Here is a 288,358-nt window from a genome sequence, read left to right as displayed (position 1 = left end):
GTTGCACCGGTAGTGGGAGAGGCCTTGTTTGGGAGTAGGAGTGAGTGGCCTCTGGGGGTGTCACTTAGCCATTTAAATGGACAAGAGCCTGTACACTCCAAGTCACTAGTGGTACTTTCAAACCTTTATTCCTACAGTCTCATGGGATCGGAGGCCCACCTTGGGTCGCTTTAAGAAAACAGTTTCTGAGAAAGCCAGTTGTTGAGCAATAGGTGTCAGGACTGAAATGTACCCTTCTCTTGCCCTTTCTCCGAGAACTGCATTGGTATCATCCCGAAGGTGTTCCGCAGCAGGGACATTTTGACTGGAGTACTAATTGTGGAATCTGACCTAACACAGAGAGCTGGAGTCCTGGGCCAGTCACGAGCCTCCCCAAAGCCTCTGCTGTGGTGTCAGCAGATGTATGCTTTTCACGCTTTTTGCTCCCCCGCTTGGTTTGCAGGCAGGGGATGGGGTGCAGATGAGAGGACCATCCTTCAGTGATGACTTCTGGAATGGAATATGGTTTGGGGATCTTTGGGGAAACAGGGGTGGTCTATGTTCATATCTATCTGGTGTTTGCTACGTAGGCCTTTCTATGCCACTGAGTTGGCTGTGGCCCAGAGCATCTGCCATGTCATCCAGCTAAGAGCTGTTTGACATTTGACATGATGAAGGCTTCAAAGCATCCTGATGGGTTAGAGCAGGGCTACCATTGCCTTAACTGGTGAGACAGGCCTGCGTTTCAAAGCCCTGTTCCCTGGGGTCCTGCCCTGACTGGTACCATCATATCAGGGTCCCCGCTGTGCGGGGGCAGGGGTGAGGGCAGGGTATAATTTCCTCCATTAGTGTGTCACAGGCAGAAATTCAGTTCCTCACAGCTCTGCTTGTTAAACCCTGCCCTTGAACCATCTGTTCCCAGTGTTTTCCCAGGTTGCAAACTGAATCCAGGGAAGATGGAGAGTTTTGCAAACTCTGCACCTATTAGTTTCCCTGCTGATCACACTTCAGGGTGGTGGGACGTTGTTCTAATGGCAAACTCTCGTTAAGCTTGAGTCACTTAAAATGTATGATATCAGCAATGTTCAGAGGAAACATATGACAGCTGACCCAGCAGAACGGCCTCTGGGAAGCTCTTTGCCTCTGCTATTATCCCATTGTCCGATTCTCCTTTCACAAAGAAAAGAATTTACCCTTCGGGAAGGATGGTCTGGAAATTATCTCTGTCTCTCATCTGTGATTTCACTGGAGCAATTCTTGCCTCCACCACTTGCTGAACGGCAGAGGGACATATTTCACATGCATCTGAGGGTGCCAAGGAGGGTCCTGGATCCTGTGTCTGTATATAAAGAACAGGCCCCCCCCTCCTCATTCTGGGTGGGGACAGCTGTCTTGGGATGCTCTCATCACCGGGTTCATTTGCACGGCTGCCTCCTGCTGTCCTAGGAGAAGGACCTGAAGGCTCTCCGGGGCTGTGTCAGGGACGGAATTTGATCACAAGCTTTCTGGTGACTTGAGATGGAACTCTTTGTATATTCATTGGCCATGTGCACATTATCTTCTGTAGATCGCCTGTTCAGACCTTGCCTATCTTTCTACTGCTTTGTGTCTTTCAGAGAGTGTCTTCTTTTTTTTTTTAAAGATTTTATTTATTTGAGAGAGAGAGAGAGAATGAGAGAGAGCACGAGAGGGAAGAGGGTCAGAGGGAGAAGCAGACTCCCCGCTGAGTGGGGAGCCCGATGCGGGACTCGATCCCGGGACCCCAGGATCATGACCTGAGCCGAAGGCAGTCGCTTAACCAACTGAGCCACCCAGGCGCCCCAGAGAGTGTCTTCTTGAACAAGGGTCAGAAAAATGCAGCCTACTGGCTGGCTGCCTAGTTTTGTGAATAATGTTTAATTGGAACATGCACATGAGCTTATGAGTGAATATCTGTGGCTGCTTTCTATGCCACTAGGGGCAGGGTTAAGTATTGCAATAAAGGATGAATGGCCTAAAGTATTTACTATCCTGCCCTTTAGAGAAAAAGTTTATAGATGCCTGACTCAGTAGTTGGATTCCATCTAGTAACAAAACAATACCTCTTGTAACCACAAGGAGCTAGCACTTCACATACCCCCATCAGACTGTCATAAAGTGAGAAAAGAAGAAACACACATAGTAACAAAGGCACACATACAAGTATGTTCACTGCAGCATTGTTTGTCAGAATTTTAAATTTGGGTAGTTTTTCACCAGGAAAAAGAAGATACAAATTTTGCTATTTGCATACTTTTTTTTGAGATTTAATGTTGTTATAAACCTTCCAAACATAAGGCTGAGCAAAAAACCAAAAACAAAACAAAAGGCAATTCGCAGAATGATATAAATGACAATAGCACATTACTTATATGAAATTTGAAACTATGCAAACTTAATCTGCCATTGTGGATGAAGGATAAGGAACTAGACCAGTTTACAAAGGCTCGGGGTTGGGGGGCTGGCAGGTGGAGAGCTAGGCTGGGATGACCCCCATGGTGGTTTACTCTCAAGATTGTGTGGAGGTGAGAGGGGGTCCTCTCCCCAGGCCCTTGAGGACATGGTCTCCACAGCCCTCACAGAGTGAAGAAATCCCTGGGCCCACTGCCTTGAACACCCTTTTAATCTGGGGGTCAGCGTATGGTCATACAGACATTTCTTGCCCCACCACACTTACAGATGCCCACATTTTATTTATTTGCTGAATCATCAGGTCTCTTCTAGGTTTCAAGGTTCCAGTTCAATGGCCTGACCATGTACAGGATAAATCCATGTAAAACCCATAAATACCAACTTCAGGAAAGTGGTCACCTTTGGGGGGAGTGTGGGGGGAAAGAAGAGAAGGGGGTTCAGAAGACATTCGATGCTAATTAAACTTAGTGTGGTTATCATTTCACAATATATGCAAGTCAAAGCATGCTGGTTTGCAGTGGTGGTATGCAGTGATGTATGCCAATTATTTCCCAATAAAACTGGAAAAAAAGAAGACATCCTAGTAGATGTAATGTGTCTATAATGTTTTATTTCTTTCTGGCACAGAAAACAAGCATGACAAAATGTTATCATTTGATTTGGCTGGAAGAGGGCAATGTGTAAATCTATAGGGTGGAAGGAAGCTGGGGGATAGAGGAGAACCAGAGCCTCTTGGTAGAAAATGAGAAAAATCTATTTTGAGGGAGAAGAAGTTGGTCAGACCTGGCCTCCAATCAAGGCTGAAATGCCTCCTGTTCTACATTCAATGAATATTTTTTGAATGAACAAATCCAACGCATTCTTATTGAGCGGTATGTGCTGGGCACTGTGGGTGGGATCCTTAGTTCCTGCCTTGGAGGCACTTACAATCCAGTGAGCGAGTTTATGCCGACGACTGATGCTCCTACAAAGCAGACTGGAAATGCACAATAGAAGCGGCAGCAGACTGCTGTGGGGGGCACTCGGGGAGGACATCAGTCTGGGGAGAGGAGCGGGGACAGGGAGTTCTTTAAGCAAGAAGTGTGAGCATAAGAGAATTTTGAAGGACCAGCTGAGGGGAGGCCAGGAAGCACAGCTGGAGAGAGAACGCGCGCGTGTGTGCGTGCGTGTGTGCGTGTGTGTGGCCTCATCGAGTAAAAATTAAGTCCAATATAAGGGGTTGGGAAGTCTCTGGCTGCTATTCTAACCTTTCTGTTCTTCCATAGGTATGGGAAGTTACAAAGGTTGGTAAGGGCAGTGTGACCCGATAGACCCTTACAGTTATCTCCCAAAATGGGATAGAGAGAGGCAGGTAGGCCTGGTAGAAGGCTGTTGACACACATCCAGGTGAGAAATGACAGGAGCCTGCCTCAGAGAGTGGCTTTGGGAGTGGAGAGGCGGGGACAAGTGAGGACCATGTGGAGGTGAGGGGAGAAGGGATGTCACAATCTGAAAGTATCACTTCCTGAGATGCCAGCCATCATGGCAGCTGGACTCCCACAACAGCATACCCTTGGGCAGAGGTTGAGGGCCAAGAGTTGGTCCTATGTCTCTGGGTGTTGAGATAGCATTTTCCCCTGTAGTATAACCCTCTCGTTTCCCCCTCCCCAAGTCTGGTATAGAGCTATTTTCTTAGTAAGTACACAGCAACTCAGGCCCAAAGAACAGCAAGAAGACAATGGATCATATCAGAGACACTAAAGATTCTTATTAGCTTTCAGCACCTGAGGTGCAGGGAACACAAGTTTCCAGAACTGTGGGGCCAGCAACCCCCAGTCACAGAGGGGCAGAGCTCCTGCGTCCTGCATGCTGCCTAAGTTACTGAAGACACACAATCAGCCTGTGGCGTCGGAAGAGCCCAGAGAGGGACTAAGGGGACCTGAGCTCTCTGTCTAGCTTCTGCGGTGTGACTTTAGACAAGACTCACTCTGGTCCCCACTTTCTTCATGAAATAAAGAATTGGAATCACATAAATCCTTTGTCAAGATGTTTTGAATTGCAAACAACAAAAATTGGCTTTAGTAAACTTAAGCAAAAAAAAGAAGAGAAGAGAAAGAAAAGCAAAGCAAAGCAAAGCAAAGCAAAGGAAAGGAAAGGAAAGGAAAGGAAAGGAAAGGAAAGGAAAGGAAAGGAAAGGAAAGGAAAGGAAAGGAATGGAAAGGAAAATCTATTATGGGGAGAGCTAATAGTTTATAGAATTGAAGGGAAGACTAGAGAACCAGGTTTGAAAAATGATAGGAACCAGGACAGCTTTGGGGGCTAACTGGCAGGATTTAATCACTGGCCTCGACAGGCAGTGGGTGTGGGGTGCCTCTCAGGTGCCTGAGTTCTGACTGCCTCCTCCAATCCTTATTTCCCTTATTAATATTCACAGTCTAAGTGGCTTCACTCAGTTCACTGCCCAACCCCTCAAAAAGGCTAATAAGGGTATACTGACTGACATTTTTTCCAAACCATATACTGTGGGGGAAACATAGTTCCATAAAGAAAATTGAGGTGTTGTAGCCCCAAGAAGTTAAGATGGATGCCAACTGGCCAAAAGTGATTTCCAAGGAGATCTAAAATTCAATAACCTGTAGCAGGCAGTGGGGCATGGCTCGTGAGCAGAACCTCAGAAATGTGGGGCCATAGACCCTTCTCCTCTCCGATGGGATAAAGGGGTGGTAAATGGTGAGGGTGGGTAGGAGTGGGTAGAGGGGCTACAAGAGGAATGGCCACAGCATGGGAGGTTCTAGGGGCTCTTCTCTGCCTCTCCCGAAGGCACCTTTCTTTAATCAAGGCTGTAGCCTCCCTGGCGGCACTGTGAAATTGCTTGCTGGATCCTTCTTCTTCGGAGATCAGAGGATTAGGGGAAATTCCAAAAAGTTTCCAGGAAGTCCATGCATCTGACAGCCTCGACTCGGACTTTATAGGGAAAGGGGGCCGAGGAGCTCATGTTTTCAGAGGACTCTGGGAGAGATTCCCCTAGAAAATTTTTTTAAAAATCTGGAAAAAAGTATTTTAAAAAATACTGAAGATTGGAGCCTATGACACATCAAGAAATGGTAGCTGAGTTCTTGTGAGGACAACCATGAAATCAGGAATTATTCATTATGAAAGGAAGAGCCTTTGTAAAAGATTTCCAGAGGAGCTTCAAGTCCAGGACTGAAAGGCAGGTTGTGGTGTCAGGTGCAGCTGGGGTCATGGAGAGGGTCATTTTAATCACCACATGTCACTTGACCCAGGGCTACAGGTCCAAGGCCATGAGGCAGCACAGTACCATAACCTGCGTCCTCCCAAACTCTGTTTCTGAGGGGGCTCTGAAGGATGTAGACAGTCCAGGGCTACTTAAAACTAAAAGCAGACTCAAACAAAGGCATAAACTGGGAAATATGGGAGGAGAGGCATCTAGGCGGTGGTGACCAAGTTCGCTAGGAAGAAGAGGGGCAGGATGGGACTGAAGAGTTTTAGTGCACCTACCCTTGACCACCCCTACTCACCAGGAGCAACATGTGGAGCTGCCATGTGAGATTAGCTTGGGTAAAAGACTCCATGTGCAAGTTCTTTTCACCAGGTAAGAGGGAGACCTTCTCTACCCTCAACTGATAATCCTTACCCATCCTTTTATCTGACTTGGTCTACAGACATTTTAATTTGACCTAATGCCCAAGGATGGTCCTAGGATGAAGAGAAAGATTAAAATAGGTGGGGCTTGAAACTTGATTCAGAGGAGGGAAGTGGAAGGAAACTAGAGGTTAGGTTAATGGTGTGGAACAGGGAATACACCCCGAATGTGTAACAGCTTGGCTGAGAGCAAGAGTCCCACATGGTTAATGTTACTAATATCACTCATACATTAATGCTACTAAGTAAGTCTATTGATGTGAAAGCATGTTACAAAGTGGCAGGCTCACTGTAAGCCTCTCTTCTTTCTTTTTTCTCCTACTATTTAGTCATAATTTATTTACATCCTTCCATCAGTATTAGTGTCTGGGCCACTAGATTGTAAGCTTCTTGACATCAAGGATGGTGTCTACTTCATTTTGGCATCCCAGAATTGGCACAATCCTTCATATATCATCAGACCTCAGTCATTGTGGTTGTGTTTAATGGAAAGCAGCATGGACATGGGGGCTACTTACAAAAGATCACAAAAAAGCTACAATGACCACCTGAGGTTAACAACCACCAATTCCTTACCTGATCCCCCATCATACAGGTCATCAGAAATATGGTTGTATCTGAACACAATGACTTGGTTCCATGACCGTCTGGGTGGGTGTCTATCCTTCTGAGGAAGAAGGAAAGGCAGCTGCCCTAACCATAGGCTAGACAGGCAATTCCAGTGTCTGTCTCAATTCTGCCCTAATAATTGCCCATCCTCCTTCTAAGCTACCACACACATTTATCTCTTGTTGACAAGCATCTGGCAGGAGAGAGAGATAGAGAGAGAGAGAGAGAGAGAAAGAAAGGAAGAAAGAAAGAAAAACAAAAGGAAAAAAAAACATTGGGGAAGATATGTGCTACGGTGAGCGCTGTGAATTGTGTAAGACTGTTGAATCACAGATCTGAAACAAATAACGCAACATATTTTAAGAAAAAAGAAAAAGAAGAAGATAGCAGGAGAGGAAGAATGAAGGGGAGTAAATCAGAGGGGGAGATGAACTAGGAGAGATGATGGACTCTGAAAAACAAACTGAGGTTTCTAGAGGGGAGGAGGGTAGGGGGATGGGTTAGCCTGGTGATGGGTATTGAGGAGGGCACGTTCTGCATGGAGCACTGGGTGTTATGCACAAACAATGAATCATGGAACACTACACCAAAACAAATTATGTAATATATGGTGATTAACATAACAATAAAAAGTTAAAAAAAAAGGAAAAAAAAAGGCATAGGAGTTATCAATAGGAATAAAGAAAAGCACTTTCCCATCCAAGTATTTCAAACTCAGTTGCCTTATTCTAATGGCCAAGGTCCTTAGAGAAAACTTTGTGAATAAATCCGGGAGGTCCAGCCTGGGCTCTTCTCCTGGTTAATGATGCTGACAGGGGACTTTTCAGGTGAACTTTTGCTGATTGGCAATACAAATTGGACATTTTAATGGGTCTTACCAATGACCTCTTCTGCTATCTTGGTTTGATAAGGATAAGGTACCAGAAGGAAACTGAGTAAGTGCTCCATTTCCAGAATGAGATGGCAGGTGGAAAGAAACCCTGCCTTAAGTGCAAAATTGTGTTTTTCTAAAGCCTGTATGACTCAGAGTATGAGTTTGGGATGGATTTGTGGTTATCAGAATAAAGATATCTGTGTGGAAACCTCCAGCTAGTCATTTGAACCATGTCTTTAAACATGTCTCAATGCTATTTTGAGCTCTTACATCTGAAGATAAAGTTAAAGCCATTTATGTTTTCAACATGAATTCATCAAGCCTTGGGGTTCCAATGGGGTCACCAACATGGCCTGACATCTTATCGTGGTTCAGTTACCTGCCAGATGAGGGACTGCATTTATTTTTACCTTTGCCTCTATTTGGTTTCCTACCACTTCTCTCTTTTCCAAAGGCTTTCAGAATGTTCTGAGAAAAGAGACAAAAAGTTAAAAAAAAAAAAAGAATCAACTTTCTTTTAGCTTCAGTGTCTCTAGCAGGATCTACGTAGATACTGTTAGTACCTAACAATAGGTATTTTGTGGTATGGCCATGTAATGGGATACTTAAGAGCGGTTATAGATACTAGACCTATATATATTGATGCAGGAAAGGCTAGTAAAAAAACACAGTCAAAAGAATATGTATTGTAGGACTCCATTTTGTAGGAAAAAGCAACGACCCTGAGTCAGTGTGTGTGTGTGTGTGTGTGTGTGTGTCACATATACAAACACAAGCAAACATGCATAAAAACCACCGATGAGGATAAATACCAAACTGTAGCAATGTTGTTATTGGGATTTTCAGGGTGTGGAGAGGAGTGGATCATGGGGGATATTTTACTTATTATTGAATATATTTCTATATTATTTGCATGCTTAATAATAAGAATATGCTTTTCTATAATGAGAAAAAAATAAAGATTATTTAAAAATATTTCCTGTAGCTTTGGACCGTCACTGTTTTTGACAATGGCTAGGATCTAGAAATAGTAACTTGCTCCTTGGCATACCCCTGCCTGATCTCAGACCTATCTATTCTTGTACTTTCCATAGTTTCAAAGAAGTATGAGTAAAAGAGCTTATTATGACATTAAATTAATATTATGTAGTGTATTTTAGTCCATGAAAAGGTGTTTCATTTTTGGGAATGTATGGAAATACGCAATTTTCAAAACTCCATTTTACAGGTAGGGGCATAGGCCCTCCCAAGGCTAATCCTTGGCCAGTGTCAGAGGATGCTTGGGGTCACTGCCCTGCTAACAGCAACTCAGCCTTCCTCAGAAGCTCGTTTGGGCCACTGCAGCGTTGCTTGCCCTGTGTTGCTGCCGTCCGGAGCGGGAGTGGAAACCCGGCCCAGGCTAAGCCAATCAGGTGTCATTTCCCAGGAAACTGAATTTGGGACTGATAGTCACAATTCACACATGGCGGGACCTCCAGTGTGTAAACCCAGAAGCTGTGAGCCAGCCAGCTCCTGCCTGCCTCATGGGCGCGAGCTGGTGAAGCAGGTCCAGAGAGAGAGGCAGTGAGGAAAAGCAGACAGTGACCCTGCTCTTTCTTGTCAGCTTCTGATGCATTTCCTTCCTGAGGCTCAGCTGCTGTCCCACTCTTGGATCCCATGCGACAGCTTGAGCTTGGCTTCACTGACTTGAAATCAAGGAGTCCCTAGACCCTGAGCCAGGAAGCGACAGAACTAGAGATCAGACCCAAATCCCCATCGCATAAGTCACTCGCTCTGCATTCGGCCCTGGCCCCTCTGTGCTATCCCCTCCGCACTGTGTTGACATCTCCATTCACAGATGCTGTCACCCAGCCTCAGGGCCCCTAGCTCCTCCTGGGGTGGGGGGCGTGGACGCAGGAGAGGACTGTGCTGCTACTTGAGTACGGCTGTGGAAGGCTCGGACGACACATGGGCTGCTAGAGTTGGATTTATCTGTCTGTCAGCACTTCCCGAGTTTTGGTGTGGGAAGCACACCTTCATTCATATAAACAGCAACACGAGGCTGCATCACCTCTCCACATCCCGAGGGAATTCCTGAGAGGTGGCTGTTGTTATTTATTAATAATTATCCACCAACATACCCATCACCTTATGCAAGGTTCATGGGTCTGCATGTTGGGGGAACGCAGGTGTGTGGGAGTGAAAGAAAGAAAAGTGCTGCTGTTTTTGTTTTTGTTTTTTTAAGATGTATTTATTCATTTGAGAGAGAGAGCATGAGAGGGAGGGGCAGAGGGAGAGGGAGGGAGAATCTCAAGCAGACTCTGCACTGAGCGTGAGCCCAACATGGGGCTCAATCTCGCGACCCTGGTTTTGGACCTGAGCTGAAACCAAGAGTTGGATGCTTAACCGACGGCACCACCCAGGCACCCCAAGAGAAGTGGCATTTTAAAGACACATCCACCTTCCCTTCTCTTCTTTCTCCAACTTCAGAGTCACTGTTAATAGAAACCTGACAGCTGCAGTGTGGTAGGCTAACTGCTTTCAGAGTCCCCATTTGCCACCCCTCCTGTATCCACATCCTTTGGCAGGTAACTTTGCAGTTCCTCTCCCTCTGATTCTGGGCCAGGTGATGTGGCTTGCTTTAGCTAATGGAATGTTGACAAATGTGAGGTCAGCTGAGGTTTGAACAAGCATTTGTGCCTTTCTGCTTACCCCCTTGCTCCTCTGCAGGTGCTCTGAGAACACGCCAAAAGTAAGCTAGGATGACCCAGGGGCAGCAGAACTGAGCGACCTCAGTCTAAGCCATCCTGGATCAGCCACCAGTCAGCTGAGCCCCAGACGTGTGAGTAAGCTTAGCAGAGACCAGAACTGCCCATCTCAGGGCAGCCTAAAGCAACCACCTCCAGACTCTGAGCTAAATAAATGCTTACTGTTGTATGTCCCCTGGGGTTTCATGATTGGTTGTTAGGCAGTATTACTGTGGCAATAGATAATGGATTCATAGCTGTATCTGCAATAGGTCAGTGTGAGGCATTCTTCGGGCAAGCATCTGGTTGACTTGTAAAACAGTTTAGGTGGCCCACCAAGGAGATCAGATAAAAAAAAGCAATGCCCTGGGCACCTGGGTGGCTCAGTTGGTTAAGCGACTGCCTTCGGCTCAGGTCATGATCCTGAAGTCCCAGGATGGGGTCCCTAATTGGGCTCCCCACTTAGCAGGGAGTCTGCTTCTCCCTCCGACCCTCTCCCCGCTCATGCTCTCTCTAATACATAAATAAAATCTCAAAAAAAAAAAAGCAATTCCCTGATACACCTTATACTCTTATTCACCATCAGTGCTCAAGAAAGGGAAATAGCTGAATCTTCACTTTTCTCTGGATTACGTGCAGCAGAAATGGTCAGCTATGGCTTTGTGGCTGAGGGCTGTCCACTTCCCTAGAGCTCAATTCACCTTTTGCATAAACTGCCATTGTGAAGAATGCCAAATGGCTGCCCTCCTACAAAATAAAGGGAGAGATCGAGTGGCCTTCTGATGAGTGAGTTTACAATTATGTGCTGAAAACTGAATATACATTTTAGGTTGATAAAGGGCTCTCTTGAGGGCATGATCATTGAGAGAGTCCTTCTTGTTTAGCCTCAGAGTGCTCAAGGCCACTCTCCCAGTGGCCCTGCAGTGACCATCTGGAGGGCCAATCCTGCCAGGCCTGGCTGTGTGCAGAGGAGACAGTGTAGCTTCCTGGGGAGGGAAGCTCTCTATGGAGAGCAAGGGGAAGGTGGGGGGAACAGAGGAAGGGGCTGGAAGAACAGCTCTCCCAATATGCACCCTTTGCCAAGTCCCCAGGGTAGGGATTTCTAACCTAGACTAGACATTGTGTCAATCTTGAAGAGGGAGGCCTGGAACATGGAAATTTCCCTTGCCCAGAAGGGATCTCCCTGACTTTTTAATGCTTGGGAGGAGACCCTGAAAGAGTTGGAGAGGACCCAAAAGAAGAGGTTCACATGGAGCGAGCAAAGCAGAGAGAGGAAGGGGCACTGGACAACATCCCACACTCATTGAATTCTGGCTTTGAACTCAATGGACTGAGCTCACAGGCAGTGGGGGCGTGCCCTCCAAGCAAGCTGAGAGGGCATCTGGGTGCTGGCACCCATGGCAGGACTCAATACTGGGCCTGGAGCTTGGGGCCAGTGGGTTCTCGGAACCGTAATTTCCCAAATTAGTAAAATTTTAAGAGGAAGTGAGAGGGTGGGGGACCTACACAGGCTGGTCAGCTTTTAATTTGGCCAAATGACAGATCAGCCAAAACCAAACGCAAAAAACCCTAGCATCTTCTGACACACCTTTTTCATAATAGGACTTTTTCACCCCAATTGAGTGATAAAAGCATAATCTCAGTGTAGTGAATAGTCTTTCCCCCAAAATGAGTTAGTAATCTTACACCATCACATACATATGATTATAATTATATATATGTATATAATTATCCTTGTTTTTCTCATACCACTTTAGACTTGTGAAAACTCGATCACGGATGAGTCACTACTCCCGCCTTCCCTCTTTGCAAGGTGCCTACCCCTGCAGGACTGGTGTTGAAAGGTCTATTATTTCCTGAGCTCCTGGAAAGTCAGAAGACAGAGTACCCCCAGCTCCCAAGGAAGTCTGAAATCTCCATGGACTGGTGGGTGTGGTGGTGAGGGGTGTGGGCAAGAGGGAAAAGCTGTCAACACCACTCACTGTGGTGAAAAATCAGGGTGGTTTGAGAGGCACCCCATCCCAGGCGCTTGCCTGAAACAGTCTGGAACGGCCCACACAGTCCTTTTCTCTCCCACCTACCCCCCGGTTTTCTCTTATCCCTCCCTCCCTTCTTCCTGCTCCTACTAGCACAGTGATTCACGGAGTGGTACTTACACTAAATACGTTAAGTCATTAAAAAATTCCCCACCATCTTGGTCCTTGCTTTTAAAATTCAGATATTAAAGAATGTATTAACCTGTTTGGAGACAAGGATGAGCCCAAATGATTTTCTGTGGTGGCAAAGCCTACAGCTTCTATTCATTATCTTGATTCATCTGTTGTGTCAGTGGAGTGTAGCCATAATCCCGGAATGGTTCCTGCATACACAAAATCATTTACTTTCTGAAGGGATTATCTCAACCCACTCCCTTCTTATTAGCAGATGGGGGAAGCTGAAAATGCTAATGACCAGATAATTGGAGTGGATTGGGTCTCTCAGGTATTTGCAGGTGTTGAAACATGAACAATGTAATCATTTAAATGTAAAGAAACCACTAAATAACTTCTGTCCCCAGTTTGAGTCCAACCCCCCTTCCCCCCCCCCCCCCCCCCCCCGCCATGGATAAACCTGGGGAAAGTTGTTGGAAGGTTGAGCAGGGAAGTCTGTGACTTTAGTGGCTGCAGAAAGCAATGGAACACACCTGGGTTTGGCAGCCGGTTAGGGGCTTGGAGTCCAACGCTGATCAGAAAAAACCCTCCCACTAGAGCATCTCTGAGGGCTCCATTTCATACAACTCTTGGTTGAAATCAGAGGAGGAAAGCATCTCTTTTCTATCTCTCTCTCTCCCCCCACCAACCCCCCCCTTTTTAGGTCAGAATTAACATCAAAGTTTCACTTTGTTTAAAAGTGGAAATAGTTCACGCCTTTTTGCTAACAACCTTGAATTAAGAGATGGTAATTGGCGGTCTTCCCACTCCCACGCAAGCCTAGTTCGTCTTATTTTAAAACCTTCATGTGCTTCTTTGGAGGCCAGGAGGCAGGAAATGCAGTGACTTGGTGCTGTTCCCTGTCAGTCTCCCGAGGTGGTATAGAAGGGGCAGCCCACTACAGCCTCACTTGGAACTGGGGTTGGAACAGACAGAGGGGCCACTGGCCGGGATGCTGCTGGTGGGAAGAGTTGCACGGTGGATGAGGGGCTATTGGAGATGACATTTGGGTTCAGGGTGCGGCAGAAATTCATAAGGAAGGCTAAAACATTCCTAGAAATGGAACAGGACAGAAAAAAATTGTATTTACCAGAACTCTTTACAGGAAGAGAATTGGAAGGAATCATTTGATGAGCCGCTTGAGGATAAGTGTTGAGACTATGGGGCTTGTTCAAGTAAGTCATACAGGGCTTTTCTTTACCTGAGCAGAGCATGCAAGTTGGGGTCAGAGCTGAATTGCTGAGACCAATAGAGAAGAGGCTGAACGCTGCCACCAGGAAGCCTCTATATTAACCCTTCTGCCACCTAAAGCTGCTAATTCAGCCTCTTCTCTAAATAGATATTGAATACACCTTTCACCAGTATGAGGTGATTTCCTACTGTTCCGGACACCACAGGCCTAAGATGGCTGGCCTGGGCTCTGTGTTGGTGGGATGAAAGCAGAGCCTGTTGAATTCCTACAATGGCTGCTAATCCATGGCAGGGTCTGTGGGGAGGGGATGTGACTGTGCCAGGTCAAAATGAGCCACAGAAGATGCTGGTCCAGGGGACAGATGAGTAGATCAAAGTCACATGCCAGTGGCCAGACCACATGGGCCTGAAAACTGCCCTCTTTCTAGAGGGGAGAACCTGTGAATGGGCACTCCAGCAGCTTCTCCAAGATTGTGCTATTTGTGTTTGCTCGAGCAGGTTATGATTGGGTTAGTCAGGGCTCTCCAGAGAAATAGAACCAACAGCAGATTAGACAGGTAGAGACGAGATTTATTATAGGTATTGGCTCATGCAATTATGGAGTCTGAGAAGTCCCATGATCTGCCATCTTCTAGTGGGGGAACCAGGAAAGCCAGAGGTACAATTCAGTCTGAGTCCAAAGGCCTGAGAATCAGGAGCACCAGTGTCCAAGGGCAGGAGGAGATGGATGTCTCACCTCAAGCACAGAGAACAAATTTGCCCTTATCTGCGTTTTTGTTCTATTAAGGCCTTCAGTGAATCGGATGATGCCCACTTGCATTGGTGAGGGTTATCTTCTTTACTCTGTCTACTGATTTAAATGCTAATCTCCAGAAATACCCTTACAGACACCCCAGTGATCTGGGCCTTCCTTCACCCAGTCAAATGCCACCTAAAATTAACCATCACGATGACGATATTGAGCTTAAAGTCTGCTATTCCGGGATGTCTGGGTGGCTCAGTTGGTTAAGCGTCTGCCTTCGGCTCAGGTCATAATCCCAGGGTCCCGGGATGGAGTCCCGCATCGGGGTCTTTGCTCAGCAGGGAATCTGCTTCTCCCTCTGCCTGCTGCTCCCCCTGCTTGTGCGCACTCTCTCTGACAAATAAATGAATAACATCTTTAACAAAACAAAAAACTCTGTTATTCCTCCAATGTGCTGGTTTGGATTCGCAGGGGCTGCTGCTGGGTGAATGGTAGGGCCAGGTAAGGGTAGTCCACATCCCATGAGGTGCTTTCCTCAGATGATGAGACCTAAGAAATAAGGGCTGTGACCCAGTCTGCTTGTCCAACACCAAACTCTGTGTGCCGGGGCCTGGCCAGGTGCTAGGAAGGTAACAATGGAGAAGATGGACTTGGTCCCTGACTGGATCCCCAGCTGGGCAACAGAGCAGCAGAACTAATGACAAGAGAATCCAGGAAGCACAGGGCGGTGCTGGGGGAGGGGAAATACTCTGCCAACAGTCGGGGGCTATGCCACCCTCTCCTTCACCCTCACTAGCCATCAGGGCCAGGGTTTCCAGACCTTTTGAACAATTTTATAGAATAAATGTTCAAAGGAACTAATTTGAATTTAAAAGTAGTTATCATGGCAGGGTGTGGCATGGCTCCATTGGCAGGAACACACGGGAGGGAAGGGAGAGGAGAATTTTTTGGAGAAAGAGGAAAGAGCCAGAGTGTGGCAGGTCTTAAATGTCTGGCTAGAAGATCTAGTCTTTACCCTACGCATGAACCGTTAGTGGTTAACCTTTGAGGACAAAAGCTGTGTCGATTTTGTATCCCCTTTTACCCAGCATAATGTGGGCAAGACTGTCACTTGTCCTCTGACCCCCACTTTCTCCCATTCTACAGGTGTCAGACACCTGTAGAGATGACCTTTTCCAGCCTCCCTGACAGCCACGTGTGGCTATGTGGCTAAGTTCTGGCCAGTTGTAAGATAAAGTGATGTGTGTAACTTCCAGACCACATCCTTGAAAGGGAAACTTTTCTTCCTTTCTATGGCCAGAACACAGATGGCGTGGCCCCGAGTCCGTTTGTTTTCTGTACAACACAAGGAATGGTACAACAGCAAGGAGAAAGGAATCTGGGTCCCTGAGTGGCCTCAAGGAAGAGAGTTACCACCCAAGCCTTGACCACCCCCTGCTGCAGACAGGTATGGGGGAGAGAAATGAATTTCTGTCATACTAAGGTATTGACATTACCACAGTATTTTGGGGTCTGTTACAGCAGGTTAATTTGTACCTAAACTATTACATTAGGGCTCAATATGGTTGTCCAAATGTACTATTATTTTTTGGAAATCCATAAAGGAAAGAATTCATAAATGGCTGCAGAAATAAACAAAGATCAAGCAAATGAAAAAAGCAAAAGGCTATTTATTTAGAGCTTGCTATAGCAGGGGAGTGAGCCCCCCCGTCACTTACATTTTGCCAGAGACTCAACGGCAGACAGAGGAGTGGGAAAGCTTTATGGTGGAGAAAAGGGAAGGCTTGGAGGCTAGAGGCACGGGGAACCTGGGGGCAGGCTAATGCCAAGCATTGCATCCTATGTGATTGGCTTAAGGTGCATATTTCGCTTTCTCTGGTCCTAAGTTGAAAGCAGGGACAAAAGTTAGGGAAGCTGAAGTTACTAATCAAGTCCTGGCCCCTCGGGGCTGACTGTTAGAGAAGCTACTCCTTAGCTTTCTGGATTGTCAGTAGAGATGGCAAGCTGGCTTCCTACGAGCCTGACGTAGAGCAGGCTGGCCTCCTGGGCTGTTTGCAATAGATAAGGGGGTGGTTTCCTAGGCAGGTGCATACTGTGCAGGCAGAGTTCTCTTTTTAGGTCTGGTCTGGCCACTGTCCATTTGCATATTCAGTCCCTGGTGGCTAATGGCAGCAGCCTTATCACAGAGGGGGAATGCGGTGGTGGAGGAGCATTTTAAAACCATCTTACTGGCACAAAGTGGAAGGAAAGAGAAAATCTCCAATGTCCCTGATGGCTAGAGAGGACACTGCTGGGCTGTACCGAGAACTGGCCAAATGACAGCAGCTAAAGCAGAGGCCTCGGGACTGAGGAACAGGAGCTCTTTGACCCAGGCTGACCAGTGTCAGAATTTCAGTGGTGCTCACAGCCAAATGGCATTAGGGCTTGAATTCCTCCGGAGTGTGGAAAAAAAAACGGGTGGGTAGGCTCCATGCTCTCACATCCTCTGGGGCTCAAACTGGGGGACAAGCCTCCTGGCCACCCTTGTTGCCCATCCTAGACCCCCAGAAGCCCCATGAGTCCCAGAGCACACTTTGTGGGATTAGACAGACCGGCAGTCCCAGAAGAAATATGCTTTTCTTAGCACAAAGCCAGTCATGAGCAGGACCAGACTCATGAGGAGGCCTCTGATTGCCTGCAGATGTCTGAATGGCCCTCAGCTGGCAGGCCTGTGCTTGCTTTCAGCTCTGGTTTCCATTCCGGCGGTGTGTGGGATGAGGGGACCCTTCTTCAGGGTTTCATGGGCAGCATGCCGAGAGCGCCATGTGAGCTGTTTTCCTGATGGGGGAACACCTCTCCTTCTGGTCACGGGCCGCAGACATCCAAACTCGTGTGCTTCGTTTCCAAAAACGCGGAGTGTTGATCTTTGCTGGAGACAAGTGATGTTTGATGCTTTGTTCTCTCTGTGGTTACTCACGCCCCAGCACAGAGGGCCTTTTCTTCCCCGGGGCCCCAAGAACTTCAGGCAATCCCAGCAGAGTCTGGGCAAGGACTGCTGCTGGCCGTCCTGAGGCAGGCTCTTGAGTTTCCAAAAGGGAATGGTGCATTTCCTAACGGGAACTCGGTTCTCTCCTAAAATCCTGCTCACTGCCCTCGGTCTCCCTCATTCCTCTAACCAGCCACTCAGTGGATCAAGTCCCAGACCTAAGAGCCATCCTTGACTCTCTTTCCCTTCCGTCACCTCCATGCCAGTCAGTCCCATCATGGCTCCCTTCAAAGTGTATCGGGAAGAGATTTACTTTTCTCCATCTCCACTGTTGCCATTTCTTGCAACAAGCTCTACACCTAGGCCCTCCTACCCACACACTGGTTTCACAGGTACCAGGAATGATTCTCTCCAAGTCTGTACTGCTTGGCAAGAAACATCGAAGGCTCTGCAGGGACTTCCGTGCTGCCCTCCAACTCAGCCCCTGCCCTCCCTCCTTCTGCTCCCTTCCCACTGGTTTTTCTCTCCTCCCTCAACACATCAACCTCTTCCCCCTTTCAGAACCTTTCTGGGCCTGAAGCATCCTACCTTTCTCACACCTAGCTTCTATTCATTTTTTCGGGTCACGTTAAATTTCCTCTTACCAGAGAAGTCTCTAATCATTCTGTCTAACCGAGGCCCCACTGCCCTTCTGTCTCCCTCTTTATTTATTCACAACAGATTTTATGGTTGTTTTTTGTCCGTTGCCTATCTTTCTACTTGACTCGAAGATCTTATTGGATACTTTGTCTCTAGTGCCTAGCACAGATTGGTGCTCTCTAAATGCTGAGTTAATGAATGGATGGATGGATGGATGGATGGACGGACTGGTAGATGAATAGTCTTTCGGGGGCTTCATAAAGGTCACTTGGGTCTAATTCCCAGAGCTCAGCCAAACTGAGCTTCACCTGAGTCTATAAACTCAGGCATGGGTCCATTCAATTCAGTTCAATTCAATTCAATAAATATTTATGACATGCCTATAGTGTGCTAGTCCCTGGAGACATGAACAAGACAGACATAGAACTTATGGGAAAGAGGGGTAGGAAAAAAATCAAATATGCCATTGTAATATAGAATAGTGGAATCTCTAATTATGATATGACAAGTGGAGGGTGCTGTCAGAGCACATAACAGAAGCATCTGAATGTAGTCTGGGGAGTTCAGGGAAAGGAGAGACAGGCCTCCTGAGCACCGTGATGCCCCCTTTTCTAATCTTCTTGAGTGTTTGAGAAGGTGCAATAGTGAAAATCTGATTTTGACAAGACTTGCCTTTTGAGTGCCTCCTATTAACCAATCTTTCTAGGCACCTCTTCCCTACTACAGTCTTGCCAGGTAGGCACAGTCATTGCCGTATTACAGATGTGGAAACTGTAAAAGCAAGCACTATGCCCCTGGCTGTTGTTTTAGGACAGATTCCCCGGGAAGTTGACTGAGATGGAGATTTGCACACAGGGGTGCTGTAAGGGCACAAAGGCAGCAGGGGTAGGCAGGGGGAGAGTGCGACGGCCCAGCAGGTGCAACAATGGCCTCCATTGATCCCACCTGTGCTCTGGAGCTGGGAGGGCCCCTCAGGGCTCTTTTGAACTGAGATAAGGGGGTGGGCTCAAGGAACCCAGGCTGCCCCGGGGTGAGGGCATAACCTTGGTGTGGTAGCCTCCTTCATCTGAGGGCAATTTTTTTTGGGGGGGGCTCGATACTGTCAGCATCTGGGAGAATGAGTGCCTTGGTCCTAACCCTGGCACCCCTGCAGCCACCCAGCTTCTCCAAGGTAGCTTGCACTCTTATTGATTTTATCTTTACAGTTTTTAAAGATTATTTATTGGAGAGAGAGAGAGCACATGCGAGCAGGGGGAGGGGCAGAGTGAGAAAATCTCAAGCAGATTTCCCACTGAGCACGGAGGCTGACACAGGACTCCATGTCACCACCCTGCGATCTTGTCCTGAGCCGAAATCGAGAGTCTGACGCTCAACCGAGCATCCAAGCTTGCACTTTTAATGTCCATGTGTCCCAGGGCTCAGTCTTAGAACCTCTTCTCCTTCTTGTCCATCATCACTCTTTGGTGATACCACCGATGCCCACAATTTTAAATACCATTTATATGATCCCAAATTTATATCCTCAGTTGAGGTCTCTCTCGTGTGCTTCCGACTCCTACGCCACTGTTTGCTCATCATCTTCACTGAACATTTCCGGAGTGATCTCCTGATTCTGCCCCTCACTGCAATCAGTTCCTCCCACATCCTTCCCATCTCAGTTAATGGCACCTCCACTCTTCAAAATCTATCCCACAGCACCTCCCCACTTCATGCAACGTAAGTGCTCACAATGGCCTGATCACTCCTTACGCCTCAGCAACTTCTTGCCTCCACTCCCATCCCACCCTGTTCTCCAGACAGGCCGGCCTCCCTGCTGCTCCTTGAACACTCCACGTGGGCTCTGACCTCAGGGTCTTCCCATGGAACCCCACGCTCTGCACACCTTTATACCTCTCTCCTTCACCCTCTTCAAGTCTTTGCCCAGATGTCATCTGCTCGGGGAAGCTTTCCTGAACACACTAAATTGCACTGTCCACTCTCCATCCCTACTTAATCTGATCATCGGTACCAATCACTTCTACATAAAATGTCACTTAATTATTTATTGCCAGTAACCACCCACCCCCGAAATGTAAAGTTCCAAAAAGCAGAGACTTTTCTGTTTTGTTCACCATTGTCTCCTTGGGGTCTAGAATAGTGCCTGCCACATAGTGGGCACTCAGAAAGTATTTGTTAATTTTTTTTTAAGATTTTATTTATTTATTCATGAGAGAGAGAGAGAGAAGCAGAGGGAGAAGCAGGCTCCCCGCTGAGCAGGGAGCCCGATGCGGGACTCAATCCCAGGACCCCGGGATCACGACCTGAGCCGAAGGCAGACGCTTAACCACCTGAGCCACCCAGGCGCCCTCAGAAAGTATTTGTTGACTGAACAATGAAGCACTGGAGAGAGCATTCAGAAGTGGGTCTATCTTGTTCCAAAAGCACGTTCTTGCCGCCACACCACACTGCACCTTTCCTGCACGATCCACCTCATTTAAGACAGATGTGATGCCACAGGGAGACCAAAAGCAACTTTTGACCTTGCACAAGGCTACACAGAGTAGCCAGCCAGGGTCTATACATCAGAAGTGATTTCAGCTAGTCTTTGTTCACTGAACCAAAAGAATTTCTCAGGACACTTCGTGGGCAAAACTCCGGCCTCCAGCCACCTTGGGACAGGAAGTGATGGTGTCAGGGCTTCTGGACCCCTTTTTGAGGGAGGCAGGTGAGAGATTCTGACTTGCTCAGTGATTTACAAGGCTTTCTGTGGTTGATTAGGCTTATTGCTAAGGTGGAGAAACCTGAGCTGCCCACTTGTACAATAGTCTTCACACCTCCTCATAAAACAGTCCCGGGGGGCGCCTGGGTGGCTCAGTTGGTTAAGCGTCTGCCTTAGGCTCGGGTCAAGATCCCAGGGTCCTGGAATCAAGCCCCACATTGGGCTCCCTGCTTGGCGGGGAGCCTGCTTCTCCCTCTGCTTGCTGCTCCCCCTACTTGTGTTCTCTCTCTGTCAAATAAATAAATAAAATCTTAAAACAAAAAACCAAACCAAACAAACAAACAAAAAAACCAGGCCCAGGCCTGCATGTCTGCTCAGGCCTTGACCAACTTATTAAGGTATCTATATATTCTGATGCTATTCAGAATTTGTTTTTAAAGGAAAGCTGGGGACATGAAATTTGGCCACATTTAATTTAAGGAGAACAACATGTAAGTGGGTCATTCTTCATTCTTGAAGGGGTGTTTTAAAAGCCGGAGCCAGCATGGGGCAGGGGAAGAACCTCCGATATTGGAATTAGAAATCTGAGGCCAGGAGCTCAGTCAGTAGAGCATGTGACTCTTGGTCTCAGGGTCCTGAGTTTAAGCCCCAAGTTGGGCTTGGAGCCTACTTAAAAAAAGAGAGAGAGAAAATCCGCAGCCAGGTTAGTCTTGACTAAGGGGTTATATGGCCTTGAGCAAATTACTGATTCCATCTAAATTTCATTTCCCACTACACAATGGAGAGCACTGGACTCATTAGCTCTGGTAAGCTGGTGTGCTTTGGGTGGAATTCAGTCTATACCTGGTTTGTTTTGGACCTCAGTCACTTTTATTTATTTTATTTATCTTTTATTTTTTGGATCTCAGTAGTTTTTCAAATGGAATCTGAATACATCTAGATGGGGCTTGAGGTCTTCCTTTTACTCCAGCCTGCATCCCGCCCCCCTGGTTGCTTACACCTGGTCAGAGTCATGTATCTGTGTTACCTTCCTGGCCTTCAAGGCAGCTGAGTTCCCCTTCTAGTGACAAAAAAATCTAATGATTCTAAGAAATAGAATTCTTCCCATAAATAATGGTACCCAATGGGTGATGGTGGGAGAAGAGAGCAGTAGTTTTTGAATTTGAAAATGAAGAAACAGGGTTTATATGATCCATAGGATCCATATAAACTCATTGTTATACTTTAAGCTATATTAATCTTGTTGCATTCATTCCTTAAAGATCAGACATGGTTCTCACAAGGTCTCTGAACTCAATAGATACTTTTCCACAATGTAAAGGAGATCCAAGAAACTTCCTGCAATACGGACCTGAGCTGAAGTAGATATGACCCCTCCCACAACATGTGCAAGTGTCATTCCCTTCTTAGATGCCAGAGGTAGAGGTGTGGAGGTATCTCAAGGGAGTTTTTGGACAGACATAGATTTAGAGGTAGGAGACAAGGCTGGGGGTCTGTGCCAAGCAAGCGTGCTAGATGGAGCCTTCTGTTCCATCTTCAAGAGCCTCAAAGAGGAGCCCTTCTGTTTAAATTATTAAGGCAATGCAAGGAGAAATAGAAGACATTAAAAAAAAAAAGAACAGTATGTTTGCAACAGGCATGTTTGAAAAAGAACAGAGCTTTGCTTGCCTTAAACAACCTCCTTTACTACACGCATACTCACACTTCTCTGAGCCAGTACAAGAAGAGAGGAGTCTATTTTTATAGCCACTAAATCACATATTGATCATTCCAATCTTGAGGTTTCAAATCTCCACGTTTATTGACCACGCACTTCATGGTAGGCATGGATAGTCTCTGCCCTCCAGGTCTTTCATGACCACCTGGTCTTGGGAAGTCATGTGGCCAGGCTGGCCCCGCTGTGCCATCCCTAACACAAGCCAGAGGCCCAAAGTGGGGCTCCCAGGACTGAGAATCTCCCTCATCGTGAGAAAGACTGACAACACTTTCCACTTGCAATCCAGTGCACCTGTGGCAAGGTCCGAATGGAAACAGTATCTTATGTAGTGGAAGAATTTTTTTTAAAAAAAGAGGTTCTTAGTATCAAGACTGTTTTATTGGTAACAAGAGGAAGGGATTTCAGGAAGGTATTCTTAGTATAATGATTCTCAATGAGTATACATTAAATTATAACTCAGTGTTTGTGCTACCCTATCTCTGCTGTGTTATACCGAGATATTCTGACATTTGGGATGAAAAGACGTTTGGCAGGAACCAAGGTATTTATAATGGGAAAAACAGAACATTTCTTTTCACGAAGGATAAAACTTCATCACATATTCTCCAAATCAGATTTTCTGACATGTGCCCTTTCATTGGATTCCAGTTCTTTTTTAAGGAAGGGGGAGGTTAAGGATGAGGGTGGATATACCTTTTTGTTCTGTTCTTAGCAAAGATGACGGTCCCCTTGGAATGAATAGCTTTTGTACTTCAAACACATTTAAGACTGTTGTCCCTCACAAGAATAGCACATTTAATAATAAGATCTCGGAAGTTCACCTCTCCGAGGGTTTCTGCTTTTTGAGTGGAGACCTCATAGTCCCAGCAGGCCCCAGGATTCCTCTGTCCTCCTGGGGAAAAGTAAGGGAAAAGGGGTGGTTCCTATAGCCAGGAAAGCTCAGAGTCTTCTGGGAAAGCACTGCACAGGTATCCAGGAATCCTGGAGAAAGCTGTTTTATTCATTTTAACTGCCTCTGTGACCAATGCCACCTGCCCCAGTCCGGTTAGAGGCCTGGAAGGCATGGGTCAGAAGGTTGAAGTCTGTTCCTTTGGCTGGCCCCGCTTTTCTTTTTCAAGCAGGGGACAGAGCGATCTTGATTTTGAGAACCACTAATGGTATGATCATTTTTATTTTTTGATGTGTACAAGTTACGTATATTATTCTGTATGAGTTCCTGAAGTCAATGTTATTTTTCTGACCCAGTTAAGATAACTGCACTTCACATCACTCATTCTAGCATTTAACACGTGGAAAACATATCATTGCTATCTTTTATGAAGCAAATGAACACTAACCTCCATTCCCCAACCCACAACTCTGCCCTCACTTTGTTCTCTCACTCAGCTCAACTTTGTCCCGTCACTGTTTGGAATGGTAGTTAGGCTTGGTGAAAACATTCCTCTCTCCAACTCACAAAGCATTAAAATAGAAGTTTCCTTTGCTCCTTGGGGCCATTCTCAAAGGGAAACTTTTTAAATAGTCCTTCTACAGAAGTCACCAAAAAAACAGAAAACAGGAAATTAAATGAATTACCCAGAAAGTCTACATATGATTCTAATTTTGTTCTTCCAACTAATGAAGTTAATATACCCTGAATATAACACAACACTATAAAACAATAAAGTAACAGCCATGGGTCACATTTCTGTCTGTAATTTAGTATCAGGATTTATACTGTAAATATTCTTTTTTTCCTCTCAACACTTGGGGGAAATGACACTTTTTTTTCTCTTAAAGAAACTAGGAATTTGTATTTTTTTCTATCACTGGAACGACCTTTCAAAAACTTTCTTGTGACCTTGTTGAATAGATTATAAGTGTCTCTGATTCTCAGAATAAAATGTGCAAAATACCAAGAGCAAACAGAAATCTGTTTGACCAAATCATATTTATCCAAATGCTGCTGTTTGATCCAAACCCACTGTGCTTTTCAAAGCTATAGGCACAAGCACACACACTAAAAACAAAATCCCCAAACCCCACACACATCTCAATTGGAAAAATTTTGATTTATGGTAAAAGTAAGCTCCCCCCACAAAATAAGCCATGATTCAAACCAGCATCTCAGGGAAAGGTAACTCAGCAACTCTGAGACCTCTGTTCCCAAGTGCAACTCAGGGACCTTGGAGGACACCGCAGGTTCCACCATGGGATTGGGGCCCTTTATTTTTTTTTCAAAGATTTTATTTATTTTTTTAAGAGAGACAGTGAGAGAGGGAACACAAGCAGGGGGAGTGGGAGAGGGAGAAGCAGGCTTCCTGCTGAGCAGGGAGCCCGATGTGGGACTCGATCCCAGGACCCTGGGATCATGACCTGAGCCAAAGGCAGATGTTTAACCTACTGAGCCACCCAGGCGCCCGATTGGGGCCCTTTAGACACTGTTGTCTCTGTCTGCATTAGGAATCCTTCCTTCAACTGTGGAAGCCCACAACAGTCTTCCCCATGCCTTTTCAAGTAGGCCCACTTATTAGTTTCTGCTTATAGGCTGAGAGAAGCCTAGCATCAGCCTGGAGTCAGCAGACACACCCCTGCCTCCTGGTCATGGGCTATGCATGAACACAGAGCTAGGGGTGCAGAGATAAGCAGGTTTTGCTATTACTTAAGACACACGTTAGGAAGGCTCCCTGAATGCACTGTCTTCCATTCCAAAAGTTCTCCCTGTATGGAGTCAAATCAGTGTTGCCCTAGTATGGCCAGCCAGAATTAAACATGACCAGCTTCATTAAGCAGTTTCTAAAAGAGAAGCTACCTTGGTTTTGCCAACTATGGTCACTAGATCCTTGACTACAATTGTTTGTTGGAGTCTACCCAATCCAGTGTTTTTTCCAATAAGGAGATGTTCTCTTAACTCAGGACTTAATAACTGAAATAATTGAGACTGAGTTTGCCTACCAGTTGGAAGGAGAAATGTTCAGAGTTTTTCTAAACCATTAAAATAGCTCATGTGGTGGAATGCTATGTAGCAATGAAGAATCATATTTTAGAAGAGTTATTTGTTGACCTACAAAGATGTTTATGCTATATTATTGAGTACAATATATAACAGGAATAAAGAATGATCCAGTGTATAAAAAATAAATTACTTACATTCCGTAGCTCAGAACCCTTCTTAGCACCTTCCAGTTTCTAAGCTCTTTGGCTCCCCTGACTCTTCTCTCTCCCAGCCTGGGGAACCTTCGTTTAATCTGGGGTGGGCGGGGGGATAAAGGTCAGGAAAAACAACTTATTATTCATTATTTTAAAGATTTTATTTATTTATTTGACAGAGAGAGAGAGAGAGATCACAAGTAGGCAGGCAGGCAGGCAGGCAGACGGAGAGGGAGAAGCAGGCTTCCCACCGAGCAGGGAGCCCGATGCGGGGCTCGATCCCAGGACCCTGGGATCATGACCTCAACCGAAGGCAGCCGCTTAACCAACTGAGCCACACGGGCACCCCAACTTATTATTCCTGAGCATTAGTCTTCCAGATATTTCATTCATGGTGTGAAAACACAATTCTCAAACTGTAAAACAAACAACAAACAAAAACCAAACAAACACATAGTTCCCATACATATAGAGGGCAAATTCATGCCAAAGTTTTGTTAACTCATTAATGAAGGAACTAGCAGCAAGACAAAAGCTGGCATGAAGAAAATTTGAGAAACAGAGATGACATAGTGAGAAAGGAATACTGGAAAAGGATTATTAAATAGATATTTAAAAAGCTAATGCTCTGATAAATGTTGGGTTTATCTTCTCTATCTTCCAGCTCCCTACCCCCCATTTAAGGATACCATCACACCTTATCATTTTTCTACAAGTTAGTCTTTAACTTATCAGGGTCATACAATGTCTGGGCCACAACCAAAGGAACATTCCCTGAGTGAGTCAAATAACCAGACTTTTTAGAAAGGTCACACAGGCATCATTTTTGTCTTATTTCCAAGTTTTAGTTTTTCCTTCATGATGACATAAACTAGATCCCTTGGCATTTAGACTTTAGAAATGTCAAAACTAAGATTTGATTCTTGTTTTCACCTCTTCTGCTATAATAACCCTTCCTTCCTAGACCTAGGAAAGAATAATCTTAAACTGGTGCTAAAGAGAGCTAAGAACTGGGTGGCTGGGTGGCTCAGTTGGTTAAGCGACTGCCTTCAACTCAGGTCATGATCCTGGAGTCCTGAGATCGAGTCCCACATTGAGCTCCCTGCTTGACAGGGAGTCTGCTTCTCCCTCTGACCCTTCCCCCTCTCATACTCTCTCTCTCTCAAATAAATAAATAGAATCTTAGAGAGAGAGAGAGAGAGAGCTAAGAACCAAACCTAAAGTCTCAGGAACAAGCAGTACTAGCTTCTTCTGGAACTGGGGCTATTAATGGGTTGACAGGCACAGTGAACACCTAAAACAGAGGGATTGAGTGACTGTATAGTTTCTGAATGCTGAATGTAGACACTTCCAGCTCTTCCCTCCCTCAGTCCCACAATGATGACCCTCAGTCCTGTGGACTCTTGAAAGAAGATAGGAAGAAAACTCTGCTTTATCTGCCCAGTCCAAAGGAGGGGGGGAGGGTCTTTCCCAATAAATGGCCTCCTCACATCACCTTATAATAGAGCTTAGTGCTGTCAAGCCCAACCTACATATTCAGAGCTTTCAAACAGCTTTTAGCCTCCAACCCTTAATCATGAACAGTCAAAGAATACCAGACATTTGAGAAAAGTCTGTACTTTGGGAGAGAGATGAACAAAGAAAGAGCAACGTGGAGGAAAGAGGAAGACTACTTATGAAAAAAGAAACCCTCACAAGTACTATGCTGGAGAGCTAAGATACTGTGTCCCTGAAAAAGAATGGAGCGTTATGTGCTTTTTCTTCACTTATAGACAAAGAAATATTCAGTGAACAAAAGGCCTCCTGGAATTAAGACTGTAATAGCAAAGTGAAGAAGGGATGGCAGATACAGTTGAGCTCTGGTCTTAGACAGTAAAGCAAGAATACAAAGGAAAGAGAAAATTAAGAGGATTTGTCTAAAAGACAAGTAACAAAAATTCAAATAACAGAAATTCCAAAAAGCGAAAACAGAGAAAATGGAAAGAGGAAATTGCCAATGAAGTAATTCAAGAAAATTTCCCAGACCAAAGCACAAGATTTTCCAGATTGGAAGGGCCTGCCGTGTGCCAGCACTAGAAGCCAGAAGGTAATAAGCAACACCTTTAAAACTCTGAACCTGGAATTTTCAATCTGTCCACACTATCATCCAATGTGGGTGCAGACTAATGACATTTTTATACCGTCAATGTCTCAAAACATTTACCTTCCATGCATCTTTTTTTCCAGAATCTACTGCAGGACATGCTATACCAAAAGGAAAGGATTAAACTCAGAAAGCGGAAGACTAAAGGAAGATATAAAGATAAAGGAAATCAGAGCTCCAACACAGGAGAGAAATAGCAAGTCTCCAGGATGATGGCAAAGTGAGATCCCAGGAAGAAAATTCTGTGTCACAGGCCGAGTACCACCAGCCCAGAGTGCAGCAGTGGGAGGCTGTGACTGCTGTCCAGGCCATCCCGTCACATCTTCTGAACAAGGGACCACAGTAAGCAGGAAGACAGGAGACTGAGGAAGCAGGCAATAGAATCATGAGGGCAAAAGGAATTCCTAGGATTCTCAGAGGGAAGGTTAAGATGACAGCTGAGCAGGGACCTCAAGAGAAATAGTTGACATTTAAATGGTTTTATTTTCATTAAAAAAATTCAGAAAAAATGTGGAAGGTTGTAAAATAAGAATATTAACAGTGTCTTTCTCTGAGTGGCAAGATAATTGGTAACTAACTTCTTTGCTTCTATATTTTTTCTGGATTTTGGAGAGGGGATATAAGGTGTTTATGCAATAAAAAGACCTTTTTTTTTTTACCCTACAAAACTTTAAAAATTTTTTTAAATATAAAATTCAGCAAGTTTTAGTATATTTACAAGGTTGGACAACTATCATCACTGTCTCATTCTAGAATATTTACAGCTCTCCAGAAAGAAATCTTTACCCCTCCTTGGTAGTCACTTCTGACTCCTGCCCCCAAACTACTAATCCTCTTTTTGTCTCTATAGATTTTTCTATTCTGGATATTTCCTATCAATGAAATGATATAACGTATGGTTTTTTGTGTCTGCCTTCTTTCACTTGGCATAGTATTTTCAAGATTTCATCCATTTTCATCCATTCAGTGAGCACTGGCACTTCCCTTTATTAATGAATAATATCCCATTGCATGGATATACCATATTTTATCAATTCATCAGTTGATGGATATTTGGGCTGTTTCTATGTTTGGCTGTGATGAATAATGCTGCTATAAACATTTGTGTCAAAGTTTTTATATGGACATACGTATTTCAGTTCTCTTGGGTAAATACCTAGCAAATTTGCTAGGTATTTATATATTGCTAGGCCAAATGGACCTCTATGTTGCACTTTTTTTTTTAAGATTTTATTTATTTGAGAGAGAGAGAGTGCATGTGCACAAGTGGGGGGAGGGGACAGAGAGAGGGAGAAATAGACTCCCTGCTGAGCCAGGCTCCATCCCAGGACCCGAAGATCATGACCTGAGCTGAAGGCAGATGCTTAATCAACTGAGCCAACTAAGTGCCCCTCTATGTTGCACTTTTAAAGGAACTGTCAAACTGTTTCCCAAAGTAGCTGCACTATTTCACATTCCCACCATCAATGTTTGGGGGTTCTATTTTCTCCACATTCTTGTCTACACTTGCTATTGTCTGTCTTTTTCATTATAGCCATCCCAATGGATGAGAAGTAGTATTTAATTGGCTTCTGATATGCAATTTCCTAAAAACTAATGATGTTGAGCATCTTCTCATGAGCTTCTTGGCCGTATGTATATATTCTTAGAGAAATGTCTATTCAAATCATATTCCATTTTTAAATTGGATTATTTGTGTTTTTATTATTTGGTTTTAAAAGTACAGTGTGGGGAACTTGGGTGACTCAGTCAGTTAAGGGTCTGCCTTCAGCTCAGGTCATGATTCCAGGATCCTGGGATCGAGTCCCATGTTGGGCTCCCTGCTTAGCGGGGAGCCTGCTTCTCCCTCTGCCTGTCACTCCCCCTATTGTGCTCTCTCGCTCTATCTGATAAATAAATAAATAAAATCTTTAAAAGTACAGTGTGATTTTGAGGTTAAGTTCAATTACCTGTTTTTATGAAGATGTGGTAAAATTCTTATCTACATGGTTAAGGAAATACAAACTATTCTTATTTAGGCTTTTGCTATTCTGTATCATTAACTGATCCTTTTTGTTCTCTTTCTGGTTTGTGTGTGTGTGTGTGTGTGTGTGTGTGTGTGCACATGCGTGCATGTGCATGCACCGTGTTAAATGGGATTGAAATGACAGCTTTTTAAAATATCAGAATCTTTAACATTACGGAGAACAGTCTCTTATCTGTCTAAAATCTCTAAAAGTTTTCATTTTTAAAAACCCCAAAATGAAATTAGCTATTGTTTCTGATTATGAAATAAGTCTGTATTCATGGTTAAAAAAAATTCAAGGACTTCCAATTTTCATTTCTGCATGTTAGAAGATTGGAAGTCACGGCTCTGTCCTAACAACAAGTAAAAATGTGAGCAGACGGAAAAATCAGTAACTCTTCTAGGATCTGGAAGGAAAGAGAGGCACATGGCAAACTGCTGCCCCCGAGATCAGAGAGATAGCAAAAACAGGGAGTTATATCTTACTCCAGCAGAATCTCATAAATAGAAACCACTAGGAAACTGGTCCTAGGATAGGAAAACTTAAACTATTATTGACAAATTGCTGGAAGCTCAGTGTGGACAACTATGAGAGCTAAAAACTCCAGGGAGACCCAGTCATGGGGGGTCTCCACAATTTTGTGAGATTTACCTCTAGGTGCTTGACCAGATTCTCACAGTAAATATTAGAGAAAAATCTCCTTGTGCATCTAGCAGGGGGAGGGGAAAAGGAACTATTTGGAAAAACACCAGAGTCCTCTGTTCTTTTCCTAAGATCTGCCCTTAGGAGAAACTAATCAACCAGTGCCTAAGCTGCTGGGATATAATCAGAGACTAACTGACCTGGGGGAAGGGAAATATCCAACTCCAGCCCACTCTAACCATCCTGTCCCATCCTGTCCCATCTAAGGAGAAAAAACCCAAAGAAACACATGTGAAGTTCCCAGTCCAGAGGCAGACCCACTAAAAGACTGAGACCTAATCCTAGGACCATACAATGCTTCAGTGCTTCCCGCCCCCACACCTTTCCACATTAGGAAAGCCTATTTAGAGTGCTGCCACATAGTACACCATGCCCAGTTATCAAGAAAAAATTACAAGGCATACTAAAAAGCAAAAAGTGTAATTCGAAGAGACAAAACAACTTTCAGAAGCAGACACAGCAGAGAGGTTGGGACTATCAGATCAGGAATTTAAAATACCTACAATTACTATCCTAAGGTCTGCAATGAATAGAGAGCATGCATGAACAGATGGGCAATGTAAACAGAGAGAGAGAGAGAGAAATCCTAAGAAAGAACCATAGAGTTATGCTAGAGATCAAAAACAGTATAAGAGAAATGAATGCTTCTGATGGACTTATTAGAATAGTAAATGGACAAGCCTGAGGAAAGAATTTCTGAACTTAGGGATATCTCAATAGTTTTGGAAAACTCCAAAACTGAAAAGTGAAGAGAACCAAAACTGAACAAAACAGAATAGAATATCCTAGAAGAAAGCATAACATATGCATAATGGGAATACCACAGGGAGAAGAAAGAGAGAAAAGAACAGAAAAAACCTTTGAAACAATAATAATTGAGAATTTTTCCAAATTAACATCAGACACCAAACCATAGATTGTGGAAGCTCAGAAAACACCAAGCAGCACAAATACAATAAACCAAAACCAAACAAAAACAAGGCAAAAAAAACTATACCTAGGAATATCATTTTCAAACTGCAGAAAGTCAAATATAAAGAAAAAAATCATCCAAGAAGCTAGAGGGGGGAAAACCCCATCTTACTTTTAGAGGACTTCATGAAGGCAAGAAGAGAGTGGAGCCAAGTATTTAAAATATTAAGAGAGGGGCACCTGGGTGGCTCAGTTGGTTAAGCACACGACTCTTGATTTCAGCTCAGGTCCTGATCTCGGGGTCATGAGATCAAGCCCTGCAGCAGGCTCCATGCTCAGGGCACAGTCCACTTGAAATTCTCTCCCTTTGCCTCCCTGCTCCACCCATTGGAGCCTTCTCTCTCTCTCTCTCTCTCTCAATCAATCAATCAGTCAATCAACCAATTTAAAATATTGAGAGAAACCCACTCCCCACTAACCTAGAATTTTGTACCTTGCAAAATTATCCTTCAAAAAGGAAGGAGAGGGGCGCCTGGGTGGCTCAGTCGTTAAGCGTCTGCCTTTGGCTCAGGTCATGGTGTCCGGGTCCTAGGATTGAGCCCCGCATTGGGCTCCCTGCTCAGCGGAAAGCCTGCTTCTCCCTCTCACACTCCCCCTGCTTGTGTTCCCTCTCTCGCTGTGTCTCTTTCTGTCAAATAAAATCTTTAAAAAAAAAATGAAGGAGAAATACTTTCTCAGAAAAACAAAAACTGACAGAATCTGTTGCCAGTAAACCTGCCTTGCAAGAAATGTTTTTTAGAGAGAAATGAGGTAAGTCAGAAACTTAGATCTACATAAAGAAAGGAAGAGCACTGAAGGAGGAATATGTGAAGGTAAAACAAAACTTTTACTTTCTTATTCTTAAATGATCTAACAGATAACAGTTTATTAAAAGAAACAACATATTCAATTATGTATGCTTATGTACATGTCTTATGAACATGCGTATATAAGTGAAATGAATGACAGCAATAATACAAGGGATGGGAGGGAGAAATTAGGAATATTTTGCCACTATAAGGTGTTTATACTACCCACAAAGCAGTGAAGTTTTATTTAAAATTGAACTGTTAGCTGTAATGTATATTGCAAACTGTAGAAGAGCCACTTAAAAAAGTAAAAAAAAAAAAAAAGTATAACTGATATGCTAAGGAGAGAAAACTGAATCGCATAAAATGCTCAATTAAAACCACAAAAGGGAGAAAGAGTGGAAGACAAAAACAGTAATAGAGAACATGGACAACAAATGGAGAGCAGTACGGAATATGGTAGATATCAATCCAACTATATCAGTAATCACTTTGAATGTCAGTGGTCCAAATACACCAATTAAAAGACAGAGACTGTCAGAGTGTATTAAAAAACAAGACCCGGGGGCGCCTGGGTGGCTCAGTCAGTTAAGCGTCTGCCTTCGGCTCGGGTCATGATCCCAGGGTCCTGGAATCAAGCCCCGCATCGGGCTCCCTGCTCCGTGGGAAGCCTGCTTCTCCCTCGCCCACTCCCCCTGCTTGTGTTCCCTCTCTCCCTGTGTCTCTCTCTGTCAAATAAAGAAAATCTTAAAAAAAAAAAAAAAGACCCAACTATATGTTGTTTATAAGAAACATTGAATACAACAACACATATAAATTAAAACAAATGGATGGACTATACTAACACTTCAAAATTTCAAAAGAAAGCAGGAGTAGCTATATTAATTTCAGAAAGAGAAGACTTCAAAGCAAGCAAATTATCAGGGATAAAGAAGGGTATCACATAATGATACAGGGGTAAGTTCTTTAAGAACACTTAATAATCTTTAACACGTGTGCATCTAATACCAAAGCATCAAACTACACGAGGCAAAAATTGATAGAACTGTAGAGAGAAACAGATGAATCCACTATCGTAACTGAAGACTTCAACATTCCTGTTGCAGAAAAGGATAGATGAGCAGGCAGAGAATCGGTAAGGACATATTGAAATCAGTAACACCACCAATCAACTGGATATAATTGACATATTTGGACTGCTTCATCCAGCAACAGCAGAACACATATCCTTCTCAAGCTCACATGGAACATCTACCAAAATAAATTACATTTGGGGCCATAAAATACACTTTAACAAATTTAAAGGATGGAAATGATACCATGTCTACTCTCAGACCATGGTGGAATTAAACTAGAAATCAATAACAGAAAGATAACTGGAAAATCCCAGCATTATTAGACTGTAAGCAACACACTTGTTTATGGGTCAAAGAAGAAATTTCAAGGGAAATTTTAAAATATTTTGAGCTAAATGAAAATGAAAACAATTTATCAAATTTTGTGGGATGCCGCAAAAGCAGTGCTTAGAGAGAAATTTTTGGCCCTGAATGTATATATTAAAAACAAGAAAAATGTAAATCAATAACCAAGTTTCCACCTTAGGAAATTAAAAAAGAAGAGCAAATTATATCCAAAATAAGCTGAAAAAAAGAAATAAAAATTAGAGCAGAAATCAATAAAATCAAAAACAGGAAATCAATAGAGAAAATCAACAAAACCAAAGTATTCTTGGGAAAAAAAATCATGAACTTTTTATTTAAATTCTAGTTAGTTAACATAGAGTGTAATATTAGTTTCAGGAGTAGAATTTATGATTCATCACTTACATATAAAACCCAGTGCTCATCAAAAGTGCCCTCTTTAATACCCATCACCCACTTAGCCCAGTCCCTCCCCACCTCCCTCCAGCATCCCTCAGTTTTTTCTCTATAGTTAAAAGTCTCTTATGGTTTGCCTTCCTCTCTCTTTTTTCTCTGCTATGTTCATCTGTTTGTTTCTTTTCATTTTTACGATTTTATTTGAGAGAGAGAGTGATTGAGATAATGAGTGAGAGCAGGGGCAGAGGGAGAAGGAGACTCCCCACAGAGCAGAGAGCCCAATGTGGGACTCAATCCCAGGACCCTGGGGTCATGACCTGACCCAAAGGCAGACACTCAACGGACTGAGCCACTCAGGCATCTATTTGTTTCTTAAATTCCACATATGAGTGAAATCATATGGTATTTGTCTTTCTCTGACTGACTTATTTCGCATAGCATAACACACTCTAGCTCCATCCACATCATTGCAAATGGCGACATTTCATTCTTTTTGATGGCTGAGTAATATTTCATTGTATATGTATACCATATCTTCTTTATCCATTCGTCCATTGATGGACATCTCAGCTCTTTCCATAGTTTGGCTATTGTGGACATTGTTGCTATAAACATTGGGGTGCCCCTTCGAATCACTATGTTTGTCTCCTTTGGATAAATACCTAGTAGTGCAATTGCTGGGTCATAAGGTATTCTATTTTTAACATTTTGAGGAACCTCCATACTGTTTTCCAGGGTGGATGCACCAGTTTGCATTCCCACCAACAGTTTAAGAGGGTTCCCCTTTCTCTGCATCCTCCCCAACATCTGTTGTTTCCTATGTTGTGAATTTTAGCCATTCTGACAGGTGTGAGGTGGTAAGTCATCATGGTTTTGATTTCGATTTCCCTAATGATGAGTGATGTTGAGCAACTTTTCATGTGCCTATTAGCCATCTGGATGTCTTATTTAGAAAAATGTCTATTCATGTCTTCTGTCCATTTCTTAACTGGATTATTTGTTTTTTGGGTGTTGAGTTTGAGAAGTTTTTTATAGACTTTGGATACTAACCCTTTATCAGATGTGTCATTTGCAAATATCTTCTCCCATTCCGTAGGCTGCCTTTTAGTTTTGCTGATTGTTTCCTTTGTTGTGCAGAAAGTTTTTATCTTGATGAAGTCCAAATAGTTCATTTTTGCTTTTGTTTCCCTTGAGTCTGGCAACGTGTCCAGTAGGAAGTTGCTCAGCCAAGGTCAAAGAGGTTGCTGCCTGTGTTCTCTAGGATTTTGATGGTTTCCTGTCTCACATTTAGGTCTTTCATCCATTATGAATTTATTTTTGTGTGTGGTGTAAGGAAGTGGTCCAGTTCCATTCTTTTGCTTCTTGTTGTCCAGTTTTCCCAACACCATTTATTGAAGACAAATTCTTTTCCGCATTGGATATTCTTTCCTGCTTTGACAAAGACTAATTGATCATATCATTGTGGGATTATTTCTGGGTTTTCGATTCTGTTCTACTGATCTATGTGTCTATTTTTGTGTCAGTACCATATTGTTTTGATTACTACAGCTTTGTAATATAACTTGAAGTTTGGAATTGTGATGCCTCCGGGTTTTTCTTTTTCAAGGTTGCTTTGGCTATTCGGGGTCTTTTATGATTACACACAAATTTTAGAATTGTTTTTTCTAGCTCTGTGAAAAATGCTGCTGGTATTTTGATAAGGATTACATTAAATGTGTAGATTTCTTTGGGAAGTATGGACATTTTAACAATGTCTGTCCTTGGGTACCTGGGTGGCTCAGATAGTTAAGCATCTGCCTTTGGCTCAAGTCACGATCCCAGGGTCCTGGGATCGAGTTCCGCATCGGGTTCCCTGCTCCTTGGGGAGGCTGCTTCTCCCACTGCCTCTCTTTCTCTTTCTCTGTCTCTCATGAATAAATAAAATCTTAAAAAAAAAAAAAAGTCTGTTCTTCCAATCCACGAGCATGGGATGTGTTTCTATTTCTTTGTGTCATCTTCAGTTTTTTCCAAAAGTGTGTTATAGTTTTCAGAGTACAAGTCTTTCACATCTTTGGTTAGATTTATTCCTAGGTATCTTATTGTTTTTAGTGCAATTGAAAATGGGATTGTTTTCTTAATTTCTGTCTCTGCTGCTTCATTATTGGTGTATAAAAATGCAACAGATTTCTGTACATTGATTTTGTATCCTGTGACTTTACTGAATTCATCTATCAGTTCTAGCAGTTTTTTTGTGGAGTCTTTAGGGTTTTCTGTATATAATATCATGTCATCTGCAAATAGTGAATGTTTACTTATTTCTTGCCAATTTGGATACCTTTTATTTCTTTTTTGTTGTCTGATGGCTGTGGCTAGGACTTCCAGTACCATGTGGAATAAAAGTGGTGAGAGTGGACATCCCTATCTTGTTCCTGACCAGAGAGGGAAAAGCTCTCAGTTTTTCCCCATTGAGGATAATATTAACTGTGGGTTTTGTTTTTTTGTTTTTTTTTTTTAATTTAAATTCAATTAGCCAACATATAGTACATCATTAGTTTCAGATGTAGAGTTCATCACATCACGTGGGTTTCTCGTAGATGGCCTTTATATGGTGAGGTATGTTCCCTATAAACCTACATTCTTGAGGGTTTTTATCATGAATGGATGTTGAACCTTGTCAAATGCTTTTCCTGCATCTATTGAAAAGATATGGTTCATATCCTTTCTTTTATTAATGTGATGTAGCATACTGATTGATTTGTGAATATTGAACCACTCTTGCAACCCAGGAATAAATCCCACTTCATTGTGGTGAATGATTCTTTTAATGTGCTGTTGGATTTGGCTTGCTAGTATTTTATTGAGAATTTTTGCATCTATGTTCATCAGGGATACTGACCTGTAGTTCTCTTTTTTTAGTGGTATCTTTATTGGGTTTTGATATCAGGGTAATGCTGGCTTCCTAGAATGAATTTGGAAGTTTTCCTTCCTTTTTCATTTTTTTTGGAATAGCTTGAGAAGAATAGGTATTAACTCTTCTTTAAATGTTTGGTAGAATTCACCTGTGAAGTGGTCTGGTCTCGGACTTTTGTTTATTGGGAATTTTTAAAAAAGATTTTATTTATTTATTAGAGAGAGAGAGAGCACAAGTAGGCAGAGTGACAGGCAGAGGGAGAGGGAGAAGCAGGCTCCCCGCTGAGCAGGGAGCCTGATGTGGGGCTCAATCCCAGGACCCTGGGATCATGACCTGAGCCAAAGGCAGCCGCTTAACTGACTGAGCCACCCAGGCACCCCTGTTTACTGGGAATTTTTTAAATTACTGATTCAATTTCATTGTTGGTCATTGGTCTGTTCAAGTTTTCTATTTCTTGCTGTTTCTGTTTTGGTAATTTATACATTTCTAGGAATTTATCCATTTCTTTTAGGTTGTCCAATTTGTTGGCATATAATTTTTCATAATATTCCCTTATAATTGTTTGTATTTCTGTGGTGTTGGTTGTTATTATCCTCTCTCATTTGTCATTTTATTAGTTTGGGTCCCTTCTTTTTGATAAGTCTGGTAGAGATTTATCAATTTTATTAATTTTTTCAAAGAACCAGCTGCTGGCTTCATTTATGTTTTATTGTTTTTCTTAGTTTCTGTATCATTTATTTCTGCTCTAATATTTATTATTTCCTTCTGCTGGCTTTAGGCTTCCTTTGTTGTTATTTTTCTAGCTCCTTTAGGGTTAAGGTTAGGTTGTTTTTTGAGATGTTTCTTGCTTCTTATGGTAGGCGTGTATTGGTATATACTTCCCTCTTGGGATCACTTTTGCAGCATCCCAAATGTTTTGACTATTGTGTTTTCATTTTTATTTGTTTCCATGTATTTTTTTTTTTAATGTAGGCTCCATGCCCAGCGTGGAGCCCAACAGAGGGCTCAAATTCATGACCCTGAGATCAAAACTTAAGCTGAAATCAAGAGTTAGATGTTTAACCCACTGAGCCACCCAGGCACCCCTCCATGTATTTTTTAAATTTCTTCTTTGATTTTCTGATTGACCCATTCATCATTTAGTAGCATGTTGTTTAACCTCTATGTATTTGTGGTCTTGAAAAGATCTGAAAGATTTTTTCTTGTGGTCGACTTCTAATTTCATTATGTTGTGGTCAAAAAAGTGCATGGTATGACTTCAGTCATTTTGTATTTGTTGAGGTCTGTTTTGTGGTCTAATATGTGATCTATTCCAGAGAACATTCCATGTGTACTTGAAAGAATGTGTATTCTGCTGTTTTAGAATGGAATGTTCTGAATATATCTGTTAAATCCATCTGGTCCAGTGTGTCATTCAAAGCCATCATTTTCTTGGTTATTTTCTGTTTAGATGATCTGTCCATTGATGTAAGTATGGTGTTAAAGTTGCCTACTATTATTGTATTATCAGTTAGCTGCTTTATGTTATTGTTTTATATATTTTGGGTGCATAAATATTTATAATTGTTTACCTTCTTGTTGGATTGTCCACCTTATCATTATATAGTGCCTTCTTTATCTCCTGTTACAGTCTTTGTTTTAAAGTCTAATTTGTCTGTGGCACCTGGGTGGCTCAGTCAATTGGGTGGCTGACTCTTGATTTTTCAGGTCATGATCTCAGCGTCCTGGGATCGAGCCCTGTGTTGGACTCATTGCTCAGTGGGGACTCTGCTCAAGAATTCTCTTTTTCCCTCTCCCTCTGCTCCTCTACCCCCTGGCTCTTGCTCTCAAATAAATAAATCCTTTAAAAAATAAAGTCTAGGGGTGCCTGGGTGGCTCAGTCGTTCGAGCATCTGCCTTAGGCTCAGTTCATGATTTCAGGGTCCTGGGATCGAGCCCCACATCAGGCTCCCTGCTCAGCGGGGAGTCTGCTTCTCCCTCTGCCTCTGCTGCTCCCCCTGTTTGTGCTCTCTCTCTCTCTCTAATAGGTGAATAAAATTTTCGAAAAAAATAAAGTCTAGTTTGTCTAATATAAGTATTGTCATTCTGGCTTTCTTTTGCCATCCATTTGCATGATAAATGTTTCTCCAACCCCTCACTTTCAATCTGCAGGTGTCTTTAGATCTAAAATGAGTCTCTTGTAGGCAGCATATAGATTAGTCTTTTTTTATTTACTCTGTCACCCTATCTATTTTGATTGGAGCATTGAGTCCATTTACATTCAAAGTAATTATTGATAGATATGTATTTATCGACTTTTGTTACTTGTTTTGTGGTTGTTTGTGGAGATTTTCTCTTATCCTTTTTTGCCTTTCTCTCTTTCATGTGTTTCTGATTTTCTTTAGTGATATATTTGGATTTCTCTTTATTCTTTGCATGTCTATTAGTGATTTTTGATATATTAGGTTTGTATATAACCTCTTTGGCAAATAGCAGAAGTTGATGGTCATTCAAGTTTGAACTCATTCTTTTCTACTCTCCTCCCCACATTTTAGGTAGTTATTTTATTTTGATATCCTTTTTGTGTGTGTGAGTTCCTTTACTGATTTTTACAGAAATATTCATTTTTATTGCTTTTGTGTTGTTTGCCTTTATCCTGTCATTTTTGGTCTCTTCTTTCCACTCAAAGAGTCCCCTTTAATATGTCTTGCAGGGCTGTTTTTTTGGCCATGAACCCCTTCAGTTTTTGTTTGTCTGGGAACTCTTTATCTCTCCTTCTATTCTGAATGATAGCTTTGCTGGATAGAATATTCTTGGCTGTAGATTTTTCCCATTCAGCACTTTGACTTTATCATGCCCCTCTCTTCTGGCCTGTCAAGTTTCTGTTGAAAAATCTCCAGCTAGCCTCATGGGTTTCCCCTTGTAAGTTAATGACTTCTTTTGTCTTGCTGCTTTTAAGATGTTTTTATCAGTATATTTTGCAAGTTTAATTACCATATGTCTTGGTGTTGGCCTGCTTTCACTGATTTTGATGGAAGTTCTCTGTGCCTCCTGGATCTGGATGTCTGTTTCCTTCCCCAGATTAGGGAAGTTTTCGGCTATTATTTCTTCAAGTAAATTTTCTTCCCTCTTTTCTCACTCTCCTTCTACAGGGACTCTTATGATATAAATGATATTACATTTGATGGAGTCACAGAGTTCTCTAAGTCTATTCTCCTGTTGCATAATTCTTTCTCTCTTTTGTTCAGCTTCATTGCTTTCCACTACTTTGTCTTCTAAGTCATTAATTCATTCTTCTGCTTCTTCCAGCCTGCTATTCATTGCATCGTCTTTCTAATCTCATTTATTGCACTCTTTATCTCTGATTCTTTTTTAACTCTTTTATCTCTGTGGTAAGGGTCTCACTGAAGTCTTCTTTTCTCAAGCACAGTGAGTATTCTTATGATCATTGCTTTAAATTCTCCATCAGGCATGTTACTTATATCTGTTTGCTTTAATCTGTGGCTATGGCCTTATGTTGTTCTTTCATTTGGGATAAATTCCCATACCTTTGCATTTTGCCTAAGTCTCTGCCTTCCGTGTTAGAAAAGCCAGTTACGTTCCTGGTCCTGAAAGTAATGGCTTTATGAAGAAGAGATCGTACAGTGTCCAGGGCCTAGAGCTTCAGTGAGTGTCTCCAGTATGTGCAGTGTATGCTCTGCTGTTGTGTTCTGGCCTTTCCATCCTTCAGGCCAGTCCTCTGCAGAGGTTCTCCTTGCCTGCTGTGGGAAGTGTTTGTTCCCTGGCCTGAATGTGGCAAATTTTAGCTAGGTGTGCTCTGGTCTGCTTGTGAAATGAGACCTGTCACCACCTCCACCAACTGAGGCCCTGCAAGACTCTCTGGTCAGGAGATGTGGAGTGGGCAGGGGTTTGTGCTGGTCTTTTGGGGGAGGGGTCCACTGCACAGGGACTGAGGTAAGTGTGACTGAAAAGGGCAGTTCCAATAGAGTGCCAGGGCTTGGTGTAAGCAAGTTAGGCAGCTAGTGTGGGTGCTTTGCTGCTTCCCATGAGTGGCTTTGTGTTAATGCTGAGAGGTGGGGGAGAGAAATGGTGCAGGCCAGCTCCTTTGTTCCTGGAGAGGTAGTCTCCATGAATGCTGCCTCTCAGGGACATGCTCCAAGAAGAGGGAATAATCTCCCCCATTGGGTACTCCAAGCACTATTTAGATGACTGTTTCCATGCCGTCTGTCCCCAGGCTGTTGCCTGCCTTCTCTTCAGGAGTAGGGCAATGCCCTCAGGGGGTCTATCCCAGCCAAGCCTGCTGACATTTACAACTCCAGGCTTTAAGCCCAGCTGGCTACAAGAACTCAAAAAATTCAGCCCCTCTCTTTTTCCAAGCCAATGGCTTTGGGGAAACATTCTCCTTTGTGCATTCCCATGTGCTCCTCTCTCTCTGTCTCTCTCTCTCTCTCCTCCACAACCATGGCTCCCTCCCCTCTGTAGCAGCCATGATCTATTTCTCTCCTAAACCATGTCTCTGTACTTCCTATACCTTCTTCAGTGTGGCCTCTTCTCCCCCTTCAGTTGTAGAGTTTGTTCTATCAGGCTTCAGGTACATTTCTGGGGTATTTAGGATGATCTGGTAATTATCTAGTTGTGTTTATGAGACAAGGTGAGCCTAGGGTACTCCTACTCTGCTGCCATTTTCCTGCTTCCTCTATTTTACATATCACTAAATTTTGCTTGTCTATATTCCTTGCTTTGCCATTTTTTCCTAAGGGATGTTATTCTTTTCATTAGAATTTTTGCATGTTAGGAATATTGATTCTTTGCCTTACATAATGCAAAATGATCTCATTTAAATATGGTTTTCATGAAGTTGTTCTGTAACTTTAATTTTTCCTCTTCCTAGTAGATTTGTATAATTCTGGACTATTCAGTGCAGGCTCTGGAAAATGCCGGTTGCTTTTTACCCTACACATATTTTCTTTATGTGTATAGTGTTGTGTTCTACATCTATAAGTTTGTTTACATCCTGAGGTGCTTCTCACTGATGAGAAGGAATTTATGGACTTTAACATTTTGGTGAAAAGAGAACCACTTCCACTTTTATAACTGTCTGAAAAAAATTTCTATTCCCCACCTGTGCTCAAAGCCCTACCCTCTAATCAAATGATTAGACTTTCTGGCATAGCCAGCCTCCATCCTCAGTTATCTTGTTAGTACAAATTCAATTATGGTCTGAGGGGCCCACCATGAATAATAAAGACATTTCTATCCTTGGGGAAATTCCAATGATTTAGAGGCTACTTCTTACTAACTAGGGAGAAAGCCCAGACACTTTTTTTTTTTTAATACAACAATGGTGATGATGACAATAACATAGTTTCTAGTATACTCCACTCCTCCCACTTCAGAAACAAAATGCCCTAACTCAGGTTAACACCTATCTTTTATACAAATGCTTAAGAAGTAGATCTCATGGGGAAATCTGAGTGTGAGTCTGTACTTCAAATTGCGTTTTGGTATGGAATAGATCCGTGGCTTTGGCTTCATGTAGGAGGCTTCCTGCTGGTTGATCCTCCCCAGTACACACTATGACATCTTATCAACCCATTAATTTCCTTCCTGTGAACCCCTCTCTTGTTAACTAACCCCTGGGCATTTTCCAATGGAAAATGGAGTTGTTGGCTTTCCCTGGCTCCTGTTTATAGTACAGTGAATTGGAAGATGAATCAAGTAATTACCATATTCCATACTGATAGAATACAGGTGGAGGATCAAAAGCAGGAGAATGTCAAATAGTCCATTCGGGTCCATTGGGACCAGTGGAGGGAAAGAAAGCTGAAAAGGAGAAAGTTACAGAGGCCAAAACAACAGAAGACACAACATTAAATAGGAGCTGTCTTAATGAGAATGTGTCACCTCAGAGCCAACAGGATGTCAGCAGATGGGATGAACCTGTCCCTAGAGAGCCTCACAAAGTAAAATCAAGCACCAGAGTCCAAAATGAAAACAGGAAAACCAAATCAGACTTCTCAGCTATACTTCAGCAAATAAAGTCTTGGCTCCCAAAACAACAGGTGTTGCTCAGATGAGGTGTACCTAACATTCCCTAATACCTCTACATTCTGTGGGAAGAGCCTCAGAAGAATTTAGAACCTCAGAGAATTGAGACTCTGCTTCTTTGGTCATTCTTGAAGTGATCAACTTTTACCACCAACACTCGCTCATTTGTTTAAATTAAGTCAGGTTACTTTGGCAGTAAAGAATATTAGGAAGTTAGAATGGCCTAAGTCTCTGGGGTCTGGTTTGCAAGAGGATAACTTTAACTCAGGTGATGAATTCACTAGGATTTTGGAGAATGAGGAGAGGAAACCTGAGAGAGTCTTTCTCTTGGGTGTTGTTAAAGGCAGAGCTCTTCCTAGAGCTCTTAGTACAAAGCAGTTAGGAGATGGGTTTGCTGGTATTTCATGTCAGCCATGTTAATCTAACTGAATGCCCAGTACAACATTGTGCAAATATTTACTGAGATTTTGCTATCTGGGGAAGGAAGCTAGATGAAGGAAGCTGGTAAAGAAGAGGTTTCAACTTGAGCCTATTGACCTGATCATTCAGAACTCCCCTACCTACCAACTATGTTTGTGTTAATTATACTTGCATCAGGGAAGAGCCTTTTGTTTTTGTTTTTAAAATACTTTATTTATTTATTTGCCAGAGAGAGCACAAGTAGGGGGAGCAGCAGGCAGAGGGAGAGGGAGAAGCAGGCTCCCCACTGAGTAGGGAGTCTGTTGTGGGACTTGATCCCCAGACCCTGAGGTCATGACCTGAGCTGAAGGCAGATGCTTAACTGATTGAGCCACCCAGGTGCCCCATGGGAAGAGCCTTTTGGAGGATTCCATGATATGGGTAATAGCCTCATTCTCAACTCACCTCTTGCAGAATTGCTGCTCCTAGGACTGTGCAGATACAAGGGGAAAGGGTATTACCAGAAATATTCCATTTCTGTTCCTAAAGAAAGACATTCCAGGGACAGGTTTACGCTTTCTGAGTTGCTGCTCCTCAAGACAGAAGCCAACAATGACTTAAGGAGAGAGAAGCTGAAATGTAATAAGCAATGGCCAAAATCAGAGCAGAAGTTGGGGTAGTCTTCCCACCCAGGTTTCCAATTCCTTTCACTCCAACTGGGCTGAGAGCCTTTGGTAATATCTCCTAGCTGCAACAAAAGTTTTTCTTTCCACACCACTCCCCCATGTCCACACTCCCCACCCTGCAAATATATGGCATCTCTTATAAACTCTGGGATCTTGATAGTCCTCTGAGAGGTTTCAAAATTACCGTTGGAAGATGCCTGCTGTTCCTTGGCTTTTCAAGTTGCTAAGTTACAAAGATCAATGCTGTGAAGAAATGAAAAAAAAATATGTGGAGGTGGTAGGCTGGACTTCAGACTATGTTGATAGTCCCAGGGGTTCCCAGGAGCACAGTTAAAAGCAAGTAATGGAAAGGATGAGAGGGACTTTTGGTATACTTAAGAGCACCCTGGGTGGAGGGGCTCAGGCTTCCAAGCCAGATCAACCCCAGGAAAAGATGTGAAGGAAACAGTCTGACCTTTGTGACTCCATGCTTGTTCCTCCTCCTTTTTCCCAAATATTATTCCACTGGGGAAGTGTGTGACTGATGGTGGTTGCTGTACTACCTCTCCAGCAGAACTTGGGAGCAATCCTTTAATTTAAAAAAAGGCATTTCTAGCCTTTGCATTTTCAGTTTTATTAGGTGATGGGGACATGTTTGAAACAGGCTCTGGGGAACAGGGATATTCGACCATGTGTTCATTCAACAGATAAATACCGAGTACCTATTATACTCTGGACTCTGATGGGGACAAGACGGGGTGGGGGGGGGGGGGCTTCGTGCCATTTTGATCTTTTAACATCAATGCTATGGCTGGTTTCTCCTAAATAACTTAAAGGCAATATTTACCACTCCAAATGTAAATTTCTAGATCTCTTTCCTGAGTTCCATACACATTCCTCCACTTGGTTGTTAATAAGCTCTATTCAGATGTCCTACAGGCACCTCAAATTCCACATGTTCAGAGTCAAACTCATTGTCTTCCTTGGAAACTTGCTCCTCCTCCTCCTCCTGTGTTCCATGCAGTACTGAACAGCTTCTCCACCTACTTCCTTGCCCAAGCCAGCAGCCTGAGCATCATTCCAGAAAATTCTTCCTTGCTTAATCTTTCAAACTAATCCCAATCCTGACTATTTTACCACCTACAGAAAAACAAGCTTTATCATATATGTGTTTGGGTCAGAATTGGCAAAGCGTATGCTTTGATTGTAAGCACTTTGCAGGGAGAAAACTAGACTAAGTCAGGTGCGTACATCAAATAGTAGATTAATTAATACAATTACTGAGTTCACTTACAACTTAAGCAGGTAAACTCATTTTCCCATAACAAATATATTTATGACATTTATTTCTTACAGTTTTGGAAAATCCAACATCAAGAAACTGGCAGATCCAGTGTCTGGTGAGGCCCCACTCCCTTGTTCTCAGACAGACATCTTGCTGTGTCCTTACATGGTAGAAGGGATAGGGAGTTCTCTAGGGTCTCTTTTGTAAGGGTACAAATCCCATTCATGAGGGCTCCACCCTCATGATGTAATCACTTCCCAAAGTCACCATCTCCAAATGCATCACCTTGGAGATTAGGTTTCAACATATGAATTTTGGGGGTACACAAATATTCAGTCTATAGCACTTCTCTTTATTGGACTTCTCATAAAAGACCATGCTGACCTCAATTCTTTAATTTTAACTGAGGTTAACCAAAGCTTAAGGCATTATTTTGTAAAATTTCCTAAAATTCTCTTGTATCTAATCTCTTTCTCTCCATCTCCACTGCCATTGCCCGAATTTAGGCCTCATCATAATTTGCCCAGAGGACTGACCAACAAGCCCTAATGGGTAACCCCTGTCCACCCTGCTACCTTCCCAACCACTCCCTGGACTGAATGATGTTTCTCAGGTGTGCAAATATGCTTTTGCAATTCTCCTGTTTAAAATTAGTTATGGGTTTCCTTTTGCTCACAGACGAAACAGAAACTCTTTAGAGTGGCACCAGAAGTCCTGTGAAGACATGAAGTTCAGTGAAGACCTGTGATATTGTACTTTATAATAAGAAATACATAGTTGCTTTGTCCCCATTTCTGGGGACACAATGCTCCTAAAACCCTTGGAATTTCCTAAGTGATAAGAGTAAAAGAGTTGTCCTGATACCCATAACAAACCACAGCTGAGTTTATGTTAATGAAGTGACTTTAGGAAAGCAAAGAGGATGCAGGCTTGCTGCCAGGGGAACTAATCAAGTGATTAGATGGTTGGAACTTTCAGTCCCACCCACCCCCCAAACTCCCAGGAGGGGAGAGGGGCTAAAGGTTAAATCAATCACCAGTTGCCAGTGATTTAACCAATTGTGCCTGTGTAATGAAGACTCTAAAAACCCAAAAGGATGAGGCTGGGAGAGCCTCCAGGTTCAGGAACACATGGAAGTGTTAGGTCAATGAATGGTACCCTTGGAGAAGGCATGGAAGCTCCTGCCTTTTTCCCATACCTTGCCCTATACATCTCTTCCATTTGGCTGTTCCCCTAATATCCACCCCCTTTTTTAAGAGAGGGGGTGAGAGAGAGACAGAGAGGGGTGGGGAGGGGCAGAGGGAGAGGGAGAATCTTAGGCAGGCTCCAAGCACGATCTGAAATCAAGAGTCAGACACTTAAATGACGGAGCCACCCAGGTGCCCCCCTAATATCCTTTTATAATTAACTGGTAAATGTAAATATTTCTCAGTGTTCAGTGAGCCTCTCTAGTAAATTACTCAAACCTGAGGAGGGAGTTGTAGAAATCTCCAATCTATGGCCCATCAGTCAGAAGCCTAGGTTACAGCCTGGACTTGCCATTGGCATCTAAAATTGGGGGACAGTTTTATAGGACTGAGCCCTTTACCTGTAGGATTTAACACTATGTCTGGGTAGATAGTGTCAGAATTGAGTTAATTGCTTGATGGTGTGGGAAAAGACACATGCTGGATCCTCCTCTGAAATATTTTTTTCATATTACTCAGAATTCAAAAAGAAAAAAGGATACCACTGTAGATATTTTAAGCAGAAGGGGATTTAATATAGCAATTAGGGGTTTATTAAGGTTGTAAGGGCTAGAGATGTAGCTCAATCTCCAAGAATGACATCACAGCTGGCCTGCCAGGGAAGATTGTACCTTTGCCAGAATTAGGAAGTTAAGGAATTAGAACACACTATTAAGGCTATAATCTAGGTCTTAGGAAGCTGGTACTACCACCATAACAACTGAAGAACCATGAAGCTAGCAACTAGAGGCGGAATGTTGTTGCAGAAAAGCTCCGCAACTTCAATGGGAATCAGCTAAAAGCATCAGTCTCTGCCTCAGTTTTATCTTCTAAATCTTGAGTGGTATATGTAATTGGTAGAACTTAATTTGCATCCAGACCTCTGGTTGCAAGAGAATGTCGGAAAAGTAGTCTTTAGCCATATAGGAAGACAAATAGAACAGAAGGTACCCAACATACCTTTCTCGTACCTTCTGTTATTGCACAGTATGTGCTTTTCCCTCTAACCTTGTGGTGCCTCATCCTCTACCTGTTCCTTACATGTTTTTGTTACTCAAGACTCACACCTATCTTTTTCTCACTGTATATTCTATTTCAGGGCAATTTCATGCACTCAATATAGAAAAAAATTCCCAAATCATCATCTCCCACTAGGCTTCTTTCACACATGGTACCCATATATCTAATTGCCTACTGGATCTCTGTGTAAATATGTAATAGGCACCTCAAGCTGAACATATCCGAAACCAAACTGGTCATATCCTCTCCTCAAAGCTGCTCTGTCTCCTGACTTCCTATCTTAGTGAATGGTGACATAATCTGTCTTATTTTCTAAGCAAGGAATCTAGGAGTCATTCTGGACTCCTCCTTCTTATTTTCCATGTCTAGTTAATCACCAAGTCTTGACAACAGTATGTATTAAATATCTCTCATATCCATCCATTCCTACTATTATCTCCAACCTGAACTCCTGCAAGAACATCTCAACTGGTTTCCTTGTCTCCCATCTTCTTTTCCTTTAATCTGTCCTCCTTACTGTATTCAGCAAGCTTAGGTGAAAAACATACATCAGATCTCTTAAAGCCCTTGTAGTTTTCCATATCCTTAGGATGGAGTCCAGAGCCATTAATATGGTTCCCAAGGCCCCAAGATCAATATTCAACTTACGTTTACCAAATAGCTAGTTATATTGGTTGTTTAAATATTGAAATGCTTCCATAGTTCAGAAATCTCTTCCCCACCTCTTCCTGTCTATGAACTAAAGTGTTAATGCTGAATCTGGTCTGACCAGTTGATGCTTATGCCAGTCTTCCCAAAATTACTTACTACTGGGTACTGCCACTGGCTTCCACCATGGTTGGCTCATGCCTGTATTGGTGCTCCCGTACCCCCTCAAGCCCAGGTGGGTGCTGCTTGCAGATCATTCTAGTATTCTTTAGCACACCAGCCTGGTATGCTTCCCAAGTTCCAATCCTTGTGCTGATCAAGTCCTCCAACCAGAGTGTTCTCAAGCTCTGGGGCAGGGGGTGATAGGTCCTCTGAGGCTGTGGCCACCTACCACAGGCCAGTGCTCCCTTAGAGTCACATTCACCTGGCTGCATATGGGAACTTCAGTCCCCACTGGACTTAGGTTCCCAGATTATGGGGTGAAAGGTGGGAGAGTAAATGGGTGGATGGTAAAAGGTCCCTATAGGTAGGTTGTGGTCAGGTTCCAGGTAGGGTTTCCCCAAGAATGTTGGTCACTCCTAAGATAGATGGGCTCCCATAGGAATGGTTAGGAGACCAGTGTGAAATTCATCCCTGTTGAATTGCTCCTTCATTTATTGAAGGCCTTGGTTAAAACCCACCTGATGCCCACCTGCCTTGAGCATTTACAATATCAATTTTATTACTAAAAGTGAGTGCTAATGCTAAATGTACGTTAGTTCAGTTGAGGACTATAGATATCATAATCTCCATATTGTGGACAAGAAAACTGAAATATGGAGAGGTTATCTAACATCCAAGTGACTGAGCCAGGATTCTAAATTCACAGCTCAGTATGTAACTGCCAATTAGAGCCTCTCATCCAGCCTGGAGGATTAGGTTAAATTGAAGTATGTTATTCTAGTATACAATTTTCATGAACAGATAAATTTCTGAGACAGTATTATATGGGCTAAGAAATTTTGTTAACCTAATTGCTGTTCAGCAAATGCTGAGACAAAATTCAGCATCTTGAAAATATCACTGAAGTGAATTAATCCTCTTATAGAGTCTCCACTTTACTTAATACCCTGCAACTTAATGGGACGAATCTTTGGAAAAGTTTTATCATGACTCTGGCACATCATTTTTCTAGTGGTAGGTACAGCAAACAAACAAAAAAAGATTACATCTATAAACAATTCGTACTATTATTTTAATCTCTTAGCAAGCAAGAGGTTGAATAATATCTACAATTTAGCCTATTGAGAGAAAGAAATGGAATGCTCCTTGGGTGAATGTCATTACTGAATAACTTCCATTCCTGTCTAGCTGTTAAATACCTTCACCTCACTCGTGCACAATACCTGCACAGCCCCCCACCCCTTCTCTCAAGCCTCAAGCAATGCTGGAAGCTTAAGCTCCTCAGAGTTTTCCTCTCTTCTTGGAACATTCTCCTTACAACCTCAATTCTGAGCAACAGTTTAAGATCACTCCCATTGGGAGATCTTCCCACCTCTTGGTTATTGAGCAAGTCCTCTAATTCATTACATGTTAGCAGAACTCCCTCAACTTGCCCTCAGGAAACCTCACCAGCCATTACTGCTATCACTTATCCTGGCCTGTCCTTCTTGCCAGGCAATAAACTCAAAGAGGGCTGCACAACCTCAGTCCTGCTTCCTGCTCCATCACTCAAGTCCAGCAGATGGCCCTGAACTTAATAGTTGCTTAGTAGCTATCTGTGGAATGGACATCAGTATGTGGTCCCTCAAAGCACTCTGCATTTACCTTTAAGTTATGTAGACGTTTGTTTTTAAATTGACTACTGAAATTTTGCAGAAGTTAAACTCAAATGGTTTATTGAGGAGGTTAAAATTGGGATCAGAACCCCAGGTTCTTGGTAGGAGTCTTGCCAAGAGCCTTTCTCTGGGCCTGAGTGTTTAATTGACGGAGGAGGACCTCTCATTATTCTTAGATTTTCCTTTATTGTCCAGGTTTCCTGCTCTCCTCGCTCTGCCCACACCCCACCATTTTCACAATCTCCATCTTTGAACCTGGGCAGGCCCCTTGTGTTGGTTTGACTGGGGCAGCATTTTGATCACTAGACTTTTGCTTACTGTTTTGTCTTTTTTAAACATGCAAATGTTGTATTTGGTTGATCCTTGAGAGTTAAACACCTCAGCTTCTTAGTGATCTCATAAAGTTTCCACAGACTCTGTGTCATTCATAACCTTAGGATCTGGAAGGAAACCCAACTTTAAAATGCAGTTCCCGGTGATTTCAGCCTGAAAGGTGATATGTCTGTTTTTCTAACCTCTCAAAGTCACTGGAATGTGCATTGGCAATATTTCTAGACCAGATTTCTGGGGAACTGGCTCACTTGTCTAAGAGACACAGGTTAAAGACACTAAAATCTCAACAAGCCTCTTGGCTACTCCACTTCAACTACACAGATGGCTTCTTTGGGGACTAGCATATATATTAGCTGAGAAAAACAGGCATATGTCCTGGAAGAAGAGTACTGTCCAACCGACACTAGAAGCAAAGCTTCTAAGAATGTCATTAAGAATATCACAACCGCTGTAAGTGCTCAAACTACTGATTTATATAGCTCAACATTCATTCATTCATTCATTCATTCATTCAACACATTTCCTGCCTAGGGGCTATGGGCCAGGTTCTGTGCTAAGCCCATAAGAATCAGACACAATCTCTGACCAGTTGGGCAGACAAACCATTACAGTGCTTTGGGGGAGGGGTTCCACTGGTGAAAGGAGTGATAAGCCTTGCCCTGAAGGAATCCTCGAGGGGTGTTTCCTAGAAGAGGGTCCATTTAAACCAGGTCTTGAAGAATTCATGTAGTTTACCAGCCTTAGAGGAGAGTGGCAAGGGACCCTCAAGGCTCCAGTGTGGCAAAGGCATAGCATTAAGAAAGAGCACTCTGCATTCCAGAAACATCTGGGAGCTTAATGTGCCCAGAACCTAAATGCCTCTAGAGGGAAACTTTCTGTGGGCATATGACTTGGTCTTCATAGGTTGACCTTGACAACCATTACATTTAATATCCATGAATTTATCTGGCCTTTTCTTGGACCCATTTTTTATGATTTTCATCTTGAACACCTTAGGGGGTAATGAGTTCCACTTACATGCTACAGGCTGTGTAAAGATGTATTTCCTTTTATTTGTCCTAAAATACCACCTTAAATGATCACCAGCAGGGTCATTTTTTCCTCTTGAGAATTATAGCATTTTGGTACTCCTACCTAATCCCCAGGCATCACACAGATAAAGAATTAATTTGAAAGGCACCATTGAAATCCTGACTGGGGTAACTATGCCCACCTAAAAGCCAAAATCTACCCCCCTTCACCTCCACCTTACACCCACAGGCTGCATGTGGCTTTTTTGTAATTCTTTCCCTCTCTCATGACCTCCCTTGATGTTAATGTTATTCTTTTGTTTTAAAAATAAAACCAGAAAATCAATTTATTAATATTCAAGGGGAACTAGATCTGCTAAGTGACTCATGGTAGCCAGAATAGGACATTCTCCCCATGTAGCCAGGAAGCATCTGCACCTGAGCTGCTAGTTAGAAGGATCTAGATGTTGAATGGTGCCAGTTGCTGATAGACTGTATTGTCCATCTCCACAATAGGGACACACCTGGTCTAGACCTGTCATGTCTGAGGCCTGCCTGGGCTTCCCCTCTAGTGAGGCCTGGGATGGGCCCTGCCAAGATGAGACTCTGGTGTCACCTGCTTCTGATCTTATAAAGATAAAGATGTTACAGGAAGGGAAAAGTCCTTATAGGTGGAGTAAAAAATAGCTTTCAGAAAAATTCCAATCCTGCCCCAGAACACTTCAGGACCCTGTCCTGAAACAGGGTCCTTTCAGCCAGAGTCATTCTGGAATTTTCAAAGCAAGGGACAGAAATCTAGTCGTGAACAATGCCTGGAGTAAATGGTCAGCGCCACACGTTTGACTTTGCCTCCTCCTGCTGAGAGAACAGAGCTTGCATGGCTCTGCTCCAAGCCCTTTCTTCTTTGTTTCTCTTTTCTTCTTGGCTCACCTCACCTCTGCCAGCCCACCTTCCCTGGGCAATGTCACCTACTCCCCCTGGTGGGCAGCAGAATGGAGAGGCTAGACAAAGAGCGCAAAGGCAGGTCTGACCCCCAGTGAAGGAGAGAGGGAAGGAAGGTGGGTGTACGTAGCTTAGACACCCCCCCCGCCCCCAGCAATCTAAGGGCATTTGATAGGGTTGTGGGGGTATCCTTGAGCAGAGTCATGAGTCATCAGTGGAGTCCTGGCCTCCAAGGAACAGGCTGCTACATTCAATCACTTGCCAGGAGTGCCTATGGGAAGCACAGCCTCAACACAGGGAGATGGATTTCAGAGAGCAGCAACTGGGCCTCGGGCAATTAAATTCCCCGAACTTAGAGACCTGCGAGGCCCATGCTTGTGGCTGCCACATCTGGAGTCCTCCTCCCCTCGTCCTTACCTGGCCAGCTTCTACTCATTCTTCAAGTTTGAACGTTACATCCTCAAAGAAGCTGTTCCAAACCTTGGGATTGACCTGGCTTCCCTGCTGTCATAACACATGAGTTCTAGCTCATCATCAGACTCCCTGAATGCACTCTCAACTCCAGAAGGGCTACAGCTGTGCCTAGTGCATCGGCCACCAAGTCCACGGTACGTGGCAGTCCTGGCACCTGGAATACACTCAGTAAGGATGCGCTGAGTGAATGGATGGCTAGTCACTGGTGCAGGTGAGACAGCTCAAATTGTGTGACAGTCTTGGTTTCAGAAAATATGCTTCTTCTGAGATGGATTGTTCTAGATAGAAGCTTTACCTTTATGGAGGATTTTTAATTTTCAGGCTGAGTTTCCAGAACAACTGAAGAAATCCCTTGAGGGAAAAACATTTTGAGTCAGACCAATGTTCCTGAGTCACAGTGGCTATTTCCCTGACTGCACCTTGGAACTGGACAAAGGGGTCCAGTGGAAACATGGGTCCCAGTCCTGCTTTGGTCACTCATGGTCCTACATTTCTTCCCTGACAACCTGTGTTTGTACTGCTTTTCTTTGTTGGGTTAAAAAGAGCCCTAAATTATGTAATAAACATGGGAATGTGTTGGCTAGTTCTCATACCAGCCCCAAACCTGGACTGTAATGTGTTGCTATTGTTTATGGACTACATGCTTCTGGGTGAGGAGCATGTGGGCACGAGCAAAGGGAAGAGAAGATGCTGATTGGGATATTAAGACACCCCAACATGTTTTGAGGGGAGGTTTGCCTTAGAAAATAGCACAGGGGTTCCTAAAAGGAGGTTAGAACTGTCTGATAAGTAAGGAGGGATGTATGAGCCATAGAGGCCCCTTCACATGATTCTGCATCAGGTGTAAAAATAGGACCCCCAGGTTGCCAGAGTCTAAAATGATCACTTATTTCCAACTAATATTCTTCATTGGGAAAAATGGGGGCAGTTCTTTGGTACGAAGCAACACTTTCTGACAGAAGTCTGTCTATCCATTTAAGATGCTCAGAACTGTGTCCCTCAAGATGTCTAAAATGGCTCAGCCAAGTTGGCCACAGTCCCAGGCAACATTACATGCTGCTGAGAGCCATGTGCGTTGGCGGCAGCTGCACCCCTGCTCTGTGCGCAGACCCGTTCAACTTCAGCTCACCAGGGATGACCCTCTGAGGCCCTTCTCTGCCTCCAGAGCACCCCCTGGGAGCACCTCTGGACACGAGCACCTTCCTGGGTCTCTGAAGTTGCGTGGCATGTGAGGAACGAAATGGAGAACGCAGAGAGAACTAGCTTCAAGCCTTGACTTCCCAAGTTGGCCCTGTGACCTCGGGCTATTTCCTTAACAACCGCTTCTTCATCTGCAAGTGGATCTGCAGCCTTCCCAAGGTCTGCTATGAGGATTCCAGATCATGTGTGTCATGTCTCTGGCACACAGCGAAGGTCCAATAAATGAGAACCATTATTATTATTTACCTCAGCAGGGAATGGAAAGCAGACCTGGATTGAGACCCTAGTTTTGCCACTTACTGTCGGAGGCTCATTTTCCTCCTTTGTAAGTTGGGCAAAATACTACTTAACCTTCAGTGCTGTTGTAAGAATTACTTTAGGAAAGGTGCCTAATCAGGTTCCTGGCACACAGTTGTATGCAATCCAAGTTATCTGTTAGGATTATTTGTTGATCAAAAGCAGAATGAAAATTCTTGATGTTGGTTTGTAGAAAGCAAGCATGTGTAAGCATAACAAGCTAACTTGAATTGTTCTCTGAGAAATAAATTGTCTTCTAAAACAGGTGCCCTTACTTCCCCAGGTTAGACCAGCTCTGAACCTGTGGGCAGCAGAGGCTGGGGGTGGGCCCAGGGCCTGGGAGGCCACCCCTCCCTTCACTCCCTTCGCCTACAGGGTCCTCCTTTATCTGTCCCTTTTCCAGGAGACATTTGCTCCTCCAGCCTCAGGTCCCCTGAGGAGAGCTGGAGCAATAGGTCACCATTATTTAAACTGCCACAGAATTTTCAGACCATGAGACTCCTGTCTCTCTCCAGTCTGGGCTGGCCCAGCCCCAAGAGGGAAGGAAGCCAGGAGGTGGAGGAAGTTATAAAACCATTTTTATATCCATCCTGTTTTTAATTGTTTACACAGCAGGGGAGAAAAAAATCAGAATCCTTCCTACATAACCTTTCAATATGGGAGTCCTCCTCTGGTGGGGAACCCCATGTGGATAGAGCTGCAGTGGGGCTCTATGTGCTGTTTTCCTCCCCAGTCTTTGAGCCCTGGCAGTGCCTGTCCTGAAGGCTGCTTCTGTGGGTCCCCCATGCACCCCCTCGGCGCGCTCACTTGAAAGAGGGGTAGCCCTGCCTCTGCTCTGGTCTCCAAATGGGACCAACTTTCCCCCCCTTAGGTGGAAGCCCGTGTGTCAGCTAGGGCCTCTAGTCCTTTAGACTAGTCCCACACCCCATGGGAGCCAAATCCTCCCGGGATTTTTGTGGATTCCTGGGTGGGGTTAGGGGTGGCTAACATTATATAATTACGTTTGGTCTCTCAAGTTTTCTGCATCTTGTTCCAGAAGCATGGCCCCCAAAACAGTGTGTGAAGTACTCTTTGTCAGGATTTGGTGGTTGTAAAGAATGGCTACATAACACTACAGAGAAAACAAAGTCAACAACATGTTGGAGACTTCCATCCTTAGAAGATGGTTCAGCCATCCAGCCATGGATGTGTGTGCGTGAGTGTGTGTCGGGGGGGTACTCTGTATTTATTAAATATTTTAAAATCCAAGCTCTGCCTCTAGGGAGCAGAACTAGGAGACAGGGAGACTGTACAGATTTTTATCTTTTTGAATTTTACACCATTGACATGTGTAACAATTATGTGCCTATATGTGCACAAATGGACATACACATATCACATACACACACACACCGTATCCCTTATGCAATCTCCCTACTCCATGTAAAATGCCCTAGCTCTTTCTTTCTGCAGAGACAATCCTTCAAGGGCTGATTTCAAAAATCTTCTATTCTCAATTAATCAAGCCGTCAGCAGTTCCTTCTACTGGCTCTAAACCCTAACAGAATTTCATGTCACTCTTTTTTTTTTTTATTCTAAAGATTTTATTTATTTATTTGAGAGAGACAGTGAGAGACAGAATGAGCAGAGGGGAGGGGTGGAGGGAGAATGAGAAGCAGGCTCTCCATGGAGCAGAGAGCCAGATGCTGGGCTCGATCCCAGGACCCTGGGATCATGACCCGAGCTGAAGGCAGACGCCTAACCGACCGAGCCACCCAGGTGCCCTCATGTCAGTCTTAACTACAGTTGGGACCTACTCACAAACTGCCTCATAGGGTAACCTCATGGCCTAACTGCTTGTCTCCCGGGAGTAGCCCCTATCTCCCATCAGTTCCTTAAGGGTAGAGACTGGCAATAGATTCATTTCTTTGGATCCCTCCCAGCACATAACTGATTGAAAGAGTTAGAGACAAAGGCACAGCTGGACTAGAATGAAGGAAAAGGGCATGGCTAAGACCAAATGCCTTTTGGAACCTCAATCAAGTACCTGGTTGAAGTTCTTGCAGCTCCCAGAACCAGTGGTAGCAGTGAGAAGCTGCTTGTCAGTGGACCATTACTTGCCTCTCTTCTGGTGAAACAAGATCAGTTGGGTCTTTTTCAGGGGACGCATTTTGGACAAACATCCTGATATAAGAACACGTAACTCTATGGACACTTGTGGCCTGGGTGTCTGAGGGTAAAACTTTGACAACTTTTTTTCCCCTTTAATTTAAAAAAAAACTAAACAGAAAACATCTTAAGAAGTCAATGTCTTAACCAAACCTTTCTTCTAAATAAGGACAAAGACAGCAAGTGGGAGGCAATGGGCAAGGTGGTGAGGAGACTGGTGAGAAGACCCCAAGCACAAAAGCCCTTCATTAAGACGGCGTCTTTCCTGACCTCTTCTGGGGAAACTACTCTTCCTTTTGAATATGGAACCAAAAAAAAGGAGAATGCCCTCCACGTAGAGCTGACCTTTCCAGTAGGTATGAGGAGAGGTGGCGAGCCCTACCTCCCAAAGACCTAGAGCCTCTTAAGGTGCTCCCTCCCCTCACCTGTTCAGCATAAACAGTAATACCCCTCATCTTGTGTTGCTGGCACAGGAAGCTCCAACCCCAAACCTGGGCCTGTGGGCCCTGCCCCAGCTCCAGGCACACAAGGCACACGGCCGCATCCTTCCTGCCCCAGGCCTCCTCAAAATGCATCTTCCAGGGACAGAGATTCCACTGTGCTCCACAACTGAGCATGTGAGAATCGGTCGGCACCTGCTCCCCCAACATCTCCTACAGTCTCTCCATCTTGAAGCCAGAGGTCTGCTTCAGGAGCCCAAAATCAAGTCTCACCTCTTCTCACATTCTAACCTACAACAGCCTGGGATTCACGGAACAAGTTCGGGGTCTGCCTCCTCCATTTCTGGGAGTCCCCAGAGATGCCATCAGGGCAAGTATGTGTCACTTCACCTGCCACGTGAGACCCCACTGCTGCGGCCTGAGCCTCCCGCTTTACCTCCTGCTCCCCACCCCACCCCCCAGAACTCGGCTACCCGGGAGGTTAGCAGTTCGTAGGGACTCGCTCCAAGTGGGAACCCATCACTAATGCCTCCCAAATTAACTCCCCGGTCTAGGACGGATGGATGGCAGTGCTTCCTGAATGTTTGGGGGATAAGAGAAGGAGATTGTTGTGTTCCTGGGGCTCACAGGCCCTAAAGCCTCGACCTCAAGGCCATATTTAGCTCCTATCAGGCTTCCCCATCTCAACAAGGTTATTTAGAATAGATCAGGCCAACACTGAGTAGAGACTCCCTGCCCCCCAACCCCTCTCCCCAGAGAATAGGGAGCATCATCCCTTTCTGCTGCCCTGAGGCCTTCTCATGCCACCCCAACAAAACTGGCCCTGGGAAACTCCATTTCCTTCCAGAGAAACCCCCTCTCAGATTCCCCAGAACTCAGATAAGACAAGGGCACTCCTCAGCCTTGGGCTGCCTGCATTATACTAATTTAATCAGCATGGGGGTGTGGTAGGCAGACTAATGCACCCCCCCGCCTCACCCCCCCCCCCCACCAAGACATACACATCTTAATCCCAGAGCCTGCGAATGCATTAGGTTCCATGGCAAAGAAGAATTCAGGTTTCGGGTGGAATTAAGTTTGCTCATCAGCTGACCTTGAGAAAGGGAGCTTAATCTGGATTATCCACAGTGCTGGCTCTGAAGATGGAGGAAGGGGCCATGCGCCAAGGAATGTGGGTGCCTTAGACGTAGAGAAAAGAGCCTCCAGCCTCCAGAAAGGAACACAGCCCTGCCAACCCCTTGATTTTAGCCCTGTGAGAACGTCTGACTCCTGACCTTGAGATAGGATGGATATGGTAAGATAGTAAATTTGTGTTGTTTCCAGACACTAGGTTTGCGGTGGTGTGTAAGGGCAGCTAATAGGAAACCAATACATGGGGGATACAAATAATTTGGTCTAACTCCTTACTTCAGGACAATTTTTCTCTAATTACTCAGCACTTAGCACCTCACTCTACAACTGCTACACTCATGATGTCTTTACCACTTGTTCCGAGAACAACCTGCTTTACTTTGGTGTGAATAAAGATTTGATCCTGGCGATTTCCTCGAAAACAAGAGAATCTGTTCCAAAACTAATAAAGTGCCTGTCTCCAGAAACCCAAATGGCAGTGCCCTTACTGCAATAACACACACTTTAACTTCCTCTGCTCTGGACACACACAGACAGAAATCGCAGCCCTCTCTCCAAGCCATCTTCCTGCCATCCCACTGCCACCAGTGGGGTTCAGGCCAGCTCAGTCTCTTGTCTGGAAAACTGAGACAGCCTCACTCTGCCCCCACTCCTTTTCCCAACACGATGGTTGGATGAGTCTTTCTAGAGTTTGATCATCCTTCTGCTGATAAACATCCAGTGGCCCCCACTGCTCAAGGGGTAAAGCAATGGGCTCTCACATGGCCTGCCCAGCCCTGCCCATGTGTCTGGCCTCATTTCCAGTACACACAGAACTAGCCCTAGAGCTGTTCTAGCAAATGTGCGGCCAACGAGCCCTGGAGTGTTGGGCTAGAGAATGCGCTATGCAAAGCAGAGCCCCGCACTCATGTGGACTCAAGTTTGCAGGACACAGCTGTGGCTCTTACAAGTTGAACTTGTCCCCCAAAATGTGTATGTTGAAATGCTAACCTCTGGTACCCCAGAACGTGACTTTCTGGAGATAGGGTTGTGGGTTGTGGCGGATGTAATTCGTTAAGATGAGGTCATACTGGAGTAGGGTGGGCCCCAAATCCAATGTGACTGGTATTCTTAAAACAATGGGAAATCTGGACATAGACACGCAAACAGCGAGCAGGCCCTGGCGAGACTGGCATCATGCTGCCACAAGCCTGGGAGCCCCAGAAGCTAGGAGAGAGGCCTGGGACCCACCCTGCCCCAGTGCCTTCAAAGAAGTGTTGCCCTGCTGACACCTCGATTTTGGTTTTCTAAACTCTAACACTCAAAGGCGATGCACTTCTGTTGTTCTAAGCCCCCCAGTTAGTGGCATTTTACCCTGGCAGCCCTGGGCAACTCCTCCAGTGGCCCTCCTAGGTTCTCATCAGCTACAGATCGCTCCAGCACTTGCCACTGGCACGCGTGGCTCCGTGTGTGATGTGTACACTGAAGGAGGGATAGGGGAGTGGAGAGGAACTTGCATTTTCCACAAAAGGTCCGCAAAATTTGTTGAAATGAAAAATGCCCTTTACACTCTCACACTGTTTCTCAACTGCCTGGAAACCAGTTGCTAAGAAGAATTCATTAAAGGAGATGGCTTAGTGGGTTTGCCCTCAGTGAGTTGGTTTTGTTCTCTCCCTCCTTGGAGATAATGAGGAAGACTCAATAACAACTCTGGCTTCTCAAAACACCACATGTTCCAGTGAGAACAAAGGCCGGCTTTCATCTCTCCCCTTTGCTCCTGTTTCTTCCTTCTGCACGGTATGCCCCAATCCTTGTGCTCTCTTAATTAAAACCAAAATTGACTTGACTCTTCAGTCCCAGTTAATAAGAGGTGAAGCCAGCTTGGCATGTCTGCGTTCTGAAAACTGCCCTGAGCAAAATGTTTGTGTGAGGAAAGACTCTGCCAGGAGAATGGCAAACATGAGCCAGCCCTTCCTAGCTGGGATGGCTCTTTCCTGCATGGGATCTGGGAGGCTCACTCCCAGGCTAGTCCCACCATCTCCTAAGAGGTAGAAGAGGAGTTGGACCCAAGACCCTGTTGTTCTGGGTGAGAGAGGCCGGGGCAAGGGGCCAGGGACTCATCAGACTTGACCTGTGGCCGCAGCCCTGAGGATGATCTCTAGGTGGAGAAATGCCTCGTGGTGAGGCTGATGACGTGGAGGTCAGGCTTGGGGAGAAGGAGGCGAGAGAGCTAAGTGGAGTGAGGGAGAGACTGAGGGGGAAGCAATGTTGTACCTGAGAGAGGGAAAGAGCCCTCCACTGTCTGACCCAGTATCCCGTGGAAAGGCTTCAGTAAAGGCCGACCTGTCCCCCAGATGTCTTTCCCCCAAGCCTGACATGTGACTCAACTTATCCATTTGTCCCTATAGATGACATTCTTGTCCTGGAGCAAATGATTAAAGCTAAGGCTTCTTGAATGTTTACATATTCTAGGTGCAGTTCTAAATGTTGTTCATGGGATAACTGGTTTCATCGGTACAATAGCTTTGGGAGGTCAGTGCCATTATCATCATCCTCTCCATAGTTCCAATGAGGAAACCGAGGCACCAGTGATGGAGGAACTCACCCAGTGTCATCAGACTGGTAAGGGGTAGAGCCAGAATCGGAACCCAGCCTGGCTATCTCCAGAGTCCACATTTTTCCTGTTGAGCTACATTAATCCTCAAAATGAAAACCAGTACATCAGGAAATTTACCACCATGGCTTCCAAAGCCATGTGTTGCTCCCTAATTGGGGCTTTTTTAGGATGAGAGGTTGTTTTGAAGATAATTAACGAGAAACATTTGGAACCTTGGCCTCTGAGCACCTCCCCGTAGTCCTCCAACTGGGTTCACTAACAATTACCGTTCACGCTCTTGTGCCTGCCCACACACACACACACCCCTGAGGTGGTACTGAAAGGCAAGAAGGCAGATTCTACAAATCCTAAGACTCAGACTCATTCCTTTGTAACACAGTGCATAAAGGCAGGTTATATGACTGGCAAAGCTGTTACAGCAAGCATCGGTACTTAATTTTTTGGAAGCCAAATTAAAACACTGGATGATAGAAAAACTAGTCTGCTTGTCATTTGAGGTTACTGACATTTTTCTCAGGAAAAATATCTAAGCTACTAAAATCAGTGGAATTACATAATAGCACTATTACCAAAAACAATGATGACCATCACAGTCTTCTTGGGCAACAATTATGTGTTAACTGGACATTACTTGCTTTGTTTCATAGTTGGGGGCACAGAGAAAATAAGGGTTAAAATGACTCACCCGAGGTTATATAATTAGGTCAATGTTCAATCTTAATCATACATTAAATCACACAGGCTTTTTTTTTTTTTTTAAAAGATTTTATTTATTTATTCATGAGAGACACAGAGAGAGAGAGATAGAGAGAGAGAGGCAGAGGGAGAAGCAGGCTCCCAGGGAGCAGGGAGCCTGATGCAGGACTCGACCCCAGGACTCTGGGATCATGACCTGAGCTGAAGGCAGACGCTTAACCATCTGAGCCACCCAGGCGCCCCTAAATCACACAGGCTTCTAAATATGCAGATACTTGGGACCCACTCCAGACCTGCTGAGTCAGAACCTCAGGTGGGTGGCTTCTGAAGGGCAGCTGGGTTGAGAGCCCCTGGCTGGTTAGTTAGTGACAAGTACCAGTAGCCAAGTATCCTGCAAGCCAAGCAGGACTCTCATTCTCTCCCCCACCTCCTGTTGCCTACTTCCCCACTGCTTGGTTGTTATTCCCAGGATGTAAAAGAGAAGAATGGATACATGGTCATCTCTGTTTTGTACTCATCCACAAAACCTTTAAGCAACATTTCCCTGCAAATTCACTGCCCCTACCTCTATTTTGGTACTTCCCATAGTGCACTCAAAGTATCCCCCTGACCCTGAGCCATAGAGTGATGCGTTATAAGGAAGTGACCTCGCTTTATTAAGTTTCATATGCCAAATAATGAGCTCAGTTCCTGGCACAAAATAGATGTTCAATAAACATTTGTATATAAAAGAGTAGAATGGAGGCTGTGGAGGAAGTTGCTGACTGCACAAGTGAATAGGAGCAATTGGAATCCTTTACTTCCAGGGGCCCCAGACACTCTGAGGATAAGTATTTCCTTTCTGTGGCAGGAAAGGACATGTGTCAGAATTACTTAAAGGACCATGAGGAAATCCTGGTCAACAAACAGCACAGATTGAACTGATGTAAAGTTTCTCATTATGCTCCAAGCCCATTTAAATTCTGGATAAAATATAATGACAACAATAGCAACAACACTTGTTGTTGCTGTCATCACTATTACCATCATTCTTTCATAGTTGAACTCAAAACCAAGCAAGGAAAATTCCCAGGACCCAGAAAAGAAGTAGAAACTCAAATGCAAAGAATTGAGCAGGTGCTAAGAGCAAATGATCTACAGGGGTACCAGAAATAGGTGTTGGCATGGAAGATGAGTTTTAAGACCCACAGAAGAGACAATTAGGCCTCAGGCTGGCTGGTGGTTAGAAGCAGAAACTGACCTCTTTGAATAAAGCTAAAAGCCAGATAAGGCTATTCCTTCCGTGAAATAAGGACTAGAAAACTCAGCCCACTGGTCTAAGGATGTAGCAGGAAGCTGACCATCTGCCTAACGTTGTGGGTGGTAAAAAAGTAGACCTCTAGAAATCAAACTTCCAAAATTGTACTATGTGCGGGTGTTAGTCAAAATTTCTCCAAACCGTAACTAAAGGAAGTTACAGTCAAAAAATAAAAGACAGAAAGTATCCAAGAATGAACTCTGCAAAGGAACAATGAACCAAGTTACACAGATGCCTGTATAATACAGGCTTATCAGGCTCTACAGGAAATGCTCCTTACTGAAGATGAGCTCATGGTAGATATGTCTGATTTCATGAAGAAAAGAACTACCTTGAAATACAGTCAACAGATGAAATGGGGAAAATTTTACATCCCATAAACTACAGATAACAGAACAATATGAAAATGGTTTTAAATAAATATGTTGAAAATATTCAAGAATTGAGGAAAAATAGAAGACACAAAGCAATATAAGGACATTATAAAAAAGGAATATACAAATGCAAGAAAGCGGCACTTTCTGATATTAAATACACCTGGAAAATAGAGGCAAATGAATAGGAAGCAATAATGGAACACAGTAAGGTGGCTGGGACAAGATTAATTTAGAGAAATCGGTGGTCTTCCTATATAAAAGCAATACCCACTTAGAACATATAATAACAAAGAGACCTCATTTATAATAGCCACTACAACTAAAAGATGAATACCTAGAAATAAATATAAGAAATATTTAAGATATATATGAAGACAACTTTAAGATGCTACTCAGAGATACCAAAGAAGACTTGAAAAAATGTAAAGAGAAACCCTATTCATGCATAGGAAGATGTGACATCAAAAAAAAAAAAAAGTTACCTGTAAGTTAACCTATTCTTGCTTATTTTTCGTAAATAAAATTTGTAAAAATGGCCAAAATTTTTCCAAACTTGATGAAAACTATATACGCACAGATCCAAGAAGTTCAGCAAAACCCAAGCAAGATAAACACAAACCACACAAAAATACATCATAATAAAATTGCTGGAAATGAGTAACAAAGATAAAAATCTTAGAGGCAGCCTGAACAAAACAAACATACTACACATAGGGGAACAAAGAAAAGAAAATTCTACTGACTTCTCAATAGAGGTAACAGAAGACAAAAGAGAATGAAATAACATTTTCAAAGTGCTGAAAGGGGAAAAAAAAACTATTAATCTAGACTCTATATTCAGTAAAAATATTTTTCAAAAGTAAAGACAAAAATAAAAACATGTTTTATTTCAGGGAAACAAAAACTAGATAAATTCATTGCCAGCAGACCCCCACTAAAAGAAATGAAAGAGGCTATTTTTCAAACTGAAAGAAATAATACCAGATAGAAATCTGGAGCCGTAGAAAAAAAGAGAACTAAAGGTGATAAATATTTAATACAAAGTGGCTAAATATAATATAGTTATTTCTCATTTTTAAACTTCTTTAATAACACATTTGATTATTTAAAAGCAAAATTAATAACAGTGTATTGTGGGATTTATAGCATATGCAGAGGTAAAATGTAGGACAGTGATAATGCAGAGGACAGAAGGGAGAAGTAGAACTATACAGGTGCAAAGTTGTATAATATTTGAAGATAGGTTGTGATAAGTTAAAGATGGATATTGTGAACTTTCGAGCAATGACTAGGAAGTCAATAAAAGAGCTATCGTTAATAAGCCAAGAGAGGAGATACAATGGAATATAAAAAATCCTCAATAAATCCCAAAGAGGGTAGGAAAGGGTGAGATGAAGGAACAGAGATCAATTAGGACAAATAGAAAACAAATAGTAAAATAGTGTATTTAAACCCAACTATATCAATAATTAAATAAAAATGTCAAATACTCAAAATAAAAGGCAAAGATTGCCAAACTACACAAACCCAACAAGTGTTATCTACAAGAAAACCGACTTTTAAAAACATAAATTCAGAAGTTCAAGGCTGAGATAGGAAAAGATAGACTAGGAAAATAATCATGAAAACTGGAATGGCTGTACTTGTAGCAAATGAAATGGATATCAAGGCAATGATTATGGTCAAAGACAAAAGAGATGTTTTATAATAATAAAGTTGTCAGTTCATCAAGAAAACATAATCCTACATGTATATACACAAAACAGAGCTTCAAAAAATATATAAAGCAAAGGCGAACAAAACGTGAAAGAATTACAAAATTTCACATTTTTTTCAGCAATTGACAGAATAGAAAATCAGGAGAGATATAGGATATCTGAACCACACTTGGCCTAACATTTATAAAAGATCACACCCCAACATAGAATAGTATCTTCTTCTCTAATGCACATAAATATTCCATTTACGGACAATGGGCACTGGGCCAAAAAACAAATCTTAATGCATTTAATTGAAATTATACTTAACATGTTCTGTGACATCAGAATTAAATTAGAAATCAGTAACAAAAAAAGATACATGAAGATCCCCTAAATATTTAGAAATTAAACAATGCACTTCTAATTAGCCCATGGGTCAAAGAAAAAATCACCAAGGAAAAAGAGAAAATATTTTGAACTAAAAGATCATCAAGATCAAACATACTAAAATGTGTGGGATACAACCAAAGCAGTGTTTAGAGGGAAATTTATACCTTTAAATGCTTACATTAGAAAAAGCCTTGGGGCACCTCAGTGGCTCAGTGGGTGAAGCATCTGTCTTCAGCTCAGGTCGTGATCCCAGGGCCGAGGGATCGAGTCCCACATCCCCATATCAGGCTCCTTGCTCAACGGGGAGCCTGTTTCTCCCTCTGCCTGCCACTCCCCCTGCTTGTGCTCTCTCTCTCTCTCTCTGACAGATAAATAAATAAAATCTTTGAAAAAAAAGAAAAAGTCTCAAATCAATGATCTAAGCTTTCATCTTAAGAAGCTAGAAAAAAGATGAGAAAATTCAACCAAACACAGGAGAACACAGAGTTGAGCCAAAATGGATTAAGCCCCTCCAAACTATTGCACTGATTATAACTAAAATACTAGACAGATTACAAAGCCCCCAACTACCTGGGGACTCTGAAAAGTAAAGAAAAGCTGGCAGGTAGAGAAGGAGCATCAGAATTTGAGAAAGCAACATACAAGGGTGTGAGTTTCCAGGATTCCCACCCTTTTTTTCTCTCGTGCTTTCCACCCATGGGTAGGCACTAGTAATGGCCCCATGGGGTCTGCAGTCATAAAGGAAAACCAAAAGTTTATTGGCAGCAGACATGCTCTAAAACAAATGCTAGAGGGAGTTCTTCACACTGAAAGGAGAGGCTATCAGAGGAAAAACTTGAAACTTAGGGAATGAAGAAGAGCAGCAGATAGGGTAAATATCTGGCTTAATAAAAACTGCTTCTCCAGGGCGCCTGGGTGGCTCAGTCAGTTAAGTGGCTGGCTCTTGATTTCGGCTCAGGTCATGATCTCAGGGTCCTGGGATCGAGCTCCAAGTCGGGCTCTGCACTCAGTGGGGAGTCTGCATGAGGATTCACTCTCTCTCTCTCTCTCTCCCTCTGCTCCTCCCTACCCCCTGCGTGCGCAAGCACACACGCATGCACTCTCTCTCTCTCTCTCAAATAAATAAATCTTTTAAAAAAAAGTTTTCTTTCCCCTTCAGTTACTTATAGGTATGACTACTGAAAGCAAAAATCCTAAGACTGTATGGCTCACATTTCTATGTATGTAGAGGTGTACTACATTTGACAACTATGACATAAAGTTGGTAAAGTGAAAACCGATATGGTTCTAAGGCTTCTACATTTTACTTCAAGTGATAAAATACTACCTTTAAGTAGACTGTGAAAGTTTAGGTATATATTTTAACGATTAGAGCACTGGCAAAATTATGTGTATGTGTATGTGTGTGTGTATAGCCAAAAAGCCAATAGATAAATTGAAATGGAACACAAATAAGTTAAATATGAATTCGTCAAATACACACTGAAGTGGCTATATTATTAGCAAACAAAGTAGACTTTGGAGTAAGGAATATTTCAGAAATAAGGAGGGACACTTCATAATAATAAAGGGCTCAATTCACCAAGAAGATAGCACAATCTTAAACGTGTATGCACCTAAAAACAGAAGTTCAAAAGACATGAAGCAAAAACAAAGGCGAAATAGACAAATGCACAAATATGGTTGGAGATTTCAACATTGTTTAATCACTCATCAATAGAACATGTGGACAGAAAATCAGCAAGGACGCAGAAGATGTGAACAACACTACTAACAAACCTGACCCAGACAGTATTTATATAGAACAGCAAAATACGTATTCTCTTCACGTGCACAATAAACACTCACAAGACAGACCACACTCTGTGTCACAAACAAGCCTTCGCAAAGGTAAAATAACTGAGGGCGCCTGGGTGGCTCAGTTGGTTAGGCGACTGCCTTCGGCTCAGGTCATGATCCTGGAGTCCCGGGATCGAGTCCCCCATCAGGCTCCCTGCTCAGCACGGAATCTGCTTCTTCCTCTGACCCTCTTCCCTCTCGTGCTCTCTATCTCTCATTCTCTCTCTCTCTCAAATAAATAAATAAAATCTTTAAAAAAAATGTAAAATAACTGAAAGCAAACTCTAGTCTCCAAACAGAATGGAATTAATCTAGAAATCCCTAACAGAAAGACATTTGAAAAATGCTAAGATTTTTTTATTCAGTTGTTGAGTATATGCTTATGTATTACTTTTCTGTTGTGTATATTAAAATAACTTCACAATAAAAATATAAAAGTTTTAACAAGCACAGAATGAAAGCTCAGTGAGAATTAACTTAGTGATAGTCCCTCCTTATTACCAGGTTGTTATCGGAGACTCTGATAAAACTAAGAGGAGGTGTGAGGTAGATTGGGGGGGGAGTGAAGAACCCTCACAAACTCTCAGAAAGGATATTCTGTAACAATTAAGAACACGAGAGAATTGCCTAAGGTAAAGAGAATCTGCAACGTAAATTGGTAAGCTGTGAAATGTACCCACGGTTGATTTGTTCTCTGGCATTTTGTAAAGACAGAAAACAAGGACAAATTTTGAGAACCTCGCTGTCTCTCCAACAGCCTCTTTGCCACTCCCCCCCTTTGTTGCCTTCTTTCTGTCTCACTGCCGTCCGCCTCCAATTTTAGAATTCCTGGCAGACATTGGACAGAGTCACCAGGTCCCTGTTTAATGAGCAATGTCGACTCAGGCCATGGGCAGCATCACCTGTTTCTGGTCTGCCTACTCCTCTCACCTCCCCAGAAAATATTTTGGTCAAGCTCCACCTACACTGAGCAGCCATCACTATTTCGAGGATCTGGCAATGAGAATACATTGAGCCCCAGCTGTGAGAATCTGGGCAAACCACCTGATTCCTTAGCCTTGGTTTTCTTATCTGGGAAATAAAGGTAGTTAACCCACCCCCACAGGAAAGGGGAAAGGTACCTCACCAATGACTCATGGCTAAAGACCCCAGTCTCATGATCTCGCTGCGGTATTCACCTGGGGTAGTGATCAGTTTCCTTCATCCTCCTTGAAAAAGTGTGCATGACCTGAGCCAGTGAACCATGTCATCATACTAGAGGGAGGTCAGAGGTGGCCAGCTGACCACCGAAATCTCTGCTCCCCTTCCCATGGTGTAGAGTTGATGCTGGAAAGTGGCTGATTAGCCAGAGACCACATTTCTTGGCCCCCTGGCACTGTATGGCCATTGGTCTAGCTCTTGCTATTGGAATATGAGCCATGGCTTTTAAGAAATGGCGCTCTTTATTCTTTTCTCTTCTTCTGCCTGCCTCCATGTGTATATGAAAATGACCAGACCCAGTTAATAGGGAGTCTCAAGCCAGAAGAGGTCTGACCCCCTGAATCAGCACATGGAGGAAGAAACGCACCCATTCACAACAAGCATCTGAATGTGACACCATGAGCACAAAATTAATATCACTGATGTGTGAGCAATGATACATTTTGTTGTATATGTGATAAAGCAGTTGACTGCACAATGGTTTCAGGTTTATTACCTTGCTCAGCCCAGGTTTTGTGACCTTGGCTATGGTACCTATACTCTTTATACCTCAGTTACCTCACCAGTGAAGTATGGATGATAATGGTTCTTGCCTCATTGGGTTGTTGTGAAAGTTAATTGCTATAATGCATACAAGCTGCCAATGATGTTCAATCAATGTTGGCCAATATTATTAACAGCATAGAATTACCAACACTTTTTCAAAGTCCATTAATTCATTCCTGGAAAAGTTTCTACCTTGGTAGCTTATTTCTAGGTGACTGTGGCCATTAAATCCCCATCGAAATATTTTCCAAAGAAACTTTTTCAGGGCCACAGCAGTTTTTCCTAGACAGTTTGTGTGGGTTGTTTTTTTTTTTTTTTAAACGTAGCTAATTGGAAAATTTCCGAGTCTAAATTTCCAGGTTCAGCTTTTACCTGAAAAGCCATCTGTGTGGACTTAATGATGTTCGTGACTTGAACTCCAGTTACGCCAAAGCCCCACTCACCTCTCCAAGGGTGCGCTCCCGAAGGATGCTGTTGCATTGAGCTGCAGGTCCGAATCTAACCAGCAGAGGGCAGCGCTGCACACAAACCGCTGCAACTTTGAGGCTTCCCCAGGGCCTTTCCATTATCAATAGTGTTTTTTCCTCCCCATTTTCATTCCTTGCCTTTAGAAGAGTGACCATGATCTTTCAGAAAAAAAATGTGGTTGTCTTCCGTTGTTCTCAGCTTTTATAGGTTTTCTGAGTCTCTTGTGTGGTCACTGGCACTCTGTGGGGTTGGGAGAGACATAGCCGCTGAATGTAAGAATGGGAGCCCCCGCGCTTTCCCAAATCTGCTGGCGCAGCCACCTGCTCTCCTTGTCCTCCTTTCCTGAGTCACTTGACACCCACCCAGTTTTTGCAAACGATTCCATGCCATCTTCTCCCACATCATAGCAAATTCCAGGACTCAGGCCTACGTACCTGGGTGATTCTCAACTGTGTGTGGGGTATGATGCATTTCAGAATCTCCTATATGAAGTGTTCTGAAAACACGCGCGCCCGGGTCTCACGCCAGAGCTCCCGAATCAGCTGCTGGGGTGGCGAGAGTTTGAAGAAGCTCCTGGGGTGATTAGGTGTAACAAGCACTCCCACCCCGCGCACCGCTGGTGTAGTTAGTGAAGACCTAGAGGAGGCAAGCTGCAGGAAGGGAAGAGGTGGGCCCAGGTGGGGGTGGAGTTGGCATGACTCAGGGATTGATTGGTTCTGTTACTCTCCCCATGTTTCCCTCAGGGAACTCGGAAGCCCACTCACTCCCAACAGGTGATCTCACTGCTTTCTGAACTGAGAAAATTAAAGCCCTCCGATTGTTCTGCCCTCCTCGGTGACGCTCTGGGTTCTTATCCATATTCTCCACCGTTCTCCCCGACTCACTGCTCAGCCTGTCGCGCCTCCACTGTGTCTGGAGCCCACCCACCTTTGCTGCCCCTCGGGGGACCGCTCTCCTCCGCACCGTTGGCATCTCCCTCTCCAGGGCTCATATCCTCCTTCCCCAGCTCCCTCACCTGTCCTCAACGCTTGCTCTTTCTCACTCCTCCGGATCCAATAAGCACCCAGTTTTATGAGTTTTCCCTGCTCTTGATGACCCTTTCATTCCGTCCCCTCTTCTGTGCCGCTGTCGTTGTATTGGTCTTTGTCACTCCTTCCCACCACCACCAACCCATCCTCTGAACTGGCCTGTCCATCTCCATGCGGCTCCATCTCCAGACTGACTCCAGACAGATTCTTCAAATGGGTTAATCTGATGTGTGTTGCCCTGACTGAAAACATCTCACTGCCCCCTGCCCAGCACCACTGGATAAAGCCCACACCCCTCCACAGGTCACACCAGCTCTTCTGCGCCTGCCTGCCCCCACTCTGTACTTCTCTCTCCCACTATATGCACCCCCATGAGCCTTGTAGGGAACATTTGCCTTTGCCTGGCACCCCTTTCCCTATTTTGCTTCCTAAAGCAAACTCCCATACATCCCACAAAACCCAGTTCAGGCACCAGCTTCCACAAAAAAACCTTCCCTTATACTCTTGGCTAGATATCATCATTCTCCCTTGTGGGATACCTCTGATCTACTATCAGTCTCCCACGGGTGCACCTTTCCACACTGCAACCTTGGGGACATTATATATTCCTTCCTTGCATATTTTATTTATTGACAATTCTCTCTGCCTTTCCAAGCTTTGAGTTTCTTGAGGACACAGACTAGTAATTACTCATCTCAGCCCTCCTAGTGCCTAGCATCGTGCCTCGCTCACAGGAATCGTGGGAATTGGGTTAGAACTTGTCTCCTTGCTTCCTTCAGAGACTTCTTTAAAATATCAAATCCCTGCCTTTACACTGTTTCTACTCCCACTCACTCCTTCACCCACTAAAATCTGTTTTCCTCCCATGTTTCTGATCTTTTAAAGAAATAAATGACTCACTCTCACGTCTAAAGTGCACTGTGTCCATTCACTCTCCATATTCTTCAACCTCTGGGGCGTTTGACACTGTTGACCATCACCCTCCTCGACATTCTTCCCCTGGTTTCTGGAGTGGATGGTCATGCTTCTGTTTGTCTTATCCATCCCACCTTCTTCTGGGAACAGCCCCTCAGTTTTCCTCTATGGAAACATCCCACCCTTATTCTCAGCCCTTGTGGTTTGGATGCTCTTTCTGATTACCTTAATTTTCATCAAGGTATTAACATTTTCCAGTTTTCCCTAGTCTGAAACCCTGAAGTTATCCTTAATTATTCCTTCTTAGTTCAGGGATCTTGCCCTTACTCATTAGGCCAATGAGAGTTTCTCAAGGCTGGTAGTGAAGAGATGCTCTCTTCTTCCTTGGTTCCTAAGCTCATAGGAGCTTTGAGGCACTGGTGACCATCTTGCCTGCCTGAGAATGAAGCCATGTCTGACAGAAGCAGAGCTGAGGAGAGAGCAGAAGACTCCCTATGGAACCCTACATCCAGCCTTGCCTGAAGTCAGACCTATACCCTGGACATTATAGTTGTATGAGCTACTGACTTTCCTTTTTTGCTGCCACCAAGCTGTCAATTTTCTGTTATAATCAAGGGAGTTGTGATTGATAATGGCTGACTTTGTTGCTTGTCTTAAGGATGCCAGAGGTGTCTGATGATGGAAGACAGCAAATATTTAAGTAAGGTCCTACAACCACCGACTGGTTAAGGATCCCATGAGGGACCCTGGATGAGATGGCCTTTGATGTCCTTTCAGACTCTGAGAACAAGAGTTCATTTTGGGGTTCATTTTTGAATGGGAACAGTTTTGTTGGGAACATGGCCCCTCCTTTACCAAGCTCCTTCTCTTGGTCATGTCTCACGTTCCACCCTTCATCAGAGATGTTGTTGCATTTCCTATCTTCCGTATTAAATCATGATCTCTTTGAGGTGAATGTGAAGATTGTGAGCTTTTATTCTTAGTTCAAATAGTGTTTATGGGAAGGAAGGGAGGAAAGGAGAGAGAGAAAGGAACAAAGGGAAGGGAAAGAAAGGCAAGAAATCTACTCTTCACGGTATATAAAGCATTTAATTGTGAAGCTCCGTCTAGTCTCTTAATCGATCCATAATCCCTCCTTGTTGTGTTTGCTACTTTTGAAAATCCAAAATGCTTTTCTGTGCTTTTAGGTCGATTTTTAAAATAGAACCCACAGATGGTAGTGTGAGGTAGCAAAGGAGGCTGGTATGGAGGGCTCATTCTAAATTCCAGTCCTGCCCTCTCTTGACTTTGTCTTCTACAGGCACTTGATTCATAGTAGTGTATTGGGATAAGCACAGAGGCTCCTTCCAGATGCATTTAGACAAGGGACACTACCGTCTAACTTTTCTAAGGAAAACTTGATAATGAAATAATTGTTTCCAGCAAGTTAAAGAAACAATCTGTTTGAGATAAGGGAAACAGAGATGCCTTATCAGATATTTGACCCCCCAGCCGCCCCCTGAGAAAGAAAGAAAGAAAGAAAGAAAGAAAGAAAGAAAGAAAGAAAGAAAGAAAGAAAGAAAGAAAGAAAGAAAGAAAGAAAGAAAGAAAGAAAGAAAGAAAGAAAGAAAGAAAGAAAGAGGGAAAGGAAGAAAGACAGACTACACTAGCCACCTTCTACTTTTCATTGTCTGGAAGGTTTTTCTGTCTAGACATTTCTTAAGCAGTTAGAATGTTGCTGAGTGTAATTGTGGCAGGTCCAGCTGGCCCAGACTTCCCTAAAAGGGCCTCTGCATTGCAGCATGTTTAAAATAGTAGCCACTGCCTCAAGAGGATGGGGTTTCTCAGGGAATGACGTTTGTCCATGCATCCAAGAATTCATATTTAAGTACTCGGTGTGTACTGCACGCTATTAAACTCAGAAGATGCTAAAACATGGGATGCTGTCCTCACTCTCTAGGGGCTTATAATCTAATCAGAGAGATAGGATACATACACCCACCAACTAATTTCCTTTCAGCTGAGAACCTGAGGTCGGGTTCTCAATGCTGGCCACACATTAACATCACCTGAGGAACATTAGGAGCACTACTGATGCCTGAGCCCCATCCCACCCAAATGAACGAGAAATATCTGGGTTGAGCCTAGACGTTAATAATTTTTAACCCTGCTGTCCCCCTCGTCCTCTCCCTTGCAAGTCTAAGGTGCAATCAAACTTGAGAAACTCTGGCCAAAATGCTACCTCTTCTTACACACAGAGATCGGTTTGCCCTCCCTGATCTCCCCAGCCAGAAGGAATATACATTGATTGATTCCCAATGGTTCCAAGTGTTTCTGTGAAAGAAAGACTCAGGAAACCTCAGACCAAGTCTTGTTTTCCAGAAGACACAAGGAGCAGGAGACCATGACAGGAAAGTCAACACACAGCAGCCTTGGCCCTCATGTGGAAGGTTTCTTTACTCAGATTTGACAAAAGGCAAGGTCCAATCAGCCAGGCCTATGAGATGATAGAGAAGTTAGAAGCCAAGGTCAATGCAAATACAATCCAAGTCTTGGACTAACCATATGTATTTCTTGGCAGACACTTGACTTGCTTGAAAGCACCGACATTCATAAACTTGGGGTCCAGTAGTTTTGTAGACCAATGGGAAGGACATTTCAAGTCACAAAACTGGAATCTTTGAGAAGCAACAAAAGTTGACCTAGATTATTTTCCTCCTCGGCTTCTATCTTTTGACTGTATTCCCGACTGGTGCAGGTGCAGAGTCCCATCTAACAGACGCCGGCCAGGCCTTAGCATCCTGGAACATTCTTAGGCACTGACGATGGCTGACTGGCTGGGAGATGTGGCTTAGTCTTGATTAAAGTAGCCTTTTACTTCCCTTTGTCCAAGGGAGCCCATTCATCCAACACTAATCCATTTGTCCAGTGAGCTCTAACCTAATCACCAGTACTCGTGGCCAAAGCCTCTAACGCCCTGACCTATCTTTGTAATCGCCCTGACCAATATAGCTGCATCTTCCCACTGAAAGTTCAGGCCAGGCCAGGCTCCAGGCTCTACCTCCAAATGTGATTAATCCACAACATCTGAGCACGGGAGATTGGAAACTTTTTATATGCTACAGGCAAAACAGCAAGACTGACTATAAACTTCCACGTAATTATTTCCTAAGGGTATATTCAAGATGCTTTTGTTCAGAAGGTGGCAAGTTTTCCAAGGCTTCAGAGGGGTTCCAAGAACTTACTCAGGACCTATTGCTTTGGAGGAAACAAGAGCTTTCTCACCAAAAGAAAAATCCAGCTCTCAAGCCTACTTGGACGTTCAATTTCAGAGTGGCTCTGGCCTTCCAGAAGGGACTTTGGGATCCTAAAACCCCACTTGATCACAAGCTGCGTTTTCTGGGAAGCAGTGACACCTGGTGCTGTGGTCCCTCAATGGCTTGAGGCTCTGCCCTGAGGGGTGAGAACAGACCATTTCACTGCCTTCTGCCCTCAGCACTCCTGCCACAGAGTCCCCAAGTGTCACGATCCCAAATATCACGTCCAGGACATCTCTAGTCCATTCTCAGCTTCCCTGCCCCCATTCTGAATGAGGTTGAAAGGAGAGTAGAAATTCCCTGGACCTGTGTCCCCCAGAAGGCATCCCCATTTGCCCCTTAGCAATAGGGCAGGGCACCTTGCATTTCTGGGGGACGTGTTTTATCTAGCCCATGGTGTTTCCCCTGCAATACCAGCCATATTCTAATTGGTTTCTCCATCAACCTTCACTCAGTTTCTACTACATGCTGGGTAGGTGCTAAACTGTACACTTCAAAGGCTGTCAAGCTGCAGAAGAAGTAGTCCCTCAGGGAGCTTCTACTCTAACCAAGAATGGGGAGGGTAATGACGTTAAGGATTCCTGGGCTAGGGTATCCAGAGCAAATAACATTGACGCCAGTACTGATGGAAAATGAAGTCTCATCACTGCATTCAGCTCATTTACAAAAGAAGAAAGTCCTCATCGGACTCCATCTCAGAAGGAATTTGAAAGGTGACCTTTTTTTCCCCCTCACAACACTGCCAACTGCCTTCTGGCCTAACCTGTCACCTCCACTGGTGAGGTGACGTGGCTGTTCCTGTACCGCTGCTTTGTCCCCGGTCGGAACGTTCCGCTTCTTTGGAGGAGGGCAGCCTTAGGAGTTGTACATAAGAGCGAGTGTTCTTCCCTCCGGTGAGAAGTCCTCCCACGCTGCTTCTGTGTGAGGCCCAGAACCAAATGAATCGGAGGATTTAGCACCCTTCTCCCAGCCCTCGAAGTGTTGCATTGGAATAAAGGTTAACTAAGGCAAAAGGGGGAAGATGTTCTTACGCTAAACTTTCCAGCGAAGTCCCTGGGTTTTCCCCTCTGTGTTTGCCCCTGAAAGTTCAATCAGAGAGAGCACGTCTTCAGCCGCCACTACCCTCACCGTGCTGCGCTCTGACCTCCTGAGTCATCTCTATCTTTTGTTCTCCGTCTCTCTTCCAGGAGGTTTTGCATGGCCCTCCCCCAACCTCATTTCAGTTATTTTGGTGTATTTTCCTTTCCTAAGTCAGCCTTTGGGGGCAGATCTCTTGAAAGCAGGGTTCTCAGCCTGGGCCACACATTGGACACACCGGGAGGCCCTACGTCCTGATCTGCCGCCCGGGGGCCCAGCCCCAGCAGACCGATTGGTTTGGGGCAAGGCCCAGGCCCCACAGAGTTACAGCTTGCCCAGGTGGTTCTAATGGACTGTGAAGACGCCCCCACTCTGCTTTTCTCTTGCCCTGCTTTCTCCTACTCTTTGTATTCTATGTGCTCGGCCGTCATCATTGCTCATTATTATAAAGACGGAGCTGAAGCAGGGCAATCGCTCAGTTCTGGAAGTTAAACATGACAACAGCAAGGGAAATGATCTCCCTCATTTTCAGCCACAGCTAAGAGAACTCTCATTCCTGACCCAAATTTTATCCTCAACGTCACCAGTTCCCAGAAGAGGTATTGCCCATATTTCTGTGTATCACTGTGAAAACATAAGCACCCTGTTGCGTTCTAAAAAGTGATACTATGGAGCTGTTAGTCCATGGAAGTTGTGGGCATGTGCAGCATGTGAGTGTGTCTTTTTCCACTTTTCTCATCTCTACTTCCCTCTGCCCCTCCGGCTCTCTACCTTAAGAAGATCTTTGAATGTATCATAAAATATAACTAAAATATTTTTTCCATGTTCATTTGAGACTATTTTTGATCCTTGTCCTTGTTTTTTTTAAAGATACATTTCTGTCTGAAAGAAAAGAGATTGCTACTTAGGTGGCCCACCTCCAATTTGTAAAGGCAGAATGAGGCAGCAAGAACACCGTCTAGGGTCAACCAGAAGACCCATGTCCTGCTTCAGTCATTTGCTACTCACGTGCCCTGAGAGGCAAACCACTGACATTCTCCCTCCCTTCTCCCAACCGCAAAATGGAGAATCATGTTTTCATGGCCCATATCCACAGCCCACATTCATGGTTATTATGAGAATCAAATAAGCCAGTATTTGTGAACACATTTTGATTTAAAAAAAAAAAAAAAAGGTTCCTTTTCACGGGTATACAGTGAGTTTGAATCTTTCTGTAGAGAAATTTTCCATGCCCATTCTCTAAACTCTCATTTCATTTTCTTTGGAAACCTTGTTTGCATTTGTGTGATCAGAGCTCTTGCTGGTCTATAGGAGGCTTTTCTTTTTCTGGGAAGGCTGTTCCACAGTCTGTCTGATGCTCTCTGGAAGTTCCATTTCAGAAGGCAGCCCTGGTTAAGTTCCATCCCGACATCTGCAAATCACATCCACAGGGAAAATGTGACTCACTCAAGTTACTGCATTAAGTTTTCATGGATATTGTTCAGGGAGTAGGTGTTGTCTTTGGGCCAAATCACTTGAAATCATCATGACATCAGGCCTGTCACTGAAAAACTGACTCTGCCCCCACAGGAAGCAAGGAGAAGGGTGGGTGCTGGGACACAAGGTTACTATAGGAAAGGCCACTTTCCTAGCCCTCCTGAAGTATTAGCGGGGAAGGGGGAAGGGGGAAGATGTTCTTACGCTAAACTTTCCAGCGAAGTCCCTGGGTTTTCCCCGCTGTGTTTGCCCTTGGAATTTCAATCAGAGAAAACACGTCTTCAGCTGCCACCACCCTCACCGTGCTGCGCTCTGAACACGGAACACCATAGGATGCCTGGCACATAGTGGGAGAGCAGTAAAGGGTGCCCCAAAATTATGGCACGCTTATAAGTAACCCGGTACAAAACTGAACAGCCAAGGTGTCTCGACTCCTGTGCAACGAGATACAAACAAACCATAGTTTACGCTGCATGGATGGTGAGTATATGAAATTCTGGCTCCCCACTCTCTCTTTTGGTTACATCTGACATCACTAATTGGTCATCACGTTGTCTGCAGACGACCCCGGATTGAACCCCAGAATCTGATGCCACTCAGTTGAAACAGCTGCTACAAATCAATCCAAGATGCCAATTGCTATGAAAACGTTGGACATTCCCAGTATAAAAGTTTCAGTAACCAAATCAGTTCATTCATGGCACTTGTCCCAACACTCAGTTCACATCATTACCGTTAGCATCTTCCTCCTCCTCATCTTTATCATCAATGTCATCATTGTCCGTGTCATCATAAAGCTACTTTGAGCTATTTTCATCAAAAGTCACCTTTGTCTGGATGTGGCACCTTACCAAGATGGGGGTTCCTTCTTTCTATCTTTTTATGCTTTAGTCTTGGTGGCCATACCCTTCTCCTTCCCTGTCCCTCCACTTCTAGTCACAGCTGAATATATTTCAAAAAGACAAAGAAGCTATGTGCATTGTCCCCTTTGGCATAGGGTTTTCTCTCCCTTATAGTAGTAAGATGATACCATAAATCCAGATCTGAATATTAATGAATTGTTGAATCCATGAGAACAGACTACTGACATTGGAGTAGACTCCAGGAGAAACGTGGTATGAAGAAGTTCTATAATAAATTGCAAAGGAACTCGGCCAAAGAGAAGAGAAAAATTGAAGCGGGGGGGGCGCCAGGAGGGAGAGCAACATCCTCTACTGAAGGAGGAACATATTCACTGTAGGAGTTCATTATCTCTTGGTTTCTCTTTGGCCCCTTTGCACAGTTGCTTAGAGAGAAACACTTACCCAGGTTCAAAGCATCCTCCTCCCCCTGGTTTGGTGGCTTCAGTCCTCAGAAGCTGGGCCACTCCAGAAGTCAACATCTAACTATATAGAGGAGAAGACTAGGCTCCTGAGTGGCTTTTAGGATTTCTGGGCCTACAAATAAACAGGAGACTCAGCCCCCTCTAGGGCAGGCTCTCCTAAAGTAGCTTAGCAGGCCCTAGATATCGCAGCTGTCAAAGCTGGTAGGACTGAGACATGGCCACCTGCCCTCCTGAAAAAGATTCTTGGGAATCTATCTACCTCCATGGCAGTCGGGTGAAGACTTCCTGCCCTAGGTTCATAGCAAAGCTTCTCCAGTACATAAGTCAGAAGACAATATGTTGTTAAGGTGCAGGTGGGGAGTAGATGTAGGACAAGGTGAAATTTTTAAAAATTACTTTTAAGTGAATGGAATAAAAACCCTGAATTGATTCCAATTACCTCCTGAACTCAGTGCTAGAGAGAAATAACGGACCCAGTCAAATTAAGAGAAATCCAAGAGGCCTTGACCCATCAGTAAATACAGACTCCTATATGAAAATGAGTGAATTCACCACCGAGCACTCCAGCCACTTTCCACTGGACAGTGAAGCTAACACGAAGCTGAACTATCGGGAGTGCCAACCATATGTGCTGTGGGTGTGTGTCCATGTGGTGGGCAGCCCAGTCCAACCCAAACCTGAAGGAATAGTACAAGGCTCTGGTTCAGAGGCATCTGTCATGTCCCAGTCTCAGCAATCACTGTGGCCAGCAAAGATTCCCAGGGCAGCGAATCACTAAAGCCCGAAAAACCAGAGAGATCAGAAGGTATCCAATTTCAAGAGGAGCATGAGAAGACGGACCAAAAGCAGGCCGTGAGTAGACTCCCACCGAATATCTCAGGTCCTTCCCCACTCTCTGAGAGATAAATGTTAAGGAGGCGTTGGAAGCCCTGAGCTTGCTCAAGAGCTGCCCAATGAGAGTGTGGAATTCAGAGTCTGAAATCCTAGGCCAAAAGGCACTATGACCTTCGGCTCCGCTTTCATCAAGCTCTGTGTTCCAGATGTGGCAGAAATCAAGGCTTGAGTTTCCATGAGAAAGGAATGGAAATGATCACCTGTCTTGTCACCGGGCCAAGATCCTGACTTATATTTATGTTCTGGATAAGGAGAAGAGAGAGGTAGGGTACAGAAGGGAGGGGTGAAGCTGATGATAAGGGGGTGGAAATGCAATAACATTCTCACTCCGGAGCCAAGGGAATTTGGCTCTGTAATTAGCTCCACTGCCCTGAGTAAAACCAGTCAACGCATTCCAGCATAGCCTGGGCCTGTGCTTTCCTGGGATAATAGTGCTACACCATATTTGGCACTGTCACCCTCTGATTCCTCAGGAACACTATAGCGCCTGGGTAGCGGACACTCCCAACTTGTAAGGAAATACTTGTCTCAGTCTCCCTGACCAGGCCTGGGTGCATTTGGCCAATCAGACTTTTCTGCTGCTCTTTGCTGTCACATCCTGAAGGAAACTTCCCCTAATTTCACCATATTCTCTCTCTCGCCCTCCAGCTACTCTGCCTCTCCTTGGTACTCTATCATTTCTTGCCTATTGTGTCTCTGTCCCATTAGACTCTGAGATTGCTGAGGGTGGCAGCTTTATCCTGTTCTTGATAAGTCCACATGGTCTAGTTCAGGGCCACGCCCAAACCATGATTCATTATATGTTTCTGGAAGGGAAAAGGAGAATGGAATGACCAACTTGCCCACGTTTGCTGGGACTTGCCTGGTTTTTGCTTGAGAAAGGCCTCAGATTTGGGCAAGCCGAGACAACTGGTCACCCCGCCAGAAGGGAAAGAGGAAGGAAGGCAAGAAAGGAGATAGAACCCTGTGCCCTCTTCTTGGCCACCTGAGGAGCAGCCTGCCTCGCTGCTGAGGTGCTGGCTGCTGAGTGACAGATGAGCTATTGGGACTGCGGGGACGTTCAGCGAGCTCATCCCTACAAAGGCGCAAAGAGATGATGGATCAGACTTGAATCAAGACATAATTGAATTCTGAAACTGGAATTATTATATTCATTCAGGGAGCATCTGTTGAGCACCTATACTTGGTCAGGTTCTGTGCCAGATACTGAGGATACAGAAGTGAAAACGGGCCCTACCCACCAGGAGTGCAGGAAAGCAGGGGACGTGCTGAGGAAATGTCCAGTGCACTTCCTGTTTCATCATGTGGGTACAGCTCTGAACACACCATTGCTGCGCATAAACATAACGAGCTGTTTTGTCTGCCAGGTTGGCATACATGCTGTCTACCTTGGGGACTCTAGAGGACACTGTTACAACCTCTATAATAGGACGTCACCACATCCTCTCTTGTCTGTAAAACCCACAGGGCCAGAGGGCTATTGGTTGGTTGGTTTTTAAGCAGCATGCAGACCTTCTCAGAGGCGGATTGAAAGGATCGGAATTAAGATTAAATCACCAAGACTGTAAATGGTTTCTCTCTCTCTCTCCCCTCTTATCTGTTTATAGAATGTCTCCTCCCTTTTCCACCTCTCTTTCCCCCCCTCGTTTCTGGCCGTGAGCTGGGGGTAGAACAATAAAGCAGGACTTGTTTTTTTTTTTAACCTTCTGAGACTTCACAGGTAGTTGAGTTTATTACTATCATAAGGCAAAGATTGGGAGTTCAGCTTCTTTACAGGGAAGGTCATAGAGGACGCCCTCCCTTCATCACCTGCCCACTGCGACCCATGTTTATAAAGTATTTAAACACAGTGTGCTAAACCAAGAGGGAAATGATGGGGAGGGCCTGAGGGGAGAGCAGGAGTCATCAGAAAGCCTTCACGGAGGAGGTGATACTCAAGTTGAGATTTGAAGAATAAATAGAAGTGTACTATGCAGTTACGATTTAACAAAAATTCTCAGCAATTTGTGACTAAGATTAAACCCAAAACATGAAAAAGCAAGTTTCTATCAGCGATTTAGCGTTCAGGGCAAGCAGAGGGGTTCAGCATCTGTTTCCCCCGGGGCTGGGACCCTTCCCTCCACAAGGCTCTCCACCGTGTTCTTGTTCGCGGTATTCGCGGCCCGAATGACTGCTGCCCTAAGACCCCATGGTCCCCGTCCGGAATGGCCTTAAGGAAGTGAACTGACACTATGTAAAAAGCTTTTCTGAATTAAGGGTTAAGACAAAGGATTTTGGCTCCATTCACAGTTAAATAGAAACTTCCAGTAACCGAAAAACGCCCATGCCCCCAGCAGGCTGGCTCATTGAGGTATTGCGGCATCTGGCTCTTTGTTTTGCTTTCTTCCTTCTGTTTGCTCCGAGCCCCTTGCTTTTACTCTGGATTCTGCGCTCCTGCCTCGGCAGCAGCATTTTCTTCTCGTGCTCGCTCCTCCCTGCCCCCTCAGTTGTCAGCGCCTGACTCAGCCCGAGCCCTGTGCGAACACCGGTGGGGAGCGAAGCAGGGAGTCTGGGCTCTGCAGGAGAGTCATGTCTGGCTCCTCGTGCCTCGACAGGGTACACCTAGTTCCTCCTCAGCTGACCGCTCTCCTTGAAGCTATTTTTGTGGGTGAGGCCATAATCCCGTCCTCCAGACTGAGTATAAAAAGCAGGGCACATGGGGTGGACGGTCAGAGAGCCTGACGTCTCTGAAGGAGGAGACTGGAACTTTGACAAGGCACAGCTGGCTGAGGGAGGGAGCTGGAAGATTCCGCCCTGGGGCGAGGAAGACGAGGAGGAGGGGGCCTTTAAATAGCAGGTGGCTTCACCGCTTCTATAAATGAAAATGGAATGTTTTCACTGAACACTGACTACGAAAATGGTCTTTTATTAGACAGCTGCATCAACCCATAGGAGAGCCCCTGAGGCTCTAGCTGGGGACCTCGCCCCGCCGCTCATCAACGCAGACAACTGCGCGGCGCCCGCACAGACGGCGCCGGAGCGCTTGCCCCGTCTCTCGGCTCAGGCCAGGGACGACGGACCCGGGGAGATGGAAGGACAGTAACAGGCCACGGCTCGATTTCTAACACTGCCAGACTGCATTCTCTCTGCCATTTGTGTATCGGTCTGAGAGTCATTCATTTTTCTCTTGAGGAGCCTGAAAAAGAGACCCACGTGCTCTGCCTTGGGGGACGAGGGCGGGTAGGGAGGGGCATGCCGGCAGGAGGCAAGCCTTTTAAAGCTCTCAGCAAGGCTTCTCTCGGTAAGGCAGAGCTGAAGGTAATCGGTCTTTCCTCTCTTTCATCAACTGAAAAATCCCTTCCAGAATGGCAGAATAAAGTGGGGAGGATCCTGAGGAGTATTTACCCTCTGAGTAAATCACCTGCCTTGCAGCCTCCTTGCTTTTAGGAAGCTCAACGCAGTGTTTCTCGGCAGGTCAGAGTCCGCCCCACTCGCCACCGTCCCCGGGAAAGCAGGGCAGCCCAAGCGGCTGAGACATCGCGGTCAAGGAGGAACCAAAACCTCACTGGCTAGGTCCCCACGCTAAGCCAGGGGATCCACTATCACTTCCCAAGAAAAAGGCGAATAATAATAGCTAATATTGAGTGAGCACCTATTATGTGCCAGGCAGGGTGCTAAATGTGCTATATTCATGAACTCATTTAATTCTAGCAACTCCACGAAGTAAGTGCTGTTTTCACATGAAGCCACCAAGAAGAGAATCAAGAACTTGTTCGCAGAGGCATAGCTGGGAAGTGGCCAAGCCAGAATTCAAACCCAGGCTGGTCAGCAGCCTAATGCTCAGAACTGCCCTGCCATGCCGTCTCCCTCCATACTGCACTGTGAAGGGGTTCAGAACATGCCACCCCAACCATGCCACTCTGCCACATTAATTCTCTTGAGGTAAAGGCACTCCAACAACAGCAAATACAAGAAACAATTCCAACCTTCCTTCGAATTTTCCTCAGAAGCAGGAGAGGGAGATGCGATTCTCACAGCAAGCTGTCTTCCCAGTACCAGAAGGAAAGTAACATTCTTATCATCACAGATAAGCTGGGATGGAGAGAATTCTATGCAAACAGACCTTGTTAAAATAATTCTTACCCTCCTCTAGTCTCCCTCTGTAGTTGCCACAACTGCCTCTCTTGGATTGACCGAATCTGAAAGCAAGTAGGTTTTGCCATTTGTTTGGTTCTTCATTCCTTGTGAAGGCTCTCGGGTCACATAAAACTTGCATTAAATAAATTTGGATATTTTTCTCCTGCTGATCTGTCTGTGTCAGTTGAATTCTCAGGCCCAGCCAGAAGAACCCTAAGAGGGTAAAGGTAAAAGTCTGTCTCCCCACGACTGCTCTCTTCCAAATTTACCCTGCTATCGCACCCATATTTTCTCTCCCCATCTGTCTTCCCAGACTTTCCTACCAACGTGAGACACTGCAGTGCTGCCTCTCACTGCAAATGTCAGACTTCCTTGGTCAGATTTGCTCAGCATGGGACTTTCTGCTAAGATACATCAGGGACATTACTACTTTGAGAAAAATGCAAGCAGAAGTTGTCTATGACCCATCTGCTAGGTAATGAGATGCTCAAAGGCTACCTGGTGCAGATGGACTTCTTTAGAATTGGGGGGGGTGGACAAGGAGGCCATAAAAGGAGTCAAGACCCATCTAATCTGAGCCCCTCCAAGACAGAGCATGTGTCAAGAAGCACGTCATTCAAGAAGTAGGCTACAGAATCCAGCCCTCTCTCAAACGTACGTTTTGTAAAGCCATTTCAGCCAAGTGAGGAAAATTGATTTCTCAACACGAAAAGATAGTTTTGACAGCAGCCCTGGAGAAAACACTGGGTCTTGGACACTCAATCAAATCAATCAACCTGGAGGCTCAGCTGGACTTCCCAAGCAAAGAGCGTGCAGCTTCCAAACCTTCCTTGTTGGCCCTCACAGAGACCGTAGGCGGACAGACCACCGAGTGTTGTGGGAGCAGGGCTTGCAGGCACCCAGCCATGTGTCCGGTCCCCACTGGGAGCAGAGGCAACACATGCACTTCCCAGATGGTGGGTTTTGGAAGACAGGGGCTGGCTGTCCCCCAAGCCCTTTCCTGATCGCCTGGCTTTGGCTCAGGGACTGGGGTGGAGACCGCTGCTCTGAGAAATGCATTTGCCCTTTGGTTGCAAAACATCTCCAAGTGATTGATGAACCAGTCCCAGGGAAGAAGAAATAAGTCACCTGCACCTGAAATATAGCCTCCTCTGGAAAATATCTCACCCTTTCAGGAAGCCCCACGGCACGTGGACATTAATTACAACAGGAATAAAAGAGGATCAGATTCAGTTGCAGTCATAGACACTCGAGGCCGCCTAACAAAGGAGTCATGGTTCCGTGTAACAAGATGAGAAATTTACTCATCATAAACTGTGACCTTTGTTTTCCCCTTTGGCTAAATGTCCTCAGTACCCAATCCAGCCCTCAGCAGGGGCCATAACTCTTTCTCAGCAGATGGTGTCCGCCAGCCTTAGGAAATCAGGAAAGGCTGCAGACCGGGTTGGCCCAGCGCACACGGCTGGCTGGGTGCGGAGCCAAGTTCAGAGTCGGCCTCTTGGGGAAGGTTCTGGCCTTGTTCAGGCCAGAACTCCCAACTTTGTACCCTTATTTGGTGTCCTTATGACCACAAGTTCGCCTCTCTGGGCCTTGGCTTCTTCTTGTATAAAAGGTAGGGATCAGTCTAGCAATGTGTTTTCACACCTTTATTAGCAGTGGAATCCATTTTATAATCTAAATACTGCAAGATGCCCAATAAGACATAACCCAAATGCAAGTGGAGCTTCTTCAAGGTTAGTATAACGTGATGGGAAGGAGTTGTATTATGCAAATTCTAGCTCTGCCACTTACTAGTGGTGTGATCTTGGAACAGCTACTTATTGGCCCAGCCGTAGTTCTCTCATCCATACAACAGGTGTACTAACGCCTGCTTCCTAGAGTGATTTTTAAGGGCTAAGGAGAGAATACACGCACAACTCTTAGGACAGAGGGTTTCATAAACACTTGCTCCTGTTACTCACTATGATCAGACTGTAGCAGGGTGGGAGGCCTCAAGTTTCACAAACTCAGTCCTTGCCCTCCATTCCCACTGCATCCTTCTGTAGCGCTAGAGAAGCGGTGAGAGATCTCCAGGCTCTGCATGGTCCAGCCTGAGAACCACCAGATAGGTGAGTGCTTCCCAGACTTTCTGAGATCAGTCACCTGAGGTGTTTGTCAGATACTTAGGTGACCAAGATTCAGGAGGTGTGGTTCAGGTCCAGGGCTCTGTGCTTAACAAGGACACAGGGTGCTTCTTATCTTCAGGGTCTTTGGGGGGACTCCACAAGAGGATCCCCAAAGTCCCTTCAGCTCTAGCATGCTGGGATTCCATCTCTTTTCTGCCTCAGTCATGGCCAGGACCCACATGCAGATAAGCCCTGTGCGCTTGAGGCTGGTGGGGAAGCAACGTGTGCCTGGTTCTGAGGCTCACCACCCCACCTCCCCAGCCTCCTGCAGTCTGGATCCCGACCTCTTACTCCAGACCTGAGGCCCTTGTCTACCCTCTCAGCCTCAGCTGACTTCCTCGGCCCTCACACGTGCCCGTCCGGAACTAAGGTCTCTCCTTGTTCCATTCCTGCCAGCGTCCTGGTGGGACAATTTCATGGGTGGAATCAGAATGTGTTAGAGTAAGAAATCTAAGGAGATGCTGTTTTCTGCCTAATCTCTTCTCTCCCCATGGGTCAATTTGGCTGTTTCTAGGTTCTTTTATTTTGAAATAAAAGAACCTAGAAACAAATGAGCAAACACCTTATTATTGAGAACCATCTGTGGAAAATCTCACGGAGCAGCTCCAAGGTCAAAGCTTATCTGTTCTGCCTCATACACAAAGCAGCCGGCAGGCAGGCAGGATGGGAAATCATAGAATCATAAGAGATTTGGGTAAAAGCAAGCATCTTCTGTTCAGTCGAATGTAAAAGTAAGAATTCTCTTTGCAACCCAAGTCTTAAAACTAAGAACATTTGTGTATTTTACAGAAACAACAACGATGGTGTTGAGTTGGCTGGGGTGGTCAGGAAAAACCCAACAGCAGCCCTGGGACTCATGCTTGGCTCTTTCTTTCTCTTTGATCCCAGATTTTCATTTTTCAAAAAGTGCCATCTGTTCTTTTTGTAACTTTTATGTGGAAGAAAAATAATTTCAATTCTCGAAATGGTGTATTTCCTCTCCTTTCCCCCAGCCTGAGTCCCTCTTTCTATACAGGTAAAGGGAAGGGAGGGGGTCAGAACAGAGTTTCTGTTACTACTGTGTGTGCCTAATTCCCACCAGCAGAGGATGAGCTCTGGGATGCAGGGCTACTGAGCAGTGTTACGAGTAGAATACACCCTGGGGTCTGCTTTAGGTTACCTATAGATCTGTCTGTGATGATGGAGACGTTCTATATCTGCACTTGCCCACGGGCCACATATGGCTAGTGAGTTGTTGAAACGTGGCCGGTGCAACCAAGGAACTGAATTTTTAAGTACATTTCATTTAAATTAATTTAAATCTAAAGTTAAATATTTCAATATATGACCCAGTTTAGGGGATTGATTGTGTATGTGTCGGGAGAGGGTGCAAGGGAGGTGAGAAGTGCTAGGATCCTACAGCAGCAAGCTTTGACCCCCTCCTTCTTCTCTTGGTCTCCTCTTGGTCCGCGGTCCTCCCACGTTCCATCAACAACTGCCCGAATAGCTCATGAAGCAGTTTCCTTCAACATATGGCCCCTTAGCTTTTTTTCTTTCTTTCTTTTTTTTAAATGATTGTAGCTTCAAGTTACTGTTGTCATTATGTGGGCTATCCTGGTTTAACTATACTCTTGAAGATTTCTAGCATAAAAAATTAAAAATTAAAAAGAAAAAATTTTAAAGCATTCCACGAGAAGGAATGTGAGGTCAGCTTTCAGCTAGAGAAGATGCCACATTCCATTGGAAATGTCTGCCACAATAGAGAAGGTGCCACGTTCCATTGGAAATGTCTGCCGTGGTTGCAGGCACAGGAGAAGTGGCGGTTCTGGTTCTCGGCTCTGCCAGTCTCACAGTTAGTCCCTGTTGTGGCTTTGCTTCGCAAACCAGTGAGCTAATTAACCTGCACATGTCCAGTATATCCCATATAGCTACTATATTTTATGACAAAAGACCCTTGTTTTCTTCTCTTTTGCCCCTAATGCTTGCCTACCTGTTCAACCCACCATCATACTCCCAACTCCAATATCCCTGACATTTTAAAGTCTCTTGGCAAAACACAAGTAAAATATATAAATAATTCATATAAAGTTAATCTGTTATTTAAAAAAGACTAAACAAGGCCAGCCAGATTGAATTAGGGAAAGAAAACCAACCTTTCCCACAAGTCTCCCTCTCTGGGCTTAAAGAAAACAAAGCAATCAACTTCTGGTTTTCTCCAGCTCAGTACTGTTATAGGGCTTTTATAAAGTGCTCAGTCATCAGTGATGTCATCTGATACTCATGACTGACACCAAAAGGGCAGGTCATGTTTTACAGATGAAGGAATGAGGTCCAGGGTGGACAAAGGCCTTGCCAATGGTCATGGGCTACTTTTGTGCTTTGAGCATTTGGAGACTAGGGTGGACCCAGCATTCAGGAGCCTGTCTGATTGAGTGGTGGGAGGGTCTTCTAGGAGCTGACCCGCACGAGGGGCTTTTTTTTTGAGAAGGAAGAGAGTTAGTATTAACTCAGTTAGTACTGTGCTACTATGTTTCATACGACATGGGGCAGTGAGGCTTAGAGGAACCAGGTAACACAGTAATAAGTGGACACATGAAATTAACTTGTGAATGTGACCCAAGTTCTTCCCAGAGGATTCTACCTGCTGCTGCTGGAGCAGTGTGGTCAGGTCTACAGCAACATGTGAGGCAGAAGAAGGTCAGTTAAGGAAGCAAAAGAGCACAGCACTTTGTAAAATGCCTACTCACAGGAATAACAGATTTTTTGAAGAGAAGAAAATACCTGGGTGTCCTAGTAGTGGACCAAGAAAGACCCTGGAAGAGCAAGTATGCTCAAATAGATTTTTTTTTTGGCTATCACACTGATGAAAAGTAGGTCACAGCAATGAAAACTAGCCTGGACTGGGCCCTGGGCCCTTCCGGTGGACAGCAAGACCAGGAAGGCTGTCCTCTTGGCTTCCAGGGAGGCTAACAGCTCTCGAAACACAGGAGACTCAACAAATACTTGTTAGCTGATTACCTAATTTTAAACTCTCATGCAGTTACATTTTTCAAGGAAATTTGGCAAAGGAAACCAAATAACTATTTTTGGCTTCTCTTTAGGTTACACTTTATTCCGCACAATTTTGAGCCAATACAGTACGAATATATAATTACATATGGGGTAGTTTTAGCAACTCTGCAGAAGATAAACTTCCTGCCACTGGTATTTATGTTCTGATGCAGGAGACATCAAAAGGAAGTATTAGTGAACGATTTACAGTTCTAGACATTTTACCCTCACTCTATATTTGATTTTTCTCTTTACCTCTTTTCATGTCCTCTCCTTTTCCTGTGGAAATAGGGGGGTTGGTGGCACAGCAGGATCTAGGGCTGTTTCTTCTGCCCCAGGGCTGCGGTGGCTCTGGAAAATTCCTTTCCTCGGGGCCTCTCATATAGGTACAGTGAACTAAGGAACAAGAAGACATACCACCAGGGTCAGACCAAGCCAGGAGTCTATAGGGGCAGTATCTAGGACAAGAGGTAAGAGGAGCTCTTAACTTTCTGCCCCCTGGCTCTTCACCCTCCCCAAAAAATAAATGGCACCCCTTGAGGTGGAGGCCACTGCCCAGGAGAAGCCGGAGCAGCCCCCAGAACCTGTGTCCACAGGAACTTAATGGCCTGCTCTGTTTCCTCCCCATCTCCTTTGACTTACACCTGACTCCAGACATAAAAACTCTCCATTTTCACATTATCCTACACATTTTTCCCTTTTATTTGATAGTGTTTACAAATCCTATGTCATTGTTAGCTTCATTTACTAACACATTTTTAGCTTCTCACCTCATGGCTTTGGGGTTTTATTTTGATCATGTATAGCTTCGTCTTTTATGTTTTTAATCTCTTCCTGGAGTTCAGCCATTTCTCTGATTTTAAATCTCATCTAGCTGTAGCTTCTCTTTAAAAAAAAAAAAACTTAATATTCTTTTACTTTTCTTTTCTTTTCTTTTCTCCCAACTTCCCAGATACAAAATTTCTTAAATTTTATTTCAAATTTTATTTTTAAACCTAATTTACTTTAGTTATTTTTTCCTCCTTTATTTTTATTGAAATGTCAAACAAAGTTGCTTATTTTTAAACTTATTTTGAAATGCCTTTTCGTGTTTAAGATGTCTGGTTTTTAAGCCCATCTTAATCTTCTCATCTTCCTTTATTATTGAAATTAAATCTTTTTTATTACCTTTCTGTTCTTCTTATGTATTTTTTATCTTCCATGATTCGTTTTTCAAATGGTCAGCAGAAGCTGTAGCCCCAGGAGTGTTCACAGTGGAGAGATTCTGCCCCACCCCACCCCAAACAGGTTGGAGGTCCCCTTCCCTCCTGCTGACCCTATGGGCTCCTCCCTATTCTCTTGGTGAGACACAACCCAGTGAAGCATCGTTTGACAAAGACCCTCTCCTCAGTGGGCTGGACAGATCCAAGAGTTAATCCCCATCCTGTCCCCAGGCAGTAAATCTCATTGCACAGATGGAGCCTCAGGAAAAATGACCCCGTGGGGCTCCATTTTTGCCCTCCCATGCTCCAAGGATCTTTGGGACCTGGCTGAGATCTGTGCATCGAAGCTTCTCCAAGCTTCCCCCTTCTTCTCTGCCCTGCCAGGGGAACAGGATGCATTCGGAGATCAGAGTGCCCAGGACTCCTGGATCAAACCTCAGAGCCCTACTGGCCTGATGAGATGCCAACACTACCCACCTTGCCTCCAAATCTCCTTCAAGTCCCTTTGGAGGAACGCCGATGGGCACGGTCTTCCCCAAGATTGGGGTGTCCCACTATTACATAATCCAGCACTCTGCACTCCCACCTGTTTTTGTCTTCTTACACCTTTCCTGAATGAGAGACTGGCTGTTCAAATTGCTCTTCTGTCTGTCCACACCCGCCGTCCCTGGTAGTGCCCCTTGAAAAGGCTCCTTTGGCTCTGTTATTAGTGAGCTCTACCCTAATGCAGCTTACCTGGCTCAGAAATCCTAGAAGCCCCCTTAATTCTAGAAGCCATTTAAACATAAACTGTTGTAGCTTGGAGGCACTTGGTGCACCAGATCTGGTGAGTCATCTTACCAGGAAAGCCCAACCAAATTCTACCCTAAAAGCTTCACCCAAAGCCCCCAGTTAACGTTGAGTATCAAATAAGAGAATCTGTACCTCAGTGGAGTAACAGCAAAGAATACAGTGTGACTGGGGCATATTTAGGCCCTAGAATTCTCTACTTAACCAGCGTAGACATCATCTCACTGAGGAATGTCCAGAGAATCCACTTTGTTTTGGTAGATTATTCTCGGGGGAACCAAGAACTTTTTTTCCAGTAAACATGCCAGGTTTGCACTTGCCACGGTCCAATCTGCTTCTGTCTGTGGTTCTGAGGAATGAGCACATGCTGTTCCTTTCCAGAAAAGTCTCCTGCCTATACCCAAGGAGCAAGCAGATGGATTGGAGTGGGGTGGAGATCCATGGAACTGGTGCCATAAAAAGCTCTCGACAGAAATAAAACCTTGTCTTTCCTACAGCACTTAATACTGCCTTTCACGCGGCAGATGCTGATTAAAATGTGTTGCATGGCATCGAACCCAAGCCAAAGCCTTCGCTTGCTGCCTCTGGGGTGGCTCCATGGAGACCAAGGTGAAGCATGGCATCCCCATCAGTGACGCTTCCTGGCCTCCAGAGGAAGCTCAATTTCCTTCAATCCTGAGCACTGGGGTAGAGAGAGAAGAGAAGGAGGTGCAGGGAGGAACCTCAACCAGCATGCTCTAGGCATCAGGACAAAGGCTCAGCCAGCCAGCTTCCTGGGCACTGCTCTGCCATCGTGCCATCTTGCCACTGGGAGCTGAGCATGGACAGAGGGGAAAGGAGCTGTAGATGTTCCCTTGCCTGCTGTGGCTCTAGGCCATTTAGGGGTGCCTCTCTTCTCCATCAGGGAGCCTAACCAGTCAGGATACTATGTTGGATTTGGCAGCAAAGGTTTGTGGCAACGTTGAGCTTTGTCCTCTGTGTTATTCTTGCTCTCCCAGGAGAACGGACTGGACTGGAAGGGAGGGTGGGAGGGCTGACAAAGAGTGGCAGGAGAGGCATTAAGGACAGATGATCCTCAAATTCAGAAGGTACCCTACCTTATAATTCAGTGCTAGGCCTGTGCCGAGATGGGCACCCTCAGATGCTATTAGTGGGATGCTCCACTGGATTACTTTTCTGAGGAACAATATGGTCACACGAAACCAACACTTCTTAAAAGGTCCAATTCTTAAGGGGGAAAAATCACATTTGGAGCAAATACTTAGGTACAAGGAAGTTTATCACCACATTATCCATAATGCTAAAAACCCAAACAAACAGAAAAACAGAACTTAAATGCCAAGGGCTAGAGATGAGTTAAATGCAGTCTCATTCACTCAGATGATGGACTACTTTGCAGTCATTGTACATCAGGTTTTCACTATCTATTGATACGGAAAAATGCTCTAGAATAATCCCTATTTTCTGAAACAACTGAAAATTACCACATTTCCTCATTTCTAAGATACTGACAACTGAAAGAGGCACCAGAGGCTTAACAAAAAAATCTTTCAGAAAAAAATAATAATACCACATTAAACACATATCAATTGTAAGATACATCCCAATTTAAGAAACATTAGAAGGTGAGAAATATGTGCCTTAGAATAAAGAATATATATATATAGCGTATCTCTCGGATCACTGACAATTTGCACTTCATTCTTTAGGTGTTTTTCTGTATTTTCCCAGTCTTTAACAGTAACCACAATTGGGTTGGGGGAACACCTGGGCCTGTGTCTGATGTTTCCTGCCACGTGAAGGTGAGTACCACTGCGGTTTCTCCTTGTCCCTCTGTCCAGGGAGGCCGAAGGAGTCATCAGATTGGTGGGTTGAGAAGAGACACTGGACTTACCAGCCCCTGTCATTCGTCTTCCTCCAGGGAGCCCACCTTCCAGTCCAGAGCACAGCTCCTGGGCAGGAGATGGGAGGGCTGTCATTTGTGGGGTTCAGTTCGGTTCTAGGATTCAGCATTAGGAAACCCACTTGTCTGCAGATACAAACGCCATCCTCCAATATCAACTCTATCCATAAACTGGTCCTATTTGATTTGCCAAATGCTTACTTTTTTTTTTTTTTTTTTTGCTTTACTTCTCAGTTCAAAACCCAGGCATGGAAGAGGGGTACTAAATTGGATCCTCTCAAAACAAACCTCCAACAAATAGGTTGAATTTTATAGGCAGAAAAAATAGGTGCACAAAGAAGAAATCTAGCCAAGCAGAGCCAAGCCCCCCGGGGAATGATTCGCCGCTCACAGTGAGCTCTGCATGGGCTCTGGGGAGGGGAGAGGGACCAGGGCACTCAGGACAGGCCCTTCAGGAGACCATAGAACAACCAAGAACCCTAGGTCAGAGCTGTCCTCTTTTCCCCTCTTTTGTGGCAGCATCTCAGTTACAAGATGCTACTGAGAGAAGAATCTGCTTTTCTTCCCCTTGCAGCATCTCTCGGTTGCTAAGCAGATCCCTTGGGTAACTATGTGGGCATAAAACCTTTGCAGAACTGCCAGGAATCTGCTTCACCCAATTGTCAAAGTGAAAAATGAAATCATTCCTCTCACCTGTCACTACTTTGCACAAAGCTTCCATTATTGAATGGTGATGGCCCAGAATGTGATTCTCACCTACTTGCGGGAATATAAATGAGTTTTGCATATTTTACCCCCAAGAGAGTGGGAGGGGAGGAAGGGAGTGTTGGGATCTCTCAAACTGATACTCTTGTGAGTCAGTGATCAGGGAGTAGCAGATGGAACACACCAGCACTGTCTTCTGCCCTTGGAAAAATGGTGCTACAAACAGGTGAAGACTTACCTGATTTAGAGTAAGCTCTCCTTAGGCTCAGAGATGGCCATGAACCCCTCTGATGTTAGACCTACTGAATCAGAATCAGAAACAGAATCTCTAGGGGTGAGGCCAAGAAATTTCTGCCTTTTAAAGACACTCCTTGGAGGGTTCTTATAGGCACTATGTGCTTTTCAAGTTTGAAAACCACTGATTTCTCTTGTGTATAAAAATAGGTGCAAGAAGATGTTCTAGGTGTTACGATCAATGTGTCTAGGGAGGAGTAAAACACTAGTAGAGGGACAGTTAACTGCGAGTGCAAGGGAAGTGTTGCTTTGAGCCTTGAGGGATGATGAGTAGACAGTAGGTAGAGGAGGAAGGAGAGAAGGACATCCTAGGCAGAAGAGATTAGCTAGCAAAGAAACAGCCATCTGAAGCTGGTCTGATGAGTAACACAGGATCTCTAAAGCCTGAGTGTACAGTGTTAGGAGGGGAGAGGGCATATATGAGGGGGAGAGGGCAGGGAGGACCTAGAGGTTAAGGAGTTTAGAATCTAACCTACGGCCATTGAGTTGCTACCAAAAGTACTTATCAAGTAAGTGATACCCTGGGACTTGTATTTTAGGAAAGTCATTCTGAGGGCTGGTGCAGAAGATGGTTTGGAAGGGGGCAAGAGAGGAGGCAGGAAGACCTATGAAAAGCTGTTCTTGCAGCCAAAGCGAGGCCCAGGAAAGGTATGAGGTGGTGGGAATGAAGCCCATTGTCTTCCTTGGCCCCAACCCACTTGGACAGCGGGTATATAGCACTGAACTCTATGGCAACCCTGTTCCAATGGCATACCTATTTATTAGAAGAATCAAAATGTATAGAACTATTCATTAAGCACCAAATATGATGATGATAATTCTTTCCAAATACTTAAAAGCAAAATTTAAAATAATCCCATGGCATACACTAGGCAAGGCAGTTAATCTGGTGTTTCTCAAAAGGGCTATGATGATGCTAAGCATGACGAAAAGCCATGAGAGAAAAAGAGTGTATCTCCTGAGAGCACATGATTCCTTTGATATTGGAAGACATTATTTTTTATTAGTTCAAATGCAAACATCTCATATTGTGGTGGACCAATTTAGTCTGACAGCTCATTCTTCTCAACTATTGGCCCATCTGTAAAATGCAAGGGTTGGTTTCCATGACCTCTAAGGTCTTTTCATACTCCAATATGTGATGATTTTCTTCTCCCACCTAGTTAACATCCTCATCTTTTTCCTCCAGATTTCAGAGAGAGGTCATTTTTTCTATTTCTATAAGGGCACCTTCCTTAATTCATATTCTGGCTGCTGGCAGCTTTTCACCCCCTTCTCAGATCCTTTTAAGCACAAAGTGGGGCCCCTCCCCTTCCGCCCCTGCAGTTCCTGCTCAGCCAGCAGTTTCCTCTGCTCTCCCTCCACCTATGTTCTCTAGAGTTTGTCACCTTCCTCATCCCAAACTTAAAAAAGGAAAAGTGGAGGAGGCAACAAAGACAGAGTAGCCCTTTCTTGTGAGAAAGGAGACTTCCATCCTCCATTTGACTTTTCTCTCAATTACTGCTGGTTTGACATTTTTGTTCCCCTCATTGTGAGAAGTCCCTCCTGAACTCTCTTCTCATGTGAAGTTTGAATTATTTTGCATTCAATGACTTTTCAGCTTTTGATTTAACATTTAACAACTTTGCCTGTCATCCTCCCTTCCTTTTCCTCCAGAATGCTGTAGGAGAGCTGAAAGGAGTTTCCCCTACTTAAAGTCATATCATCACTTAGAGCGGAATTTGCTGAAACTTGAACAGAAATCTGACTGGTTTCATCAAGCAAGAGAAGCAGGAATGTAAGCCTGATGTTTCTGCGTTTATAATCTGCATTTTCTCAAACTTTTGACATAATCACACACACACACACACACACACACACACACACACACCACTCTTAAAAACTGTATTTTTAGGGGTTGGGTTGGGATTGGAAGATTTTGTCATGAATAGGACACTGGCATAAGACAGAAAACAAAAGATAGCCATAAGAAAATTCACCTCTCAGTGGAGAAGAAACCACAGTGGGCTTTCTAGGTAGGGATCATTGTAAGACAACTCTTATTTAAAATTTTAACAATTAAATGTAGCCTAAGAAATACTCATGAAACCTCCAGTTCTCAGAAGGCTTTTCAGCTATTAAATGATAATCTGATCTGGGCACACCACATAACAATCTCGCAAAGATCGGTGAAAGGGCAAGATCCTGAAAAAAGAATTGGTGTAAAAAAGTACTCAGTTCTATATTTAGGGAGAGAGAATTTAAGTTATACTTATAAATTAATAATATCTGCATTTTCTCTTACGTTCCAGAAAGTGTACAACATCATTAATCATAGGAAAATGCAAATTGTAACTACAATGAGATACCTCAGTACATCCACTAGACTAGCCAATAGGGAACCTAGGAGTCACGTAGGTTTATTAAAGAAATTAACCTGGTTCAATTGTTGGGCTCAAAACTAGAGTGAGTGGTTTTGCATCTGTAGGAAGGATGTTGGAAACCAAAGTAAGCGTGTGCGTGCGGTAATGATGACAACAATAGCAGCAATACTAGGATTAACAGTAGGGGGAGGGGCAGCTACTTGTTATGGTACCTACTCATGTGCCATGGGGTGGAGGGATGTGGTGGAAAGGAAGCACATTAGGAATGGAAGCAATGGGATAAAGAAAACGCACCCAAATAATTGTTTTTGTGTTTCTGGATAGAGGAAAATCAAGACTTCTCAGTTTAGAGAGACATAGGCTATATGGGGATTTGACTAAAGTTTGTATAACCAAAAGATTTTGGTGGGCTTTATGTCAAAAAAAATAATTAGAGAAACTAATTATTAAAACATTATAAAGTAACTAAGTAAGATAGAAATACATATAAAGTAAAAGTAATTATGATGGTGTGGTATTGGCATAAAGGCAGACATTGATCAGTGGAACAGAATAGAGAATTCACACATATATGATCCACTGATTTTTAACAAAGAGGCCAAGGCATCTCAATGAGGAAAGGATAATTGTTTTTACAAATGGTGCCAAAACAACTGGTTAGCTCTATGTAAAAAAAAAAATGAATCTTGACCTTTACCTCATACCATATACATAAGTTAACTCAGAATGCATCATAGATTTAAACATAAAAAACTAAAATTATAAAATTTCTAGAAGAAAGCATAAACATCTTAGTAACGTTGGATAATGAAATGAAACACAAATAGGAACTATGAAAGAAAAAACCAATAAACTGGACTTCATCAAAATAAAATGTTTGCTTTTCAAAAGATACTGTTATGAAATGAAAAGGCCCAGCTACAGATTGGAAAACATATGTTGGACAAAAGACTTGTATTTGGAATATATTTTTAAAAACCTGTTACAACTCAATAATGAAAAGTCAAACAATTCAATTTAAAAATGGACACTTCAAAAGATTTTCATAGCAAATAGCACATGAAAAAATAATCAATACCATTAATCATCAAGGAAATGCAAATTAAAACCACAATGAGATACCTCTACATATCCACTAGAATGGCTAAAATGAAAAACACCAACCAAGCTAAATATGGGCTAGAAAGTGGAAAAATTGGAACTCTCGTACATCACTGGTAGGAATCTTAAATAGTTCAACCACTTTAGAAATTTTGGCAGATCTTTTAAAACTTTAAACATACATCCATCACATGATCCAAATATTTCACTCCTAGGTATTTGCCCAAGAGAAATGAAAGCATCTGTGTGTACATAAATTTGTATGTGAATGTTCATAGCAGCTGTATTTGTAATAGTCCCCAAATAGAAACAATCTAAATTCCCATCAACAAATAAATATATCCATACAAAGAAATATGGATATAGAATATATCCATACAAAGAAATACTACTCAGCAAGAAACAGGAATGAACCATTGATACATACAAGATCATGGATGAATCTCAAAATGCTCAGGCTGAGTGGAAGAACCAGACCCACCCCCCCCAGAAAAAGTGTATATTATATGATTCCACTTACATAAAATTCTAGAAAATGCAAACCAACCTGTAGTGACAGAAGACAGATGAGTGGCTGCTTGAAGATAGGGTCATGCAGGGAGTGGGGTGGGATTACAAAGGGGAACAGGGATACTTTTAGGGTAATGAATATGGTCACTATATTAAGTGGGGTGATGGTTTTATGGATGTGAATATATGTCAAAACTCATCACACTGTACACTTTGAGTATGTGCAGTTTACTGTATGTCAATTATACTGCCAAAAAATTTTAGAAGCTTCTACTAGGTGGTCCTTTGGAAAATGAAAGGATTACTGTAGTTTACATAGTTGTTAGTAAACTAAGAGAATGCTTTACATCCAGGCAAAAACTGTAAATACTCCAGGGACATGAATTTGTGCATTCTTTATTATTAAGGGGAGCTTAGGAATGTCACTTCTTCCATCCCAACCCCTCCTCCCCACTAACGCCTGAGGGAAGAGACCCTCTGTGACTGCCTGCGGCCAAAGGCAGAATATTGAGTGAGACAAAGATCTGCACACAAGAGGCATTTATCGTAGTTCTGTGGCTTTTCAGTTCATCAGGGCAGATGATATCTCTTCCATGAGGTTCATAGGCTAAAGACTCATTCTATGAATTACAACCCGAGGATGTTACAAATCAAAACATATGCCACACTTGTCATGTTGAATTGCTGCTGATCTCCTAGCAATCTGCTGTGTATTCTCAAAAGGCCATTTCCCTAAATCTTGTTCTAGATGCGAGGATCAATGGTGTTAAGGCAATCACTCCCATTTGTGGGTTCAGCATTTTCCAGGTCCTCTCGAAGACTCTGTTAAGGCAGAGGCGGCACAAGAGCAGAGCACTCGGAGGAAGTGAGGAAACCCAGTTTCCAGCCCCAGCTGAACACCCTTGACCTACTGAATCAGAAACTCTGGGTTTTAAGAAGCCCTTCAGGTGTGAGTGTGAGTGTCCAGGATCTTCAGCTTGGAAAATAGTCTTTTTCCTCAGCTCTTAGGGGTATGCAGTGTGCTCGAATGTATACAGCTAAGTATTTTCTTCAGCAGAGACCCCAGGAGTCATCTGTCCACACAATCGGCAAATGACTCATTGTACAAGTCCTGTCTCCTGAGCCTAGCTCAGATTTCTAAGCACCTGCTGGGGACCCTTCTCCTTGGATGTCTCCCTGAGATCTCAGATTCTGTTTCTCCTCCCCCAGCTATCGCCAGCTCCTGAACAGAGGAGTGGTATTACCATTCTCCAGCCGGGGAACCTTGGTACTCTCTTCAAATCCTCCCACATCTTCACTTTTCACATATAATCACCAAATCCTATTGATTCTAAATCTCCAGTGTCTCTGTTTTTCCACACATAAGGGCATTCTAGGTGTATTGGGTTTTGCTAAACACTTTACATATGTTACTTCATTTAGTTCCCCCAGCAAACCATGGAAGGTGATACTATTATCATCTCCATCTTACACAGAGGAAACCAAGGTTTAGAGAGGCAGAGAGGAATGTCCCCAGAATCATGTGGCTGTGATATTTCAAAGGCAGACCTTGAACTTAAATCTGTCTGAAACTGAAATCAAATTCTAGGTTCTAACCACCCCCATCTCCTTTTTTCCCAAAGGACTTCGTCATTACTCTCCTAGTGATGGTTTCTAACTGGTACCCAGCCTTCAATTCATCCTTTATAATGCCCTCAGGGATCTTGGCAGGAAGACTGTGCATCCCAACATTCTAAAGTTGTCCATGAAACTTCACTGCCTAAAGAATAATTCTAAACCCTTAGTGCCTAAGGCCCACCACACTCAAGCTCCTTGCCTTCCACTCCATTGCTCCAACTTAAATCACATACTACACTTTGAATCTGTTATTGCTCAGCAGCTCATGAAACCTGAAGTACCTTCACCAATCACCTTGACATTGGTGCTTACCACTCAGATTCTCCCACTGTTTTATAGGTTGGCAAATAAAAAGCCCATCAGTATGTATCAGTTAAGGCAATTTTACAATGAAATTGAGGAATACCTCCCTTGGTGACCAAGTGTGAAATACTGTATTATTTTTCACAAATATTCCATGCTGCTCCCAGGGAGAGGATTACCCCGTCCCTACCCCCCGAAAGCAAACTTGGCCATATGACTGACTTTGGCCAATGGAATTGGAGCAGAAGAGCCTTGGATCACCTCCAGGCAGAAGTTTTAAGGGCTAATGGGTGGTTCACCAAGCAGCTCCCTACCATGAGATAAAGAGCAAGGTTCCAGTTAGTGCCCGCTGCTTCATCAGCCTGGCACCCAAACAAGGGATAAGATGGGACAGAACCACAGCCCACCCACAATGGACATATAGCAATGCAAGAAATAAACTTTGGGCCTATGGAGCTTTCCAGGGTTTTGTTGTTGAAACACTATCCTGACTAAATAAATGGGGACTTTTCTTCATTCTATTTTAAATGGAACCAATCAGCCCTCATCTACATCCCTGACGTCAAAAGCAGTAGAGCTGGGCCAATAGGGTGGGCGTGTTCTGTGTAATGAGAAGAGGCTTTAACTGACTAAGTCTTGGCCCCTCCCTGGGGCAAGCGACACAACCTAGACAGGTAATCACTATCCCACTCATCAGAGCCACAGCCACAAGATGAGTACCATCTATGAAAATGTCCTACCAGAGGGGAAGGTAGAAGAGAGGAGTGCTCTGTCTGTGGTCCCTACTTCCAACAGGTTCCTGTTTGAGAAGCCTTGGTGTCGAGAACTCAATGCAATTGGCTCAGCTGGTTCAAGCAGTTGGGAAGAAGTTGGTAGGTGCTGCTTCTTCGAGCTGAGCCGGTACACTCCAGACTAAAGCCAGAGGACTGAGAGGAACCCCCTCTACCCCCACCCCCCCACACACACACCTGTCTTGGTTTATGAGGCTCTATCCACAGACTGGGATTAACCTCAGAAAAGGCTGGAAGGCTCTTGGCTTTGGGGCAGCTTCCCTACTGGCTTCCTCAGGGATGCCCACATGTGCTTTTCACCTCCGATCCAGTGATCTCCTCTGTAGTTTCTGTAATAACTTACCCAGGAGTGCCCACAATAGCACTGGACTCGGCCCTGAAGGTCAGCTCTAATGACACTTCCTCCACAAAGCCTTTCTTTATCTGACTGTCAGCTTCCCCTCATTCTGGAGAGCGGGAGCGGGGGGCACCATGCCAGACTGATTGAATTCTACATCACAACATTTATCATAATGGAGCGAGAACATCCCACACATTCTGTCTTACTTTTTAAACCTAGCATTGATTGACCAAAGCCAATTTAACATACACTATCAAATGAAGCATGACATTAGCTTTAAGCTTAGTTGCTAAAAGATGACCTCATTGTCATTTCAAAATCCAAAACCTCATACTAACCAGCTGGACTCATTGTAAACTTTGTTCCCTTAAGAGAGAATCATCACTAAGACTCAGGCTTGTACTCAGTAGTTAGGGAGTGAAGGGTAAGAATAATTGTATGACAAACCCTTTTAAAAAGTATAATATCTTCCAATCCTAAAAATCTGTTCTAGTCCCATGATGACGGGAAGATTACTAAACTGTACACTTAAAAAACGGTAAAATTCATGTTATGTGTTTATTTTTTACCACATTAAAAGAAAAATTCCAGTCCAGCTAGATCTATGTAATATGACTTGCAAAGCCTTAGTGCCTCTGAACCCCCATACGTGGCCATTCTGCAGCTAAGTGCAGCACTATCGTCGCTCCATCCACATATCTGCTCAGGTCTCCAGCTGGGACACTTACCACCCCAGGGGGGCTCTGAGTCCCACAGCCTGTGCGTGAATGCCCTGGGGCTGCTATAGCAGAGTCCCTGGATGACTAAAAACAACAGAAATTTATTCTCTCACAGTTCTGGAGGCAGAGGTTCAAAATCAAGGTGTCCGTAGGGCTATGCTCCCTCCTAGGTGAGTGTTCCTCCTGGCCTCTTCTAAGGCTGCCAGGAATCCTTGGCATTCCTAGACTTATAGATGCACCTCCCCAAACTCTGCCTGCACCTTCACGAAAGCTCCGTTCCCGTGAGTGTATCTGGGTCTCCAAATCTCTCTCTCTCTTTATGAGGACACCCCTCATTGGATTTAGGACCCACCCTATCCCGGCTGATAACATCTGCAAAGACCCTATTCCCAAATAAGGTCATGTTCATACGTACCAGACTTGGGACTTCTCCATAACTTTTCATAAGACATAATTCAACCCACAACAGTCTGAGGCATTTTTTCCTCCAAATGTTTTCAAAAGCTAAGACAATAATCAGAGATTTTCGACAGGAATTTTGGGAAGAAAAGAAACAAACAACAGCGGCAGCAACGAGAGTAAGTTCAAAAACATGAAAATGGAAATGTTTATTCAAAGACTGCTGAAGTCTGGCCGCAGTTTGGACTGCCAGAACTCATGAAGTTTCCCCGGGGAGCTCCTCCGCAAAGCGTCCTTCTCCTCTGGTCCTCCCAGGGCTCCGAGCCCTCCAGGCCCAGGTGCCTTCCGAGATGCTCAGCAGCTGGGGAGGAACCACCTGGGAAAAGTACACCAACCTCCTTGCTTGTCCAGGAGCTCTCCTGCTGCCCTACCTCCTTCTTCTCTCACCCGAGACAACAAGTTCCTCCCAGATACTTACAATTACTGCCCAAGCACTGTGGTTTTAAATCCAGCACAAACCATACAGGGGCCCTTCTTTTGGCCCGGGCAGACTTCCCCCGGGGCCAGCGTGGGAGGCAGTGGGCGACCTGCACCCGTGAGCCACGGGACCACCACTGTGGCAGAGGCACTAGCCCCGCCTTTGCAGCATTTCAGATCTACGCACAAAGACCCTTTCTCTACACTTTACAGGGTATAGTTTTGACTTTGCTTACCTTTACAAAGGCGGGATTTATTCTTCAGAGCCATAGCAACTGAGGACCCCCATCTCCACCTCGGAAGGGTCTGTTCCCTGAAACCCAGCAGATGGCTGAGCCCAGGGGGCACCTCTGGCTCAGTCTGCTTTGGCTTGGGAGAGGCAGCTCCAAGTACTCTGCAGTCTTTCTGAGTTAAATCTTTAAATTAGCCCTTTGTAGAGTGAAAATTCCACCTCCCCAACTCTGCTTCTCCTTTTCTTGATCTCTCTTCTCCTTCATTGGCTATGAAAACAGTACATGAAGAATTGGGGATAGAGTATTTAGGAGCAATTCCCTGCTACCATCTCCCCCCGACCCCTCACCGAGCAAGTCCAACATTCCTCCAAAACACATTCTTTTCATTTCATTCTTGGATCGTCTATAGCTTACAAAAGAACAAATGGCAATAGCAAAATCAAGGAAAAAAGGAATCCATGCACAGGAATAATGAGTTGAATATAAGAAGTACCTGCCCCCATTGTTTGCCTTCCTGGTTTCAAGTACAAGAAGTAAATAGGCAGGCTATTATGTTGAAATTTTTAATAGCCAGATAGCCAATCTCACATTCATGTCAAGTAAGTTCCAATCTGCTGAGTTCTACTGTCATTAGGAAAGTAAATAGTTTGAAAAAAAAAAAATCAATGAAATGTATTAGAAAAAAAAGTTAAAAAATATATTTTATTTTAAAAGTGGTACTATTGGCTTCTCAACTGCAGAACTATGGTACTTTAAAAGCCCATTCTCCACATGTTTCTTCAGGTTGTGTTTAAAGGCTTGAAAAATTTGTACATTTTTACCCATAATTCTATTTCTAGGAGCTCACTTAAAGAAAATAAAGAAATATATGTGCAAATATTTATGGACAAAGACATTCATTTTAGAATCATTTATAACAACCAAAAGTTGGAAACAAATGTCCAGCCTCAGAGTATTGATTAAGTAGATGATGGTACATCACTAACATGGACAATTTCACACATATTAAATACTATATTTTTAATAAATATTTAAGGATACGAAGGAAAATTCATGGGTATACACAGTCATACACATACACACACACCAGATGTGATTCTCTGACTGCTAGTAACAACAAAAGCCAATTTGAGATGGCTTAAGCATTGTGACGAAGGTGTCACTGCAGTTCATTGGGGAAGGGGTGATTTTTTTTAAAGATTTATTTATTTATTTTAGAGAGAGAGTGAGAGAGAGTAAGAGAGAGGGCATGGAGGGGAGGGGCAGAGGGAGAGGGAGAGAGAATCTGAAGCAGATTCCACGCTAAGCGCGGAGCCCATCTCGGGGCTCGATATCACGATCCTGAGATCACAACCAGAGCCAAAACCAAGAGTCAGAGGCTCAACAGACTGCACCACCCAGGCACCCCGGGGTGATCTTTAATAATCGGGGCTAAATCAATTTTTATTTCCATGAGGGAAAAACTGCATTTTGAGACCTACCTCATACTATACACAATAAATTAATTATATATATTTTATATATATACATATACATATATATGTGTATACATATATATATATATATATATATATCTCTGTTCTATGTGTGTGGATCTGTGCACACATATATATATAAAACCTAACTATGAAAGCTAAAATGAAAACAATAAAACTTTTAAAGAGAAACATGAAAATATCTCCATGACCATAGAGTAGGCAAAACTTCTTTAAATTGAACACAAAAACTAACCATAAAGAAAAAAAAATTGAATTCTACTAAAATAAAAAACTTCTACTTATCAAAAAATAGCATTAAAAGATTGAAAAATTAAGCTACAAAATGGATATATATTGCAAAATATATATCCAACAAAACCTCATATTCAGAATATATATAGAATATATATAGAAATCCTACAAAAAGAAAAAAGAAAAAAAGAGACAACACAGTAGAAAAATGGGTATAAGACTGGAACAGAAACTTAAAAAAAAAAAGATATCCAAATGGCCGTTAAATATATATGAAGGTGTTCAACTTTTAAAACCATCAGGGAAATGCAAATGTAAACCACAATGTGGTACGATTATGCGCCCATCAGAATGGTTAAAATGAAATAGACAATACCAAGTGACAGCAAGGATATGAAGCAACTGGAACTCTCATAAGAGTGCTGGTTGGAGTATAAACTGGAACTTTTCACTCCAGAAGTAACTTTATACTTTGGAAACACTTTGGCAGTATCTACTGAAGCTGAGCATGCGCACTCGCGGCTAACAGTTCTTTTCCTAGGTATTTCTCCAACAGAAAGTGTGTACATACTCACTAAAAGAGATGTACAGGGATACTCACAGCAGTATTATTCGTAATAGCCCCAATTTGGAAACAACTCAAATGTCCATCAGTAGCAGAATGAAGAAACAAATTATGGTATATTCATAAACTATATCACTATACAGTGAAGTGAATGAGCATACGACAGCATGGATAAATCTCACAAATATAATGTTGAGCAGAAGAAGCCAGAAACAAAGAAAACATATACAGTGTGATTCCATTCGCATACATTTCAAAACCAGGAAAAACTAATCTATGGTTACTTTCAGATACAGGTTACTTAAAGAAGTGGGAGTAACTGGGAGTCACTTATGATAATGTTCTTTTTCATGATATACGTATATCACATGTCTATACATATATCAGCTTTGAAAAACATTCATCATGCTACAAACTTGTGATGCACTTTTCTGAATGTGTGTGATACCTCAAAAGAAAGCTATTTTAATGATTTAAAAGGATAGAGGTTTATTTAACTCAAGCAACAAAAGGTTCAGAGGTAAGCAGTAGAGAGCCAGAATGGTTTCTCAACAATGTCGTTGAGAAAGAATCCAGACTTCTGGATGCTCAGCATGCGGATTTTATCCTCAAGATGGCAAGTTGCCTGTGACACTTCTACGCATTATATCTGCATTAGGGGAAGGCAAGAAGGCAAGAGGCCTGAAGCCAAAGAGCATACCAATGGGAGTCTAAGTCTGCAGAAATGCAAATACTTTTTTTTTCCTGTCATCATAATTTTCTACAGTTTCCAAAAGTTCCATAATCATATGTATTAATGTTTTTTTCAAAAGAGAGCTTGGCTAATTGGATGGGAATAAAGTAAAATCATGTTCTGATTTTGACTTCAAGCCCTCTAAAGGTAATTCACAGGGTTTCCCATGAGGCTGAATAATTGCAGAATCCCTGTTATGCCCATAAGAGCAAAAAGTAGGCCCACACTTATTCTTGGGAGGGGGCAGAACAGTATATTGCTCCTTGATTGTCATATTATATGGTGCATACAAAGACCTTGTGTGGGGGCCCCTCAAAGCTATTCTTTGGGAGCAGAGGTGTTTCTGACCTTAAATGACTTGGGGAAAATGGCAGCGTCCCACACAGCCAGGGTTTGGTGTGTAGGTGTCTGCCACTGCTGTTCAACACTCAGATGCATAGTTTATCCATTTTCTGGAGCTCTGTAGGGTAGAACTTAGCTCAGAATAATTAAGGAGAAATGCAAATCAAGAAAGAAGCTCGGTTATAGTCTAATTCACTGAAAGAAGACAAAAGTAAAAAGCAGCATAAATTATAATTTCAGGAGTTGATTTTCTGAAAGATACTATGGATCACCATTTTTTTCTTAAGAAAACCACCTTTGAAATGGGCTTGTGCTTTGAAGGTGTCAAGTGTATTCACCCTATCTGCATGATAATTCTTGACCCTGAGGCTTCAATACTTCACTCACCTTCAGTCATCACTACCTGAGAAAACTTGCTTACCAACAAACTCCATCAGAGCCTCTGCTCCAAGGATGCAAATGTTTTTCTCCCTATGCCCTATAATCCAAGAACCATTTGGAGATAGCCCTCAAATTTTCCAGTGAAGAGAAGTGGAAAGTTGATACATGGTGGTTCTGAATTATGAGAAGGGAAATTTGTTAAGGAACCAAAAAGTCATATGATTTTCAGACTTTATTTTCAACCATATTTACTTACTGCCCACTTTGTATGAGGCCATAAGCTAAAATGTAGGTTATTCAGAGAAGATCCTTCCCACAAGAGCCCTGCACAGCTCCCCCCTTCCCTCCCACGCAACTGTACTGATCTTTGAATCCCTCTAAGAGATCAGGCTATTTCTCATCTCCTCACCTCTACGCTACACCCGGAATACACTGCTCTTCCCTCCTCCTGCCCCAGACCCTGCTCCCCTCAATCTGCCCAACTTTTACTCAATCAGTGGGTCTTGGTTCACACATTTCTTCTAAGAAAGCCCACCTAAGTCCTCCCAAGCTCCTGTTTCTAAAATTTCATTTAGAACCTCCTTCTACTGAGTATACTCAAAAGGGCACAAGGAGACAAAACTAACACAGGAGTTATGACTCTGTCTCAGGAGTCTTGCTTGTGCACAACACTGGTGACATACAGCTGACATTTATTCTTACTTGGTCACAGCAAACAGATATGTTCTCTCCCTACGCTGTGATCCCATGACTCTTCTGGCCTGTGTGCTGATTACCAACACCTGTGTTCCTGTCTTGGCCTCCTTGAAAGTAGGGATTGCGTCTTACTCCTCTTGGTTCCCAGCAGGAATCCTCATGGTGTCCTGGCATGGCAGACGTTAAAAAATACATCTAAATTGAATATAGTTAAATGTAATTACATTGAATGGACTCTAAATTAAGCGGGGCAGCAAGGTTGCCCCATGAAGAAGTTTCTATTCAGTCTTTCCAGCTGGGTTTACCAAAAGGTGATTAGATTTCATAGTGAATATGGAAATAATGCACACTTTCCCATGACACACCCATGGAAAACTCTAGGCCAAATAGTGAAGTTGGTGCCTTTAAAACCAAAGTATTTTTATAGAAAGGAAAATTTGGAAGTCATTCGAGAATTTACGGATAACAAACTAGCTTAAGATCCATCTTTCCAGCGGGACTGCAATTGATTAAAATAGTGATGCAAATATGTCTGTTGATGTCGGAAGATGTTCATGACACAGCTTTAAGGGGTATGTAACAGCGATTTTATCTGCATTTAAAAAATGTGTGTGTGTGTGTGTGTGTGTGTGTATCCAACGAAAAAGACAAGAGCCTTGGAAGATATATACCAAAATTTAAATTGCTTCTGAGTGGTGACATTAAGGATAATCTATCTTTTGTTCTAAATACTTTTCCTGGGTGTTTGCCATGAGTAAAAACCGGAAACTTTTAAACTTTCATTGGAGATACAGTGGTCACAGATAGAATGACTACATGCCACACTGGGTGTGAGGACGTGGTGCTGTTCTGAGGGGTACAGTTACCTCTTTCACCGGAAGAGTCCCCGCGTTACAGCCGAATCAGTAACAGCTCAAGTTCTTGCGATGGTTATATGCCAGGCACTTTAGGAGCTTTACACAGATTCAGTCACTTACATGTCACAACAACCTTTCCCTGCCTTCATTTTTCTTTATAGCACTTACCACTTTCTTTTTTTAAATTAATTTATTTTTTAATTTAAATTCAATTAATTAACATATAATGTATTACTGGTTTCAGAGGTAGAGGTCAGTGCTTCATCAGTCTTATATAACACCCAGTGCTCATTGCATCACATGCCCTCCTTCATGCCCATCACCCAGGTGCCCCATCGCCCACCCCCCTCCCCTCCAGCAGCCCTCAGTTTGTTTCCTATGATTACAAGTCTCTTACGGTTTGTCTACACTTACCACTTTCTGATACCCACACAGGTAGCTTATTTATCTCCTTTACTATGTGTCATTCCTCTCACTAGAATGCCAACCTGCAGAGGGCAGCCGTGTTTGTTTTGATCACTGCTGGATCCCTGGCACCTACAGCAGTGCCCGGCACCTTAGTTAGTCCTTGAATGACTGTCTGAGCAAGCTCATGACAAAATAACTAGTACAATTCCTGTCTTACAATGAGGACTCTGAAAGACGCTCAACAATTTGACCAATTTGCTAGGAGGGAGCAAAGCCACGTCTCAAGCCAGATCTCCATGACTCCCGGATGTGTGCTCTGAACCATTCTTTCTCATCGGTGGCAACAAATCCTTGAATGAATGTCCTCCTCCCACAGGCAGTCAATCCATGGGAGAGGTAGTGAGATATCACATAAGAACTTCCAAGTGTCATGTCCTTCTGACTATTAAATTAGTAAGATCTTTACATAGTAGATAATGTTCTATCATCGGCATAGTCATCCTAATAGGCATGATATTTTTTGGATCAAAAGCAGGAGGAATAGGGCCTAAAAATCGAATTGAGTGTTTACTAAATAAAGGAAAAAACTATACAGCCTGAGAAATGGTCTTAGGGCCACTTTTTTTTTTATTTCATGTTAATGTAAGCAGTTGGACTGAATAACCACCAGAGGACAAGGATTTCTCAGGGAAGCCCAGAGCTGATGCTGGGGAAACTACTTAAAGCAGCAAACCCAAATGCTGGGGTCCCTGGCTGGCCATGGCAATTTAACAATGCTGGTCATTAAGATCATCCACATAATTCGCCTTGGTTGCCGAACAAAAGTGAATATGGAAATAATGCACACTTTCCCAATCTTTTGACTGTCACAGGGCTTCCTAGGTGAAAATATGCTAATTCTCCTCCGGGGCCTAGAGAGAGAATCCTCTGACCAGCAGCTCCCTTGATAATTTGATTTCTCGCTATAAATTAAGCAATTGGTGTTCTAAATTATTAATAAGACTTTTGTGGACTTGATTAATGGGAGTGAGTCCCTGTAGACCTAACAACTCTTGGAAGCTCTGACAAATGCAGTTTCTAGATCTTCAATGGGAAAGCAAGCCCTGAAGTGTAGGGACACTTCTAGCCACACACACACAACACACACACACACACACACACACACACACACACACACACACATGCATGCTAGTACACACACATGCTCACATATATACATACATACATATACACACAATCGCACTTATGAAATATGGGCAACATAGAGACGCATACACAAACACACTCACATACACACATATATACACACCGACGAGGCCCCGTTTGGCCAGGCTGCCTCCTGAGATGACGTCACTATCTCCTCTTCCCTGTCAGTGAAAAATCATGCAATTGAAAAGATATGAAACATTTTCTTCAAGTGTGCTTGTATTTCTCCATCTTTGCTGGTTACCAACTTTTCATCAAGGGCAAGTGGACTCTGTGCAGCATAAAGTCAGCCCAGGTGTGATAGCAATTTCCCCCCACAGTTCTGTACTAGGTGGTCCTAATGGCGACCAGTCAGTGGGGGGCTGCTCCCCTGAAGCAGGAAGTGCACAGGGCCATAGGTTTTCTGGACAGAGCTAAGAAGGAGACAAAAAACACCTTTTTTTTTTTCCTCCCACCTACACCAAGCCCTTCTCTGCAGGAGCTGAGAGCTAGCAAACGCCAGCTCAGGGGGCCTTCATGAAACATTCTGTTTAATGTTGGAAAACATAATACCCAAGGACATGAAAAGCCAGTTCTTTGAGATTGTCTACTCTCCATACCTGTTCTTTCTTGTAAACTCACCCAGAATAAAACCTGACATCCTTACGTGGCTGGTAAGGCCATTATGGACTGGTCCCCAGCTCCTCTCTAACTGAATTCATAGCATTCTCTCCCCCTTGCTTATTCCACTCCAGCCTTCCTGGCCTTACTGGTCCTCTAACACCCCCGTGCTGCTGCCCCAGGACCTTTACACTTGTTGTTCCTCTGTGTGGAATACTCGTCCCCCGAGGCTATCCACATGGTTCGCCCCCTCACTTCCTTTAGGTCTTTACTAAAAGAGTGTCTTATCAGAGATAGTCTCATCATACCTAAAATATATAGCAGCCCCTACCTCCTATTACTCTTTATTCTCTCTGAACTTTTTTCTCCTAGTTCTCATTCCCCACTCACTTACTATGTATCTGCTTATTGTGTCTTCCTCCACTAGAACATAAGCTTCTTGAAAGCAGGGATTTTATCTGATTGGATGGCTGCCATTCCCCTAGGGCCTTGAGTGGTGCCCAGCCCATAGTAAGTATTCAATAAATATGTGTCGACTGAATTAATGAATGAATTGTGCTTCTCCTTCTCCATTTTCCTTTGTCCTCATTCTTTTGCCCATTGTCTCTGAAGTTAGAAAATCCTCAAAAAATATGTTGACTCTAGAAGGGTGTCATTCTTCCTGACATGCCTGGCATGCAGTAAAGTCCGCCAATGTGTCAGGGCAGTCCCACACAAGTCTGGGAGCTTCCGTTAGGCTGAGAAAGGACTTTCAGTCACTACCCAGTTCTGCAGAAATCCACTAAAGGGAAGACACTAAGGGGATTCTAAAACCCTTCTAAGCAGTAATGGCCAAATTCATCTTTGGGAGAGGAGTGTTCTTTGGTTTAGAGAATTGCTTTAATGGACCTTTTAGTTCTGCAAAGAGAGGTCTTAGAATCTGGGCAGGATGGAAGAGGCTGAGCTAGGAGGGCAAAAATTTTGCTCTCATTCTATTCTAAAAGATGCCTATATCGGTAAGAGAGGTTTTTGTATTTTGAAATTTTCTAGTTTTGCTAGCTGACCTGAAAAAAAAAAGTTTGAGCAGAAGCTAGAAACTTAAAGAATATAGTAGAATAGAGAGGTTAATCTGTTCAATATGGCTGGAAGACTGAGCTGGAGAAGAGATCAGAAGGGGTTCCTAGCACCGCTGGATGCCACAGATTCAGCTGTATTTTGTTTCATGATCTATGATGAAATTTCCCCCCACAAACCCCAAGTCCTGAGCAAAAGCCACTACCGCTGTCAGACCTGTGTTAGCACGGCCTTTAGGAATTGATGGAGCACTGTGTCAGAGTTTTGGGATGGTGATGACCAAATGGGACTAAGGAAGCATGAAGAAGTAGTGTGGAGGTGACTAGAGGTCATGGAGGAGAATTCAGAAGCAGGTCAGAGATGTCAACCAGCAGAATGCAATCATCGACAGAAATTCTCAGAAATTTGGGACGGGAAGCAGAATTTCTTACAATCCATATGATATCAGTGTTGGATAGTGAAGGAAAAGGCACCCTGAAAGATTAGGGGATTTAGGGACTTTTGGGTCACCCTACCTCAGACTTGAATCTCAATGGTTATCTGCTTTTCAAACTTTACTTAACCATAGAAATCTTTTCATGAAATGAATTACTATATGGAACCCAATGTGTAAAACAGATTAAAATTGAGCTGCCGTGATTCAGTAGGATAGGGGTCAGAATTTATGCCCATTTGCCTTTCCCGTTGGATCCCACAATGGCCATCAGACCTCTCTGTGGAATCCCAGCACGTCAGGAACACAGTTTTAAAACTGTGCATCTAGAACCCAAAGCAAGAATGTGCTCTTTAATATTCCAGCTAGTTGATCATTTAGCCTGACTCTGAGTGCTCATTACTGCTGAGCAGCATGTTCCCAGGTCAACTATCATTGATGGGTGTTCTTCCATTCTTCAACTGATTCCTCAACCCTGGGACTCCCCGCCAGTCCGTCCTAGTGTAAAAACCAAAGTAAGCCTAATTCCTCCCACAGAATGACTCCCCAAATCTTTGAAGACCTCTTACCTCCTTCCCTAATTATCTTTGCTCTAAGTTAAACATTCTTAACCCCCCATCTATTCTCAAGCCATTCCTTATAGTCCACATACTATTGGGGGATCTGAAACTATTGATATCAATTGCAAAAACAGACTCCGCATAGAAAGGGACTTCACTTAAGACCAAAAGAGGGGCACAAAGAGGGACACAACCACATACATTTTGAGAACAGTTAAAGTTAAACAAGAGGTGTTGAGCTCCTCCTTGGAAAACAGCCCAGAAGATGTGTCCCCTGCTGCAGTGGGAAGGGGGCTGGAAATCAGTGTCAGCTTCATTCAACTCAGGGATGTGCCTGGGATCACTCTCTAGCAGTCACCGTGTCAGGGACACAAGGGGATAACAGTGCCTCGGTGGCAGAGGCCTTCAGCCCTTACTATTATTGCTCTTCAAATACTCCCCAGCCAGCTGAGCTCAGGAACACAGGACAGTAAGTGCCTAGCATGGGCTCATTTCTGCTAGTTTTAATTGATCACATGCATATCCACAGAGCTACAGACCCTTAGACAATGTCATGGAATCTATTAGCTAAAAATAAGTGACTTTCTGTACCCATGGAGCCACCCATTGTTTGGGTGCAGAATTATCAGTCTGTCAGTATAATTTAGTAACCATCACTGGATTTATGATTTGCATTGGTTTGGGTAGAGCCGGCAGGAGTCAAGGAGGTGAGTTTCAAAGGTTAGGGCTGGTTGTATAGCTAGAAAGTGCCTATGTGACCAGATCACTACCCCAACACTATCAGAAACAAACCCCGGGCTTCTGGTACCACAATGCCTCACCCGCACACTGGTGGTGGTTTGAGGTCTGGAGACGATGTGCATACTTTGCAACCCAACAGTGGGAGCATGAACAAGACTGCACTTGAGACACCAGGACCCCTTTGATGCCTAACCTTCCTCTGTGCAGCTGTACTATATCCTTTGCCTGTGATGAAGCTCTTCTGTGAATATCAACTGTTGGAGTACTGTGAGTTCTTCCAGCAAGTGAACATTTGAGATAACTGATGGGTAATTAACACAATAAAGATGAGGAGTGACTTCCAATACAGGCCATTCTGGGGCCTGAAGGATGCTTCGGATGGGAGAGTGTTAGTGTTTGGTGCTTAAAGCACGCAATTTTGTAAGTGGATGTGATGAAGTATGATACTTCAGCTCTGTTGCATTTTGGGCAAGCACCTCCAGAAAAACAGCAGGAACACATTCTGGTTTGCTTCCATAGAAAAATACTTCTACCTCTGACAGAGAACCTATCTGTCCAGGGCCGCCAGATGGGTATGCAAACAGAGAAGGACCATAGTATTAATCTTCATTTCTTCTTCTTTTCCCCACAAACTCCTTTATTTTGACCCTATACTTCTCAGAGGAAGCACTGCGGTCTCATGTGTTAAAGTCTTTTCTTCACAAACGAAATGTTACTGACTTTTTTGAGTCCTAATTAAGGTCACTGGTACTTTAGAAAGAATCAAAGGTAAACCCATGACAGCATCAACAACAAAATGGACGTTTGGGAAGGAAGTCAGTTCAGGAGGGACGAAAATAGGTATGTATGAATGTACGCACGCATATGTTTACGTACACGGGTGGGGGAGAGAGTGTGTATGTATACACACACACACACGTGTAATTTTCCGACATCACAAATATATGGAAAAACCAACCTGTGATGCAAAAATGAAACATCATTTGATTCTCCTGGCTGAGGATCAGAGCTACATCTAAATCCACACTCTGCCACCTGCTGGCTCTGAGTGTGAACCAGTTATTTAACTGCTCTGAGCCTGGTTTCCTCATCTATAAAATGTCAACGATTTTTACTGTGCAAGATTCTGATGAAGATTAAGAGAGATCATGTATGTGCTATACATGTTGTTAAACTAATAAGCACCACTGACAGATTTCCAGAGAAGCAATTTTGACAAAACTTGCTGACTTCCTTTCCTCCCTCTGAGGGCTTGTGTTATGTGAGGAGGAAGGACAAGAAGAAGGAAAAATGGACTCAGGAGGAAAGAACTGCTTGAGCGTGTAAGGAAAAAGCATTAACTTCACTTTGCTTGTCTCCACAGGAACAGTTCCCTAGAAACCAATGAGGAAATCTATCAGTTGATGCATAAAGGCAGCTGAAACGTGGATCTCCTGGCCCCAGAGTCCTGTCTCCCACCATGAACTTGCCATGGACTCCAAGATAGGAGGACCACTCAATGGGCTGGCCTGAGAGGATCTCTGGAGTGCCTTGTCTGGATGTTTTATAAACTACAGAGTGCTGTGACATTTCACATGGCTTATTTAATCTGATGTTTGCAATTATCCCAAGAAAAAGCCACAACTAAAAAATCTGAGTTGCCCAAAGTTATCACCTAGAAAGAGCTGAATCCAGCTCCTTTCAAACTTAGTTCTAATTTTAACTTAGTTCTAATTCAACCTTAGATCTTCCCATTATTGTGACTTTCTCCTTAATGCCGGGGCTGCTTCCAACGTGATGGCACATGCTGTTGGTGCCCTGTCCCAACTACCCCCAACTCACCCCCAGCTCACTTGAACGCACCACCAGGGGCATTAGGCAGCTGTCCGCTGACAACTCTGTCTCAGATGCCTTTCTTTCTCATTTCCTTTGTCTGAAGACTTTCTGAGGACCAGAGGTGTTTGCAAGTAACACAACCTGGAAAAGAGGGGCGTGGGAATTTAATGCCCCCTGGGGTTGGACAGAGTGGTTCAATACCAACCTCTGGCATGTTCTGGATGGTTTCCAGGGTGCCCCCTGTACAAGTGAGCCCCAGTTGTTCACGGTGGCAATAACCCACTCACAAAACATGCCCGTTATTGGCTCTTCCCCCTTCCTGTCTTATTTTCCCCACTTCCTCCAGTGTGCTTTCCAGAATCACTTCCTGTGTAAACCAGCACTAAATCTCTATCTCCAGGTCTACTTTCGGAGGAACCCAAACCGAGATTCTAAAATTCATGTGGTTGCTACTACTGTTCCTGTTTTTAATTACATGACATTCTCACCGAAAAAGTAATAATGACCGTGGGTTGCTGATGACTCTGAATCTGAGGGCAACGCTTTTAAGACCTGACAAAAGTGAAGATAACATTCTCAACAAAGTAAATTGTTCTCCCTATTTCACTAAGTATCTACCTTGCCACCAGCTCTTCTCATTTTAAAGCAGAGTTGTGATAGCTTTGAAGGGGCAGTTACAGAGCCGGTTTGGATCTTCTGTTAATCAACAGAAGTTAGAATAGACCTCCAAAGTAGGATATTATTTCTTGATTCATGAAAAGAAATAAATGAATTAATAATGCTAGAAAATCTGTAAATAAGATCCAAGTATTTATATTCTAGAAAACAAGAGCAATCATCTCAAAATGCCTTCTAGATTTATCAACTTTGCACACATATTTTAGGAAGATTTCGAGAGATTTCAATATAGTATCTAAAAATGACCAACCATTTCACTTTGGCAAAGAGAGATTCCTAGCTTCCTATAGTTGACTGTAACTATGGGATAAAAGTGTTTGGATTTTTAAAAGATACATATAAAAATCTTATGTGAAAATCAGTCGGAGCGCAAGCCACTCAGTAAAATGGTCATTTACTCAGCAGTGTGCCCCCGTCCAGAGATGCCAGGCTCATAAGTTATATATAATAAGTTCATATAACATGTTTTGTTTTATAGACTCTAAGCATTTATTTAACAAAATGGAAATTTCTCATACCTAGCACTTGTCTACATTTAAATGTCAGGGAAAAGAGACTCATGTTCTACAGTACATATTAATAAGATTTTTCTTATTACAAAAGAGTTTGTTGTCAACTTAAAACAGTTAAAATACCTTCTCTAGTGATTAGAAAACATCATCCTTTAGTGGAGTGAGGTGACCTCTCTCGTAGGGAAAAAGCCCATGATTCTTGTCAGAGATGTAGGACTAGCACAGCCTTCCCCTCGCTCAGACCTGTCCATCCGAGGATGCCTTTTGCCAATACAACAGGTGGAAGACCACTTCTCTGCTTTGGTTCCCAAATCAGGTATAAATCCTTTCAATTTAGGGAAGCACTCACACATATAGAAGGCAAAGGGCGGAGGCTGTTTTCCCATCCTCTTTACTCACACGCTACCTAGAAAGTCAAGGTTTCCTTGGTGGTTTTGCTCACGTGCTGAGCGCATGTGTGGGAGACGTTTTGAATAATACATAGCACCCGAGGGAAAGAACAACAGACCCCCGAAATGTGAATGATTGCTCTGGCAAACTCTGAAAGCCAATGATCACTTGTGCCTTGCAGAATCTGGTGGCTCAATCCCCAGGTGCAAAGTACATTCTCCAGGTTTCTCCAGGGCAAAGGCAGGGTGAACGCCCTCAGTGAACCTGTGCCTGATGATGAAGAGCAACTGTCCACTTTCAGCATTAATGAAGAGAAGCCTCTGGTTGTTGTAGTCCAGCAGAATGCCCACCCTGGCAGGACGCTCAGTCACATGGACGTCGCTCACTATGCCACTGTAGAAGAATGTGTATCTGAAATGAAGTAGAATGGGAAATTGAACACTGGAAATCTTGAAAGGCCACGGTGAAGAAAATCACTTGGAGATAACCAATTTTTCAGTGATTAATTTCACTTCACAATAATAAGCTGCCATAAACGTTGTCCCAAATCCTTTAGCCAGATTCCTCCTAGATGCTAAAATGCATAGCTCATCCCAACAGACAAGCATTTTTAATAATTTTGCTCCTTCTACATTAGGAGGCGGTCCCAGAATAACCAGCATATGCCTCCCTTGTGATTTTTCTCAACATTCTAATTCTTTCCCAGCTGCCCACATGTTTTAACTACCGCATTCATGGTGTGTCATTCTTTTGAATAAAACTCCTCTGAGGCTGCCATGTATCTTAAAAAGTACTGCAGGCTTGCCTTCCATAAAATGTATTAATTTTACAGCTTAAAAATTCATTAGTAACTTACATAAGGACCTTTATGAAGTTTAAGAAAAAAATTTCATTATTTTTGCCCAAGTTTATTCTTCGTAGAGGCTCCCCCTACCCTGAACCAACTTTCCTTTTCATCTTCTCAATGTTTTCTGCAGCCTTGCAGCCCAGGGGGGGCTGCCTGTCATTTCTCTTTTCAATTCAAATAAATTGAACTCAGCAAGTATTCATTGAGTGTATCTGTGAGTCCAGGACTTTGCTAGGCCTTCGGGGGCGGGGGGGCAGGGATATGAAGGACCACAGAGCACTGTCCTTGCCCTCGGAGAGCCCAGGCCCTCCTGACCAGAGAGGAAAATATTGTTGATCATTTAAATGTGGACTCGGGCTGAGGCTCCATCTCAGGGCACAGACTGGAAAAGTGTTCATAAACATTTAATGGACCTGTGTGGTTGTGGAATTAATGTTTTGAGACCGGGCTGGGAAGGGGAAATTGTTGGAACAGAAGCAGCTAAATTGCTCTGTGCGAAAAGTAACATAAGTTTGGCGTTTTTTCCTGGCAGTCTGAGAAACAGAGGCTGGAGCCCTGAAAGCGGGGAAGGGGAGAAATGAGAGAGAGGAGATGAGGGAAAGGTCTGGGAGGATGGTGAGTCTGAGGGGTGAAAGCTCAGCAGCACTGGGGCTGACGGGGCCTTTAGACTCTGACAGGCACGTGAGTGACTCTGGTGTGGCCGAGAGAGCCGAGGACCTTGAAGGCCTGTGATGTCAGTCTTCAGGCCCAGAAGCTCGAGTGCAGGTATGTTTAGGGAGTGGCAAGTTGGCAGCTGTGCTGGGACAGGGCAGAGGTTCACAGGGATGGGAAAGTAAGCACGGCTCACACAATGACAAAGGCCCTTTCCAGTGCCGTGCTAATGAGGGGTCTGACGGCCCAGAACACAAAGGCGGCCGCCTCGGGGAGCAGCAGTGTAGGCTGGGCACTTATGGAAGGCTTTGGGAGCAGAGGGGCTCATACTCAGCCAAAAGGAGGTCTGAACTGGACAGGTGGGAAAGAAGGAGGGAGAGATCCAGCCAGCAGGGGCAGCGGGAGCAATGACGAGGTGGCCGAATGAGCAAGGCCTTAGGTCATGGAGAACGTCACCATCTGCCCTACAGGTTCGGAGAGGACATGGCGGACATGACATGAATAGGTAAGTCAGGGGCCAGGATCTAGACCTGCCCTGTCCATCACAATTGCCAACTAGCCACATGTGGCCACTGACATTCAAATTAATTAAAATTAAATTAACTTCGGTGTCCAGTTCTTCCATCCTCCTAGCCACATTTCAAGTGTTCAATAGCCATCTGTGACACCATTTTTCTTTTCTTTTTTTTTTTTTTAAGATTTTATTCATTTATTTGAGAGACAGAGAATGCAAGCGAGAGAGTACAAGCAAGGGGAGCAGCGACGGCAGAAGGAGAAGCAGACTTCCCACTGAGCAGGGAGCCCGATGCGGGGCTCGATCCCAGGGCCCTGGGGATCATGACCTGAGCCGAAGGCAGCCGCTTAACTGACTGAGCCACCCAGGTGCTCCTGTGACACCAGTTTTCTATCTTCACGGAACATCTGATTGCACAGCACTGGTCTGGAGGGTTCGGAATGCCCAAATGAGCCGTTTCCCCAGCCCTGCTTAGAAGGCCCCTGGTGCTCACAGGCCCAGCCCCAATCAGTCCCTGAGCCCATCCCCACCATGCAGGCCGAGGAGGGAGAGACATTCCTCGAAGCCTCGGCTCCACCAGGTCTGCAGGGCCTGGAATTTGCCCTGCCCTACGTCTGCCTCCATTTCCTACCCAGCACATTAGTTCCTTCTCCAACCTGCACTCTGGCCTGAAACCAAGCCTGTCTGCCTGGGGCCAGACTCCCTGCCCAGCTTTTGCCTGCCCCTTCCTGGGACTGCTGGTGTCTTTTCAAAGATCATTCAGAAGCCTGACTCTAGACACCTGTGTGACCCTGGAACTGCTGTCCTAGAGTCCCCAGGCCCACGTGGGCCCACCCCCGTGAATCTCACTACTGGCCCAGACTGAGTCCAGACCCCTTTTGGCTCTGGCGGCTACTCCACCCAGAGCTCCTCATCCCTCTTCCTCGTCACATTAGTCCTGGGTTCCTCTCTTTACCGTGGTCCCACCTGAATGTTGACGTCATTGTTGATGTTTGCAGATTTTTGAGCAAAAAGGCAAGGGACGTGATGAAAATGATGTTCTAGAAAAATGTGCCAGTTGTGCCACACAGGATAGTGTGGGGTGGATGCAGACCTCCCCTGAAGGGTACAGGCATGGTGGCTGGGGCGGACCTGGTAGAGGAGGTGAGGAGGCTCTGAACAGGGGGAGAAAGTTTAGGAGTGGACGGGAAGAAGTCCAATCGATTCTGTGTCTAAGACTCTCCATTTCTCCTTTCCAATTGTGACATCTTAAAGCTTGGATTCTACGCAAATAGAGTCAAGAGTAATACAGTTTGGTTTAAAATCATGAAGCCAGAAAAGTGAAACACAGAGGGGGGGTCTGCCACAGTCTGCCACAGGCCTGTGAGCACCACAGTGCCTAACGTCAGGGGTGCTCTATTTGAAACATGAAGTGAAGGCACTTGAGGCCTGACGTCTCTGTGCTGGGAGCTCACCGATAGGCACACTCTTCCTCCCCGGATCCACGGGGCCTAGTCTGGGCCTGAAAGACCAAGCTTGTTGAACCTGTTGACAAGATATAATTCTGTTTTCTAGAGTCCAGGAATTTGTTACGGGAGGCTAGTCTTTGGTTTGGGGGTTTTAAAGGTTCAAGTGTCTAGGGAAATTTTTATGAAATCTGTATCTAGTTCTAGTTCTAAATCTATTCATTATAAATTCTGGGGTTGAGAGATTTTCGACTCTGGGTAGGGGCTAGGTCCTTAAGCATTGCGCAGCAATGAACATCAATTATCATAATTGCTCTGACTTGATGAAATGTGACTTTAAATAGCTCTGGGAGATAGTGTCCTTATGAACCATGTCAGAAAATCAAACTGTGTCAAGTAGGATGCAGGGAGAAATGTACAGCCAGAGATATGCAAAATCCCAATCTGTGGGCCCTTTTCTGGGAACTTGTGAGCATCGAAGTCTTCCTTTTTAAAGCATTACATTTGAATAATGCCTCACATTTTATGATACTTTACAATTTCAAGACTCTTCCCTGTACCTGTCTTTATGTGATCCTCACAACCCAAAAATGTAGCAGCCAGGTGTCACTGTCCCCGGCAAGATAGATGAGGCCTTTCGGGCATGCTCTAAGGGTTCACTGAGCTTCCAGTGAATAGCCCGTAGGAGGCTAGTCAAGGATGGGGCCAGGACTCAAGTCAGGTTTCTAAGAAAGCCCACCCTGTGAGCATATTCAGATCATCCCATGCTTGCCTTAGCCCTCTGAGACTAACATAGGTTATGGTTTCTTCACATTAACCAACTAAACAGTTAGCAACCTTTTTCTGTAAAGGGGCAGATAGTAAATATTTTAGGCTTTGGGGGTAATGCAAAAGCAGCCACAGAAAATACGTAAACAAACGAGATGACTGCATTCCAGTAAAACTATTAATACAATTTTACAAAACAAGCAGTGGTCATATTTGGTCTGTGGGCTATATTTTACCATTTCCTGATATAAACCAATGAGGGGAAGGTATTGGGGACCCACTTGCTTTCTCACTCCTGTTGACTCCTCTGTGGAGGGAGCTCTTTAGTATTACCCTTGTCCCCTCCCCATCCCAAGGTGAGTTTAGAAGGAAAACTTGGCCATGCGTGGCCTGGAGGTTCCTTCCTTTTCCCTGTCTCTGGAGTATGAGCTTCCAGCTGAAGCACCTATCCTTCTTTGTTCTCCAGGGACCAACTCTGCCCTGCAGGGTGCCGAAGCTGGCCTAGCCTAGGGTCTGGGTGGGCACAAGTCTGTTACTAGGGTTCAATATAAGAAACCTCCTTTCCCAAGGTGCCTGGGTGGCTCAGTCGATTGAACTTCTGACTCCTGGTTTGGGCTCCGGTCATATCTCAGGGTCATGGGATCGAGCCCTGCATCAGGTTCCACACTCAGTATGGTGTCTGCTCGGGATTCTCTCTCTCCCTCTCCCTCTGCCACAGCTTGAGGGCGTGCATGCATGCACATGCTCACTCTCTCAAATAAAGAAATAAATCTTAAAAAAAAAAAAGAAAGAAAGAAAAGAAACCTCTTTTCCCTCAGATATGAACCACACTCACTAAAACTGGCTTCCTCAGTAATCGGGGTAATAGTTTGGTCTTCCTATAGTTGACGCTTTTGTCTTCTCTCTTTATTGGCTCAGACCTGGGCAGGGAAGTGGCATTCTATCTGTTAGGTGCCTCAGAGACCTCTACCTACACAGCAACTCATGACCCTTTGACCAAGAAGGGAGGGCAGGGCTCCAACGTACCTCTGCGGCCCAGAACAGTGCATGTACCACGAAGTCTCCCCTTGTCCCAGGGCACCAGCCTGCACCGCCGAGCGGGAACAGACGCCAAGTCGGTAAGCCGGGCAGTCTGTGACCGTGGCTTCCCAGTAATGCTGGCCACACGCAGGCAGCTCCTCGCCCAGCACTGATGGGATGCTGCAGACAAAGTGGATGCAATTAAGCCTAGCACAGGAATCACCAGCGTTTCTCTCATAAACACCAACATGCACAAGGTCACACACAATCTACGCAGGACTCTTATCCTTGGAAACCGTTGGAATTTGACTAAAGACATTTGTTGTTCATTGTGCCCCCAACTTTGACCTGACCACCACAGAACTCCACAAACTCTCAGCCTGCATTTGACGTATTGCCACTGCCATGTGCAACATGCACGTCTAGTGCACTGCATCTCTTGAGGGAGCTAAGAACCAGGAAATAACCAGGATAATTGTGGGAGAAAAAGAAAGGGCACCATCTCTGCTTTCAAGGAGAGTGAGGAAATAGGACAGAGGCAGGCGGGGTTCCAAGAGAGCATAACCTGCAAAGTTTTTTTTCCCCAAAACTTGAAGATAGGGAGAGGGGGAGGAGGAGGAGTCTCCAACACCTTCTTTAACAGTGAGTTCCCTCCCGTGTTTGCTGACCTTACTGGGCACAGAGACCAAACGAGGGGCAGCTCTTGTGCGCCAAGACAGCCGGGGAGGCCAGAGCAGAGCACAGAACTGACCAGATGTGATGAGTGTGCTTGACAGAAGCTGTGGTCAACAGTCCTGGGGACTCTGGCCTCCTCGGATTGTAGCAGGGTACCTGAGAGGTTGGTGAAAGGTCTCCTTTTGCCTCGCCTTAGCTATCTTTAGAACAGGCACTGGGAAATGAACCCAAGCACTCTGGACTGCGGATGGGTGACTTTGTTTGCACGTATTGCTCCATTTTGCTTTGAAACGGCTGAGACAGCAAGGAAGCGTTTTTAATTTAAGCAGTGTTAATACTCAGCACCCTCTCCTTTTTAACAGATGAGAAAATGATTAATGCAAAGGAATGTATTTCACTTTCTCATGTCTTTACCCAATAACCTCCTTCCAAAGAGGTGGATACTGACAGCCCCTCACTCCCTGAGCACAGCCTGACTGCCTGATATTTATGAGCTAATTTTCGGGTTACTAATAAATACAATTCTATGAGATACATTACAGTTATCATCGGTTATTATCTCTGAACTCTTACCAACTTCCAGTCTATTTCTTTTCTTTTTTGATTTTTTGAAATCACTTTTTTTACACTTTTCCAAAGCCTTTCACCGACTTCCTCCCACATGACTGTTCTGACGCTCAAAATGACCAGGAAAGATAGCTGGCAAATTGCAGAGCCGTCTCCCCACGGTGCCCTCAGCTTTCAGCTCTTTAATGCTCTTTTCTGTGGGAGCTACCGGGTGGGGAGGGACAAGAAAGTCTGAAAATCTGAAAGTCCTACATGTGGCCAGAACTAGAAACTCAACAGAATGTCATTCTCCTCTGTTTCTTCTCAAGTGGTTGGACACAAAACCTGGTTTGCTATTGAAAATAAAAGAAGAATTAGCCTGGACTCCTTTTTCATTAAACTAGAGATGGCACCTGAAAACAGCCGATGTTTTAAACACAACCATCTGTGCCTGTGTTTGCAATACAAATATTGACACTGCTCCAACTTAGGAACTACTGTCACTTTTTCCCTCGTGCTGAACCGCAACAGAACCGAATGGGTGTGCTCATGTTGATATTCGATGCCATACTCCCAGGCATGTCCACTAAACCAAGGATATGCTCAGGGGAGGCCACACCAGAAGGACACATGTCAGAAAACTCTACTGCTGAGGCACAAGGGGCCTCCCCCTACTTACTCTGTCAACCGTCTCCTCTCAGTGAAGCTGATCACTGTCCCATTTGACGAAATCTGCAGAGCAGGATGAGCCGTTTCTCTCAACAGAAGAAATCGGGTTCCTGTCGCAGTGAAGAAAATAGGATTATAACATTACCACAATGGTAAGTGCTGTCCCTGGGTCAAGCACCACATTTCAGACCTTACTCTTCCTCTCCCCTGACATCAAACTGTCCCTCTCAAGTGTTTTCGGATCCGCAGGCTGCAAATCTCATCCACGCTAAGGTGTGCGTGAGTGTCAGTGGCTGCTTACCTCGAGCCGGGGCTGCAGGTCACCTCCTGTACAAGAGCTCCCTCCCTCTGCTATGCGAAGTATGCTCCTTGGACCAGCAGCATCTACATCACCCGGAAACGAGCCTAGAAATGCAGCATCTCCAGCCCCATCCCAGACCTACCGAACCTGAATCTGGTGTAAGCTAAAGGAGTGGTTCTAACAGTGGAAGGTGCGGGCACCATATTGGGACCGGGGGGGGATATTTCTGGGCAGGCAGCTCTCATGTCTTCTCTCATAAACATCAGGCTGGCCCTGACCACATCACAAACAAGGCCTGTGCACAAGTTTTGGCTGGTTAAGCAAATCACTTAATGTACCACCCTCAATCTTCTGCCATCTTTGGGTCTAGGATAAGATAAAAAAATGATTGCCTTGCCATTTCTCACTTCTTTTCACAATAATTGAGAACAGCCAAGCACTTTTTTTATTGGCATCATTTGGCAATTTTCTCCAAAATGTCACTGAACAGCTTTATCGCTTCCTTAAGTTATTCATTCATTTATTCAACAAACATTAATTGGCACAAACCATGTGCTAAGCACCAAAAATAAACAGAAGAATAATACTGGAAGCTTGTTCATGGAGTTTACAGTGTAATAAAAGAAGAATATCTCCATCCCACTGTCCCCAACATACACTCAAAACATACCCATTAATTATAGCTCATTGTGAGCCAAACAAGAATCATCTGGGGAGATTAAAAACACATGTCAAAAACCATCTCCAGATCAATTAGATCAGGGTCTCCAGGAGAGGGGGCTGGGCATCAGTATTTTTTAAGTACCCTGACTAATTGCTAATGGGTAGCCAAGGTTGAGAACCTCTTAAACCAGAAAAAGAAACATCTTGGTCTTTGACCCATCTTGGATCCTCATGTCAAAAACCTAGCACTGCCAAGAGGTTGAGGCTTTAAGAAGTGGCCTTCTGGAGTGTCTTCTCTAGGTGGTAGAAGGCAAGGAATGTAAAGGCTTGGAAGTAGTTGTGCGTGTGAAGGAGAAAGTACCTCTGGTGGAAATGAGAGCCGCTTCACTCTGCTCGCTTGCCCCAAAGGCATTGATGGCTCTCACGTAGAAAAAGTAATTGTCATTGGGTTGGAGGTTAACTTTCAGCTGGAGTCCTTTAATTCCAGAGAATGATCTAAATACAAAAGAGAAATAATTTTAAATATAAGGTTACATGCTAAAATAACTCATCATATTTCAATCCTGTCATGAATGAACATCTTTTATTAACAACAAATAACTAATTTTTCCCTTTTGGCAACCACTGAGTTAGCAAGCCAGATTCTACAAAATGGTCATGGTCCACTAAGACTACTTTGTCAAATCACTTCTACCTTTGTCAACTTTGTCAAATATATGCCTTCCAGAATGCTCTTTGAAATAAACCAAACCTTTTTTTAAATTCAGAAAACAGACTAATTTTGTGGTTAGTGAGTCTCTAAGAATATATTATTTTCTTTATCAACTTTTGCCTACGAGGGCACTTCTGGATTAAGATGATGTTAAGCCATCAATAATACAAAGGATGCTAATTATCTAATTAGAAGATCAGGAAGAGCAGAAAACTTAAGGTGAGTGATGATTTTGGACACGGCCATCAAACAAAAGCCACTAAAGTTACAGAAACAGAAGATCCCTAGAGAAGACTGTACCTTTTAAGGCAAGCTTAATCCCAGCAAGAAAACAGAGTCCTAATTGCCAAATAAAATTTCCAAAGTTGCTATTTCTTAATCTCCCATGTATATTAAAATAAAAGTACTGGTAGTAGTGTTTAATTGGCAGCGGCTTGCCACAGCCAAACCATTTAAACACAGTGAGACTTGCTGGATTTGAAGATGGAGCTCTCTGAATTGGCCGGGGAACTGAAGTAGTCATGTGCCTCTTTTCTATTCTCTTTAATCTGCTTGATATCATGGCCTAGAGCATTTATACAGATAAATTACTCAACTGCTCATTTTTTCCGCCTCCATTTGGAGAGGCTTTGGGCAGAGTTAGGAGGCAGGCTCCTTCCTAATGAAAGAATTCCTAATCCGAGTGCTTGTGCCTGGGCCCTGTTCCCGGGAGCTATGCGTGGGATAATGGTGAGAACAACAGTACGACACCCTTCCTGTCCATTCTCACAAGGTTAGGGGTTTTTTAAATCTGTTTATTTGCTTATTTGTCTTCGTTTTTCTTTGCGTTTGTTACTAACAATGTACTACAAACGTGTCAGAATCAAAGATTTTCTGCAGGTCATTTTTACTTCTGTTGACTATTGCACTTCTCAGTCCACTGCCTTAGAGAACACTATGGAGAATAAGAAAAAGGAAAAAAGCATCATTGATTGAGAAAACAAACTAATTGAAAGGTTTTTAAAAGCAGAAAGGTCACAGTGCCCGCCCCCACCATGCCTAAAAGTGAAAAAACACCCAGCGTATTCCTCGGAAAGAAGGGGGTGGGGGTGGGGAGCAGACGTCGCCTGTTTGCGCATGCGCTATTTAGCATCCTGAGTGAAAGAGGCGGCTGGAAACTCCTCGAACATTAGTAGCTGTTATTTCAGAACCTACCACCGGACCAGGTCCTCCGCAAGTACTATCTTTAGCCGCGCCAGAATCATTGAGCCACATGTTCAGTGACAACTAATTATGCTTCAGTTCGTTAATGAAAAACCATGTCCTTTGATTGAGAATGTAATTCCCAACTGATATCTAGAATATTATTCCAGGGTGGATGTATTGCTTATCTTATTTAAATCGATGACTGAAGAGATGGCTTGAATATACATTCATTATAACAAGCAGTAAAATTATTGTTTCTGTAAGCATACTAGCGCCTGAACTGAATTTATTTCATTCACCCATTAAACAAATAAATGTCTATCAATCAGTTATCACGTGTCCAGGCCCTATTACCCTGAAGTCTGGGGGCGGGGGAGTGGGAGTGGCAAGACTAGGTGAGGAAATTTCTGCTCCAGGGAAGGGATATAACATGCTGGCTTCATTTTGTCACGATGAGGTTGTTAAATACCAAAAATACTGGTTTAGGGGTAAGTGTTTGCGTTTCAGTTTTATCAAGGGTGTCAAGGAAAGATTTCCATATATATGGTCAACTGAATCCTATGTCTTATCTATCACTCACTGAAAGAATGAAGGTTTATATGGTATTGAAGTCAGAATATGCGATCAGATCCTGCTTTCAGTGTGTGAACAGGTCGTGCAGACTTGACAGATGTGCACAATACCCTCACTGAATCTGAAACACAAGCACCAGGCTTGAGAACGAAAGTAACATGAGATGTCCTAGAGTTTTATTGTTGACAGGTTGCCATCTTATGTTCCAGCAGCAGGAACAAAGCAAAAAAGCTCACAAACCAATGGTTTACTTCCATGTCTTTTTCACTGTCTGACCTCACTTGAATATCATAAAAGTCCTCATATTAGCTCTCCCTGCTTTTTAGCCAAATGAAAACCTTAAAAATTTTGGAATTTGAAATCTGAAGGGGGCACACTTCCACAGATTATAATTTTTTTAATTTCGAAAACAAAAATGTCGTAACTGCACCTGTATCCACATACCTTATTCAAAGTATAGTTTGCAGTAGGATTAAGATTAAGATTCAAAGGATATCCAAATTGAGGTAAGTGATGACATCACAGATGCAACCACAGCAAGTTGTTGGTGCTCAGGTAAGAAGGGATGTTAGCCTCATCAGTAACATGACTGATCTATGTTAGAAGGCTTAAGCCAAGAGTAAAATTCAAAAGACAGTAAGAAATGTGACCCAAATGGAGTGACTTTGGGTCACAGGTGTGGAATTCTCCCTACAAGTGCCACAGTGCATTGGAAAGAGATGGCTGTATATGTGCAGTTTTCAGGAACACAAGGGCAAAGAAGCATCTAGAAACCCTGACTCATCAGCAATTGGCTGATTGCCAGTGGAGCATAAGCATACCACAGAGTACAAACCCAGCACTCTGTGCCCAGCAGGCCTTTGAAAGACTCTCAACCTGCTCGTCTCTCCATTGGTAGTACAAAGGACATTTGTTAAACTCCAATGCTGTAAAGCAGAGAGAAACTATTTCAAGAAGACCCACTGTCTCCTCAGAAATCCGAAATAATAAATGAGACCGTTCCCCTCTTCTGTTGTTTCAGAAAGCTAATGAGTGGAAGCCACTAGAAGGCAACGTCTGCCCAATATTATGAAGGCCTTTGTAGCTTGAGACCTTTCATTCTTTAGTTTTCACAAGACACAACTGAAAAGTTTGACAGAACTAACCATGCACAGTGGGGCAAGAATCATTTCACATGGGAATTGAAAAGGGTCTTTATGAAGTAAAAAAACCATTAGGACCTAATGCTTAATGGGAAAATACTAATAGCGTTCCCATAAGTTGGAGTTACAGACATGAGTTTAAAAAAAAAAGCCATAGGGGAAAAACTAATGATGTAATGTATGGTGATTAACATAACATAATAAAATTAAAAAAAAAAAGTCATAGGGGTGCCTGGGTGGCTCAGTTGGTTAAACATCCGACTCTTGGTTTGAGCTCAGGTCACAGTCTCACGGTCGTGGAATGGAGCCCCGCCTCAGGCTCTGTGCTCAGTGCGGAGTCTGCTTCAGATTCTTTCTCCCTCTCCCTCTTCCCCTCCCCACTTGTGCTCTCTCTCTCTCTCTCTCTCTCTCTCAAATAAATAAAATCTTAAAAAAAAAAAAAAGTCATGCAGGGGCAACCTAACCTACCAAGAATTCTAAATCATAAAGCTATGATAATGAAAACTGCATGGCACTGGGGCATAAACTGATGGATCAACAGAACAGACTACACATTCTAAAGGTCAGGAATAGAGCCAAACATAGGCTCTTGAGTGTATAATAATGGAAGTATTTCAAATCAGAAGGGAAAATGATGGGTTTTCTTAGTGGGACAGTTGGATAGCCATACTTAAAAAATAAAGTTGGATTACTAATTTCACACTTTCTACTGAAATAAATTTCAGATGATAAAAGATCTAGTTTTTAAAAATTAAATCATTGGATACTACAAAAAACATGAGAAAGAGGATTTTTAAATAGACAAAAGTTAAAGCTATTTTAAAAAGAGATTGATAAATTCAACTAAATTAACATTTGCAAATATCCATGGCACATGCAGCATCACTCATCAGCAGAGAGATGCCAATCAAAACTATAGTGAGTTATCACTCACATCTGTTAGAATAGTTAGTATCAAAAAGATAAGAAATAACGAGTGTTAGTGAGGATGTGGAGAAAGGGGAACCCCCTTACACTTTTGGTGGGAATGCAAAATGGTGCAGCCACTGTGGAAAACAGTATGGAGTTTCCTCAAAAAATTAAAAACAGAGCAACCATACAATCTATCAATTTCATTTCTGGATAATTTGAATAAATTGGATAATTTGATAAAATGAAATAAAATTTCATTTATCCAAAGAACAACAAAAATACTAACTTGAAAAGATATCTGAACCCCCATGTTCACTGCAGCATTATTTACAATAGCCAAGATATACATAGAAACAGCCTACGTGTCCATCAATGGATTACAGAAGATGTGAGATATATCTCTATACAGATCTAGCCCTAGATACAGATATACCTCACACTGGAATAGTACTCAGCCATAAAAGGAATGAGATCTTGCCATTTGTGACAACATGGATAGAGCTAGACGGTATAAAGTTAAGTGAAATGAGTCAAAGAGAGAAAGACAAATTCCATATGATTTCACTTATATATGGAATCTAAAAAAAATGAGCAAACAAAGCAAAACAGAAACAGACTCATAAATACAGAGGACAATCTGACGGTTGTCAGGTTGGTTGGGGGGGCATGGGTGAGATATGGGAAGGGGATGAAAAGGTACAAACTTCTAGTTATAAAATAAATAAGCTATGAGGATACAATGTACAGTATAGGGAATGTAGCTAATAGTATGTAATAACTTTGTATGCTAACAGATGATAGCTAGATTTATTATGATCACTTCATAAGGTATATAAATGTTGAATCACTATGTTATATACCTGAACCTAATATAATATTGTATATCAACTACCCATCAAGAAAAAATATGCATGGCAAAAAATTTTCAACACAATTTGCAACTCATGTTGTAGATGAGGGCTAATGTTCTTTAAAAAACAAAGAGCTTCTACAAATCAATAAGAAAAAACCTACAGTCCAACAGGAAAAAAATGGATACAGGAAATGAGAAGTTCACAGAAAAGAAGTACATGATTCTGAAACATATGAAATGATGTTCAACCTAATAGTAGTAAAGCACACTGAAATTATAATAAGAATCCGTCTTCTACCTATCAAGTGTCAAAGATCAAAAGTTTTATCATACCCTGTGTAGGCAAGGAAGCACTCTTATATGCTGCTATCCTGTGTGCAAAACAACTACAGCCTCTATGGAAACAGTTTGGTAATATCTATCAAAATCCAAAATGTACATACCTTTATCCAATCTATTTCTAGGACTTTATCTTACATATATCCTGGTACACGTGTGAAATGATATACAAGGTTTTTTCTAAAGCATTGCTTGTGATAGCAAGAAAATGGAAACAGCTTAAGTACCTTTCAATTGGTCAAATAAATCAAATTATATCTTAAAACAGAATATAATGGAATTGTTTTTAAAACTGAGGCAGTTCTAAATGTATTGGTTTGGGATACTCACCAAGAAATATTTTTAAACAAGAAAAGCAAGGTGGTAGAATATCTACAGGATGCTACCATTTGTTGAAAAAAAATATAGATGTTTGTATATGCACAGACTACCTGGAAGGATAAATATGAATCGGGTAATAGTAATTGCCTCCAGGGAGAAAAACTGAGTAGGTGACAGATAAATAGAAAGGAGACTTAACTTCCACTGTATCCCTTTTGTATCTTTGAATTTGTACCATATGTACATATTACCCAAAATCAATTAAATAATTTACTTTTAGAGCTGTATTATAAGCTCAGGAGTTGGTTGAACGTGTTTGCAGAGCACACATTAATTTGAATTTTGTAAAGTAGCTTCTCTAGGAATTCGATAATTCGACAATTTGTGTGGGATGGAAGCAAGGAGTGTACGTGGGCTTCAGGTCATCTGAGGGGCTGGTAACCCTGAGGAGTGCCTGCCTCTGCACCACCGTGTCTAGCACCTAGATTTAAGCATGTTTTCTCCCCAGAGGAGGGGGGGCGGTGTGTGTACAAACAATATGGAGGAATCCAGTGCCATTACTCCTGGAAGCAGCCTACGGATGGTGCTGTCACTGCAGTGCACAACAGATGGCTAAATATGAATTGTTTGTTAAAAACACAGTGGGTTCTCGCTAGCATTCCTGTTGGCCGCACCTACATTCAGCCAGTCAGTCAACACCATTCAGTGAGAACTGTGAACAGAGTACACTGCTGGGCCAGTAAAGTAGCATTTCCCAAACCTGCGTGGACACATTAGACCTTCTGAATCAGAACCTCTTAAGGGGGCCTGTGAGTCTAAGATTTTACAAGCAGCCCAGGTGATTTTTATGGTCAGTTAGGTTTGGGAAACATACTCATAAGATGGGGGGTGAGGAGAGGTGGGCAGGGGAGGAATAGGAAAAAGAAGAAAAATCCACGTGTGGCTATCCAACTGTCCCACTAAACGCAAGAACTAACTGTTGCTGTTGGAAGCCATTTTTAAAAGGCTTAACTACCTGCAAACATGGAACTTTGTGTTTTAAGATGAAACATTTTGGTTAAATCAGGATTAAGAAGAAGAAGATTCTTTACATATTGATTTTTGTTCTTAAAGCTTGGTAAATAAAAATTTTTGAACAGGACTATTTTTCTTCGGATAAATGAGGATATTACGAGATTCGGTGTTAACTAAACATCACTATTAGTTCATAATAGCATAGAAACACAAGGTTGAATGCTGCCAACCATGAGATTTAGGCTTTTCTGTAATTAAATCTCTCACAAAATCCAAGTGAGCCAAAGGATTCCAGCAGAATGATCCTGGATTTTTGTTTTCTCTGTAGTTCCCCTCCAGAGCCTGAATGATACCATATCTATTTCAGGCAGAGAATCCCAGGAGCCTAGTAACATCCATTCTGCTGGATTCTCCAAAATCTCCTTTACCACTCCAAGGCCACATATGTGGACAATTACTTGAGGTCCCCATAGAACTGCCTGCCCAGAATGGTGATTTAACTTTATGCTTTCAGATCCAGTTTAAAAATGATTACATCAGGAACGTTTTTGCATCTTTTGTAAAACTGCTCTTAAAGACAATCACTATTATCTTGTTCAATAGCCCTTATATAAAGATCTACATGAAAAATTCATCTTAGAGCTGAATGTCAAGAAATATAATTGTCTCCTAGTGAAATGTTATGCTTCCTTTTTATAAAAAGATGAGTTATGTAATCTCTTTCTTTCTCCCTCTTGCTGTCTCCCCCCTCTCTCCTGTTTTCACCTTAGCTACCAGGAAGTTCAGATTTAAATTTTCTGTTCCATTGAGCTACTGTTCTTAACCTGGCCTTTCTGATACGATCCTCTTCACCCCTGCATGATCTGGCTCTTGTTCTTACAGGAGTGTTTCTAGTGGTTCTATGATGTCTGGGTCTTTTAATGTGAACAACTTGAATACTTTTGGAAATTGACAGAACGTAAGTTAGAAGTGAAGGAATAGCCTGGGTTTTCATTGACTGAAGTTTTACTACACAACCAGGAGGTATATAGGATCCTAAATGATCACAGTTAAATCAGATTCCTTTGGGAAGAAAGATTTCATTTAGGAAAAGCTGAATGTCAAAAATACTGGGGTGGGGAGGGGTGGAAATCATCCCAGAGCTCGCTCTCCCAAGGGCTCCCTGCTGAGGGATATCACCTGGGTCAGGAAAACTGGAAAACAGGAAAACATAAAAAGATTGGTTATTAGCTCTTGAATACTCATGAATTTTGGCCCATTCATGCCAGCGATCCTCCTGTCACCCCGAAAAGCAAGCAAGGGGCAGGAACTGTCTCTTCTGTCTACAGGTTGGGAAGGTCAAATCATTTGCCATTGACCATTGGTCAACCTATCCAGCTGAAAACTTAGTACAAAGTTTTTTTAAAAAGAAAGAAATGCTGGGATTCTTCATCTCCTGCTCAGGTACTAAGTTCTTTAGAAAACTCGCCCTTATTTGTCCTTAATATGCAGACAGAGCTGCAGGTGTCTCCAGCTGGAAAACCCAACTGTGACAGACATTTCTTTCCCTGCCCCACCACATGTGGCCCTGAAAGCTGGAAGCAGGAAGAATGTGATCTTACGGGCCCAGCAACCAGAGCCCAGCTCCTTGGGATGCTTCTGGGGAAGGGGACCCAGAGAAGGTCTCCACACCCCTACAGCCTCAGCCAGGGAGGGGAGCAGGAAGTTCACTACCGACTACTTTTGTGGTGTATTGAGTCTCACAGATTTGTCATTCAGTACACAGCTTCTCTCTGCACACAGCCCACACAGCTAATCCCTGTACTATATTTCTCTCAGTTTTCCCTCCTCCACCCACAGTTCTGCTGACTTCTCTCCACACAGGAGAGACAGAACAGCTGAGGAAACAGCCGAGCGGTGGAAAATTTTTGAAAGTGTTTTGAGCCCACCCAACCTGAGGAGAGCATTCAAAGAAAAACAGGAAAGGGTGAGTAGGAGCTCCCTCAGCCCCCACACACAAGCCGGGGATTGTCACTCCCGCCCACCCCCAATCCCAACAGGGGCCGACTGCTGGGACCCAGCCATGGTGCCCACACACAAAAATATGCAAATGTGCTTTCTGTAAGGATTATGGAATGGAGGCAATTGCTTGGTTATTTCAGATACCACGTCATGGAACTTGGGGACTCAGTAGGCTCATTCCATTCAAACACTCACCATAAGAGTTCAACTAGCACCTTTGATCTTAAATCGGAATATTGAGAGGCCATCATACTGGGAGAATGAATGCAGGTCTGAAGATGACTGTGTTTCTGTTCTAGCAACCAAAATCAGATTCCCCAATCTAAAGGGTAATCAATGCCCTGAGTGTGTGTGTGTGTGTGTGTGTGTGTGTGTGTGTGTGTGTGTGTGTGTGTTCCTATTATTCATTCTTTTCTTCATTCTTTTAATTTCCTTTCAACTTCTCTTCCTACTCCAGACCGGAGCCTTTAAGACTGTCTGCCTTTTCAGGGTTTGAGGGTGAGAAAGAGATATGAACTCATTTAGCCCTCAGCTCTCCTCTACCAGTTAGACCAGAGATTCCAGCCAGTTAGACGATGTGAGAGTGGCAAAGCCAAAAGGAGTTTGGCTACTCCCCTCATTTGCCCCCTCATTCATTCATTAAACAGACCTTTATTGAATATCTACACAGATAAGGTCCCCATCCTCACCCAGCCAGCCTAGCCACATCAAAAAGAAGTAATCTTTGATCACCCCTTACTCCCCAGCAGTGACCTCTGGATCAATTTTTGGATCTGGTTTAGCATAAGGTTTTTGGATAGACCCCAGAACCAATAAAAGGGTTATGCAACCAATGGCTAAACAAGATTATCGGTGCTGTTCTCTATGAGTGATCCATTAACCAGTTTCCAGCCCACAGACCAGGCTGGTCCTATCTCCTACGCAAGCATCCAAGCACTAAAATTAACTCATTCACCATTCTTCCCTACTTTGTTAGCATGGTTATTTTGTTCCAATTTTGAATAAGAGATTATCCTGAAATCCAGCCTAACTTCTCTTATTGGTATCAGTATTATGTGTTCGGTGCTAGTTGATATTAACCCATTCAGGTAACACATATTTACTGAGTAGCTACAATATGCCAGATACTGTCCCAGACACTGAGGCTGCAAATTTTCATAATGATTCCTTCATAGAGCCAACAACTGAGTGGGATCAGACAACTCTTGGCTTGCTGTTCTTTCCAGGACACAGAATAACTCTAATTATGCACTGCTGTGCAAAAAATCAAAGTGAAAAATGTGGTTCTAATAGGATGGAACAGGAGGGATTATTTGCATTTGTTGACTAGAGGTGATAAAGTTTTAAGTTTCCTTGTTTATCAATTCTACTATCTGCCTAGCTGTGTGCAGTTGTTATGTTAGAGATAGAGCAACACAGATGATAGTTAAATAGTTAATAATGTTTTATAGAGTTTTGAACTATCCGACCCCATAAGGAATGCTTTCAAGTTGGTTTTAAGAACCAGATATTTGAAAGACTAAAGCACATGGCCACTCCCAAAGAGTAGAATTTTCCTTCCTTCTGGAACTCTTAAATTGGAGAACCAAAAGAGATACAAATGAGTTTTGCAGCTCTGGGCCTCTGAGATTCCAGATGAATTATTCCAGTCCCCTGATGCTAACCTGGGGTATAAGACATTGAGCCTTTTATATTGATGAAGGATGGCTCTAATGTGGTACATCAGCAATAGACCTAGCAAATGAACAGGGCAATGATTTGTGGCCAACAAATTTGTGCTTGCTTCAAGAAATTAATTTTTTTGTCAGACTCGGCAGGGCTCCAGAGGCTGGAGAGTCACCCCTGGGTTGTGGATTGGACATACCATTCCACCTCCTGGCACTGAGGAGTCTTTTAGCACCTAACTGGAAAACAGCTCCATCTCCAACCCAGCTCCAAACTATCAACAAGACTCTGCATGTGGAATTTCCCTTCACTTTAAACTTGCTGGACTATATCCATTCACTAACAAAGGTCCTTGTATTGTTCTATAACTACCAGGAACTTCTGCTTATCCAGCCTCTCAGATGATCTCCTTTAACGGGAAAAATTAAAAATGAACCCACTGGCAAAGTCTCAAATAGAATAAACTAATGACAAGCCTTATGTTTTAATTAGCTCAACTTTTGTCTTAATAAAATTAGTGGATGGCCATTTTTTTTCTTACAAATGGAACTGTCACTGGTTTCTTTGGCTTTGATAGAAGGATTTGTTTGGAATGTATTTATCATTTTTGATACTAAATGAACATTTTGTTTTATTTTGAGGGTCCCAAGGTGATCAGGAAAAGGAAAAACACTGATCAACGAAGTTTTGAATAATGGTACTGCATTCTCTCTTTAAACCTATGATTTTCATGTGACAAAAGAAACTATGGAGACATAATAACTCCATGTTGTCAGGCTGTTGAAAGTATGCTAACTCAGTCCATGTACTAACTCAGTCTAGGTACTAACTCAAGGTTTAGGACTAACGGAGAGAATAAGACAGATCTGAGTTTGAATCCTAACTCCAAATTCTCATTCCATCATTTGATACCTTGGCCAAATTATTTAACCTCCTGAATCTCATTTAATGGAGATCATCACCTCAGCTCCCTCCTAGGATTGCTGAGAGGGCTGAAGGAGATGTAGCCCAGCTCCTGGCATGTTGAAGACCTTCAGTGAATGACATTTGCCCATCCACCCCCCCTTTCCCTTCTCCCTGAAGCCGAATTTACGAGGTGACATCACAATCCCCTTAGGGAGATGGCTACTGGGTCTCGGGTTTTCTAGAGCTCTGCTGGTTTAAGAATCCAACTGTGCTGATATTATTTATGCAAATGCCAGCCGGGGACGATACCATAACAAGGATGAGTCATTTCAGAGTACTCCTTAACAGTCTGATTTTGCCTCAGAAAGAACTGGGTTTTCCTCACTGCTGGTGGAGAACAGTGGGAGAGATTCCCAGGGACTCGGGCACTGCTGATACAGGATTCCCATGACACCAAGGGTGTTTGTCGGGAAGGCCCAGGAGTCCCCTAACTGACATTAAACAGGACTTAGCAGCCTGGACTTGGAAATCTGACAAAATGGGGTTTGAATCCTGATTGTTACTCGCTCGCTGAGTACCCTCTCAAAATGTCTGTTTTCTCTCAGAATTCCTGTAAGAATTAAATGAGGCAATGTGCATAAAGCATTGAGGACAGTGACTGGCACATAGTAAATGCTCCATAAAAGTCAGTTATAATCTCTTCTGTCACTATCTCCCTCTCTCCCTCCTTCCCTCCTTCTTGTCTCTCCTCTTCTCCCATCCCATCTTAGTCAGAGTTTACCACTCCTCTGTTTGCTAATTACTGAAGCCTGCCACCCAGCATTTGGCACGTTAACAGAGATGTTGTTTTTTTGTACATTTACTATGTTCTCACTTTTGCTGAAATGCCTACATCCCACCCATACACTCAACATTAATTCATCCTTTGATCATTATTTTATGAAGCCTGTCTTCACATACTTGAAAGAAACTATAATTATTGCTCAGTCGAATGAAACCTCACATAACTAAATAAATAGTTGTTGATTGATCATGTAATCAAGAGCTTAAATAATACACTTTATTAAAAAGCTGTGTAATTTCACACCATTATTTCTAAGTTTTATATCCTACCAAAATAGTTTATCTCAGTAAACTTCATTTAAAAAAAAACTACAAATGTCTCTATTAAAATATGAGCATTAATAATAATGATCTGAATATGCATCATGAAATGTAAAGTTGCTCTGTTGCCATGGATTGGAGGCTAAGAAATCACCCCCTCAGTAAATAAATCATTTACCAAATGCCCCCAGGATGTACAGCCCTTTATTGATAAATTTAAAGCTTTATAAGTTTAGTGAAAGAGCTTCCCATTTCTTTTTTTCCTGCAAAATCTCTTTAGATCCTTCATGCTCTTAGAAAGGCAGGTATGTCTCTGTAATAATATATATATAATTAGTTCCTTTGTATTACCAGTACATCCAGGAGACCCAGATTTACTTTATATACAAGCTCACTATTAGTTTCTGGAGTTAGGTGTATCTATTCTGATATAACTACTAAAAAGTGCTTGAAATATGCATAAATCCTGTCTAAGGACTCAAGTTAAATATACCTCAAAGAATGTTCCATCTTATTAAAATTTGCATACATTTTTCTTACAAGGGAGTCATTATTCTGCATTGTAGCATGTGTTTTATTACAAACTTGGAGTTCATTGATGAATAGTGATGGAGTTGCAAATCAAGTCAACAGCTTCATTAGCTCAGCAAGATTTTAGGAAGCTCTTCTCCCTCTGTGAGCAGAAGCTCCGAGTTAGGTTAGGACCTTCAGCTGAGTTCCAGGCACCCTGGGCTCTCCCCGTGGAGAGGTGAGGTCTCCCAAGGAGAGGCTCCTTACCTGAGGCCCTCGGCCTCTGGAGAGTGCTGTCTACAGTACTCCAGAGTATAGGTCTCAGTAGCCTCTGGGTTGGCAGGCCGCCATCGGATGGTGGCCATGTTCCAACACACCGTACAGTCCTCGGCACAGATTACAGGGCTGGAGGGGGCTGCAAGAGAGAACTAAATCAATTATAGAACATAATATCAACATCAGCCCTGCTTCCCTGGTACCCTGAGAAATGTGCTTGGACATGACTTTATTTTAATTTTTGATTAAAAAATACATTCTTGGTTGAAAGCCCAACCAAGGATCCCACCCATCCCCAGAGAGCCTCTAATATTAGCTTCCTAGAAATCCCGCCAGTTTCTTTATACATATACAAGCAAATAAAAAGGAAGATTCTTGTCTACCTCCTTTCACAAAGAAGTTAGCCATGATCTTGCCTTCAGTAGGTACTTAATAAATACTTGTTTCAGAAGGCAAGAAGAAAGGATAAAATGGTGGGGGTGAGTCATTTCTTCCTCTGAGGTAGTTACAATGATCTTCAAGGCAATGCAAACTTGGCTTATGCCGCACCTACTTCAGCTCCCTGTGGAAAGGCTCCACAGTGGGAATGCATTCCCAGTTGAATATCATTGCTGAAAACTCTTTTGGGGCTCCCAGCATCCATACGATGAAGCTTCTTACCTTGGCAAACATGGCCCCCAAACACTAGCCTTTCTTACTTCATGTCTTTCCTCTCCTTGTTTTTAAGTCAAAGAAGTAGTAACAAATTTCTTGTAGTGCCCTGCACACTCCATACTGTTTCTTACCTTGATGTCTCTGCTCATATGTTTTTTTCCAAATGGAATACACTCCTTTAACTGATCCTTTAAAGGATTCCATTCAGGCATCAATTCTAAGAAGCCATTCCAGATCCTGCCCCTGCCCCTGGCTCTCTCGGGTATCCCTGTGGAGTGTTCTCATAATAACTTGTAAATAACTAGATCATGGCCCTTACCACAGTTTATGATCTTTTGTTTTTCATCTCTCCCACTTGACTGCAAGTTTCTTGAGAACAGGAACCTAGCTTTATTCGTCACTAAATACTCAGCACTGTACAACACCCAGCGTACAATAGGTGCTTAATAAATGCTTATTAGTTGATCTTAGTAGTGTGTGAAGAATTGAATATTGCCTCCCAACATCCCCTTAACATCTCTTTACCTGTTCTAAAAATTGCCCTTTCGCTGGGCAGGCTACATCCAGTGAAGTTCACGGCCATTACCCACACTTGATAGCATCGGTCAGGTTCCAAATCTTCAAAAATGCAGTAGCTTTCTTTCACTGTCAATCTGTATTCTTCTACCAAGTCTAGCATAAAACACAATTATAAACTCTAGGGTGTCTTCCAAAGTTAATTGAAAATTATAGCTATTGGAAGAATTGCTCTACTATTTTCAGTGGAAAATTCAAACTGATAAACTGACAGATATCATTTTGTGATAGCTCTCACTTTAGAATCCATAAGAGCAACAGCATGGTAAAAAGAGATATCTAGAGTGATGCATTATTACTGTGAATGCTTACCAGAAAATAATAGCATATTAGTAACATTCTGGGCTTCATCTGCCACAATTAAAATAACTTAACTTCAATAGCAAACACTAAAATCGCATAGTTTATGTTAGCTTAAATCTCTGTAGTACAGTCTCAAAAAATTCGTAAGAAGCAATGCTAATATTTCAGGAGAGTATGTAATAAATATGGACAACCCCATTTTTTCTAAATTTATGATGTTATAAAGTACCTTTCCAAATTAGTAAACCATTTTAGTACTCAGCATGATTTTCAAAGCTTCAAATCCTGGTTCCTTCTCATGAATTCCAGAATCCTTTCAACTAGAGAGTTCCACAATTTATAGAAATACTTAAATTACTTTGATAAGTCATAAACTATTCTAAAAAGTAACTTGTTCAAACAAGACATTTCCTAAAATTTCTTATGTTATTTTACTTTCAATTTTTTAGTGGCATTCTTACTCGATACCCTTATGAACATGTGTCCCTTTGGGCCAATCTGATTATTCTTACTGAAATTTTTCTTCCTTTACAAAGAATTATTTTCTTTTTTAAATTAGCCCGTGATCATTTTAGTTCTCCTCCATTATTTCTCTTGAAAGACACATCTTCAAAACTCCTCCAGTTAAGAAGCCCAGATCATTTACTTTTAAAGGAAATTTAGGAGCTCTTCAACTCAGTTTCTTTAATTGCATCTTTCCAACCCACTGAGCTATACTTTCTGGATGGAAAGTTTGGTTTAAAGAATCTCATAAGGAGTTACACACTGAAAAACATTTCCCCCACATCGTAGAAACTGTGGCTGCAGTCTTCAGTGGAATCATGCTCTTCGGCTGAGTCCTGCTGCCCCAGCACTCCTTTCAACAATGCACACAATGTATGTTGGGGGAGACCCCACACATAGCACGGTATCCCAGTATAGATCACTGGATTAGCTAACTGGCATCAGTGGATTTCAAGGTGTCGAATGAATGAGACACAGGACACGTTAAGTGTTTAGGGGCTGGGGGTGGGGAGGAGCTGAAGCGCTTCAAAGAAAACACTCCAGCGATAAATTGCTGTTAAGAGGAGTCATGGAGAGCCACACAGTTCCATGACCTCTACAGCTAGATATTGAGGAGGAAGAAGCATGCTATAACAAAACAAACAGAAACAAGCAAACCAAAACATAAGCTTTGGAGTCTCAAAGGTTTGTGCTTGAATCCTACCCCCATGATGTATAAGTTGTGTGGCCACGGGCAAATTACTTAACCTCCCATCAGTTTCCTTATTTGCACATGGGGATAATAACACTCACCTTGTGTTGTGACAGATATATGATCACATCGCCAGGAAAATAAGCAGTCCTTAATAGACAAACTTAGCCAACTTTACACTATGCCTATGGTTGCTTTTTTTTTTTTTTACCTTTTCCTAATTTAAATAAGTATCATATGACATCTCAAAAGACTTAAATCTTGGTAACAGCGAACTATATTATAATTTGTTCCTCATGACAAATTGGGCTCCTGAGTTTTGTAATGCCATGTCCATCCTGTCACATGCTCATCAGGTTTCCAAAATATGTGGGTTTGTCTTCAACAAGCAATATAAAATGCCAGCACACCAGCTCTGATTCATCAGGAAGTACAAACTCCAAGTGTTTGGCTTCTAGGTCTCATTAGAAGTCCTACTGAACAGAGAGATATTTACAGAGGCTCAACTAAATATGTGTCATACATTCACCCTACTAATCACTTTCACTTCTATCTGCATATGAATTGGAGACACAAGGAGACTACACATACTGAGGCCCATGCCTTGAGAATTGTGAACCCTGAATTAACCCTTATGGTTTGTTTGCAGCTTTTATCAAGGTGGATCTGAGAAACCGCCAGCCATGACATCCAATACTGCATTTGCGTTAAAATTATTTTGGAGGGGGGCGCCTGGGTGGATCAGTCGGTTGGACGGCTGCCTTCGGCTCTGGTCATGATCCCAGAGTCCTGGGATCGAGGCCTGCATCCAGCTTCCTGCTCAGCGGTGAGCCTGCTTCTCCCTCTCCCTCTGCCTGCTGTTTGGCCTACTTGTGCTCTCTATCTCTCTGTCCAATAAATAAATAAAATCTTAAAAAAAAAGTTATTTTGGAGGACACTGTCTTGTATACAGCTCATTTCTCTTCTGCAAATTGGTACGTATTATACTTTCTTTTAGACTCAAGCACTGATGGAGACTTGTTCTCCCTGAAGTGCTCCTTTCTGGAAATGAGAATATCTTAGCTGCTCCTGTTATCCTGAGAGCTCAAAGCCAAATCTGAATCTCAATTACAATATTCATGTTGACCCTTATGATATGTATGCATTTTCTTTTCCTTGATTCTGATTTCCAATTTCTGCTTATGTGTTTTATGTTTGCTTATATGGTTGTTGGTTTGTTGTTGTTTTTATATGTGCTATAAATGCTTTGTGGAATGAGTCATAATATGGATATCTTTAAATACTTCATATTAAGTTACAGAAATGTTGACATGCATCTGTATTTGTGTTAGCAATCCTACCATTTATTTCTTGGTCATCCTGTGGCTCCTCCATGCAGTAAACCTGGAATGAATCAATGACATCTTCCTTGTTCATGCTCCAATAAACTGCAATTGTGGTGCTGGTGGCAGAATTTGCCTCCTGAGGTTCTAATCTAGGAGGCTGTGGAACTGGAATAAAAGCAAGATTGATTATTGCTAATGCTTTTTACTCATTGATTCTTTTTCATTATGCTCAAGTCACTTAAGCTCGTTGAAAAAACTTCAAACAATACAGAAATACATGGAGTAAATGTGGAAGGGCTCCCTTGTTCTCAACAACACCCACCCAAGCATATTCACTGAAGGCAACCACTGTGACATTTGAGTGTATGTCCCTCCAAAATGTTTTTTATGCATTTGTATAGACGTGCCTATAGACACAGAGAAATAAACATAGATCCCAAACTGTCATCACTTGATAATAATCTTCTGTAGTCCTATATTCAGAGTAACAAACTTATATACAGGCAAGAAGATGCATCAAATGATTTGGTTTTCTTTCCAAATGAAAACGAGTTGCTTTGCTACATAACCACTGTTGTTTCCTTCTACATAAATAGGGTCTATATCCAGAACAGAGACAAATAAAACCCTTTCAGATCCATTTGCTACATCATCAAAGCTGAAAAAAGACTGGTATGAATAAAAAATATCAAAATACACTTTCTGAAATTACTATGCCACTTTCTCTTTTTAACATGACTCTACCAACACATTTTTAAAAAATTAAACAAAATATAAAAACTACATAAGAGAAAAAGTACCCTATTAACTGATGCAAAGGTAAGGTTTAGATATCTAATATAACTCTATTTTTCTGAATTTTAAATTCAGACAATATTCTCAAGTGTTTTCATAGAGATTTTTAAAGTTTATGCATATTGAACCTTAATTGTACATACAACGCCATAAATCAAGTTCTTATGCAACTCTCTTCCAAAATTTTTGAGATACAAAAGGATTGAACATATTTTACAAATTAGAGGAAAAGGTTATTCCTATAGTTGAAAAGATGTCATGCTTTTAAATTTGCTTTTGTGGTTATTTTTTCCAGTCAACATTTCCTGAGAGATAAGCTTACTGAAATACTATGGGCCAAATTTTATGAGATTACTTTATGAAAAGTCAACACTGAAGGAAAAGAAAACAAAGGTTATTTCAACAAGAAGGTAAAAAAAAAGAAAAAAGAAAAAATGCATCTAAAGAATGGAACAAAAAGAGGCAAATTGAAAAGATTCGATAAGGAGCTAAGGAAATACAGAGTTAATGAAAAGCAGGATAAGAGAGTGGTCAAGTTCATAGGCTTCAAAGCAGAGACACCAGTCTGAGGTTAAATGCCAGATCCCCCACTTACTAGCTGTGTTAGCTTAGCCTCAGTTTCCCCATCTTTGAAATGGGAAAACAATAATAATAATAATAATGCCATTTCCTCCCAGGTTTCTTGTAAGCAGCATATGTACGTTAAGTGCTTAGCAGATTGTCTGACACACAAACAGTGCTAAAGTTTCAAAAGGCAAAACGGCTTTGGAAGGAGCACAGAAAATGGAGAGAAGGCAGGAAGCCCGTGAAGATGGGAGTTGAACTGGGGATCCATCATCTGGTAAATCACAGAGGGACTGCAGAGGGAAGACATGCTGAGCCGGCTGCTCAATAACCTCAGAAGCTTGCCTGTCAGAGCACCTCCCCAATGAATGATAATGGTTCAGAGACCCTCACACTGTCTTTAACTTTCCTATTTGTCTTCCCGGCAGGATATCAGTGTCACATTCTAAAGGAGTCCACCCAGATAAATGTAGTTCAGTAAATTTTCATGCTGCCCAGGTTTACTGAAGAGCCAGGCAGAATGCTTCAACTATTGTCAATCGTCTTTGAAACGGTGCCAAACTCCTTGAGGCATGAATGATGAAAATCTCCCTTTCTTTTTTCCTATGAATTTTACATTGAGCTATATCTGCTTTTAAAAATGGCAACATGTTTTCAAAAATCTCTCTCTCTCTCTTAGGTAGCTTAACAAACTTAAAAGGGGATATTTACTCCCCCAACAAATCACCAAATTTTAAGAAAGAAGTGGTTGTAGGGAATTAAGCAAAGCATGTGGGCTAGGAATGATTTTGTACCTCATGTGCTCCTTCCCTCAAAATTCCCCCCAGTTAAAACATCTCTTTTCAAAAACAGGAAACATTTTTACTTTTCAAAGTATTCTAAAATTAAAAGGAGAATAAGAATATTCCATAGATGCAATCCAACGATAATGGCTAGATTTACAGTTCCTGTGTGGCAGGATATCAGGGACTCAGATTTCATATGTTAGCAACTCTGTTTACACTTCTATAGGAATAAACTTGCAAAGGAGTAATGCCAAAAAAATACAAAATGGGATTTTAAGGCTTCTTTATGGGAGGCTAAGGAATTGGACAGAGAAATCACACCATGGATTTCCTCTACCTGATGACGTGTGCCCATAAAGAGCTGTCACACTCAGGTAAGCATCAGATCAACTTGGACTTTAGCTCCTGTGTGGCCACATAGATTTCCACTCCATCTAGCTGTTCCCAGAAGAGCAGCATGATTCACAACAGCCAGAATGTGGAAGCAACCCAAGTAGATATCAGTGGGTGAACAGATAAACAAAATGCAGTATAGACATACAATAAGATATTATTCAGCCTTGAAAAGGGAGGGAAAAAACAGAAAAGCAAAGGAAGGACATTGTGACGCATGCCACAACGTGCATGAACCTTGAGGACGTGATGCTAAGTGAAATGAATCAGTCACAAAGAGACAAATACCGTATGACTCCACTTACAGGAGGGACAGAGAGTAGTTAAATTCATAGAGACAGGAAGTGGAATGGTGGTTGCCGGAGGCTGGGGAGCCGGGGGGAATGGGGAGGTGTTGTTCAACAGGTACAGAGTTTCAGTTTTGCAGGATGAAAAGAATTTGGGAGATGGATACTGGTGATGGTTGTGCGAGAATGTGAATACACTTAACACTACTGAACTATACACCTCAAAGTGGTTAAGATGGTAAATTTATGTTATGTGTATTTTACCACAATTAAAAAAAAAAAAAAAAAAAGTCCCTAGGAGCCAGAGTCAAGGAAGCCTTGGATGTTACTAATCTCTGGTTATCCCTCCTTTCAGGGCAAGGCACTCTGCCTCTCTGTGGTGGGGCAGTGGTTCAAGTGCAGAGACCCTGAGGCCAAACTGCTCCCCACCCCACCCCCCACACGGCACAAGTAGCTGTATATCTAGAGCATTATAGGAGACATTTTTCTGTTCCCTCTGTTTCCTCACCTGTCAGATGGGAATAACAAAACCTACCTCCTAGGCTTGTCGCGAGATTGGATCAAAAGATATGCTGCAGTGTCCCCAGCGCCCAGCGGCATATGCGTGTGAAATAGATGCTAGGGGCTGTTCCGTGCCTCAGCAGAAAAGTCACATCCTTTCCTTAGAATTTCTGATTGGTTTAGGCAGTGATCGGATTAACTTTTCAGGTACCCAGTGAGGATTTTATATCTGAGATATTTTTTTATATATTTTATATATATTTTTATATATTTGACCATCACCGGTCAAAAATGAACAGAAACTATTTAGCAATAAGTCAACACCCCCGGGCTCCAATCCCATGAAGCAGCCATACCATGTGCGGCTTTGCCTCACAGAAATCAGTCTCCCTATAAACGGCTCGGAACTCCCGGGAGTCCCAAGCACCCGCTTTCTGAATGAATCATTAACACTTTGTGACAATTTAATTCTGTGTCCTCTTAAATATATAAAATGTCCTCTCCTTTTGTCGGTCAGATATTCAAAAGAATATCCTTCTAAATGAACAGCAGCATACAATGAATCCCTTAGAAGCAAACAACCTACTCTGTTAATCAGAATTTCTTAGTTTCCAATCACCTCTCGATTTAAAGACATTACAAAAAACACCCTTTGGTTTTAACATATTTATAGAGAAAATCTCTTATGATAAATGACTGAATTTTTCACTTTCTATAAGGTTGGTGGGTTTTGGGGGTCTTTTTTAAAAGACCCCTGAAAAGCCTTTTACCAAACTAAAATTCTTCCTACAGGAATGAAAATTAATTGTCGATGTAAAAATAGCAGCCGTCTTTAGGGTGGTTTGGAAAGAATATAGTATCTTTTAAGGAAGATATCTGAGTACATTTTACAGTAAGTGAAACTTGATAACTTCACTGAAACACAGCAGCTTTTGAGAAATCTAAATAAGTTTCATTGTCTTGTTTGTTAAAATAGCACTTTAAAAAATATTTTGAAGAGCCGGCAGGATGCTTCTGACAGCTGAGTAGGAGGCTCCTGGCCACAGAGCATGATGCTGAGTTGTTAGTTCTCTAAGCTAATCTGTTTAGTATGAAAAAAGCGGGGGGGGGGTGGGGGGGTGGGGGGTGGAGGGTGGACTCAGCTGAAGAGGGAAAAACCACTCATAAAGAAAAATCTGTTCAACACATATGAAAATATTTGATTTATTTTTCCTTCTATATCTGACTGCTGGTACGAAACAAACAATCTCTCGAAGACAGAGAGAGAAATCCTATTTTACAAAGAGAGAAAAAAGATGGGACCCTTTTGTTGCATTGCTACCTCCTCCTATCTCCTCGATATCCCAGGACAGTCACAGAGCTTCAAATGGAAATGCAGATTATAACTGAAATGGTATGCTAGTCTTATGCTTTGATTCAGAATCTAGCTTTAAATTTTTACAACTAAGAGTTTTTTCCGGTTATAGCTCCTTACATACAAAAACTTTACAAGGGAAACAAAAGCAAAAATAAACTACTGGGATTATACCAAAATAAAAAGCCTTTGCCCAGTGATGGAAACAAGTAATAAAACAAATAGGCAATCTGCAGAATGGGAGAAGATATTTGCAAATGATGTATCTAAGGCGTTAATATCCAAAACATATAAAGCACTTACAACAATTCAACATCAAAAAACACAAATCATTCAATTAAAAAATGAGCAGAGGACATGAATAGTTTTTCCAAAGAAGACATCCAGATGGCCAACAGATACATGAAAAGATGCTCAACATCATTCATCAACAGGGAAATGCAAATCAAAACCAGAACAAGACATCACCTTACACCTGTCAGAATGGCTAGTATCAAAAAGGAAAGAGAAAAAACAAATATTGGCGAGAATGTGGAGAGTGTAGATATTGGAGTGCACTGTCGGTGGGAATGTAAGTGGGTGCAGCCACTGTGGAAAACAGTATGGAGGTTCCTCAAAAAATCAAAAACAGAAATACCATATAATCCAGGAATTCCACCACTGGGCACAAGCAAAATCTTTCCATTTGCATCAACATGGATGGACCTAGGAGGTATTATGCTAAATGAAATAAGTCAGAAAAAGACAAATACCATATGATTTCACTTATGTGTGGAATCTAAAAAACAGAACAAGCGAACAAGCAAACACAAACAGAAACAGAATCATAAATACAGAGAACAAATTGGTGGTTGCCAGAGGGGAGGGGGCTTGAGGGGTGGGTGAAACAGGTGAAGGGGATTAAGAGGTAGAGACTTCCAGTTATAAAATCAGTAAGTCACGGAGATGAGAAGTACAGCGTAGGGGACAGGGTCAATAACATTGTAATAACGCTGTATGATGACAGATGGTAACTCCACTTACCCTGGTGAGCACAGCTTACAGTATAGAATTGTTGAATCATTACGTTGTACACCTGAGACTAATATAACATTGTCAACTATACTTCAATTTAAAAACTTTACAAAACAAACAAGGAAACACTGCCAAATTTCATCGAGGGAATTCATATCTTAAAATTCCTACCAGCCACTTGTTTTAACATCTGGTCACTTCTTGCTGAGCTGTCATCATAATGTTCAAAAAGTGAAAACGCAGCAGGCATTTTCTCTAAAGAAGCAGTGCTCTCCATTGCAGAAAGCAACCTATCGGGGGGAAAACATTTCTGCGTAAGTCAAGAAATTATTAACATACAGAGTGAAAGCTAGAAACAATGGCTTAAAATGAGGTGGTTGTTGGTGGTGGTAGTGGTGGTGGTGGGTTTTGTGAGGCACTGTATCCAAAAAGGAGTTAAACTGTTTTGAAGTCCAGAAAGATAGGTCTAAAATCTATTTATTCTTAGGATTCTTTGGTGTAACTGGTTAATATTAGAAATTCCATGCCTCTAGTCTCAGATCCGATTAGATGCCATCAAATTATACAGTCTCAATTTTGCATCTGTAAAGTTAGTCCTAAAAATTACTATAATTGTAACGATTCTTTTTTTCTTTGTTTCCTGAAGGATATAAAGGTTGTGAACCTGTCGGGGAATTCACACACTCTTTGATGTCCTTGCTGTTCCCAACCCTTCCAATTACGCTTCTAGTTATTTAGTCTTTCAAAAACTATGTTCACCTACTATGTGCCAGGCACTGCTCTGGGTACTGGGGATACAGCAATGAAGGAGGATAAAGTCTATAAATTCTTGAAAGACTAAACACACCACAGTTTATAAGTCAGCAGCCTTTATATACTCATGACCCTCTTAGGAGGGATGCTAACACTTAACATTTGTATCCAGGAGCAAACCGGGCTTTAAAACAAAACAAAGAGGTAAAAAGGGAAGGAGAGATTGCAAAAGCATTTCACTTCAGCATGAGGGGCCTAAAATTTGGTTAGGAGCTCTCCTCTATGCACCTGGCTCACAGGGGACTAGAATTATATTCCAGCAATTAAGCCAGCTTTGAGGAACTCCATCAGCTTCGTTAGCATGGACTTTTTGGTTTGGGCGGCACAGATCCACCTCCAAGCCTTTGTACTTGCTGTTGGAACTTTCTTCTTCTAAATATTGTATGGCTCCTTCCTCACTTAACCTAGATCTCTGTTCAAATGTCAGCTCCTCGGAGAGGCCAGCTCTGAGTACGCTACTCACACAGCACTATGTGTCCCTAATACCCTTTATTCTGTTAAATTTCACTTCCTCAAACTTATCACAACCTATTTGTTTTTGTCTTTCTACTTCCCCAGAATATAATCTCATTCAGGAGAGGACTTTGTTTTGTTCACCACCGTATTGTACTGTGTTACCTGGCACACAACAGGCATTTAACAAATTTTGAATGAGTAAAGGACAGTTTCACTTGGGTGAGATTATCAGGATCTCAGGTCTGGTAAAATGTTTTCATCAATATGAGGAGAAAAGATTATAAAATATAACTGAAATATTTAAGGAGTGTCTACTATACTTACTAGTGTTAGGAATAATAAGCCTCACTATCATCTGATTTGGGAGAGATGGGTCCAGTAGGGGCATCAAAGAGAGGTGACACTTGGGCTGTGTCTTAAAGAATGAGTAGGAGTGCCTGAGGCAGGAAAGGAAGGAAGGGTGTTGCAGACAGAAAAATGGCGTGAATCAAGGCATGGAGCTGTGAGAGGGTGCAGCAAGTCTGAGGGCCAGAGGGGCCCAGGGGCTGCCTTGTGAACTGGGGAATGGAGACAGAGAACAAATGAAAGGGAGGTTTGTGGCTTGACTGTGAAGAGCCTTTCATGTCCACCAAGCATTTCCATTTTATCTTGTAAGGCAAGGAGAGCCACAGAAGTGTCTTCACAAGGTGAGAATATTCTGGCAAGAGTCTGAGAAAGGATCAGAGCAAATATGCAGACCAGAGGTGTAGTGAGATCTGCTGGGAGAAGCCCACAATGCTCTAGGTGAGGGAAGACACCACGGACCTAAAGGAAGGCTTTGGTGGTGGCTCAGAGGGTGGAGATGATAGGTTCTGAATTAACGAACAATGCTGACTGTTACATATACTAAGCCTAGTCAATGCACATCACTGACTAGATGGGAGACTTTCTGAAACACAAAAGTTCTGCTTGTAGATACCACAAATAAAATGTTTGAGTCTTCCCTTACGCACTAATCTGTTCAATTTTAACATCAGTGTATGAAAGGGCAAGTGAACATCTTTTTAAAAGCAGGTCCTATAATGGTTGGAACTCTCCTTCTTTTTCATTATTATAACACGAGAAAAAAAAATGCACCTTTTTAACAGCCCAGCATTTTCTAAGCAAATGTGTTTTTCAAAATATGCAAATATTGAGTCTAAATATGCTTGACAGCATTCCTTAATTTAAGCATTTTCAGTGTTGAGAAAAATCATTTAATAGACAAGCACTGCCTTTAGAGATATAATACGAAGGGAGGGGAAGAAAACAAGGTAAAAAAAAAAAAAAAAAAACCGAACTAGATAATAAGCTCTTCTCATGGAAAGAAACACCAATAAAACTGAGACTGTGAGGCAGAAGTTGTCTTGAGGACATAAAACCTTCTTTTTGGTGAAACAATCAAGCTTCACCACTTGTGTGTGTGTGTGTGTGTGTGTGTGTGTGTGTGTGCGTGCGTGCGTGCGTGCGCGCGCGCGCGTGCATGTGCACACGCATGTCTAAAAGGGCTTTCGTTAAATCCCAAATTCCAAATTTTGCTGTCTTTTTTCTTCACAGAAAAATAATGGTTATCCCAAGTGTACTCTCCTTTAGGTGGCATGCAGCTTTAGCAGAAATTAATTCATTGTCAACTGGACAATGAAATAATAAAAATGACACACGGATGAACAAGTTCAAGCATGAAACCAAAGAAATGGTATTTAGAATTAAATGAATGCCAATTCATATTAGCAAGTTAATACTCTAAGGTGTAGAAAAATAAAAATGTGCTGCAGCATTTTTTTAAGATAAAAGCATGTGCAATTTTCTATTCGCCAAATTTTCCTGCCAATCAATCAGTACGTTCCATGAGTAGACGAAGTACAAATAAGCAAATAATGCATCTACACTGTCCAGTATATATGAAATGGCACTATGAATCCATATACTTTTTAGCTGAAAATACAAATCAGTAATACCTAGAGAAATGTATAATTTTTAAAAAATAAAGAAAACTGGGAGCAAAGCCTGGGTCTGAGTTTCTGGGCCTGCCTCATGTGCCTCAGACTCCTGCATGAGGACTGGTAAACATGCAGAGCCCTGGTCCCACCTTGTGTTCCCCTCTGGTGGACGTGGGGTGAGGCTCCAGGGACTTTGGCTTAACCAACCCCACCGGTAATTCAGGTGCAGCCAGTATGAGGAACCAGTGAGCCAAAGGATAGACCATTAGAAACCAGAGGTCCTCAACCCTGTCTGCCCATTAAAATCACCTCAGAAGCTTTAAGGATGCCCAGGCCATCCCCCAGACCAATTAAACTGGAATCTCAAGAGGTAAGACTCAGATGTCAGCACTTTTCCCTGGGTAACTGATTTATAAGAGAGCCACTGTAATGAAACCTTTATTGATTAATGTCAATATTAAACGAGTTTTTTTCTTAAAACTTATTAGCAATATTCTGTTGAATAGATTGTTTTTAAAGGTAAACAGGATTTATCTGTGCAGTTTTCATTATCTAAAAAAACAAAAAATAAAATAAAATAAATCAGGTTTCTATATTTTAGTATACCACAAATACAAATTTTTTATTTTGCTTTATGCTCTCTTGCAATGTGGCACCGAAGTAAACTCGCAGTTTTATAATTTTACAATTTATAGTTTTAAAATTTACATGAAAGGGGTAAAAATGATAAGAACAATTAGGCTCCACTGGTAGGAAGGACCTCAGGTCTTGCCCTGAGGCAAAAGGGAAAATGTATCAGATCAGTATGAGCAGTTCAGTATCAGATGCTCCAAAAGATAAATATAGATCTGATGGTATGTGTTTTTACAGACAACATTTCCTAGTTTCTTGTTGAGTGTTTTGCCTTTTAAGATAATGACAAATTTCCCTTAGATTGAGTGTTAACAACAGCAACAAAGACAAAACATAATCAAAAGAGGAAGGTTCATTTAGATGAGCTGAGCAGAAAGATAAATGCATGCCTATCTTTTGAAGAGAAAATGAGGGAACATTCCATTAAGATTACATAAGTCATAAAATTACTCAAAGCAAAAATGATTCTTTCAAATGCTCATATTTAACCAATAAGTCGAAGTATCTACGCAGTATTCTGTACGCAATGACAAGAAAGATGGTCCAGATTAGGCTGAAAATACAGAACACATCTAAAGGAAGCAGTTAAAAATCTACATTATGATAATTGTTACTTAACTAAAGCACATGCAATTTTCTTTCAAAGCTGTCGTTTAGCTTTTAAAAGCACAGTGTCTAAAAGTGAAAATTCAGTAGCTCAGTAAATGTATGTATTTTTTTAATTGGCAGCTCATTTTCTAGAAAGCATCAAAATATTAAAAATAAAGCATACAGTCATGCTATTCTCAGTCGCCACTACATTGTGCCATGTTTTATATACCTTTCATTGATTTCCTCAAACGACTTATGAGGGAATGAAAAGGGGAGAGAGAGAGAGAGGGAGAGAGAAAGAGAGAGACTAATTAACAACAAAAAGAGAAACCAACTAAGAGTGTTAAGATTATGCATGTTCTAAAGGTAACTTTTTAGCTTCCCTGAGGCTGTTTCTTTCTGGAAGGCTACAGCCCCTTTCTGGAAGGAAATCAGCGCTCAGAAGGGGTAGGGGGACTGGGCAGGAATGGAGGGGGCTTTAGTTCCCAGTTCTGCTCTACTCTCTATGATAAGCAAAGCCAGCCATGAATTCTTACGCTGCTCCTCTCTACTCATTAACAGGAAGCTTAGCTTCCAGAATAGAATTCTCCAAAGCAAGAAAAAGGACTTGCATTTGTTCAATGTGGGGTAAATACCTAAAATGTAATCAGTAGTTATCTCTGGGTAACACCTTCTCTGTGCTTTTCTGTATTTTCCAAATTTTCTAAAATGGATACATATTACTTTTCTAAGCAGAAAAAAAAAATGCTTTCTTTTTTACAATTGGTCCTAGAGAGAAAAATTCTTATCAAACAAAGGCAAGGTTCTTAGGGAACACAAAGAACCTCATTAATGTTATACTTCACGAGAGGTGTCTAATTTTTTTTTAAGGTTTTATTTATTTATTTGACAGAGACACAGCGAGAGAGGGAACACAAGCAGGGGGAGTGGGAGAGGGAGAAGCAGGCTTCCCGCGGAGCGGGGAGCCCAATGCGGGGCTCGATCCCAGGACCCTGGGATCATGACCTGAGCCAAAGGCAGATACTTAACGACTAAGCCACCCAGGCGTCCCAAGATTTTATTTATTTATTTGACACAGAGGGAGAAGGAGCAGAGGGAGCGGCAGAAGCAGGCTCCCTGCTGAGCAAGGAGCCGATGTGGGACTCCACCCCAGAACCCTGGGATCATGACCTGAGCTGAAGGCAGACGACTGCCTAACGACTGAGCCACCCAGGCACCCCAAGAGGTACCTAATTTTAAAAGACCAAAGCTTTGCCTTAAACATAAAGCAGCTGAATGATTTTCATTCTCTCTTGAGGATGTCATGTCCACCTCACTCAGATTTGTCCTGGCTGGAAGTATGCCCAAATCAAAAGCCTAACATTATTCCATTTTGCCTTGCTCTATCCCCAGACTTTACTAGAGAGCTGGGGGGACTGGGGAACTTTGAAAGGGAGGTCCCCGCTCATCATAAGATGGTGCTTTCCTCCAGTTTGACAATTAGGTGTGGGATTGGCCTACACTACTCCTGGTTAATCCTGGTTCCACGGAGAACCAGTATCTTACTGAATGTCCTAGGGAATTAGGAGAGCAAAGAGCTGCCTCTGTGGTACAATTTGAGGATCACCCAGGGGAATCTCAGTCCACAAGGTATTTGTTTGAATTAGGGAATCTGGTCCCCAGTAAGACTCTTATAAAAACATCGATGTGTTTACCTGAAAGAGGCATCACATTACGTCATTCTTTCGCATGCTGCAAGTGTACTGGAATGTTACCCTCAGCCACCTGCTGAAGCCCAGAGGGAATGGTCCCTCTGAGAAGTCACCTCAGATGAGGGAGTAGGGGTGGGGATGACAGGCCCCGAGGCCAGCGTGAGGATGCCAGGCACTGGGAGATGAGGCTGGTACCCAAAGGGAAAGCACGGCATGAGTAAGGTTTTCAGGCTTCTTTCCTTCCGTCTTAGAAGGTGACCAATCCGCGTGACAGAGTGAATGGATGATGCTGTGACCTGACTTCCATGGGTCCCTTCAGCTAGATCTGTCTGTTAAGACTTTAAGAATTTGGGGCACCTGGGTGGCTCATTCGGTTAGGTGTCTGCCTTCGGCTCAGGTCATGATCCTAGGGTCCTGGGATCGAGTCCCTCATGGGGCTCCCTGCTCTGTGGGGAGTTTGCTTCTCCCTTGGCCTGCCGCTCCCCCGCCGCTTGTGCTCACTCTCTCTCTTTCTGACAAATAAATAAATAAAATCTTAAAAAAAAAAAAAAGACTTTGAGGATTTATTTTTCTTGGGCTTTCCCACAGGTATCAGGCATGCCCTAATCATTATTAAGTATCAGAATTATATAAACCCCGCACAAAACTATAAATGATCTTGGGGAAGGGGCACCTGGGTGGCTCAGTCATTAAGCGTCTGCCTTCGGCTCAGGTCATGGTCCCAGGGTCCTGGGATCGAGCCCCGCATCAGGCTCCCTGCTCGGCGGGAAGTCTGCTTCTCCCTCTCCCACTCCCCCTGCTTCTCCCTCTCCCACTACCCCTGCTTGTGTTCCCTCTCTTGCTGTTTCTCTCTCTGTCAAATAAATAAAAAAATCTTTAAAAAAGTGATCTTGGGGAATACTGAAAGGTGAATTCTAAAAAGTAGACTTGGGTAAGGATAGCAGATGCAGAGTTCTGGGCCCATTTGAACTGGTGCTTACAGTCAGGAAAACGGTCTCGTCAAGCTCCTCTGCTTCTCTCACGATGCTCTCCAAGGTGTCCTTGGCCGTGTCCATGCTCTGCAGAAAGTGGACCATCTGGTCATGCAGGAACTCCATCTTCCTTTTCTTCACTTCCTCAAAGCTCTGGGCCTTCTCGTCATACTGTGCTAAAACCTTCTTCATCATCTCCTCATTCTGTTCTTCTAGCTTTTTCTCGTTTTTACTACAGTTTTCCTAAAATACAAATAAAACAAAGCCAAAAAAAAAAAAAAAAACCCAACAACTCAAGTCTGAATGAAACAAGAAGTCTTGTTTTCATGTCTTTTCTTCTTTTCTTTTCTCTTAAGAGAAACACCACCCTTTCAAATAATTGGCCTCTGGTGTCCTGGTAAGAGAATCAAAGATTATGGGCACAGTCTAAGTTTCCAACCCACCAACCCTCTTGGCCATAGTTAGCTTTGCAGTAAAGTTCACCATAAGAGTATTATCGAGAACGATTTAGTTAAGGAAACACACACACACAAGAGATTTGTATGGAAGACTTGCCCACTTATATTCGCACAGGATAAAACTTGAAAATGGCATCACAGTGAATGAAGGTCCCTGGCCTTCATTTGTCCTGGCTGGAAGTATGGTGGAGGAGGTGGAGAGGGTTTCAGGCCATTTCGCCACTCCATGAAAATCACAGAGTGAGGAAGGGAGCAGCAGGATACTGGACGGGATGCTACATCCACAAGCTCTCCAGGGAAGGGGCACTCTCCACCACAGTAAGAGAAACTGTATTGCCCACCTGGACAAATCCAGATGCCTCGCCGTTCTCACTCCAACAGATATTTGGTGGGGGGGTACTAGAAATAATTAGCGGGTGTTACCTGATCTACAACAGGAGTTGCGCAGACCCCTCTCAAGCGAACTAGGACACAGAGCGGCCCTAGTGTTAGGGAAACTGTGCACCAGCCTTCTGCCGGGGCCCCCTCCGCCACTCCTGACTGACCACGTGAGGATGCCTGGGCCATCTCTGCATATGGATGGAGCACTGCCCCCCGCCTCCCTTCACTGCGGAGGGAGCAGGGGCCAGCAGCTAGGAGGGCATGAACTCATTAAAGGCAGGGGTACCATGAGAGACACTCATTTGTCCTGGGCATGGGACACTTGGCAGTGGCTTTGAGCATTTCTGCAGAGCTAGTCGGTAAAGGACAGGATGGTGGAGCAAATAAGAATTCAGATCAATTCAAATTTTGGCTCTCAACCTACTATGACCTTGGGTAAGATACTTAACTCTCAGTTTCTTACCTAGAAAACAGGAACAGTATTGATAACACCTGTCTTGTATGGTTATTGTAAGGATTAAATTGGATAAATCATGCAAAGCATTTGCCCTATCATAGTAAGCACCCGATAAATGGGCATATCTTTTTAAGGGCAAGTCGTTTATCCTTAGAAAGGAAGTAGTTTCACTGATGACACAGATGGAAGACTTTAGAGACCTTCATTTTTAATGGAACAAAACCAACAATGGCAAACCACATATGCACACACAATCCCTAATTCAGATTGTTCTGTCCCAGAATCATTTCCTTGCGATGACACAAACAAACCAGGCCAAAGTAAAAGGGATATGGTAACTTACCTCAATGGTATTAAAAAAAAATTCTATCTCACTAACAAAGGCTTCAATCCTCAAGGACTTTTCTTGTAAATTGTCAAGAAATTCTGCTAATTGGACCTGAAGAAAAAAAATTAAGATGTGCTTAGTATATGACATCTGGGAAAAGAACTTCAAGCAGTGAGCTCTAATTTCCTTATAAATTTAGTATATTTGGTAGAGATTTACTATATCATGTTCACTTACAAATCAATCTTTAAATTTTCTTTGCTGCTTTATCTAAACTGACTATAGATAATTCTGTATGATAAACAATTAGGAGGTTTGTGAGTGAGAACAGTTAGGAGGTTTATGAGTGAGAGCAATAGAAAGTTTAGTTTCTCATGCAAGAGGAAAGCCTTCTTGTTGAATAGATGAGTTCCAAGCATATTGTTTGAGTAAACTATGGATTTGAATTCTTTCTCCTTAGTAAAGCCTCGATGTTTATGTATTGTCTTCTAAGACTGCAGACTTTTTGCTGGTCCAACATATCCAAATGGTCTCCTCACAGTTGTACCAACGGTTTCAGATATGCCTGGATCACCTGACCCCGAGAAGGTGATCAGAATGTCACCAGGCCAGAAGTTTAGCATACCAAATGATGAAAACTGCCTACAAAGACCTAAAGGTTCTAGTAACCCTGAAAGGGTTAAAACACTCAAGAAGCGACAGCCAACTAGAAAATGTATGGATGATGGGGGAAGATGATAGCTATCTTAGCCGTAGTTATCAACCCAGCTGTAATCCATCCCGCTAAACTTAACAAGAAACAACATAAATAACAAAGTTTCAGCTGCCTGGTTCACGATCCACAGAATGATGGAGAAATTACACAGATGGAAGCCCCTTCAGGATCCTGGGGTCGGCTTCCCTCGATAGCCCTTGCCTGTTCTCCACAAGCCCCATCTTTCCTTGAACTCTTTCTCACCCACGAGCTTTTTCATGTGGTATTCCCTATCTTTAGAATGTCCTCCGTGCCCTTGATTGCTGGAAAAACTCTTACTGAAGGTCACCCAAACTTCAACTTCCCTAACCTCCCAGTCCTACGCCACCATTTCGCTCTCTCCCAAAAGGTTCCTTTCTCAGAACACTGTGCTCCCACAATGCTGTACACTTTCCCTTCTTTTTGTTTTCATTCCCAATGATTAGCACATGGAATGGGAAGTCAATAAAGGCTAAGAAAGAAGGACAGAATAAAGGAAGAAGCTAAGTAACAAAAAATAAGCCACCACAGTGGGAATGGCAGGGGAGGAGAAGTAAGGACCTGGGTGATCTATAAACGTAGCCATCAATTCCTGAATAATCACAAATGGCCTACTCACAAGATGCTAGGGAATTCTCAAGTTATAACGTTTTAAATTGATCTCTAATTTTTAAAAGTTTGCCAACCAACTCTTTTTTTTTTCAAATTATTGATTGAAATATTTTCCTCTTTTTTTTTAAAGATTTTATTTATTCATTTGAGAGGGAGAGAATGAGAGACAGACAGCACGAGAGGGAAGAGGGTCAGAGGGAGAAGCACACTCCCTGCCGAGCAGGGAGCTCGATCCCGGGACTCCAGGATCATGGCCTGAGCCGAAGGCAGTCGCCTAACCAACTGAGCCACCCAGGCGCCCCTGCCAACCAACTCTTAATCTTCACAGTTGATTTAGCAAAACAAAGCTGGTCTCTTTGGCTTTAGTGAACTAGTTTTCCTTTTTTTTTTTGGTCATACTGTTTAGAGAAGGTCAGGGGCAAAAAACTTTAAAATGGTTTTAAATCAGGAGCCATATCGCCTTGCTTTTGAAATTTGTTTTAAATTGATAATATTTAGACAGAATTATTTTTTGATTTCTAAACTCAGAGATGAATAAAACGTCATTAAGAAAGCTGAAAAAAATCTAGTCTTCTTTCTGCTGACAGTGCCCAGTAGTTGTCAGTTAACAAAACCAACTGTCATCACAGAATAGAGCACATGTTACCGGTGCTAAAGCATCCAGAATCCTGAGAGTTCATAAAAAAAAAAAAAAAAAAATTGCTCCATCTTCTACCCCCAAACTTTACCAGGTAAAGTTTCAACAAAATTTCATCCTGGAGAAACAGAACCAATGTTAGAGAATTGAGAAGTTTTAATTTTCTGGGAAAAAAACATTCTGTCATTTTTTTTAAATCAAAATGAGCCTAACAATTATTTAACAGTGACCTAATTAAATAATCATATTGCAAACTGCACCATTAGCAAGGCATTGGGCCAAGCAATAAGGATATACAGTCAAGAGTATGAGCTCTGGGCATCCAACAGACCCGGGTACCAATCGTAGTCTGTCTCCCAGGACCTTGAGTAAATCACTTAACCTACCTGCGCCAATTTCATTATCTTCAGATTGGTGACGATGACAGGCTTATTATGAGGAGTAAAAGATATCTTATATATAAAGAACTTAACACAGTGCCTGGCACATAGTAAGTGCTCAATTCTTGGGAATACTTGCATTTTAAGGTCATTCTGGCTAATGTATTAGAGGATGGCTTGAAGAGAGAAGGGTGGGAATTCCAGTTAGTAGGCTACTAAAAGTACGTGACAATCTCAAAGACTAAATGCTTTACTTGTAGTATTATCTCTGGGGAAGTAGAGTATTTATAATAACATGCATAAGGATATGTGTTGTGACTAACTTTTTAACATTTTAACATTGGGAGTCTATAGACATAGAAAGAATGCAAAAGTTTTCCATTTTTAATATCAATTTTATACACAAAGGAAATATGGAGAAAACCAAAATTTAAAATGACTGTATGGAATATTTTATAAAACTTGCAATAAAATTGCTCAGTGTAATATAAATGTGTATTTCTAAAGAATGACAGTGTAGATAGTAGAAAATAAATTGTGTTTTATGCTCAAAAGCATATTTTTCAATTTAATATTATTTGGCTTCGTTGCCTGGCTGGCTTGTGCCTGCCTTCAGGTCAGGTCATGATCTCAGGATCCTGGGATCGAGCCCCGCATTGGGCTCCCTGCTCAGTGGGGAGCCTGCTTCCCCCTCTCCCTCTGCCTCCCCCCTAACCCCACCCACGTGTGCTCTCTCTCTCTCTCACTCATTCTCTTTCTCTCTCAGATAAATAAATAAAATCTTTAAAAAAATAAAAAAAGTGAAAATAAAATTATTTGGCTTTTTTGGATAATGTTAAGGGCTACCGCCAAAAGATAAAACCCCTCAAAGGTTGTGACCCTGTGTTATTTACAATGTTATTGCCAGAACCCTAGAAAAATGTCTTGCACATAGTGTATACTCAATAAACATTTGTCAAATTGATCTTAACTGAATGCCTAGGGAAGAATTCTTAGCTTTCTTTCAGACTATTATCCCTAAATATGAAGATATCAAATATTGGTCATTTTTTAAATTGAGGAAATATGAAAAGAAATTAAATGTATTATTATTATTATGTACTTATATGCTTTAAAATCTTTTTTACCTTTACAGCACTTATCGCTGTATCAAGTGTTGCAACCTCATGGTCCTTGTGCATGCCAAGCATCTGGTCAACAGCAGAAATTGGGCTTCTGCAAGTGTAACAGTATGTGTCGATCTGGGACTTTTTCGGTTCCCTCTGTTCCTTCTCAGTTGCTGACTCTGATGACAATTGTTCTTGTTCTGTCTTCTCTCTGCCCAACTCCTTCTGTTTGGCAGACATACTTTGTTCTACCTCACTCACAAATTCATCCTCACTGACGTGTTCAAAGGATTCCTTTCCTTGAGATAACACATCTTCAGGCGCGGATTCTGAATACAGTTCCTCTGATAAAGTGTCTTGAGCAACCATTTCATAATTCAGGGATTCAGCAAATTCATACTCATCCTGAACGGGGCTACTGCGGAGTCTGTCTTCACTTGGCTCAGGTGCGACCATTATTATAGGTTCTTCTTGCAGTGTTTCTTGAACACAAGTTGCACCAGATGCAAGTTCTTCCTCTGGGAAGGACACTTGTACTGGGATGTTCAGGTTGACTTCTGGACTTGCACTTGCTGCTTCATTACTCTGACTGCTCGTTTCATCCACTCTCTCCAGGACATGATGGGTGTCTTCAAATGGAACCGCATAGCTTACCTTCTGGGTAACCACTGTGACTTCCTCAGTGATGGGAGCTTTCCCCTGCATAGCTTCATTGTCAAGGGTCTCCACATGGCATACTGAGTCTCCTTCCCTGTAAGTAGCTTTCTGTTCCTCTTCCAGACTCTTCTCCCCCAAAATAGTTCCAAACCTCCCCCAAATTTCCCCTTCTGCAGCTATCGGTTGGTATGAATCATCCTTACCAACTGCTTTTTCTTCCAGACCTTGGCCTTGGTCCTTTTGAGATACAGATGTGTCATGGAGAATGTCATCTTTGAGTATGTACTTCTCAAAATATATTCCTGTTCCATCATCGGTGTCAGAATTCCTGCTTGGAAACGATGCCTCAGAATTCACACTGTCACCTTCAGAAGCTGTCTCCCCTTCCTTCTTTTTCTCTCCAACTGCTTCTTCATACAGATCCTTGTATAAAAATGCAAATGCAGGTGGCTCCTCCAGAAGTTCGGGATTAATGGCTTTAGTGGTGGTAGGAAAGATCTGGGTTCGTGACAAAACCCCTTCCTCTGTACCAAATAAAGGCATCCCCGGCAACTTTAAGTCCACCTCTCTATTTATGCTCTTTGAGGCATCTCTGTCAGCTGATTGCTGGATATCCAAAGGCTTCTGGGTCTCTGGGTGAGATAATTTGCTGTAGTCTTTCTCCATCCCATAGAAGCTTTCATCTAATTTCACCAAGTCATATTCATGTTCCAGGGCACTTTCTTCTGAACTTTCTGGGAAAGAGACAGTATCTTCTGTAACTTCCTTTGGGAGTTCCCCCTCAACATTTAATTTCCATGGAGCTTTTTGTTTTTCTGGGGCTGGAGAGATGTTATAATCAATCAATGTATATTTTTCAAAATAATCTTCTTCACTGGGAGCTGTGGGCTGATTAAAGGTGAAATCATCAGTTTCTGAATCTGTGGCTACCTCCTGTTTTATGTTAAGAGATTCCTTTTGTTTATCGTCTTGCAGTGATGTAACTTGATCAGAATCTTCTAACTTACTCTTTAATGTTTTATGGCAAGAAACAGCCTCACTACTGTCCTGAAGGGATATAGTTTTAAATGAAGCCTTCTCTTCCAAATATTCTAGCTTATCTTGCATTAGTTCACTTTCCTCCTGATCAACTGAAGAAATAAATGCAGAAGCATGAATATTCAAAATCTCGCAGCCTTCAGAAATAATACTGAAGGCACTCTTTTGATCTTCTGAAAGTCCAGCTGGCTTACTAGTCACTGTGAAATCTTCATCTTTCACATACGTGTCTTCAGGCTCCTTGGATCTTTCTCTAGCAGGAACCCTTCTACCAGCATTGATTGCTGATGCATTCTTTATAAATTGAGCATAGTTGCTACTTGCTGAAGATACGTGGGCATCTTCCACAGCCTCCATATGCTGCTCTGAAGCAAGAACTGATTGCTTAGACATTTCAGATGTTAGATCTTCAGAAGTTTGGATAGTATGGACTGTATGCCTACCTGGAGTCAATTCTGACCATGGCATTTCTTGTTTCTTTACTGTATTAATTTCTGGAGAATTTCCTGAAACAAGTGTTTGTGATTTCGCAGATGACAACAAATATGGTGGGGTTTCTAAGCTCTTTGTTTCATCAAAATGATGATCTAAAATCCTTTCAGATTCTTTAGATGGAGATCCTTGTTTCATGCTTTCTTTTGTGGTATCTATTGAACCACCTTTCGATGGCTCTGCTGTTGTGACCTGTCCCTTTTCTTCATTGTGACTTGCCATATCCCTGCTTGACTTTTCCAATATCAGATTGCCTTCCTTAGGTAAAGAGTAGTTATCTCTTTCATCATGATAAGGAAGATCCTCTGGAAGGAACATTTTGATTTTCTCCACCAAAACTTTACTTTCTTCTCCTGGATGTGGTTGAGTTCCTACTGCCCTTGTTTCCCTGATTTCTGGGCGACCCTCCAAGAGCATAGTTTCTGATTTTTCAGTAACTGATACGGTTTTAACTGATGAAAATGGCTGAGTTTCATCCAAAGAAGGACTTAAGGAGATAACTGATTCTTCAGGCATAGACCTGACTACATTCACGGAAGAAGGCTGAATTTCCTGCTGCTGCTTTCCTTCTGAAAATACTTGTGACAGCTTTTGTTTTTCTTCTTTCTCCTGCTTCATTATTGTGCGTCCTTTGTGGTCTTCATTTTGGGAGACTTGCTGCAGCACAGCTGCCGCTTTTGATTCTTCCAATTTAATAAGGCTAGATCCATGTGCAATTTGTGCCCTCCCTCTGTCATTATCCCAAAGTTCTAAGGGGGCCACAGTTTCTGGTTTTTCTGCCAGCACCTTGTTTTCTGCCACGGAATATGATCTGGTTTCCAAGTCACCTTTCTCCTCAGTTGGGCTAACAGACCTGAGTTTTGTTTCCTCTTCAGAAGTTTTCAAGGAAGTAGGTTTTAGCATTTCTTTCTTCAGTCTCTCTTCACCCAGATCAATTAAGCTGCATTTAGATTCTTCTACTGGCAAAATTATTGTCTCTGGCTTCTCCGATTCCTTAGTGATATTTTTACTTGTGAAGCTAGATGAAGCTGATTTTGGCTGTTGTGGCACCTTATCTCTTGCATCAAATGAAAAGAGTGATTTTTCTTTTTGATCACTTCTTGGCTCTTTCTTAAGAATAGAAATATTCCATTTAGATGGATCAGAAATTTCTGGCTTCTGGCCTCTTTTACTATCAGTGATATGAAGAGGAACTGCATTTTGCACTTCTCCCACAATGGATTTCTCGCCCATGGGAGAATAAGATTGAATTTCAAGATGTTCCTCACCATCCGCAAAAGCAACTACCGAGTTGAGGTCCATTTCCTCTGAATAGTCTAGAATTTCTTTTTTCCCATAATCTTCACTAGACACCTCAAAGTTGGATTTTGGCTGTTGTAAAATTTCTACATTTGATAAAGATGTGGGTTTTTCTTCAAAGTCTTGGCCTTCACCAGATTTAACTAAAGTGCCTCTGGATTTTTCAGCAATTTTAAGTTTTGCCTCTGGTAACAGACGATCAGCTGGTTTCTCGGTTGCATTAGAGTCAGCTGAAGCTGTTCCTTCAGACTCAGTCACAGGCACTGCTTTTTCTGCAGATGGACTTGGCTGAGTTTCTAAATCTTTTTCAGCAACTTTCTTATCTGGAGTGCTTGAGCCAAAAAACAAACTGGACATCCATGATGTGAAAGATAAAATTCCTTTCTTCCCCTTCTCCTCAGAAAGGCCTGGCTCAACTGCCTCTGGATGCTTAGGCAACTTTTGTGTCACCTCAGGTGGCTCTGCGGGTTGAGGTTCTTCATTTTCTTGCATTGAGGAGGGCGGTTTTATTGGTGTGGGTATTTTCATTTCAGATGCTGGCTTCCCTATCTCATTAACATCATCCACGACCTTTGACTGAATCGTTTTTGCTTCTTCTAATGGCTTCTCTCCAGCTAAAGGAGATATACTTCTGTGTGCTTCTTTCTCATTGCCCAAGCCAGGTTCTGAATCTTCTGCCAGAAAATGGGCTGCTTTGGTGGGAGAGGGAATAGTTTCTGATTTGATCTGTTCCACTGATGTGTCAGACACTGGTTTTTGGTGGATTCTTTCAGAAGGTAGTTTGATTTCTTCCTGGCTGCCTTCTTTGCAAGGCCTGGAAAATTCTGTGTTTGTTTTCTCCAGTATCAAACTTTCATTCCCCACAAAAGAGAAGATCTGCTTCCCCTCTGCTTCATTTCTCTCTACATTTCCAGTTGGAACAAAAGATTTTGGTTTGGGAGCCAGCTTTATTTCTTCAGAAGAGTAAGTTTTAGTTGATAAGGTCTCTATGTCACCACTGGAGGTATTGAGAGTAGATACTAGCTCTCGTAATGATAAAGGAGATTCCTCAGCAGAATGTGGCAGAAGCTGCTTTCTGGTTTCACATGTATGGTCTTTATCCAGCAGAGTGGCTTTGAGCTGCCCTGTCATCAAATCATTATTGCCAGAGGAACCCAGCTCCACAGATCCCAGTATTCTTTCTTCATGTGGACTTGCCAGATCCCTTTCTGGCTTTTCCAGCATCCAGCTTTCATCCTTTGGAACAAAAAGGGCCTCTTGCATCTGTGTTTCTTTAACATCTGCAGGCTCAGTTGTGATAAATGATTTTGATTCTTCCAAAGGCAAATTATCTTTCATAAATAAAAATTGTTTAACACCTAGATCTTTTTTATCTGCAAAAGACATGCTTACATCAGATAATTTAACACCTTGATCTGAATGAAGTGCTTTTCCAGGCTTCTCTTGTTCCACAAGGTCAGAAGAAACAATCTTTGATGGTTCTGTTACACTCTGGGGCACACAGAATGAATTTGGTTGGTCTGTTTCTTCACTTAGTTTCGTTTCAATATATCCTATCACTTGTGTCTTCAAATTTCCTGTTGACAGTAATGGGCTTATTTCTTGTTTTTCTCCCGTTTTAATGTCAGCCGAATGGTTCAACTTCTCTGATAATCCTTTTAAAGAAAAGGTATGTGGTTGAGGTTCTTTGGGGCCGTCTCCTTCAACTAGAGGGGTCAATGCTTCTTTTGACCCTAAGCTGACTACCTTGGGGGAGAAAGATTTAATTTCTTGAATCTGAGGTTCCTCCCTTAGGCATGATGAAACCTCTGAAATTTCAGGGTCAACTGTAGTTGACACATGATGTTCCCTGTTTTCTTCTTTTCCTCCTCTTCTGCTCCTAAGCTCAGCAAGGCCCTTTTCTAAGACAGAATCCTCTGTTTCGGTTATGGGAGATTTTACTTGTTTTGTATCTACGGATCCATCTTGCCCACCTAAACTATGACTGAATTCTGACTCAGTGCTTGGTAATTCTGATACTTGGTGTGGCTTGTCTTTCTGTTCAAGTTCCAAAGAAAACTCCGCCAGAGCAAGATCTTGTCTTTCTGACAGGAAATCTCCCTGAGCTGTAGAAGATGGCTCCACTGTCTGTTTGTTCTTATCATCTCTGGGGGTCAAAGTTAAGTCTGCTGACACTAAATTTTCTAACTCAGGAGAAGAACTTTCCATTTCCTCATTTTTGCCTTTCAGAACTATATGTTTGCGGGCGGGTGACATGTCTTGTGAAGAAGCAAGTTCGGTTTCTTTTTTCTTCACCTCACCACCTTGGTTGAGCAAAAGCACATGTTCAGGCCCTGACACCTCTGAGGCAGACACAGAATTCTTTTTCTGTGATAAAACCAGTTGTTCAGAGTCAAGGACTGTAGAAAATGAAAGACCTTGTTCATTTTCCACCCTCTCTTCCTTAGATACATCTGAATGCTGAGAAGATGATGCTTTGGTTATTGGCAACCCAGGTTTAAATTCTTCAGTTTCTACCTTGGACAAAGAATGATCTGATAGAGAGGATGTTCTTGCAGGTGAATCAAATTTAATTTCTTTCTCTGCTTCTGACCAAGCTGGACGTTCAGATGTAGCAGTTACAGTGGGAGAAGAACTCATTTTCCTTGCTACCTTTTCTTCTTTAAGAAGTGAATGCTCATCTATAGATGTCACCAGTGGTGGCAAACCACTTCCTAATTCACTCTTTTCTATTTTTGTTAAGACTGGATGTTCTATAGGGGTGGTAAAAGATAAATCTGTTGGGGTTTCTTCTTTTCCTAACTTGGGTAAGCTTGAATCATGCTTAGTTACAGATGTGGTTACTGAACAACTGGGTTCAATTTCTTTCTTTATTTCTTCCAAAAACTCTGGTGCGGGTGGTCCATGTTCAGCTTCCTCTTGCACTCTTCGTGGAGCTGAATGCAACACTCTAGATGTATCAGCTATTTTAGAGTCGTGTTTCACTTGCGTTTTTACTGCAGATAAAATCTCAGGTCCAGATAAAGACGTGTCCTTTAGAGGTGAATATGGTTTTATTACCTCAGGCTCATTCTCTGACAACATTCTCTGTTCTGGTTCAGATGTCACAGTGGGAGCTAAATTGGGTTTCACATCCTTCTTTGGCTCATCTACCAAGTCAGGCAGAACTGAATATTTCATCCCAGACCCTAGAACATTTGGAGGCTGAAGCTCCATTTCTTGATCCCGTGATACATGTGCTGTAGCTTCTTGAGAATCAGGCACAATTTCTTCCTTACTTTTAACTTTTAACAAAGCCATCTGTTCATTTGCAGCTTTTGGAGTGAGTGATGCTTTGGCTTCTTGTTCTTTCTGAAGTGCATGGACTGAATCAGGTGAAACTGAATATTGAGATGAATGCAAAACTGGTTTGGTGTCTTCCTTTACTGTAAATGATTGTGCAGGTAAAGAAACAGGTGTTGCAGCTACTGGTGAACTAGTCTGAATTTCTCCTTTCTCTGTTTCACTGGTTGAATATGGTGAAATCAAGTCTTCAGACTCGGGTTCTGAAAATCCTCGAGTTATATGCTGCTGTGTCAAAATGAGATATTCAGATACAGATATTGAGGTTGTTTGAGCATCTGGCTCAACTTTTGTGATCTCTCTTTTATTTGTTGAAGATGGCAGACTCAAGTCTTCGGGTGCAGACATTGAAGGGGAAGGTTTGGCTTGTTGCTTCTGTGATGAACCAAGGTGCTCAGGTATGGGTGTGGCAGCTGTTGGCACAGTGTCTTCCTCATCTGCTTCTGAAGAGCCAGAATATCCAGAAGCAGATATTGCAGTTACCAGTGAATCATGCTCAAATTCATTTTTCTTTGTTTCTGGGATTCTATACGGTGGGATTGAAACTTGTGATGCTGAGTCTGGAGAAAAAAGTTCAGCTTCCTCAGTGTCTTCATCTGACAAAATAGTGTGCTCAGATGGTGATGTTAAACATATTGGAGAATCACATTCAAATTCTCTTTTTTCCGTTTCCTGAGTTGCATAGGGTGAAAATGAGAATTCTGACACAAATGCTGAGTCTGGAGAAAAAAGTCCAATGTCTTGCTCTTCTTCTGAGAAATTCGTGGGTGAGGAGGCACCTTTTAGGTTTAAAGGGTATCTGTGGACAATTTCTTCCTCTTGTGCTTCTGGTGTTGCATATGGTGGTACTGAAAATTCAGAGGTCGAGGTGGAGGAGGGTGTGTACCGCTCAATTTCTACTGTCTCTTCTGATAAGACAATATGCTCAGATGGGGTAGCTACAAATGACGGGGCCTGGCATTCAGAAGTCTGCTCAGCTGTGGATGGTTGGAGAGAGCTTTCAGAGTCAGAGGCCACATTTGGGGAATACAATCCAGTGTCTTCCTTCTTTTCTTCTGACAAAATCGTGTGCTCAGAAACATCTTTTGATTTTAATGGGGACACATCATCAATTATTTTCTTTGGGGATTCCTGTGTTACATTTGGCGGAACTGCATTTTGGGAAGTCAATGTTGAATCTGCTGTGAAACGCTCACTTCCTAGGTCCTCTTCTTCTGACATGACTGCCTGTTCCAATGTAGCAGTTGAAAACAGTGGGGCCTTGCATTCAGAAGTCTGCTCAGCTGTGGATGGTGAGAGAGAGCGTTTAGAGACAGAGGCCACATTTGGGGAACACAATCCAGTGTCTTCCTTCTTTTCTTCTGACAAAATCGTGTGCTCAGAAACATCTTTTGATTTTAATGGGGACTTTAGGTCAATTGTTTTCATCAGTGACCCTTTTGTTGCCTGGGATAGAGTCGAATATTCAGAAGCAGATGTGGAATCTGGTGTGTAACACCCACTTTCTGAAGCGTCTTCTCTGGACAGGACCACGTGTTCTGAGAAAGCTGCTGAAAACTGAGGGGACTGGCATTCAGAAGTCTGCTCAGTTGTAGATGGTGACAGAGAGCACTCAGATGCAGAGGCCAAAGGCTCAAATTCCTCATTCTCCCCTTCTGAAAAAATTGCATGTTCAGATATACCATTTACAGTGGATGGAGAAACTGGCTCAACTTCTTGCTGCTCTAGTTCATGGTGCAAATCCTGTGGGACTGAATACTCTGATACAAAAGCAGAATCAGTAGAAACAGACTCATTTTCCTCTTTTTCTTCCTCAGATGAAGCAACATGTTCAGGTGTGGATGCTTTCAGTGATGGTAAAAGGATCTCCTCTTCTTTCTGCTCCACTTCAGTGTCCAAATATGGTGAGAAGGGCTTCTTGGAAATAGATGGACTCTCTGGGTATTCAAGTTCTATGATCTCTTCTTCCACTAAATTAGAATCTTCAGGTTCAGGGGTAGCAGCTATCGGTAGAGAAGTTTCATCTTTCTTTGGTTCCTCTAACACTAGAGGTTCAAAAAGAGAAATGGATGGCTCAGGTACATTTTCTTCCTCCATTCCTTTGACATCAAGATAAGGAGGGGTTTGTTGTTCAGAGACTGCTTCTGCCCTCTCTGGTGAAGTCAGGTCCAGCTCTGTTGTCTCTGGGCCAAAATCTTCCTCAATGGATGCTGCCAGACCTGGTGCACCTGTTTCCAGAGAATCCTTTTCTGCCTCCAATGAAATGGAATGGTCAACAGAATACATATCTTCCTTCTTTACCTCATCCACTAACAGTGGTAAGACTGAAGAGTCATGCTCTGAAGTCACTATTTCTTGTGAATCAGGCTCAAATTCTTCCTTCGCTGTTTCCAGTAACCCAGTTGTAGATGTATCAGGTGTAAGAGAGGAAGGCTCCATTTCATGGAGTTTTGCTTCATCACCTGGCTGTCGTGGCACTAACTGTGGAGGGATGAGCTGTATGTCTTGTTCTGCTGTGTCATTACTTGCATAAGAGGAAACTGTGTGCTTGGTGGCAGATGCGGCCTTTAGTGGAGAATCAACGTAAATTTTCTTTTCATCTTCATGACTGAATGAGGAAGTCAAGGACTCTGATCCTTTAGAGGATGCAGCTTTCCAGGGTGTAGCAAGCTCTTTTACCTTATCATCTTCTATGTTTTGGCCTACTAATTTGCTTGTTTGAGAAACTATATTAGAATCACAATTGCTCATATCTGGCTCTAGACTAATGGACGCATCTTTCCCCTTCCTATAATGTATTTCTTTAATTACATAACCCTTTGGCAATGTTCCATAAAATTGTAGAGGAATTAATTCTTCTTTAACTGAATTAAACATCTTAATTTTATACTGTACTGTTCCTATGTAGACTGGCCTTAACACTAAGGGCTTGTGTTCTTTGTATATTGCCCCGGTAATAGGAGGTGTATTTGAGGTGGTCTTCTTTTTTCTCGTTTTATCATAAATGCCAGTAGATGACTTCTCTTTCTGGGTGCTTAGTACCTGGCTTTCTGAAATTAAAGGATTATCTTTTGTATTTGCTGGAACATCTTGAGATTCGAGAGAATTTCTCTTTTTGTTGCCTTTCCGACGCAGTGATGGTGAGCCACGCTTTGACTTGGGCGTTCTTTTCCGAACCTTTTTAACTCCATCCACAATAAAGGAAACATTCCCTGGAGGAGAATTCACAGTTGACCCTTCCAGACTACACACACCAGAAGTCTGACTCTCTTCCGAGGCCCAAGGAGTGAAAGACCTGCTTGAATTGGTCTCCCAGGTTATTCCACTATCTTCCCGTTGAACTGTCACCATGGAAAAGGAGGGGTCAGATATGATACACTTCTGCTTGGTCTTGCCTTCTTCATCCTGGTCTGATAATCTAAAGTAAGTAATAATATTATCAATAATAGTACATATTATTATAAAAATAACACTATATTAATTACAGATAGTAATGTCAATATCCTATTTTCACTAGGTAATGGGTTAATGTGAAATTAAAGTATACAGATAAATATTGCCACCCATATCAAAAATAGGTAAGAATGCAAAATAAAATTGAAAACAAGAAGTCAGGATATGAAATATAATAACACATCCCAGGCTGGAATGATTCCGTTCACCACCTACCCTTCATCGGGATTTTCCCCCTGACCTCCCATGGCTCGTCCAGTTACTCAGGCTCCCTCTGTGTCACCAGGACCTTCATAATGGGCACTTGGCCTCTGTGCCCTCTCCATTACTACTACCATCACCCTGACCTAGCTTTCTACCACGTCATCTCTAGTTTCTTTCATTAGCTTCCTAATGTCTACCTCCCACCCTCCCCTATCCTTAACCTGCTCTACTCCCTTTTCCAGACCTACTTTAGTAAAATTTTCCATCATCCCATTCCTTGCTCAAAAAATATCAGTAAATTCCTCATACCTGTGGGGAAAAGAGTTCAAAATACTTAACTTTCTGATCCCTAGATGACTTTATTTCCAAGTACACACTTTCACCCCGTGCCTACCTTGCACATTTCTGTTTTAACTATATAATTCACTGCCCAGTAAATATGTCATGTGGACTCTGGATCAGAGCCATACAAGAGAAAATAGAGATACATCCCCAAAACAGCCTACAGGCTGCACATTTCCTCATTTGTAAGCCAGGGATCAAATGGAACCTAGCTCTCTGGGTTGCTGTGAGGATTCAATTAGTTAATACACATGAAGTGCTCAGGAAAAGTGCCTGGCATATAGCTCATGTTCAGTAAACATTATCTGTAATCAAGTTTCCACACATCACTGGATTAGAGACCAAGGGAGCTTGGGCATGACCATTTTCAACTGCTACAGGTGAAAAGGTGGTCTCCTTGGACTGCTCTCATAGGCCCTCAAGAGACAGCTGGCTTTGGCCACCCTTTCCATTGCCATTGAGCCCCTGGCAGACTCTGTAGTACTCTTCTCTGAAATTTTCTTGTACCTCTTCCTCCCGGGTGTTCATTTGTTCCTGCATTTACAATTCTTATCCCCCATTTCACTCCACCTCTTCTGCATATCTAAATTCTATATCCTCTTCAAGGCTTAGTTTAAAAACCTCCAGTGTTACTCTTCCTGATCAATTCAGCAATCATGTTTGCCATTACTTCATAAGCATTAAGCTGAAGATTAAAACTCTAACGGCTATATCCTTCTAAGAATATGGCTACAGTTTGCAATAAACACAAACTACCGACTGGCGTATACCATTCTACAACAATAAAAACAAAAACACAGAGCTTCCTATGCTAAAAACCCATGAAGTATAAGTATTAAATTAAGTATTTTTGTACATATTAATATATAAATATGTATATATTAATTATTAACTTTTTGAAAACATATGCAGAATTTAGGTCCCTTACTAATAATTTTTAACCATCAATCACTGCTTATGCCAGTGGTTCTTAACTCGGGACATATTTTAGAATCATCAAAAGTAGGAAACTTTTAAAAAATACTGATGCTATCCCATACCCCTCCCCACAGAGACTCTGATTTAACTATACTAGGGTAGGGTCTCAGCTTTGCTGTGTTTTTATGTTTTAAAAGCTTCTAAGTGACTCCAATCTAAAGCAGAGTTGAAAATCACTGGCCTAAACAATCCTAACTATGAAATTTAAGTAGTATACGCCTTTCTTGCTTACTTCAAACACTTCCTAGTTAGACCAGGCTGAGCGCCAAGACCATAAATCCTTGTAGTTACAGTCTACTCCCCCTTTCTTAAACCTCAGAGTTTCCCCAACAGTCTGCTGCAAAGAGCTTATGGACCACTGAGATCCTGACTTCCTTAACTCTCACCACAGCCAGCGAGAGCCTAGGGCAGCCAGAACCCCTGCCCAGCTGGTCTTCAACAGCAAGCAGCCTCATCCATTTATCCCAGGGCACTATAAGTAATTTCACTTCCTATACATGCCATAAGTGCAAAGGGCTGGAAAGCAATGGGAAGAACTAGTTTCCCCATTTCCTTGGCAACTCTGCTCTCACTTATTTGTTTTGGTATTAAACCACTGAACTTAATTAGGAATTAATACTCCATCTTGGTTCTGGATTGAATCTTATTTTATAATGTTTTTTCAAGCTATTTACATACTTAATTAAAGTTATTCCTCAGAATTTTCAATTCCTCCTACCCCTTCTCCCTTTTGTTAAGAGAAGCAGGATGAAATTAAAAATTAAGGTTATGACATGCATTGGGGAAGTCAGCATTTTGAATGCCCATGATTGTAGTAGTATGATAAAAGCAATTATAAATTCAATTTAGAGTTAATTATTGATTATAAATTTAATGAACTCAACCAGAGAAGTTTTCATTACTAGCTAGAATGAGTTCATGAGTGCTTAGCAGAATACCCAAATGGTGATCATAAGAAGAAAGAGCCCTACTGAGGTGGATTCATTCAATTACTTGTTTATTCATTCACTCATTCATTCCTTCATTTAATGAACTTTTATTGGACTCAAATACTAGGAATACAAATATAAAGACACAGAACCTTCTCTCAAGAAATTAAAAATGTAATAGGGAGACAGAACTAAACATTTTAACAAGTAAGATTAGTACTATTCTAGAAGACAAGAAAGATACAGTGACAATGTAAAGAAGAGAAGACTTCACAGAGGAAAGATACTTGAGTTGGATTTTGAAGAATAAATAGGAGTTTGCCAAATGGATGAGGAGTGGAGGTGGTGTGAGGATGGAGAGGTTATTCCAGGAAAATGTCACAGAATATGCAAAATGTACATATGAATAAATCAGCCTGGCTCACTGAAAAATCTAAAGTATTTTGGGATGTCTGGATTTTTGGAGAGAAGTAAAGGAATAGAAGAATGACAGAGCCAACAAGAATCAGAGAATGACTATATTAGCATGTGTAAAACCACAGCCCAAGGAGTCACATTATACTCAGTCTAAAAAAATAATTTCCCTTAATAGAAGAGAAATGGTCTGCATAGAGTTCAGAAATATATTTCTTATTCAAGAACACAAGTGTTCTCATCTATGCAAAGATGTATACATCAGCGTCTCATAGTTAATGGATATTGGCTATGAACATCATCTCATTCATTCTCCTCTGATTCTCACAGAGCAAACTTCTCATCATTACTTGGTTTCCCATGTAGAAGATAGACACATCTTGATGACCTGTGTATGTAGCTCACTTTCTGGCCCCCTTCAGAAACGAGCAAGGAGAAGGTTTAGTGGTCTGAGTTAGATCAGGAAAAAATTGATTGATACCAGAGCTGAGTGCCAAACACTCCTCCTTCCTTTTGAGGATAACCTTTATCTGATTAAGGAAGTTTCCTTCTATTCCTATTTGCTGAGAGAGTTTTTAGAATAATGAATGAATGAATGAATGTTAAATTTTATTAAACGTTTTTTATACAACTATGGTGATGACCATATCCTCTATTCTGTTAAGGTGAATTACAGTGATTGATTTCCAGGCATCAAACCAACCTTGAATTCCTAAAATGACCTCAAGTGGTTGTGATGTATTATACATTTTTTTAAAGATTTTGTTTATTTATTTGATGGAGAGAGACACAGAGAGAGTGGGAACACAAGCAGGGGGAGTGGGAGAAGGAGAAACAGGCTTCCCGCTGAGCAGGGAGCCTGATGCGGGGCTCAATCCCAGGACCCCGGGATCATGACCTGAGCCAAAGGCAGACGCTTAATGACTGAGCCACTCAGGCGTCCCAGAAATATTAATTTTAATCATAAGGAAATGTCCCTTTTATCTGTGAATAATGACTTTTGCCTATGTATTCTTTGATACTAATAAAGTTGTACTTTGATATTAATTAAACTATACCAGTTTGGTTTTGATTAATGTTTGCATGCTATATCTCTTTGCATTTTTACTTTTAGCCTTTCTGTATCCTTATCCTTATATTTTAGATGTGTCTCTTATAAGTGACTCAAAGATTTTTTAAATCAACTCTGATAATTTAAGTGGAGCACTTAGTTCATTTAAACCTAATATAATTACCAATATAATTATCATATATTTGGGTTAAGTCTTCTATCTCTGCTTTCTATCTGTACTACCTATTCTATGTTCCTTTTTCTCTTCTTTCTTGCCTTATTTCTGAATGAATATTTATTATCATTCCATTTTCCCTATCAGGTTGGCAGTTACATTTTACTATTCTTTTAGTGATTACCCTAGAGATTACAACATGCATCCTTGATTCGTTAATGTCTAACACAAATTGGTATTTTTATTTTTTCAAGACAACACAAAGACCCTAAACCACTTTAATTTCAATTTACATGCTACTGTAATTATATTTTAATTCTATAAATATTTTTAAGTCCCATGGATATAACTTTATTACTATTTTAAACTGTCGAGTCAACTATCTAGATTTACCTAGATACTGAATCTTTTTATTGTGTTTCATTCCTTCCTGCATCTCCAACATCCCATCTGGAATCACTTTCCTCCTCCCTGAAGAATTCCATTTAGTATTTCCTTTTAGGGTGAATCTGGTGGTGATAAAATCTCTCTACTCTTTTTTCTTTTTTTTTTTTTTTAAGTCTTTTACATTTCCATTCTTGAAGAATATTTTTTCAGGGTATAAAATTCTAGATTGGCAGATATTTTCTTTCAACACTTTAAAAAATATCATTCCACTGTCTTCTATCTTCCCTTGTTTCATTGATAAATCAACCGTTAGTGTAATGTTATTTTCTGAAGGTATTCTGGATTATTTCTCCCCATCACCACCCAGCTATTTTTAGAATCTTGTTGTTGTCTTTAGTTTTCAGAAGTTTTACTATGATGTGCTTAGGAATCTTATCCTGCTTGGAGTTTGTATGGCTTCTTAAATCTGTATATTGATGTCTTTCATCATCTTTGAAAAATTCTCAGCCATATTATGTTCAAATATTGCTTCTATCCCTTGTCCCTTTTCTCTATCTGAGATTCCAAGTTTTCATAAATTAAAATTTCTCACTGTGTCTTATCTGTGCTTCATTTGCATGTTTCTTTCAATCTATCATTCAGCACATTTATTCTCTCTTCAGGTGTGTCTAAACTACTACTACAACCATCAAATGTGTCATTGTTATTGTATTTTTCAGTACAAATATTTCCATTCTTTTAATTGTTTCCAATCATCTGACAAAGTTCTCAGTCTTGTCTTTTATTCCCATGTCCCCTTCTCCCTATAAATAAGTTCAGCATTATATAAGCATCACCCTCCTCCAGGAGCCCTACTCTTTCTATAGCAATCCAGCTATGCCCTGAATAAGTAAGACTCTTTGTGGGATGAGAGCCTGAAGGATCCATGTGCTCTGCTACTTCTCCATTTCTGAATTTCCCCCAGTAAACCCTAATTTATATTTTCATTGTGTCACATGCATACCCCTTTGTATAGTGAGGAGGGGATATGATAACTCCTGAATGGTGTTTTGGTAGCTTGGTGATAATATTTTTATATCCCACTGTTGAGCTGACATATTTTCTAAATTTATTTTGTGTGTGTGAGTTGTATTAGCATAAATCAGTTCTCAAGAGATGAATTTTATTAAACGTGCTGGAAAAATCTAACTTCTTTGTTCCAAAATGAAGCATAAGTTTCCAGAATATGACCATATCAAAAAAATTCTTGTGTTTGCAATTTAGCAGTGATCAGCCTCCTTAGATACCCCTGTTTATTTCCATTTCACTTTAGTTGAAACAGAGACTAGTAACTTACTAAAAATTAAATTATTGGTCATGGATGGAAAGAGCCTTCTGACTTTATAATATTTTTCATTTTACAAGGGAGAAAACCAAAGAAAGGGAATACACATATACCCAAATTGAGATTTTTAAAGAGGAAAATGGGTAGCCCTCAAAGTAGAGCTACCAAAATAATGATTTCCCTTATCCCATCATCATCTTTATTTTAATTGGTACTCTCATTTTTACTTAAAGAAAATAGAACTATGCTTCTAAAGAAGTGAAACAGGTCCTCAAACTTTGTATCTGAAGGCTAAGATAATTATTATATTTTGTTTCTACTGGGCTCAAGATTAATATTCTAGGAATGAGCAGTCCCTTCTTCCAACCAACAGTTAAAGTGACATTCTTTATGGGAGTATCATTTTGAGCAATGCCTTAGATTTTCATGATGACTTATTCCACTCTCAAGCAATCACAGTGCACTAATAGTGTACCAAATGAAAAAAGGTAATGGATAGGATTTTTTCTTACTATATCTGTTAAAGTGCATTAAGTTTCGACTGTTATAACAGTATAATAAAGTCACATTTGATCTTGCATATATTGCAAACTTTGAAAAACATGTTTTTAAAGTATAAAATATCAAGCAAGCTTGTAATCTTCTAATACAAATTGTTGGTATTTTATATGGGCCTTTAAAAAAGAACCAAGAGTTCTTAAAAACATAATCACTAACTCTACAATTAATATTTTCACCAAAAATTAAGTGAATACCCATGTCGTAAGCAGAAAATTAATCATATGCATTGCTGAACAAAAAGTAATATAAAATAGCTTAGGTTAAGGGGAGCTTATAAGCTATTAGGCAGTTAAGGAAAAAAAAATGCATGAATCCATGAATGAAAAAATTATTATAGAGGTTTATCATGCCCTAACATAAAGTCCTCATTTTGTAAGTATACTAAAGACCAATGAAGTTCAGTGTGGATGAGTAGAGTAAGTATCTTATTTTCACAATGACCAGACATTTCATAAGTGTGGGAGTTAGGGCCTTCTACTACTTGAAACCCATCTTTCTTTCTTTCTTTCTTTCCTTCTTTCCTTTCTTTCTTTCTTTCTTTCTTTCTTTCTTTCTTTCTTTCTTTCTTTCTCTCTCTCTCTCTCTCTCTCTCTCTCTCTCTTTCCTTCCTTCCTTCCTTCCTTCCTTCCTTCCTTCCTTCCTTCCTTCCTTCTTCCTTCCTTCCTTCCTTCCCTACTTTCTTTCTTTCTTTTTTATGGAATGCTTCATGAATTTGCGTGTCATCCTTGCACAGGGGCCATGCTAATCTTCTCTGTATCGTTCCAATTTTAGTATATGTGCTGCCGAAGTGAGCACAACCCATTTATCTTTCTACCTTTATCTTCTACTCTTCTTCTTCATGAACCCTGTGCTCCAACCAAACATCAGCCTTATGCCTCATGGCTTTGCTTACATCCTTCTTTTTACTTGGAATGAATCATCTCTGTACATCCTAACTTTACACTTTTCAGAAACCAGCTCATATATCAACTTCTCTATGTACCTGTCAATGATTCTCTGAGCCAAAAGTAATTTTCCTCCTCTGAACTTCTGGAATCTTCATGTAATCTTCTATGGCATTTAAAATCCTACAGTAGTTATTTTTACATATACCTTAGCTGCTCTACAAGGCTATAAACTACCTATGAGGAATCCTGTCTTTTATTTTTTTTTATTTTTTTTAAAGATTTTATTTATTTATTTGAGAGAGAGAGAATGAGATAGAGAGAGCATGAGAGGGGTGAGGGTCAGAGGGAGAAGCAGACTCCCTGCCGAGCAGGAAGCCTGATGCGGGACTCGATCCGGGGACTCCAGGATCATGACCTGAGCCAAAGGCAGTTGCTTAACCAACTGAGCCACCTAGGCGCCCGAGGAATCCTGTCTTTTAGTGGTTCTTTTTTTAGCTCTCCTCTTGTGAAGTCTTTCCAAAACACTCACCTTTGTTTCCAGAACAACTCTTTTACTTTTGCACTCAGTTCATCAGCTTCAGTAATATTTAATTAAATCATGTAATAACAATAACAAGTACAACTAGTATTAAAAGGTTTGGGGGGTGCCTAGGTGGCTCAGTCGGTTAAGCATCCAACTCTTGATCTTAGCTCACGTCTTGGTCTCAGGGTCATGAGTTCAAGCCCCGCACTGGGCTTCACACTGGGCATGGAGCCTACTTAAAGATAGATAGATAGATGATAGATAAAGTAAAATAAAATAAGTTTGGGAATAGTCACAACTGACCCTTAGTAAAAATGCTACTCAAAATGATGAGTATTATTAGACAGTAGCTTGCCACAAGGAGTGGTTAGCTTGCCTTGCCTGTTTTAAGGAGAAAACGGGGATCTTTGGTTACTCTAGCCACTTAGGTTTAGTGGAAAAGTAGTTAAAAGAGTTTATATTACTCTTTCTGTATATTTCTAACCTCCACGGAATTTCTGTTTCAGATGAATGTCAAAACTATAAAATTTCTTCAATCATCATTGACTTTCAACTGATTTCAAATTGAAGCCCAAAGTCCAGATTCACTCATTCAACAAGTATTTACTGAGCTCCAGTTTTGTAGTGGGCACTGTGTTAGGCACGATTTGTTTTACAGCAAAATAACCACTTGGTGCAAATTTTCTAAAAGAACTTTGCAGTTCACTTCAAATTAACCAATTTGGTCTGAGCTATAGATTTATGGTAGAACTACAAGTTATTTTTTCCTTATTTATTCTTCTGAAATCTAAGAATGCATTTGGATGTTGCTACTGGGGGCAGCTCCACAGTAAAACGAATTAGGTGCTTGCCTAAGCCCTCATGTCTATGGGAGTGTTGCCAGACACAATCAACATTCTCCCAGCCTAGTTTGAGAACACTCAGTTTTGTGGGAACATTTTTCTGCCTATCTATACAAGGGAGCATGAATAAACTGTGCAATATAAAGATTCACATCTTTTTAGATTTTTTTAAAGGAGTTTTTTTATCTGTAAAATCTCATAAAATACGTGACAGCAATTTCTTTAAATTATTAACAGAGACATTAATTGCTCATTCCAGGTATTTCTTTCCATGTGAAAGGACATCCATCTTAGTGTAACCCTTCTTCCTGGCTTAGCTTCCCTCTATCACTATTTCCTATTTTACTCTGTTCCTTGTGCTATTCAGTATATAGAACAGGCCCTCCTGTGGAGAGGCCTGTAGTTCTTCAGAATTCATAACTGGGTATATAAGTCTGTTTATTTCTGAGACTTGGTATTAGAAAACACACTGTTATCCTACAACTAAGCCACATTCTTTGATATCATCAGCGTATTAGAAATAAAGCTGACATTTTGATCCCTATTTGCCATTCTTTTGATTTATTTATCAGTTGTCGCAGAATTTAGGCAGGGAGAAGAGGGTGTTGTGTAATAGTCTACTTGTCAAAGCCCAGTAAACACAAATGACCACAAGTACAGCAGTTGGCAAAGCCTAAAGGACATCACTTGACAGCAAGAACAGATAATGATAGCTAACCTACGTGCTTGTGAGTATCCACCATAAACTGATATGTGGACTAATCAGACCACCAGAAATCTGCCAGTCAGAATTCAGTACTGCCCTGTTCACATGTGGGTTTCTTTCACAAGCACACAGAACTGTGCATAGCTTTATTTGCACTGGTTTGCACCAGAGCTAAAATGGTTGACCTGATGCATTATAAGCAACATAGACCAATATTAAAAATCGGTGGTCAGTGGTCGGTGGTGAGTGATAAATAATATTATATCCGTGGCAAAAATGTTCATGAGCTGGAAAGAATAAGTGTTGACAGTCTGAGTCAGATTGTACAAAAAAGATAAATGTTGGTATTCTTCAATGGCTCAGGCTACTTTAGCCTCGGGCCATGCCAACTCAGGCTGGTCCTGCAGTGATCTGCTGACAGGAGGAAGGAAGTCTGGATTCTAGTGCTTGCTCTGACACTCACCCAACGTCTGGTTTTTTGCATGTAAACAAAACAAAGTTCCTGCTTTCATGTTGCTTAAATTCTAGTAGAGGGGAAGACAGAGAAAAAACAAAGCAAACATACAAATGTTTGGGAGCGGTAAGTGCTATGAACAAAAGAAAACAGAGTAAGTGGGACTGAGGGCAATGGTTTGAGCTGCGGTGCTGTATTGCACAGGGTGGTCAAGGAAACCTCTCAGTTAAAGAGACGTTTGCGCAGAGACTGGGAGGGAGTGAGGGGCTAAGCATGCAAATACCAGCAAAAAGCGCAGAGCAAACAACAATACTAACATTGCTCAGATGAGACTGCTTGGCAAACACACACAGCAAAGATGGGAGTATGATGAAGCAGGGCAAGGGGGAGAGAGAGAAAAACCAGAGGTGAGGTCAGAAGGGTAACTGGGAGCCAGTTCATCGGGGCGTCAAGGCCATGGGAAGTATCTGGACTTCACTCTGAATGGGACAGTAAGCCATTGGACTTGTCAGGCCTGCCATCTTCTAGTCACTCAGAGATGGGAGCTATTCAGACGAAGCTTGCTGGCCCATCTACCACCCTGCCCTACCCCAATCAGGAATTTGAATCTTAAAAAGCGTCATTGGATGGCTGAAAATCCACAGCACCCAGGACAGATAATCAGACTTTCTTGTTCCCTAGACCCCATATAGCACTCCCCTGGTTCTTGCCCAGTTCCTCAGTCTCCCATTTGTTCTGTGAGATTTTCAAAGTTCCAATAGATGCCATTTGCTATTTGCATATTGAGAATTGTTTCTTTGCTCGCTATTAGAGATGGCTAGCTTATCACCAAGCTTGTTTCCCTTCTTTCTGGGCTTACAGATAGTCTATGCTGCCCGGCCTCCTTTGAGTTAGGTGTGGCCAGATGGCAGCCAAGTGACAAGTTCTAGCCAATGGAAAGTGAGCACTAGTAACATATGCCATTCCTAGGTCGGGATCATTAAAACTTCCCACATGTGACCCTCTGTACTTTTTCCCATGCACAGGTTGAAGGACAGCAACCTTAAATGCCACATAATGAAAAGCGCAAAGCCACAACAGGTGATGCCTCAGGCCCTGAGTCACTACTTGGAGGAGACCTGCCCAACCAGAAAAACCTGCATTGGACTTTTAAGTAACTCAAGAGAGTAACTCAAGAGAAAGTTTTATTATGATAGTTCACTTGGAGCAGCTAGTGTTATCTTATCTAATACAAACCTAACTACATGTCTCAGTCATCCTGAAACACCTCACTCTGACATTAAACCCCTGTTCTACTTGGCAGAGAAAACACTTCCTTAATGATACAAGTAAATGAAAACATTTCTTGTAAAATATTAATCTAACACTGATAAACCTCCCTTAACTAGCACAACTACTATTTCAGTCCCATAATCAGAGCTAACCCAGTTAATCGATAATATATTGCAAATTAAAAAAACAAAACTGAGCCTGGCAAAATAAATAATAGAAACTCTGTTTTTAGATTCTAACAAGTACTCATGATGCGGAAAATAATGAGAATACTAAGAGGAATAACACAGTGCCTGTCTTCTAGGAACATCAACCCTGGCATGTTGAAATATCGACAGAGATCATTAAAATACAGCTGACCCATGTGATAACAGAAAGAATGTGCAAACAGCCTTCAGACATGGATGTACAGAGAAGGAAATTTTTTAACTTTGGAGTAGACTGGGGCAGGCTGTGTGAATATATGTGAAAGGAGGGGTCTGGAACATAATCATAGAATATAAAAGGTGGATACAAGCTTTTGTAAAATAAAAATGAGTTTCCCAGGAAGACCAGGTTGGGATGGTTGTGGACAATTCAAGTAAAAGGAACAAGTACAAAAGGAGGGAACTGTGAAACCATAGGGTCTGTCTGGGTGTGCAAAAGTTTAATTTTTGAAAATTGAAAGACCCAGTGGCATATATGTTAGTATTATTTAGATGCTTCCAAATGCCACTGCAACTTCCAAGTAGTTTGGAAAATAAAATAAATAAATAAATAAAATAAACCATCACTCGGGGCTTTAGACAGTACTGATAATTAGTTAATGATGAGCTACATATATGCTTGAGATAACTTGGGTCACTGAGTGCCTGAGACATGTGCTTGACCTTTCAACAGGGAGTAGATGAAGAAGTGATTCATTTGCAAGTACAACATTTCCAAAATAGTGACTATCTTTCTTCTTTCTGACTCCCACCCCTCCCCAACCAAAATTTTATATGTGGGCCATAAGCAGAAACTTCTCCATTTACTTCAAGTAGGCAATATCTACCCAGTAGTGGGTAAAGGTGTTGCATGACCCATCAGGACTCGAATTATAGGAGCCATTTATCTCCCCAGAGTTAAAAAGAGTAGTTTGGGTTCAGAGTGAGCAATCAATTTATAAATACTCGGGGGGAGGTGCCTGAATGGCTCAGTTGGTTGAGCCTCCGACTCTTGATTTTGGCTCGTGTGGTAATCTTGGGGTCATGGTACTGACACCTGCATGGGCACCGTGCTAAGCATGGAGACTGCTTGAGATTTTCTCTCTCCCTCTCCCTGTGCTCCCCACTCCCAGCTCGTGCACACACTCGCTCTTACAATAATAATAATAATAATAATAATAATAATAAATAAATAAACAAATAAATACATATGTACTTAGGAGAAATTTATCTATTCAGGGCCTGGCCAAGAGTTGGGGGCCATGATTTAATTAATTAAACTGTAGGCAAATGTCTGAATCCCCCAGAGAGAAGTATAAAAACTCATCCACCGAATTCCCCACTATTATAGAAAACTAAGGGCAGAAAGGTGCCAAGTCTAGAGAATGAAAATAAATGAACCATGGTGTGACAGGACGGGTTCATAGCTTAGTGACTACTTCAGACCAAAACATGGTCTTGGGAGCTCCTCAACAGGGGCCCTACTGACATTTGGGGCTACATAAATTCTGTGTGCTAAGAATGTTTAATAGCATCCCTGGCCTCCTTCCACCAGATGCTACCAGTACTTGGCTCCCAAACCAAAAATATCTTCAGAATTATACTAGTTGAGAACCAGTGGTGATAGACCCAAGAGTAAGGGGGAAAAACAATCAACTACAAGTAACATTAACCTTGGCTGAGCATGTAAATAGAAAACCATGGAGGATAAGAACAATTGTGTTCTGGGATTCCCAGCTGAGAACTTAAACACAGGCTTAGCTCTTTAGCACTGGAATTCTTCAACAGCTCCTGACTATTAGTGCAGAACAGAAACTGTGCCCCGCCAGCCACTGCTGTCAAATTCCTGTGAAGGTTGAGGGGTGGTTACCAAGAGACAGAGTACTTCATCTCAGGAGAATGTGTCAGGCTGGGATCTTTTTAAAATAAATCAGTGAGTCAGGAAAGACTTCTCCCCTGCTGATCCACTGACTTTTTTTTTTTTATACTACGATTAAAACTCCATATAAAAGCATGGAGGATGAGGACTAATTGTTCCAAAAAGTAGGAAAAATTTGATCGGTTTTCCTCATTTCCTTAGTGACCCTCCAGTAATTTTTCTTAGGTTTACAACAAAGAAAGAGCCCTTATGTTGTGGCCTTGAAAATAACAATAATACATTTAAAGATAAAACCCGGCTCCTCTATTAGCTTCCATTCTCTCCTATGAAATGAGGGTTTGTCCATGTGCCTAGTAGAGTATATGGCAACATTTTTCTTTTCTCTGTCATTTTTTAAAGGAAAAAAAAAACATTAAAACACACCAAGACCTCACTCCAGTAGATGCTTCTGAGCTGAACGGGGATGGGTAAGAAACTTCCGGCCCTGAGGGTTCCAGAGAGGGAACCTTCTGCCTGTACCAGCAGAGAGGCTGGGGGGATAGGGGGTAGGCTCTCCTGGGCCTCTTTGGATGAACCTCATAGAGATACCACTGGCCGTGCAATGAGACCACCCTCTACCTAGCTGATGATCCCTTCATCAGGTCCAAACACCATTGCTAGAGAAAAACATTTTACCTACAACATAATGCAGACAGTAAATGCAACATCATAATAGGAAGTCTCTTAAATGCCAGAGAGAAAAAGAGACAAAGAGATTAAATAAAATTAATACACTAGGAGTAATTTGCCAGTAGCTTGTTCTAGTCTTTTTGTTTTTGACTGTAAAATCTCAAAACTGGAAGTCAGCAAACATAAATTCAATAGTTTAATGTTGGGATAAATAAGATTAATGTAAAACTCTGTATCCCCCAAATCATTTTTATAAGACTTTAAAGTACTTAGACATCTTTAGCAGCTCAAAAATTAAGATGAATTTCCCATAACATTCTCTTATTCATCACCCACAAAGGAGAAAGACAGAAAAATCTAGCAAAAAAAAAAAAATTATATTTATGAGATCTAGTACAATGTTTTAAAAAGCATAATAAAGGCAACACTTGCTAATACTTTTCTCCCTATTCCTCCTTTGAATTCGGGTGAAAAGTCAAAAAGTTTTTTAAAGATTTATTTATTTATCTGAGAGGAAGAGAGAGAGAGTAAGGGGAGGGGCAGAGTGAGAGGGAGCAGGCTCTGCTGAGACATGGGGCTCAATCCCAGGACCCTGAGCTGAAATCAAGAGTCAAGATTTTGATGTTCTGCCTGTAAAAATAAGAATTTTTCCTAACTGCCAATTGTAAATTTCACTGTGGGAAATGTGGGAAAACAGAAAAGCACCAAAAAAATTTAAATGACCAGTAATCCCAATACTCAAAGATGACTACTTTTAATATACTTGGTGTATTTCTTTCAATCTTGTTCTATCCTGAGATGTTCTTTTTAAAAAAAAATTTTTACACAAATGGTACGTTTTACAATGTGCTCTTTAAATTTGAAAATATATTCTGAATATTCTCCCATGCTATTATTATGTTCCAACAGCTATGTTCAATGTTTTTGGTCTCAAAACTACTTTATACTCAAGAATTATTGAGGACGTCAAAAATCTTTTGTTTATGCGGATTGTATTTTTGATTTTTATAGAATTAGTAATTAAAACAAAAATTGTAAAGTCTTTTATTAATTCATCTTAAAATAAAGTAATGCTTACCTGTCAACATCAGCAATATATTTTACAAAATCTAATTCTATTTTCCAAAACAAACAAAAACATTTAGTGAGAAAAGTGACATTATTTTAGAGTTTTGCAAATACTTTTAATGTTTGGCTTAACAGAAGGCAGCTGAATTCTCTTACCTGCTTCTGCATTCAAAATGTAGATATGTTCTGTTAGCAGAAATATATGAAGAAGGGGCATGTGACTCTAAATCCCACGGTCGTGAGTTCAAGCCCCGTGTTGGGTGTGGAGACTACTAAAAACAAACAAACTGAAACCATATATGAAGAAAATCTAGGCTCACATAGGTAGTTGAAAAAGGGAGGAGTGACTTTCAGATTATTGTGGGCATTTTTCTTTATACCACACCAAAGTTGACAAGTTTTAAAGATTGGTTGCAGTGTGGAATCTAAACAATAATAATAATGATAATACAATGGACTTTTCCTACTCTACACTCTCATGAAAGAGTAAAAGTGGCAAATGCAGATGTGCTAGTATTACAATAGAAATAGTTTTAAAGATTTTTTTTTAATTTATTTATTTGACAGAGAGAGACACAGCGAGAGAGGGAACACAAGCAGGGGGAGTGGGAGAGGGAGTAACAGGCTTCCCGCCGAGCAGGGAGCCTGATGTGGGGCTCGATCCCAGGACCCTGGGATCATGACCTGAGCCAAAGGCAGATGCTTAATGACTGAGCCACCCAGGAGCCCCTACAATGGAAATAGTTTTGATCTTGAGGACACCCCGAGAGGAGATCAAACTTTGAGAGCTACTACTGGTCTACCGCTCATATTTAATATTTAACACTGCATTCTGTCACAGTCTAGAACACTTTAACCCATACCCTACTGTCAACATTTACACTATCTCTAAGTTTTTGCTATTATAAAAAAAAAAAATGCTATGACAAACACCCTCACATGTACCTCTTTCTGCACATTTATTTTCTTAGAATAACACCTTAGGAACTTGAGGGTCAAACAAACTTATTTTTTCAGGATTTTTATGCATGTTGCTAATTTACCCTGCAGAAAGGTTTATCAGTTTGCATTCCTTTCAGTAGCCTGTACAAGAGCCTTCCGTCCTGACCCACACTTTTATCAACACTGGGTACCGTGTGAGCCCTGTCTTGAGAGTAGTTTTTAGAAAATCAAAATGTGACTGGGCTAGTTGTTAGTGAGCTCACTCTCTCAGATGAAATACAGCATTTGAGATTTACTGGAATTCTCTGCTCACTGAGTACTTCTCTGATTTATTTATTTACTGCTATTTTGCATTATTACAATTAGTATTTACCATGGGTCTTCTACTTGACATTAAGTTTCTTCTGACAGAAACCTGTGTTTCTGTCTGTGTTTAAATCCTGGCTTCACCCCTTAACTCGCTGTGTGAGCTTGGGCATACTACTCCCCCTTCCTTTCCTGAGCTTGAAGGTCATCCTCAGTTAACAGGGAGACCGATATGTACTTTGTAAGGCAGCCATGTTGCAATACGTGTAAAATACTTCCTACAACACTTGGCAAAAAACCAGTGTTCCATATGTTTGTCCTCTGCCTTTTCCTTTCCAATGTTAAATTCACCTTGTAAAGCCCAGACCTTGAGGATCTACAAATCCACTTTGATTTACTCCTAACCCCGTCACTGAGACAGAAGACATCTCTCTAACAATGATTACCTCTGGGAAGTGTAACTAAGCAAAAGTGGTGAGTTTTCTGGTTATTCTTCCCTGTGCCGCTCAATCGTTACTCATTCTCTCAGTCAACATCTATGAGTGTGTGCTGTGTGTTCTGAAGACAAATTACACACAGTCCCTAAACAAGAGAAAGAATGAAGTCCTTTGTAAGTGCCAGAATGCCACAATCATGTTGAAACCAGAATTCAGAGAAAAGCCGTTCACCAAACTGCGCTGTGAGAGCTTCCTAACTGTACATCCCAGGGGCTGCGGGTACATCATCCCTGACCCTATTGTGGCTCAAAGCTCACAATTATTGCAGTGGGGCTTTACGACTAGTGTAGCTTAATGTGACCCTGAGATGTATTCAAATACATTTCTAATAAGAAAGTTTTGACATTTTCTGACCACCCGACAGAGGAAATGAGAGGAAGACAGTAGCGAGCTAGGTACAGAGCAGACTGACGTTCACTCCCAGTTTTAACTCAAAAGTAAAACAAGCACCAAACAAGGAGAATTACTTGTGCATCTGAGAGTACACCCCAATTAAGGTGCGGGTGAGGAGGGGTCACTGGAGAGCAGCACTGCTAGCCGGCGGCACGGGCCCACAAAAGTGCTCAGGTCAGGAGGTCCTGACAGATCATACTGAGAGGAAGGGAGGGGACCTGACACCCATTCATACTCTCCTCTGCTCCAGGAGCACGTGAGACCCTGGCGCGCTCCTAGTTTCATTTACGCCCACACACACCCACCCCTTTCAGAGTCTGAGGTACAAAGAGGTCACGCAGCTCTCACCAGTATATCCCGGGCAACTTTGAGTGCTATGGCTTTAACAGCTCCAGGACAGGTTCAAAGAAAGTCTGGGACTCTGATTCTTGAAGTCAAACTGAGAATGATCGTGAACTTTTTGCTACCAGTACCCGGATGATATCTGCTCAAATTGGTGTTAGGTCATTATAAAACTCTCTTAACTCTATGTTTGACAGAGTTGAAAATATTTGCAATAGGGAGGCATGTGGATGGGAAGGATGAATTCCTCCTGGTCTGAAGCAGGCTTTTAAAAATTTGTTGATAGTAAGTTGTGGTGAGGAAGGTGGAATGGCAGCTTGGGTTTCAATATTGTAACTGTTGCTGTCCAAAATATTCCTTATTGGGGGAGAAAAGTATTTCTGGAAATGTGGGGCATGACTCCACCTTAAAGGGGTTCTTTTGGCTAGCCCTGAAGGAAGGGCACATGTGTAGCCAAGGACTGTAGGAGAAAAAACCATCTAACAGAAATGTTCTAGGAGAGCGGTGCCTGGGTGGCTCAGATGGTTAAGCGTCTGTCTTCAGCTCAAGTCATGATCTCCAGGGTCCTGGGATCAAGCCCTGCATCGGGCTCCCTGCTCAGCGAGGAGCCTGCTTCTCCCTCTCCTACTCCCCCCTGCTTGTGCTCTGTCTCTCTCTCAAATGAATAAATAAAATCTTAAAAAAAAAAAAAAAAGAAATGTTAAGGAGAGATTAAAGCGCTCTTGGTGCTTAAAACAAAATGTGGAAGGGCAGATGTATCTAGGTCTCAGAGGGAAGAGGAAACAGGAAAACCATGAGGAATTCTTGTCTCTCTGTCTCTCTCTCCTTTAGCATAGCTTCCTCAATTTCTCTTGCACATGGCTCAATAGGGCTGCCACCAACCAGCACCTTCAGTCCCAGAGTCTATACAATTGCTTGGAGTTCTGTTTTTCTTTGTAACAAACAATTATTTCCCAGGGAGATTAAGAGAAACCAAAAACAGAAACAGAATCCTGGCTTTCTGGAAAGGTATTTTATTGCTTCTCCCTCTCTCAACCTCTATATTCCAAAGAACAAAGAGAAAGGAGTGGGAAAAACATTACAACCTCACCTCTAGCGGATGGCATGAGCTGTCTTGATGAAGGATGGAGGCCTTCCTGAGCAACAGGATAGATTCAGATGGCTTTCACTCTCTTACCCCTGTATAGACAATAAGTTGTGCTCACAGAATTCTGGGACAGAGGCATTCCTTGTATGTGCTCTATTTTGGGTGGACTGTTTTACGGTTTTAGAAGCTCACTTGAGTGATCCCACATTCAGAGTCCTACCCTTCCCATCTATATAGGATCTCCTCTCCACCCATCTTCTATATTCCAGACCCCCTGCCTTGACAGATAGCCTTTATTTAGTTTTAAATAGCATTTTTTTTTCCGGGTACTAACTCAGACACCAAGTTACACTCAGCAATTTAGCTAATGTTCTTCTTGGACAGTTTGCAGAAGTAAATTTAGAATTTTTTTTTAAAGATTTTATTTATTTATTTAACAGAGAGAGACACAGCGAGAGAGGGAACACAAGCATGGGGAGTGGGAGAGGGAGAAGCAGACTTCCCGCCGAGCAGGGAGCCCGATGAGGGGCTCTGTCCCAGGACCTTGGGATCATGACCTGAGCTGAAAGGCAGATAGATGCCTAATGACCGAGCCACCCAGGCGCCCCTAGAATTTTTTTGACTAATAGAAAAATTAACAATTTTTTAAAAAACAGAAAAACCAGTATTCTATCCAAAATATTATTTTTTTTAAGATTTTATTTATTTATTTGAGAGAGAGTGAGAGTGAAAGAGATCACAGAGGCAGAGGGAGAGGGAGAAGCCGATTTCGGCTGAGCAGAGAGTCCAACGCAGAGCTCAATCGCAGGACCCTGAGATCATGACCTGAGCTGAAGGCAGACACTTAACTGACTATGCCACCCAGGCGCCCCCAAAATATTATTGAAAAGATCAAAATAAAGTGGAATAGATTTCCAAAAAGTTGAGACCTGTCCCCCAAATCTTTTGTTTCTAAAACTAGCTAAATAGAATGTGTGTCTCCATTTCCAAGTTACTAGAAAAGATAATCTGATACTACTTGAGTCTCATTTCACCCCCTGACCGGGATCGTAGTAGCCCACCTTGTGTGTTGGAGCATAAATCTCCAGAGGAGGATTGACCTAGGTATATAGGACTAAAAGAATTAAAAGGCAATTAACTTTCTAATAATGGCAAATATATAGTTAAGAGATTTCCATACAGCTTTGAAACCTCAAAGCAGATACCAAGATGTGCAAGACAGGTCACGTTGAAGCCTAAGTTAAAGACTTGTTTGTTTTTATCATAAAATGGAAAGTCAAAGCTAGAATAAACAGTGATAGTTAAATTCAGGTGATATTTCATGGGAAAAGGTACACTTTTTTCATGTGCTCATTGGACAATTGTCTATCTTCTTTGGAGTACTGTCTATTCAGATCCTTTGCCCATTTTAAAATTGGGTTATTTGTCTTTTTATGATTGAGTTCTATAGTCCACCAGACCAGTTTTGAGGCATGGTTTTAACGGTTGTTCCTGGCTACCTAATCCCTCTTTTCCACACTTCTCATGATTCTCTGAACTACCAGGATCCTGTGAATACAGTCATTTTGTGCTTAAATTGGTCACAGCTAGCTTCTATTACAACTCAAAACCTGACGGACATAGATGGGAACCCAAGGCAGCTCCCCTCACCTAGAAAAAATCACTCACATAAGACTTCACTGGCAAATGGAAAGCTGTTCAGAGGCAATGTTGTTACTAAAGCCTGGGTTTCTGAATTTGTGATTCTCAACTCTTAAGCTACACAAACTCAGCCCAGGGGAACTTGTGGGATTGACAAGTGGAAATCTTGCAGTTTGAGCAGTAGGTAAGAACTGGAGCAGAGAGAAATGGAAAGAAAACTCTTAAGAAATTGTTGCCATTTCTCGCCATTCTACTCTAAGATTAAGTAGGCCATTGATTGTTGGAAGTTATTCAGATGCTAAGGCCCCAATTTTCTGCTGCTGGCAGTCCTCTCTCCGCCTTGATCCACAGAGGCTGAGTGACCCTGCATCTCCTGTCAACCTGGGTTGATATCCAGGGATTTTCTTCCAAAGGGTCGAGTATGTAAATGGAGTAGGAGTCCTAATTCTATCCACAGATTTAACTACATATTTTGTTATCAGGCAATTTCAGTTCATATATCAACACTGCCAACTTTGTGTATGCTTTCTCCCCACCCCTCCTTTTGTATCCTGGACTCTCTGAGTCAGGGAAATAAGAATATCCCTCCCTCCCAGAGTTATGAGTGATCTGAGGCCGAGGGCTTGGAGAAAGTTGTTTTCTGCAATGTCTGAGGTAGTATCCTTTGCTCACTCCTCTGAGCAGGACCACAACTGTAGCTCCAATGGGCCTCCGGAGTCCTGTCACTCCTAAGCACCCACTTTCCCTTTTCTGATGCCCCCTTCTCCCAGGAGAGTGTCTTAGGTCCTGTATTTGAAGGGAATTGTTCAAAAGGGAATCCAATCTAAATCAGATGCTGACAGGCTTAAACTTTTAGCCCTCTCAGAGGTGTTAGCACTTCTGTCCTTAATTTCTCTCTATTTGGCTGGCCTTTTGCCAAATTCAAAGACCGCTTGTGAGCTCTCATTCTCTGTGCCCTTGTCTTGGCACCCAGGAACAAAATGATTTGAGACTGTGATGGTATGAGCAGTGCTGATCTAAGAAAGGGAAACCCGAGGCCCTGGAATGAAATGTTTCATGGTGAGCTCCAACCACTTGTTCATTCGACAACCATTTCTTAAGACCTACTGTGTGCCAGACTGTGCCCTAGCTGCTGGAGACACAGCGGAGAAGCGAAACAAGGCCCCTGCCTTCATGGAGCTTTCCCTCTAGTGGTGGCAATAAACAATGAATAAACAAACCAAAAAAACCCACCATTTCAGATAGTGATGGTGCCATGAAAAGCAATCTGAAATCGTGAATAATGTGATAGTGAAAGGTAAGAAGAGAGCCTAATGGGCAGAGTGGCTGAGGAAAGTCTCTTGTCATCTGTACTGATACTGAAGAGTAGATTTGGGGAAGAAGCACCAGGGAGAGAAGACAAAGACATGAATGCAGGAACAGGCTGAGCACGTTGGAGGTTCTGAAAGAAGCCAGCAGGGCTGGAATGTAGTGAACATTGCAGAAGGATGTGAGAGGACCTGTGAGAGGTAAGCAGGTCAGGTAGGGCCTTGAAATCTATGCAACACTTAACACACAGAGGTTAAGCGTCTTGCACCAAGTCACACAGCAAGTAAGTGCAGAGCCAGGATGATAAACCAGGTCTTTTCAGTCCTATCAGGTGTTTTTGCGTTATAACCTGGTTTATGCCCCAAATAGTGCTGGATGAAGAGGGGATTTATTGAAGCCCATCTTGGAGATCCAAAAACTCTAAGAGGAGACAAAGACCACAACAGTCTCACTTTTCTCCTCCTTTTCTCCTGAAAACAAACAAACACTAGATAGGAAAACTTCCAAGTGTACTGTGCTAAATCCAAAAATTCTTTTAAACAAAGGATCTGAATTTTATAGATATTATAGTAAATACCTATTGAACATTTATCATATGATCCTATAGAGCATGTAGAGAAGTTATTTTGGTATTTCCATGTTTGACCTTATGAAAATTCAATCACACGAGATTGCCTAATGTCTATTTTTAAACACAAGATCTACTCTCCCTATTACACACTAGGAAACTTATTATGCTAAGGTGCTGGTCAGGATTAGCTACTACGTAGATTTTCTGTATCTTTTATGCTTTGCTTTTAAAATTAGAAGCAAATTGAAATAATTATATGTGATACAATACATTAATAAAAGAAAGAACAAGAACCATATGATCCTCTCAATAGATGCGGAAAAAGCATTTGACAAAGTACAGCATCCTTTCTTGATCAAAACTCTTCAGAGTATAGGGATAGAGGGTACACACCTCAATATCATAAAAGCCATCTATGAAAAACCCACAGCAAATATCATTCTCAATGGGGAAAAACTGAGAGCTTTCCCCCTAAGGTCAGGAACACGGAAGGGATGTGCACTATCACCACTGCTATTCAACATAGTATTAGAAGTCCAAGCCAAGCAATCAGACAACAAAAAGAAATAAAAGGCATCCGAATTGGCAAAGAAGTCAAACTCTCACTCTTTGCAGATGATATGATACTGTATGTGGAAAACCCAAAAGACTCCACCCCAAAACTGCTAGAACTCATACAGGAATTCAGTAAAGTGGCAGTATATGAAATCAATGCACAGAAATCAGTGGCATTCCTATACACCAACAACAAGACAGAAGAAAGAGAAATTAAGGAGTCAATCCCATTTACAATTGCACCCAAAACCATAAGATACCTAGGAATAAATCTAACCAAAGAGGCAAAGAATCTGTACTCAGAAAACTATAAAATACTCATGAAAGAAATTGAGGAAGACACAAAGAAATGGAAAAACGTTCCATGCTCATGGATTGGAAGAACAAATATTGTAAAGATGTCAGTGATACCTAGAGCAATCTACACATTCAATGCAATCCCCATCAAAATACCATCCACTTTTTTCAAAGAAATGGAACAAATAATCCTAAAATTTGTATGGAACTAGAAAAGACCCCAAATACCCAGAGGAATGTTGAAGAAGAAAAGCAAAGCTGGTGCCATCACAATTCCGGACTTCAAGCTCTACTACAAAGCTGTAGTCATCAAGACAGTATAGTACTGGCACAAAAACAGACACATAGATCAGTGGAACAGAATCGAGAGCCCAGAAATGGACCCTCAACTCTATGGTCAACTCATCTTCAACAAAGCAGGAAAGAATGTCCAGTGGAAAAAAGACAGTCTCTTCAACAAATGGTGTTGGGAAAATTGGACAGCCACATGCAGAAGAATGAAACTGACCTTACACCACACACAAAAATAGACTCAAAATGGCTGAAAGATCTAAATATGAGACAGGAGTCCATCAAAATCCTAAAGGAGAACACAGGCAGCAACGTCTTCGACCTCAGCCGCAGCAACTTCTTCCTAGAAACATCACCAAAGGCAAGGGAAGCAAGGGCAAAAATGAACTATTGGAACTTCATCAAGATAAAATGCTTTTGCACAGCAAAAGAAACAGTCAACAAAACCAAAAGACAACCAACAGACTGGGAGAAGATATTTGCAAATGACATATCAGATAAAGGGCTAGTATCCAAAATCTATAAAGAACTTCTTAAACTCTACACCCAAACAAATGATCCAATCAAGAAATGGGCTGAAGACAGGAACAGACATTTTTCCAGAGAAGACATCCAAGTGGCCAAGAGACACATGAAAAAGTGCTCAACATCACTCAGCATCAGGGAAATCCAAATCAAAACCTCAATGAGAGACCACCTCACACCAGTCAGAATCACTAAAATTAACAAGTCAGGAAATGACAGATGTTGGCAGGGATGCGGAGAAAGGGGAACCCTCCTACACTGTTGGTGGGAATGCAAGCTGGTGCAGCCACTCTGGAAAACAGTATGGAGATTCCTCAAAAAGTTGAAAATAGAGCTGCCCTATGACCCAGCAATTGCACTACTGGGTATTTACCCCAAAGATACAAATGTAGGGATCCGAAGGGATACGTGCACCCCGATGTTTATAGCAGCAATGTCCACAATAGCCAAACTGTGGAAAGAGCCAAGATGTCCACCAACAGATGAATGGATAAAGAAGATGTGGTATATATATATATATATATATATATATATATATATATACACAATGGAATATTATACAGCCATCAAAAGGAATGAAATCTTGCCATTTGCAACGACGTGGATGGAACTGGAGGGTATTATGCTGAGCGAAATAAGTCAATTAGAGAAAGACATGTATCATATGACCTCACTGATATGAAGAGTTCTTAATCTCAGGAAACAAACTGAGGGTTGCTGGAGTGATGGGGGGTGGGAGGGATGGGGTGGCTGGGTGATAGACACTGGGGAGGGTATGTGCTATGGTGAGCGCTGTGAATTGTGTAAGACTGTTGAATCACAGACCTGTACCTCTGAAACAAATAATACATTATATGTTAAAAAAAAAAAAAAAGAAGCAGCAGCAGCAGGAAGGGAAGAATGAAGGGGGGAAAATCAGAGGGGGAGACGAACCATGAGAGACGATGGACTCTGAGAAACAAACTGAGGGTTCTAGAGGGGAGGGGGGTGGGGGATGGGTTAGCCTGGTGATGGTACTAAAGAGGGCACATACTGCATGGAGCACTCGGTGTTATATGCAAACAATGAATCATGTAACAATACATCAAAAACTAATGATGTAATGTATGGTGATTAACATAACATAATAAAAAAATCTAAGATTCTAAAGGATTAAAAAAAAAAAAGTAATTTTACACTCAAGTAAAAAAGAAAGAAATTGGCTAATAGAGACCAGATGTGTGTATACTGTGTATACATATGCAAGAACTTGAGGTGAGCCCAGAATTCATGAGTGTTCCAGCACTCTGTCATTAGACTAGGGTCAGAATCCTAGTGCACTTTCCAGCTGCCTGACATTAGATAAATTATTCAGTACAACTAAGCCTCCATTTTCTCTCTCATAAAACGGAGATGAAAACAATGCCTATATCATAGAGTTATTGTGAAAATAACTCAAAATAACAAGTGACAGTGCAAGGAATAGACTCGCTATTCCTTGAGTAAATAATGGTTGGGCTTCTTCCCTGGGTCTCTGTTCACTCATCAGAAACATAAGTCAGGGAAATGATGCTAAGGCCCCTTCCAGGATAAGTGCCATCAGCAGCCAGGCTTTCCTGCCAGACTTGGACCTAGGACAGTGACACCTTTTTCTGCAGACAGATAGAGAAGGGCTAGCCAGATGGACCCAGAGACTGATACACAACTCACAGGGAAACGAGCAAGGAAGCTTAAGGGACTGAGACTTGATGGGCCAGGGCCCTGGTAGACCCCCACCTCAGTTCCCCAGGCCCAATTCATTTCACCAATGCATTCACTTCAACTAATTGCATGTGAGATTATTTGTTTATTGTCTGCCCTCTCCAGAAACTGAACTCTAAAGATTAGGAATTCTGTTTTGTTCACTCACTCTATGTAGGTCCCCAATAAGTATTTGTTGAATGAGCCTCTTTTTTTATAGTAGTTATATTTCTAAAATTGAAGGTGTCATGAGCTTAGCTAAGCTACTCAGAGGTATTGCTCCCTCGGCATCCATTTTGTTTGGCTAAGTGATCTGCAGGAGCCTTAAACTGACACCAGCCTCACTCATGCTAGCACATGCCCTGGGTAATCGTCTGAAGAGTCATATGCCACTGAAGTTCCTGATATGACTTCCCCAACAGTTCTTGTGATCAACAATCTCCCCCATCTTCAATGCCTCCCCACTCTGTGCCCCTTAGATAAGACCCCCATGGAGCATACCAAAACCCCACTCATTTTAGTTTGAATTGACTGATCCAATCTCAGCCCAGGAAGCCCCAAAGTCCTCCACTCATGGACCCTAATAAAGGCATATGTCCCAGATCTTGACTTTCTCTCTGCACTCTGCCTTGACTTCCCCATGTGGCCCCCTGAGCTATGCTGTGTACTTCCTCCAGGACTTGTGAGTAATAAACTTCTGTACTGCGATTTCTCTTGTGGTCTTTTGTCAAACTATGGCTCACCATCTGGCACCCTATGCTCCACTTAACAAATGTCAATTTAACAAAGTCATAACAGGACGAAATTAATCTTATTTACAAATCAACAATTTTAAGTGCCCTACTGAAATCAGACATTAAGAGGAATTTGTGGTGAATGTAAATTTGTTTAGCATCCTAATTTTTTTTTAAAGAGAAGCATCATCAAACTAAGAAAACATCAGTGGCTCCATAAGAAGGTTTGGAGCATTCAATTTGGTAGACAACAGTAGCATCAATTAATCTTCCCACATATCATGGACTTTATCAGATTAGGATGTGGAATTTTGGAACTGAATATACTTCAGTTGCCTTAATAGAGGACTTTTCTCTGGACAAAAAGCAAAGCCTATTCTTATCCTCCCATCTATGATCTGGCTCAAGGGCCAGTCTAAGGGAGGCTTTCCAACAAGTCACAGAAGTTGGGAATGATGACCGCAGACATCCTAATTGAACAATCCCTCAGTACTTATCACTGTCCCCTCCAAGCTACTGTGTTTCCAGAGTCACTGGACATTGTCAATTCCTGGTCAATGAATGTAACCAAAATTCTCCCTAATCTAACAGGTTCAATCTCCCAACTAAATTTGCTTCTCACAGGAGTCTGGATGATTTGACAATTCACTTGTTTATTCATTCATTCAGTTATTCATGCCATTCACTTATTCATTCAACAAATATTCTCAGGCTTAGAAATCCTGAGTGCTTCGAGAGGAGAAAAAGAAAGCTTAGACAGAGCAGCAATGAACAGCATAAGAGTTGGAACTAGGACCTAAAGGAATATCTAACCACATATTGTGCCTGAAATATCTTTCTGCCCAGCTGCTGTATTACCTCCGCAAAACCTTTCTAAATCTAATTTTAAGAAGAATGTATGTCTTGGGACACCTGGATGGCTCAGCCAGTTAAGTGTCTGCCTTCAGCTCAGGTCATGATTCTGGGGTCTTGGGACTGAGCCCCGCACCAGGCTCCCTGCTCAGCGGAGAGTCAGCTTCTCCGTCTCCCTCTGCCCCTCCCCTGGCTTGTGCTCTCTTGCTCTCAAATGAATAAAATCTTTAAAAAAAAGAAAGAAAGAAAAAGAATATATGTCTTTTCTCTATTCCTTTGTTAATATCCTTAGTGTAATGCTTATGACATTATGTTGGAGCTAATTGCTTCCCTGTGCCAGACTGAGCTGCTTGAGAGAAGCAACTGTGCCACCCAATCACCTTCATGCTCCTGGTGCCTAGCACAGGGTCTGGCATATACAACTTTAGGAGCAGGTCTGTGGATTCCAGTGATGCTAAGGATGTCTAGGTATTATCAGGCCCACATTGTCTAATATGGTACCCACTAGCCACATGCGGCTATTGAGTACTTAAAACATAGCTGTGAGGGAGGAATCGAGATGCACTGAAAAGTGAAATACACACCAAATTTCAAAGACTTAGCATAAAAATATATAAAATATCCCATTAATAATTTTTATATTGATTACATGTTGAAATGATAACACTTTGGATGTGGGGTTAAATAAAATAAATTATTTAAATTAATTTCACCTGCTTTTTACATCTTTTAATGTGGCTATTAGAAAATTTTAAATTACATATGTGGCTCACATTATATTTCTACTGGATAATGCTGGCCTAAGCCAAAGCTTGTACTCTTTCAGGTACAAGCCACATCCAGTCTCTTAAACCTGGTTTTCTAAGTTTTCTTGGTAGGAAGAGGAATTTGGTTATATTGTCTGAATTGAGTCAAGGTTTTCATTAAGCCTAGGTTCAGAATATCCAAGAAATATAAGACACATTTCTTTTATATTTGCAAAATTCTACAGTCAATATGTTCCACACATTAATAGGTTTGCTGTTAAAAAAAAAAAATCCAACTCTTGCTGTATTCTCTACATTGAGTCAAAGTCTAACCAAGGGCATGCAACACCCATGCAGCCAACATTTAAATAGCTCTTCAGTTTCTGGCTCCAAGTGCCTGTTGTAATAATCTCTCTCCTCCCTCAGTCTTTGGCATCCTGAGCAGTCACCCCTCCCATTTCAGCTCTTTCCACTGACCTCAAAAGAGGGCCGGCTCAAATAACACACTTGTCAAAACACCTGGGTAAGCACAGCAGTGGGAGACAGCATATAAATAGATATATGGAAACAGAGTGCTCCGTACTAATAACAAAAACCCCTTACAAACTGCCTTCACCTTCCAAAAGTTTTGTTTCTTACAATGATTAGTTAAATGTAAATGTCACTAATAATTTTACTCCTATCAGCTCGGACAGACCTATTTTATACAGGCACTAGCAAAACTGCAATTCAAGATGATTTCTAAGTTTTGGGTACTGCTGTGGCAAAAAACCTCTGTGCATAAATAGAGAAATTAAAGCTGAACAACAGAAAATGATCCAAAGCAAAAATACTGAAAAATTTTTAGGTAATCTGTCAGAAAGACTAAAAGGGTCAGGCTTCACTGGTCTCCAGTCAGAAAAATGCAAAAATAATGAGTGCCTATTTACATATTTCCCTCCATGTAGAAGACCATACGTTTGAAACATTTAGCAGTGTTTGGCACACAGTCTTCATACAATAAATATTATTAATGAATATAGGAATGCATAGGCCCTTACTATTGAATGGAATACTGCAATCACCAGGTCTTTGTTTTAAACCTTGAGTGATACGGTAGACCAAATACAGCTTCCTATTCCACTCAGACTAAAACATGAAGTCCTCACCATGGCCTGTAAAGCCCTACCTGATCTGTAACCCAACTACTTCTCAGATTCACCTCCCACCCCTCTCCCCTTTATTTACTCTGCTCCAGCAACCTGACCTCCTTGTGTCCTCAAACAAGCCCCACGTGTTCCTGCCCCAGTGCCCGTGGAGCAGCTCTTCCCTTTTCTTAGGACACTCATTCCTTCCTTCTCTGCTCGTGTCACCTTATCAGAGAGGCCTTCTTCACCAACATACCCAAAAACAACATAACCCTTATCCTGCTGCATTTGTCCTCCTATCACTTATTGCCACCTGGCATATTACGTATTTATGTTTGTCTCCCCGAACTGGAAAGTCACTCCCAGGAAGGCAGAAACTTTGTTCATTTTGTTCACTGCTATATCCTTTTGCCTAGAAAGTGTCTGGCACACAGGAGTTCAATAAATGTTTGTTGAATGAATAAATTAATGAACATTGGATTGGAGCTGAGGCAGCTGGATCTAATCCCAATTCTACCACTAAAAACTTATGTGACTTTGAACAAATGTCCCCTGACATTCATCTCCTGAGTCTGCAAAAGGACTGGCTGGGGAAAGATGCTTCTAAAGCTTCTCGCAGCTCGAACATCCTGTGGATTCTATAGAGCTGCTTTCCACATCTAACTTTTATGAAGTTTTAGCAACACAAAAATCATTTTTGATAGTCACAAACTATTAGCTCTCTAGGCACTTCATTATGATTGAATACCCTGCTCCCAAGGCCCCTGATGAAGACGTCCCCATTCCTTCCAGGCAAGGTGGATCCCAGGACTAGATCCCTACTTTGAGGTACTTCATATAGACCTTTTTTTCCTCAAACCTCTTATAACACTTAATGACATAATTGTGTTTTTCTATTTCTATTTCTCCAATGAGAATGCGAACACCTTGGAATGGTAATGAATTCTTAGTAATTTTTGTATCCCTAGCACCTTTGCATGGTCCATGGCAATTAGTAGGTATTCCATGAATGTGTAGTGAATGAATGAATACAGGAAAGTCAAAGTGAAATAGGATCATGACTCATATTAAAAACTGAGACCATCATTCTCCCCTCATTGATGGAGGTGGGCAGAAGATAAAGCTTTGCTGCCAATAATGGTTCATCTGAAGTGAGGTAAGAAACTAAAACTTATTGGGAACTTCCTAAAGGCAAGTACTCTTACACATATTCACATAGTTTATTTAATCCTATGACAACCTTATAAATTAGGAAGTATTACTACCATTTTACAGATGAGAAAATTAAGGCTCCGAGAAAATAGGGAATTTGCCCATGATAGAATGGCTAGTAGGATTCACACTCGGGTTTCTTCATGCCATATATCATACTCATATCACTAAATAATACATCAGGAGGGTAGTTCTCTGATTCAATACAAGCATTGGCATGTGTAATAATGAGCTTTTATGCACTAGAAAAGCATTTTTACAATTAAAGGGAATTTTTTCCTTGATTCAGAAAGGTGGCTATGGATAATTCCACCTGCCATTTTTGAAAGTGTAAAGAAAAGGTTTACAAGCAGATTACACTTGTGCCTTTTGAATTTTTAGGTTTTTTTTTTCTGATAATAAAGTGCACTACCTGTTCATTATAGAAAAACCAAGAAATACAGATATTTTTTAAAATTTTAGTCAATCATTATCCCATCACTTAGAGACAGCCACTATAAACCTTTTTTAACCTTAAGGTTAATAAAGGTTACCATAAGTTTTATTATATTCTTTATTATGTTAACCTTTATTAACCTTTTATGAAACTTTATTAACCTTTTAGGCCTTTTTCCAATATATATTTTATAGTGAGATCATTCTAAATTATACAATGAGCATTTCTTTCATATTCAATATACATATTTCCCATATTGTTAGAAATCTTCATAAATAGCATTTTAATAATGGCTTAGTAACATCACATAAAGTAGATGCAATAATCATTCTGTTACTATTAGGCTATTTCCACTTATTTACTATTAAGTGCCTCTTAGTTTAAAAAAAACCGAGTTTGTAATTTAACTTCTGAGAATGGTTCCAACCGCCAAGAAAATGCAAACAGCCTTTCCATTCAAGATGGGGGGAAACTCCTACTATTATGCAAAGAATGCGGTCTAGTAATTTTTCAAGGTAGAAGCTAGTTGGAGCTATTCCAGGTCCACCTACAGTAAGGGTCTCTCGACTGCACAAGAAGGGAGGTGGTGAAAGTCTAGCAGTGGCTTGGAGGAAGCAGACCCAGGCTCACCTCCAGGTTCTATGACTTGCCTTATACCCTCAGTAAATCATATAAAGCCTGTTTCCTCATCTATAAAAGGACAGTCAGCATATAGTGTTGCTGGGAGGGTTTAAAATGAGAAAATATCCGTAAACACTCAGCACTAAGACTGGCACAGAGTGGACTCTCTTATAACTCTAAAACTTCAGCAGCAGAGCCAAGAGGAAGGGGCAAAGAAAGATGGGAAAGCATTCTTACCTCCCATCCTTTAGAGAATATTCCAAATTCTCACTTCTAGCCTCGGGGGGGGGGGGGCGGGGAGAACTTTAGGCCATATTTGTAAACTTACAACAAAATAGTTTGATTTGTGACAACACTTTGAAGTAGGAAAAAGTCGGGGACTCCCAGTTCCCCTGAGAGGTCCTGCCCACTGACATCTCTCCACCTCTAGCTATGGTTTTCATCTCCTTTCCCCTGGCCTTCGCCATGGTTCAGTCCCTAGACATCTTTCTCTTTGTTACTGTCTCCCTGATCTGAGTCCTTCTAAAACCAACTTCCAGTCTGCTATCAGCAATCCTTCCATAACTCCAGTCTGTTTTCCTAAATCTTGCTCACAGGTTTACTGATTTCTTGTTATCCATGTCATCAAATCCAAAATTAAAAAGTGTGATGGTTTGCAAGGCCTCCACCCCCACCCCATTCCCTCTGGTTGCCCTCACTCTATTAATTCCAATTCTTGCCCTAATGTCCACCTTACCATCTGTAGTCAGAGCAGACTGAAATTTACTACAGATAAATCCTATCTTTACCTGAAGATCTTGACCTTTGTTAAAGGGCAATGCAACCTCAGTGTGCTTTGAATCACTGTCAGCTGCTCACATTTTAGAGTAAATGAGTTTGCAAATTCTCTAGGTGGTAAATTTTGGTTGGGCAAAGATAAGGATCCTGAACACCATTAAGGGGGAAAGGTTATAAAGGCTGGGATTGGCAGATTTCCCTTCTCAGTATTGTCCAGGAATCACAGGTCACTATTCCCTGTTCCGTTTCCCACAGGTATCTTCTCTTCCTCTTTTCCTTTCAGCATCTCCTGCCTACTCACTAAAGCCCAGGTCATGCCCACTTCTCAAAGCAGCACCGATCTACACACTCTCTTCCTCCCTGCCCCTCTCATTTATTTGGCACAGAGACTCATACTCCCCATATTGCTAACTTCTTCCATAAAGTCCTTGAGGACAGGTGCTGTGCCTACTTCCCACTTGGCAGTTACTAGAGAAATATGTGACCAACACTCCAGACTTCTAAACTGACTGACTAGTCCCCTTAATCGGTGCTACTCCATGGGCTATTTCAACTTCAGCTCTGCTGGCTTTGGTTGGACGGAACTTTTAACGTGGCATTCTGAAATGCTGTACATCCATCTGTCCCCTACAAAGCCATTCTACTGATATTAATAGATTTAGGAAAGGACATCACTGACTGACAAAACAAAACAAAGAAACAAAAAACCCATACCCCAAAGAGAACATGTGAAAGTAGAAACAAATCCAAATAGGAGATGAGTCCTACTATTCTCATTTTAGGGCCGACATGAAGGCTGGGAGATGTAAGTGGAAGGAGACCCATATTTTTTATACAGTATTGCCTAATTGTAATCACATTCATTGAAACGTTGATATTTGGAACCATGAAAAAAAAGCAGGATTTTAAGAACACGGGTTATTGAAACTCATGTTTTTTTCCAAGTAATTTACGAGCCTTTGTACCAAATTAAAGTCCTCTTACAGCGACCTAGTGCAGGTTCCAAGAGACCTCCAGTCAGTCATTTGAAGGCTCTAAAGCAGCCCTCTCCGTCTCCACCCCCACTCATATCCCCTTCTCTTCTAGCTCAGGGTTTTAAGATTGTTCCTATGCCTTGGGCCAAATATAAGCGGTTCAACACATTTCTGCAGTTAGGCAGGACCCTAAGTAAATCCCCAGGAATAAACAAGAGCAAGTCACAAGTTGCTGGGCGGAGGGGGGGCGGGGGTGGCGGAGAGGAGGAGGAGGGGCGGTAATGAACTTTGCTGCTGCAGGCGGGCCTGTCACTCTAGCTGACAGCAAGCACCTTCACCTTCAAGTTTCTTACCAAGGCAGCATCCCCTGAAAGAAAGTGCATAGCTCGGAGGCAGGGCACGCTAGCTGAAAAAGAAAAGCGAAGCGTTGCGGAGTCTCCCTGCGAAGCCCCTGCCCTCGAGGCCGCATTTCCAGGCCTGCGGCCGGGCAAGCGCTCGGACTGTGGCCTGAGAGGGGAGCACGCTACCTGGCGTCCGGCTCCTCCTCCGACTCCGCGGCCGTTTCGTCCTCCTCGCTCTCCGATTCCTCGTCGCTCTCCAGCCTTCGGGTGGCCTCCTCGTCCCCGTCGGAGCCGAGGGAACTCTCCGCGGCGTAGGTGCTGTCGCTGCTCGCCATCGTGCCTCTGCCGGGCCGGAGCCGGAGCTGGAGCCGGAGCCGCCCGCGCGCGCCCGGTGTTCTCCCTCTGACTGCGCCTCTGGCCCCGGCCCGGCCAGGCTCTGCCCTGCCCCGGCGGGCGGCTCGGGTTCCCGGCCCCGGGGGCGGGCTAGCCCCGAGGCTTTAAATAGAAGGCGTCAAAGTTTCGCCACCGAGCTTCTGGGGCCCGGGCTCAGCGAGTTCTCTTCCCCTGCGTCTGCCAACTTCCCCCTCCCCGACCCTCCCCGCTCCAGTTTAGGCAGATCCCTGGCGGCCCTTTGGGCAACTCTTGATCACCATTCCGAAGGGGGGTTAGATTCCAGCTGCACCAGGGGCTTGAAAGGAGGAAAGGCACCCAACCCCGCCTCTCTTCCCTCCAGTGTGGCTTTGGTGTGCTGTATGCTTGGTGCCCAACTACTTGATGGACCCTTCATCCCAACCAAGTAACTACTCCTTACTAAGCAGAGCGCTTACTAGTTCAGGCACTCTGCTAAGGGTCTCATTTCCATTACCCCCTCACAATTCTGCTGTGGTACTTTTAACTGCAATGCTGGTTTTTTAGATCAGAAAACTGAGGCTCAGAAGAGCTTGGGAAGCTGGCTGGCTCAAGGTCTCCTGCCTAGTATGTGATCCTATGGGAAACAAAGCTAGGTCTGCCATCTTCAAGGGCACAGTTTTCAACCATTGTTCCTTCATATTGCCTCCTTTTGTGTTTGCAAATCAAATAATTGTGTATTCTCATCCTTGGTGACCTGCAGACTGTTTAAGTCAGGGCATTTTTCTCTCTCCTAAAAACCTTCAAGAGATAATTTTCCTCACATTGGCCAAAGTCTAAGTTCTGTCTGAAACTCAACCCAAAGGCCCCAGACTTGTGTTGGATCATAGCGTGCTTACGCTTAAAACCACTCAATGGTTTCCCCATGCTCAAGGACTAAAGCCCAAGCTCCTTAGGGAAGATGAACACTGGATAACAACAGCCCACATCTCGTTTCTTCTTTAGAAGTCAGGATTCCCAACATTTATCAAGTCACACCACTGTGCCTTTATTTACAGTTCCTTCTGCCTGAAAGGTTTTCCCAACCTTTATTTACCTGGTGACTGACTCTCCATTCAAGATCACCACCTTTCTCTGAAATGCCCAGGTTAAGTTCAATACCCCTTTCGGGTTCCATTATCCTATATTCAAATTATGTTTGTGTCTCTTTGCCTCAGTACACTCTATATTTGTTACTCATCTTTTTCCACACCATCCCCATCTCTTACAAGGCCAGAGCAAGCAAAGTACTTAGCACAGAGTAGACACTTAATGAATGTTGCCTGAAGAAAACAGGACCAGACCTGCCCAGTACATACAACAGATAGAAATATCTTTATATAACGGTCTTCTTTTCATGAGGATGATTTTATGGCTAGAATAGCTAACATTTATTTTTAATTACAGCAAATTCTATTCACAGAGTTGCTAAATATGATGAACATAAGTTAGGTAATATTCACCAGTTACACTAGCTTGTATGTGTGTATTAAGTCTATGAGCAAAGAATTGCAGATAATTCAGATACAGTACAGAAGTATCAGCTGGTGTGTATGGGAAGGGAAGACAGAGGAGTCCAGTCTTCCAGGGTTCATTAAACCAGGTTCAGCAAGTTATTATCTTAACATGAGCTAGATTTATCCAACTAGTAATCCCAAATGACTGACTCCTCACCTAGGACAAAAAGAATGCAATCATAGCTGTGGGAATCTGTTAAACACTCACCAAAACTACAGGTAGCTGCTGTATATTCCTTCCATCTAACTCAAAATTTCTTGGGAACACTAATTAAAGTCAAGATTTATTTGCAAAGATCCTAGTTCAAACCAATCCAAAATGTAGAACTGCAGTACCGATTACACATTTTTAACTTTGTAACACTATCTTCTTAATAATGCATGCAAATGAAATGGCCAGATCAATACAAATAGAATATAAAAGAATGTATTATTCACCACACAAAAATTCAAAAATTCAAACTAAAAATAAAAGTCTAAAAAATTCCCTCAATATACAGCTCACTTATCTGACACATCTATCACAAGGTACATAATCTTAGGCTTCAGTCTATTGATTTGGAAATGGGTATAAATTTATTAACAAATAACTTCTTTATCTATGTTACAGCAAGATAGCTAAAAAGTAGCAGCAGCAAAATGAGGAGGTGGGGGAGTACGTGGCACTGAGCGCTGAGAAAACAGTGGCAATAAAAGAGTCCATACCATGGTAAATGAATGCTAGGGCTTTCTTAGGAAATGTCCCAATACTGTCGAGGCAGAACACCCTTCGCACTTAAACATCCCTGAGAGCTACACAGTACTACCATGGAGTACTAGGACTGTTTTTTATTGTTTTTAATGATTATCAGAGTCATCACTAGAATATTAATTATACTCAGTACATTCTGATAAAGCAGAGCTGCACAGTGTGTATTTTAGGAAAACTACCAAGAAAAAGAACTGATGTATAAAGCTCCATTGCCTCAAAAGTGCTGAACATGAGTAATCTAAAAAATTCACCTATGTGGAAAGCTTCATTCCTAATAAAGCCAGAGAAATACAGTGTTGATGTGGTTAGCTGGCTTAACCAAGAATGAACTCAATTCCGAGATTCTCTGTATAATCTATATTATCAAGCATAAAAGTTAGATTCAGTTCAGTTCTAGATGAGAACTACAGCCTCAATCTCATCGCAAAAGACTAGCACAGAGACAAAACAAAACAAAACACACCAACAATTTCCATATATAAACTTTATTCCATTTGACATCATACAAAAATTTAAACTTAAAGAAGAAAAGGAAAATATGCACCTTTACAAGTCAAAGAAAAGCAAAAGTCTTAGCATTTGAATTGGTCTGCAAAAAACCCAAATACATTAGAGGTACAAACTGTGCTACAGCAGGCCTAAAAGAAGTTGTACACAGTCCTTCTGAAAAAGTTAAAATTGTTTTCAAGATTACTTTTCATATTTAAATGTACAGGCACTGACCAATTTACAAATATTTACATAAACCAAAAACAACCTTAATAAAACACTGTAGCCTTTTTTTAAGCAGCTACCACTACTTCTTCATATGGAAAAAAAATACTAAAAAAGTTATCTTTACAAACATTAAGTTTTTATTTATAATAATTTTATGTCTTACCTAAAACATTTTATAGTGGCTTACTGCCTAAAAATTCCAGTTTAGATTACAATCCTGTAACTGTATACAGAAGAAATCTGATACCATCAATAGGATATAATCTCAACTTTGATCTTTCCCCAGTCTGATGCTTCACGTCACAGGGAAAATAAAAGCAAGAAAACATAAAATAAAGTAAAAGTGCACAATGCACTAAACTATCATAAAGCACAGGGGACTTACAATCTTTTCAAAATGTCTACAATGAACTAATTCTTTAAAACAATTTACTAACTGCTGAAAAATACAGAGTTAGTGCTCATATTACTACAGTGCAAAATGTACTGTTTTCAACAAAAAACTTAAAGCAATCTCAAGAGTACATCAAAAGCATGTGAGGTACTAATGAAATGCTAATAGAGACACACCCAAAGCCTCAGTCTATCCTGGTGAGTCAAGTGAAGACTTAAGGCAATTGTCCAGTATTTCAAGCCTCTGCAGTGATTTCAGTGAAATAACAGATTTCATTTTGCTTCAAGTAACTGAATAACTGGCTTGAATCTTCACTTTACTAGAATAGAGAGACAACAAACTATCTACTGTACGTTATACGTTAAGTATGTATGAATCAATCCCTTTCCAAAATTCCACACATATCTTTAGTATTAGCATGTGGTATAATTAATTGAAGTTATATCAAAAACCTTTTATTTGTTCAGATAATTCCCCAAAAAATATTTTATCTGATCTGAAAATTCATGCCATAATATTACTAATCAATGTAAACATTTTCAAAAATACATCTTTAAATCAAAGGGTTTTATTAGGAAATGTCATAATAAAATATGCAATCTTTATATAAGTATGTCCTCTTAAAAATAAAACATGAAAACAAGAACAATTAAAAAGAAACCATGATGGAGGTAAACAAAATGCATTATGATGTTACTATTGTTCTTTATTTCTCAGAAGATTTTATTAAGAAATACAGGCCAGTTATCTTTTCAGGATAGCAGCTCTTAAAGGTAGTATACTGTTCAAATCTCTTTTGTTTTTCAATCTGTGCCACGACTGGGAGAGAAAGAAAAATCATTCTTAAAACATAAAACTTATGTAAGTGGAACAAAGACTGAAATGAGAGTTACTAGGAATGTTAAATAGTGGTTCTCTCTAGGTGGCAAAACTGGGGTAATATTTTTCCTTTGTGTTTTTTATCTCCCAAGTTTTTAACACAGTAAAAGTATTGCTTCTGCCATCAGAAAAGAAAATGTTATTTAAAAACTCTATACCTGTGTGATTCCAATTAATTAAAAAAGAAATGGACACAGCATTAAAAAAGAAATGGACACAGAGATGGTACAAAAAGATACAACTGACAATATTAACATTTATTCAGAGATTTAAACTATTTCATCTACAACAGCAAGGTAATGAAGACAAAACCTTCGGGTTTGAGAGGGTGTGAGAAAATTACTTCAATTACTTGGTTGACTAGTTTGCATCTAGTAAGCTTTTTCAATCAAAAATAGTATTATGGAGAGAGTAAATCTCAAATAAACCACTTTATAGTTTTGAAAAGGAAGAGTAAACATATAACTTGTAAAAAAAAAAAAAAAAAACCCAAACTCTTATTCACAGGCTAAAACTCTGGCTCACTACTTGGTGACTGCGTATCTTTGTAGTTTATTCTTACTTCAGTTGTTCAGTTGACTGAAAGTATTGGTTTTATAAAACTTTTTTTTTTTTTTAAAGATTTTATTTATTTATTTGACAGAGAGAGACAGTGAGAGGAGGAACACAAGCAGGGGGAGTGGGAGAGGGAGAAGCAGGCTTCCCGCTGAGCAGGGAGCCCGATGTGGGACTCGATCCCAGGACCCTGGGATCATGACCTGAGCCGAAGGCAGACGCTTAACGACTGAGCCACCCAGGCGCCCGAAAGTATTGGTTTTATAGCTAATCAATCCTAAATGAAAACTCACGCATCAACAATGTAGCAATGCTATTTCTGAGTTCTCAATTTGTTCTGATAGACAAAAATATTCCCTCTTGGATATTTGTTTTGCCCTGCAGAATTCCATTAATCTTAATATTCTAATCTGGCTGACAAACTGAGAGGGCCTAACGTGGAAGGACAGCTTGTAATATGATAAACTTGCATTTTTAATTATCATCAAAATAAAGTCCACTTCTACGTCTAATGAGAAAGTATCCCTCTAAAATGACCTTCATAGTTCGCTGATCTTTTTCTTCAATGAAGCATTCTCTCCTATATGTCTCACAGTATGTATTTCCATCAATGTGTTTCTACACTGTACTGTGGAACTCCTTGAAAAAAGAAACCACACCTAACAAAATCACTGATGAATCAATTCATACTGTAGACCAAAGAGCCAAATAATAAATGACAGTTTACATACATATGGCTGAAGTTTATATATACAAAATGTGTGATACACACACATTGATTTTCTTTTAATTTCTCAAAATATAAGCAAAGATAAAAAGGTACTCAGGTTCACTGTTACAGTGGGGTACACAGAAGAAAAATCATGGAACAAACATCAGCTCTATTCTAAAGCTACACTAAGTTCCTTGAAATTTTAAGGAGAGAAATGAGTCCATTAGGTTTTACTCACTCATTCTGAGAGCTTAACTGGCTCACTAAGGAAATGCTTACTTCCATCAGAGTGAAAGCCATGTGAACGAAAACAGATTTCTCTGAAGGAAAAGTGTATCTCTCAATCAAGTAATAAATTTCCTACTGTGCCACTTTAATGACTTCATAACACAGGAACCAGGGCTATTATGTTCTATTATATTTTTCCATTTTCAAAGCATACTATTCCACTAATGTTTCTAGAGTTAATCTGATGCATTATTTACCTTTAAAAATTGATCCTTGATCATGTCAAATTTCTGCTTTTCATGCACCGCTCTGGCTGTATTTGTTCCATCAAAAGGTTCTACAATATTAAATGTACATATAAACAAGAAGTTATTAAAATTAGAACTTCAGTTTCTATATTAGGTTTAACTATATGAAACTGTCAATATTTGACAGTTTTTAACCTACAAAATAGCAACTGCATATTGTGAAGCCTAATCTCTTATTTGATATACGCATATAAAAATAGTTTTATTATGAACTGTGTTCTAATAAGGTAGATACAATTCAAGAGAGAGGATAACTAAAACAAAGTCATCAGCATAGGTATGTTAAGTCTAAATCACAAAAGTGAGTAAGAACTCTGAAGAATCACAGAGGGTCAAGGACCTATCCCTACCCTAAGGGAAATAAAAGTAAGTTAAATAACAATTATCAGAAAGAATAAAACACTATACGCAAAAAAGGTGGTCAATGTCAAATACCACAGAAAGGTAATTTTAAATTTAATTTTAATTTAAAAGGCCATGATCTGTCCAGCAGGAGAACGGTCACTACCTTTCAAAGTAGAGGTTTAATACTCAGGAGGATAGAAAACAGTGCAGAGTTGTGTGAGTAGGTGGTTTAGAAAAAGATACAGTGAGTACAGTAACTTGTAGGAGAAATTTGGCAGTGAAAGGAGAGGGAGAAACAGGAGAGCAAGTACAGAACACAGAAAGAAAACAAAGCAGAAGTTTTTATGTGTGTCGTGCCTTCCACATCTTCACCCCCCACCCACTAACCCTTCATCCACAAGGTAAGAGACAAGAGTCCATATATAGACATAAGGAAACTATCTACATGAGAAGAAAGGAAACTGAGGATACTAGTGAGCAAAGGAAGATAACTAGAGGCATTAAAATGAGATGAGATAGCTGAAATAATGCCAAGAGTAGGTAAAAATGACTAGAGTTTAAGAATTTGGGCACTGGGGGTGCCTGGGTGGCTCTGTCAGTTAAGCATGTGATTCCTGATCTCAGCTCAGGTCTTGATCTCAGGGTCGTGAGTTCAAGCCCTATGTTGGACTCCACACCGGGTGTGGAGCTTACTTAAAAAATAAAAAAAGAATATTGGCACTGTAAAAGAGGAAAAAAAGGTACTTACAAGAGCCAGTAAAATCAAGAGTATTTTTCAAGGATGAGAAGACCTATGTATGCTCTAAAGCTGAAAGAGAATGTGACTAGAGAGAAAAAAAATGAAGTCGCTAGAAGGAAAAAACGCAATTGAGGGGAAAGACCTGGAAAAAGCATGGAAGAATAGGAAATATGATGAAGACGTTAACTCTAGATTTGTCAAATCTAATCAGGTCCGTAATTTAAAAAAAAACCCTCCTTTTGTGTCTATATATATTTTTTATTGCTTACTAAGGCCATTTTTAAAAGTTTATTGTCACAGTATAGGATACACTGTTTTACTGCACTTCACTTTATTGCACTTCACAGATATTGTGGGTTTTTTTTTTTTTTTTAATAAATTGAAGGTCTATGGCAACCCTGTGCTGAGCAAGTCTAGCAGTGCCATTTTTCCAACAGCATTTGCTCACTTTGTTGTCTCTATCACATTTTGGTAATTCTCCTAGTATTTCAAACTTTTCATCATTATTGTATCTGTTATAGTGATCTGTGATCAGCTGTCTTTGATGCTATTATTATAATTGTTCGTGGGCACCATGACCATACCCACATAGGATGGCAAACTTAAGAAATGTTGTGTGTGTTCTGACTGCTCCACCCAGTGGCCGTTGCCCCATCTCTCTCCCTCTCCTCAGGCCTCCCTATTTTCCCTGAGACACATCAATATTGAAATTGGGCCAATTAATAACCACACGATGGCCCTTAAATATCCAAGTGAAGTGAAAGGAAGAGTTACATATTTTTCACTTTAAATCAGAAGCTAGAAATGATTAAGCTTGGTGAAGAAGACATGCTGAACACCAAGACAGGTCAAAAGCTAGGCTTCTTGGACAAGTTAGCTAAGTTGTGCATGCAAAGAAAAGTTCCTTACGGAAATGAAAAGATGAAAAGAGCTACACCAGCGAATACATGAATATGAAAGTGAAACAGTCTTACTGCTGATATGGAGAAGTTTCAGTGGTCTGGATAGAAGACCAAGTAGCCACAATATTCCCTTAAGCCAAAATCTAGTTTAGAGCAAGGCCCTAACTCTCTCCAATTCTATGAAGGCTGAGAGAGGTGAGGAAGCTGAAGAAGAGAAGTCTGAAGCTAGCAGAGTTTGGTTTATGAGGCTTAAGGAGAGAAGCTATCTCCATAATGTAAAAGTGTAAGGTGAAGCAGCAAGTGCTGACATAGAAGCTGCAGAAATTTATTCAGAAGATCTAGCTAAGATAATTCCCGAAGGTGGCTACATTAAACAACAGGTTTTCCATGTAAATGAAACAGCCTCATATTTGAAGAAGATGCCATCTAGGATTTTCATAACTAGAGAGAAGTCAATGCCTGGCTTCAAAGTTTCAAAGGATAAGATGACGCTCTTATTAGGGGCTAATGCCGCTGATGACTTTAAGTTGAAGTCAGTGTTCATTTACCATTCACAAAATCCTAGGGCCCTTAAGAATTATGCTATTTATGCTAGATCTACTATGCCTATGCTCTATAAATGGAACAACAAAGCCTGGACGACAGCACATCTGTTTACAACATATTATTTTAAGCCCACTTTTAAGACCTACAATTCAGAAAAAAAAATTCCTTTCAAAATATGACTGCTCCTTGACAATGTACTTGGTCACCCAAGAGCTCTGATGGAGATGTACAATGAGATTGTTGTTTTCATGCCTGCTAACACAATATCCATTCTGCAGCCCATCAATCAAGGAGTAACTTTCAAGTCTCATTACTTAACAAATATATTTTTTAAGGATATAATTGGCCATAGATCGTGCTTTCTCTATGGATCTGGGCAAAAGCCACTGAAAACCTTCTAGAAAGAATGCACCATTCGAGATGCCATTAAGGATATTTGTGATTCATGGGAAGAGGTCAAAATATCAGCATTAACAGGAGTTTGGAAGAAGCTGATTCCAACCCTAATGGATGGCTTTGAGGGGTTCAACACTTCAGTGAAGGAAGTAACTGCAGATGTGGTGGAAATAGCAAGAGAACTAGAATTAGAAGTGGAGCTTGGAGATGTGGCTGAATTGCTACCATCTCATGATAAAATTTGAGTGGATAGGACCTGCTCCTCAGAATCTACTCCTGGTGACAATACTGAAAAAAACAACAAAGGATTCAAAGGATTAAGAATATTACATAAACTTAGTTGATAAAGCAGGGGCAGGGTTTGAGAGGATTGACTCCAATTTTGAAAGAAGTTCTACTGTGGGTAAAATGCTCTCACATGCTACAGAGAAATCATTTGCGAAAGGAAGAGTCAATTGATGCAGCAAGCTTCACTGTTGTTTCATTTTAAGAAACTGCCATAGGTACCTCAACCTTCAGCAACCATCACCCTGATCAGACAGCAGCCATCAACATTGAGGCAAGACCCTCCATCAGCCAAAAGATTACGGCTTGTTGAAAACTTAGATGATGGGTAGAATTTTTAGCAACAGTCTTCTTAAATTAGGATATGTACATTATTCTTTTAGACATAATGCTACTGTGTACTTAATAGACTACAACATAGGGTAAACATAACTTTTATATGCACTGGAAAACCAAAAAAATTCATGACTCACTTTATTGCAATACTTGCTTTATTGCGGTGGTCTGGAACTGAACCCACAATATATCCAAGCTATGCCTGCGTTTTTTCACAGCATAATGCCAAGCTATTGGATCACATCACACACAGCACTTTACAAGTATTTAATATTCAAAAGAACACAAGTAACTAAAATAATATACACTCACTGTGCAACTTAACAAACCAACCACCAAAGCAGGAAATTTAATTTCATATTCATAAACTCTTAAGATGTTGCATGTAATCCAAGATTAAAACATTCTAAATGTGATGTTTTCCTACAAATGCTGTTAACGCTTTATTCTTTTTTACCTCAACGTTTACAAAAGTCTTCAATTTAGCATCAGTGAGAATAATTTTGCTTCTTGAAGTCAATTTCCCACCAACTCAAAGAAATATTCAACTATATGTAAATTAATTTTAGAGAACAGATTATCTTCAGGGCATTTTATTTTTAAAGTAAAATAAATTTCTATTCATAAAAATCTAGCTTGCATTAAATATCAACATTTTAATTTTAAAAGAACTCATTTTATCTCAATGTAAGAATTATCACATGAAGATAGTATTTTCTTCTACCTTCAAGTCATGAAATTAAGCTTCAATCAACTACAAGCAGGAGGGATGCATAAAGACTGCTCAAATATTATGAACTAGAAGATTAAATGCCTAAATTCATATTTATTATTTTTTACAGGTAAAGAATTAAATTACTTTTAAAAATTAAATGAAAACAGCCATAAAAAAGAATGAAATCTTGCCATTTGCAACAATGTGGATGGAGCTAGAGAGTATTATGCTAAGTGGAGTTAATGAGAGAGACAAATATCATATGATTTTATTTATATGTCGAATTTAAGAAACAAAACAAAACAACACAGAGGAGGAACAAAAGAGAGAGGCCAACCAAGAAACAGACTGCTAACTACAGAGAACAAACTGATGGTTACCAGAGGGGAGGTGGGTGGAGGGATGGGTGAAATAGGTGATGGGGATTAAGGAGGACACTTGTGATGAGCATCAGGTGTTGTATGGAAGTGTTGAAGCACTAACTTCTACACACCTGAAATCAATATTAAACTATAACTGGAATTTAAGTAAAAAGTTGGAAGAAAAAAAAAGAAAATTTTATAACTAAAAGACTTGTAAATCAGAACATAAATGTATTACTTTTAACTGAAATACAAACTGGAATTATTCAAGTAATTCTCTCAGTACCATGGTGATAACCAGATGGTAAATAAGTAGTTGTGGAAAATCTACCTTCTACACAGATGTATTTATTTCTCCATTCAATACCATCAGGCCTGGGAATGGCTTTGGCTTCACGAACTGAAATCATTTGACTGTTCCAGCTACAAGAAGAAAAACATAACTGTTAACTATTTTCTTAATTTTCCCTTTTATTGTATTTATTATATAATACTAAGTCCCACTCTAATTTTCTCACAAAATACTGAAACTTGCCTTGACCCTCAGCACCACAATCCCTATTTCAATACCCTTTTTTCTCCACAGCACTTATATTTTAACAATTTGCTTATTTATTATTGTTTACTGTATGTCTCGCCCAAGCAGAATGAAAGCTCCAAGATGCTGATTTATGTATTTTTTCACTGTTCAAATAGTTGCTTAGTATAAAGTAGGCCTTCAATACATATTTATTGAATAAATGAAGTAATATGAAAAATAAGAAAGCGTAAGTAAGCAAAAAATGTAAAAATTGTGTTCACTGTTAGCACCTCAGTAAGAATTTTTTATTTGTTAAGAGAGATGCAATCTTGTGTTGTTTTCTGGTATCATTAAATAATTTTTGTTCACTGCATGTCCACTTGTATGATTTGGGAGAAAATTTTACAACTATCCAAGAGAAGCCAGTAGATGCTGTTTTAGGAAAAATTAATACTCTATGAAAACATACTGTTATTGCTATATATCAGATGTAGCTCTTAACAGTAAAGTTATATTCAAATAAAACAATTTTTTATCAGCATGTCTGAAAGTAAATTGTTCAGTCTTTAGTATGTACTAACCTTATATTGTTTTTTAAAAATTTCTTTACAATTATAATAGTTCTGCACAAGTACAATTTTCTTTTTCTCAAGGAACACTGTAAAACGTATGACCATTCAGCTTGTATGTAAGAGACAAATGAGTTTGGAAAATAGTTGATATCTCTTTTTTCAGCCATATTTAGCTTTGTCCATCATTTCAGTAAGAATAAAAAGACCAAGCTTTGGGACCTTCCAACTCCAACACTTATCTTACCCTTCCTCTACTTTATCAGATAAAAGAATCCCTAGGACTATAACTGAGGGTCCAATGTGGCATTTGTTTCTGGAAAACTGATTAATCTCTATGTTAAATATGCAAAAAAACATTGCATCTTATGAAGTTTGATAATTGAAAAGGATCCTCAAGTATGATCCTCTATTTTTTCTTATAAGGAGTACAATTTAGAAATACTTTGCAAAGATAACTTTAAGTTCTTTAAGAATACATATCAGAATTTATGCTTTTTAAAAACTAAGCAGGTTCTCAATGAGAAACAGTATTAATTACAGTAACATGTTTTAGATATTTCATGTACAGCAGCTCCATTAGTATAAACTCCAAACAGAAAAGTACACTGCTCTGTTGGTCCAAGTGTGTTTCCAAAATTCTTTTAAAATAACAATAAACAGGTGCCTGGCTGGCTCAGTCGATAGGTAGAACATGCAACTCCTGACGTTGGGGTTGTGAGTTCAGGACCCACAATGGATACAGAGATGACTTAAATAAATTAATAAATAACTAATAAATAACAATAAAATAAAACAACAATGTCAAGGAGAGAGTTATATAACCACATGCCTGAACCAAACATGATCACAGTAGAATTATACTATGTGCTTTACTTTTATACTGCTTAAGATATATTTCACTAATAAAATGAACTTTTTTCTTGAGACTACTTGTTTCTCACTGAACTTACAGGACAGTTGAATCTGCAATAAAATTAAAATTGGAAACATTATGTTAAAAAGGGATAAACCATTTTTTTTCAGACAAGTTTAGAATCTTGAAACTGTATCCTGCTGTTAAATTACAATTTTTACTTTCTTAAATCAAAGGAACTCTCCTCACCATACTTGTATGAAATCCAATCCAGAATTTATATTACATGCCAATACTTGGTTCTAAACCAGGTGACAGAAACATATGTGACATACCAATATTCACTTTATCATCCCTAAACAGGTATCATTTAAGCTTCAACCTATAATCAACCCAAATAATGCAGTTATTTAAGTGACTGTAACACCTGAAGTACTTCACAGAGAAAAAAAATATTTTAAGTCACTATTATTTAGACTGATTCAATCTATTACATTTCAAAGCACTTTTAAATATTTCTAAATTACTAAATATATGAAATCATAAAACCTGATACATAAAACTTATATGCTATTTTTACTCTTCAGAGGTGAATTTAAATGTAAAATTCAAATGGCAATTTAGAAACATTTTCCCTAAATATTTCTTTCTTTAAAACAGGCCCCAAATTAAACCTTTTATCACACCATATTTTTCTACCATAATTTGTTTGCCATGTAAAAATGTTATTGTCATTCAATAATTAAAATGTAAAATAAGATATAGTCCATAGAAGAGGAATGTATCAGAAAAGAACAGGAGAACAGATATAGGGTTTAATTTAATCTAAAACAGATCTGATAATATATGACAATCTTTTGATTGTAAAACTGGGTTTACCAACCCCACATTGGTAAGATGTTTGCTTCTTTTCTTCAGTAATGATAATGAACTGCTACTTATCTATTAACTCTCTTCTAGCCATTCTTTTTGTGACTAAGTATTTATTTCAAAATACTATGCTTACACTGGAACATTACAAACAAAAATTTAAGTCCAACAAAAAGTCAAAATTATGGGTCTGAACTATGTGGCTATATATATTAAGCAAGACTAGTCAAATTAAGTGAACAAATATATATAGTTTTGTTTTATTATTAAGGGCTGGGAAGCAAACAAAAAGAAAATGTCAGGGATTTCAAACCTCGTAAGCAAACAGAAAATTCTGCTCTAATCCCAGAGTTTTGGTTTGTTTTGTTCTTCTGCCTGACCCCTTAAATGCGGTGTCCATCAGGGCCTTGCCTCTTTCAATCCTCTTCTAATGCTACAGTACCCCTCCCAAGCTTTAACAGTCTGATGTTTCTTTCCCAAATCCTTTTCTCCAGCTTTGACCTTGCTACTAAGCTCTAGGACAATTATTGCAACTAACAATTGGAAACTGCCACCTGGATGTCCTACATGCATCCCCGTGTCCACATTTTCAAGACTGAATTTAATACATTCAGTCCATTGTCAGTTATTAAAAATCACTTGCTTGCATACCATCCCCCCCAAACTCTCTTACCCTTCTTGCCGCACTGAACTTAGTTGGTTGAAATACAACCATAATTAAATCTTTGTCTACTTCAATCCTTTCCCCTGCAACTCAATGTGGCTGGAGAAAAATATGCAACCATGCTGATCTTAAATTCATGATAACTTTAAATTCACTTAAAATTCATGATGACTTAGCTCAAAAGGACCCTAAATGCTACTACCCACCAAACATACTGTATTTCCATAGTTAATTCACTCCTTTACTCTCCTACAGAATAATTCATACTTTCCCTCACTTTCCAAATCTCCTCCCTCACAATCATTCCCAGGTGATGTCCATGCTTCATCTCACTAAAAAAACTAAAGCAACCAAAAGATAATTTCCACTAGCTCCCACATCAGTTCAACTGGCATTCCTTTGAATCATATACTCTTTTACTTACTATTATTAATGCATCATCTGTGCTCCTATCCCACTTGTGCTCTAGATTCCAACCCTTCCTGATTCAAAGAAGCATACTATTCAACAATTTACTATCTTTTTCTGGTATCATCAATTTTGCCATCAAGATAGGTTTTTTCTCCTTTCTAAAAAACAAAAACTCAACCCCACTTAACGCTCCAATTTCTACTCCATTTTTTCTGCTCCCCTTTATAAGTATATACACTCTACATATTACAGTGTCTAAACACTATCCTATTTGTATTTAATTCATCCCTGTTCACTCCTGAGCCCACACCAATGATGCTTTTTATCCCTATTTTTCCACAGAAACTGCTCCTAATAAAGGTCCAGTGGCCTCCATGTGGACCAATATTGCAATGGTCAGCTTTTAGTTCTCATCTTTTACTCGATCCATCAAAAAATGTAACACAGATAATCACTCCTTCCCCCTTGAGACATTTTTTCTCTTTGGATTCCAGGACAACACATTCTATTGGCTTTCCTCCTATCTCAATGATAGACTATAAATTAGTTCCTTCTTACCCCTAACCTCATGTATATACTATACAATTTATTTGTTTATTGTCTATCTCTCCGTACTACAATACATACTACAATATAAGCTCCATGAAGACAAAGACTTCTGCCTGTTTTGTTAAATGTCATATCCCCGGTGCATAGGAAAACAGCTTGATATATAGTAGGCAGTCAATGATTTATTGATTAAATGAGAGGAAAAAAATCAGTAAGAAAGGAGATAGTCAAAAAAATTGGGCCTTTGTAATTTCCTACTTAAAAAATGTATTTAAGGGGCGCCTGGGTGGCTCAGTCGGTTAAGCAGCTGCCTTCGGCTCAGGTCATGATCCCAGCATCCTGGGATCGAGCCCCACATCGGGCTCCATGCTCAGAGGGAAGTCTGCTTCTCCCTCTCCCACTCCCCCTACTTGTGTTTCCTCTCTCGCTGTCTCTCTCTGTCAAATAAATAAAATCTTTTTAAAAAATGTATTTAAGTATGTAGGCATGCATTTTTAACACAAGAGATTAGACTAGCAATAATGGCATGTGATTAGGCATCCACGGAATAAAAGGATTACAAAATAGGTAACTTTTTAAGGCTCCTAGAATCTCTAGTACCTAGGTGTCTGTAAGATATTTAAAACATGTTTTGTTAAAATACAAAATGATTACATTCAGACTTTATTTTTTCCTAGTTTCTCTAAGCAACCTGATCCTTTTTTTTTTTTAAAGATTTTATTTATTTATTTGACAGAGAGAGACACAGCGAGAGAGGGAACACAAGCAGGGGGAGTAGGAGAGGGAGAAGCAGGCTTCCCGCGGAGCAGGGAGTCCAATGCGGGGCTTGATCCCAGGACTCTGGGAACATGACCTGAGCCGAAGGCAGACACTCAATGACTGAGCCACCCAGGCGCCCCAACCTGATCCTTTTTTAATTTATCAGTTCCCTGCTCCCAGGTACAGTTCTAGAAGCATGGCTTCATTTTAAGAATTTTCAGCAGGAAGGTTTAGAAGAAAGCTGTGAGTGAAGTAGGTAAGAAAATCTTGGTAATTTTTAAATAGGCATACAAAATTTCTGCAACATTTATACCATATACTCAAGTATCCCTTGACACTTAATTCTGTCTTCGAGTAAAGAGAATTTTTTAAATGAATGTCTCAAAGTTCAGAAGAAATCCTTACAAACATTTCTAACAGCTGCCAGAATTCCTTTGCACAGCACCTAGTTCACTGCCATGACTACATTCTTGGCAATGCTCCCTACCGTCAAATTTCTGAAAATATCTGATATGAAACAATAATACACTTGACAAATGCACTGTATGATGAAAGAAAAGGTGACGATGTCTCCAAAATCATGTGTCATAGTGGTAACAAATGCATCCAAAAGTTCAAAACCTCTTTCAAAGTCTCAGCATCCTAGCCAGTTTCATTTGGCACAACCGGCTAGTTTCTGTTAATACTAAACTAATACACAAACCTGTTCATCTACCTTTTTGTTTCAGTACAACAAAGCAGTTGGCTTTCAAGGCACTGGTATCTAGATGTTCTAATCCTAAACTATACATGGTAGAAATATACCTTTTTTCTATGAATCCTTTCCCCTCTCTGCAAACTTCACTAATTTACAATAGAAAAGACAATGCCAATATATTCTAACAATTAAGAATGTGGTTTTGGAGTCAGACCTGAGACTGAATCCCAGTTCTCTCACTATCTAGCTGTACTGCCATGGACAAGTTTCAAGTACACAAATTCCCTAGGCCTCACAAGGTGTTACTGTGAGGATTAAATAATACACAAAAATCACTCAGCATACTGTAGGACACTAAGTAAATACTCACGAAACATCAGCTTTTGTTATTGCAGCATCTTACAAATCTTGACTCTAGAATAACCTTTGTAGTCTCTTATGTCCCTTGTCTTATATCCTTAAATCTTTTCTCATCCTATAAATGAAGGCCCCTTCCTTTTTATCCTTGTTGCCTGGACTTAAACTCGGGTCCTAGTCATCTTTAATGATGATGATTATAACTTCATTCTTATTGAACTACTTTCCACCAGCACTTTTCCTACATTTTTTCTTAACCTGATTCAGTAATTTTTAAGTCATCTCCAGGATCTTTGCAACATGTCTATAATCTTACCCTCTACTTCAAAATTATTTATTTATAGCAAGAATTTTTCAAGTACCCACTCTCTGGCACTGGGCTAAGTAATGGAGACTCAACTGTAAACAAAACAGACACATTCTGATGAAAGCTCTGCGCTGAAGAATTTAAGTAACATTACTTCTTTCATGCCCTATGTTTCAAATCATCTGAGTCAAGTTTCTTTAGAGCTACTGCATCATAGCAAATAAGGCAATACCAACACTGCAGTAAAGTACCATAGTTAAGAGTACAAATTTTGCAGTCAAAACTAACAGAAATACTCCCCATGACTAGCTGTGTGATCTTAGGGCAAGTTTCTTCACCTCTCTCTATATATGCTTCACTGGTAAAATGGGCATGATGTAATATTGTAACATATGACTATTATGTAAATGAGAAGATACATATAATCTGTTGGGAACCGTTTTTCCCAGCTAGTAATAACAATTTACAAAGAATGCTATTATTATTCCCCTCTCCAAATCTTTTCAAAATGGCACCCTGTGGTTACCATACCCTCCTCCTCTAACTTTGTAAAACTCCTAAGTCCTTTCTCTTTCCCCCCTTCAAACCTTTCTAAATTGATCAGAAGAGCTGCAATTCCTAACCCCACTCTATCTGGACTTCTAGAACTCCCTTAGGAACATTCAGTTAAGTCCAGTCTAATTATACACTTCAGCATTCCATGTTTACATATCACCCTCAGAAGAAAGGGGAAAAAAAAGGAAAGAGAGTATTCCTTGATTTTTATATACTAACATAACTATTCAGATATCAAGGAGATCTTTTTCCATGTTTGTCTTAGCTGTGCTTTTTACTATAAATCTTAACTTGCTAAAAACAGATGTTTCAAACTATACAGAACCTATACAGGGCCAACCCAAACATTTATTCAGGCCCTACTAGGAAAAGAGGGAGCTAAACCTAAGACAGGATCGCTACTGAAATCAACTAAAATTGGGCTTACTGAACTATCATTTTTCATTAGATAGGAATATAAAATCTATTTAGTTTCTAATAATCACTAGATATTAAATTTTATAAATTACACATTTCTGGACAAGTTTGTAGCTTCTGACCAAAAGTGTAGCATTCACATATGTAAATGAATAAAACACAATCTGATGTTTCACTTACTCAAATTCTGTAGCATAATATTTAAGAAAGCCCAGTAAGAGGTCCCCAAGATTTGACTCATTCTTCGAGAGGTAAGGAGGAACATTACATGGAGCTTGATGTACAAGGTGCAGCTGTACAGCAGGACTAAAAGATTCCTGTCAAAAAGAAAAAGGGGGAAATATAAAGTCATTTAAAACACACACTAAAAACTTTACAAATCCTGACCTAATGCTCTCTGAAGAAGAGAGAAGAAATCTTCTTTATGTTGGCAGTTTGGAAATCTGAAGATTTTCTTCCACTAAAGACTTCACTGGTGTTTGCAGTATGTGAGAAAGTACCCAAAAAACTAAGACACTCTAAACCCTGGCTGAGGCATATCACGCATTTAACCAAGAGGCCTACAGGAGAAGATTTCTTAACTCATAAATAAATCCTTACTGTACATACCAAGATTTCATCAAATAACATAATAGAGATTTCTTTATAAATGTTCCTCCTTCTTAAGTGCCTCTACAAGGAGCAGTTGTACTTTATAAAGGCTATATCAAGTACAAGGTAACAGCATTTTCTAACTGCCACTTAAAATTTCTCTTAGAGGCCATAAAAGTAACTAGTATATGAATAGTACTTACACCAGTTTTAAGATTTTTAAAATTTTGTTTTATTTTTGTATTTTGTATCTTATTGGGAAGAGAAGACAGACATTCAACATGAACTGAACTTGAAAAGACATAGATGGCAGGAAAAAGAAGAACGATAGGAAACTAAGCAGCAAGCAATATTCAACAAACTTTTACCACAATATTCATAAAGGAAGATATCATTTGCTTGTAATCCATGCCCAAACAACACACTTATTAGAAAGAATACTAATGGGTACTTATTCTTTTTGCTAACTATGCCATTCATTTTCATATCTGATCCTTCCTCTATTAGCAGCAAGTTCTGGCTCTAAAACATACTAAATGAACCACAGAGATTCTCAAGTAATACATATCCAAGAGTGTTAGAAAACACTCTTAAGGTAATTTGCACAGTTGCCCTTAAGACAGGTTTTCTACATTCCCCTTTGCCATTAGAGTAATAACAGATTTTTTTTTAAAGCAACTAGTTAATGGATGACAGCTATTCTTTTTTATTGTTATGTTAATCACCACACATTACATCATTAGTTCTTGACGTAGTGTTCCATGATTCATTGTTAGTGCATAACACCCAGTGCTCCACGCAGAACGTGCCCTCTTTAATACCCATCACCAGGCTAACCCATCCCCCCATCCTAACCCAACCCTCCTCCCCTCTAGAACCCTCAGTTTGTTTTTCAGAGTCCATCGTGGATGACAGCTATTCTTAAGGTTCCCAAATACTTAACAAATCAACCTTGAGTTTACAGATATCAGTTCAATTAGTAACCCAACTTTAAAAAACAGAGGGTCCCTAAATAACTAAATTGTAATACAGAGAAATTGGGTAGTGCATCTAGTTAAAGGTGATCCTCAAAAATCATCAGGAAAAGTAAAAGAGCAAGAAAATAAAAAATTCCCTCCCGTTCTATTACCTACAATTCTAGCCATAATTTTTAACTACCAAGAAGTGATTACCCTTCTTTCAGAAGACAACCACAGTTCATAAAGCTAATACTCCTAAACTTCGGACCTCCCCTTATACTTCTAGCGGATTTAGTATTGTATTATGAGACTTAAGTAGAAATCTAAATTGTTTCTAAGACTAGGTGGAGTTAGGGAAGAAGTCTCAATTTATAATGAAGAGTGGAAGCAGAAGGAAGAGCAGGAGTACTGCTTCTACCACCCTTTGTCTTTTACTTGTTAAGTGTAAAACTGAACTTAGGACAGTATTTTAAATTGTAAAATTTCAATATTATTTTCTGGCTAATTAAACAAAAAGGTTAACCTAAGTTCAAATGACAAGGAAAAGAAAAGTGGGTACTATTTAACCGGTTCCACTCTGAAAGCTTCTTACTAATTTTGACTTCTACGACATACCACAGTAAGCACTCAATTTATTAACTGATGCTAAAATAAAAGTCATTTTCTTACCTTAAATCTAAAACTGTTTAAACCTCTTTTAAAATTTTTATTTTGTTCAATAAGTTAAAGAAAAAGATCAGCAGTTGTAAATTAACATTGAAGAGTTGTAAGACCTACTCTACTAAAATGGTGAATGACTTTGAGCCAACAATTTGACCAGTCTCCTCTTAATGCCACTATTCTTTTTCATGGTCATATACAAAAAGGGCCATATCATACATACTAGGGGAGAATTGAAGGAGAAGTCCAAACTTAAAAAAAAAAAAAAGGATCCAAAAGATGCTACAAGTTAACAGAAATTCCATTTAACCATTAGAAATCCCCATTTTTTATAATCATTAACATTACAGAAAGATTCTCTGCTTTAAGAAAAATTTCGTCAAAAAAATTTTTTTAAAAAGGAAGCTCCCCTATTGCGTATGTACTTAAGAATAATATACACTACTCTGAATAGGATATGGGTAGGCAAAACTTAAGCTAACATATTAGAAAACACATAATGACCAATCCAAAAGCCAAAGCAATTACAACCAAAATCCATGGAAAACCAATTTAACTGAGAACAATGTAATATCTATTTCTTAAAGCATTTGAGGTGGGGATTACTGATACTTAATGCTGTTTGTTTTTAATGTGGGGAAGATATCTTTATTACTTTTTAAGGGTAGATCTTATATGGGGCCTCTAATAACCAAATTTGTAATGACTTAATTCCTGAAAACATTTTCCAATTGATATTTAAATGCTAACATTTTTAAACATATGTATCATCCCTTTCTTCCCTCAATCAACGCAAAGTTAAGAAAAATTTTAATGGGCAACCCCTTGAAAAACTGCAAAGTCTCACTTTTTTGCTCATACAATTGCCTACCAAAAACGGCAAAAACATCTTTTGCCAAATTCCATTATTTTCTGATTTGTGCCATAATATCTTACCTTCAAAGTTTGAAATTTGGACAATTAAGCACTTTCTGGAATAAATTAGATTGGCTAAACTTTCACTTGATAACTGTTCTTTAAAAAGATACATGCCTTAGGGGTACCTGGGTGGCTCAGTCAGCTGTGCAGCTGACTCTTGATTTTGGCTCAGGTCAGGATCTCAGGGTCCTGAGGTCTGGCTCTGCACTCAGCATGGAGTCTACTTGAGATTCTCTCTCTCCCTCTCCCTCTCTCCCTCTCCCTTTGCCCCTCCCTCTGCTTGCATAGGCACACATTCTCTCAATAAATTTATTCCCTATTGTTTAAAAGATTTTATTTTATTTAGAGACAGGGAGTGGGCAAATGGGATGAGAGAGGGAGAGAGGGAGAGAGGGAGAGAGAGAGAGAGAGAGAGAGAGAGAGAGGAAGCTCTCTGAGTGTTGGACTCCACACTCAGCTCAGAGTCTAGTTGAAGAGTCTCTCTCTCCCCCTTCATCTGCCCCTCCCCATGTGCACATACACACACAATCTCTCTAAATAAATAAATATTTAAAAAAAAAAAAAGATATATGCCTTAAATGAAGGAGGACTGTTTTCTACCTCCAAGCAAACAAATTTGTTACATCCTATTCTAACAATATGAATTGTTAGGCCCTGAATATAAATGTTGAGAAAGGTCTCAAAGAAAAGGATAACTGATATGGAGTACTTAGGCAGAGCTCTGAATGAATAAAGAGCTAAATGATATACTGAAGTTCTACCAAGCTTTCTTAATTGTATGCAGATTACCACTAATCTGGTGATAACATGTTAAAGACTGATCATTAAATTCTTTAAATTATATTTGCTTTTAAACTTTTTGAAAGCTTTTTTGGAAAGCTTTTAAAGTTTTGTAATCAACATAAGTATCATAAAGTAGAAGTACAATAATGAAGTGGTTAAGAGCATGAACTTGGGAGTCAGATCTAGCTTTGAAACCTATTAGCTATATGAACTTTATCAAGTTACCGAGCTTTCCAAATGTTCAGCTTCTTCATCTATAAGAAAAATAACAGTACTCATAGAACTGTAATGAGGATTAAATGATACAATGTATATAAAGCATAGCAGCAATAGTATTACCTACATATTAATTATTTAGTATATGCCAGGCATCATTATTATAACTACACAATTCATACAATAATGCAGTATGGTTACCTCCTGAAATAATGTATTATTTCAAAATTAACTTCCTTGTAACTTTTAAAATTTAAATAATATCAATTTTAAGAGATTTTTTTATCATTAAAAGACTTCATCAAAATTTTTAAACTCATTTTTCAAAGGTATTCATTTATAGCCTGTTTTACATAACTAAAATCCTTCATATTATATGCATTTCAAAAATGAAAAAAGTTGCTATATGTGTATATGTATGTATATATGTAAAATTTAATGTATTTTCAATATACAACTGCACAGAGGAACTCTACATTCTCAGAATTCCTAATCTTATAACTATAAAGATGGCTTTCTGGAATATGAAGATACCATTAGGGAAAGAAACAAATATAAGTTGTCTCATAAATCTCCACCTAGCATAAATCTAGGTAAAATATGCTCTCGTGAAAATAAAGATCTCTTCATAAGCTTAACCTAAGTTTATATATTTAACCTCTCTCAACTTCATTGCTTTAACTCAATAATAAATATTCTGCTCTGTATCACTCATGCTGTTTTTTTAAGTCAGTAAGAATTAAGTAGTAATAATGATGCTATATTATCATATGGCCCAGTGTGGAACTCTTGATTATCCAAGTGCCTTTGGTCATTGGTGGCAGCAAGACTTTATGGTTTTTAGCCAGTAGTGCTGCAACCAGATTTTACTGCAATATCTAAAGGGTCAAGTAGTGACTTTGTACCACTCCTGGGTGGCTCAGTCATTAAGCATCTGTCTTCAGCTCAGGTCATGATTCCGGGCTCCTGGGATCGAGCCCCGCATCGGGCTCCCTGCTCAGCGGGAGGCCTGCTTCTCCTTCTCCCACTCCCCCTGCTTGTGTTCCCTCTCTTGGTGTGTCTCTCTTTGTCAAATAAATAAATAAAATCTTAAAAAAAAAAACACACTATTATTTCAAATTTAAGTATTCTGCCATGGAACCATCCATACCAGGCTGGAACATGACATGAAATCTTCAATATTAAGGTTTCTCTCTGCTTGGCAGATTCTTAGGGGAATAATGACAGTTGCAATTTTGACTCTTGTGTTTTTAGAATTCAAATGGCATAGCTTTCTGAAATGAATTTTTCAAGTTTAACAGTTCATAGTAGGAGTTTTGTGATTTTAATTTCAGTGTTCTTGTTTTGTTAAAAAAAAAAAAAGATAAATATGACTTCATGCCAGTTTCCCAATAAGCCTCATATTCTTTTATTCACTACTCAATGATAATGTGTTGTTACAAATACTGTCACATAAGTAAATAAAAGTGAATAATACTTAAAAAAATAATAATGCATACCATACCCATTTTTAAAATAAATATATTACCATAAATCTGAGAAAATATGAAAATAACTTAAAAAAGCATAATACATTGAACAAATGTTATTCTATTCCAAAGTTTTTATCCTATTTTTTAATTCTATTTAACTATATTAGAGAAGCTCAAAATTTAAAAGAAACTTGTTCCCTTGTAAAATAACAAAGGTTTTTTTTTGTTACTATAAAGTTTTAAGTCATTCTCAAACTTATTTATACAAGTTGAAATTTTGTCATACATGTTGTTCTTAAAGAAAGGTATATCTGTATAGGAACAATCAGATATACATAAAATGTAATAAGCAACAGAAACTATATTAATGAATAGTACTATCATTTTGTCTTTAAAAATATCAGTTTCTGGATCCATAATTTGTGACTATACAGCTTGAATTAATAATGTAACCTTCCTTAAACTAAGACTTAGTTTCTTCAGCTGTGAATCAAGGACAATACAAGTTTATTTGTTTAGGATTGAGGATAATGCATATAATATTTATAGAGTGCTGACATAAAATAGATACTAAATAAGTGACAGTTATTAGTAGTAAGAAATAAGCTGATCTGTTTGTTCCATTAGATGGACCACTGAGAAAAGTGCTCTACTGATCAATCAGCTTACAGGTTTCATATAAAATTTAAAATCCTGTAGAGTGGATAGTAAGTCCTTACCCACATAAGCATCAATCTCATAGTAAAAATAATGTACTTTAAATATTTATGATAATGTAACCACATCTGAAAGCAAATTAAGATATTCTTAAATCTAGCAAGTCTTCCTATTAGTTTAAGGCTTTGCGCCGGACTAATATTAAATCTATTTCCCTGTTACAGGTATAGAAATAAGATTATTAGTAAAATAGGGGTGGAGAGTATAGGGTGAGAGATGGTGTATGTGAAGAGAAGTCAGGACTCTTATCATGGGGAAAGCTAGATAATGAGAAACATGAAAGAGAAGTAAAATGAGGCTCCTCAAACTAGAATATACCAGTAAGAACCTGGGTATCCTATAATAAAAACAATACGTCTGTTCTGTTCTCCAGCACAGTGCATTAAGCTGAGATTTCATTAGTATTTTGTATTAGTAAAAAGAGTTCATGCAGCAAGGGTTTTAAGTGAGATTTCTGTAAAAGCGTCTGTTCCATACACAATAATAGATTCTTTAAAGGATAAGTTTAACTATTAGATGCTTTGTATGCTGAAAAATATACATAGTTCCTTCTATACTGAAACCTAGGTCTTAACAAAAAAACTGAGACAAAAAAATGAAATAGTAACACCCAGTCACCATCTTTGACCTTTCAGTATAAGCTAAAGAAACAATACTTTATTGCAGGGAGAAAACCATTCAAGGATAAGGCCAAAAGTTCAAGTTACTTTTATTTCTACACCTTCTGATGCTTTCATTTTCATTATGTCTATGACAGCATAAATACTGATCCCTAGCAATAACTGAAATTCATTATAATAGTTCTTCATAATAGCAGAAATTCATTTTCAAAATGAGGAGGATAAGACATCCAGACTCCAAAAGATTCTTACAGATGTCTTTACCAGATGACCCACCACAAACTGGGAAGCCCCTGCTACAGCAAAATTCTATTACAATGAACCTTTTATTATCCAGCACCTGGCATGTATGCATTACAATAATAACCCATGTTCAAAAACAAGAACATCAGTTCTTCTCAATTATCAAAGATTAAGTTAAATTTAATTTAGATTCCACATCAAGTAGATTTATATTTTGTATGATACAGAGAATAAGTATGTCCTTTGAAAATTGATCACTCAAGCTAGATATTACATTTTCCAATTTGACTCTTTAGTAAGTTTAGAAAACAGCTCTTTTTGTAAGTCTATAAAACTAACAGGTCAAAATTATACGGTTTCAGAAGGTTAAACATTCTAAACAGCTTAAATACTATTTCCAAATAAAACCAGGAATAAGGATGACTATGGAGGAAAACAGAAACAGTAGGACTATAAAACAAGGAAAGAGAATCCTGGAAAAAAGAACACAAAAAAACTAGAAAAGAAACAACAGTATAAAAGATTGTGAATATGTATATTACCTAGGTTTTTCTAAACTCAAACTGAGTACATATCAAACTTTTTCTAGTGAGCACACTTTACTTCTTTAATGTTTCCAATTAACTTCAGGAATCTTAATATTAAGCACACAAAGAGTGTACTGATGTTACTGCTCTTGGTGGATTACTTGGTAAAATCAAATGAAAGATAAAATGATTATCCAATTGTTCAACTTCTTAATTTTTTCCCCTGCTTTCAAAGTATACATACATTGGGTTAAAAACTTCTTAGTCACTAACTAAAGAAATGCTATAAAACTGTATTTGAAAATAGCATGAAGAAAACTAGAAAGAGCCTAACCGAGCCTATATTTAATTACTATTAGTGATAATCATGAGCATTATGTGAAAAATTCTACCATTTACATAAATGACCAGACTGTCTGCCAATAACTAAATAAAATATCACAGTCTTCCAAAAAAGTATATGAAATATTTTTAATGTGCTAGTGGCAAACTCCTCAGCCTATATAGAAAATGTTATCATATACTTAGAAGGCAACTGTTACACCTTTTATATTCACATTAATACTGCATATAATAGTTCCACATATACTTGTTATAATATGTATTATAATAATTCATAAGAAACACTTACTGGGTAAATTTTTTGGATGGATGGAAGGATGGGTTCAGGTAGGGCTATAAAAAAAAAAAGTTTAAAGCTTCCGTGATTCACGTTATTCATTTTACAAAGCAATAATTTGTCAGCTACACCCCAGGCATAAGGGTTTCTGCTTAAATTCAACAGTTTCCATATATTTTGTGAATTAATTCTGATCCCTAAAAGTTTAAATTCCAAATATATCTAAGTTGATAACTTAAGGTTTGTTAATAAACTATGTATATTTCTACGTAAACCAATGTTCCTTACATGGTTTTAGAAAAATAGGCCATCAATGGACACACATCATTTGGTCCAACATCAGACACACACATAAAATAAGCAAGACAAGGATTGTTCTACAGATATTGAATGAACATTGTTAGGATGAATGTAGCTAACAAAAAGAAAATTTTTAAATACAGTCCAATGATACTGTATCATGAAAGAACAACAGCTGTATCATAATTGTCCCTTTATTTTTAATTTATTCAAATAATAATACCAAAATTTAGATAGTTTCAGGAAATAGATCTATTGGGGAGAAAAACTGAAAAAAAAATCTTCAACTTCACAAATTTTTAAAAAGAAGGCCTCAGCAAAGTTCAGAAATATAAATCAGGATATTTATACCAATTTGCTATAAAAAATAAAAATTTCACATAAGGGAATTATTATCTTCATATGTTACTTTTTTCTTTTCTTCATTCTCCAATAGCTTTACCGAAATCCAACCTCATTAAATGCATTAACAGTAATTTCACATCATTATAGTATAAAGGGAATAACATGAAAGGCAAAGTGCTTAATATTCACAATTTAAAAAACTGTAAAATACAATGTGTTGAGTATGGTAAGATACAAGTAGTATGTTTTCAAGATTTCTTTAAGATTAAAGACCAAATATAATACTATATTATAAACTATGTTTTTAAGAATTAGAAATACATTGTATATAATTAAGTAAATTCAGTAACCATCGTTACCTTTAATTTGCAATTTAGCACAAACCTTTTTAAATGACTTCTGGAATATATTAATATACATATAATCAACCATTATCACCAAGTTACATAATCTCCAACTATGATTATAAACATATAAATTCCTATTTCATAGTATTTAAATTTCTCTTCTGTATCATGCTTCATTCTCAAGTTGAAATTGGAATAAAATAAAATTCCATGATACCCTGGAATGTTCACAGCGTGTGACTGAGGGGGAAAACTTATTACTTACCGGAACCAACCACTCTTAGGAAGTAAAAATATTTTTTCCTAGAGGCATTCAAATGCTCAAAATTCTAGAAGATCCTACAAATAAACTCAAGCCCCAGTTACTTTAATTCTAAAAGTCTTTAAACATTTTTAATGACTTCCTAATAATTTTTGCTATAATACAGAAGTCAAACTAGAAAATCTTACTAGAAATTAGTTTACTTAATTAAAAACCTGAATTCCTTTCTCACTGAATACTCCTAGTAAAATTATAATTTAAAAAATAATAAAGAAAAGGTTATAGAGAATTAGAAAAAAATTTTATCTCATTCTGGAATCATAACTAGAATGCTAGAAGAGAAAAACAAATACTAACCACTGGGTTAGGGTCTTTCAATAGACAAAAAACCTTTAGAACTAAGCAATTTGAGGGACACCTGGGTGGCTCAATCAGTTAAGCACCGACTCTTGGATTTCAGCTCAGGTCATGATCTCAAGGTCATGGGATCAAGCACCACATGGGGCTCCACACCGAGTGTGGAGCCTGCTTTAGATTCTTTCTCCCAATCCCTCTGCCCCTCCCCCACTCACTCTCTCAGATGCACCCTCTCTCTGTCTCTAAATAAATAATATAAAAAATAAGTAAACAGAACTAAAAGCAATTTGGAAATTTGGGGGGGGGGCAGGGATACCATTCAGTAAATCCCTTGCCAGACAACCTTATAGATTTCAAAACACAAGTCACTTGTGGAAAGAAATAAAAGAAACCTCACTTATAGCAGTGTGAGGACACCCTGAAAGGGAATACAGTGTACCTTGCATTCCCTAAATAGGAATAAGTTTACTTCACACACCCCAGCAGGATGAAGAAATAATTTCCTTGCCCAGCAACAGCCCAGCCAATGAGAATTCAGCGAAAACAGCCCCTTCCAGCTTCGTCCCCTTCCTCTAAAGGCAAGTCCCTGGCCTCCATTCTCTGGACTTGCCAATGGTTGGGTCACCAGTTTGCTTGTACTGAACTCCAATTCCTCTGCTAATCTTGAATAAACTCATTGTGCCAGTAAAAAAAAAAAAAAAAAAAACTGGTTCTTTTATTTTTCAAGGCCAACACATTAAGAGCAACTGGTGTATTGTGGCAGTTATTTATTAACACTATCCTCATAGTAACCTCAAAGACTTCAGTAGTTTTTCAAATGTTTATTTTACTCAAAGCAACACACATTCAGGAAGAATCTGGCTGTAACATCTATTTTTACTTCAAAATTCTGGACTTCAATCTTCTAAATTTCTCTCTCAAAAGCAAAATAAAACAAAACTTGGTATTGCAGTATCTGGTCAATTGATAACGCTTTCAGAATAACTACTCTGTCAAGATTTTATTTTGCTTACATTCCAGATGAGAGCTTTCTGGTCAAGCTCCCGCAAAGTTATACATATAAACATTCCATTCTGATTCATCAAAAATTCAACGAAAAAATAAAGTGCAAATCTTCAACAACTAAGCAACAATTTTGAAAATTCACGAATAATTTTTAAATGCATGAGATAGTTCCGTACCTGGTAACATGGTAAATATTCTATGAATATTCATTCGTATCATTATTTCTTACCAGTTGATACTTTTGCCTTTTTTTATTAATTATTAATCTTAGATTGCCATTAAAAACTCTTCTCATTGGGTTTTTACCCCTCATACTTTCATCAGTCACCTTTCAAGCATATGTAGTCTATTAGACTGTTGAAATTCATCCTAGGAAATGCTTTAATTTTTTTCAACCTTTCTACATACAGAAGACTGCTCCCTTTCTCTATTCATGGCAAAAAAGATATTAAAAGCATTTATGAAGTTAAACGAAACTTAAAGGTCCACCCAATCCAACTATTCCTGTTACAGATAAGAATATTAGGACCAGAAAGGTAGAATAATTTGGCCAAAATCACAAACACTACTTCACTATGGCAGACTGGAACTACTCAGTACATCTTGCAAAATCCTGTATGATAAAAAAAAATGCAGCTAATTTCAGTCTAATTTCTTCTAGTGAGGGGCAGCTTAAATTTGCCAAATAATTCAGTTATACTTCAGCTCTGCATAGGTGAGGTCCTTTAACAAAGACCCATAAACAGTTGATGAGAGTGCTATTAATTATAAACCATCTCAGTAAATGGGACTACTTTGTCAAAAATAAAATGTATTTAATAAAATCTAAGCAAAATTTTAGCATGATTTCTTAACACTGGTAAAATACCAACATCAGAACTTTCAACTTGCTTGCCAAACCACCTTGGGGAATCTGTGATTAAAGTATTTTTCTTTTTTTCCCCATGATTTATTTATTTGAGAGAGAGAAAGAGAGAGAGAGAGAGAGAGAAGGGGAAGAGGGAGAAAATCTCAAGCAGACTCCCTGCCAAGCATAGAGCCTGACTCAGGGTTCAATCCCACGACCCTGAGATCATGACCTGAGCTGAAATCAAGAGTCCAACGCCTAACAGACTGGGCCACCCAGGCATCCCTAATGTACATTTTTCTAAAGAGGGCAATCAAATTAAAATTTCTTATGTAACCCATAAAAATGGAAGGAAAGGAGACATATTATGGATGTTCAGACATGTTAAATGCTGTAGTCAAATCTAATTTTTAAATCCCAACTAGTGTCTATTCATTTTTTAGTTTCAGTTGCGACTTAAAAAGTACATCTGACTAAACCTAAATAACTCTGATAAATTTTTGGTACATATCTTTTCAATGTTTATATACATATGAATATATATACAAACTCTAATACAGATGCTATTTTTAAAATAAAATTGGCATCACGTTGTATATGAGAGTGTATCATGGGTATTTTCTTATATCATTAAATATCCTAAAAGCATCATTTTTAGTGGCTAACATTATAATTAATTCAATCATACCCCATTCTTAAAAACTTAAGATTATTTCTAACCTTCTGTTATTTCAATAAACACCATGAAAATCAGCCTTATATATAAATCCGTACCTGCATCCCTGATATTACCTTGGGATAAATTTCTAGAAATGCAATTGCTGAATAACACTGAGTCAAAGGGTATGAACATAAATATCACAACATTGCTTTCTAAACTATAGAAATATCATTAACCCAGAACAAATCAGACCCTAGACATCCTGATAAAGGTTCTTCTGTTACATTAACATCAAGTCTTTCGCCCACAACTCCATGCCAGCTCACAAGGAATAAAACTTCTTTGACCAAAAAGAAAATCCTGTCTCGAGTGAAAAATAAAAAAACACAATGAATGGTGCTTGAGCTTATTTTTATAGACCTTCTGAACATGCATGTGCCTCAACATAATGGGTCAACAATACAGAGGTAAAAAGTTCTTTGAATACAAAAGTTAATACTGAAAAACTGTCAAAAAACACAGTGAAACTTCCCTTATAATGTTTTCCAGGGAATAACATTTGTTCTTTTTTTTGGGGGGGGGGGTGGATGCAGTGGGCAGAAGGAGAGCGAGAACCTTAAGCTTGAGCCATAAGTACTTTCCAAAAAGTACTTCAGCTTGACGTTACCCTGAGATCACGACCTGAGCCGAAATCAAGAGTCAGACGCTTAACTGACTGAGCCACCCAGGCACCCCCAGGGAATAATATTTCTAAAACATTGTTCAAAGCAACGAATTAGGAAACATGCTTTTCTAGGCCTTAGAAAGAACTTTTTAAAACAATGCTATTTGAAGACAGAGGCAACAGAGAAGACATCATAATGAAGTTTAACTGTGTTTTCATTTTAAAAATTGGGGAAAACCCAAAATACTTACTTTGTAAATAGTGCAAAACCATCAATACAAGACTATAGCTGCTTAAAGTACCACGACTGGCATCATTTATCTCATGGTGACTCGCCCACTTCTTAATCACCAGTACTAACGGACGAACTCGATTTTCAACTGAAAGTGAAATTAAAACTTAAAAATGGTAAGGAAATATTATGGTGTCTTTGAAAGCTTATAACATTTCCCAACTACAACAAAAAGAGCACTGCCTCCCTATTTATTAAACATTGTGTTCACCATAAATGTGTCTTGCTTTAAAAAGGTATCTTAGTCACCTTTTAAAAATTATTAATTATTAAAATTTGTTTTATTGACCTGTAACTCCAGTAGTATATAATTTTAGTGTAACAAAATATTATACATGTAATAAAAGACACTATATATAAACATATTTAAACAGATGTCAGTATTTATTACATCTTTAAAAAGGAATAAAGAATGAAGGATAGAGAAGGCTGATTATTATTTGGAAACAAAAAACTTACGGTATGCATAAGTTCTGAGAAGGAATGTGTTTCTTATTCCAACAATATTGTTTACATTCAAGTCGAATTCCACACAACTATGAAAAAGAGAGAAATACACTTTAGCGCAAGTGTTCTGAAACATTAGCTCAAGTGTTTTGAAACAAACTCCCTAGTAACTAAATTAATATTCATCTACCCTATGATGCAAAAATAGCATGAGCCCAAAGACCAAATACTTTAAAATGAGGCACTAAAGAAATAAGAATAAATACATACTCAGTACATATGATTTAGTGTATATTAAAAATATAAAACAGGATTACAGTTGCGAGATCCACAATGTACTACATTAAGTCTCCAATTATCCCTAATAAAACAAATTTTAAAATTTTGCAGTCCTGTCCAGATAAACAAAATTATGTGACCAAAAACATTTCTGGCCAAGTTATCCCACTGAGTTATATAGTCTCAATTAATTTGGAATTAAAGTGTCATTTGCTTTAAAACAACAGAAATAGGGGCGCCTGGGTGGCTCAGTCGTTAAGCATCTGCCTTCGGCTCGGGTTGTGATCCCAAAGTCCTGGGATTGAGCCCTGCATCGGGCTCCCTGCTTAGCAGGAAGCCTGCTTCTCCCTCCCTCACTCCCCCTGCTTGTGTTCCCTCTCTCGCTGTTTCTGTCAAATAAATTTTAAAAATCTTTTAAAAAATAAATTAATTAATTAAATTAAAAAATAAAACAACAGAAATAAAATGCCAAATAAAGTACAGGTGAAAAAAATAGAAGAAGTCTATACATTATATTCCCCCCAAAAAGGATAAGACATAAATAAGATATAAATTATAATATCATACCAAATTTAGCTACTGATACCTGGGAAGAACAGTCAAACACATAACAGAAGGGTTACTTCTTTGAAAACAAAGATATCATGCAATTCACAATTTAGAAAATAGGGCAATAATGATAGGATCTACAAAGAAAGGCTAAATCCAAAATAAAAGGAAAGATTAATGAAAATTACATTATGAGGCCCAACTTCCTCTGCACACGGAGTTCTCTATGAAAAGACTGCCTAAAATAAAAACTTAACAAAATCCTTTCTATGAACTTTTAATTATAAAAATTGAAATTTACCAATTCAGATTTTCTTGTTTTGGGAAATGAAATACTATAATCTTTCAATCAACCATGCATATTATTAAAAACAGATAGTAGTAGTAACATGTCAGATATCATATATATATTTGCCTTTGGGAATTTATGGAAACAATGGAGATACATTCTTCAATTGCATCTGTGAAAGGCTAACACTGAAACCAGTATAACTCGATAAAGAGGAAAAAACAGACGGAAACCAGTTTGCAATTAAAAACTTTTCCAAAAATATGACTTCAGAGCTTTAAAAATATCCACAGTACTTGCTTCAAATTCTACTTCTGGAAATACTAAAGTAATCTTATATATAGGAAAAAAGTTTATGTACAAAATGCTTATTCTAACAGGGGAATAAATAAGTTAATCATAATATATTCACTCATGAAATATTACTGTAAAGCCATTAAAAATGAAGCCAGAAAATAATCAATGATATAAGCAAATATTCATGACGTATGATTAAATAAAAAAGTAAAATCTCAATTTTAATTTTAAAAACTTATGCATTCATATGCATAGAAGAGGGACTGAAAGTTTTACACCAAAATGTTCACATCACTTAACTTTGGGTGTTAGAAGTAGACTTTCTTTTTTTTAAAGTCTGTATAGAAAATATAAAATGGTGTTTATAAAACACTTAACGATGAAAAAAGTTTGTATAATAATGTTAAACAGAAAAAGAAATGCACCCAACTAAGGAGCACCCAAATACTTAAAGCAGTTAAAAACAAACATAAAGGAAATAATTGACAGTAATACAGTAATAGTGGGGGACTTTAAAACCCCACTTACATCAATGGACAGATTATCCAAACAGAAAATAAACAAGGAAACAGTGACTCTGAATGACACATTGGACCAGATGGATTTACCAGATACATTCAGAACATTCCATCTTAAAACAGCAGAATACACATTCTTTTCAAGTGTACACGGAACAGTCTCCAGAACAGATCACATATTAGGCAACAAAACAAGTCTCAACGAATTAAAAAAGATCGAAGTCATTCCATGCATCTTTTCTGACCACAACGCTATGAAACTAGAAGTCAACCAAAAGAAAAAACACTGGAAAGAGCACAAATACATGAAGATTAAATAACATGCTACCAAACAATGAATGGGTCAACCAAAAAAATCAGAGGAAATCAAAAAATACATGGAGACAAATGAAAATGAAAACACAATGACCAAAAATCTTTGTAAAGCAGCAAAAGTGCTTCTAAGGGGGAAGTTTATAGCAATATAAGCCTACCTCAAGAAGTAATAAAAATCTCAAATAAATAACCTAAACTTACACCCAAACAAGCTAGAAAAAGAAGAACAAAAACCCAGAATCAGTAGAAGGAAGAAAATAATAAAGATTAGAGCAGAAATAAATGAAATAAAAACTCACACCAAAAAAAAAAAACCAATAGAACAGATCAGTGAAACCAGGCCCTGGTTCCTTGAAAAGATCAACAAAACTGATAAACCTTCAGCCAGACTCGTCAAAAAAAAAGAGGGCTCAAACAAAATCACAAATGAAAAAGGAGAAATAACAACAGCACAGAAATACAAGGGATTATAAGAGAATATTATGAAAAATTATATGCCAACAAATTTGACAATCTAAAAGAAATGAATAAATTCCCCAGAAACACATAACCTCCCAAAACTGAATCAGGAAGAAATAGAAAATTTGAACAGACTGATTACCAGCAATGAAATTAAATTAGTTATCAAAAAACTCCAAACAAATAAAAGTCCAGGACTAGAAGTCTTCACAGGCGAATTCTACCAAACATTTGAAGAAGAGTTAATATGTATTCTTCTCAAGCTACTCCAAAAAAATAGAAGAAAAGGAAAACTTCCAAATTCATTCTATAAGTCCTGCCATTACCTTGATACCAAAACCAGATAAAAATACTACAAAAAAATAGAACTACAGGCCAATATCTCTGATGAATATAGATGTAAAAATCCTCAACAAAATATTACAAAGCCAAATCCAACAATACACTAAAAAAGTCATTTATGACAATCAAGTGGAATTTATTCCTGGAATGCAAGGGTGGTGCTCAATATCTGCAAATCAATAAATGTGACACATCACATCCATAAGAGAAAGACTAAAAACCATAGATGCAGCAAAAGCACATGACAAAGTACAACATCCATTATAATACAAACCCTCAACAAAGTAGGTGGGGTGGTGAGGACATACCTCACCATAATAAAGGCCATATATTGAAAAACCCACAGCTAACATCGTACTCAACAGTGAAAAACTGAAAGCCTTCCCCCTAAGACCAAGACCAGGATGCCCACTCTCACCATTTTTATTCGACAGAGTATTAGAAGTCACAGCCACAGCAATCAGACATGAAAAAGGAATAAAAGGCAACCAAACTGATAAAGTAGTAAAACTTTCACTATTCGCAGATGACATACTATATACAGAAAACCCTAAAGACTCCATCAAAAACTACAATAACTGATAAATGAATTCAGTAAGGTTGCAGGATACAAAATCAATGTACAGAAATCCATTGCATGTCTATACATTAATAAGGAAGCAACAGAAAGAGAAATTAAGATACAATCCCACTTACAATTGCACCAAAAAGAATAAAATACCTAGGAATAAACTTAACCAAGGAGGCAAAAGACTTACACTCTAAAAACTATAAAACACTGATGAAAGAAACTGAAGATAATACAAATAAATAGAAAGCTATTCCATGCCCATGGACTGAAAGAACAAATATTATTAAAATGTCCATACTACCCAAAGCAATCTATCTAAAGATCTAATGAAATCCCTATCAAAATACCAACAACATTTTTCACACAACTAGAACAAATAATCCTAAAATTTGTATGAAACTACAAAAGACCCCAAATAGCCAAAACAGTCTTGAAAAGAAAAACAAAGCGAGAGGTACCACAATTCCAGATTTCGAGTTATACTGCAAAGCTGCAGATACCAAAACAGTCTGGTACTGCCAGAAAATAGACACACAGATCAATGGAACAGGACAGACAGCCCAAAAACAAACCCACAATTCTGTGGTCAATTAATCTTCAACAAAAGAGGCAAGAATATGCAATGAAACAAAGACAGTCTCTTCAATAAATGGTGTTGGGAAAACTGAACAGCTACATGCAAAAGAATGAAACTGGACCACCTTCTTACACAATACACACAAACTCAAAATGGATTAAAGATCTAAATGTGATACCTGAAACCACAAAAATCCTAGAAGAGAGCATAGGCAGTAATTTCTCCCACATCAGCCATAGCAACATTTTTCTATATGTGTCTCCTGAGACAAGATAAATAAAGGCAAAAATACACTACATCAAAATAAAAAGCTTCTGAGCAGTGAGGAAACAATCAACAAAACTAAAACAATCTACTAAATGGGGGAAGATATTTACAAATGACAAACTTATACAACTCAACACCCAAAAAACAAAATCCAATTTAAAAAAAATGGGCAGAAGATATGAACAGACATTTCTCCAAAGACATACAGATGGCCAACAGACATGTGAAAAGATGCTCAACATCACTCATCATCAGGGAAATGCAAATCAAAACCACAATGAGATACTACCTCACACTTGTCAGAATGGCTAAAATAAACAAAACACAAGAAACAGTAAGTGTTGGCAAGGAGGTGGAGAAAAAAGAACCCTTGTGCCCTGTTGGCAGGAATGCAAACTGAAGCAGCCACTGTGGAAAACAGTATGGAAGTTTCTCAAAAAATTAAAAATAGGACTACCCCATAATCCAGTCATCACATTACTAGGTATTTAGCCCAAGAATACAAAAACACTAATCTGAAAGATATATGCACCCTGATATTAACTGCAGCATTATTTACAATAGCCAAGTTTGGAAGCAACCCAAATTTCCATCAAAAGATGAATGGATATATATATTATCTCACATCTATATGTATGTATGTGTACACACACACACACACACACAGAGGAATATTACTTGGCCATAAAAAAAATCTTACCATTTGCAACAACATGGATGGAGCTACAAGATATTCATAATACTACTAAGTGAACTAAGTCTCTCAGAAAAAGACAAAGACAAATACCATATAATTTCACTCATGTGGAATAAAAAAACAAACAAATGAGCAAAGGAAAAACAAATGAGAGAGACAAACCAGGACACAGATTCTTGTCTGTAGAGAACAGATGGTTACCAGAGGCGAGGGGGATAGGGGGAATGGGTGAAATACGTGATGCGATTAAAGAGTACACTTATTATGATGAACACTGAGTAATGCACAGAATTGTTGAATCACTATATTGTACACTTAAAACTAATTAACTGTACGTTAACAATACTGGAATTAAAATTTAAAACTTAAAAAAAAAGAGAGAAGGCCTGGTTTGTTCAGTAGGCTAAGCATCTGACTCTCCATCTCAGCTCATCTTAGGGTTCTGAGTTCAAGCCCCACACTGGGCTTCACATTGGGTGTGGAGCCTACTTAAAAAAAATTTTTTTTAATTAAAAAATTTAAAAAACTACAAAAAAAAGAAAGGAATAAAATTTTTACATAATGACAACTACAACCATATATTTTTTAAAATGATTATAATAAGCTAATAATTTTATTTATGTTTAGTTTATCTCCCTATAAAGTATTTGGTAAAAATTCAATAAATATTTATAGATTGGATGGATACTTGGATGAATGGAGAGGAAGGTGTGAGCCAGGTATATATCCAAGGATTTGTTTAAAATATATATATTCAGTCAATTCTAATTATTTGCAGTAGTTATGTTCTATAACATCACTGTAAATACTGAGTTAGTGAATACAAAACCAGAGCTGCTAGGAAAAACAAAGGATTAGGTTTCCACAAGCCTTCAGTCAAAACATTTTCATCAATCGATCAAAACCTAACTTTTTTTTTATGTGTTTCCATTTAAAGACAACTTGTTCACTGACAATGAACTCACGGCCAAGTGCACTATAACTCATGTCTGAACAAAGCATATCTAATATATGTATTTCCTCCATAAGGCACATCAGAGCTTTATACAAAGAAACAATAGACAGTAACTCAGCACTATGCCAGGGGGCCATTTTAAATAGCAAAGGCACTCATAAAAAACACCAAAATGTAAAAAACATGGCACTAACTGGACAATGAAAAGAATAATCGCTTACAGTATAAGAGGTGAAACAAGAAGGCAGACTGTTATTGTTTAACTTCAGTTAGGAACCTGTACATGTAGTGACTCAGAATTTTGTCCACTCAGCACATGTCTACAAATAACCATGAAAATGCAGCTAATATTAATTTGGAGGGTTACAAAATAAATTTCATCAAGTAGGCAAATTCGTAAAGAATCCATGAATAATGAGGATCAAGTATGTATATATTTGCACTTATATTTATATAAACAATTTCAGTATTACTTTTATAAAACTGGACTAGAAAATCTAATTTATCACAATCCTATCTATTCTTTAGAAAACAACAAATCTTGTTTATCCAATGAAATAGTCAACACCTAATTTACATTTCATATTCAGATATTATATAAAAGATTCCAATCCCCATGCCCATAACAATTTCAGAACCCAGGCTGGTAGAGTGTACCAACAGATGTAATTACATTTATAACAACCCCCTTGATATAAATACACATCAAATTTCGAAATACACATAAATTTCATCAATGTTCTGAAGAGTGATTACATTTCCAAAAGGCAAGAGATCATTTAAAAATGTGAAATGTAAATATATATACATATTTTTTAATATGGATAGTTTCAAACACTCGAAATGTCAAGCAGAATAAATAAGTACAGTTAAGCATAAAAAACTGCTCAGCCTATTCCAAAAAATCATCTCAAAGACCAAATCAAGCAGTTCTAAAAACTGATGAGGATAAGCAATTACACTGTAGCATACATTCCTTAATTACCTACATCAAAAGTACATCTAAAAATGATCTAAAGCAACTGAAAAAGGAAGATTCAATAATTACTTACCTGACTTTATCCCTGAACTTCACAATTGGCACTTTTGCTCGAATCAGCTGAGGTCTCTCAATGTAGCCAGCTGAAGGATAAAAGATAATGTGAATACCTGTAAATATTTCTCAAATTCATAGTGTTCCAATACACATTTTTAAAAAATAGTATTTTACTAAACTAAAACAATTTAAGAAAACAGTCTTGGATAAGAAAGCAAAGGAAGGACATTATTACATTCTTCTAACACTGAAACTTCCAATACCATTTAGAGGAATTAATATTAAAATTCAGAAATGTCATCTAATATCTAGTAATATTCATAAAGAAATTCATCACAGCATTATACACATGAAAAATATCTAGGCTGGCAGCAAGGGGATAGCTAAATTCTAGTACAGCACAAGGCAAAATATTATGGCAGCCATAAAAATCCTATTTATAAAGAGTCTTTAATGTGGAAAGGCCTACACATGATACATGGGGCAGTGATACATTTAAATAAGTATGATCTCTAAGTAGAAGGATACTGTACTCATATTTTTATTCCATCAGACTTTAAAAACTGTTTTTGAAAATAATACATGTCCATTATAGAAAACTAGGAAAATACAGGAATATATAAAAAAAGGAAACTGCAAACTTCTCCCAAAGGAAAAATTTCCTAATGCTGTAACTAAAGAAAAGCATAATACCAGACTTAAAAATGATAATTTTTCCTGTGATAATGCTTTTACCACCAAAATCATAAAATACGTCAGGCTTCAAATAGAATTTGTGTGCAGGAATTCAATGAGGTTCAATGAAAAATAAGATTAAGAGTTAAAAGTCTCAAGTTCCAGGTACAGGTTCTGAGAGCAATAAACAAACTATACTCCTCAGGCTAATTACTAAACCCACTGATCATCATTCTCCTTAACTATGAAAAATAACCAAAAACACTTTTGAATTAGATGATTTCTAACGTCCCTTCGTTTTTAATATTTGATTATTCTAATAACAGCTATGGAAAATCCATTTAAGGTATGAATTACTCCTTTACTTCACAAATGTGAAAACTTAAGTCCACTAAAATAAATCACTTCATTTATTTCTCTCCAACAATAGATATAACTCATCCAGGGCAATAACTTGTCACTTGACTTTGTATTTTCCAGGTCAAAGCCTGACACATAGGAGTGTCTGTCCATAAATGGACCCAGCTCTTTCCAACATCACACAGAGGGACTCAAACTGTCCACAGTATTGTGGAAACTTAAAATAATTTGAGATGGCTTAACATGTGGATTAAAATCCAGTTAGCTCACTTATTCAAGAATAAAATCTTACAATAAAATGGCCTAAGTCAATAATTTTGCTTTTTGTTGGAGTAATTCATTTATGGGCTTCATGTTCAGTGATTCTATTTTTAAAATGTGATGTCATAAACTGCACGTCATTGCAAAACAGATGAAATTCTCACTTCCCCACATGAATACTATCTGTACCACCCTTTTGGCTTTTCACAGATACTTTGCACTACAGCTATTCATATTCATGCTTTGGCTTCCCTAACAGTCTACTGAGAAAAAGAACTGAAGCTTATATATATTTGAATTCCCAGTGCATGCAGTGGGATTATTGTCTAAGTAAACTCAAAGAATTGTTATCTTTCTAATCAAGAGTTAAAAAGAATTCATTTGGAAAAAAGGATCCATATTATACCTCCTATCCTGACCAGATAAACAACTCTTACCAGAAAATAAAGTGAGAGACATATTAAATAGTTACGTCAGATGACAGATGAACTTGAGGCATATGAAACTTACAAAGTCTAGTACAGAAGTGTTTATGGACTAAGGTGAGTATATGCCGTGCTTCAGTCTTCTGATTTACCTGAAAAAAACACTGAAAAGTTAAAAATAAAGTGTTTTTTCATTACCTTTCTAAATTTAGTGTTTTATTTTCTTAACGTTTCTCATCAAAGAGAAACCATACAAAGTAAACTTTTCTTTGGAGTTATTTTTCAGTATACATTAAATTACATTATAGAAAACATCTTTCACATCAACATTCCTAAATCAATTCCTAATTATAAACTTAAGGCAAAATTTAAAAAATATTAAAACAGTCTTATACGTCATTTAAATTTAGTATAAATGTACGTAAAGCAATCTTCTCCCGGAAAAACAAATAGAGGGCGCCTGGGTGGCTCGGCCAGTTAAGCATCTGCCTTCAGCTCAGGTCATGATGCCAGGGACTGAGTCCTGCACCAAGCTCCCCGTTCAGCGGAGAGTTTGCTTCTCCTTCTTCTTCTCCCTCTACACCTCTACCCCTCCCCCCTGCTCCGGTCCCCCCTGCTCCTGCTGTCTCTCTCTCTCTCTCTCTAATAAAATCTTCAAATAAAAAAAAAGAAAAAAAGAACAGAATTTTAACTTTCTGTATCAGACTGTAAGCTTCTTAAGGATAAGGTTCAAATCTATGGTGTCTCACTGTAGGTTCTGACATGATTCAAACATATGAACAAGAGAGGATTAGTAGGATGTGGCTGGGTAGAGTTTAACTCTAATTCTGAGAGAAAGATTTAATTAAAAGTCTAGTATTCTTCACCATGTTTATTATTTCTGAGGTTTTTTTTTCAAAGTTTTTCCTTTACATGATTTCAAAGCCTAGAAACATGTCAGTTTCTTTCCTGGAATAAATCTCTTTCTGATTTGCAGTAACTAGAAGCGAATTTTGTTAATGAAATAATAAAAATATATATTATGATTCAGTAGATATTTTTTGTATTTTTAAAGAGGTGGAATGTAATAAAGCATATTAAAACTATAGTGAAATTAATCTTCGGTAATTCAGAAGAGACCTCAGCATATTAAAGAGATTGCTTCAAGTTAGCTTAATGAACACCAATTACTGTGGTATTAAGGACACACAAGAGTATCAGTTAACAGGAAATTCAAACAAACATAAAACTAAATAACAAAATTTGGTTGCTAAATAAAAAGAAACCCAAAATATCACAGAAAAATATATTCAATCACAATAGTCTTTTTTAAAAAGTCAGTGAAATCGTTTTTGTATTCCCAAAATAAGAACTCCAAACCCCATAGCAGTTCTAAAGGGGAAAAAAAAGATTAAAAATAGAATCACTGATAATTCAAACGGAAAGGAAATACATCAAAATAATACTGACACATACTCTTCTTGTTGCATCCTGGCAACATATCCAATCCAATGACATTTCAAAATAGAGGCAGAGCAAACACAGTGAAGCCATCTTACTTTAACAACTTAAAAATAAATGCTAAAAATCCCTGTTATGTGTATTTGTGCATGTGCACATGCCTGAAAAGAAAAAGCATTTCCTGACTTTCCTTGAATTACTATGAAGAGAGAATCCAAAGAACTAATTAAAACAAAACAAATTTTCTCCTTCAACGGTTTTTTTTTTTTTTTAAGTAGGCTCCACACCCAGCATGGAGCCCAAAGTGGGGCTCAAACTCACGACCCTAAGATCAAGAGCTGAGATCAAGAGTCAGATGCTTAACCAACTGAGCTACCCAAGGCACCCCTCTTCAACAATTTTTATATGAAATTTCTTAAATGACTTAACATGAGAAGAACACTTGCAATAAATATTTCATTACTTACTGGTTCTTCTTTAACAACTAGGCATAAATCACCATCACTGCTCCGGGTACCAAATCCATTTAAAGAGGACCCAACCAAAAAAAGTCTGCTTTCTAGAGAAATAGAATGAAATTATAAGGTATTATTTAATATTTAAAGTAGGAATGTATATACAAAGGGCATGCAAAATGGGGAAACATACGTGGAAATAACAGCTGAATTTCTCTCTGCAGCTGTGTTCGACACAGTTCTTTCTTCTTTAAATCACTTACTTGCTGCTGACATGCTTCAAATAACTCCAGTATCTGCTGACTCAACTTGAATCCACCGCAAAAAAAGTAAAAATTTTGTTCAGAAATGTAAAAGTAATTACCATACTAAGAAGTGTTGTTTTACACAGTATTTTAAATACAACAATATTTTAAAAATGAATATTTATTCTCCTTAACATTTTCCAAAACTACTCTTACTCAATAGTTACTTAATAACTAAAATAGTTATTAACTTTCCCAAAGTAAAGTATCATTGATAAGTCACAGAAAAGTACAGTTGGTCACAGAAAATTCTTAATGAGTATAAACCATGGGACAGCAAACTACAATTTTCACTTGCTGCCTGTTTCTGGAAGGCACATGAGCTAAGAATGGTTTTTACATTTTTAAAGGGTTATAAAAACAAACAAGTAAGGATATGCAACAGAAACATATGAGTGGCAAAGTCTAAAATATTTACTATCTGTCCCTTTAAAAAAGAAGTTTGCCCAACCCAATATTCATACCACCAATAACAAATATTAACAAACTTTAAAAAAAAAAACCCTGGTCGTCTTTACCGATGCAAACCGCCCTCCTTCCCCATTTTTACAATACTGGCTTGAACCCTGTCTTCTTGTTGCCATCTATAGATAGATCTCCTTGTTCATCTACCTATCTGGCTTACACTTTCCCCTCCAACCCAACTCTTACCATCATCACAGGTAATTTCTTCATCTACAACAGGCTACATACATATCACAACATACTCCCACCATTTCCGAACTTCTCTTACTTCAATATTTTTCATCAACATTACACTCCCACAGCCATAACATGGTCTTTACAATAAAAGAGAAGAGACCTCTGAAATTTTAAATTCCAATATACTATCTTGGCTTCAATCTCCTGTCCAGTTCTTAACTTTCTTACTCCCCTCATACGTGTTCCAGAACCACACAGACCTGAATTCCACTGAATCCTCCCTTTCTTCCCAGCTCATTAGCACCTGAGTGGTATAATTTCTTTCCCTATCCAGTCTATACCACAAAGTGCATCCCCTGAACCACTCTCTTTTATCATGCCTTAACATTATCCCCTTGTCTTGATCAACCTAACACTGGTCCTGAAAAATCTCACTATACAAACAACCACCTTCTAAGTTCTTACATCAGAACATGAAACTGAAAAAAAAAATTTTAAATCACAAAACTGGCATCTTTCAACTTTATAAAGTCTAGCCTAAGGTTGGTCCTTAGCATCATTCAGGCTTCCAAGCCTCTGGTTAGATTTTGCTCTCACTTTTCACCATGATTGTTCTAAAACCTTTACTACTTTCCTCAAGTCCCTATACTTACCTCATTCTCTGCAGCAAATAACTTTACATAAAGTTTACTAAGAAAATTGAAAATAGCAGACTCCTCAGCTTCCTAACTGCAAAGTTCTGCAAACTAACATACCTGAATGAATTCCATCTCTTTATCTCTTCTGTCAAACAAACTGTTCTCCCCTGTTCAAAGTTAATCCCTCTACCAATACTTGTGTTCCAGGGCACAAATACTTCCATGAGTTTTTCCATATCCCTCTTGCATTTTCAACCTCTTCCTCTCTAGGCCTTCCTCAGGGCCCATGTGCCATGAGGCACTAGTCTCACCCATCATTTAAAATGTTTTCTTAAAACAGGCAAATAAACAAAACAAAAACAGAAACAGACTCATACATACAGAGAACAAACTGGTGGCGGTCAAAAGGAGGGCATGGAGGAATAGGCAAAATAGGTAAAGGGGATTAAGAGATACAAACTTTGTTATAAAATAACTATGTTACAGGGTTGAAAGATAGGGCATAGGAAACATAGTCAATAATATTGTAATAACTTTATACTGCTGTGACAGAATAATTACATTTAATGTGGTGAGCATTTCCTAACACATATAATTGTCAAATCACTGTTGTACACCTAAAACTAATATATTATTATGTCAACTGTACTTCATTAAAAATTTTTTAATTAAAAAAAGAAAAAGAATTTTTAAATAGATGGACAAAAAAATAAAACATTTTCTTTTGTCATATTTAGAATACACATTTTAAGAAGGCAGAGGCAGTCTGGGCAATTAGACAATGAAAGAGATATCATTTTTTAATATCCCTTTGATAACAATATTAATATACTTAACATTAGTATTTTAATAGTTTTTAATAACCCTCCCTCCAAAAAAACATAAGAGCAACCAGAATAAAACATATAAAACCAAACCAAAATAAAATAAAACAGGGCTAACAAATACAAAACAAATGACCACATATCACTCATGAACCCCAAAATATGAGCAATCGGGACCAAACACCAATAGCAGCAAGACCCACATGGTACCAGAAACGTTAAGAAGAAAAAAAGGAAAAAGATTTTGGACAGTCCTGAAGCCAGACCATCCAGAAATCAAATTGCCTATAGGTAGTACTTCCTTCCCCCTTCCTCAAATTGAGGAATCCAATTCAGAGTGGAACAGCAACCAAAACTGGGGGAAAGTTTCACAGGCTACATGCAAGAGTTTATAGGTAAATGCAGAGGATCACAGAAAGATCAGAAATCTCAAAACAAAGTGAAAGCTCCCTTCTAAGACAAAGCAACACACAAGCAGAAACTGCCAGGAGGAGAAATCTAAACTAAACAGTAGAGAGCCAAAAGGGGCAAAGAAAACATGGTCTAGAACTAAAATGATTCTGACTCCCAGGGGACACCTGACAATGTCTGGCAACATTTTTAGTTATCATAACTGGGGGCAAGAGGGGTGCCATAGGGTGGTCACTGGCATCCAGTAGTTAGAGGCCAGGATGCCACTAAATATTCTACAATGAATTGGATGATCCCTCACAGTAAAGATTATCTGACCCAAAATGCTGAAAAATCCAAGTCTAGCTATAAGGAAAGAAAAAGTGTCAGAGAGTATATTTCTGAATACTACATAACTACAAAAGAGGATTCCTAAAGCCATAAATCTCAGAAAGCTAGTCTGCCCAACCATTCTAATTTAAAAGTAGTATAGGAAAAGGCATCTCACTTGTATTTGTATTTGTTAAATGCAAATTTTGGAATCTCAGGGAGGTGAGAATGAGAGGACAGAAAAAACATTTGAAGAAATAATGCCTAAAAAGGACTCTGGTCAATTTTCATACAAAGTTTTTTGGTTTTTTGTCTTGTTTTGTTTTTTAAAGATTTTATTTATTCATTTGAGACAGACAGAGAGCGAGCGAGCATGAGCAGGGGGAGGGGCAGAGGAAGGAGAAGCAGACTCCCTGCTGAGCCGGGAGCCCAACGTGAGGCTTGATCCCAGGACTCTCAGATCATGACCTGAGCCCAAGGCAGATGCCCAACCTCTGAGCCACTCAGGTGCCCTTCATACAAAGTTTTTATAAGAAAACTGAGAATAGAGTAACACTCCTACAGATAATAAAGCACACCAGAAAGACATGTCCACAAACTATTGGAAATTTTAACATAATATATCAGGCCAAGGCTTTTTCTCTTATGTTTTAATTTTCCAAAAAGATAAGTGACTATAAAGTATCTATACTAGTACTAACAAAAAAGAATTGGAAATCTACATTTTAAAAACTTATCAAAGGCAGCAAAAAGCAGTATTTAGAAATATGTTTACAAAAAGATATATAAAACTTGTACACTTAAAATTACTAAGTATGGATGTGAGAAATTAAAAACCTAAATAAATGGAGAGCTATACCATGTTCGTGGATCAGGTAACTACTGTTAAGATGTTAATGCTCCTGAAATTAATCTACACAGTCAGTGCAATCAAAACAAAATAAAATACCCAGCATGTTTGTTTCTAGGAGTTGAGAAAGTAACTTTAAATTTTATTTGAAAGGCAAAAGACCAAGAATAGCCAAAAAAAAAAAGGAAGAAAAAAGTTGGAGGAAGGGCGCCTGGGTGGTTCAGTCGCTTAAGCGGCTGCCTTCAGCTCAGGTCCTGGGATTGAGCCCACATTGGGCTCCACGCTCAGCGGGAAGCCTGCTTCTCCCTCTCCCCTACTTGTGTTCCCTCTCTCCTGTCTCTCTCTCTGTCAAATAAATAAAATCTTTAAAAAAAAAAAAAAAGTTGGAGGATTTGCCTTATCAGACTTCAAGACTTACTTATTATAACAGCTACAGTAAACAAGGAAGTATGGCATAGGCAAAAGGATTAAAAAGATAACAAAAAATACTGAAATATTTGTGAATATAATGATATACCTTTCATGTACTTCAAACAAATGAGGAAGAGAGGTATAGATGAAATAAAATTGGTAGTTATGTTGGTGGTTTTTAAAGCTCAGTAATAGGATTTATGATACTATATTCTATTTTTGTATATATTTGATATTTTCCATAAAAACCTTTTTAAGAGCATCCAAGTTTAGAGGTGCTGGGTAGCTCAGTCGTTAAGCGTTTGCCTTCAGCTCAGGTTATGATCCCAGAGTCCTGGGATCGAGCCCCGCATTGGGCTCCCCTCTCCGCGGGAAGCCTGCTTCCCCCTCTCTCACTCCCCTTGCTTGTGTTCCCTCTCTCGCTGTGTCTCTGCCAAATAAATAAATCAAATCTTTTAAAATAAAATAAAAGCATCCAAGTGTATAAAAGATTTGAAAGAAGTGGCCAGTAAAGTAGTTAATATAAAATTTTAAATAACACTTGAACAATTAAATTTTATTGATTTGCAGGACTGGCAAACTATGGCCTATAAGCCAAATACTGTCCCTGAACTATTTTGCAGAGGCAGTAAGATAAAATAATTTTTACATGTTTTAAGCATTGTTTCAAAAAGAGAGAAAAGAAAAAAGAATATCTAACAGAGACCCCACACAGCCCACATGTCTAAAATATTTACTATTTGGCCCTTATAGAAAAAGTTTTGCCGACCTTATGATCTAGAGAATCAGTTAGGCAGATCAACACAATCCTAGAACTAATAGTAGGTATCATCCTACATATAACTACATTTCTTAGGTAGCAAAAAGAAATTTCTTTATAACAATGCTCAAATGAAATTTTATCATATTTATGAAGTTCTTTCATCCAAATGATATTCATATAGAAATATTCCTATACCAAAAAAATTCATGATTATGTGAAAAATATAAAAAAATATAAAATTCTATATACTTGCTCCTTTCCCTTTTTTACATTCATTGAAACATTTCTTCTCTTTCAAGTACTGCTATAATGGAGCACTAACAGGTTTCTATACAAAAGAATTCTCACTACCTAGCTATTTACTTAGGGATTCACATTATCAAATTACGTTCCTGCATCCTAGAATAGACACCATATAGAATATAGAGTACAAATGAGACAAAACTCAAAATAAATGTACATACATGCTGAAATAAGACTTCTACTACTTAAATTTAGAGAAATATTTCAGAAGATGGCTCAATGTTCTTATAATTCAGGGGGGCGGAATGTATGATATGAATTCTCCTTGGCTGATGAATATCAGGCATCAAATATTCAAATCATATACGTAATACCAAGGTGACTATGAATAATGGCACTTCAGGAACTTGCTTTTGTTTCACTCAGAAGCATATTTTTCCTCATCATTGGTTTAAAAAAATTATTCCAACAAAGTATCCATATAATAGATTATTCTTGAAGTTGTTTCAATCTCTACAATACTACCTGTTTAGGCTGCCTTCCAATATCTATTACTTTAATTTAAAGTAATTGTAGAAGATATCTCTTTCTCACTATAAATAAAAGTTGTATCTGTTCAAAACTGTACAAAATATTTACCTATAGTATAAAATACTAAAATTAATGTTTCTTCCAAATATATATGTTCATTTTTCCTAAAAGATATTATAACCTTTCTTCAAAGTCAGGCTCAAAGAAATTACCAATGAAGTTACTGTCTTAGGTCAACACAAGTCATCAAGGACAAGTATAGACTGAGATTCAGAAAAGCTCTTAAATGTGTCAATAAATAAAGCTTAAGGTATAACTTTCACATGTCATTCTCAGCAGCTTCTACATTTGTCCGTGTTAGCTGGGCCCCCATGTAAAAGAAAGTGAAAAAAATCTTTCAGCTGGGATTACTAAAACCTGATCATATACTATATGAAAACGGTAACAGGTTTTTGACTAAATATAAATGCTATCTGAAACAACAAACACAACTCAGAAATGAGCTTTCAAAGACAAGAGCAATAAAATTAAATATCGTACAGAAAACATTAGTTATTAATTCATAAACATTTCAACAAAAACTATCAATTCCTCAGGCTCTCTCCTGCTCGCTCCCCTCAGGCAACAAAGATTGCCATAATCTTTGTTACATACATAACTCTGGAAAAATAAAGATAGATATATAATAAAAGTTTAAATTCATTACTGATGCTAAATTCCCTTTCTCTTAAAATTGACTAAAATAAAATAGAATCAGGAAAATGTCATGCCAGAAACACAATCCTTGTTTTTGTGTTAAATTATTACGTTTTTGTGTGGAGTAGAGTCTTCTTAATTTATAAAACACTGATTTGGCACTTTGAATTCTGATTTCTTTCCCTTAAGTCTGATTGCTTTTAGGCATACATTATTATTGAACTTGACCAAGAAATAAAAGGAGAATGGAAAAACAAAACAAAACAAGCTTTCACTTGAGGACCTACTGTGTACAGTCCTGGCCTAGATTTTCTACAGAAAAATACATCTCAGTAGCTTTCAAAACTTTTCTGACACATACATTATAAAGATAGAGCCCTAGGAACAAATTTAACCAAGGAGGTGAAAGAGCTCTACAATGAAAACTATAAAATATTGACAAAAGAAATTAAAGACAACAAATAAATGGAAAGATATCCCACATTCATGGACTGGAAGAACTAAAACTGTTTAAAAAGTCCAAATCAATCTATAGATTTAATGCAAACCCTATCAAAACTCTAATGGCATTTTTCACAGAAATAGAAAAAGCACTGGTAAAAGTCCCATGGAACCACAAATAACCCAGAAAAGCTATAGCAATCTTGAGCAAGAATAACAATGGAAACATCACACTCCTGATTTCAAATTATATTACAAAGGTATGGTATTCAAAATAGTATGGTACTGGCATAAAAGCAGACACACAGACCACTACAGAGCCCAGAAATAAACTCATATGTACACGGTTAACTTATCTTCGACAAAGGTGCCAAGACTATGCAATAGGACAGACTATACGAAAAGGATATTCCTCAACAATGTTGGGCAAACTGGAAATTACATGTGAAAGAATGAAACTGGACCCTTATCTTACACCAAACACAAAAATCAACTCAAAGTGGATTAAAGATTTAAAAGAAAATAAATAAAATCTTTAAAAAAAAAAAAGATTTAAAAGTAAGACCTGAAACTGTAAAACTCTTTAGAAAACATAGGGTAAAAGGTCCTTGACAGTGGTCTTGCAATGATTTTTTTGGACCTGACACTAAAAGCACAGGCAACAAAAGCTAAAATCAACAAGTGGGACTACATCAAACTAAAAAATTTCTGCACAGCTAAAGAAATTGCTGCACAGTCAACAAATTGAAAAAGGAACCTACAAAATGGGAGAATATATTCACAAATGAGAGATCCAATAAGGAGTTAATATCCAAAATATATAAGAAACTCATATGACTCAGCAGCGATCAATCAATAACCCAATTTAAAAATGGGCAAAGGACCTGAACAAACATTTGGAATCCAAAGAAGATACAAAAATGTCAACAGGTACCTGAAAAGATGTTCAACATTACTAATCATCAGAGAAATGCAAATCAAATACATAATGAGATATCATCTCACACTTGTTAAAAGGCTATTATCAAAAAGTTAAAGGTAACAAGTGTTGGCCAGGATGTAGAGGAAAAGGAAACTCTTATACACTGTTGGTGAAAATGTAAATTGTTACCACCTTACTGGAAAACAGTATGGAGGCTCCTCAAAAAATTAAAAATAGAACCACCATATGATCCAGCAATTCCACTTCTGGGTATATATTCAAAAGAAATAAAGTCATTATCTCAAAGAGGTATCTGCACTTCCATGTTCACTACAGCATTAAACACAATAGCCAAGATATGGAAACATCCTAAATGTCTGTCAATGGATGAATGGATAAAGAAAATGTGGCATACACACACACACACACACACACACACACACACACACATTCATATACACATGTATACACATATACATACCCACACATATACACACACAATGGAATATTATTTGGCCTTACAAAAGAAGGAAATTCTGCCATTTGCAACATGGACAAACCCGGAAGACATTATGCTAAATGAAATAAGCTACACATAAAAGTAAAATACTGCATGATCTCACTTACTTTAAATCTTAAATCTTAAAAAGTTAAATAAATAAGCAGAAAGTAGAACAGTGATTATCAGGAGCTGGGAGGTATGGGGGAAATGGGGTGATGTTGGTCAAAGCATACAAACTTGCAGTTATAATTCCAGAAATAATGTACAATATGGTGACTTTAATAATAATACATTATGTACTTGAAATTTGCTAAGAGCATAGATCTTAGTTGTTCTCACCACAAAAAACTATGGTAACCGTGTGAGATGAAGGACATTAGCTTGATTGTGGTAGTCATTTCACAATTTATAGACATTATAGTGTTCAACTTAAATACATACAATTTTTGTCATCATACCTCAATAAGGCTGGAATAAAGAGGTAGGTAGGAGATGTGGGCATACACATTTTAACTACAGTTGACCTTTGAATAACACAGGTTTGAATTGCACAGGTCCACTTAGACTTTTTCCAATGAATGCAGTATAGTACTATAAGTGTATTTTCTCTTTTGTATGATTTTAACATTTGTTGTCCAGCTTACTTTAAGAATACAGTATATAATACATGTAACATACAGTAGACTATTAGAAGAATTTTTTTGGGTGTCAAAAGTCATACAAGGATTTTCAACTGCACAGGAGGTTGGCACCCCTAATCACTGTGATGTTCAAGGGCCAACTGTATTTGAAATTCAGTGAGCTAACGCTTTACAAATATTCCCTTTTTAAATTTGTTTCTAAGAGCAATGATGAAATTTAAAAGAAAACTTTTTAAAGACAGAGCCTCTAAGAGATCTATAACCGTCCCTAAACTGTTCCTCCAAGGGCGCCAAGAGGATCCATAAAATTTTCTCCTTTCCAAAATTAAACATTATACAAGATATCTTGAGTAATTCACTCATAATCACTTTTATTTTATAATCAATACCACGAAAACCTCAGCCTAACCTCATCTCAACTAAAAATTCAAAATCAATTACTTCAATTCAATTAATATCTTCAAACTAACCAGAATTTCCAAAGAACAGTTATAATAGATAGAATTCAGGAGCTTGGTTAACTCTTGATTCCTCTACAGCCTCTTTTTTGTCCAGGCAACCATATATTCACCTAAAAGCTAGAGTGAAATAAAAGTTAATTCAGAAAGGTAATTCAGATATTTTACTTAAAGAGTTGTTTGTTAATACAGCAACTTGAAAAACACAAAAGATTTTAAAATGGAGGGAAAAAAGTAAATTCAGAGCGTATTCATTTTCAAAAACTTAAGTCTTCAGGTTTCAAAACGAAGAATATGAATTTTCAAAGTGATTAAAACTTTTACTAACAAAATATTTCCTTGGTGCTGGCTGAGCCAGCTGACTGATATATATTAATTACAATAAATTCATTATTACCAATCTTAGGTCGGTCTTCTACACTATACAGCAAGTACTGTTTCAAGTCTTCTCCATTCTATTTCTCTATTTATATTTCTCTATTTCACAGCTTGATTTACTGCACTCAGTCAATGCTATTTCAAACCTTCTCCACTATCCTCAAACCTTGGACATCCCACTTCATTCTCCCCACTCTTAATAGATAACCTTGCACAATAACCCAGAATGAAAACAGGAAGGAGCCACTCAACTATGGGAACTCCCTATCATATCTACAAACTTCCTCGTTATCTACACCAATCCTCCCCTATCCTCCCAATTCCAAAAAGCTTTTCTCTTCTCTAAAGCCAATCACTCCACCTATAAGCAGGATCCATGCCCTTTCTACCTTCTGAAGAAACTTATGATGATTGTTTTTTTCTTTGCTGAGTAGTCAATCTCCTCTCTTTCCACTAAATCTTTCCCATAAACGTTTATATGTGGTTAAACTTTCTCCAACCTTAAAAATTAAAAAAAAAACCTTTGTTCCAACTTCAAATCTTTAGCTCCTCCCCTTTACAGCCAAACTTCCCAAAAACAGTTGTATATACTTTTAGTTTCCATTTCTGTTTTCCCATTCTTCCCACAAACTATTTCAGTCTTGAATCCAGGCTCTCTTCTCTCCCTGAACAATCATATCCACCATCTTGGTTTCAATTACCATCTATATGCCAATGATTACCAAATGTACATTTCTGGTCAGTATCTTTCCTGTGAATTTCAGATCTATAATATTAAACTATCATCTCTAATATCTAATTTGATGTTTCAAATGTACGATAAAGACAACATGTCCACAGACTTCATGTGGCCCCTGTTTATCCTCCAATTCCTATTAAACACACACAAACATATTGTTCCTTTTCCATTTTGTTCCATCTCAGTGAATGATCCTACCATGAATCCATGTAGAAGACCGAAACTTAAAGTAATCCTCAGTACCTTCTTCTCTAATCTAGTGGTTCTCAACCAGAGGCAATTCTGTACCCACCCACCCCCCCCCACTCCCACCAGCCACCCCCAGCCCCCCACCCCCACCCAGGGGACATTTGGCAATGTCTGTTGACTTTTGTTTCTCTTAACAGGATTGGTGGCATCTAGTGAGTTAAAGCCAGAAATGCAGCTAGACATTCTAAGATGCACAAGACAGCCTCTCCACCTTAAAGAAAGTTGCTCCAAAATGTCAAGAGTCAAGAGGCCTAATAGGTGACATAATCTAATCAAATCACCAAATCCTATCAATTCCAATTCCCAAATACAGCTTAAATCCAATAATTTCTCTTCATCTTAACTACCAACACTGCATAATTCAAGGCACCACTACCTTTTACCTAGAATAGAATCCAATAACTTCCTACATCTATCCTTGTTCAAATTCCACAGTGAAGTCAAAATAATTTTAACTTCTCTCTCTTCCCTGCCTAAAAAACACCCTGCATGGTATATCACTGCTCTTAGGCTGAACACCAAAGTAACATACTAGTGTTTGGCCCTCGCCCCACTTCTCCTACCACACTTCAGCCACTTTCCCCTCATCAACCAAACTCTAGCCACCTTGGCCTCCTTTCAGTTCTTGCATACTCCATGTTCCTTTCTACAGTAGGACCTTCAAAGATACTGTTCCTTCTCTCTGAAGCATTCTCTCCAACCCCACCACTCTTTCCCTAGTTAACCCCTACTCATCCTTCAGATCTCAGCTAAAACATTACCTCCTCTAGACCTTCCCTGACCTCAAAAACACTCTCTCAGAACTGCAATTTTCCTTCACTGAACTTACAAATATATAAATAAAACTGTGATTTGAATGGCCATTCTTTAGCGGTTCTCCCTCTCACTATACTGTGTGTATATGGTAAAGAGACCGTGACCATGTATATTTAGCACAACACTGTGGTACAACATTGTAGCACATAGATAACAGCACTCACAAGTATTTGTTGAATAATAAATAAAAACAGAATCTAGTCTACTCCCAAGAGTTTCATTACAGGAGACTTCAGAATTTGTATCTCTGGCCCTGCTTTGCTTCTGAAATATATACTGCCAATTCAACTACAACATATTTTTCTACAATACCAATTAGCTTATAGACAATTGATAAGTAGGTGAATGGTATCAATTCAACATGTTAGTTAATTTGAACACGGAGCTGAAATTCTACATCATAACCTTCATGAGAAAGAAAAAGAATTCCTCAGTTTGGCTGCTGCACAGTAGGAGTCCTTATAGATCTAACACAACTAAAAATAAGTTCCCACCTATTTGGGTTCCCACTATATTGACGGTTCCCACTCAATAAAGCATCCCGTCAGCCTCAGACAGCTCTCTGCTGATGTATTTCCCTCTGTGTCTATAACAGCAGCCTCACTGACTCAGAGCTCCACTTTTAACTGCCTTGTCTCAATGTCCCCCACAAGGCAGTATCCCAACTCTATTTTGTATATTTTTAATATCCCCTGCAGCAGCATCCAGCCATACGAAGCCGCCTACTGGTCTGACCAAGTTATTTCCCAAGGCATCAGTTACTACTCTTGATAGTGTTCTGGTTACAAAATTGTTTAAATTTTGAGTAGCCTACTCCAGCTCTATTTTCCCATAGCCCTATATTCTTAGTGAGCAATATTCAGAATACAAGCTTTCTCAAGTGCACAAAAATTACAGATCTTACCATGGTTCCAAATAGTTCTTGACTAGTTCCTCAATTAATTTATATACCCCAAATCTATATTCCTTATCTCTGTTAGTAGTCCAAAATCAAATCATTGGAGCCACAAATGCCTCTCTCTCTCTCTTCCCTATATTCAATGATTCCACACATTCTACCAATTTTCCTTATGCATGGTCTCTCACATCTTTCTCACTACCGTATGCCATAACTGAAAGCTTCAGCACGTCTCATCTGAGTGAATTTAACAGCCTTCAAGGTAATAATAATCCATCTTCCAGGCCCTCCTTATTCCAAGCTCAACTCCACTATATCACAAGAACCACCTTCTCCAAAATGCCAATCTGATTGTGCTATTCCTCTACTCAAAAACCTTCAGTGGCATTCTACTGCGCATTCAAGGCCTGAAACCACTACCCCATTTTTATTTCACACTGAAGCTCCCATTCACTTCACACTGTAGCAGAGGTAAACAGAGGTAAACAATACAAATCATTGAACACACTGCTGGCAAAGAAAGATACTTATTAGTATTAGCACTACTGTCACAGATTACCTGGTGTTATAGTCAATGCTAAGAATGTCATCTCCCTACCCTTGATTTTAAGCATCTTAAGTTCCTCCTCTTTGTATTATCAGAGACAAGGGTCAAATCTCAGTTGTGTCACTTACTAGCTGTGACCTTGAGCAAGTTATTTAGCTTTCTGAGCCTCAGTAAAATTAGGGTAATATCCATGTCATGGGGTTGTTGAAAAGACTAAATGACATAACATATGTAGAATGCCTAGAAGAGAAAAGACATCAATAAATGTTAGTTTTCTTTAAAAGTGTTCGCTTAAAGAATGAACACAGAACTAATCGCTTGCCTTCTTTCCCCTACAACTAGGCAAGTAGAGAGTAGCACTCAAAGAAATTGGCTTAACAACAAAATATATCTTTATGTTTCTGAAATAAATGCTTACTCCAAAAACGTAAGATTTAAGAGAATCTTTTCCTGTTATTAAGCAAAGTTATTGATATGGAACCATACTTTACTAGATGATACATACTGATATAAATTATGTTATTAAATTTACTGAGACTCAACATATATTTAGTCTATATGCAGAACTAGCAGTTATTTAGTTAGTTCTAATAGTTAACTATTAAACATATAAATACATGCAAAAATATAGAAAGCTTCAATACTTATAAATTCCATAAAAAATGAGCCTGCATACATACATTAAAAACCCACATATAGTAAAAGATTCTTAATGTTCACTCAAAGAATTGGTCGGATTTGATTTACACCACAGGCTTTCACATTATAGTATTACAAGAGTTTCTTTAAAATGAGAAAGCAAAGAAAGGAGAAAGAATGGGGGGCTGGGAGGGAGGAGGAGGAACAGTACCAAAACTTCTCAAGTTAGTCTTTTCCCATTTTACTTTGCCTCTTCCTCCCTCCTGCCGTTTTCACCTAACTGCTTTCCTACTTCATAATAACAAAAAAAAATGACAGAATCTTTTTAATAAATAGTGCTGGGACAACTGGACTAACAGCAAAAGAATGAAGTTGGACCTCTACTTCATATCATATAAAAATTAACTCAAAATGGACCAAAGACCTACATCTAAGAGCTAAAACTATAAAATTCTCAGAGTAACACACAGACATTAATCTTTGTGACACTGGATAGGCAATGGTTTCTCATATATGACACCAAAAGCTCCAGCAACCAAAGAAAAACAGATAAATTGGACTTCATTAAAATGAAAAGCTTTTGTGTCTCAAAGAAACACACCATCAAGAAAGGAAAAAGACAAACCACAGAATGGGAGAATATATTTGCAAATCATAAATCTGATAAAGGTCTAATATTGAGAATTATAAAGAACTCTTACAACTCAACAATAAAAAATAAATAACCCAATTAAAAATGGGCAAAAGATCTGAACAGTTTTCCAAAGAAGATACACAAATGGCCAACCTGCAAATGAAAAGATGACCAACATCATTAATCATTAGCAAAATGGAACTCAAAATCACAATGAGATACCATTTCATACCCACCAGGATGGCTATAATCAAAAAAACAGACAATAATGAGTGCTGGCAAGGATGGAGAGAGATTGGAACACTCATACACTGTTGGTGAGAATGTAAAATGGTGTAGCCACTTTAGAAAACACTTTGACACTTCCTCAAAAAGTTATAGAGTTACCACATAACCCAGCAATTTCACTTCTAGATATATACCCAAGAGAAATGAAAATATGTCCACACAAAAACTTGTACACAGATTTTCAGAGTAGCATTATTCAGTATAGTCAAAGAGCAGAAACAGCCCCAAAGTTGATCAACTGATGAATACATTAACAAAATAGGATATATCAATACAATGGAATATTATTTAACTGTAAAAGGAGACAAAGAAGTGACACATGCCACATGCATGGATGAACCTTGATAATATGCTAAGTGAAAAAAAGCAAGACAACACAATGTATGATTCCATTTATATGAAATGTCCAAAATAAGCAAATCCATAGAGATAAAAAATCAACTGGTGGTTGCCAAGGGCAGGGGGGCAGCGTGGGAAGGTTAGGGATGGGGAAGGGACTGCTACTGGGTACAAGATTTCTCCTGGGGATGATGAAAACATACTAGAATTAGATAGTGGTGATGGCTGCAGAACTTTGCAAATATACTAAAAACCACTGAATCATACACTTAAAAAGAATGAAATTTATGATAGTTCTATCTCAAAGAAAAAAAAGAATGATAAAGGAATAAAAAGCAGCACAACTAAAGAATGAAGCAAGCGTTCTTTTTTTGACCCAACATTTTCTGCACACTCACTATATTCCAGACCTATGCTGGTTGCCAGGAACCCAAAGATGAGTAAAACAAAGTCACTACACTCTTCAGGATCATTCCCCTCAGCCTACAAATGTCATATTTCTTAAAAATGGAGCAGCTTTGAAAATGCAAAAACAGCAAATATAAGCCATAGACAAGCCAAGAGAATGCAGATATTTACATTATAAACTCTTCTAAATTACCTAGAATTTTTTTGGTGGGGGGGGATGGATATGCTTCTAATGTTAGTGGTTAAATAACTCATTGTTCCCCAATGATGACAATGTCATTTTTCAAAAATTATTTAACAGCTTCATTTCATTTATTTGAAATGCTTTTCACAAATAATATTGCTAGATAAATCTTTCTCTTCATTGTTATCACTCTGAATGTATTAGTTTCTCAGTGACTCCTGGATTTTTTATTTTTGATATTCAAAAACCTCATGACAAACACAAATATCCCAAGAGAAAATGCTTTTTGACACTTTATTACAATAACCACATAAATATGTGTTTCTCTGTAATAAAAGTAACAAGAGTTCTCTAAACTAAGAAATCAAATGTTCTGAGCCCTAATCCAGATTTTTATGAATCAGAGAAAATCTGATTTCCTGATATGAAAGCTGCACTTAAATAAAAGAACAGCTAACAAAAAATTTAAAAAATCAAATTTAGACAGAAAACTGTTAAGTAGTTTAAACAGAGCAAAAAAGGCATATTCTACTTAATCCAAAACATTAGGTATTTCTGATATTTTTAATACATTATATTAACTTCCCAAAAGGTAAAACTAAAATCTACATTATTATTACCTTATCTTTGGCCTCGGGCAGTGTGATTTCTCTAGGTTCTAAAAATGGTATTTCTCGAAAAGGTGGAACACATCTGACTATATCTGGTACATAGTGTGTATGAAACAATGGCGGCATTGAGTATCTTCTTTCACCTGATAAAGGCACTATGTGGTTAACTATAGTTGGCTCTTGGTGGGGTGAATGGAAACGCTGCCGTTTACCGTCAAGAGGAAGGTTTTTTTCATCGCTTAATCTCCTGAAAACAAGCAATATACCTTAGTGATTAAAGATATAACTTTCTAATAACAAACAGAAAACAATTAAAAATATATAAATAATACCAATAATGACTAATAATACAGCAAGGCCACATTATTAGCTCTATATGAATCTTAAAATATTCATTGTGAGCACAAAAGATGCCTTAGAAAAACACCTTAGGAAAAACAAATAGTAATAATGCATATTAAAAAAAAACTACATATGTACATCAGGGTTAGTCACCTACATTTGAACTACCCCCAATGTTTTATCTCACCAGTGAAAACTTTGTAGGAAAACTTCTATTCATAGAAACACTAACAATAAAAACCCAAATTCTAACATAGGGAGAATAAGATTAAGTGAACTGAGAGTTATATATTTTAAAAGGCTCTTAAAGGGGCACCTGGCTGTCAGTAGAGCATGTGACTCCTGATCTCTACGTTGTGAGTTCGAGCCCCACATTGGGTGTAGACATTAAAAATAAAATCTTAAAAAATAATAATAAGTAAATTTATTTATATATATATATATAAAAAGGCTCTTTAAGTCCACCTATGTTCTGGCTCATCAGTTGGAAAGATCATATTAAAAAGCTATAAAGACAATGAACAACCAAAGAAATATGAAAACTAACTGCATTTCAGATAACAGTAATGTATTAATGTTAAATTTCTTGGGCATGACAAATGCATTTTGGTTATATAGGAGAAGATCCTTGGTTCTTAGGAGGAACACACTAATGTGCTTTGGGGTAGAATGAAGTGATGTCTACAACTTTTTCATAGAAAAAGTTTGGAAAAAAAGTAGGGGTAAAGAGAAAAAGAAGCCAAAAAAGACAATAAATATAGCACAACTTTAATGAATCTAGGTAAACAGCATACAGGGTTTTATTGTACTATTCTTTAAATTTTTCTGGAGGCAGAAATTTTTCAAAATAATAAAGCAAAAGGAAATAATTAAAAAATAATTATTTGTTTAAAAAAATACTTCATTGATACATTAAGTTGTTCATACAGATAATAATTTAGGCCATGGGAAATGGTCTGATTGCTTTTAAGCTCTAAAATTCTATGGGTCATAGCCACCTGAAGGTTTTCATTACAACACTCCTTTAGGATCACCCCAATTCCTCACTCCTTGATCCACAAAATAAGTGGGTATACAATGCTAACAAGAGTATATTTAATATCTTTTAATATAAAAATGATTTAGCTTTATATGCTAAATAGGTTCTATTGAGAATGCCAATTTTAGTTTTTAAAATATGTGTAACTATGAGCCAATGGAATTTGTTTTCATTGGTGATTCACAAGTTAGCTATCCAGACAACTTCAAAAAAATTAAAATCTGAATAAAGTCAATACTTTTAGCATCATTATATAGCTTTCCACAACAACTTTGAAGAACTCACAGTGCTTCTAAGCAGAGGATCTAGAGCCAGACCGCCTGGGTTCAAATCCCAATTGCGCTTCCACCCGAATAACTAGTTACTTAACCTCTGTGTGCCTCATCTTTCTCAACAGAAGAGGAATAACATACCTCATAGAGTGTTGTGAAACTTAATCAAATTATTTGTAAAGTCCTAAGAACAATGCCAATTACATGAGTCATCAATAAATCAAAAAAAAAAAAAGGGGGGGCGGACGCCCGGGTAGTTCAGTCGGTTAAGAGTCTGCCTTCCGCTCAGTTCACGATCCCAGGGTCCTGGGACTGAGCCCCATATCACGCTTCTTGCTCAGCGGGGAGCCTGCTTCTCCCTCTGCCTACCACTCCCCCTGCTTGCATGCTCTCTCTCACTCACTGACAAACAAACAAATAAATAAATAATACTTAGCTAGTGTTATTTTTAATTGGATGTAAAGTTATGGAATATTTACATAGGCTTTAAACAGTAATATCTTACAAGTACTGCCAAATTTTATTTTAATAATCATCTCTAAAGTTCTATTATAATTACTTTGTAATACACCCATTACTTTTAACTGGTTAAAATTAATTGACTCTCATTTCTCTGTAGAAAGCTTTAAGTCATGCAGAAATTTTTACGAATACTTATTAAGGAACCTTACCTGTATAAGATTTAGATAAATCAAATAGTAAACTTTACTAGAAAAAAGGTATTTATGGGCTGAACTGTGTACTCTCAAAGTTCTTATAGTTAAGCCCTAATTCCCAGTACCTCAAAATGTGGTTTTGGACATTTGGCCTTTAAAAAATTATAATGGTGTCATTAAAATGAGCCCTAATCCAATATGACTAGTGTCCTTAGAAGAAGAGGAGATTAGGACACAGAAAACACAGACAGAGGAATGACCATGTAGGACACAGAGAAGGCAGCCATCTACAAGCCAAGCAGGGAGGCCTCAGAAGACACCAAACCTGCCAACACCTTGATCTTTTGGACCTCTGGCCTCCAGAATTGTGAGAAAATAAATTTCTGTTGCTGATGTACTTTGTTACAGTAGCTCTAGCAAACTAATACAGAAAACCATCTCATTTAGTTAATATCTCAATTCAAAGTAATATTCTGAAGAAATATAGCTTCACTCCATCTAAAATTTGCTGTGTCAGGAATAAATCAACAAAAATATCCCTAAACTTTTTTAAATATATAGAAGTTTTAAAATTCTCTGATAGGACTGATCGCACAGGTTCCAGAAAATAAAACTTAGGGCATAGTACCCACCCAATCTTAATACAGGAAACAGTGATCTACAGTTCTGAGACATGCCAACTCTTCTTTTAAAATAATTAAGAAGTACTTACTTCCTTCCTCGAAATAACGGAGATGTTGAGGTCTGTATTGGACTGACATTTCCATATGTCAACTGCTGTAAAGACACAGCTCTTGACAAGCTACCAAAAACAGATAAAAAACAGTAGTAGTAAACATTTTTACCTTAAAAACAAAAAACCAATTTCATAAGAACTAAATATATTTCACTGATCAAAAGAACACAAGACAATGACATTTTAACTTCAAATGTTTCATATAAAAAGGGTTTGTGTCAAGTAGAAAACAAAATTTATAAATGATATGGACCAAAGTATCACCATACTTACTCTGTATTCTGAAAGTTGAACTGTGCATCTATAAGCTGCTGGTGTGAATAAAGAGTTGGTGACAGGGCGAAGAAGTTATTATGTTGTTGATGGTTTGGGGTGAAAGGCGGGCGACCCAAAATTGAGTTTGGGAACATGCTCTTGTTCACTAAAAGTGAACATGTATTCTTCTACCTAGAATAGTTTTAAAAAACAAATTATTATATCTTAAAAATATTGAACCCTAACTAGTATCTACTATTTAAAGCAATTAGTTACCAAGTTATGAATTTCATTTGCAAAGTTATTTCAAAAGCTTAAACAGATTTCTAAGTCCCACTACAGGTAACAAAAAACTTGCTAATAATGAATTTTTTTAACTTTACTTTTTTTATTTTTTGCTAATAATGAATTTTAAATCTAAAAATATTATTCAAATGATAGTAAAATATATGCAAGTTTCTAATTTCTGATGAATGTACCCTAATATCAACACATCTTTCAGAAATCAAGTTATCACCATATACTCTGATAAAACAGAAACCACCCAATACAGACATTTAATGAAGCCATACAGACTCTTATGTTTATACCCAATCTAATTTATTCAAAGGTGTAAGCCATAATATGACAACCCGATTCCTAGGATATAAATCTTACAGATCTTCTTAGAGATCTGCTCAAACAAGGGAAGGAATCTGTACTGCCTAATAACTCTAAAATTCTGAGATTCACTTCAAAGTCTAAATAACTTTATATAAAGGATGTCCAGTAAAAGAGCTTGTTCCACGGCAATGGGGAAAATTTATACACAGTAGTCCCCCCCTTATCCACGATTTCATTTTCTGTGGTTTCAGTTATCTGTGGTCAACTGCAGCCCAGAAGCAGATGATCCTCCTTCTGACATATCATCAGGTCAATAGTAGCCTAACAATATGTCACATACACACATCATTCACCTCACTTCATCTCATCACATAGGCATTTTATCACCTATAGCATCATCACAAGAAAGGTGAATACAGTATAAGACATTCTGAGAGACAACATTCATAAAACCTTTATTACAGTAGATTATTGTTTCTATTTTCTTATTAGTTGTGCTTAATTTATAAATTAAACTTTATCATAGGTTGTATATATAGGAAAAAAACAGTGTGTGTGTGTGTGTGTATATATATATGTGTGTGTGTATGTATATATATATATATAGGGTTCGGTAGTACCCAGTTTTAGCCATCCCTGGGGGTCTTGGACTATCTCCTCTGAGGATGGGGGGGGGCTACTGTACAAAGCAATCAGAACCATTCACTGACCCAGGCAAGAGACTAGATATTTATACTTTGCAATGACTGATCCCAAAAGGCTGTAAACTTACAAAGAATAGGTTAAGGTAACAAACTGAAAACAAGTATTAAGTAAAATCAACAAAGTGAAAATAGGATCCCCAGCCCATCTCCCATGAGTCAATAAGAAAACTCAGGGCGCCTGGGTGGCTCAGTTGGTTCAGCAACTGCCTTCAGCTCGGGTCATGATCCTGGAGTCCTGGGATCGAGTCCCGCATCGGGCTCCCTGCTCAGCGGGGAGTCTGCTTCTCCCTCTGACCCTCCCCCCTCTCATGTGCTCTCTCTCTCTCTCTCATTCTCGCTTTCTCAAATAAATAAATAAATAAAATCTAAAAAAAAATAAGAAAACTCATTTACAGAATAACTGAGAAAGAAACTATATAATATGGTAACCAAAGAACCTATAATATAGTAACAGTTTTCCACCAAGGAGAAGTTAAGCTTGCTAGCAAACTACAGTGAAGCCTACTACTGAGCTGCCCATCCATACAAACAGAGCTTGCTTTTTGTGATTAGATTTCTAGTACCTCTCATGTAAAATAAACATCCACAGATCACTGTCAGAAAAAAAGATCAAGGAATAAACAAAAACAATGCCAAGAACAAATTAAAAGTGAAAAAAAATTAATTTAAGAAACTGCATACATAAAACAAGAATATGCTGTTTTCAGGGCACCTGGGTGGCTCAGTCAGTTGAGCGTCCAACTCTTGATTTCAGCTCAGGTTGTGATCACAGGGTCCTGAGATCAAGCCCTGCCATCAGCCTCCCCACTCAGCACAGTCTGCTTCTCTCTTCCTCTGCCCCTCCCCCTGCTCACACATTCCTCTCTCTCTCTCTCCAATAAGTAAATAAATCTTAAAAAAAAAAAAAGAATATACTTAAAAGCAAAAAAGGCTCTTGGAAATTACAAAATTGAAAGCAGAAATACTGAGTAAAAACTTAAAAGGTAACACTGAGGAAATCTCTTAGAAGAAAAAGGAAAAATGGGTGAGGGTAGAAAGGAGGCAGGACAGTAAGAGAAAAAATAAAAGAGAATCAAATTATATGGTCCAACATGCAACATAACAGAAGTTCCTGTAGAAGAGAGAAAACACAGAGAAGGAAATTATCAAATAAATAACACAAGAAAATGTCCAGGACTGAAGAAAACCAATCCTGAGAATTAAAGGACCTAATGAGTACAAAGTCCATTAAAAATATATATATGCATCAAGGTATGGTCAATTTCGGAATATCAGGAAAAAGAGGCTTATGAAATATTACAGAAGAGGAAAATGTTATAAAAGGGCTGACAATCAAAATGTCTTTAAACTCCCTAATAGCAACAGAGGAAACCATAAGACAATGAAGTCAGTGCCTTCAAGTCTCTGAAGGAAATGCTCTCAAGCAGTAATTCCATACCCAGGTATAATATCAAGGCAAGGTAGAATAAAAACATGTTCAGACATGTAAGGTATCAAAAAACAAAACAAAACCTGGGATCTAGGAAAAGGGAGATCTGCTGTAGGGCAGAGACAAAGTAAATACCCTAGGATGATGGTGAAGGGAAGCTACCAGCTTAAATTAGAGCCAAGAAGATAAAGTGTTTCAAGAAGATAGCCAAGGAGAAAAAAACTTAAAACTTTACTGAAAGATTTCCTGATGTATCTGACCACCAAGAGGAGTTCTGCTAACAGAGCAGAAATAATCATAGAAACAGAAAAGTAGCAGGTTAAAAAGAAATTACTAAACAAACAAACAAAACTCAAAAAGTCATATAAAAAAGAAAATATAATCATTACCTATTTGGTTCTCACAATAACACAAACATTAAAAATACTAGTTTAAACAAAAATTATAATAAATTTATTATATATCATTTATTACATATTATATTTAAGGATTACATACACATTATATACAGTTACATGTTCATATACATCACAATTTAATGATAAGAAAGGGTACATAAAGGTGCTAAGTCCTCATTTTCAGCAGATGTCAATTTTAAAAACTGGCTATAGAAATTTTTTAAGCTTTTTTTTTTTTTTTTAAGAACAACAGAGGAAAATAACACTTAAGCAGCTTAAAAAAATGTAGCTGCCTCTGGGTATTGAGACCAGATGGTTGGAAAAACTGGAGCAGGAGAAAATAGGAGAGAAAAAGACAAAGATCTGGGAAGAAACTAATAAATTACTCATACAAATTTTGTTGTTTTTTTTTTCAATTTTGTAAAATTTAAATTCCCGAGGCTGGCCACAGATAATGAGATTCACCAGTCCAGGCTTCAAAATGGATTGTGAACAAGAATCTTGGGCCACCATCAGATCTCATCCCAAGTGCCCAACTCCCTAATGTGAATGCGAGACAAGGTGTTACCTTCAGAAAACAAGAATTTACCAACTCTTTTCAAAGGTCTATACCTCTTATTATAGGAGATTTAAAAAAAAAAAAATCAATCCTATCATAATTGCTAAGCTGTACTGATTTTCACTGCTCAGAGGAAATGGAAATTATCTTGAACCAAGCAGGATTCCAGACAATCCTTTATTAAAAGTACACTCAATCACAGAAAGCAAGATTAAAGACAAGCAACTAAAGACTTACTCTACCTTTTGCCCAGGTTCATGCTCTTTTCTTTCTTGGCCTTCTTTATTCTGCTTCCCTGTCCCAAACTCCCATAAACATAATTCCTATCATAAGATTCATGAGAAAATGACATTAAATATAATTCATCATAATGAATTTTTCTTGGTATTTCATTTTGTTGGAATACAGATACTATAGATCCGATCAAACAAGGGAAGGAATTTATATTCAGAAAAGCTAAAATTAAAATGTCCTATTTTCAGATTTATTGAAATCAGTTCATAGTTAAAATTCGAAACCCTTTGTTTATATCTATAAATTATATGCTTGTGTTTTTCCTCTGGACCCAAATAAAGTCCCATACACATGCACTCAGACTTGGAAGACCCCAAACGATATGACAGCCCAGACTTCACCTTATTTCTATCCCAAGACATGTTAAGATCCAAACTAGGAGTAAGTCAAAAGGTGTCTTGTGCCCCAGTAGTACTCAACAAAGCTAATGACCAAATTATCCAAGGCTTAAGAGCTTACAATGATTACTTAGCCAAGTTTACCTTAGGGCAGGTATCTAGTTCAGCCTATCCTAAATTCCCAGATAAGCATCGAAGCTTTTGCAGGCCCTCCACAATAAAGTATCTGTCAGGTTCTCCTCATTATGAATCTTGGCCCTCGAGTCTAGCTCTTAACTAGGACAGCCCTCACAGTAAGATCATTCCTATGGGAATGGCATTCAGTGCCCCACAACATAGGCATCCTGCATGACGATGAGGAAGTAAAACAAAAGTCTATGAATTTCAGTTCTTCCTTCTAATATTTTTTCTAATACCTTTCAACAGTGATATTGATGAAGATAAGAATAATCTAAAATAATCCAAAAAAACGAAAGAATCCAAAAATAATAATCTATCACAAACAATACAAGGGATCATCTTTTAAACAGAATATAGAGTTCTATTTTTTTTTTTTTAAGATTTTATTTATTTATCTGAGAGAGAGAGAGCACAAGCAGGGGGGAGCAGCAGAAGCAGAGGGCGAAGTAGGCAAGCAAGGAGCCCGATGCGAGACTCGATCCCAGGACCCCGGAATCATGACCCCAGCAAAAGGCAGACGCTTAACTGACTGAGCCACCCAGGCATCCCCAGAATATAGAGTTTTAGAGTATAAAATCCAGCAAACCTATTACCACTGCAGCATTAAGGAGACATCTATCAAATTTTAAATATTTTTCTTTATATTCCGAATGAAAGGCTTCTTCACTAAGTCTACTGGATGATCTACATAAAACACTATTCCACATTAACTGTGGTAGCAGGTATAAGAATTGCATGATAAATAAATACAATCCAGATATTGGTGATATCCCGTTTTTCTTAGCTTGAAAGTTACCGGTTTCTCAATATGTACATGACTATAAAATAGGATAATCTAGGAATTTTTGGTGTGTTTTAAAACTGTTGCATTGATTCTTGTCAGGAAAAAATCTTAAAAGTTGCTTCTTGACTAAGGTTGACACAATGGGATATTATACAGGTTTATTTGTAAATAATCATACATGAAAGACAAAGCTGTATTAAGGGTAGTTTGCAAAGTAATTCCTACTGATACAGTATTTGCTCCTGTAACTCACAACCTGGAATTTCTGTCCTAAACCTGATCTCTCCTCCAACCAATTAAGAGAACTTTCAAGATTATATAATTCCTTCAACAGGATTTCCTGGAAAGCAGAATCTCCCTAGGATAAAAGCCAAAAGACAGAACTGTGGCAACTAAATCAAGTTATCTGTCCACTTTGTCCAAATGTCTTTGATATCCTAAACTCACTTCTTTTCTCCACCATCCAAAAAGCCCAATTCCTAAATCCTGCTCATCCACTGTGAAAACTACCTGAAGGTTTTGAAAAGAACATTCCTTTTTATTAAGAATTAGATTCCATCCAAGAGTTAAAAAATAATGTCATGTGGTTTGAAATGGACATTTCTTAAATGATTGATAAATAGCCTGTTTCACATAAAGCCTATATTATGGAGCATTTCCAGATTAGACATAACTGGGGCTAACATACCAACAAAATAATATTACCATTATTGGCTAGCTACTATGAGCCTTTTGGCTGTACATATTAAAGACCTGTAGTAAAACACCATACAAGACAGTATTTACAAAAATAGTATGTTACCGGTAATACAAACACAGATTTAGTGTTCAGTTATGATCTTTCCTCACAAAATCACATACCACATATCTGTTAACAAGTTCCGATTTAGCTTGAGTTTTAGTTTCTCTTTGTTTCCTACTGGTATCCGCAATCTAAATAAAGAACTACTATTTTAAACAAAGAGCTAAAAGAGAGAAAACAAGACGGGGTATTTGGATATTCCAGATATTATGAGACACATAAACCCCATCGTGTTCTGGCCTAAAGAGACAAGGAGTCTAACTACAAAGGCTTAACGGGAAGAAAAGGGTACAACAATCTGACACAGTCCTGAACTGTGCACTTTACTGTAAAATGAAGAACTGAAGCCCATTTAATACAAAGTCTTAAATTTTAAATTATTAATCCAGATATTTACCTTAGTTTTTCACCACCCTTTGAAACACCATGCAGGGGTCCCAAGACAGTCTTCCTCTTATGGTCCTAGACTGAGAACCGGGTGCGAGGAAGGGAAACGAGTGGAAAAAGTAACTGGTCCTAAGATTCTTCAAAAAGTGCTGCAGCCTGGGGGCCGCCCATAAGTCTGGGACGTCTAAGAAATATTGCCGGAACTTCCCACGCAAACATAACAGTGAGGTTTCGGGAAAAGTTCCCCGAGCCCCGCCCCCGACCTGGGCCTACACGGTTGCGTCCTTTTCCGAAACCCCCCTGACTCACAGGTGTCCTTGGGTAAGGGCTAAGCAGGGCCTACCGGCACTGCTCGCCCAGGAGCTCCAAGGCCCGAGCAGCGAGAGTCCGGCGTGCACGGTTGTAGCTTTCGCCCCAGCGAAAGCAGGTAGTGGCCTGCGGAAGGGCTAGGCCTGGCTCCGGATCCCGATTGCAATCTAAACCCCGGGCTCGGCGGCCGGGGAGGAGCGACACAAGAAAAGACAGGGCTAGCAAGCGTGCGGAAGGCTCGGGCCGGTAGCAAGAAGCGGAAGACCAAAAATTCGCCGAAAAAACGGCGTAGAAAACCCTGTCAGGAACACCCGGAAGACCTCCACGACCCCGGATGGGAAGAGCGAGCAGGGAGCGAGAGGTCACACTTCCGGCAGCCGCCTCGCCCCCTCCAGCGAGCACTTTGCTTGAGTGCGCAGGCGCACACTGCTGCAGTCCCGGTTTGGCCGGAGGTGGACGCCTAGCGCCAGTGAGCGCGAGTGGGGAAAGAGATGGGACACCTCAGAGACAGGGAGGACAAGGCGTTCGGCAGAGGCCCGGTCGCGGAGGGCTCCTCTGGGCTACCTACCACCTGATATGACGCACAGCGGCTCTTTTTCTGATACCCATATTTTAACGGCTTTTTCTTGTCTCAGCTGAATGACTCCTCCCCAGAGAAGCTTTCTCTGACCCAGTTTTCCCTCGCTCCTCAGCACCGGATCTGTATTAAGCTTTGTTTTTTTTTTTTTTTACTCCTCCAGTAAATGAAAGCCGCTTGGGGTTGAAAATGCCTTATTTGTCTCTGTGTGAAGCCTGGACTCAGCACCCTGCTTTTAATAATATTTTAACATTCCCGAATTCAACAAATATTTAATATTTGTTCTGTAGTGAGCTTTAATGGTTATGAAAATATCTTAAGTTGTTGGGATTTGTTAATGTCAATCTTTTAACAGTATTATTTTCCTTTTAATACCTACAGAAGAATTTCTCATTTCTGAAATTGGTAATTTGTGTCATCTTTATTTTTTCCTGATCGTTCTGGCAAGAGGCTTATCAACTTTACTGATCTCAAATCCCTCAAAGCACTCTTGCTTTCATAGGTTTTCTTTATTGTTTTTGTTTCCTATTTCATTGATTTCTGCTCAGGTTTATTTCCTCTCTTCTACTTTTTTTTCCTTAATTTTCAAATTTTTTCATTATTTGCTAGTTTTTTAACTTAGAGACTGAGATCACTGATTATAGACGTTTCTTTTGTAATATAGGCATTGGGTGGGATGTGTCCCTCAGAGTATTTCTTTACGTCTTACACATTTTATTTTCTTAAAGATTTTTTATTTATTTGAGAGAGAGAGAGAAAGAGCGCGCGCGCATGAGGGGGGCAGGGTCAGAGGGAGAAGCAGACTCCCTGCTGAGCAGGAAGGAGCCTGAGGCGGGACTTCATCCTGGGACTCTGGGATCATGACCTGAGCCGAAGGCAGTCACTTAACCAACTGAGCCACCCAGGCACCCCACCTCACACATTTTAATATGTTTTCATTTTCCTTCATTTCAAAATACTTTCTAATTTCGCCAGAGATTTTTTTTTTTTTGAGCCATGGGTTATTAGTGTGTTACCTAGTCTACAAAAATTGAATTTTCCAGACATCTTCCTGTCGCTGATTTCTAATTTAATTCCATTGTAATCAGATAATCAGATAACATACTTTGCATAATTTGAATCATTTTCAATTTATTGAGACTTATTCTGTGACCCAGAATATGGTCTATCTTGATAAATATTCAGTATGCGTTTAAGATGAACGTGTATTCGACAGTTGTTGGGTGAAATGTTCTATAAACATCAATCACATCAAGTTTGTTGATATTGTCCAAATCTTCTAAATCCTGGGGGACTTAAAATATACTGATTTTCTGTCTACTTATCCTATTATTAAGAGAGAAGTATTGAACTAACTGTAATTACGGATTCTTCTAATTCTGCTTGTTCTATCAGTTTTGCTTCATGTATTTTGAACTCTGCTGTTAGTTGCATAAACTTTCTTGCATTTATAATTTTTGTTATTTAGATGAATTTATCCATAATGAAACTGACTATGAAAAGTATTTTATCATTATGAAATGATCCATTTTATAAATGATCCACTTTATAAAACCTCTTTTCTCTTGGTAATACTTTTTGCTCTAAAGTGTACTTTGAAAAAAAATAAAGTGCACTTTGTCTGATGGCAATATAGCCACTCAGCTTTCTTGTTTGTAGTGTTGACAAGATATATATATGTATTTTTTTTTTAAGATTATTTGAGAGAGAGAGCGTCCACACGCATGCATGGGAGCAGAGGGAGGGGCAGAGGAAGAGGGAGAGAATCACAAGCCAACTTCACGCTGAGCATGGAACAAACCTGGGGCTGGATCTCATGACCCTGAGATCATGACAGCCAAACCAAGAATCACACGCTTAACTAACTGAGCCATCCTGGTGCCCCATGTATTTGTGTTTTCTTAAATTTATCTCAGCATATTATTTTCAGTGTACAACTTGAATATCTTTTATCAAAGTTATCCTGATCTATTTCATATTTTTGATGCTATTTTAAATGGTAATTTAAATTTCAATTTCAGACTGTGCATTGTTAGTAGAAGACAAATACAACTGACTTCTGTATATTGATTTTTCTATCCTGTAGTCTTGATGATGGTCTTGAGTCCGCTTGGAGGGGAGTCTGCTTGAGGATTCGTCCCTCTGCCCCTCCGCCACTCGTAAATGTGCAAGCATTCTCTAAAATAAATAAATCTTTAAAAAAAAAAAAGACACAGGGGCACCTGGGTGGCTCAGTCGTTGAGCGTCTGCCTTCGGCTCAGGTCATGATCCCAGAGTCCTGGGATCGAGCCCCATGTCGGGCTCCCTGCTCCACAGGCAAGCCTGCTTCTCCCTCTCCCACTCCCTCTGCTTGTGTTCCCTCTCTCACTGTGTCTCTCTCTGTCAAATAAATAAATAAAATCTTAAAAAATAATAAAAATAAAAAAGATACAAACAGAAAATATACCATGTTCATGGTTCAGAAGACTCAAAACTGTAAAAATGTCAATTCTCCCACAAATTAATCTGTAGATTCAAAACAATCCCAATCCAAAATCCCAGCAGGCTTTTTTTTTTTAGTAATTGACAAAAGGATTCTAAAATTTATATGGAGATGCAAAGGACCTAGAACAACCAAAATAACTTTGAGACTGAAGAACAAACTTGAAGAAATTACACTACACTACCTGATTTCAATATTTGCTATAAAGCCACATTAAGCCAGGTAGTATAGTATTGGTGTAAAGAGAGAAAAAAAGATTGACAAAACTGAATAGAGAGTTTTTTAAAAGTGCCAAGGTTGTTCATTTCAACAAAGGACAAAGGCAATTCAGTGGAAAAAGGAAAGATTTTTCACTAATAATGCTGAAACATTTGGGTATTCATAGACATGAATGAATGAATGAATGAAAACACAAAATGGATCATAGATCTAAACATAAAACTTAAAACTTCTAGAAGAAAATGAAAAAATATCTGTGACCTTAGGCTAGACCAAAATTTCTTGGGTCTGATACCTAAAGCACTATCCTTAAAAGAAAAAAGTAATAAATTGAACTTAATCAAAATTAAGTATTTCTTTTCAGGTAACTAAGAAAATGAAAAGAACAGCCAAAAACTGAAGAAAGTATTTGCAAATCACATATCTAATAAAGAACTTATATCCAGAAAATATACTTTTTAAATCTCTCATACCTCAATAAACAGAGAAAAACACACACAAAATCAAAACCCAAAAACTCTCAAACCTCAACAGGAAGAAATTAAACAACCCAGTAGACAAATGGGCATAAAGTTTGAATAGACACTTCACCAAAGTCATATGAATGGAAAATAAGCACATGAAAAGATACTCAACATTATGAGTCATTAGAGAAAATACAAATTAAAACCACAATGAAATATCACTACCTACCTACTTCATGATAAAATTAAAAAGATTAGCCATACCAACTGTTGTTGAGAATGTGGAGTAATTGGAATTCTCATAACCATGGGATGCCTGGGTGGCTCAGTCTGTTAAGCATCTGCCTTCAGCTCAGGTCATGATTACAGTCTTGGGGTTGAGTTCCACATCGAAGCCTGCTTCTCCCTCTGCCTGCCGCTCCCCCTGCTTGTGCAAACACGCTTGCTCTCTCTCTCTCTCTCTGGCAAATAAATAAATAAAATCTTAAAAAAAAATTTTTAAAGATTTTATTTATTTATTTGAGCGAGAGAGAATGAGAGACAGAGAACATGAGAGGGAAGAGGGTCAGAGGGAGAAGCAGACCCCCCGCTGAGCAGGGAGCCTGATGTGGGACTCGATCCTGGGACTCCAGGATCATGACCTGAGCCGAAGGCAGTCGCTTAACCAACTGAGCCACCCAGGTGCCCCAAAAATAATAATTTTTTTTAAAAAAGGAACTCTCATAACCACTGATGGGAATGTGAAATGGTAAACCTCTTTGGAAAATGCTTTGGCAATTTCTTAAAAAGTTAAACATATATTTACATGTGACCCAGACATTACACTCCTAGGTACTTATCCAAAAGAAATGAAAGCATAGGGGTACCTGGGTGGCTCAGTTGGTGAAGTCTTCAGCTCAGGTCATGATCCCAGGGTCCTGGAATAGAGCCCCACATCTGGGCTCCCTGCTCAGTGGGGAGTCTGCTTCTCCCTCTCCTTCTGTCTGCTGCTCCCCTTGCCTGTGCTCTCTCTCTCTCTCTGTCAAATGAATAAATAAAAATTGTTAAAAAAAAATGAAAGCATATGTTTACCCAAAGACTTGTACACAAATGTTCATAGCAAATGTGTTCATAATAGGCAAAAACTGGAAACAAAAATGTCTGTCAACAGGGAAATGAATAAACAATTCATGATATATCCATACAATAGAATATTACTCAGAATAAAAAGAAATTAACTATTGATATAATGCAACATGGATTAATCTCAAAATAACTATGATCAGTGACAGAAATTGGGCAAAAAATAGTACATACTATATGATCCCATTTATATGAAATTCTAGGACATGAAAACTAATCTTTAGGGAGAAAAAAGAAGTCAGTGGTAGTCTGGAAAACGGAAATTGGGGCGGAGGGCTGAGAGGGGCCAAGGGAATGATTGCAAAGGAGTACAAGAAAACTGTCAGGAGCTATACTCATGTTAATTATCTTGATTGTTGTAACAGTTTCATGTGTGTATTCATGCATAAAAATGCGCAGCTTATTATGAGTCAATTATACCTCAGACAAGCTATTAAAATTTTTTTAAAGCAGAAAAATCTATTGGTCCATGTCGCACTTTGAGTGAATCTTTTAAACTACGCATGATTTTAACATCCCACAGTGGTCAGTTGGAAATATTGGTTCACTGAGTTATGCCGATCTTCCAAATATTGACTTATTTCATCCTACGCTATCAAAATATCACATTTGTTAATATCACTTCCAATCTCATCAGAAGAATCTAAGTAGGGGCACCTGGGTGGCTCAGTCATTAAGCGTCTGCCTTTGGCTCAGGTCATGATCCCAGATCCTGGGTTTGAGCCCCGGAACAGGCTCTCCGCTCCACAGGAAGCCTGCTTCTCCCTCTCCCACTCCCCCTGCTTGTGCGCTCTCTCTCTCTCTCTCTCTCTCTCTGTCAAATAAATAAATAAAATCTTAAAAAAAAAGAAGAATCTAAGTACTTGGAAGCTGTCAAGATGACAGTGATGATAAATCTTTATCCAACTATTACAATTTATTTTCTTGAAAGCTCAATTATATTAATGCCAAATATTATCATTTGTTTTCCCTGAACTGATGGTTCCACTTCATTTATTTTTGAGAAAATATTTGTCAAATACGCATGTCTAAATAACCAGTTTGTCCGTCAATAGATATTTTAATAAAAATGGTGTTCTGTAATATTAAAAGAAGTTAGTTCAGCTTGCAACCCAATCCCACAAAGTGCTTCTCCTCGAGACAATTATAGTTCTTCAGTATGTAGCAAAAGTAACTTATGAATACTTCTTATTTTTTTGAACAGAATATTTTTTAAAATGTGAATTCAAGGGTCAGTTGTTATTAGAATTAATAATTTTTGCTGGGGTGCCTGGGTGGCTCAGTCATTAAGCATCTGCCTTTGGCTCGGGTCATGATCCAGGGTCCTGGGATCAAGCCCTGCATCAGGCTCCCTGCTCAGTGGGAAGCCTGCTTCTCCCTCTCCCATTTCCCCTGCTTGTGTTCCCTCTCTAGCTGTTTCTTTCTCTGTGTCAAATAAATAAATAAAATCTTTTAAAAAAAAAGAATAATTTTTACTCCTTCCTTAAGAACATTCTTAAGTAAAATTGTAAGTTTTTTTAAATAACAAGAGAATAACAGTGAAGAATATAAGGACTATTGATCTGTGCCAATGGTGTTCAACTGAAGTTGATTTTGCCCCCACAGGATATTTAGCAATGTCCAGAGACATTATGGGTTATCACAACTTGGGACTGGAGGTGGTTGCTACTGGTATCTAAGGACTAGAAGCCAGGGATGCTGCTAACCATTCTGATAATCGGTGCACAAGACAACCCTTTCAAGGTATTATCCAGCCCAATATTCCATTGTGTGGATATACTACATTTTGTTTATCCATTCATCAGATGATGGACATTTGAGTTTTGGCTATCATGAATAATGTTGCTATAAACATTCATGTATAAGTTTCTGTTTAAACATATGTCTTCAATTATTTTAAGTGTATACTTAGGAGTGAAATTGCTAGGTCATATGGTAACCCTGTGTTTAATTTTTTGAGGAACTGCCAACTCTTTTCCAAAGCGGCTTCACCATTTACATCCCCATCAGCAGCATATGAGTATTCCAATTTCTCCACATACTTGCCAACATTTGTTATTGCCTGTCTTTTTTATTATAGCCATCTTAGTGGGTGTGAAGTAGTATTTTGTGGTCTACAGTGATTTGCTTTTGAACTATCAAAGCAAAGTTTAAAACAATGAAAAGGGTAAATAAATTCTTATTGTGAAAATAATTTTGACCTCATGTTTCCTTAAACTGTCTATGGATCACATTTTGGAAAAAGGCTGGAGCAGGGTATGGCAGAAGTCCTAGTAAGAACTGATAGTAGAGAGATTTATTGGGATCTTGCTATATGCCAGGCACCTTGCTAAGCACTTTACAAAAATTATCTCTTATAATCTGATTAACAGTCCTCTAAGATTACTACTTTCATTGTCTTCACTGTACAGGAGAAAAAACTAAGTCTCAGTGAAATCAAGCAATTTGCTCAATGTCCCACAAATAATGCCAAAGATAAGCTTTGAATCTAGATAGCCTGACTCCAGTACCCGATACCCCCTCCTCTTCCGAAGCCCCTCCCCCCACTCAACCCACTGCTTTGGGAAGGAGTCAGGGAAGAAGGGCAGGACTAAGGGACTCTGGAGCTTTTGATGATGTGGTTTTGTAATTGTTAATTTTATATTTGCATGTGATGGACATCTTGAGCTCGTCCATGAGGTAGAGTCAACTACAACTTCTAGGTTCCTTCATCTTTGTATTATTAATTTACATTCCCTTTCTTATCTCCCTAACATTTTCTGCTATATCTGATGAAAATTTTGCTTTCTGGAAAGGAGACAGGGGTGAGGAAATAGGTCATTCAGAGAAAAGCTGACAATCACCAGTCTATACAGATAGCTCTCTAAGCCCAGAAAAGAGATTCTTTAGATTCTACCCACTAAAGAAAAGGAAAGAATTTACAACTAGATGCTGGAAGCTCTATTTTTCTTATGCATGAGTATACTTTTAGTACATTCAAAAATCCATCTTCAAAGCTTCACCACTTTTGGTTATGCTTTGACATATGTTAAAAGTAAAGGTGCAACCTCTCCCTGAGACAAAATGAAATAAAGAGCTTCAGAGAAAATAACGTTAAGCTGAAATCTGCAATTTTTATACTGCAGTGTGAGACTGCGGTGCTTTGATTTGGATGTGGTAATGTGCAGAGCAGAATAGAGTGGATAAAAATAATGACTACTGTTGTACTTTGTACCTATTATCTGCCATTTCACCAGGTGCATCTTGGGGAAGCAATGGTAAACAAGATCGACTCAGTCCCTACCCTCATGTAGCTGATAGTCAGTAGAGAATAACCTTTACAAATTCAGAAAACAAAAATTTGATTTTTATGGTGGAAACAGAGAAAAGGAAAATACATGTTCCTGTAACAGCAAATAAATAGCCAGGGGATCCAACCTATTATGGATGTGTGAGGGCTATGGACAGGTGCTACTGAGATCTGCTGTGCGAGGAGCATAGTTGACTGACAACCCCAGCTACTGCCTCTCCAGATCCACCAGATTTGAAGCTGAGGCTCCCCCCTCTCTGGAACCTCAACCAGCCAATGACTGAGCACAGCAGAGGTACTAGTGCCAGCCCATTCCTGTAGGACACAGGACTCCTCTCATGGGCAATTCTGGCTTAGGAACTCCCCCTTGGCCTAGCCAAAACTTCCTCAGACAGTACTGCAGTCTTTTTCTACCCAATTCTCCTTCTTTTTTCCTCTCATTCAACAGATGTCAGCCTTGCATTGGAGTCTGGGTCTCTCCCTGCTTACTCTTGCTTCCTCCCCTTTATCTTCCACAGGAATCTCCTCTAATAAATCTCTTGCCTGTCTAATCCTGTCTTGGCATTAGCTTCTTGGAGGACCTGAACTGGCACAGAAGTTTTCTGTGAGAAAGTGCCATTTAAGCTGAGACCTAATGGAAGAGAAGTTAGATAAAAATGTGATGAAAGAAAAAGAACAGTCCTGAGTTAGATAAGAGCTTGGCGCAGTGCCTGGCACATTTTTAGTGCTCAATAAGTATTGCTTGACTAAATGGAATGCAAAGTGCTTTGTGTATGGCATGTAATTATTCCTCATAAACAATTTTACAAAAGGAGTTCTATTATTATCTTTATTTTACAAACGAGAAAACTGAGGATCAGAGTTGTAAAGTAACTTGTCCAAGGTCAGGCAGAAGTTGAAAGTACAGCTGGGATACAAACAGGTTTGTTTGTTTCCAAGCCTGTTACTTTTAACTTCTTAACTACCAAGTTACACCAGCTCCCTTCAGAAGAATTGAAAATGGACTTTGAAAAGAAAATATCTGTTACATAATTTTTTTTAATTTGTAATACATTCAAAGGCCACTACCTCTTCTAAAAACAGAGCAGAAACATCCTGAATTACCCTGGTGATATATATGAAAATCATGAGGTAACTGGATAGAATTTCATTAATGGAGACTATTATAAACAAGGTTCTATAAGTTAGAGAAATAAAAGATTGAACAAAATTCCAGAAAGTTCCTCTTCATTAGGTAATGTCACATGGAGATACACAGATGTCTTTCTATTTAGGAAGGAGTGACTGAAACCAGAGGTATAGGATAGAGTTAGATGATGATTATAGTATTAAAACTCTTCAAACTTACCAACTTCTCCCTATCCTGTGTGATTCCTTATAGGTCATGGGTATACATTCAAAGTGCATTCTTCTGTATACAATTTGAGAACATACACTGGCTACTGAGATGAACAGTGTTCTTGGGAATTCAAGATACAATATTCCATAATTCTATCTTTAATGAATTTATTGTAGAGCAATTTTAGTGAATGGTTAGAGAATATCAGAACTAAAACAAAGCTTAGTAATTATTCCTGTTCCCTGTTTTACATGCAAGAAAACAATGGATGTAATAAAGATAGAAAAGGAAATAAATTCACATGTTCTAAATCATTTTAAGTATATCAGCATACAATTTCAACTTGGATATTGCCTGAGAATAGACAGTATGATCCAGGAAGGCAATTGCAAATTCTACATGAATACACCATGAGTGTAGTTCTCTATTCAGTCTCTTAGAGAGAGCCCTTAGAAATTTCAAGTTGAAATTAACTGCAACAATTTGAGCAACAATTTGCTCAGAGTGATAAGTGACTGATTTGGAGGGGAGGGGTGTTAATGGAATCTATTGCTTTCTATGATTATAAAAATAATGAAGGTTTATTGAAGAAATTTGGGGAAATACAGAAATGTATTAAGAAGGAAATAAAAAGTTTTATTATTTTTATTTTTATTTTTTTAAAGCTTTTATTTATTTATTTGACAGAGATAGAGACAGCTAGAGAGGAAACACAAGCAGGGGGCGTGGGAGAGGGAAAAGCAGGCTTCCTGCTGAGCAGGGAGCCCAATGGGGGCTGGATCCCAGGACTCTGGGATCATGACCTGAGCCAAAGGCAGACACTTAATGACTGAGCCACCCAGGTGCCCCAGAAATAAAAAATTTTAATTCACAGGATTCGACATAACTAAAATCCATGAGGCTGAAAGTTGCCTTTTAAAAGTTTAATTTTATGAAGACAGAAATAAGAATTACAATAAATGTCAGTCAATATCTCAACTTTTGTCATCATGAATGTTTTTTTAAACAGGTATGATTCAGTATAAGATAATATTCTAAGAGATTCAAAGTAAAAGATAAATTCTGTGAATGAGAGAGTAATTTACTAGGCAATGAAGATCTAAAACACGTTAGTGGAAGGTTCCAAATAACTGGATAGAATAACTGCAATTAAATGAATCAATTAGACCAAAATAAACCTTAATCTTTTAAGTTGATCCAAAAGTCATTCTTAGAATAACATTTGATTTTTCTAAGCTGAGTCCTGAAATTATATGGATAGGTAGACTTCTCAAGGTTAACAAATACTAGGGAAATGTAAAAGAATAGTCAATATCACCAACACTTCTTTACAAAGTTCATCAGTAATGATTTGTTTCGAGTTTACTCTCTTTGATCTTGTTTCTTTCTTTCCCGGAAAAGTCTTCACTCACTAATTCATTTGTTCATTCATTTAAGCAGTCATTCAGTTAATCCACAAATATTTACTGGGCACCTAATATTTGCCAGATTCTCTTCTAGCTAAAGAGTAACAATAAGAATGTCACTATTGGGGAAGTGGAGGATGGTGGTAATAAAAACCTATAGAATAGAGAGCTAATAGAAAAGGAGCCCAAAGTTCAAAATCAAACTAGCAATATGTGAACAAGATTAAACCTCAACAAGAACTAGAGAAGTGTTATCAAGAAAGAGTTTCATTCAAAAAAATCTTTCCTCAAAAGGAAAAGTGAAGAAAAGGGCTGAAATAAAAGTGAATTTATGGTAGGGAAAGATAATTCTCAGAAGTATCAGAATGCAATGCTTCAGTTTCTAAATATTTCTATTTGTATTCTGCCTAGCTTTCTACCACACTCTTCTCTTATAATTTCTTCTTAGGAAGCTCCACTCAGAGAAGAATCTTTCAGGGTAATGTTAACCAGATGGCTTTTTCTAATCTTCCCCAGAAAAAAAATGCAAAGTAGGGTTTGAAAGTAACACTGCCACCTACAAGTAAGTACTTTGGAAAAAAGTGACTGAGATTCCAGTCATCTGGCTAGATGTTCAAGCTGCCAGAAATCTAAGAATAAGACTTTGGAGTATAGCTTTTGGTTTACAGAAAATAGAAATGTGATTAAAATAAAATAAGAAAAGAAAAATAACTTCAAAGTCTTGGCATCCTTCAAAAAAAAAAGTCGATTTGTCTATGTATTTCATCTCTATGTTATTAGCTACATCTTTCCAGTCATATGGGATCCTTGGCCAAGTTACTTTAACGTCTCTGCATCTCAGTTTCCTTACCTGCATAAGGATATTATGATAGCAGCTACTTCTTTGTGGTGAGGATTAAATTCTGAGTATTTATTAAGAATGGCTAAACTTCAGTTTAGATACCTGTCCATTTCATCCTGTCCTGAGCATTCTCATGGGTAGCCTTCAGCATTACTAATAGCTTGGACCCCTTTCCTCCCTCCACCACCTTCTCCCAAAGTCACCAGAACCTTTGTTTTTAGGTGAAACTGAGCATATGCATAGGATAACTGAGTAAGAAGTATTTTCTGATTCACCCTGCAACGTGCACCTGATCATCTTAGTTGCTACCATAAGGAAAAAACTCTAAGCTGAACCTCAGCATTAATCATAATAAAGTAGGTCCATAAGAAATACTGCATTCAATTTTTATTCTATTTTTTTAAGATTTATTTATTTATTTGACAGAAAGAGAGAGCACAAGCAGGGGGAGGGGCAGAGGGAGAAGCAGGCTCCCCGCTGAGCAGGGACACAATTCCAGGACTCCGGCATAGGATCCCTATGACCTGAGCCAAAGGCAGATGCTTAACCACTGAGCCATCCAGGCCACACAGGCACCCCTGCATTGAATTTTTAGATTTTAGTTTTAACGGTCATAGAATTCAGCAGGTGGCTCCAAATTCTAAGCAGATAACAGAGGTATACATCTAGGCATTAAAAATTAACACTTGTGAACTCTAGAAGCCAGCTTCTTTGGGGTATTGCAGCATGGCAGTCACATGAGCTCGATTCCCCAGGCAATAACGTGAGGTTTTGGGGAGGTGGGTGGATGGAACTGAGGAAAAGGAGAGAGAAGACATTCTGGGTGTATCAAATTGTGCCAGTGCACTACCGAGATGGAGCCACTCTGAAACATAATCAATACTAGTCCTCAAATCAATCTGAACATCGTCTAGCTCTTTTCTCAGCATCTAAAAAGTAGATTTATTTAAAAGAATCACCAAGAAATATGTGATACAGGGTGATGATGAAAGATACCTTCAAACAGAGGTTAAAGTTGAATTCAAAAATGAAACTATAAAGATAAAAATACAAAGACATGTTTAGCCATCTATAGTGGATATCACTGGCAAAAATTTTAAAATATGCCAATAGCAACTATTATTAATAAGGATAGCAAACAATAAGAAATCTTGAATACTTCTGGTATTTAAAACCACTTTTTTGGGGTGCCTGGGTGGCTCAGTCAGTTAAGTGTCTGCCTTCAGCTCAGGCCATGATCCCAGGGTTCTGGGACGGAGTCCCGCATGGGGCTCCCTGCTCAGCGGGGGTCTGCTTCTCCCTCTCCCTCTCCCTCTCCCTCTGCCCCACCCCCCTGGTTGTGCTCTCCCTCTCCCTCACACTCTCGCTCTCTCTGGCAAGTAAATAAATAAAATCTTAAAAAAAATGAAGCCACTTTGTTTAAAATAATATGATATGTCAACTGTACTTCAATAACAAAAAACTACTTTGTTTAAAACCACTTTGGAAAACACTATGGCATTTCAAATAAAGTAGAATATTTATCTATTTTGCAATCCAGCAATTCAGCTCCTAAATATATACCTCAAAGAAATTCTTACCCAAGAGAGATGTATAATTATGTTAACATTGGCAGTTTCAAATAGCAGAAAACCGGTGACTCAAGTAGCAAGAAACCGAATGAATAAATTGTAGTTTATTCATAAAATGTAATGCAATATAGCAGCAAAAAGAAATTACAGCTACACATGTCAACATAGATGAACTTCATGCACCTGTATGTTGAGTAAAAATAAAAAGAACATGTTTCAGAAGAAAAGAACTACGTGCTTCCATTCATATGAAGTTCAAAAACAGGCAAAACTAAACAATCTGTTATTTAAGAATACATTCCGACATGGTAAAACTGTAAAGAAAAGCAAAGAAATTATAAATACAAAAGTCAGAGTAGAAGATATCCATGGGAAAGGAAAGAAAGAAGAAGGATGAGATAGTGGAGGGACAGAGAGTACGATATAGAGTGGTAATATTCTGTTTCTTAAATTGGGTGGAGGGAATCTGAGTGTTCACTTATTATTATTGTGGTTGTTATTTATATTCTACGTCTATGTTATGCACAATAATAAGATAAAATTCTTAAAAATAAAAAATTATACATTATAAGACATTTTTAATTAATGTGAGATTTAAAAGTTTTACAAACGTCAGAGATCTAGTCAAAGTAATCTGGGGCGCCTGGGTGGCTCAGTCGTTGAGCGTCTGCCTTCGGCTCAGGTCATGATCCCAGCGTCCTGGGATCGAGCCCCGCATCGGGCTCCCTGCTCCGCGGGAAGCCTGCTTCTCCCTCTCCCACTGCCCCTGCTTGTGTTCCCTCTCTCGCTGTGTCTCTCTCTGTCAAATAAATAAAATCTTTAAAAAAAAAAAAAGTAATCTGAACTTAACCTCAGGGAGGGCCTGTTGAATTGAAATGTTATGAATATAATCAATGTTCAGTAGACCCTTGGTCTTGGAATGATTTGTCATTCTTTTGTGGTAAGAATTTGAATTTTACATACATAAATTCTAGTTTTGCAGAATTTCCAGCCACTGAATGAGACTACCTGACCGCTTGGAATACACCTAAAATTTTGACTTTCACTTCTTATCTTTATATACATGGGGACACTTGTGAATTCATTTTTTTTTTAAAGATTTTACTTATTTAGAGAGAGAGGATACGCACCTGCGAGCAGAGGGAGGGGCGGCGGGAGAGGGAGAGAGAATCTCCAGCCGACTCCACACTGAGCACGGAGCTGAGGTGAGGCTTGATCTCACAATCCTGAGATCATGACCTAAGCCGAAATCAAGAAGCAGTCACTTAACCAACTGAGCCACCCAGGTGCCCCAAATTCACTTTTTAAAATTATTATTTCTTTGTGAAATGGTCTCCACAAGAAAGCCAACTTTTGGTGCTGATATTGGAACTGCAGAAAAAGAGAAACAGCCTAATTTAAAGGTGATTCCTAACTAGAAGTTTTATCAAAGAAAAATGCTATCATGAAATTTGTAATTTGAAGATTTCGGAAGGTGCCAAGATACATACCCCGAGAATGAAGGATGCATGAATTATAGAAAGGAAGTTATAGCATGACTGTGCTAAAAGCAGTAATTCTGGGGGGAAATCTGAGAGAAGGCAAATTACGTAAATATTATAAAAGTTTGGTTGGGAAAGATTGAAAAGGTGGCCCATATGACCTGCTATATATCACTACTTCTTGGTTTCTTGTACTTAAATTCTTTAAATTAAGCAAGTAACTCATGAACATAGTCTTAATGTAAAAATTTTCAACAATACAAACTGAAAAGTCCCCCTGATTTATCATCCTTAATAATTCCTGAACATTCCTCTCAGTTAACTATTATGTATTAGAAATGTTTACATGTACAAATAACAAAAAAACCTGACCATCAGTGACCAAACTAAATGGAGTTTACTTCAGAGGCAGTTGCCAGCCCTGGTTCAGTGATTCAGTGATACAAAGACTTTCCCTCATGATGTCAAGATGGCTGTGTAGCTTCAGGGATGGTATCTCTGAATACAAATTAGTGTGTAGCTGTAGATAATTAAGTTTTAGACTGTGTGGAATTCCACTGGATGAACATACTGCAATGTATCCATTCTCCTGTCAGTGGCCATTGGGGTTCTTTCCAGGTTCCAGTTTCACATCTCCATCTACTTTTATTTTATTGGGCTCTTTATGTAAATGGTATCATATAGTAGCACTTCTTCTGTATCTTACTTTAATTCATTATATAACCTCAAAGACTTTGTCTGTTTTTCTCACTGCTCTATCCCCAGCACTATTTATTCCTTTAACAAATATTTATTAAATATCAGCTATGTACCAGGCTCAAGTTGGAAATAATTGAGTTTTCCTCTGAAGTCCCTTCCCTCTGTATCTTTTAGCATGGCCCTCAGTTCTGATTCTACAGTTTGGTAGATTACAAGCCGATATTATCCCAAGAACAGGGCTATTGCTAGTCCATGAGCTGCTTTTATGCTACTTGGAAAAAGGTGCGCTCCTCCCACAGAACCCGATCACAGGCCAGGGCCACACAGCCAGCACTATACCATGTCGTGTGAGCAGGGCTCAGCTTGAATTTCAGCCCTTCACTCCCTCAGTGAACATTCCTATGCAGGTACAATCTGTTCTATTCTACAGAGCAGCTCAGCCCAAGAAAACTAGCAAATAAACGTC

At 40.2% G+C, this 288,358-nt stretch overlaps 2 protein-coding genes and 1 non-coding gene across 7 annotated transcripts; all 3 read right to left on the bottom strand.

Moving 5' to 3' along the window:
* Nucleotides 1-115,412: 115,412 nt before the first annotated feature.
* On the bottom strand, nt 115,413-203,109 carry CMYA5 (cardiomyopathy associated 5). 2 transcript variants are annotated; one of them, XM_028114509.2, is made up of 13 exons: nt 202,961-203,109; nt 159,371-169,595; nt 155,897-155,992; nt 154,267-154,500; nt 151,825-151,847; nt 147,316-147,434; nt 141,467-141,616; nt 138,578-138,724; nt 137,390-137,537; nt 124,247-124,380; nt 122,932-123,031; nt 121,038-121,211; nt 115,413-116,197 (listed from the first exon to the last, which is right to left on the bottom strand). In XM_028114509.2, exons 1-13 carry the CDS (start codon nt 203,107-203,109, stop codon nt 115,951-115,953), a joined length of 11,946 nt encoding a protein of 3,981 aa, XP_027970310.1. In that variant the 3' UTR covers nt 115,413-115,950. The 2 variants fall into 2 exon arrangements, with proteins under 2 accessions (XP_027970310.1, XP_087879777.1); XM_088023651.1 differs by having other exon boundaries at nt 151,825-151,838.
* On the bottom strand, nt 176,684-176,790 carry LOC114217669 (U6 spliceosomal RNA). The gene has a single exon (XR_003611010.1). It is a non-coding gene; the product is annotated as a U6 spliceosomal RNA (small nuclear RNA).
* Nucleotides 203,110-205,898: 2,789 nt separating the features above from the next.
* TENT2 (terminal nucleotidyltransferase 2) lies at nt 205,899-272,758 on the bottom strand. 4 transcript variants are annotated; one of them, XM_028114513.2, is made up of 16 exons: nt 272,403-272,758; nt 272,104-272,173; nt 265,634-265,807; nt 265,337-265,426; nt 262,325-262,562; nt 246,192-246,306; nt 246,011-246,102; nt 244,189-244,267; nt 242,399-242,468; nt 235,244-235,320; nt 234,744-234,872; nt 229,717-229,760; nt 221,560-221,696; nt 214,180-214,271; nt 209,172-209,251; nt 205,899-207,359 (listed from the first exon to the last, which is right to left on the bottom strand). In XM_028114513.2, exons 3-16 carry the CDS (start codon nt 265,768-265,770, stop codon nt 207,285-207,287), a joined length of 1,455 nt encoding a protein of 484 aa, XP_027970314.1. In that variant the 5' UTR covers nt 265,771-265,807; nt 272,104-272,173; nt 272,403-272,758; the 3' UTR covers nt 205,899-207,284. The 4 variants fall into 4 exon arrangements, with proteins under 4 accessions (XP_027970314.1, XP_027970313.1, XP_027970316.1 ...); XM_028114512.2 differs by having other exon boundaries at nt 272,104-272,758; XM_028114515.2 differs by having other exon boundaries at nt 244,189-244,255; nt 272,104-272,758.
* Nucleotides 272,759-288,358: the final 15,600 nt, after the last annotated feature.

This window comes from Eumetopias jubatus, unplaced genomic scaffold (assembly GCF_037043125.1).
Source record: "Eumetopias jubatus isolate StellerSeaLion01/CBP00866 unplaced genomic scaffold, mEumJub1_p1.0 scaffold_5, whole genome shotgun sequence".
Lineage (NCBI taxonomy): Eukaryota > Metazoa > Chordata > Mammalia > Carnivora > Otariidae > Eumetopias > Eumetopias jubatus.
This window is presented reverse-complemented; position numbering and strand designations above follow the sequence as displayed.

Bases quoted from the DNA above. Each gene is read 5' to 3' on its own strand.
- TENT2 (XM_028114512.2), bottom strand. From the start codon at position 265,770: ATGTTCCCAAACTCAATTTTGGGTCGCCCGCCTTTCACCCCAAACCAT. The intron at 265,427-265,633 runs GTAAGTATGGTG...TGTTTTTGGTAG, and splicing joins TTCAACTTTCAGAATACAGA to CTTGTCAAGAGCTGTGTCTT. The intron at 244,268-246,010 runs GTAAGTAATGAA...TTAACTTTTCAG, and splicing joins TAGTTGTTAAAGAAGAACCA to TGTTTTTTTCAGGTAAATCA.
- CMYA5 (XM_028114509.2), bottom strand. From the start codon at position 203,109: ATGGCGAGCAGCGACAGCACCTACGCCGCGGAGAGTTCCCTCGGCTCC. The intron at 155,993-159,370 runs GTAAAAAAGATT...TTTTTTCTTCAG, and splicing joins CAGCGATAAGTGCTGTAAAG to GTCCAATTAGCAGAATTTCT. The intron at 123,032-124,246 runs GTACTTTCTCCT...TCACTGCGACAG, and splicing joins GGCTCTCATTTCCACCAGAG to GAACCCGATTTCTTCTGTTG.